Source organism: Mesoplodon densirostris, chromosome 19 (genome assembly GCF_025265405.1).
Source record: "Mesoplodon densirostris isolate mMesDen1 chromosome 19, mMesDen1 primary haplotype, whole genome shotgun sequence".
Taxonomy (NCBI): domain Eukaryota; kingdom Metazoa; phylum Chordata; class Mammalia; order Artiodactyla; family Ziphiidae; genus Mesoplodon; species Mesoplodon densirostris.
In genome coordinates this window covers 64,548,262-64,832,550 of record NC_082679.1, presented here as the reverse complement: position 1 = coordinate 64,832,550, position 284,289 = coordinate 64,548,262, and the positions used below count along the sequence as shown (strand labels likewise).

At 54.3% G+C, this 284,289-nt stretch overlaps 3 protein-coding genes and 1 non-coding gene across 7 annotated transcripts; 2 read left to right on the top strand and 2 right to left on the bottom strand.

The window, feature by feature from the left end:
* Positions 1-56,960: 56,960 nt before the first annotated feature.
* On the bottom strand, positions 56,961-166,550 carry BANP (BTG3 associated nuclear protein). Of its 4 annotated transcripts, XM_060083436.1 has the most exons (14): positions 166,395-166,550; positions 139,552-139,690; positions 136,065-136,156; positions 132,294-132,493; positions 115,248-115,364; positions 113,430-113,605; positions 104,378-104,617; positions 97,531-97,698; positions 92,964-93,094; positions 91,377-91,439; positions 89,034-89,072; positions 68,813-68,956; positions 61,842-61,888; positions 56,961-57,133 (listed from the first exon to the last, which is right to left on the bottom strand). In XM_060083436.1, the coding sequence occupies exons 2-13, from the start codon at positions 139,619-139,621 to the stop codon at positions 61,856-61,858; spliced, it is 1,473 nt and encodes a 490-aa protein (XP_059939419.1). In that variant the 5' UTR covers positions 139,622-139,690; positions 166,395-166,550; the 3' UTR covers positions 56,961-57,133; positions 61,842-61,855. The 4 variants fall into 4 exon arrangements, with proteins under 4 accessions (XP_059939419.1, XP_059939417.1, XP_059939418.1 ...); XM_060083434.1 differs by lacking the exons at positions 56,961-57,133; positions 61,842-61,888 and adding an exon at positions 65,142-65,765; XM_060083435.1 differs by lacking the exons at positions 56,961-57,133; positions 61,842-61,888; positions 166,395-166,550 and adding exons at positions 65,142-65,765; positions 165,658-165,736.
* A 9,372-nt stretch (positions 166,551-175,922) lies between these two features.
* CA5A (carbonic anhydrase 5A) lies at positions 175,923-204,109 on the top strand. The gene is made up of 7 exons (XM_060084720.1): positions 175,923-176,079; positions 177,867-178,064; positions 192,018-192,136; positions 194,634-194,729; positions 194,859-194,921; positions 200,006-200,161; positions 203,891-204,109. The coding sequence occupies exons 1-7, from the start codon at positions 175,923-175,925 to the stop codon at positions 204,107-204,109; spliced, it is 1,008 nt and encodes a 335-aa protein (XP_059940703.1).
* Positions 204,110-223,647: 19,538 nt separating this feature from the next.
* On the top strand, positions 223,648-254,274 carry SLC7A5 (solute carrier family 7 member 5). Its single transcript, XM_060083384.1, has 10 exons — positions 223,648-224,260; positions 238,402-238,527; positions 248,139-248,244; positions 248,695-248,739; positions 249,130-249,253; positions 249,706-249,809; positions 250,221-250,317; positions 250,900-251,049; positions 252,657-252,834; positions 253,948-254,274. The coding sequence occupies exons 1-10, from the start codon at positions 223,729-223,731 to the stop codon at positions 254,001-254,003; spliced, it is 1,518 nt and encodes a 505-aa protein (XP_059939367.1). The 5' UTR covers positions 223,648-223,728; the 3' UTR covers positions 254,004-254,274.
* Positions 254,275-283,851: 29,577 nt separating this feature from the next.
* Positions 283,852-284,013, bottom strand: LOC132481053 (U1 spliceosomal RNA). The gene has a single exon (XR_009530758.1). It is a non-coding gene; the product is annotated as a U1 spliceosomal RNA (small nuclear RNA).
* Positions 284,014-284,289: the final 276 nt, after the last annotated feature.

Sequence of the window (284,289 nt, the reverse complement as noted above, 5' to 3'; positions counted from 1 at the left end):
GCAGGGGAAGGAGAGCCCCCAACAGCTGCTCTGCGGGCAACGGGGGCCCAGCAGGAAAATCTGGGCCCAGCGGCCTCCCTAGAAAACACTGTCTGGGGCTATGTTTTCTCCGAGCCTTTGTTGCTTTATTACCAAGGCCGCTCTGGTCCAACTCCCTGCCCCTCACCTGAGATCATCGTCCATGTTTGTGAAAAGTCAGCGTAAGTCTTTCCATCCCCGCTGGCCAAGTCATGTTGGCACGCCAGCAGGACACGCTGGGAGGAGGGAAGCGTCACCCCCAAGCTCAGCAATGGCCGCGCTGCCCCCTCCCTCCCAGCCTGTGCCTCTTCCAGGGTGAACGCCCGGCTCCTGTGTGCCCTGCATCACCGATGCTCTGAGCGCCGGCTGGGTGCCAGACCATGTATGAAGGCTCCTCATGGGAACTGATCACTGAACCTTCGTGAGGGCAATATTATGCAGGCATTAATCTTTATCCTCAGTTTAAGACTAAAATCTGACACTCTAAACCGTCATGCGTACGGTCAACTGGTTTTCAACAAGGGTGCCAAGACCATTCAGTAACAAAAGGACAGGACTTCCCTGGTGGTGCAGTTGTTAAGAATCCACCTGCCAGTGTAGGGGACACGGGTTCGAGCCCTGGTCTGGGAAGATCCCACATGCCGTGGAGCAACTAAGCCCCTGCACCACAACTACTGAGCCTGCACTCTGGAGCCCACGAGCCACAACTACTGAAGCCCGCGCACCTAGAGCCCATGCTTCGCAACAAGAGAAGCCACCACAATGAGAAGCCTGCACAACGCAACGAAGAGTAGCCCCTGCTCCCCGCAACTACAGAAAGCCCATACGCAGCAACGAAGACCCAATGCAGCCAAAAATAAATACATATTTTTTAAATGCTTTAAAAAAAAAAAAAGACTGAGAACCAGAGTGTTGATGAGGAAAGCGGGAAACTGGAACCCTCAAGCATTGCTTGCGGGGATGTAACAAGGTGCAGCTGCCATGTCTGCGAGCCCCTCAAAAGGTTAGACATGGAGCTACCATATGACCCAGCAATTCCACTCCTGGGCATATACACAAGAGAAGTGAAAACACGACCACACCGGGCTTCCCTGGTGGCGCAGTGGTTGAGAGTCCGCCTGCCGATGCAGGGGACACGGGTTCGTGCCCTGGTCCGGGAGGATCCCACATGCCGCGGAGCGGCTGGGCCCGTGAGCCATGGCCGCTGAGTCTGCACATCCAGAGCCCGTGCTCCACAGCGGGAGAGGCCACAACAGTGGGAGACCCGCATACCACAAAAAAAAACCCCAAAAAACCAAAAAAACACAACCACACCAAAAATATGTGTTTGTAGCAGCATTATGCTTAATAGGCGAATAACAGAAACAATCAAAATGAGCACCAAATTAATGGATAAGCAAAATGTGGCCAATCCGTACACTGGAATATCACTCAGCCATACACAGGAATGAAGCTCTGACACAGGCTGCAACATGGTGAACCCTGAAAACATCATGCTAAGTGAATGATGCCAGATACAAAAGACCACATATTATATGATTCCATTTATGTGATACGTCCAAAATAGGCAAGTGTAGATAGATTCATGGTTGCTAGGGGCAGGGAGAGAGAGACATGGGGGGAGACTGCTAATGGGGACAAGGTTTCCTTTTGGGGTGACCAAACAGTTCTGAAATTGATTGTGGTGACGGTTGCACACTTCTGTAAACATATTAAAAACTGTTTAACTGTACACTTTAAATAGGTGAGTTGTACAGACATGAACGACTTCTCAATAACGCTATGTTAAGAACAACTGAGGCCCAGGGCACGGACCACGTTCCATATAAAGGGCAGAGGCAAGCCTTGAACTCAGGCCCTCGGGTCAAAGCTCTTCCCTGCCTGCTCTGTCATCTCCTCTGGACCTACACCTTCACGTAGGTTTTCCCTGAGTCTGGATCTCCTCCTCACCGGTCCTCGAGCCCCACGTGCTGCTCAAAGCATGGTCCATGAGCCAGCAACATCCGCATCGCCTGGGAGCTTGTTAGTAATGCAGACTCTCAGGCCCCGCCCCAGGCGTGCTGGTCGGCATCTGCATTTTAACTAGATCCACGGGGAATTCACGTCTCCATTGGGCGCTGCGGTTGGATCCCCGAGGCTGGCTGCCTCCTCCCTCCCGTGTGGGCGGGAGACGCCTGGCTGAAGAAAGCAGAGGAGGCCTCCTTGCCTCGGGAGTAAGAGGCAGCTGCTGCCACTGCTCTGAGGCCAGAAGGAGTGACTCATCAGTGTGGATCAGGAGCCCTGGAGACAGGCTGCCTGTCCCACACGGGTGCTGTAGGGGCTACAGCCACAGAGACTCTGGGGCCGTGTGCTGGAGGGGACTGTAACAATCACTGAGTCAGCTTCCCACCTCCTCCTGGAGACACTCGCGGTATCCTCAGTGGGGTCTCCCACATCCCACAAGGTAAGCGCTACCTCCCCCGCCACCTTGCTGCACTGCTAAGCAGGACCAGTCATGTAGGAACTCAGTCCCTGATCAGGCAGCAGGGACAGCGGCATGCCTACCACTCTAGCTGCCTGCCAGAAGCCGAGATAAATCCTCTCGTGGGGGAAGATGACACTGTCCTAGGCCTTGAGTGGTCTCTCTATTTTTTCATGTACCATATCTAGCACATAATCAAAAATAACATGACATATAAGGAGATGGGACGGCATGATCAAAAATCAAGAGAAACAACAGACAATAGAAACAGAGCCATGGATAATGGAAATGGAATCATCAGAATATGAACTTTTAATAATCCCTTAAAATACTCAAGAAAATGAAAGACAAGATTGAGAATTTTGGTACAGTGGAAACTATAATAAGGAGTCAAAAAAAGTTCTAGAACTGAGAAATATAATAACTGGAATTTAGAACTTAATAGATTATATCTAACTGAAGAAAGAATTAGTAAACTGGAAGACAAATCAAATAAACTTTGCAGATGAAAATAATAACTTTTTAGCTATTCTGGTGAAGGTACATTGGTACTCAATGTGGTTTACATCTGCATTTCCCTAACGACTGATGATAGTGAGCACCTTTTCATATGCTTATTGGCTATCTGAAGATTTTTAAATGAAGGGCCTATTCAAAACTTTTGTGTATTTAAAATATTAGGTTATTTCTCTCTTTTACAAATATTAATATTTATTAGAGTTTGACAACTCCTAGATACATATTTTAATTTCTATGGTAATTTAAAAGAACAAGAAAGGTATTTATAACTATCAAACTAACAAAGGGGGATATAAAATAATAAAAATAATTATTTTAAAAAGGTGAGAAAGGAGAGAAAAAGGGACACTGAATAATCAAGACAAATAAAAAACACACAGTAACTTAGAGAGATGGGAATGTTAGATGAAATCCCCAATATATTAATTATCACGTTAAATGTAAACAGACAAAATGCTCAAATTGAAAGATAAAGATGGTATCTTTTGTCAACAGGAAAATGTAACATTTCATCCAAATAAATGACTTTCTTGGAAGCATGTTTTTTTGTCTTTGTCCATCTCCCACTGTCACTACACAGGAAGAAGCAACCTGCAAATCTGCTCTCATTTAGCTGGAAACATCTGATAATTATTGTTGATAGACTGTTTTGGTTTGCTACTAAAAAGTTAGTTCATTCTGCTAGACAAACTCCCTTTCTAAAAGAAAGGTTACCACTTCTACTTGTCAAGATTCTTTAAATAATGTGTTTTTAAAATCAGATCTGACATCCTTGCAGTTTCTCTTTACAATTCTCACATCTTAGTCCATCCTTGCCTCTAGAATACTGGTTAATGTCTCAAGTTCTGCCTAGGTTTGAGTCTGACATTTACAGGACTCAGCTCAGGTTGAACAATTCATTTCATCCCCCTGGACCTCAGTTTCCTCATCTGTAAAATGGGATAATGGTCCCTACCTCAAAGGGTTGTTGAGTGGATTAAATAAGCAAAAGCACATGTCTCACATAACGAACACACAACAAATGACAGCTGCTATTATTACCATAACATGAGGATTTTATCAGTGCTACTCTCCCATCCCCTTCTTGATCTGGTCAGTTCCTCCCGATCCTGTGTCAAGGCTCAATTCAGAAACTACTGGGACTTGCCTGGTGGTCCAGCGGTTAGGACTCCATGCTTTCACTGCAGGGGGCACGGGTTCAACCCCTGGTCAGAGAACTAAGATCCCACAAGCCATGTGGCTTGGCCCCCCCCCCACAAAAATTAGAAACTGCTCCTGTGAGCCCCCTCCCAGCCAATCACCTCACCTCACACACACACACACAAATGCGCAGCTCTGACTATCACAGTCCTGTGCCGCAGACAGGTGTTTAGATTAATTTAACTCACCCCACACTGGAAACAAAAGACCCACGAGGGTAGGAAAGGGATGATATTCTTTCCTCCTCCCTGACTCAATGCCATGGAGTCACATCTTACACGTGAGATTTTAAAGTCAAGTCACAGCTGTGTAGTCAAAGTGTCCCCTGGCACACGAGTCGCATGTACACACCCCTGACGTCAGGTCTTGGGCCACCAAGGGTGGAGACCCACAGGGCCAGGCAAAGGATGGACCCAGAGGCAAGTGTACAAGCTGACGTGCGGACTTTCGAGCTGTTCCCCTTTGGAGGGGACTGGCCAACCCCAAGAAGCAACAGCGGCAGTGGCGGGAAATGGTTCGGGGATGAGAAGCCCAGTGTCCTACTCACCAGCAAGACTTTGCCATCTGTTCCGATGCGTCTTCCCTGTCCTATGGCACAGGAACCGGTATGGGGCTCATGGTAAGGATGGAAAGATGCAGAGCTGTGTCCTACAACGGGGTAACTTCCCAACTGGGACTCACCTATGTGTGTGCCTGGCGGAGGCTGTGGTGTAGGTCGCTATGGAGCGCTACCGTGTGTCAGGCAGAGGACAACCCTGAAGGCACAGGATGGGTCAGATGGTCTGTTTCTTCCAGTACATTCCACTGTCTTCCTTGAAAACCAGTGGGGAGTGGACGTTTCAGGGGAGGGGTCTCTCCACCCTTCACTCCTAACATGTGGCAGAGGCTCGTCCACGTCTGTGGTTCACGGGAGCGGATAAGGAAATGGAAGAACAAAACCCCATTGAAGGAGGTCCCAGGAGCACATGTGCCAGCCTCCTGCATGCTCTGGGTCTGACCTCGCTCTGAGCACATCAAGGTCAGAAGGGGTCCCTGGCGGCCTCTTCCACGTCTGCGCAGGCAGCAAGGTCGTTCTGCTCCACCCGCCCGTCCGCGGTGCCCTGAGCCACCCGCCGTCAGCCCCCACGCTCCGCTGTCACACTCCGGACCCTCATCTGTCCCTAGACGGCGCCCCACGGCAGGCGCCCACGTTTTAGGCGCTCTCCCTCCTTCCCTCGAGCAGGACCCTGAGCAGGGCCCGGGGCCAACGGCACAGGTGAGGCAGGGAGGCCTCCCCTTTGACACAGGCCCCAGGGTCTCCCACACGGCCAGCCCAGTGGCCCGACAAGGTGTCAGACTGACCCTCCCGGAGAGTCACCCAGGCCCGGGAGGGGCAGGAGTCATGTCTGCAAGCCCGCAGACCAGCTGCGCTGCAGAAAACTCACCCCATGGCGGGGCAGGCGGCCCCCCCTTCTCTCGGCATCAGAGCTGCCAGTAAGCAAACTAGAGCCAGGAGGGGCCAGGTGAGCCCGTCAGATTAACAAGGGTCAGAAGGGACTTTAACACACAGTGTCGGCCAAAGTACAGACCACCTCGAAAGTGGGCATCTGAATGCCAACGTTTAAAGGGCACCTGGACGCAGCAACCGCACTCCTAGGTGTGTGGGTACAGACGCTGCTTGAAACCTAGACCGACCTGATTACATCGGAGGGGGCTCAGGTTTCGGCCAAGGGTGCAAGCTCCAGCCTCCCGTCCCACACCCGCCACGACGGCGAGACGTCCCGCCTGGGGAAGGCTGGTGTGGCCAAGCTGGGCCAGTGCCCTGTGCCCTTGCCCGGGTTCCGGAACGGCCCCCGGTCGGCTGGCGCACAGGCATCCTCTGCACTCGGGTCGGTGGGAGCCCCAAAACGAAGCCCCTCTGGTGGGAGGGCCTGGACCCCCTCACGCTCCCCAGCCCAGAGCAGGATGTTGGTTCAGCCACAGATAACCGGCTGGGTGAGGGGACCTGGGCACCCACAGCGCCGGGTGCCTCCCCAGCAAGAAAGACAGAGGAGACGGTATTTGGAGCAAATCCTCTTGACAGAAACTTGGCCCGGGTCCAAAATCATCAGTGAAAACCCAAATGGTTTAAGTCTGGCAATTCATCAGATGGCCGTTTGTGTAGGAAATGTGTAGCGAATGTTCACAGCAAGGCCCTATTCCCAGCGCTGCGCGCAGATCTCTAGAACCTCGGGATTCCCAGAAAGCGGCAGCTTCTCTGGAAGTGAAGTTGTTTTCAAGGAAGGGAAGGGATTTACCAATTGTTAAATAGTCTGGCATTTTAAAAACATCCAGAAACTGAAAAAAAATCCATCCAGAGACCCAGGTCGACGTTAATTGTTTTTTCCTCTTAGCAAGGACAGTGGGGATAAAGTATCTGGAGGGTGCCCAGCTCCCGGTGACTCAGTCGGGGCTGGCAACAGCCACGGGCCGGGAGGAGACCTGCTGGCAGATCCCAGCGCACCGGTGCTTAGCGGGCCATGCTGCCACCAGCCGTGCGCATCCCGCCTCTGGGGCAGCGGAAGTCCAGAGCTGTCCAGGCCCCACTGGCACCGGGAGGGGGAAACACCGTCGAGGGGACAGGACCGTCAGAGACCCTGTGGGGACTGGAGAGCTGGCCCACGAGGCTGTACGTCAGCTCTAGAGCAAAGCAGTGCCTGGTGGGGAATTTTAGCCAAATTTTTTTTTCCACCACATTTAAAAATGAGATTTTCCTCGTGCTGTAGTTTTCAGAATTGTTTTTCCATCAAGGCCTGAGCCGCCTGCCCTCCCCTGCCCACCACCTACTGCCCTCGGCCCCAGTTCTCTCTGAAGTCAATCCTCCGCTAGGTTCACCCCCCTCCCACCCCCGCCCCCAAGAGCTGGGGAAGCAGGAGTTTTAATTTTTCACTGCACAAGGGCACTGAGAAAGTCTACGGTTGGTGCAGGAAACACACCCTTTACAAGAGTGCCCCTCCCCCAAGCAAGAACGTGTCTCCTGGGTTTCCAGGGTCCCTCCGCTTTGTCACTAGAAGAGGCTTCTGTGCTTTCTGTGGACGCCCACACTTAGGCGTTTAAAAGTGATGTGCTGCTTCCTGCCCAGTGCTGGGACCGATTTCCTGTGAACTGAAGCTTCTGATTCTGAAGCGGCCAGAATGAGGGTTCTTCCGGAACGGAGGGCTGAGCCGCTGAGAAGGTCCACCAGAATTCACGTGGCCGCAGTGAGCACGTCTGCGGTTTGTTGAAGGATGATCCCAGGGAAGGATGAGGGTCCTTCGGGTCGGCGCCAGTGACCACACGGAGGACACTCGGGCTCTGGAGCGACAGACACGGTGAGGACAAATGACTTCAGCAGAGGCAGATTCCACCCGCAACCCGGAGGACGGGTCTCGTCCGGAGCCCGGTGCCCCCAGGGACCTTCCAACACTCCCAGACAGAGTGGGGCGCCCGCTGTGGAGCTGGTTCGAAGCAGGGCACTCTGTGGCCAGTCCTGCTTCATGGCTCCATTGCAGTGTGTGCTCTGGTTTTGCGTTCTAAGTTGTTGCTGAGTGACCGAATAAATCAGGCTGAGAGACACATGGCCCTTCCAGGCCAACCCAGGTTCCCTGAGCCAGTTCTGAGAAGCACTCTAGAGGGTGGGGAAGAAACAGCTCTCTCTCCTTCTCTGTCTTCTTTTTGTTGTTGGATGATAAGAAATCTCCAGACTAATTTCCACCTCTTTTATAAACATCATGACAATTAGTTGATTTCTTGCTCCATGAGTTTCTTTTTTTATCTTATTTAGGAAAAAAGGCTGGCAGTGAGGCGCGGGTGACGTGCCCTCACTCGGCATGACCTGCGGTGTCGGCCGCAGGCGGCGGGTGCCGTGTCACCCAAGCGCCATGTCCGAGAGCACAGCTTTCACCGCAGGGTCTGCCCCGGACCAGCCCGGCTGCGTCACTCTCTGGGTTCTGCGAGCCTCGCCCTGCAGGCTTCGCTCTGAAGGACGCTGGTTCAGGGGTGAAGCATCAGGCCTGTGCTCTGGGGATTAGTGAGTTGTGAGCGCTTTGTAAGCACTCTCCTCCTGCATCTGAAACCCACCCGCTGGCCGTGACCGCCTCCGGGGCTGTGGGACGCAGACCCTGAGCCTCTGCTCTCAGCACCTGCACTACGCCGTGGGGTGCAGTCCAGCACTCCCTCGCAGAAAAGGCATTTCTCCAGCGGGGCCGACTTCACGCTGTTGCTTAAATGTGGCTTCTACACAGTTAACGCCTTCCCGCCCTCACCCACCACGACCAACCTCCTGCGGCCCCTCTGTCCCCGCTCTGCACTTGTAACAGCTCATAGCTGAGGGTCCTGCATCTGTGTGCGCCGGTTTGCCCCACACTGGACCCAAATCTATGGGGCGGCGGGGGGCTGAGCTGTGTCTGTGAACGCTCATCCCGGGGACGTCTGCTGAGGTGGGGTGAGGGGGAACCCCGGGCCCCGAGAGGCCCCGGGGGAGGCCAGGCCGGGCTCACAGCCCCGAAACCCACAGCAGTAAAACAGCTTCTGGGGCCAGGAGGCAGGAGGGGACGTGGCAAATTAGGAGTGAATTCTGGAAGGATTCCTCTGACAGCTGACACGGAAGGTTTTCCCCCATGTCACAGAAAATGCTAACTGCCAAATAAACCAAGGATCCAGCTCCATCAAAAAATTAAAGTAGAATTTCCATATGATCCAGCAATTCCACTTCTGGGTACACACCCAAAAGGACAGAAAGCAGGGGCTCGAAGAGAGGTTACGGGGCTTCCCTGGTGGCGCCGTGGTTGAGAGCCCGCCTGCCGATGCAGGGGACGCGGGTTCGTGCCCCGGTCCGGGAAGATCCCACATGCCGCGGAGCGCCTGGGCCCGTGAGCCATGGCCGCTGAGCCTGCGCTCCGCAATGGGAGAGGCCACAACGGTGAGAAGCCCACGTATCGGAGAAAAAAAAAAGAGAGGTTTGTACACCCATGTTCACAGCAGCATTATTCATAATAGCCAAGAGGTGGAAGAACCCAAGGGTCCATGACTGGATGATGACAAACAAAATGTGGTCCATCCACAACGTGGAATATCATTCGGCTTTAAAAAGGAAGGAAATCCTGACACGTTACAACGTGGATAAACCTTGAGGACATTATGCTGAGTGAAATAAGCCAGTCCTAAAGGACAAACCCTGTAGGAGTCCACTTATATGAGGTCCCTGGAGTAGACAAATTCATAGAGACAAAAGGAGCAGGGTCGGTGCCAGGGGCTGGGGAGGGGGAGGGGGAGGGAGCGTTCACTGGGGACAGAGGGTCGTCTGGGGAAGATGGACAAGTTCTGTGGACAGTGGTGCTGGGGACGGTCGCACAACAATGTGAAGGTACTTAGCACCTCAGAACTGTACGCTTAAAAATGGTAAGGACGGTAAATTTTATGGTATGTGTATTTTACTACAATAAAAATGAATAAATAAATAAACCAAGAGTCTAGACACAGCCCTCCCCCCAAAGCCTGGTTCACTGGCCTCTCCTGGGGACTGCGGGTTCCAGACCTGGAAACCCACAGCTCCCACGTGGGCCCCACCCTGCTGTTATGAACCTGCTCACGTGGGGATCTGGGCAGGGGTTTTTGCTGTGTGGTCAGAGGACCACCTACAGCAGAGTCGTCTGGGGCCAATTTACAATGCAGATTCCTGGGCACCATTCCAGGCTCTGAATCGATCTCTGGGTGAAGGGGGTGCAACTACTTGTACTTTAGGAGGCCCCGCACACGGTTCTTGCGGCCACGTAAATGTGAAAAGGCACAGAAGGCGGGTCTGTCCTTCACCCAGAGGCTGCGGATCGCCCTTCAAAACATTGATTCCCAAACCAAAACCCAGCGAAAAGCTCTGACTGAATTCCAGACAGAAAAGCCACCTGAAATTGATTTTCACGAGCACGTCTTGTAATGTTTCACGGCCCCAGATCTCCACACTGTAATAACCTTTTTTAAAAGGTGTTAGTCTAGAGGTGACCCCCAAACAGCCAGGAATCGTGAGAATTTACAGAAGCAAGGAGTTGGTCCAGAGGGACCAATAAAACCCTGCCCCCTCACTTGCAGGGGAGGCCGCCCAGGCAGCCGGTGCAAACCTGGAGCCCACAGAAGGCCCCGAAAATCCCAGTCCCCGCTGCCAGAACCACGTGCTGCTCCCGGGCTCCCACGGTGGCCCCAAGACCCAGCTCCTCCCTGGGGAGTTTGCTGCCATGCTGTGCAATGTGAGTTCTACCCCGATCAGAAGCGAGTCCACCCGGCATCCCACCAGCAGGAGGGAGGCAACGGCGGTGGGCAGACAGCTGAGAAGTGGTCAGCCCCCTGCAGCCAGCCTCAAGGGCCATGGCCAGCCCTGGGGACGCCGGCCAAGCAGGCAGCTCACCAAAGACAGCGTCCCTCCCTCTCTTGCAGAGGGCACGCCACCCGGAAATCCCAGGCCCGGCCAGGAGCAGGCAGGCCCCGGGGGCCAACCCTGTGGCGGCGTGATGATGCCAGAGCTAGAACCAGGCCCAGGGGGAAGGGGCCTGTCTGGTAGGGTGGGGCAGCCGTCCCACAGCCCGGGCTCCGCTCCAGAAGGCCACCCTCCCGGGCGTACTGTGCGCAGACGACGGGAGCACCTCTGACAGCCCTCAGCCAGGCCCCGGGAGACCACCGCTGTGGAAGTCGGCTGGTACCCTCCTCTTCTGTCCAGGAAATGAATGGTTTGGGGACCCACAGATGTGCCAGGGTCTGGGGGGCAGCAGCTATCTATCCACTGTGGAAGTTTCCTGGGCCTGTTGTCACAAGTGACCCCAAACCTGGTGGCTTAGGACTCACATCTATGCTCTCATGCAGTCTGGGGCCGGAAGTGCTGCAATCGAGGTGTTGCAGGGCTGGTTCCTTTGGAGGCTCCATGGGAGGGGCCTTCCTGCCCCCGTGCAACTCCCAGAGCCTCCGCATCCTCCACGGCACAGCCAGTGCTGTGGGGCCTCCAGCCTCCCTCTTCCAGAAGTTGATCACAGACGATCCAGGAGAGCCTCCCCATCCCGAGATGCTTCACCTCCTCTGCATTCTGCCGTGTGGGGTCACATCCGCAAAGATTCCGGGGCACAGGACGTGGACACCGCTGGGGCCATTCCTCATCTGACCACCCAGTACAGGGGGTGCTTCTCTGCGCTTGGGACGTCCCTGGGGACACTAAACACAGCGGCCCACTGAATCGCTGCCGGAGCCCCGACTACAGTTCACCGCGGCTTGTCCCTCCAGCCCGACCGGCCCTTCCATCCCGGCGGCCCGTGAAATCTACTCCATCGCTGCGCTCAAGGCTCCGCCCCCGAGACACAGCCTCTAGATGGCCCCTCTCCCAATTGCAGGGGCATCGCATGGGCTGACAGCCACCCCTTGCCTGTCTGGGAGGATGGGGAGGGTCGGTAGGAAATCACCTCCGTAAGCCAACAGCATAAAAGGAGGCCCACCCCACTCTGCAGGGGGCCAAGAGCTGCCCAGCCCAGGGCAGAGGCCAGGGAAGGGGTTGGAGAGCCCCGCCCTCCTGACGATCACGGGGCCGCAGGAGGCGGACGGCACAGGCCTTCCCCAGCCTCTTCTCAGGCTCCAGCCACCCAGCGTGGATTTGTGGCCAGCTGGGAACCTTCCAGCATCTCAGGCCGCCTCCTGACAGCAGGGCCGAGAGTCCTGCTGCAAAGGCCCGTTAGGAGTCCCGCTCACAGCGCCCCGTGACCTCCAGTGCTCATTCCACGAGGGGCTCCAGTCCTGCCTCGGTCTCCCCAGCATCTTCCCCGCGGCAGCGGCCAGGCCCTGGAGGCCCCCCAGGCAGAGGAGGGGTCAGAGGCCTGGCCCGGTGCGCTGGCTCTGTAGGGCCCCCGGGGGACTCAGGGTGAGGAGTCAGGAGCAACTGTGGCCCCTCGGGCATCTGGGACATGAGGCCAGCGAGCCCCCTGCCCCAGCCTCTCCCAGGAGGACAGCGGGTCCCTGGCGCAGAGGGGCCGAGCACGAGGCCGCAGGGGTCAGATGGCAAAGCAGGTGCGGCCCGAGAGGCCAGGATCTCGGGGCGTTGCTTTGGGAAGGGCGGCTGGGATTTGCCTCCAAACAGCCCAGTGGGTGGGGAGCAGGGAGAGCGGGGTATGAGGGGGCTGTGAGGGGGGACGCACGGCTGCGTGGTGGGTGCACTTGTTCTGTGTGTGCGAGTTTGAATCTTACCCAAATCGCTGCTTCCTTAACCGCAATCGGTTCGACTGCACATCGGGTTGCTCCCTGGCAACGTGACGGTCACCGCTGCCCCCGGGACTCAGGTCACTCAAGGTTTAAAGAATTCTGTTTAACCAATGCCTGGCCTGAGAGGCTCTAGCCCGAAACTTAGGGACATAGCCAGACAATAACATAAAAAGTTCTGCCAAGTCTGCTCTGTGGACTCCAGGTTTCATTACTTCAGCTTTGCCTTCTCATGAGAACAAGTGGGTTTTGCTGGGCCACACGGGCAAGCACAGAGGGCTCAGAAAACACACAGCTTAGGGTCTGGGATCAGAGGCAAAAATTAATCTAAAACACTTCCAGCGCAGCACGTGCTACATCTGTGGTCATATCTGTCCTCGAAAACAGGAAGAAAAATGAGCAAGCAGGGACCTGAAACATAACAGAGAAATGGTCCGAGCAGGTGGAGGGATGAGAGAGATTCCACCTCCCTCTTCAGAGCCAGGCAGCTGGATGCATCACCTGTGGTCCTTTATGTTCTCTCCGCCTCCCCAGGAAATAAGAGAGCTAAGTTGACACCAAGTAAATATTGGGTCATATTATATTCTACTTGCGGCAACACTGTGCGTGACTGTTGAAGCTACTCACAGCCCAGTGGACAAACAGACACAGCTGCAGCTGGTAGCACACCACAGCTCCCCAGGCGCAGGACCCGTCCTGGACCACCCCCAGAGAGCACCCAGGCTATGCAGCCAGGGGTCCAGCCTCCCCCGCCCAGAAGGTACTCCAGCCCAGGTGCACCGCCTGAGCTCTGTGGTCCGACTGTGGATCATCCACCCCTCGCCTTCTCCCCAGTACCACTCCTGCTGACCCAAGGTGTTTGGAATCCTTTCCGGGAGCACAGAGCTTTCGTTCCACAATCACAAACCAAACGTAAAATGAGAATCAACCCACAGAAAGCAACACCTTGGCTTAACTTCTTACTAAAGTGTAAATGACTGATAGGCGACGCCTCAAGGCCCAACACACAAAGTCTGGGCTTCTTTCTATTAAAGCCTTCGAGGCCTCCCCCACCCCTTCCCCCCCATCTCTGCCATCTCACTCCTCTTGGACGCCATCGCCTCTCCATGCATCTCTCTCCCCAAATACACTGGGGTTCTGCTTCGAACACTTTGCTGTTTCTCCAACGCCCGGCACATAGCTGGCTCCTGGTAAATGTTTCCGGAGGCAGGGAGGGCGGGAGGCCCAGGGCCAGATGCTGTCGGAGGCCTTGGGAAGAGTCAGGCAGCTAAAACACACACAGAAACAGCTGCGTCCTTGCTCTGGCTAAGGACACAGACTGTGTCACTGACCCCAAACTGTGCGTAAGGAGGGCCGGGATCACATGCCAGTGCAGGTGTCACAGCTCAGGGACAGCTCCTGGGCCACTGGCGTGGGCACCGCATGGTGGACCCCGGCTGCGGGGAGAGGCCTCGTGCTCCTGGCCGGCTCGGCGGGCTCCTCCCCTCCTAGCTCCTGGCAGCTCGGCGGGCCAGGCATATCTGCTGGGGTTCATTTGCATCCACTTTGGAACAAATGGATTTCTTCCATATTTATATCACAGAATAAACAGAGATTTTCCTGATCAAAGGCTGCCTGGGTCTGGAGACAATTACCAGGAGTGTTTTCCCAACTGAGTCACCCTGCGCGTTCGGGACACTAACCCTGTCTGTTCCCCACACATGATCTAGCTCGGTACCCGTCAGGATATTCCTGAAAGGAACAAGACTTCACACCCTTGGGGGCACGCACGCCCTGCCTGGAGAGCTAATGGAGCGCCCAGCTGGCAGAGTCAGAGCGAGCATGCCCACCGCCACTACGCACGTGCCGCCCCCCACCACGTCCAGAAACAGCAGTCCACGAGGTAAACAGCAGGGTCGCCCCCCCTATAAACAGGGGTGGAGCCTGGCCTGGCGACACCCGCCGGGTCATGCGGCCTCAAGCGAAGAAGAAGATTCGAAGCCACGCCAGAGACCGCAGCCGTGTTCTGGGTCACAGGGAGACGAGTGAGACTGTTTACAGAAATGTTCTGGGGACACATTTCAATCAACAATGAGGGGCGGGCACAGAGTCAGTGTGTGGTGATCTTGGGGGACAAAAGGGAGGAGAGGAAGAGGGGCCTGGAAACCCAACCTCCATTCAGATGGGGGAACTGCCGTTAACAGTCGGGAAGAGGGATGGAATTCGGCCGTTTGCAAGCCATTTCCAGGCACATCCCAGGAGCGGGGAGCGGGGAGCAGATGGCCTGGGGGAGGCTGGGCTACTGATACATCTGCCAGGACGGATGGCCGGCTGGGCCAGGGTGTCCCTCAGCCCTGATGGACACTGTCCCCTCCCCTGGGCGGTGCCCCAGCCCCCAGCCCAGGTCTGACTCTCGATGCTGATTTCTTGTCACTTTCTAAGAAGGAGCCCTCAGGCTTTACCTTCCACATGCCCTCAGACGCGTTTGTATTTCTTCTTCCGGAAAATGTCTTTTCGGGTCCTTGGCCCGTTATGGGTTATTTTCATGTTATCTATAGAAGAGCTGGTCTGAATATATACATCAGATATCTGTGCGCCACACTTGATCTGAATATCTATGTCTGTCTAAGCATCCCGTTGCTGCTGTAACAAATTCACCAAACTTATTAAGATGACGGGAGCTGATTCACTCACGGTTCTGGAAGGCAGACATCCAAAACGGGTCTCACTGGGCTGAAATCATGGTGTCGCAGGGTTGGTTCCTTCTGGAGGCTCCAGGGGAGACTCTGTCTCCTTCTTTTTCCAGCTTCTGGAGGTGCTGCATTCCTTGGCTCCTGGCCGTGGGCCAGCCTGACCTTCACTTCCACGGTCACGTCTCCTTCTCTGACTCTGAACTTCCTCCCTCCTTCCTGTAAGGACCTTGTGATGACAATGGGTCCACCTGCTCCAGGATGTCGTCATCTCAGGAGCCTTAACTTCACCTCATCTGCAAAGCCCCTTTTGCCACATGAGGTGACCTACCCACAGGTCCTGGGCATGGGGACACAGGTGTCTCTGGGGGCCTTTGCCCCGCCTATCCCCCTGCCTTCTCCACATGCTGGAAGTGCATCCTCCTGGTCTGAACTGGTCTTGCAACTTCTGCATTCATGTCTTTACTACATAACAGTTTAACTTTTTACATCACTGAATGTGTTCATCTTGTCCTTTATGGATGGATTTGGAGTTTGGGGTAGCATGCCTCTCCTGCACCAGAATTATGAAAATACTGTATTTTTATTCTAATCCTTTTATATTTCGTTTTGATATTTTGCCATGTAATCCACATAGGCTTTATTCTGTACGTGAGGTAGGGCTCCAACTTTATTTTTTTCCAAAAGGTGGATTAATTGTACTAACAATACTTTTGAAAGATCCATTCCTCTGTCTGAAATGTTTCCAAATTCCTAAATTCTCATTTAAAGGGCCACATGCTAGATTCTATTCATTTTCTAAATCCACTTACCTGTCTCTGCACCGTGCTTCTGAGTTAGCGTCGCCTCAGGTTGTATTTTAATAACGAGGGGGGCAAGGCCCCCAACTTTCCCCAACATCTTCTAATCGCCTCTCTCATATCCCACCTACGCACTGTTAATCCCAGGAGTTGTCACTGGACTTTCCCACTCTAGCCTCTGTTTTCTAAACAGTTCTGCCTTCTTTTCCACACCTCTTTTCTTTTTCTCTCTTCTGTGTCTTCAGAGCCTTCTTCCAATTAGCTACTTTTCTCACTGGCTTTGCTAGAGTTTTTTCAGTGTAACTTACCCAGTGAGTTCTTTTATTTTAAAAGCTACATTTTTCATTTAAATAAGTTCTGCAGGTTCAATTCCAAATTCATTTCTCCTGTTCTGGTCTTTTGCTCTCCTTCCTTTATAGTTCATAATTTTATTTATTTATTTTTTTTTGTGGTACGCGGGCCTCACTGTTGTGGCCTCTCCCATTGTGGAGCACAGGCTCTGCACGCTCAGGCTCAGCGGCCATAGCTCACGGGCCCAGCCGCTCCGCGGCATGTGGGATCCTCCCGGACCAGGGCAAGAACCTGTGTCCCCTGCATCGGCAGGCGGACTCTCAACCACTGCGCCACCAGGGAAGCCCTAGAGTTCATAATTTTAAATAAACATACTTATTTCATTTTGTTCTATTATTTCTAGTTGACAGAGTGCTAATCCTAGGTTGGTTAGTTATTTCTCACAAGAGTTCATTTCCTAGTGTGGTTTTTCACTACGTGCCCATCTCGGGCAGGAGTTGTTTTTTCTGAGGGTGTCTGGGGACCCTGCATTCACCAGCCCCCTGGTCCTGGCCTCCGTTTTATCCAAAGTCTCATCTGCTTGATTCTGTGTCACAGAGACAGTATAAATGCAGTCCCCAGACGCACAGGTAGTAAAGGTTTGAGCTTATTTTTCGGGGCAAACTTCCTGCTCTACTCAAATCCCTGGGAGCTTCTTCCTCACTGGGAAATCTACTTGTCTATTATAAAGTATTAAACAATGGTTAAGTTTTATATAGCTCTCTCCACACCAAACTAATAAAAGTTGAGAAAAATTTTATAGACATAATTCAAATAAGTCATATCAAAATCAACTTTCGAATTTGAGTTCAAATCTGTGAAGAAAACTGTAGGCCTATATTCTCTGATTCTCAACTGTGTTTAATGCTTCTACCTTTTAATTTATGTGAATTGTTCTCGCTAGCACTGAACCTGTGCAAAGGGTGTTGGCAGCTCTCATTACATTTTTAAAAAAAGGGGCGGGGGCTTTTTCCTCACTTCCCCAGGAAAAGGGCAAAGGTTTTCAATCCACTTTTTATGGTGCTGCAGCTCTTTGGCGCTTCGAGCCTCATGGGAGGCTCCACTGCTCACGCCAGCTGCCCTACAATACATGTGGTTGCAGGTGCCCTGGTTGTGGGCGCCCTGATTATCAGGGATAAGCAGACCCACACCGAGGGAGCCAGGCCCCCAGCCAGGCGACGCCATCCTGGGCAGGGAGCTCCCGCCAACAGCAGGCCTCCGGGTGGCCTCGGGGTGGCCCCCTTCCAACTCCACCCCACCTGGGGTGAACTCTGACAGTGTCACTGACAGCAGTCAGACCGGCCTCAAATTCTTCTCACCAGATGCCATCGGAGCGGGCTGGAGCCCCACTCAGAGCGGCCGGCAGGCAGCGGGGGCTGAGAAATTCCTCAGCAGACAGGCACTCGGGATAAGGAAGCTTTGGGGGGCGAAGGAGGGGAGAGACGGGGATGCCACCCAGGAACTGGGAAGGTCCCTCCAGAGCCCCACCCTGAGGAAGGCCCGCGGCCCGTACCCCAGCCAGCCGCCTTCCACCTCCCATACGGGCAGGGGGGCCCTGGCCACCTGCACCTCCTCCAAGACACACCAGCCAAGCAGCCGTCAGGCCTGACCAAGGGAGCGGAGAGCCCCCCGGAGCAGGGGCGTGGCAGACCCCTGGGCCGGCCGAACGGAAGCCAGGGCAGCAGGCTTTGTAGGCATTACTTGGATTCCTGTCTGAATGTTAAATGGCCTCACTCCGGATCTGCGACCCCACCTCCAGGGCCGGATCCTAAGGCATTAATAAGACGTTTACACGAGGATGGATAAATAAAGATGCTCACCACCACGGGGCTTGTAGTAGAAAAAATCCGAATTACCTACACCCATCAATCAGGGATCTGTTAAATAAATGCTGACGCATCCAAGAAGATCCCCTTTCTCCTTCACTCCATACCCCAAGCCCACCCGGCACAGAGGAGCCAGTCCCTATCCAACAGGGTCTGCTGACAGGATGAACACACAGAGGGAGGTGGCCTTCCTGTGACGCCCTCACCCCCTAGATGCCCCAGGAGACCTCAGCTGGAACCGAGCGCGGGGCTTTGTCCCCAGAGCACTAACCGTGCCCCGTCACTCACGAAGCCCCCATCCGCCCCAGGTCACCTCCGTCCACGGGGTGGCTGCTGCGCGGGGCCCTGCCGACCTGCCGACGTGTCTTGATTCACTTAATCCTCCCTCACCGGGGCCGCCAGGCAGCCTTCCAGCCTCACTTACAGAGAAACTTGGGCCGACAGGCTGGATGGTCACTTGTCAAGGACACCAGCAAGTCTCTGCTCCAGCCATTTCCATCTGTGCTGAAATGTGAATCCACTCTTGCAAGATAAAGGTTTGTCACCACCGAGAACATCCAAAGAAAGGAGATACGGATGCTTTAAACGATTCCAAAAATGCTTTGGTAAGTGGCAGCTGAGCTAGGGTGGGAGAGCATGTGGAATCCGGGGCCGACCTGCCGCCTGCATCGCGCAAGTCCTGACGAGTCTGTGCAACTGGGCGGACACAGCTCAGGAGGCCTGGAAATGATCCCGACACCAGTCAGAGACACCACCGAGCTCAGCACGCGGCAGACCTGCGGGCGGCAGGTCTAAGCTGAGCCGCCGGCCACAGCGCGGGGCTGCCATACCCACCACCCACGGTCCTGCTCTTCGGTCCGTATTTACAGCCAGGAGGGAGTGGAGCTGGGCAGGGAGGCGTCTGAGTGGCCCGTGGCTACTGCAACAAACAGCCTCGAACTTGGGGGCTGAAAGCCACACAAATCGATCCCTTGAAGTCAGGGGATCGGAAGTCGGACCCAAGCCTCACGGAGCTCAGCCAAGGTGTCATGGGGCCGGTTCCCTCTGGAGGCTCTGGGGGGTCAGGAAGGGTCTGCATTCTTGCCCCTTTTCAGCTTCCAGAGGCTCAGGGCCCCTCCCTCCGTCCTCAGAGCAGCAGCCCCCAGCCCCTCTCTGACCCTCACTCCGCTCCCGTGAGGGTCAGACCTCCGCTCCTCTCAGACCTCCCGCCTCCCCCTGTAAGGGCCCTGTGGTTGACACAGACCCACCTGGATATTCCATCTCAAGGTCCTTAATTTAGTCACGCCCGCAAAGACCTCATGGCGTATTCACGGATTCTGGGGGGGTGTGGTCTGGTAATGGACATCCTTGGGGTCCATTACCCTGCCAACCACAGGAGCAGGACCTCCTGGGCTGGGCACCGAGGGAGAAGGCCAGTGCACGGGTGGCACTGCCTCGGGGCTCCGCACAGCGCTGCCCAGCAGGCGCTGGTCCAGCCCGCACAGGTGCAGGGCTGAGATTCAGGCAAACCCAGCGTCTACGGCCACAGGGCGAGGAAGCCAGAGTCTCTTCCCGACACGATGCCGCTGCCCCAACCGAACACCCTGGCTGGCCGCACCCCAGCGCGAGGCCGAGATGGGACTGGACCCCAACTTGCCCTCTGGCCATGCTGTGACCATCGCCACCGCTAACCGCCAGCCTGGCTTCTGAAGCTCTTCAAATCCGTCCGGGAAGGGCGGACACACACACAGAGACACTCGATGTAACCGTCACATGTGTGAAGCACCTGAGCGTTCACTGCTTTCAGTCCTGATTTCACAGAGGAAAACCCTCTGGGAAAGGCCACGCTGTTCACTCAGGTCGCCAGGAATGGGGTGATGGAGGCCGAACGCCGGCCGGGACCCCCACTCTGCGCGGAGCGCACGGGCCGGCAGAGCGCCGGTGAAGGAATGCTTGAGAGGTGGCGGCTGCCGTGGCCGGGGAGGCCCGGGGTCAGGGCCAGGCGAGGGCGGGGGGACCCCGAGAACCTCCCGGCTCTGAGCTGGGACAGGAAGCAGGCTGTGGTCCTGTGACATTACCTCAAGGGAGCATGAGCTAGCTGAAGTCATCAGCAAGGCCGGTCCGCGGAGGGTAATTTCCAAAACATGGCCGCGACTGACAGAAGCACCAGAACTCCGGGCCACAGTGCAAAGCAGGTGGAGGGGCTGGACGTGTCCTCCCAGCTGACGGGGCCCCTTGGGGCCAAGGACAAGCACCACTGTCCTCAGCTCCCCTGAGACGGATGGGGGACAGGCGCACACTGCGTCCTGCCTGGCCCAGGCGTGCCATGTGTGGGCAGCTGGGGACACCCACCCCAGGAGGTCACAGAGGTGAATCTGACCTCAGCTGTGTCGGGGGAGCACACATGCCCGTCAGCAGTGGACAGGGCAACGGCTGGCCCCTGTCCCAGGCGCCCCTCCTGGAGGGGGCGCCCACCGAGACGCCCAGCAGGGACGGCCCTGCGTCCTATTTCCGCCTTCCCACGCCCTGCCAGGCACAGCTGCCCCCAGCGCCCTCGCCCGGCCGAGCCTCGCCAGCCTCACCCCCCAGCATCTGCAGAATACTCGCGCCGGAGGGGGGAAATGTGAAGCCACACTTGCCCCAAAGCTAGAAGATCCAGGGAGGGTGGTTAGGGAAGGGCTGCCCCCCCAGAGAGGGGAGGTGGGGGGCACTAACCAGCCCCCGTCTGCGTCTGGACGGGTCGCAGGCTTAGCCAACACTCCAAGTCTTTGTTTTGTTTTGCTTTTCATTTTTTCAACAGTCTCTGGCAGAGAAAAGCAGTCATGTTTAAATTTATTCAGTGGGGGAGGATGACGTGTGTCAACTTTTCACTTTACAAAGACTCGACCCAGGATGGCCCAGACAGCTCCCCAGCAAGCCCTGCCGCGATGCCCGCTGTGAAAACGCAAATTTGCTCAACACGATCGATGTATCAGGGAACAGTGTGAAGATGAGACACATCGCCTGTTTTTCTCATGCACGATCTCGCCCTCGGGAAACACTGGGGAACTCGGACACCCCGCTGAACAGAGCCTGGAGGGAACACAGACGCACACACACCCCAAGCCCGCGGCCCCTGTGCTGGGCACACCCACCTTCACCGCAGCCAGCGCCCCTGCACCTACATCCCCTGCAAACTCCTGTCTCTGCCAAGTGCAGGGTCACCACAGTGGCTACGTATGCACCCAATGAACATGGGAAATGGTGCCCTTTTCACTGGGTTCTCATCTTTAGGTGTCAGTGATGGAGTTTTGAGGGCTATGCCCCCAGCCCCATCTTTCCCACAAGCCCTGTGGTTTTCACTGTGTGAATGTGCAGGACATGGTGATTTTTAGGAATTCATGCGTTGTAGTACAGCAGAATCATCCATGTTACATGTGATGTGCGGTTTTTCCAGAGAACACCCTCGCCTACTGCACGGATTTGGATTGTGTATGACCGTGAGGCAAGGCCCAGACCGTGGCGAGCTGCAGCGCACGACCCCTCACCCGCACGCTTATTAGAGTCCTTTCAAGTCAGACAAGCGTTTTTCACTAAAAAGAAAGCTACAAAAATGTCTTCCTGCAGCATGACCTGGTTTTGAGTATAAGAATTCAGTTACCAAATTGGTAACTTTTTCAAATCAAGGACCAAAGAACTTAAGGATTCCCTCAGAATAACTCCAACGGCTGGTTAAGCAAACCCTTCAATGGAACAGGAATTGATTTATCACCTCAATTCTAAGCACCAGCCATCAAACCAAGCAAGACTCTAGAGTGAGAAACAGGCACTTGGACAAGTTGATACAATACAATGCAGGGCTCTCAATAGTAAGTACACGTCAAAGGCGGGCCCGCCTCCCCTGCCGAGACGCACATCACGGCTCAGAGAAGGAAGGACCCAGAGTAACTGTGGGTGGTGGGGACCTCCCGCCCGCCAGACGCCACCCACAGCTCATCTGAGGAGCTGGTGGAAGTCCCCAGACAGCCTGAGCTCGATCCCATCCGAAGGCGAGGGCTCCGAGGCTCAGAGAGGGCTGGTGACTTGTGCAAACGTGCACAGCGAGTGGCAGAGCTGGGTGCGGACGCAGCTCTCACTGCCAGGGAGGCCTCCTCGGAAGAAGTGCAGGCACGTTTGGATTGCTGGGGGAGTTTAGACTCTATTGCTGTATTACAAATTGTTTTCACTAACTGACTTTACTCCTTCTTAGCTATTCAGACGACAGGCGCAGCACAGTGGGAGTCTTAGGAGCAGTGGTGCGTGTTTCACTTGTTCGTCTTGGTGCAAGGCCTCCAGTGAAGAGAAGGGCTCCCTCCGTTCTTCACCCCGTTACCTTGTGGCCCCGAATGAAGCCTGAGCGCTGTCAGAGCGGCAGTGACGTGTGGACAGCACACAGCCTGCTTGCTTTCACTGCCGCGCCATCTCCCTGTCCCGGCCGCTGCGTCCTCGCAGCCCAGGTGAGCAGAGCCAGGACCGAGTCATGGGAAGCGGGCAGCAAAGCCCCTGAAAGGCCCTGGCGGGGGTCCTGGCTCCTCCCTGGGCAGCCCTGGAAATCCACGGCCCAGAGGGGCTTGCTCAACCTCGCGGAGGTGGTGAAGAAGTGCGGAGGGCCGACGTCACACCGGGGGCAGACGGACACCTGGACAGGCGGGGACAGACGGACACCTGGACAGGTGGCGGCAGACGGACACCTGGACAGGCGGTGGCAGACGGACACCTGGACAGGTGGCGGCAGACGGACACCTGGACAGGCGGGGGCAGAAATCCCTGCTCCACTGGGAAAGGTCCTCTCGCCTGGGCTGACGGTTTTCACACCACAGAGGGAGCACCCTTGCTTAGAAGCTCAGTTCCGCAGGTGCAGAGAACATTCCAGAGGAGCCGGGCCAGCTCGTGAAGTGGGGCAAGTGCAGCAGGAAAATGGGTGAGTTCCCAGAGCATTAATTTCATTGGAGGATTGGAGGTGAGAACAGGAGATTAAACTGCTCAATTATTTTAAACATTAAATATGGCTCTATGGTGGGATTAAATGTAAAACTTCAAAGAAGTGCCATCCTACAGAGCACTCACCAGCCAGTGCCCCAAATCGCCATCAGGGTCGGTGCCCAGGCACGGGCAATAATGACCTGATCCCCACGTGCACGCTCCAGCGTGTGGAGGGTACCTGCCTGCTCCTTCCCAGGACACACACATCTTAGCATGAAATTGCAATTCATACAGACGAGCTTCCTGCTTATATGTTCTGGAACGTGTTTCCAGGGGAGGCATTTGGGAAGAAACTCTGATCTTCAGGGTTGGAAAGACCCCTTTAAGACCCATTTATCCTCTGGTAACTCAGGGGTAAGCGTTGCTTCAAGTAACAAAGTTTTCCTTCTAAACACAGCTCTGGTTGTCACCAAATCTCATCTTCTTCATCTCTAGTATAGAATCCAAATCAAAAGGAGACCCATGGGGCTTCCCTGGTGGCGCAGTGGTTGAGAGTCCGCCTGCCGATACAGGGGACACAGGTTCGTGCCCCGGTCCGGGAAGATCCCACATGCCACGGAGCGGCTGGGCCCGTGAGCCATGGCCGCTGAGCCTGCGCGTCCGGAGCCTGTGCTCCGCAACGGGAGAGGCCACAACAGTGAGAGGCCCGCGTACAGCAAAAAAAAAAAAAAAAAAAAAAGGAGACCCACACCCACCATTGACCTGAATCCATCTGAATCCCACACACAACAGTTTGGGGAGACAGGGTGACCTGTAGGCGCCTCCTACTGCAGCCCAGCATGTACCAGTTTTCATACTTCAGTCTTTCTAATCTAAATGCACAATTACTGCCATGTCTGAATACACCCTGTCCTATGGCTCACTTCTTATCTTTATTTGTAAGCCCCAATACAAGTACTGAGAAATCAAACTTGACGCTGCTGTGGCAAATGAAAAATCAGAATCAACCGACTACATAGAAAGTAACCATAAGAAACCCTGAAAACAGGTGAAACAATTACATTCTAGCTGGATCCTGAGGTCCACGTGGCTTCATCACTGAAGTCTACCAGAAATTTAAGGAAAAAAATAACATCAAAATAACACAAACTGGGACTTCCCTGGTGGTGGTGCAGTGGTTAAGAATCCGCCTGCCAATGCAGGGGACACTGGTTCGAGCCCTGTCCGGGAATCTCCCACATGCCGCGGAGCAACTAAGCCCGTGCGCCACAGCTGCTGACCTTGTGCTCTAGAGCCCATGCTCCACAACAACAGAAGCCACGGCAATGAGAAGCCCGCGTGCTACAACAAAGAGTAGCCCCCCTCACCGCAACTAGAGAAAGCCCATGCACAGCAACGAAGACCCAGTGCAGCCAGAAATTAATTAATTAATTAATTAATTTTTAAAAATCACACAAACTCATTAAGAAAATAAAGAGAGAGGGAATGATCTCTTATCTACATTATGAGGCCTGTTACTCTCATACCAAAACCAGACAAAGACATTACAAGGAAACAACAGATCAAGAGCCCTCATGAGCACAGACACAAAATTCCTTAGCAAAATATGAGCAAATCATTTCCAGCAATATATGAAAATGATAGCACATAATTAGCAAGTGAGCTTTGTCCCAGGAATGCAAGGTTGGTTTTACATTTGAAAATCTATCAGCAAAATTCCCCATTTCAAGTGGAAAAAAGGAGACAATAAGATCCTCTCAAAAGACGCAGTGAAAGCTTTTCACAAAACTGAGCAACGAATTACGATAAAAACTCCAAGCCAATCAGAGATAGAATAAAACCTCCTCAACCCGATAAAGGGCATCCATGTATAATCCAGAGCACACACAGGCCCTGATGGTGAGATACTGGACTTTCCCCACTAATATGAGGCACAAGGCGAGGGTATCCACGTGCCTCACTTCTATTTGAATGCTGGAGGTCCAGGCCAGGGACAGACAGCACGGGAGTACAGGTCGGAGAAGAAGTAGTAAAACTTCTACTCTCATAAACAACAAGGTCCTACTGCACCGCACAGGGAACTACGTTCAATCTCCTGTGATAAACCAGAACGGGAAAGAATAGGAAGAGAATATAAAAAAATGTACACATGTGTATAACTGAACTACTTTGCTGTACAGCAGAAATGAACACAACACTGTAAATCAACTATACTTCAATTGAAAAAACAAACTTCTATTCTTGGGCAATGTGAATGTCTACCTACATAAGCCCAAGGAATTAAAAAGAAAAAATGCCTAGAACGAGAACTGAGCTGGGTCTCAGGATAAAGGTCAATACCGAACATCGGATGCATTTCTCTGTATGAGCACAAGCAACTGGAAATTGAAGAAGAAACTTAAATGTCACTTACAACTGAATCTTAAAATGCTTAGAGAAACATTTAACAAAATGTGTGCTAGACCTGACGATGAAAACTACAAAGCATTACTGAGAGAATTTACAGGAGACCTAAGTAAAAGAAGAGGCAGACTATGCTATTCATGTTCATGGATCAGAAAAGTCAATACAGCAAGATGGCAACTCTTCCCAAACTGGTCCATAGATTCAACCCAATCCCAGGCAAGGACAAGCAGGTTGCTTTTGTAGAAACTGACAGACCAATTCTAAGGTTTACAGGGAAATACAAAGGATCTGTAATAGCCAAAACAGCTTTGAAAAAGAAGAATAAATTTAGAAGATGGTATTTAAGGCGCACTATGAAGCCACAATAATCAGGACAGGGTGGTATTAGTTCAAAGACAGATATCTAGGTCAAAGGAAGAGACTCAGAAATAGACCCACATGTAAATAGTCAATTCATGTTCAAAAAGGTACCAAAGTAATTTACGGCAGGCAAGGAGAGTCTTTTCAACAAACAGTGCTGACACAAGTGTATATTCATATGAAAAAAAAATATGAATCTCAATCTTTACTTCAGACCATACGCAAGAATTATCTTGAGATGGACCATAGATGTAAACATAAAAGCTAAATTAATAAAACTTCTGGATGAAAACATAAGAAAAATTATTCATGACCTTGGGATAGACAAACAGTCCTTGGAGAGGACACAAAAAAAGCATGAACCATAACAAAAATTGATAAATTAAACGTCGTTAACTCCTGTTCTTCAAAAGATATTATTAAGAAAATGAGAAAGCAAGGCCAAGACTGGCAGAAAAATATTCACAAAACACGTATCTCATCAAGGATTTGTGTCCAGACTACATATAAAACTTCTCAAAACTCAGTAATAAGAAAAATATCCCAAAAAATGAATCAAAGATTAATGTAGGGCTTCCCTGGTGGCACAGTGGTTGAGAGTCTGCCTGCCGATGCAGGGGACACAGGTTCATGCCCCGGTCCGAGAAGATCCCACATGCCGCGGAGCGGCTGGGCCCGTGAGCCATGGCCGTTGAGCCTGCACGTCCGGAGCCTGTGCTCCGCAATGGGAGAGGCCACAGCAGTGAGAGGCCCACATACCGCAAAAAAAAAAAAAAAAAAGATTAATGTAGACACTTCATCAAAGATTGCTGATAGGCTCATGAAAAAATGCTCAAAATTATTAGTCACTAGGAAAATGAAAATTACAACCACTATGTATACCACTACACACCTATTAGAATGGCTAAAAAAAAGTTTAAAACGGCTGACAGTACCAAGTGCTAGCGAGGATGGGGGGCAATGAGGCATCAGGTGACCGTGTGAGGGGCGCCCTCTCTGGGCTCATGCAGGCCTGGCCGTGGGGGACCCCGAGAGTGGGCACCTCACTCACTTCAGCCTCCTCCCAGCCCTGACACCTGAACGTGGGTACCTTGCTGGTCCAAGTGCACAGGGAGCAGCCACGCTGGAAGACACCTGGGCAGTTGCTTATGAAGCTAAGCCTACGCTAATCTAAGACTGAGCAATTCCACTCTTAGGTACTAGCCCAGAAGATGAAAATGACGAGTGCACGCAGAGGCTTGTACATGGAGGTTCACAGCAGCTTTATCATCACAGCCCCAAACGAGAATGAACCCAAATATCCATCAACACGGGAACACGCAGACGTCCAAACAACCCAGCACTGCCGACAATGAAGGGGGGATACGCCTCCGCTAAACAACACTCCACGACGGGTAGATCTCAGCAACGTCACGCTGTGAACGGAGCCCGACGCACAAAAGGTACACACTGGATGGTCCCACTTACATGAAGTTCTAGCTAATCTGTGAGAGGAAGCAGGTCAGGTGGGGGCGATAGGACTGGGCTGATGAAAGTGATTTATCTCGACTGTGATGTTGGTTACACACATGCGTAAATTTGTCCAAACTCATCAACATGTAAAATTCAAAAGATGGAAAGTATTCAACATGAAAAAATTAAAATTAAAAAATTAGAATTTAAAAGGACTCAGGAGAATCTTGGAGGGTTCCCAGTGGCCAAGGATGGATGTGAGTATCAAAAACATAAAGACTGCAACAGATTAAAGCAAAGCAGCATACAAACAACCCTGGCGTCCTAATCACACTAAAACACACGCATGGGTTTTGGAGGGTGCCAGTTCATCAGGATGAATGCTTGGTTTCCCCCTCCCTGCTTTACTTACCAACATGATCCTGTACGAAGCAGGAAAGTCCTTCTCTGTAAAGAACCATCGCTAAGATACGCAGAAGGAATGATACAGTCAATCCCCAACGCAGTCTCGGACACAGGCTCAGTGACCCGCCGCTGAAGCTCCAGGCGGAAGGCAAGTAGGGGCTCTGCCAGTGGACCAAGGGGCCCCCATGTCCCAGCCCACCGGGCAAATCCACACTGAGGTTTGCTTTAAGGACTCGGGTAGCAGGAGTGGGGTGGGCAGGAGAGGGAGGAATTGATGGAACAAAATTGCAAAATTGTGGATAATTAATTAGCAGGCGGGGTGGAGGATTCATTTATACTATTTGTTTTATTTCTGTGTGGGATTGAAAAAAGGGAGGGAAACAGCTGCAATGGGGAAGAGAGGCCACTCCATCTCTTTACACATTTTAATGAAACTCTAGCAGCCAGTGGAATAAGAAAGAAGAGGCGTCTTTTGACAAAATAAAGCCTGAATTATAAAGAGTAAACCTGACCAAAGCTGGGACCTAGCATGTTAATATTTACAGAGTTACATCAGAACTATGCAATTTGGTGTTGCAACGGCTTTGCCAATTAGGGATTAGGAAGGCAGGGCTTGAAGGTTACCGAACAACAGACAAAATGATTTATTATTCTGGGGTCCCTGGGATAAAGTGTAGATTAAACATTTCTGGAATTTCACCCACTCACTCTCACACAGGCCCAGGGCCAGCCTGGAGCAGACAAGCCAGCACCATGGTCCACAGCCAGACGGCAAAGGCCGCGCGGCCAAAGCCGCATTCCTTTCAAGGACGATTTCATTCCTCTGCTAATAATGTCCTTCTGAGTGTTAAATGCATTTGCCCATCCAATAACCATAATCAATAGTTTTGAAATTTTCAGCCTGTGATGTGGCGTTGGATGCATCGGCTTAGGTTCTATTTTCTGTCTGACTCTGGACAAACCTCTTAAATTCTCTTGAGTTTGTCTTTTCTTTTTTTTGAAATCTTTGTACTAGGGTTAACTCCTTGAAGAGCTTTGATGGGGATGGGGGTCCTGGTGAGGGCGACACTTAGCCCAGACCCGTGCAGGACACGCAGCAGGTGTCCAGTCAACGAAGCGAGGGCACAGAACATCCACACCTTATCATGGGGCTTTTCCAGGACCTCAAATGGCAAACTCCTGGGTCTGAGGTCCAGGAAAGGCCAGCCCAGGCTGAGGCCACGTGGGTGCCACGGGAGACCACGTGGGCACTTCGGCCTCTGTCACCCGGACAAGGGTCCCCGCCCCCAAAGTCCCCAAGACACGTGACAGAGGTCCACCAGCCGGCGCCTCTGCCCTGTGCCCTCTGCCGCCAGGAGCCGAGTGGAGAGGGCGCGTGGGAACCGGCTGTCCTCGCCCACGAGGCCCACCCGCAGCTGCGGTGACTCACGCTATCTGGCACACTGGACGCTGCCAGCCCCGCCAGCCCCGCTGAGCGCTCTGTGGATGCAGTGCGGCGCCTGCCCCGGTTGGGGGAGGGGGTTCTTGCCTCCACTTCGGGGCTCAGGCCTGGGACACCCAGCCTCCTGCCGACATCCGGCCGCGTCCCCCGGCCACCTGGGGTTCAGGGGAGCCCCTCGGCTTCCCTCCCCAGCCCTGTAGCTCTAGTGATGCCTCCCGAAAGGGCCGATGACATCACCCCGTGAAACGGTAACAAAGCTCAGAGGCACGAATGTGTTTATCATCTGCCATCTCTGTGACTCGCACGAGGCAGAGGAAGGGGCCTGGAGCCCCTTGTCGAACCCTGGAGAGAGCGCCCGTCCAGAGGCACTGCCAAGGAAGGACGGCCCCCGGGCCTGCTCCACACCTCGAGGACTGTTCTGTCCTCAGGAACGTCAGGCCACCGCAGCGCTCTCTGGAGGCGGGGAACGCCAGAGAAGGGGTGGGGAGATGTGCCCACCTGCCCGGGGCTCGCCACCCACGTGGAGCCAGCTTTGCCGGTGGCTTCTCCCTCCAGAACCCCGTGTGGACGTGGGGCCCTCCTCAGCTCTGTCGGTGGGAGATCCAGGCCTCCGGCGCTGTGAGCGGCCTCCCCAGAAGGGACTGCTTGCCAAGCTGCGAGCGACTTGGTCAGGACAGGCACACCAGGCGGGCTCCCCTAGCCGGCCAGCCGGCCCCACAGGATGCCCAGAACAAGCTGCGGGCACCCATACCCCTCACGCACGGTGAGCTGTCTCCCCTCGCCCGCGTCCACTCTGATGTTTCCCAATTAACAAAGACCAGGGTTTGGGGAGTGGGGCGAAGCCTACTTCCTCGAAGCGCTCCACACGTGTGGGGAGATGCTGGGAGCAGTTCACCTGCCCCGACATCCAGGCCCACTGGCCGGCCAGCAGCTGCCCTGGCGGGTGGAGGCCGCTGGGCAGAGGACAGGTCCCGCACCTGCGCCTCCAGCTCCATGGCCCCCACCCCCCCACTCCCACCGTGGATGGCATCCAGGCCCGGGCCCGGGCCCCTGGCAGTAGCAGGCGTCATGAATCTCTGCACAGGGCGGGAGGGACTCTGCCAGAAACTTGGGTGTCTGGTTGCTTTGAGCAAATTGGTTTGGAAGGGGAACAGGTGACCAAGAAAAAAAAAGGTGATTGCCAGCAGCCGGAGGGCATTCTTGCTACACGCAGCAGTGATAACGCACCGCGGGCGCCCGTGTGCCCGGGTTCGGGGCCAAGGGAGCTTGCTCTGAAGGAGGACTGGGCGGTGGGGGCAGGGCGTGGAGACAGGAGACAGGGCGGTAAGTTTTAACAGCTCCAGCCAAGAGCTGACATGAAAGCACGGCTGCACCGCGTCCCCCGAGCCCCATGGCTTCTACAGACCTGATGCTCATAAGCCTCTGCAGAGCCTTTCCTCCCTCCATCTCTTTCCTTTACACTCAGGACAACTTGGGGGCTGGGGGAACGTCATTACCATTCACAGTCACCAGTGTCAGGAAACCTGCAAAGACTCTGAATTGGAAAAAGTCCCGTCTGCCTCTCTGCCCTCCCTGCTGGCGACGCTGCCAGCCCTGTGCCCGCAAGGGGGTGATCGCGGCGCAGGGACTCTGGTCCACAGAGAGGCAGGTGCAGCAGCGGACAGCTCAGCCCACGTGTAAATCCGCAGACGTTCCTCGCTGGTGCCTGCATGTGTAGCTCTCTGAAACCTCTGAAACACGGGCGGCATCTCCCTGTTTCCCTCATCTGTTAACGAGTTACATAAAATCTCTGACATGCGTGCATTTTGTACTGTTTACAGTCCGAATTTTATCTTCTTTTTGAAATGATCCTTTTCCACTGGGGTCTCACTGCCAGGAAATGGCCGGGTGTGGCTCTGAGCCCAGATCAGCCCACTCGGAACAGAAGAAAACAGGACAATGAACCTATCTGGTGCGTCGGTAATGGGCCGAACATCTGTATTTCATTTAATCCTCATTCTTCAGACGAGGAAGCTTATGGTCAGCTTTACATAGAGATGAAGTGGAAAGTGAACCAAATGCAGACTGTGCTCCTCGAGCCATTACTGGCCCCAAAGCAGGCCCTCCACCCCGCGTGACCCAACACTGGGTCCTCCCTGCTGTCCGTCCTTGGGGCGGCTGACGTGAGGCCCTAGCCCCAAGGCCTTCACCCCTCTGAGCCCGGCTGTGAACGGCCCTTGAGGAAAGTCCAAAGGCCTGAAGCACCGCCCAAGCCTCTGGAGAAGCCCCCCCCCCCGCCCCCGCATACCCCGGAAGAATCACACCATCTCTGAAAGCTCTAAGGCAACTTTTTAACATAGAGGTGCTGGTAACAGCCATCCATAGAGAAAAACATGTCTATAGGCGTGACTGCCTAGAAAAGAAAGACGGGAAGGAGGGCGGGAGGGAGGGAGGGAGGCAGCCCTCTCGCGGCCATTCGTCCATGGCCCGGGGATCTGGCTCCTGGTCTGCGGCAGAAACACACCGAGACTTTAGTCATTAGAACCCACCCTGCATTCTCGAAAAAGTCCCACACTTTAGTGCTATAAACATCACCTAGGGGCGTGGCTTAAACTGCAGATTCCCAGTTCTGCCCACAGGGATTCAGGATCTGACCTTCTTCGGGGGGCCCAGAAATCTGCATTTTCGATGAGCAGGCCCTGTCGTTTCTGAATCAGCCTAACCGGGGGTCCATCTGCCGTCCCCAGGACGGATAAAGAACTCCATGACCTTGGGTGGGAAAAAATTACATCTTCATTTAGCGAACTGGAGTGTTTCCTTCAAGTACAAACGTCGGTCTCAACGTGGGGTAGAATCTGCGGCACCTGGGCCTCTGCTGCCGGTGGGATCGTGCGTGCTCAGCACTGCATCCAAGTCCAGAAGCTGCTGGGCGGCCGTTCAGCTCTGTGAGGAGCTCACGCCTCACTCGCCGGATTTACTTTGTTGGGAATCTGTCCCACGACAGAGCTGGGCCCCTTTGTACATCCAGAAGAGAGTTGTTATTTTACACGTTTAGAAGTCTTTACTCCAAGCTGGGGTCCATGGCACCTGGGGGTCAGGGGCCCTGGTGTGAGCCAGGACCACCAGAAGTACAGCCGGGGAACGAAACTCCCGGGTGAGGGAACGGAAACCCCCCCGGGGGCTGCCGCTGGTACGGGCGCAGGGGGTGCCCCTCCCCCACAGGACCGTGGCAGAGCCGCGATGGCGGGGGGGGGGGGGAGCCGGCCCTGAATAGGTGCTGTGTCCTTCCTCCTCCCATCCGGACCACTGTCTCTCAATCGTGATGCTGGGACAGGCGACCAGGTAACAAGACGCCATCCACAAAGGCCGGTTGCTACTTAGAGAGAAGGAGATGCTCACCTTCGATCAGGCTGCAAAGGAGGGCAGAGGCCGCTGCACCCCAACACACAGCCTGTCAGAGCCTGTCGGTTGGAGACCAGGGCCCAGAGAGGTCAAGGGGCCTACTGGAGGTCACACAGCAGGAAGTTTCAAAGCTGGGCCTCTCACCAGGTTTCAGGCCCCCGAGTGTGCCGCCTCCCCCTTCACTAAGCGGCCTCCCGTCCACAGCAGGACAAGCGCAGAGCCTGCGGGAAAGCCTCTGGGCTCATGGGGGCTTCCCTCCCTCTGACACCTGTCGGTGGTCCCGACGGACATGGCTTGTCGAGGCTGGGAGACCGCTCCGGTGGCCAAGGACCCACAGGCACCGCTGCGCTCTCGGGCCAGACCGGCTCTGCACTCTCTTGGCCTCTGCTGCCTGAGCAGCCCGGCCTCAGCACAGCCCATGCCCCAGGCCAGGTCAAAACTCGGGGAGGACAATGGGCTGCACCCCGCCGAGGGCTTCCCGGCTGAGCCACCGCTGCACAGACACACCTCACTGCAGCCACCCTCCATGAGTGGAGCTGGGTGACCCGGGTGGACCCAGACTCGTCCGCACTGAGGAAGGAGGGTGATGAAGACCCCCAGGACCTGTGGCAGCCGGTCCAGCCATGGGGAGTGGGCCTCCAGAACCTGCATCTGGAGCATGTGGCCTCCAGAACCAGTGTCAGGTTCAAATCCCCGCTCTGTTACTCACTGGCTCTGTGATCCGGGGCTCACTGCTTTACCTCTCTGCACTGACCTCTGTCTTCTGTGTCTGGCCCACAGGAGGTGCTCAGTAAGTACTTGCTGGTTGGACACTGAGTGTACACGTCGATGGGAACAGCCACAAATGTAACTATACTACACAACCTTCGAAATGCTCCCCCCGTCCCGGTCCGCATGACAACTTGGTAGGTTACTCAGCCATTACCCAGGCTCAGAGAAACAGGGCTCCCCTGGGGCTCAGCAGGGTCAAGGCCTTCCCGGGAAAGTCCCGCCTTCCCTGTGGTCTGATCAGCCCGAGTCCCCAGAGCCTCCCCGTGACTCAGACGCTGGCTGTTCAGAGGACTTAGTCACTTCCTCAAGTTAAAAAGATTAAAGGGACAAAATAAGAATTCGTGGTGCTTTTTCTTCGATTCTCCCCTGCTTTAAAACGTTTAATTTCTCTCTTTTTTTTTTTTTTTTGGTCATGCTGCATGGCATGCAGGATCTTAGTTCCCTGACCAGGGATCAAACTGGTGCCAACTGCAGTGGAAGCATGGAGTCTTAACCATTGGACCGCCAGGAAAGTCCCTAAAATGTTTAATTTTAAAATAATGATAAATTCACAGGAAATTGAAAAGAAATGTGCAGGAGGTCCCATACCCCCTTCCCCATTCCCACCTTCCCTGCATTAACATCCTGCACAGGTGGAGGAGGGCATCATAGCTGCCAAACCAGGAGGTCCGTACAGGCCTCGTGTGTATTCAGATTCTGCCAGCTCTACAAGCACATGTGTGCGCGTGTATGCATGTGTGTGCGTGTGTGTGCATGTGTGTGAGCAGCTCTCTACTCACAGAGTTCGTTCCTTTTTATTGCCGACTAGTTTTCCACGGTGTTGAAGGACATCACAGTGGTTTCCAGTTTGGGGCTCTGAGAAATACAGCTGCAGTGACTGTTCTCGTGTGAAGATAGGTCTTCATTTCTCTGGGATAAGTGCCCCCAGAGTGTCACTGCTGGGTTGCTTGTTGAGCTTTAGAAGAAAGCGCAAAACTGTCTTTTCCAAGAGCTGCACCGTGCTGCGTGCCCCCAGCAACAGACGAGACGCAGCTTCTCTGCACCCTCCGGCACTCGGTGCTGTCCCTGTCTGGACTGCAGCCGTGCTGGCAGGTGTGTGGGGGTGTCTCACTGTGGTTTGAATTTGCATTTCCCCAACAGCTAATGGTGTTGAATACCTTTTCGTGCCCTATCTGCCACCCGTATCTCTCTTTGATGAAGTGTCTGTTCATGTCTTTTGCCCATTTTCTAACTGGGTTGTTTTTTACTGTTGGCTTTTGCGAGCTCTCTATGTTCTAGACCCAAGTCCTTTGTCAACTCCGGGGTTTGCAGCTGTCTTCCCCGAGCCTGAACCTCGTCTGTCCACCTTCTCCACAGAGTCTGTCGCTAAGCTGAAGCTTTTCATTTTGATCAAGCCCAGTTTATGGGTGTCAGTACTTTTCTGACAAGCCTTGGAAGGGCTGTGCATTGCATGTCCGGTCTAAGAACTCTCTGCCTGGCCCAGGTCCTGAAATTTTCTCGTATGTTTCTTTTTTCTAAACTTTTGTCCTTTTCTGCTTTACATTCAAGTCCACGACCCATCTTGCATTTACTTTAGTATGAGGTGCACGGGAGCTGGATGTCCAGCTGCCCCAGCGCCAGCTGGTGAGAAGGCCGTGGTCCCCCTGGGGAGTGGCCTTTGCACTTTTGCTGCCGGTCGGCTGGGCACGTCTGAGTGGCTCTGTTTCTGGACCTTCTTTTCGGCCCCATCTTCTGTCCTCTGTCCCTCTGCTGATGCCATCCTGTCTTGATGGCGGCAGCTCTGTAGGTAAGTGTTAGCAACAGGTAGAGAGGTTCTTCCCACTTTAAAAATCTAGGTTCGGGCTTCCCTGGTGGCGCAGTGGTTGAGAGTCCGCCTGCCGATGCAGGGGACACGGGTTCGTGCCCCGGTCTGGGAAGATCCCACATGCCGCGGGGCGGCTGGGCCCGTGAGCCATGGCCGCTGAGCCTGCGCGTCTGGAGCCTGTGCTCCGCAACGGGAGAGGCCACAGCAGTGAGAGGCCCGCGTACCGCAAAAAAAAAAAATCTAGGTTCTTTGCCTTTCCACATAAATTTTAGAATAAACTTGTCCATGTCTCCCAAAATCCATGCTGGGTTTTTATTTTCTCCTTTTTAAAAATAAGCATTTGCAATGATCTACACTCATGCAGGCATGTTTGCAAATCCCTGGCCAACGGTGCCCCAAACGTTTTCCCAAAGTCTCAGTAGATGTGAACGCACCGTCCTTGGCCACCCGTTTTTACCACTCAGTAAGTGGCTTCCTGGGTGGCCCTCCCTTGGGCCAGTGTCCCCTGCCCCCTTGAGCTGGCCCCTCCCCCAGCAGATTCACAAAACCAGAAGGAGCCTCTCCCCGCAGTGCGGAGGTCCTGGGAGGAAGCATTCCTTAGAAAAGTGGCTGGCCACCTGCGCTGCAGCAGTGTTCTGAGGGCTGTGCACAGCCAGCCTCACCCAGGGCTCCTGAGCCAGGAGGGCGGGGCCCGAGAATCTGCATTTTCCAGGTGATGCTGCTGCTGGCCTGGGGGCCCCACTTCGAGAACGCCCATATTGCATTATAGACTGCTGCTGCATTTTTAAGTAAAGACTGTATCGTTCATATTATTTAAAGGAAGGGTGAAGTGAGGAAAATGCTTTCTTGCAAAGTCAGTCTAATTTCAATCATAGGTTGGTGATTCACAGAATCTTCCCTGAAGGAAAAACCACAGAGGGCAGAACACGTAACATGAAAGCAGCTGTCACATGTCACACATGTGGCAGGGCTCAAGTCACATGCACAGAGGGCTCTGTGGTATCAGCTCATTCACTCTCCTGTTGTCCACTCAGGGCTGGAAGGTTACCTGTTCCCCAAGCTGAGCCGGGCCGGAGCCGGGGACAGCCAGGCCCTTCTTACAGGAACAACCATGCACTACCTGTGTGGGATGATAACGCCCCAGAGACGTCAGGTCCTCGTCCCAGAACCTGTGATGTGACCCTACCTGGAGAAAGGGACTCTGTGGGTGTGACTGAGCTGAGGATCTTAAAGTGGGGAGATGACCCTGATTATCTGAGTGGACCCTGAGTGCAGTCACAGGTGTCCTTAAAGATGTGGCACAGAGCTAGGGGAGAGGCCAGGTGACTACTGGGGAAGAGGCTGGAGTGAGGCGACCACAAGCCCAGGACGCCTGAGCCACCAGAAGCTGAAGAGGCCGGAGGGAACCCCCCCCAACAGAGCTGCCAGCGGGAGTGCGGCCCTGCGACACCTCGATTCCAGCCCCGTGAAGGTGACCTGGGGCTTCTGGTCCCAGAGCTGTGGGAGGGCACGCTCGCTGCTCTAACTCCCAGGTCCGGGGCGATTCGGCACAGCTGCCCCAGGACACACCCACCGCATGTGGGCGCCTGCGCGTCTTATTTAACCCTTACGAGAGGCTGGTGAGGCAGCGGAGGCCTCGGTCACCACTCGGCACAGGAGAAAGCCTCTCCCTCTGAGCTCAGGCACGTAACCGGGCCACAGACCCCAGCCTGCCTCCACTCTCACCCACGTGCCCAGGCCCAAATTCCCTCCCACAGAGCACAGCTCCCCGAGCTGCTCTTGGGCCACCACTTCTGTGGCCACAAGCCCACGCTAGGACATCCCCACCCAGGAGGGCAGATGCTCTGACCTCAGCCTGTCCTAGAGTTTACCCCCGAGGCCTACAGCAGCTACGGACCATGTCTTCAAGGAGAAAGCAAAATGAGAAGATGTCTTTGGAGACAGTTGTCGTGCTCAGGGCATTTTATTATACGGTGGCCACCAGACGCTGGACCAGAGAATAGACAGGAAGGGGTATCAGTTAGGATGGAGCAGGAACCCAGTGGCAGAGCGGGGCCCGATGCCATCGGGGACCCAACGCCTCTCTTTCCACCCCACCATCCTTAGCGTGTGGTTTTTGTCTTCAGGACACAAGATGGCTGCTGCACCTCTGAGCATCACATCTGCCTTCCAGACAGGAGGGGGAGGGGTAAACAGTGCTCGCAGGCTGAGCTGTCCCTTCTAAGCAGGAAACGCATTGCTTCCCTAAAAGCCTTATGAGGAACACTCGGCTCTCACCTCCTTGACCTGAGCTGCCACATGACCAGCCCTAACCACAAGGGAGCCTTGGAAGTATTTTTAACGGAGCCCACCGTCACCCCAGACAAGTCAGGGTTAAATCAAGAAGGGAGGAGAGAAGGGGTGATGGCGTGTGCCAGAAAGGCCTGACCGCACGGCTGCACGCGGGGCCGTCAGCGCTTCAGACGCCAGCCTCTCTCAGGAGGTGACTGCTCCACCCGCTGGGACTCACGTGATCAGCACATCATGCCTGTGTTCTTAAAGACCCTTATAACGTCTTTTCTGATCATGAAAATAACATATATTCACTGTAGGTAAATTAGAAACTACAATGATGCATAAAAATAATCCAGCCCACCAGGAATAAAATACTGGGACCATTTGGGGCTTGCACACGCCCATTTGCCACCTTCGCAAACTGCTATTTTAAGTGTGGCTTCGACTGAGTCATGCCTTAAACACAAGACAAGGCAGTGTGGTCGAAACAACTTTGGGGTTTCAGGTAAGACAATCCCGTCTTCATCCGGGATCCACCATCTGCTGACCCCGTGACCTTGGAGAGCGTTTTGTTTTTTTACCTCTGGCGGCGTCTGTGTCTTCACCTGCAGAACAAGGACCGGGTATGGTGAAAAGTATAAACAGCACGGGTCAAAGCCCTTGGAACAGGCGTGTGGAGTCAATGGCGGTGCCAGTGCAGGTCAAGGGGGGGCCCACTAATCCTCCAAGTGGTAAACTGGGATTTAGCTTTTTTGTTCGGTAGATTTGATTTTTCCAAGTGTATGAGGCTCATGCAGACAGCTAAGACCCTTATCGGAACCAGTGCACAAATCCCTTCCCCAAAGCAGGAAGGGGTCTCTTCTTGGTTGTACGTTTGTGCCCCCAAATCCAGATCCCTGCCGCAGCGGACAACCTGAAGCCCAGAGCCCTCTTCCGGCCATGCCCTCTGTCCACCCTGACTGCCCAGGAGGGGTGAGCCCTGCCCAGCAGCCTCGAGGCCCAGGGCCCCAGGAGCTCAGTCCAAGCTTCCCATTCAACGACCCAGATGCTCACCACTCTTCTCCCCACTTGCAGGTGGGGGCCAGGCTGGGCCCCGCTGTCAGGAAGGGGCACCTCTTTGGTGTCACCCAGACAATCAGGGGCAGTGGGGTCCGCGTCGCAAGGCACAAGTCCAGCACGGAGCCCACTGTCCGCCCCCCAGCCCTGTGGCCGAGCAGGAACATCCCACATTCCTGGAGAGGCCAGAACCTCTGCCCAGGGGACCACGACGGCCGCGCAGAGCAAACGCATCCCTCGTTCATCCTGTCACGGCCCTCGCCTCGCCTCGCCCTTCACCCAGCAGACACGGGGCGGGGGGGGTGCCCACAGGGCTGGGCCTGGATGCGTCCCAAGAGCGGCCCTTTGCTGACCGTTTACAATAGGCCGGAGGCCACGACAGCCCTGCTGTATGGAGAAAACCAAGGGCCCGAGGTCATAGTGCAGCGTCCCGCCAACACACTGGGCTTCAAACCCAGCTTCCCAGATGCCTGGTCCCCTCTCCTTGCCTAGGGCATCGCCAATCCCGGGGAACCTGGCCACCCCACCACCAGGTGCCATGGGAACCGGCTCTAAGTAAAAAGAACGTCTCTCAAGGTCCCCAAAGGCAGCAGCACCGCCAGCCCCACTGCAGGAGGTGGTCTGATGTGCGGGCGGCAACAGGCGGTTTGCTTCCCGGTTCACTGCAGCTCCTTGGACCCCAGTGTCTCTCCTGGGGCCCCAGAGAGGCCAAGGCAGGCGAGCACGTGAGACACAGGCCTAGATCTCCATCATGGCTGCACCAAGGTTGTCGAGAGGTTGGCACCTGCCCAGTGGGTCCCTCCCAGCTCACCTGGGCCCCTCATGAATAATGCATTCAGGGTGAGCTCGCCAGGAAAGCCCAACCTGCACAGCTACCTATCCTGCTTGAAGGCCTTGGAGGGTCCACCTCACTCGAGACCCACCGCTCTGATTCCCGCGTCCGACGGAGCAGCTGTCTCTCCTGGAGAAGGTATTTGCAATGAGAGGCTTTTAACAGCCACATGAGGATTCTTAGCTGGCAGCTGCCGCTCACAACAGGAGAACATCTTTTCCACGTTGGTTGGCACGGAGGCAAAGGGACGACGGCCTGAAGAGAGCCCAGGAGGCTGGGCGCCAGGCTGGGCGACCTCGAGCAGGTCAGGCCCTGCAGGTGGGATCGCTCGTTCCTGACACAGACCCTGTGAGCAACCTGCGTCAGAACCATCTGGGGACACCCAGGGACGCTCCCGGAGCGTCCTTCCCAGAACCAGAGGGTGAGAACCCAGGGGCTGGGGGAGCCCCCAGTTCAGCCCAACCGTGAACCAGAGGGGGCTCTCCGAGTGTGGACCCTGGACCAGCAGCAGCAGTGCCTCCTGGGAACGTGTGAGAGATGCAGGTTCCCAGGCCAGCCCAGGCCTGCTGAATCAGACACCCCGCGCTGTTTTACCCCCGCCCTCCCCATGGGTTCTGGTAAGTGGCGTCGCACTGGGTCATTCCAGAAGGGGCTGGAGTTGGACGTCCTGTGAAAGCCACTTCCCACCCTAAAATGTTAATGTTCCATGCGGTTTCTTCCTTGGAGGGTTTGCATTTCATAGCTGAGTGGTGAGGACAAAACAGGGTTGTAAACAGGGGATCCAGGCCATGTGGTGTGCGCCTCGGGGACACTTTTTATAGCAGAGGGTTGTCTCAATTCGCCCCACGTGGGTGGCCACTGCTCAGGACACCTGCTCACATCCACCAGATTTTAGCAGGTAAGACGTGAACTCACTGATGGAGCCCCCGTCCTGGGGGCTGGAATGAAACGCAACACCCACATGGCCTGACGGGCCCAACGTCAGAGGCTTAGTCCCCAGCCTCGTATGAGGACCCCTGGTTATGCCCGGCCCACCTGGACGATCCACGAAACGCTCCATCTCCAATCCCCAACCCAATCGCACCTGCAAAGTCCTTCCGCCGTGTCAGGTCACATATCCGCCCTTCTGGGGATCAGGATGGGGGTGTCTTGGGGGCCACCTTCCAGCCCCTCAGAGTCACCTCATCTCAAAACAGAAAGTCATAACCCGCCCTCAGGGGCCGAAGAGGGCAGAGGCACGCAGGACACGTGCCCACCCACCCGTGGGCCTGGCGAGGTCCACCTGGCAGGGGCGGCAGGGACCACGCTGAGGTCACCCTGCCACATGGAAAGCGGCAGCCACCTGGGGTCCCCTCTCCTGGCTGGCAGCGACCCCCTCACCCCAGACTGCACAGGATAAACACCTCCCAGGCACTTAACCAGGGCGGGAGCAGCCTCAGGCCAGGCTTGCCCACCTGCCTGCACGCCGCAGAGCAGAGGAAACTGTGGGTGAGGAAGAGGTGGGGTGACACCCCAGGACAACCTCGTCAGCCCAGACACAGACAGACTGACCACACCCTCCCCGCTCTGGTCACATCCGCTATCTGAGTTGCTCTTTAAGGGGAAAAGCTGACCTTTCAAGAGAAACGAATTAGGCAAATAAAGGAGACGCATAATTAAGGGGACACTAAAGGAAAGTGCTGGGACCTGGTGGCGAGCATCCAGACACCTGACCCCCCGAGATGGTACACAGGCTCCTCCTCCGGCCTCATTGTGGGCGTCTGCCGTACCCCCTGTCCCTCCGTTGGAGGAATACCCCTCAGGAGCCCCATCTGCCAAGGACTGTCCGTTAATTACAAGCAGGGGAGGCGCCGGGGGCAGGATGGAGCAGGGACGGGCTCGTAACGCCTCTGCAACGCGCTGACCTCAGAGGTGCGGGGCATGTGATGGGGGCTGGAAGCCGGCCCAGCGCTGGCGCCCATCCACGCCGCTCCCTCCGTGGGGACCCACCAGCCAAGAAGGAAACGCGCTGTGCTGGCCCAAACGTTGCCAGATGTGGTGAGGCAAGAGATTCTGGTTATTAAATCCTCGATTACTCAGAGGGGGATGACCTGGAAGATGACTTCCTCATGGACTCCCGAAACCAGCCTGCTGGGCCTGGGCCCAGACTCCGCCTTCCTGAAACTTGGCCTGGTCCGCGCAGCTGGGCCTGAGGACGTGTCCTTCCGTCCACACACACACGGGTTGGTGTAAACACTTGCCTTCTGAGTGTGCCCAGCCCTGGCTTCCAGGATCCAGGCTTCTCCCTTCCAACCAAATCTGCACCAACCAGAAGCCACCACACAGCTCACTGTCACCCCTTCCCCAGCCCACGGCAGACATCATCAATCAATCACCAAAATTCCAAAGCCAGGGCTTTGGAATCCTTTACAGCACAGTGCTTCAGGCAGGTCCTCAATCCTCTCTCCACCTGAAATGACACATATTCACTTATCTTGCCTGAGATGGCTGTTTGCTTTCAAATACACACTTCATACACTATTTTGAAAATGTCCCCAGGGTCTCCCGGAAATGGCTTTTACACTTGCAACGGTGGAAATTCCTCTTCACATCCAAGTGGTGAGGGAAGCCAGCAGGGTCCCACGCGTTTATGGTGAAAGGTGTCTGGGCTGCTGGCTTAGCAAATCTGGCCACAGGCAGCCAGGGGTCCACAGCCCTCCGTGTTTACTGGTCATGACATGGAGAACAGGGCAGAACACAGGATCTCCACAAGAACCGTGAAGCAGTGCCCTGGACGAAGCCCGAGCCTCCGCCTGAGTCTCTGGACGTCTTCGGAGGCTCTGGCGGGAAAGGCTGGGGTCTCACCTAGAGACTCAGGCTGCCACGTGGATGCACCTTGAAGCTGTGATGCTGAGGGAGGAGGCCAGACACAAAGGCCAAATATTATCTGATTCCGTTCAGGGTAAACGTCCAGACCGGCAAATCCACAGAGACACTGAGAGGGTCAGGGGCTGCCGGGGGCTGAGGAGATGGGGTGCCTGCTGATGGGGACAGGGCTTCTGCTTGGGGTGATGTACGTGCTCTGAAATTGTCATGGTGAGCGCTGCACCACTCCGCAAACACCCTCGGGACCGCAGAACCATTGCACTCTTTAAATGAGTGAACTGAACGGTACGCGAGTTACAGCTCAAGAAATCTGTTGCGTTTTTTTTAAGATCGCATCTGGGGGGCACATGACCCCGCTCCGCAGAGCCAGGTTGCCGGGAGGCTCAGAGCTTCCGGCCAGGTGGCCTTGGCAAGCGTCTTAACTGCGCTGAGGTCCAGCTTCTGTGACCATAAAATGAGGTTAAAATAACTCACCCCGCCCGTCTATGGGGACTCACGTGAGCATGAAAACCCACGACAGCAACGGCCTGGCGCGCAGGAGACAGGGAAGCCGGTCCCTCGGGAGCAGGCCGGATCCCAGAGCCAGAGCTAAGGGGCCGCTCTGACCACTCCTCAGGGTTGTGCCCGGCCTTCGCCCACCCGGGAGGCAGGGCCCCCAGCTCCCACGGGGCGAGAGCCGCTCCCTGCCGGAGAACGGGAAGCAGACGCCCACCTGGCGCGTGTGGAGGGGGTCTGGGGAGGAGGAGCATCGCCCCAAATGTGGGTGCAGGGCGCCCAGCGAGGAGGGTCTCAAGCGGGTCCCCGGGGGGAGGCGGGGCTGGCTCCGGCAGCCTCGGGTAAGGGAGGACTCAGCAGGTTGGGGGAGCAACAGAGTGGGGCCCGCACCCACGTGGAGGGGTTACTGCCCCCCGTCACCAGCTAAGGAGCGAGGGGCCTGGAGGACGGGACAGAGTCCAGCCAACCCCGCAGCCCTGCTGTCCGCCGGCAGCCGCGGTCACACCCGAGGCCGGTGCTCGCGGTGGAGGAATCGCAGGCTCCGGAGATGGAGCCTCATGACCTCGCCGGCAGCCCGGGCCCGGGTCTGGGGAGGCGGACGAGGGCCCCTCCTACCTACAGGGGCCGCTGCACTCCGGCGACTTGGGACACCGTTGCCAGGAAAATCAGAACCGTGAAGTAAGCACTCGCCCTGGAGCCTGGCAGTCTTCCCCCCCTTGAAAACTCCCGCCATGGGACTCAACACCCAGGGGACGGATCCCAGCAGGCAGCGGTGGGGACGAACACACTCAGCCCCCGGCAGCGAACACGCCAGCCGCAAGTGCCCGGGGCTTGGGCTCACCCGCCCAGCACCTCATTTCTGTCTTTTCAGCTTAAACCGAACTCCCGGCCTGGAGGGACCCTCTTCTCGGAGTCCAAGCCGGGAAGACGATGGGGGTGCCCGACAGCTGACACTTCCAAGTCTGGAAGCCTGACCGCCGCCAGGTTCAGACCCGACGGGAGCCCAGGGCATCAGAAGGCCCCGGGCTCTGACCCCATCCTCGGCGGGGCGGGAAATCCTGCTCATGTTTTCGACAATCAGGAAGCCGCCCCCGCCCCGTCTCTGCCACCACTCAGGACGCGGGGAGACTGAGCTGCCACCACATGGCAAGGGCTTCCCGAGATTCTACGTCACGCCAGATTCTTGCAAAAAGCGAAGTGACACTTCAGGAGAAGCAACCTCTGAGGCCGGTCTCCGGCCAACTTCATCCATCTCCCTTCCCGTTCTACCACTTGAGCCCCGCCCAGAAACCCCGCTAACGATCCAGGGCCTCCTCCTCTGTGACAGCGTTCAGTGGATACAGGGCCCTGTGGAAGCACACGCGGTACGCGGCAGAAGGGCCAAGAAATGCTTCCCGGCGGCTCGCGTTCCCATCTGTTTCCCCACTAGGTCACGTCAGTGCTGAGTTCATGTCATCCTTCTGGGCTCTCTGAACTACCTACCAGTAGACGGTAGACACAGATCCAACCCCGTTAACTGCTGGATTTTAAACACACACACCAAGTGTTCACATCGTAAGAGGCCTCCAGCTGGGCCTCACCTTCTGCCTAGCGGGGGTTTCCTAGGGTAGCACTCGGGGATAATGAAGAATGACAAGGCAAGGGGCGAACGACTTCAGCGCGAAACACGGGACTTACTGTCGGAACCCTGGGATTAATATTTCTGCCACTCGGGCTTCCCTGGTGGCGCAGTGGTTGAGAGTTCGCCTGCCGATGCAGGGGACACGGGTTCGTGCCCCGGTCCCGGAAGATCCCGCATGCCGCGGAGCGGCTGGGCCCGCGAGCCATGGCCGCGGAGCCTGTGTGTCCGGAGCCTGTGCTCCGCAACGGGAGAGGCCACGGCAGTGAGAGGCCCGCGTACAGCAAAAAAAAAAATATATATATTTCTGCCACTCGATAGGTATGTGTCCTTGGTCAAGATCCTCAACCTCAATTTCCTCATTTGAAAACGGTAGTTGGAAAATCAAATGAGATAAGAAGAAATAAAAGCACAACACACAGGGCCTTTGGGAAGCTGTGTATTATTATCAGCGTTACTATGTTGTTATTACTGTTACCATTCCAGCTCTGCAGGCAACAGGACTGCCAAGTCTCATCCTTCATCTTTCCTTTACCATGTAAGAGGTGCGCTTTTGTACTTTAATTTAAGAACAAATAAAAGAAACCAGAACCCATGGGGGGCTGCCATCCTCCATTGCTGTGAAGGCCCGCGAATGAGGGCGGTGGGTGCATCTGCACGTGGTGTGGACGAGCCCTCCCGGGGTGGTTGACAAAGTCTATGCACAGAAACTGCGACTGTCGCTTTTGCTGGTGGCCTGACCGTATAACGGGAAACAGACACATCAAAGCACTGGGAGGCGACCTGCTTTGAAACTTGCTCAAGTGAAACCGTTATGGAGAGACTGGTGGCCCCATGTCTGGCAAAATGGCTTGTCACCCATAGTGCAGGCTTGTGACAGGTTATATGCAACCGCGAGCCCCCCATTCCTCCCGTGGTGGGTCGGGGGACCCAGCCCTGTCTCCACACTTGCTCAGAACAGCCGTAACGAGATGCACATTGAGCAGAAAGTGTCGCTAATCGGGCCTGTCTGCGGCACATCCGAGCTTGGGTGGTGAGACAGAACACTGTCACCGGGGACATATCACAGGAAAAAAAAGAATAAACTGGGCAAAGAATAGAAGGCCCGATGGAAGGAGGGAGACCCTGACTGCGCCCTCAGAGCAGAGACCGAAGACAGATCTCTACGCGCCAAACTTATCTGCCTCTGGGCTCCGGCTTTCGGTCCAGCACTTGAATTGTCAACAGGAAAGCAGAATGCTTTGTTTTGCCATAAAGATGCCTCCAGACTGCATCTGTTGCCACGACTTGGTTGTCAGTCTGAATGCATTAATAACAATTAGAAGACACACACAGCCCTATCACCAGCACATCCCACCTCCAAGCACTTCATTTCACTGCCCCGCTGCCAGGCGGCGGGGACCCAGGGGGCCTGCACTTACCCCAGAGGCGGCCGTGGCACGTCTGCCGCGTGTCCTGCGGGTGGCGTGTGACGAGAAGCCTGTTGACGTGTCCTCCCCTACTCCGCGGGCCCAGGTGCCTGCGGAAACCGCAGGGTGGCCGGCGCTGCCTCTCCCCGGGCTGCTTCGCTCTCAGCTGGGAAGTCTCAAGTTCCGGGCGGTCTGGGATTCCCTCTCCCCTCGCACACACTTAACCCTGCTCGTGCCTGCCGAGGCGTGGTTGGAAGAAACCCAGTCTCGTGTGCTCCAGGACGAAGGAGCGGCGCCTGCTCCCCGGCTGGCTTCCCTCCTGCTTCTCCTTCGTAAACTGAACACATGTACAAGGAGCCGGAAGATGCTTCTCTGCAGAGTGGGCCCGCTTCTTAACCCTCTGGACCGCTTCCCCGGGCAGCGAGGGCGCACCTGCCGGCACGGATTTCTGGAAACGTCCAGCCCGCGGGTCTCTGGGGGGCTGCCTTTGGCCGGGCTCCGTTGGGGGCTTCCCTCAGAGCGTGGAGCGGCTCAGACCCACTTGAAGCCTCGGGAGGCTGGTGGGCGCGGGGGTCGGGGGGGCGGAGAAGCGTGGCCGGGCGGATACCAGCCTCCCCGCTGGTTCCCCTCGGATGCTCAGCGGTCACGCTCCTTCCGGGACCGGCGTCCTCGTCCAGCAGCTGTCCACAGCACCCACACGCACACACCAGTGACCCCAGGGTGGGAAGGGGGGCTGTATGGGCCCGGGGGGTGGGGCGGCGAAGGTCGCCTTTCCTCCGAGCTGCGCCCCTGAGGTGCCCATTTTGTACTCTCACCATGGCGCCCTCGACTCTCGTGAGCCCCCGGGGAGACAGAGCCCGAGAGCTTAACACGGCCATCGTTGATGTTGACCCGAAGCGGGTCCTGAAGCCGCACCACCGGCCAGGCTGGGACTCCACGGCCGAGGCAGGAACGGGAGCCGGAAGTGACCCCCTGAGGGCCGGCGGCCGGGGAGGGGGAGAAGTCCCCGCCCCTGAGGGCCCCACGCACGCTCACGCACGCTCACGCACGCACGGCACGCACGCTCACGCACGCCCCCACACGTGCCCACGCACACGCTCACGCACGCCCCCCCACACTGCCCACGCACACGCTCACGCACGCCCCCCACACGTGCCCACGCACACGCTCACGCACGCCCCCACACGTGCCCACGCCCACGCACACGCAGGCGCTCAGGTCCTCCCTCCCGGTCTGACCGTGTGGACCTTGGGAGGCACTTGTTATTATGCTCCCCGGTCACACGAGGGTCACGTGCCCCCCCAAAGTGTCTCAGGAATCCTCCCTCTTGACTAAGACCCCTTCAGGAAGGACCCTCAGGAGCCATTAGATGGGGAGCCTGAAAAGATGCGTCCCCGATCCTGGTTCCAGAACTCAGCTGATGCCCCACGAGCTCCAGTCCACAGGGGACATCCCTGGGGTCTCCTTCAGTGGCTTCCCCTGAAGTGGCTCCTGCTCCCACGTGGAGGAGGGGTGAGACTCCCCTGAGCACCCACACCGTGGTGGAGAGGCAGCGGTGTGTAGGGGCCCTGTTGGGCTGCCCCCTGCAGGCCTGTGCTTGCCCAGCCTCAAGAGCAAAGAAGGAGCCCGGAGTCGGTGACAGAGACATCAGTGGTTTCAGGGGTGGCAGAGCTTACGTGTCTGAAGCAAGGTCCTGGAGCAGGGCGGCGGGCAGGACGACGTGGCAGCCTCCAGCGGGGAAGGGGAGGTTACCAGTGACAGGGGAATTGCCCTCAGGTGGGATCATTAGTTACCAGGGAAACCAGAGGAGGGGCGGTGCCCTTCTCCTCCCCTTGATGAAAACAATCACCACCTGGCCTGGGGCAAGTATGTAGGAAGGTCCGTCAGGTGCGTCCGGTGTAGGTGAAGCAGGCGCTGGACATGCAGGTCCATACAGGTCGGACCCTGACTCTGGAGCCAGCTGCCTGGGTTCAAATCTGATTCCACCACTTACTGGCTGTGCTGCTTGAGGCAAGTTGCTTAACCTCTCTGAGCTTCAGTGTGCAAATCCGCAAAATTCAGATGATAATAGTACCTCTCTAGTGGGGATGGCGTTCAGGATTAAATGACTTTTAACACATGTAACATTCTCAGAGGTGCTATTACTAGAACTAAAGGAGAGATTCTACCATCCCCTGGTCCTGACACAGGGCTCCTGGGAAGCCCTGAAGTTCCAGCACATAAGAGCAGGCCCCAGGCAGTGAATCTGCCGACACGTATCTGCAGCCCTGAAAATGCTGTGACCCTCTAGGGCAGTCACTCCGTGGGCACTCCTCCTGGAGATCCAGGAAACATGTTACAAGGATGCTGACTAACTGGAAACGAAAGGCCCCCAAATAGGGGGCTGGTAAATTAGGAAACATAATGACACAGGTTAGCATGCAGCTCACGGGGTGATGCTTGAGGGGCTGCTACCCTGTGGGCTTTATATCTGAATATTTTAAGATGTAATTTTAATAGGTTTAATAGATATTAATATATATCTTTAGAATTCTATCTAGAATAGACAAAATAAGATCTCCAGGATGGAGGGCCAATGCATTAAAATAAAATGATTAGAATTTTTAAATCATCTTAACTGATGTCTGAAACATTAAATGCTGAATCGGGGAGGTGGGGGATGGTGGAGAAAAGAAGAATGAATAAACTGAAATACCCCCAAACTTTAATCCTGGAGTTTTGATGAGCAGGACTGCTTCTATAATCAGGAAACAGACATTTGCAAAACAAAAAGCCAACCCTGACCTCTCCCTCATGTTCAGTCACAGGCTCTTCCTTTGAAATGTCTCTCTTGTTGCTCCCACTTTTCTGTTTCTGCTCTTCTCTGCCTGACCAAGCCACCTCCCTCCTCCAAAGGGCCACCCGCTGTCCCCTGCCTGGTCTGCGGGCCCGCAGCATCCTGGCCCATTGTCACGCTCACCGCCTAGGGTCTGCTGGTGTTCTTGCCCGACTTACAGATGGGAGCCGAGGCTCCCAGAAGCTAAGTGACCTGCCCAAGTCACCCAGCTAACAGGTGGCAGGGCTGGGACTGAGCCCAGTCCCTTGGCCTGTGAGGTGAGGAACTCCCCCGTGGGGACCAGGGCGAAGGTGCCGAATCCCAGGTGGGGCTTCCCTTTTGGGGCTTGTCTGGGAGTTGCCCTTGGGGGCGGTGGCTTCATGATCCATGTCACAGTCATCCAGGTGTCGCCATCATCACAGGGAGCATCTAGGGGCAAGTCTGCGCCGCCCTGCAGAGGGGCAGAGGGACACGGGCCCTAAACCAGCAAGGGACCGTCACAGGGGTCCAGCAGCGGTGCGTTTGGGCCAAGAATCCCAACACGGCGGCTATTTCAGGGTGAGTCTCCAGGGAAGGCCCCCCTGATGAAGGGGCGGGAGGGACCAAGAGTGGAGCCGGCCGAGTGAGGGACCTGGTCAGGTTGGCGAGGCACCTGGCCGGGCTCCTGTCCACCCGTCATTCAATCAAACGCTCACCTGGGGGCTGGGGCGAAGGCACCTGGGGGACGTGGGTAACCTCTGCCATCAGCCGACTTTAGGTGAAGGAGATCCCCCTCCGTGATGTGCGGGGGCCTCAGCCACTAGGCTGAAAGCCTTTTGGAGAAATTGGAGGTTTCCTCGAGGAAGAAGAAATCCTGCTTTTGGGCCACAGCGTTAGCTCCTGGCTGTTCCCAGGTGCCAGCCCCACAGCCGTCTGCACCCAGCCCTGTAAGAAATCTTTCTACATAAAAATGTCCTTCGACTTCTGTCCCGGGTAGAACCCTGCCCAGTACGAGACCGAACCGGTCACTGAGCGTCAACTGTCTGAAGGGACCTAATGAGTTAGTAAAACGTGGACTTCGCCGTAGTGCCTGCTTCCTACTGAGTTTCGTACAGTCAGGCAGCTGTGCTCCAGGCAGGTAGAGCCTCTGTGGTCATTTACAGAATCAGTGAACTACGCTGTTTGTGGCCACTTCTATTTAAAGAGCCCAGCTGGGCATCCTGCCCTCTGCATAGTGTTTCCTGGGGCCCTTTTTCCTGTGGCAAAATGCGATTAAACATAAACCATCTCAGGTTAGACCACTGTGTCCAGAAAAACCATTTCCTAAGATGTGGACTGCCTGATGTGTTGGAGTCTCCTTTTTAAACCAAGTGCTTGCTCTATGTTGTAAACAAGGCCTGAAAACACTTTTAAGCATCAACGTGGCTGACGTGAACCAGCGGTTTCCACCGCGGCTTCATTCAGAACGCCCGGGTAGGTCTGAGCTTCCTGGCGCCCGATGTGTCCCAGACGCTGAGCCGGTGTCGGGCTGGGGCCGGCACAGGGGCCTTCAAGCTCCCACCGCGGCTCCCAATGCATGGCCGAGGCTGAGCGCCTCTGGTCTACCCACAAGAACTCTGATTTAGGCATTTCAGCGGAAGGCTTTTCCTTCATGGGGCAGACACAGCCTCACCCCCCGCTAACAGCTTGCCCAGCTTTGGGGAGGAGCTGAGACCCAAACCTGGCCTCCCAAGTGGTGAAACTGCTAGTCTGGTTGTCACGTGAGGGTGTGCCCTGCTTGTGGCCCTGCGGGTTGGAGTGGACCCTCCGAGCAGGTCACTGATGCTGATGGGAGTACAGTTACCCCAGGATGACTAAGAAGGGACCTGGGCAGGAAAATGAGAAGGTTTTGTCTGTCTCAGGTGTAGCCCCATGTCTAGGTTCTGTGCAGGTCTGGGTGCTTGTTCCAGTCACACCCCCTACTGTGTAATTAGTCACCCCCAAACTCAGCGGCTTCTCTCACACCGTCGGTCGGCCAGGCCTCTGGGGAGGGCTTGGCTGGGCAGTTCACTTGGGCTGTGACATGCAGATGTGGTCCTGTGTCAGCCAGGGCTATGGCCTCATCTGAAGGCTGGACTAGGGCGGGAGGGGCACTTCCAAGGTGGCTCCATCACACGGCGGGTACGTTGGTGCTCTTGGCCAGAGATCTGTGTTTCTGCAAGTGGCCCTCTCCGTGGGGCTGCCTGAGTGTCACGACACGAGGAGGGCCTCGAGGATGGACTCTGTTCTGAGTTCTGCCCCGGTCCAGGTTTCCCGCTGAGCCCAGGCTGCTCCATCCATCAAATCACAGCCTCGAAGGACAGCTTCCTAAGGCCCACAGAACCCTGCCATGGACCGAGTGAGGAACTCTGTGCATCAATAAACTGAACACACGGCCGTCTGGCAGGGGAAGTGAGCCGGCAACGGGGAAACTGATCCTGAGATAAACACCGATATAAATGTGTGAGTGCATTTGTGCGAGGGTGTCTGTGAGTGTGGACCTGCGTCTGTACAAGTCCTAGCTCTGTCCACTGAGAGGGCTGGCAGCTGGGACACCCCAGCAGCAAGGACCCAGGGCACCCCAGCACCCAGATCATGGTTTCTAAACACCAGCTTCCACTGACAGTGGCCGGGACTCCTTGGCGAGATGGCCGATTCCAACCTGGGCAAGAAAACACCAGATGCTCCTGGAACATCTTGAAACACCAGCCGGCCAGGAAGCCGGCCAGGGCCCCCAGGGGCCCCCAATGTGCTTGGAGCCAGCTTGACAGGGTGCCCTGACAGTAACAGACTACCGCCTGTTGAAAAAAATTGTAATTCATGAGCTTATACTCAGATGAATAGACAAGTAAGTGGAAGTCTGAGGAAGCATGGGATGTTTGTGTAGTTTTAAAGTGCTTTCCTACAAAATAGTTACTTATAATAAAGAGGGAAGGAGTAACTCTGCAGGGGAGGCTGATGTCGTTCGCATGGCCAGTAAAGGGATGGATCGAACCACCCCCCTCCGCCTCTGCATGGAGCGCATCCATCCTCCCCAGGTGTGGGGCTGACCCGTCCACAGGCCCAGCTCCGCTCATCCCTCCACCGGCCTCTCCTGACCCGAACTGAGCCCTCCTGACTGTCCACCTCCTGCTCTGCTGCCCGAGGCCTCACACCGGACGAGGGCCCAGGCTGGAGGGACTGCAGGGCCTCCGGTCCGTGGGGTGGGGTAGGAGGGTGGTCAGCAAGGAGGGCCCCCAGGACCATGGGTCTGAGCAAGGCCCCGAGGGACAGGCGTGTCCCAGCGCCCAGAGCACCCACAGGGGGCCCCGGGCCTGGTCCATCCACGGCCCACTCCTCCACGGACGCTGAGGGCAGGCACCAGGGTGGGAGGGCGTCCCTCCACGGTGCCTCTGCCCTCTTGCCTGTGCTCCACTGCCACCCCGTTGTCCCCGTCGAGGAAAGCAAGGGCTGCCCCGTGGTGGGAAGCCAGCTGTGCCCAGAGGGGCTCCCGGCCTTGCGGGGGGAAATGGGGGCCTCCAGCGCTTTCTGGTCTCCCACCCCACCCCCTTTTGCTCACAATAACTCCCGCACCTGACATCCCGGGTCCCGCCTCCACCCACTAGATGCCAGTAGCACGCCCACCCCCAAGCTGCAACCCCCCAGTGTTTTCAGACATTGACCAGCATCTCCTGCGGGCTCAGGATCACCCTGCTGAGAAACTCGGTTTCCTCCTATAACCCACCCTTGTCCCCTCTGTTCGCTGGCCAGGCTCTGGCACCCGTGGCTTGTGGGTGAAATGACTCCACCAGCCCCGCGTGAGTCAGGGAGGCCGGGGTGGGGGCTCTCGCAGGCACGCAAGCAGGCCGGGTCCTCTGGGGCCTGGTCCCAGCTGGAGAAAGCAGCACGGGAATAAAGCAAACTGTACTGGGTGCACGAGAGATCCATCTGCAGGGCTCGTGATAAACTCCAGCAAAGATCAAACACAGGCCTGCAGTCAGCTACACCCACGGCACTGAGATCATCCTTGAAAACAGCAAGGCCGGGGGGGAGCGGGGCCACGATAAGCCGGGTCCGGGCTCAGGGGTCCTGGAGCTGCCCCAGGCCTCGCAGCCCGGCCAGCACGAGGTCCTCACTAGGCAGGCTGCCAGCGGGTGGGCGGAGAGAGCCTGGGGCTCCAAGGAGCGGCCTTGCCCCACACCCACCAGCCTGGCCGGGAGCCAGGGCCCCTGGGTGGTCACACCCGGAGATCCTCTCAGGGAGCAGGGCCAGCACCGTCCCCCGGGGGACAGTGCACAGGGAATGAGCTGAAGACCAGCCTCGCCGCCCACATCCCAGGCCAGACCCCTCGTCCCTCCCTCTGGGCTCTTCAGCCACCAGCTCCCTCGAATCGGGGAGCTGGTGGCTAGATGGAGAATAAATCCAGGTTTTGTGAGGCCAAGAGCTTACGCAACTTTGCGGAGTCCTTTTCAGGAAAAGCAGTACAAAGTCATGGACGCCAGACCGGCAGAGTGGTGAACACCTGGTTCCTGCTCTGCCGGTGCTGCAGTGGTGGCGGCATCCCCGCGTCACCACTGGGTGCTTCGAGCCCGGGGGCGCTCAGACTCCCCCTGGGCGCCGCCCCTATCTACACCCAGGACAGCTAGCGGTGCTCAGTTCTACTAGAAGAGACAGCAAACCCGTCAACACACCCCACTAAACCCAGACGCTCCATATCCCCTGCCTGCTGCCCCGGGACAGGCCCCAGACGAGCCGGAGCCACCGCAGCGCCCGTGCCAGGAGGGGAGGGGTGAGGGGGGTCACGCCGGTGGTCATAACCAAATGCAGCTACGACGTCACCGTGCAAACTTTACGGAAGGTCACGGCCATGGGAGCGCATGGCGAGGGCCCCTCCCCGGGCCTCAGGAGGCTGGAACTGGGGTGGGGGTGGAGGGCCCCAGTGGGCACCTCCCAGGGTCAGGCAGGGGCTCAGGTCCAGCCGGGCAGCAGGGGCATCTGCAGCCAGTCCTCCCGGCTCTGCCCACTTGGGCTTACAGCCTGGTTCCAGGGTGGCACTAAGCAGCCGTGTCCTACGGGAACCTCAGACCGCCATCCAGCTGTGCAGGAGGGCCAGGCCGCCCACCATCCCCCAACTCCTGGCTTCCTCTGGGCATCACGGCCCCTCGGCCCTCTGCCTGTCCTCCCGAGAGGGCAGCTGACCTAGAAACCCAGCCTGGGCGTGTGGGTCCTACGGCCTCATGGAACGAACCCAGTGGTAAAGCAACACGACAAGGACAGTCACAACCACTGCCTGGCAACTCCTGGCATCTGCCGGCAACGTTCGGATCTGGGTTTCTCTGGGCGAATCTCACTCCTTGTAGAGCCAGCAAGTGGCCGCTCGCTCCCCCAGGGCCGCGGCACGTGGGTTTTCAGGGAGGGAGCAGCGAAGGCTGGTGGACGGCAGGCTCTGTGTGGTCTGGCAGCGTCCTAGAAAGCGGGCAGCGTGGGTGAGTGGTCTTTGATGCCGTTAGAGGGGGAACCAGAGCCTGACCCATTTCCGCATTTTCTGGCAGAGGAAATGGACAGAGAAGAGGCACGGCTCGCACGGGCCCTGCTCAGTCTGTTATTCCATCCGACTGGTAGGGCGGCCGCCGACTCCTTCCCCTAAACCAGCTGCTGGCCGCTGCCCCCAACTCCGCTCTGGAGGGTCGCCAGCCTTCTCAAAAGACCCTGGGTGCCTGGCATGCGTCCCCTACTCAGGGTGTGTGGTGGGGGGTCACCGAGAAACCTCAAGGCTGACCGACCAGCCCTGCGCCCGAGCAGGGGCTGCTGGGGGCTCTGCTCTGACCCCTCCTCCCGGAGTCCACGGTCAAGGACAGGAACAGGCTTCCCGAGTTGGCCACCTCTGGACGCGGCCGGAGGAGCTCCCCCCAGCCCCTGTGTGTGTGGAGCCGGGCCCTTCATTACCCTCCGCCTGGCACAGTCCAGAGAGTGGAACCCGGGACAGGGTTACTGCCCGGTGACTTCAGATGGCTGGGCTGTGTGGGGTGGCGGGGGACAGACCCTTCTGAAAACGAGACTCACTGCGGGGATGAGAGGAGGCCCATCCAGGTGAGGAGGGGTCTGAGCTCTGAGCCCACCCAGGCCAGGCCAGAGCGGCAGCCTTCCCGACGTGTTCATTTGTGCTGCAACCAGAGGATGTGTGTGGGAGGGGATGGGAGCGGCCGGGGTTGGGTAGGGGGGACACTTTCAAGGAAGGTACGTGCTCCCCGAGCCACAGCCACACCAGACCACACGCTGACGCCAGACCACGTACAGCCCATCTCAGGAGACCAGGACAGCTGGCCAAAGGACTAACCCTCCGGGAGGCCCTGGGAAAGCAGGTTGGGGTACGGGGCGTGGGGAGGGGGGCCGGAATGTGGGGCGGTGAGAGGCAGGGGTCAGCTCAGGGGCCGGGTGCTCTCCGGGCCTGGTTCCTCCTCACCTGGCTGAGATGGGGGGTGATTTTAATGCAGAGGCAGGATTCCGTGGGATGCAGCAGAGTGCACTCTGCACATCTGAGGCTCTGAGGCTGAGTCCCGGTGGCTGACCTGACCCCATGGTCACCTCCAGGGCGGAGCCCCACGCAGACACTGAGAGTGTGGGTTTCTAGCTGTGCTCCGACACTTGCTTGGTGGTGACCCCTGTGCTCGCCTCCCCTGACCAAACAGTGAGGCTCTGCCAGCAGTGAGGGCGGGAGGAGCTGGAACAGGCTGGGGAGGGGACAGTGGGCTCGCCAGGCAGAATCACGCATCCCCTGGGAAGCGCAGGGTCCTCCCCCGCCGATCTGTGCAGGTAGGCGAACACTGGGATTTTCTGTGTGGGCTTTTGCTAGATGAGCAAGAGTTCAAGCAGGTTGAGGAGGGAAGAGAGGGCGTGAGGGGCGAGGCGGTCAGCGGGTTATGGCTCCCGACTGGGTGAAGGATTCCTGAGCTCAGGATGCCAGGGGAGGGGGCCAAAGCCCAGGAGACTCCAGGGCCAGGGCAACAGGGCGCCTTGTGACCCACCAATGGGGACAGGTCTCCCTCGGGAGGTTCGTGATTTTCCCCCATAAACATCATATGCATCTTTAATTGGATTTATTTCTTGATATTTTATATATTTTATGGCTACTTTAATGAAGGCTTTTTAAAATTTCATTTTTATGTGACTGCTGATGGAATGTAGAAATGCAGTAACACTCTGTACAGTAAGTCCCCTACATACAAAGCTTCAAGTTGTGAACTTTCAAAGATGCAAACATGCCCCTGTATGCCAGCTATTGTACCGTACTACTGTACTTTTCAAGGTACTGTACTGTAAGATTAAAAATCTTTTATTTTTTGTGCTTGTTTATGTATTATTTGTGTGAAAAGTATTATAAACCTATTACAGTACAGTACTATGTAGCCGATTGTGTCAGTTGGGTACCTAGGCTAATTTGTTGTACTTATGAACGTGCTCTCAGAAGGGAACTTGTTCGTATGTACGGACTTACTGTAAATTGGTTTTGACCCCAAACCTTGCTAAGCTAACAGTTGCGATAACCTGTCTTTGGAACTTGTTTGGAATTTTCTAGAACACAACGGCATCACCTCAAATGACAGCTTTGTCCCTCCCTTTCCACTCCTGAAGCCTTGTTTCCTTCTCTCCCACGGCTTGGAAGGCTTTCAGCTCATTGCTGAACCAAGTTCCTGGGGTCAACGGTGAGCCTGCTGCCAGCCGGCCGGGCTTTGTGGAAAGCCTTGAGCAAGGTGAGGAAGTTCCCTCTTATTTCTAGAATGCCGCCTTTTTTTTTTTTTTTTTTTTAACATTTTGAAGAGGCTGATTTTTTTTCAAAGGCTGCCTCTGCTTCTGTGGAGCTAATCGTGTGACTTTCCCCCTTAATCTCTAAATGTGTTGTGTCACAAACCAGGCTGCACTCCTGAGCTAAACACACATGGGCACCAAGAAAACCTGAAGGATTTATTGTGTTCGTGCTTGTGAATTCACGTATTTAGCTTAGGGAGCTCAGCCCGGTTCCTAGAAATAAAATAAAACCTCAAGCCCGATGTGCTTCTCGGCACCCGCAAGTCAGGCAGCGAATGATCTCCTGTCTGTATTTTGCATTGCCAGATTTGATCTGCTAATATTTTGCATAGAATTTTTTTTCTCTGAGTAAGATTGGTCTGTAATTTTCTGTCCCTACTTAGCTTCTTAGGTTTTGATGCCAAAGATATATGAGCCTCATAAACTGAGCTGGGAAATGTTCCGTCTCTGTTTTCTGAAGGAGTTTGAGGAAGGGTGGGATAAGTCCTTCTTTGAGCGTTGGGTACACCAGTCTTCATTTTGGCTATTTTCTTCTACCCTATTTTCCAGTTCACCAATGATCTCAGCTCTGCCTAATCTGCCACGATACCTACATCCTGAATTCGCAATTTTGATTATTCTATGAAAGTTGTACAATGATGCTTTTGTACTTTGAGAAAGTTTTCAGGTCACTGTTTAAGTTCTCAGTGTCTCTCTCTCTGAACATCGTAAGCAGATTGTTTGAAGGCCTGGGAGAAGTCCAACACCCGTGGTCCGCTGTTTACATTGGTTTCGTCTGTGCTGCTCTCTCTCTCCTTTGCCTGCTTATTCCTGATTGTGTGCTGGGTAGTGAGTGTGCACAACTGCTTGGGGACTGAATTCCATGCTATCTTCCTTTCACAAGGATCGTGTTTGCTTCACCTGGCAGTGGGGACACAGCAGTGTAAGACCTCGGCAGCCCAGCGTCTGTACCCCAAGAGGAGCCCCCGTCCTGTGCCCCCTTCTTTCTTGCCTCCTTGGTGTGTCTTACGTAGAAAGAAGAAGAAAAAAAAAAGCTTTTAGGGTGAAGAGTGACAAGGAAAGCATACAAATCACGGCACACCTTCCCACAGCGCCAGCACACCCAGATTAAGACATGCGGAGATGCCAGCCCCCCGCCCGCCCGCCTCACCACTGCCTCTCCCTCCCTGGATGATTCTAACGCCAGGGAGGAAGGAGGCTCGTCCTGCCCCCTCTGGGCATAAACGGGGTCACTGCTTCTGGCCCCACCCATCGGTGTGACGGCGGGACTCCATCCACGCCCACGGCTGTTGGCGTCCCCTGGGAAGGGCAGGCCACAGGAGGGACCCGCGCTGCTGTGAAGGGGGCGGCGCCTGGAGGGGCTGCTGGACCACCCGCCCGGGGCCCTCTACCCAGTAGGAAGTCTGCAAACTTCCGCCCAGCCCCGCCCACGCCTCGCGGGAGACCCCACCCGCACACCCCTCAAGGTCGTTAGTCTTCGAATCTTGGTGATTCTGGAGCCATCTCATGGTAGTTTTTTGTTTTGTTTTGTTTTGTTTTGTTTTTTTGCGGTACGCGGGCCTCTCACTGTTGTGGCCTCTCCCGTTGCGGAGCACAGGCTCTGGACGCACAGGCTCAGCGGCCATGGCTCACGGGCCCAGCCGCTCCGCGGCATGTGGGATCTTCCCGGACCGGGGCACGAACCCGTGTCCCCTGCATCGGCAGGCGGACTCTCAACCACTGCGCCACCAGGGAAGCCCTCATGGTGGTTTTGACTTGACCAGTGGAGCACTTTTTCAGACATTCGTTGGCCATTTGGAGTTCCTCTTGCTGTGGTCTGTTCATGAGCGCATGTCTTTTGCCTTTCTTCGGGCGAGTAGCATGGGGGCAAAACTCACTAATCATTAAATAATTCGGCAGCAATGAATGAATGGCCGTTATAAACCCCGCTTCTGAAAATGATCAGATGGTTTCCCTCCTCCACCCCATCCCTCATTCCCTGTCTCCCTAGGGGCACCCACTCTTTGTCCATTTCAACATGGACTTGTCTGTCTTTATTCCCTTCCTGGTAATAAGAAACCTTATTATCTTACAAGTCCAGATATATGTCCTTTATTGGCTAGAAGGGTGGCAAATACCTACCCCACTCTGTGGCTGCTGGGGTCAAGGTTATGCTGCTCATACAACAAGATGGAACATGAGCCTCTTTTTTTGTTCTGTGCAAGAGTTTAGAAGACTGCTGTTCCTCCATAAACATTTCCAAGCACTTAACAGTGAAGTCATCTGAGCCTGGAATTTTCCTTGTGACAAGTTTTTAAGTTATAGATAACATTTCATAAGGATAGGCGCTATTAAGAGAGCCATTGGGCTTCCCTGGTGGCGCAGTGGTTGGGAGTCCGCCTGCTGATGCAGGGGACATGGGTTCGTGCCCTGGTCCGGGAAGATCCCACATGCCGCAGAGCAGCTGGGCCCGTGAGCCATGGCCGCTGGGCTTGCACGTCCGGAGCCTGTGCTCCGCAACGGGAGAGGCCATAGCAGTGAGAGGCCCGCGTACCACAAAAAAAAAAAAAAAAAAAAAAAAAAGAGCGCCATCAGGAAGGGTCCGTACAGGGGTTCCCAGGGCTCATCCCCTCCCAGGAATGCCCCTTTGAACAACCATCCACACGTGAAAATGCTTCCCAAGAGCTAAAGGCTCCAGGTGAGGGATTATAGCACGTGGGTGGAACACAGAAATCAGACAAGACACAATGAGGAGGGTAGAAAAGACAGTTTCACATTACCCATCCCCGCCTCCCCTCCCCCAGGCATAGGCTGTCTAGCAGAGAGACACCCTCCCCACTGGGGAGGGCGAGTGACATGAGAACCCAACTTCACCCCGGACTCTAGCACCCACAGGAGGCTGCAGGTGCCCGGCTTGCCCCAGGGAACCCAGGCACCAGGCCTGCCCACCGGCTGACCAGGTACCAGCAGGAAGCTGCCCAAGGACTCCAGCAGCAAGCCCATCTAAGGACACCATCCCATGACCCACCCGGGTTCCTGGAAGGGCCGACTGATGAAGGACTTTCCCTGCCAAACCCAGTCTGTATAGTTGGAACAGGTGCCTACTTCTTCTAATGTTCAGACACCAACACAAGGCCACAAGATCACGAATAATCAAGGAAACAAGATACACAAAAGGAAACTAATACATCCAAAAAAAAAAGTTATAAAAAAGAAAGGAAACTAATGAAACTACAACGAATGACACCAAAAAATGGAGATCTATGAAATGTCTGACAGAGAATTCAGAAAAATCCTCTTAAAGAAATTTAGTGAGCTACAAGAAAACACAAATAGACAACTAAACGGAATTAGTAAAACAATGCATGAACAAAATGAGAAGTTCAACAAAGAAACAGAAGACAAACACACACCACCCCTCTACCCCCAGAAACCCTGAAGTTTAAGAATACAGTGACTGAAATGAAGAATCTGATGGAGCGGTCCAACAGCACAAAGAATCTGTGAACCAGAAGGCAGCCCACTTGAAACCATCCAACCAGAGGTGCAGAAAGAAAAAAAGAATGAAAAAGAGTGAAGAAAACAGGTGTGAACTATCGGACACCGTTAAAAGAAATAATGGGTACAATACTGGAATCCCAGAAGGAGAGAAATAATGGCCGGAACTTCCCAAAGCTGGAGGGGAGATTTAGACCTCCAAGTTCCTAAAGCTCATAGCTTGCCCTAAAATTTCAGCCCAAAACTATCTTCTCCAGGACACAGTACAATAGAACTGTGTAAAATGAAAGCCAAGGGGAGAGTTTTAAAAGCAGCAAGAGAAAAAAAAATTCCTCACATACAAGGGAAGCCCCATGAGGCTATTAGTGGGTTTCTCGGCAGAAGTTGTGCAGGCCAGTGGGATGATATATTAGAAATGCTGCCAACAAAGAACACCCAGCACAGCCGTCCTTCCGAAATGAAGGGGAGATAAAGTCTTTTCTGAAGAAATAAAAGCTGAGGGAGCTCCTCACTGCTGGACCTGCCTTACAAGAAATGCTTTAAAGAGTTCTTCATGTTGAAATGAAAGGATGCTAATCAGTAATATAAAAGCACATGAAAATATAAAACACAACAGCAAAGGTAAGTATATAGTCAAACTTAGAACACTCTAACACTGTAATATGGTGGTGTGTTAATCACTTAACTCTAGAATAAAAGTTAAAGGACCAAAGTATTAAAAATGACCTATAGCTACAATTAATTTGTCAATGGATACACAAGGTAAAAAGGTGTAAATTGTGACATCAAAAAGATAAAATGGGAGGGTTAAAAGGTAGAGTTTTTGTATATGGTCAAAGTCAGTGTCAGCTTTAAAAGGACTGTTGTTAAACCTACAGGGGATACACAAAAGATGAAGAAAACGGAATCAAAGCACACAGTATAGAAATCATCAATTCACAAGGAAGACAGCAAGAAAGGAACAAGGGAACTACAAAACAGTAAGAAAACAATAAGATGGCATTAGTAATTCTTCATTTATCAATAATAACTCTAAATGCAAATGGATTAATTCTCCAATCAAAAGTCACAGAGTGGCTGAACAATAAAAAAACAAGACTCAAATGTATGTTGTCTAAAAAGAGACTCACTTCAGCTTTGAGGACACACACAGGCTCAAAGTGAAGGGATGGAAACGATATTACACATAAACAGGGAACAAAAGACAGCAGGGGTAACTATACTTACATTTTTTAAAAGTTCTGACTTTGAGTCAAAACTGTAACAAGAGACAAATAAGGTCATTAAATAACAATAAAAGGGTCAATTCATCCATTTATCAAAAGGATATAACAATTGTAAATGTATACAGTGCTCATGGTGCTGATATTTTTAAAAGATAAAATTGATAAACGTTTAGCTAGACCAACTAAGAAAAAAAAGAGATTCAAATAAATAAAATCAGAAATATAAGAGGAGACATCCAACTGACACCACAGAAATACAAGGGATTGTAAAAGACTACTATGAACAATTACACACCAACAAACTGGATAACCTAGAAGAAATGGATAAATTCCTAGAAACATACAACCTACCAAGGCTGAATCATGAAGAAATAGAAAACCTGAACAGACCAATACAAGTAAAGAGATTGAGTCAGTAATCAAAACCTCCCAACACAGAGAAGTCCAGGACCAGATGGCTTCACTGGTGAATTCTACTAAACATGTAAAGAAAAATTAATGTCAATCCTTCTCAAACGCTTCCAAAAAACTGAAGAAGGGATATTCCCAAACTCGCTTGCAAGGCCAGCATTACCCTCATACCAAAGCCAAAGATACCACAAGGAGAGAAAACTACAGACCAATATCCCTGATGAATATGGATGCAAAATTCTCAACAAAATTCTTGCAAACCAAATTCACCAGCACATGAAAAGGGCCATACACTATGACAGTGATCCCTGGGATGCAAGGATGGTTCAACATACACAAACCTATAAATGTAATACACCATATTAAGAGAATACAGATAAAAATCATACCATCTCAATAGATGCAGAAAAAGCATTTGAAAACTAGAATATCCTTTCACAATAAAAGCTCTCAACAAATAGTTATAAAAGGAACATACTTCAACATAATAAAAGCCATATATGACAAACCCACAGCTAACGTCATACTCAATGGTGTAAAGTTGAAAGTGTTTCCTCTAAGATCAGGAATAGGACAAGGCAAGGGTGCCCACTCTCACCGTTTCTCCTCGATCTAGTATTGGAGGTTCCAGTCAGAACAATTAGGCTGGGGGAAAAAAAAAAAAAAAAGACATCCAAGTCAGAAAGGGATAAGTTAGTCTCTGCCTACAGGTAATATGATCTTATATATAGAAAATCCTAAGAGCGCCACCAAAAAACTGTTAAAACTAATAAATTCAGTACAGTTACAGGATACAAAATTAACATACAAAAATCAGTTGTTTCTGTTTCTGTACACTAACAATGAACTATATGAAAGAGAAACAAAACAATCTCAATTACAATAGCATCAAAAACAATAACTTATTTAGGAATAAATTTAACTAAGTAAGTGAAAGATCTGTACATTGAAAAATTATAAGACATTGATGAAAGAAACTCAAGACACAAACAATTGGAAAAATATCCTGTGTATATGGATTGGAAAAAGCAATAAGGTTAAAATGTCTATACTACACAAAGCCATCTACAGCTTCAATGCAATCCCTATAAAAATTCCAATGGCATTTTACACAGAAATAGAAAAAACAATCCTGAAATTCTTATGGAACCACTAAAGACCCGAATAGCCAAAGCATACTTGAGAAAGAAGAACAAAACTGGAGGTATCACGCGTCCTGATTTCAAACTATATCACAAAGCTATAGTAATCAAAACAGTATGGTACTGCCATAAAAACAGACGCAGACCAATGAAAGAAAATCAAGATCCCAGAAATCAACCCACACATATATGGTCAACTTGTATTTAACAAGGGAACCAAGAATATTCAATGGGGAAAGAACAGTGTCCTCAATACATGGTGCTGGGAAAACTGGATAATAACATGCAAAAGAATGAAATTGGACCCCTATCTTACACAACTCACAAAAATTAACTCAAAAGGGATTTAAGACTTAAATGTGAGACCTGAAACCATAAAACTCCTAAAGGAAAACAGAGAAAAAGCTCCTTGACATTGGTCTTGGCAACAGTTTTTTGGATATGACATCTAAAGCACAAGCAACAAAAGCAAAAATAAACAAGTGAGGCTACATCTAACTAAAACGCTTCTGCACAGCAAAATAATCAACAAAGTAAAAATGCAACCTACGGAAGGGAGAAAATATCTGCAGACCATCCATCTGATAAGGGGCTAATATATAAAATATATAAGGAATTCACATAATAGCAAAAAACAAATAAATCAATGGGAAAATGGGCAAAGGACTGGAATAGATACTTTTCCGAAGAAGACACACATATGGCCAACAGGCACATAAAAAGAGACTCAACATCGCTAATCAGAACCATAATGAGCTATCCCTTCACACCTATCAGAACAGCTATTATGAAAAAGACAGAAAATAAGTGTTGGCGAGGATGTGGAGAAAAGGGAATCTTTGTGTACTGTTGGTGGGAATGTAAATTGGCACAGCCGTGATGGGAAACAGTATGGAGGGTCCTCAAAAAAATTAAAAATAGAGCTACCATATGATCCAGCAATTCCACTTCTGGGAATATATCTGAAGGAAATATAAATTTTTCTCTAAGCACAGCTTTCGATGTATTCCGTGAGTTTTGATATGTCGACCTGTCGTATTTAATTGTCAATTAGAAATACTTTTCCACTCTGATCTCTTATTTGAACTTCTTCCTGGTCTGGTGTGTGGGTGACTTGAATAAAGTTCAAAAGAGCAGTGGGGAAGGACAGAAAGTGTGCCCCGTGACCGCCACATGCCGTGGTCTACACGTCGATTAGGTCAAGGGCACCAATCACGCCGTTTGGACATCCCACACCTTATTGACTTTTTTTTCTGTGCTGTGTTTCTTAAACGTCTGTTATAAATATTGACTTTGATGCCTTACAATTGTACAGCATCTTGATCCTTTCTCTCCAGGGCAAGGAACAGGGGCTTTACAACGATTTAGCTCCTTTCCTGCCTGCCCCAACCTTCAGAGCAATGTTTTCCAACATTTTATTGTGAGGCAGTTTACACGGAGTACTAGATACACCTCCTCGTTGTTGTATTTGCCACCCGCCCCCCCTGCCACCGCCAACCTTCCGCTCTCAGAATCTCCTCCTGGGTCCATATTCCTGCTCTTGAAGAAAATGTCTTACAACTTCCTTTATAGGATGGAATCGTCTGCAGGTGACACCCTCATTTTTGTTCCCATTTTTTAAAATGTTGCCCAATTCTTTATTTTTAATAATCCTGAGATATAATTTATATCCCCAAAACTTCACCCCTTCTAGTGTGCAATTCACTGACTTCTAGTGAATCTACAGAGTTGGGTCAACAGCACCACTAATTCCAGAACATCTTCATCCTCTCCAGAAGAATCCGCATTTGCAGTATCAGTCACTCCCCACCTCCCCTCCCCCAGCCCAGGCCACCGCTCATCTGCTGTCTCTATGGATTTGCCCGTTCCGGACGCTTCATATAAACAGAACCACACAGTATGCGGGCTCTTGGGTCTGGCTTCTCTCACTCAGCACGTGTTCAAGGTTCATCCGCCTTGTAACCTGTGTCCGTGCTTCCTTCCTTTTACGGCTGAGTTACAAGGCTGCTGTGTCGGTGGACCGCATTTTGTAGGCTGTTCCCAGTCTCCGGCTATCGTGAAAAGTGCTGCTATGAATGTTCGTGTGCACATTTACGTGTGGACATACGGTTTCAATTCTCCTGGGTGTACACCTCAGAGCAGAGCTCTGGGCCAGATGCCAACTGTCACCGGCGTTCTTGAACAGCTGTTCTACTAAACAAATCCGCGTAGAGCCTTTTTCCCTCAACGCCTCTGCTTCTGATGTTCCCTCCCCCCATGAGGGTGGTCCGTCCTTCCTCTCTGGCTGCTTCTGGATTATGCTTGTCTTCGACGTTCTGCGTGTGTCCAGGCACGGCTTCCTCTGTATTTCTACGTGAGATCTGTTCTGCTTCCCCAATCCTTTACGTGTCATCTTCCTTCTGTTCTCTCCTTCTGGGATTCCAGACACACGTTAATTAGATGGTCAATATGGCATGCTCCTTTGGACACGACTTTCTCTAAAGACCCCCCAGAGCTGGGACTTTCTGGGGCTGGAAGAGGCCATGCCATTCAACAGCGCAGCTTACTTGTGGGAGCACCCCAATTCTGAAGGCTCACGCTACCTCGAGGGACACCGTGCCTGGAGACACTCCATCGTGCAGCCCCCTGCACCCCAGGCCCCATCACGGGACTGCCCGGGCAGCCACGCCCCCTTCCTCTGGAAGGGCCCACACAGCTACATCAGGGCCGCCACAGGCCCAGGGGCCATCTCCTAAGAGGAAACAATGTGACAGCCGTCGTGGTCATAAATACATTTTATTCCATTAGAAATGCACAATCACAGTGCTGACAGCATCCCCCTAGAAAAGTAGGTAAGCAACGTTTCCATCAAAATCGTTAGTCTTCTTTTGCAAATACCTATTCTCGTTACACTGAACAGAGCACACAGCAAAAGGCTTCTGCTACTCCACTTTTTTTTCAATTTTGTTTTTTGTTATAAACACCATAGCAAATTAAAAAAGCTGTTTGAACAGAGAAAAATATCGTAGTTCTTGATTTCCCGCGTGTACTTAACACAGCCGCGCTGTGCTTCCCGCTCCTCCCCCGGACACGGCGGGGTGATCAAAAGAAACAGGGTCTTCGGGCGGGGGCGGCAGGGGCTACCGTCATCTTTATTGACCGGGGCGGTCTCCCCGAGGATGAGGCACTCGGATGCACTTGAGCAGAACGTGTGCGGGCCCCTTCCCGTGCGAAGCCGAGGGACGGGTGCGTGTGAACGGTGCGGGTGACCGGACCTAGCGCTGAGCGGCGGCTCTGGCTCGGGCCCTGTCTGGTCGGCGGCCGTCCCCTCACTGGATCTGGATGGCCCCATGCTCCAGCTGCATCTCGGACTGCAGGGTGGGCTGCAGGGCGTCGGCCGCCTGCAAGAGGGGAGAGGGGGCTTTGTATCAAAGGGCTCAGTGCGCACGTCCGGGCCACTCCCTGGTCACAGACACCAGCGGTTTTCAGGCAGAGTAAACACACACCCGAGCTGGAAGGTGGGGCTGGGGGCCCGAGTGTCGTCCCTGCTCTGGGAGAGGATGCTCCCGGCAGCTGTGACAGATCCAGGGCCACGGTCCGTCTCTGCAGGGCCCTGTCTTGGCCCCTGCTCCCCACCCACATGCCCCTCAGCTCCCGCCACCGGCGCTGCGTTCCCATTCCCACCCCCGCTTCCCACTGGGCGTGCACTCCAAGTGGTCAGCATATTCACAGTTTTAAGGTAGTTTAAAGGAAGAAAATACAGTCTTGGAATAAGTCACTGACCATCCATCTCAGCCACCAAGAATGGGCTCCCAGATGGAGATCACTTGGGGGGTTTTTCAGACTCCCCTAAGCCGCTGGTCAAAGGCAACATCAGACTCTCAGAAGTGGGCTCCGTGGCTCCCCTGAGGACCTGTAGCTGGAGGGGCCCTGGGGGGGGCAGTGCGCGGAGGAGGAGGTGGAGAAAGCCACACAGCGGAGGCAGAGTCCCGGGCGGGGCCAGCGCTCCGCCTACGACTGCAGATCAAGGGGAGGCAACACGGCATTTTCCTGGCTGGGGGGGGGCGGTTCCCCACCCATCTGAGGACTCAGCACAGGTCTCCTCCGTGCCGTCCAGAGGCCACGAGAGGGGCTGGGCTGGAGGGACGACACACACATGGACCTTCTGGAAAAGGGAAGTGGACTGGCGCATGCTGGCAGCTGCAGAGGGGGGCGCTCCAGCCCTGCCACAGGCTGCAGGGGCCCCTCCCCTTGAAGGTCTGGAAGAGGCGGCTCTGAGCCCAGGCACCCGGGATGGTGGGGCAAAGGCGGGTGGGGAGGCTGGGCTGGGCACTGGGGAGGCCCACACTCTGGTGGGGAGCCCTGCCCTTCCCCCTCGTCCTCAAAACGCGGCAGGAGACCGGGGCCCCAGGCAGGAGCGGAACACAGCGCAGCGGCGCCAGCACAGACGGGGCGCCCTCTCCCCTGCCCGTGGCTGCTCCGGGGAACAGGCCCACCCCTCACGCAGCCTCTGGGGCTCGGGGGGCTCGGGGTCTTCGGGAGCCAGGCCCGTCCTTCCCCAAGCACCAGATGAGGAGTATGACCCTGTTCTGAGCAGCAAACTCTGGAAGGAAACCCACAGGAGGGTGGGAGGCCTCCTGCTAAGAGACCATTGGGAGACCCCTCCCCATGCATGAGGCGGGCGGGGGCCCAGGGAGGAGGCTGGGCCCCAGGGACCGAGCCCTTCTGCAGGGAAGACACCCCGGAAAGTGCACATGTTCCTCTCCGATCTACTGCTCTGTGTCCTACGTGGTCCCCAAGACCTGCCGGGTGTGACTGGAGACCAAGACACTGGCGGGAAGTCACGCGCCAGGAGCTCCGTGGACACGGCTCCCCTCGACAGTGACATCCGCACAAAGACCACAGACCTGTCCCAGGAAGACCCGCCACACGACACGCACCCCAGATTCAAGGCACACACTCTGAGTACCCCCGTGCGTGTGAAGCAGCAATGACATGGGCGTCAGACCCGCCCAGCTCAGACAGAGCCCAGGGGTCCTTCTTTAGGACAGATATCCCTCGCACCACATCAATAAGTTCATCCACCCCCCCACCCCAAGTTCTGTGGGCTGTCGGCCTCATGCCCTCTTGGTCAATCTCCAGAGTGGCACATGCCTCTCTGATCACCGCTGCACAAAAGCACAAGTGTCCAGGCCGTGGCTGCTGCCCACATGGCAGAGTGGACAGGTCTGGGGAGAGCAGGGGGCTGTGCCTTCTCCAGGACACACGTTCCAAAACTCTGGGCCAGGTGGGGACTTGTTGTGAACCAGGGTTAAGTCCCCGCAGGACCACTGATCACCCAGCCACCTGGTCACCAGGGCCACCTTGGGCCACCTGCCTGGCCCTGCTGAGCCGCGTTCCTCAGCAGCTACCAGCGGGGACAGGACACAACACCTAGGACAGCGACCAGCGGAGGCCGGGAGGGGAGGGGGACCGCGTGGAAACTCGGGGCGTTAATTCTAAGCGTCAAGGCCGAAGGCAGGATACGCGCAGCTCGTCAGTGCCGGGCGTTGGGGGGGGGGGTCCCGGGAGGAGGCAGGGAGGGGCCAATAGGCTGGGGTCACAGCGATGAGAGCCCCCCCCCCCCCGCCCAGAGGCGCTCAGCAGTGAGTCAAGCCCACAGCCTGAGGTTTGAGAGCGCCCGTGTCACCCTGGCACCCGCAGCCTGAGCTGCTCCAAGGGCACCCTCTGCGGACCGCGCCCTGACAGACCTTGATCACACCACCCCCAAACAGGCTCAGGCATGAACACGGGGGCCCACGCCTGGCTCCCCATACCCAGGGGAGGCCACAGTGGTCGCCCAACCAAGCACACTCACTGGGGCCAGAGGTGCGAACGCTTTGTACATCTCGAGCAGCAGCCCCCCTGCCGACCTGACGGCTCAGAAACTGTCCAGATGGAGCCCGAGCGCTGCTTTTCTGGGGCTCCCGGGAGAGCGCAACCGCGAGCAGTGCAGGAAGAGGACTGCAGCCCAGCGCAGCCCAGCTCGGCCCCCCAGAGGCTGCCACGGGGGAAAAGGGCAGAGGCCACAGGTAAGGGTTGCAAACTCACTGCCCGTGGCCGGCAGGCGTGCAGACCTTGGGCCGGCCCTGCCCCAGCCCAAGGAACAAAGAGGTCTCAAGTACACTTAATTTGGCCTCTAAATGTATGGGTAAACATTTGCATGAGACAAGAGTATCTCAAGAAATTGTTTAAGGCTGGAATCTGGGACAAGAAGTAACCTCTCACCTTTACACTTCCAGGCACTTACAAGACACGGAGTCCCAAGCGAGCGCCTACATCCACACCATGCGCCTCTCATGGATCACTTACCTTCCTCACGGGAGAAGGCCCAAGGCGGAAATGCCCAAGCGTGTTCACTACCTGCAGGAGGCCCGGGCCCTGTCCACTTCCCAAAGGGAGGACCCACCTGGGCTGCAGCGGTGTGGTCGGTCACTGGCGCCAGCTGCACGTACTGGACCTGGATGTCGCTGCCCTGGAGCGGCGAGCCGTCCACCCCCGTGGCAGCAGGGTCCGAAGAAGCCACGGCTATCAGCTGGGCCCCCTGCAGCACCTGCAGACACAGAGCAGAACCGCGTCAGCATAGACGGCACCGGGAGAGGCTGCCCCGTGCTACCTGGACCGCGGGGCGGGGCACCTGCTGCCAAGGGTGTGGCGTGCGGGTGCGCTGTGTGGACGTGAACGGCAGGACCAGGCTGCTCCACTGCAACTGCAAGTCACCTCCCTCAAACATCCAAGTGCTGGACACACAGACGGGCTTTTAGGCCTTACAGGAAAAAATACCCAAAGAGCGAACTGAACGCAGGGATGTGGCCAAGGGCGGGTCCGAGATGGAACAGGAGCTAAAGCACCTGGAGACCTTCCCAGAGTCACCGCTTTCTCAGGTTCATGGAAAGGGGAGCCTGAGGGCAGCCAGGAGGACAGGCAGACGGCGGCAGGGCCTCGACCCTGGGGCAAGCAAGACACATTCACTCCAGCGAGAAGCGGCCCCCAGTCAGTGGGACACTGATAGAGTCGAGAAACAAGCAGAAATGCGCATGTGAGTCACAAGGCCCCAGGCTCCAGAGGGAGTCGAGAAGGGCTCTGTGTGTGGAGAGGAGACACAAGCTGGAGGGTGAGGCCCAGATCCCGGGGGAGGATCCGACTTGCCTCCAAGGAGACAAATCACGGATCACGGACCCCCATCCTGCGCATCAGGAACCCCACTTGGACTGTGTCTGGAGGGAGGGACAGATGAGGCCCCCATGACGGGCTCTGGGTGACGCCATCACACACGAGCACCCACACCAGGCCCACCGCACCCTGCAATAAGCAGGCAGGCAGACTGGTGCCTCGACGCCCCACACGGAGGACGGCGAGCGGGCGGGGGCCTCCGAGGCTCTGCATTCAAGGGAGTGAGCTGCCATGAGCTGTGGGGCTTTTGACTTGGGGCTGCACTCCCACCCCCTCAAATTACACAACCACTGGACCACCTCCTGGGGGCGCTCATCAGCTGCCCAGGGTGGGGCAGCCGTAGTCACACTTCCTGACCAGCCCACGGCCTCCCACACGGGGTCAGAGCTGAGGATGCAGAAAAGTCTGCACTTTCAAACGCGATTCTAGTTTTTGATGAGCTAAAGTTCTATTTCTTTAATAATGAATCCATCAGTGGAAAAAAACCGGAAAATTCGATTTTCAGAATAAAAGACAGAAGAAAGTCCTAACTGGTTTTCCTTTTGTGTCTTCGGAAGCCATCTGCAAACACAGTTTCACATCTCGTAGCGGCCAGCTCTGCTGGGCAGAGTGACGGCCCAGAGACGGGTATGTCCCAATCCCGGGCCCCGGGCCATGTGCCCTAACAGCAAGGGCACTTTACAGATAGGACTGAGCCGGTGATCAAGGTGGGAATGGCGTCCTGAAGCATCTGGTGGCCCCGTGTCACACAGGCGGCTCAGAAAGCAGAGAATCTTCCCACAACAAAGCGCGGACACCACGCTGATCTGGAAGATGGCGCAGGGGCCACCAGCCAAGGAAAGCAGCACCTCTGTCTCCCGGGATTCTCCAGAGGGAACCAGCCCTGTGACCCCTAAACTTCAGCCAGCAAGGCCCGTGCTGGACTCATGACCTCCAGACTGTGAGAGGACAAACTTGTGCATACGCCGCCAGGCGTGGTCACGTGTCCCTGCAGCCACAGCCCACGTAGATGGCCACGCTCCTCTCCTTGGCTTCCTCCTTCCGGGCGGGAACCGGCTTCTAGGTCCCCAGAGAGCTGACCTGACAACGACGACTCTCTGTGAAACACCACCCTGTCCTGTGTTGACTGTTTGTACTAATGAGTTCACGAGAGGTTTTAAAAAACCGGAGAAAGCTGACGTCCCCTCTCTTATTCATTTTCTCTTCCCCAGAACTTAACCACCACCAGGTCATTCATGGTCAGAAAGACAGACATGGGCCTGCCCAGTTCTGCAGCTCTGCCACCCGGTCGCCAGGGAGCAGCCATCCCCTGGACCCCGTGGGGACGAGCAGCCTCGGGCAGCAGCCGCTGTGGCCCCAGCAGGGCAGAGGGCAGCGGAGCTCAGGGTCCACCCACACTCAAAGTCCAGCGTCCCCTCCCCAGGAGGCCAGGAGCGGGTGGCCTGGGGTCTCTTCTGTGGGAGGGGTCTCTTCTGTTCCCTGCCGGATCCCCAGCGTCCAGCAGTGTACCTGACGCTCAGTAACTATTTTGGAAATAAGTGAAGATCACACTGATGTTGACGAGGAAAGAGAACGAGGAACAGGAGGGGAGTGGAGCACAGCTGGTCCCGAAGCCCAACGTTCAAAAGCGCGTCCGCACACCCTTTGCCCTGGCTCTCTTGTGGTCCACTCTGCCCCGAGCCTGGCGGTTCTGGGGGAACCTAAGAGACTCAAACGAAAAGCTTTGAGAAGAAAACAGGAGGAAGGAGGGGTTAGACGGTAAGGAGAGACCTTGTCCGCTGGAGGATACGGGCTGGTTAGGACGCCTTTCTCGCCAAGAGCGACAGCTCTGGAGCTGTGAGCGGGGAAGAGGCAGGAAGCAGCACACGAGCCAGGCTCACGGCCCGCCGGCTCCGTCCACCCACCCGGGGCCTCGGGACCAGACGCAAGGCCAAGCCCCTGGCACCCTGTGAAGAGACGCATGCACACCCCCGAGCCGGGCCCTGGAAAGGCAAGGTCAGGCTAGGGCATCTGGATCCCCAGGCTGGTCCTGCATCAAAGCCGGACACCGAGAACCTAAGGAGCGGGTACGCACACGTGCTCCGCAAACCTCAAAGCACCAGCCGAAGGCCGGCACGGCACGGAGGGCTCAGCGCAGTCATCCGCTCATGGTGGGTGGGGCGGGGAGCGGGGGCGGAGCACAGACACGTTACACTGCGCGATTACCCCGAGCAGCTGGCGGAGGCAGACGGAACTCACCACCGAGTCTGAACGTACGAAACGGACGTCGGCTTTTTCTCTGAGTCTGAATCTAGCCATGTAAACCATCTCGAGTTAACTAAAATGCCTCTAATGACCAAACCCCAGCGAGAGGCTGGCGTTCACCGGATACGCCCCAGCACCCGCTGCCCACGCCCGCGGAGACCCCCATGCTGCTCCCTCAGTTAAGGACCCACTGTGTGCGAGACACTGTGGGGAGGACGCGACCCCAAGGAGCCTACGTTCTGGAACAACCCCCGGGCTGTGAAGGGAAGTGACTGCTTCTCAGGACGAGCAGATAAACTGGCTGGCGTCCAGATACTCAGCTTGGGGGACCTGGGCCCGGAAGAAGAGGGACAGGAAGCCCCAGGACGGCAAGGGAGAGAGCTGGGGGAGGTGCCACAGAGGACAGCGTCACTGAGGGCTGAGGCCGGGGGACACAAGCTGCGAGGCTGTAACCAGTGCTCCCCTGTCCCAACCTCACCCCCCGCCTGCAGGTCCTGGACTCGACTACAAATGTTAACTATTACAACCTTGTCACAGTTTTGTCACTGTTGTACACGGTGAATTTAAAGTCAAATCTAAGACTATCTTTTAATGAAACTTATGAAATCATGGAACTGATTTCCGAGTTCTGCCTGCCCTCTGGTTTTGGTGATGAGCCACCACTCCCTGCAAATGGAAGGTGCATCATGGTACCCTACGAGTGAGCATTACCACTGGCGGGTAAATAAAGTGTAGGAAGATATTCTCAACTGGGAATCCTTTCAAAATGCCATGCCCTTTAAACGTCTCCACACTGGTTTGGTCTTGATAAGCGATTCAGAAATAAGCTGAACACTTAGCGCTGAGCGAGCATGAGCACGGACAGGAGGGACAGACCTTCCGGGCCTTTCGTTATCACCCCCACCCTCCAGGCTCTGCCCTCCCCCGCTCCCCCCAGAAAAGTGCAGGGAGGGGGTCTGTTCTTCAGGTGGGGCGGCAAGGACAGCCAAGGGACACAAGCATCTCCATGGAAAATGGGGCTCCGACTCCAGTGGGCAGGAAGGGGCTCGCTTCTCACGTGGCACCCAGCGAGGGCACCGCCAGGCTGGGAGAGGCTGCTGGTGACACAGCCTCCAGGGCTGCTCCACCCACCAAAGCCGCCTCGCTCATCCGCGGTTCATCCGTGGTTTCAGTTACCCGCCGTCAACCGTGTCCGAAAATAATGGGAAATTCCAGAAATAAACAAGTCCTAAGGTTTGGCTCTCGTGCTGTTCTGAGTACTGTGATGAAATCCTGTCCCGACCTTTGTCCTGCGTGTCCCACCCGTTAGCCACTTAGTGGCATCTAGGTTATCGGCTCCACTGTCTCGGGATCACAGGGCTTGTGCTCAAGACACCCTTCTTTTACTTTGCAATGGCCCCAAAGCACAAGAACAGTGATTCTGGCCATCTGGATGTTCTCTTACTGTGCCTAATTTGTAGAATAAACTTCATTACAGATGTGTACGTACAGGAAAACCCTAGTACGGGTCTGGTGTTACCTGTGGTTTCAGGCATCCTCTGGGGGTCCTGGAACAGATACCCCGCAGACAAGGAGGCACGACTGCGGCGCCTTCCTGCAGCCTTGGGAAGGCACCACCAGGGCCTCGCCTGGCTTCCCTCCACAGTGGCACACGGGCCCCAGGGGCCTCTGCACTTGGGTGGGAGGGTCACACGGGCCCCCGCTGTGGGCCCCTGCGCCAGGCACCTGTCCCGAGTGACCGGCGGGTACCTGGATGGGACAAACAGCTTGCTCGGTGAAGCCGTCCAGGACACGGACCCAGAGCAAAGCGCTGTTGGGCTTTGGTGGACGGGGAGAGAGGCCCCCACGAGGAGGACCGGCTGCCCGAGCCGCCTCCAACTCCAGCTTAAGAATACGTCTTCTCAAAAGCGGACGAAGCTTGGATGAGAGAGTGGCCGTGAGAAGGAGTCAGAAGGCCGGCTCTGCAGCACCCCGCCCCGCCCCGCCCCCACAGATGCTCAGGGCAGGAGCGACCCGACCACCACCTGGAGCTGGGACATCACAGTGCAGCCAGCAGCACACCCGGCAGGGACAACCCCACCAAGGACAACCCGAAGGGCCTCCCCCGAAGGAGGGGCAGGAGCAGACGCCCCGGAGGCAGGGCGCTTCTCCTGAGGGTAAAAGGAGCCAGCGAAGCCGGGACAGATAAAAAGCACTCCGCGGGCCAACCACACGGGCACCCTCGGCGGGGCCACCGCGCAGCTCCTGACACACACAGTCAGGCTGACCTGGATCTTAGCTGGTGACAAGGACTCCCGCTGCGCAGAACAGCAGGATCCCTGCGGCACCCCAGGCCACTGGACACCCGCCGGGGGTCCTCGCTCTGGCAGGGGGACGGGAGTGGCCCCAGAACGAGCACAGGGTCAGCCCGCGGCAGAGGTCCTGCCGGACAGCGAGGGCCTGGCTCGCCTGGCTCCCACTCCGCCCGACAACGAGCCGGCACCTTCCTGCTCATTTCTGTTTGCAGCCTTTCCCAGCAGGCAGTGGGGGCAGAAACGTCTAACTAGAAAGCAGCGAGCTCCCAGGACAGTAGCCAGAAGCAGCGCCTCCGGGCTTCCCAGGGCAGCTGCCCGCGGGTGAGGGGGCCGCGCTCCCTCGGAGAGACACGCGTGCGCAGACGCGGGTGCAGCTCGCGCCACCTGGCCGGCCTCGGTCGCAGGCTTCCCTGGCGTGTTTCTGAAGCAGAGCCCATTATTTTCAGACCAAAGAAAAATGGCACAGTGTCCGACTCTGAAGCAGCCGACTAAGGGAATCCTGGATCTACAAGCGCTGTTTTTCTGGAGTGCACACATCTGGTTTTCCTCTATATCTGTCAGTTCTGAAATGCTGTTTGATACCCAACTGAGATAATGCAAAACTGGTGCAAAGCCTAAAATAAATGCAAGGAGCCCAAGGACTTTCCAGTAATACTTAGAAACAAAAACTCTCAATCCAACCAAGAATCCACCCAGACACTCACACACACACACAAGTAATACTTAGAAACAAAACTCTCAATCCAACCAAGAATCCACCCACTCACACCCACTCACACACACACACACACACACACACAAAACACCAAGCAAAAAACCCTCATGCACTCACAAGACAGGCACTGAGCACAGCTTAATTAAGTGGGTGGCCAGGAGGAGGACGAGACCCTCACACCTAAGGCCTCCGGGAGAAGCCAAGGTCACTGACCTGTGTCTGCATTTCCGCTTGAACCCAGCTAGTTACGGTAATGCACTCAACCAGTGGACTTTTCCAAACGTGGATGTTAATTGAAAGAGCAGCTTCCCCCATGACAGAAAGATGAGGAGGTGAGAGGAAGATGCCCCAAACCGCCAACCGGCCAGGAGACCCCGCGGCACAAAATCTATTTTGTACATTTGTACAGCAAATGCCAGAAACAAACAACCATTCTTAAGCCTCTAAACCCAAGGACAGGAACGCTAATCTCCTTCCTTGGATCCCACTTGGAGTTCCTGCCCACGAGGGGCATGGCCAGACACAAGCACAACTGGCAAGGAACCCCAGAACACAACAGAACCGGACCAAACAGCGCTCCCCTGGGTGCTCTTGGAGCCCTCAGCGCAAGGCCTGGCCTGGAGACTCCTCACAGGCCTCAGGGCTCCAGCCAATGGATGCAACGTTTTAGAAAAGCATGCTACGGCCAGGCCAGCAAGCTGGCGCTTCCAGAGCTGACAGGCCAGCAGTCAGGAGCCAGATTTACAGCTCGGGGCAGTGGCTCCCGTCAACACAAGCAGCTTCTGCCCTCTGCTCTGTTCCTCCTTCCAGCATTGGGCGTGAGCCTCAATCACGATCCGGAAGAAAGGAAAACAAAGCCTAAAAAAATGATAAAGCAAAAGCGGAAGTCTGGAGATGTGCGGTATTCAGCCCTCATTCCAGAGAGGGCGGCGCTCCTGGGAACAGATCTTAACCATGCGTCTTAAGACCTTCCAGTCGAGTGAGGTGGGGGTGAGGGGGAGTGGAATAACTCAGCCAGAGTCAAATCCAGGGCCTCCACTTGCCCGTGGGCTCCAGGCCTCTGGCTTCTAGAAGGGTCAGGTGGGGGTGGGTAGGGAACGGGTAAGACAGCGCTGGAAGAACAAAAAAGGTGTTAATTACGCATGTAAGTGACCTGACCTGTCCTGTCCCGGGGAAGGAAGAGGGTGCCCAGCCATCACCCTCACGGTGGCAAGGAGCTGAAACGCCAAAACACGGACACTGACGCTGCAGCTGCCGTTGCGACCAGGAAGCAGAGCGCAGGCCGGGGTCAGGCTCAGGCCGGCCTCCCTCCCTGCTCCCCACCCCCCGACTGTGTGCTGGACTCCCACTGTTTCTTTATTTAATTTGGAAAACTCACCCCACAGAACCACAAAAATTATCGTCGTGTTCACTGTGATGGGACGAAAGAACGAACTTCCAAAAAGACGTGACGCAATTTTCCTACTGAGTTCCAGTCAGCAGGGAGCATTTACCAAAGGACCCACCATGCAAACAGCCGCTGGGACCCAACTCCACCCCCGGGGCCGTGTCCTCCCCAGGAGCCTGCCCGCCTGAGGCCGCGTCTCAGAACAATCCATGCTGAAGTGAGGCACATGAGATTACTCTGTGGTCAAGAAGGTATATGGGGACCAAACAGCCCAAATCCCCTTTCTGCATCCACAGCAGAGCTGCCACAGGTCCAGACTCCTTCCTGGGAACAGATAGGGTGCTCTGGACTGAGTGTCGAAGCCCTGATTCCCTGTGTGATGGGGTGCGGGTGAGGAGGTGGGGCCTTCAGGAGGTATTAGGGCTGGACGAGGCCACGAGCATGAGGCCCCTACTAGGGGTCAGTGCCCTTCTAGGAGGGGGAGAGACACAGGACCCCGCCCACAGGCACACCAAGGAAACCACGTGGGGACATAACCAGCAAGAGGGTCCTCGCCAAAACCCGACCGCACGGCACCGTGGTGTCGGGCTTCCGGCCTCCAGGACTGTGGGGCACACATCTGCCATTTCTGCCCCGTCCATGGTACCCGATTACAGCCGCCCAACCCAGATGGGGGAGACAGGAGACAAACATCCCGGCCCCTCCCGGCGCCCTGCAGAGGGGAGCTTGGGGCTGCACTCTGAGGCAGGTGTGCTATCCGCAAACACGCCCGGGCTCACAAAGAGAAGTTCGGTTCATGTGTGACAAGTGCTTGTCTACACCGCACGCCGTGCTCAAGGGTCAACTGACTTACACCAGGAGTCAGAAATGGTGCAAACGTTTAACTTCGGGTGTAAAGAATGCCTTCCAACTTCCTCTAAGTGAAAAGACACCTGAAAGCAACCCTCCACGCTCAGCCAATAGGAGCCTGCCTCGGGGGAGGGGTGGGCCCCGAGGGAAGGGCACATCCACACTTCACACACTTCACTTTACAGTGCGATCTGCAGCATAGCCAGTAGCCAGCGGGGCTGTGTTGACGACGCTGTCCCGCATGCACTGGAAATGACACACCACCACGTGTGACTGCTAACGAGAGGGGGCTGGACGGCGGGGAATCTCACAAATCAAATCCCACAGCTGCGGGCTCCAGATGCACCCCCGGAGAGGGAGCATCCAGGCACTGGGGCTCCTTCCCCCACGCTCCCTCCCTGGGTAAACCCATGGAAGCCAGGGGACGAGGGGGTCTGCGGAGGATGGAGCCAGGAGAGCCCAGCTCCCACAAGAGACCGGCCGACAACCAGGGATATGTGTCTGCACCTGCCCCGCCGCACATGGTGGGGGGGGAAAGAGGGCATTGAGGGCTGCCAGCGTCAGGGTCATGTGACCGCCAGGGCCAGTGGGTTTGCATGGGAGCAGCAGGACAGGCCGGGGTCCTGGGGCCTCAGCCCAAGAGCTGCAGTGCTGGGCACTGGGCACAGATGGCCTCTTGTTTGTTATCACGAGTGACCAGGGAGGAAGCTGAGACTCAGAGGCTAACTTATGTGCCCAGGACTGCGAGCCAGAAAGAACACAACCAAACAGAAGAGGCTCTGAAGGCGGTTGTTCCGACTCCCTCCAGGCTGCCCCAGTACAGCACGAGGCCAGATCCAGTCACATGGGACAGGGATGCGTTAGAAAGAGTCAAAGGAGGGTTACACAGCAAATCAGACAAGAAGAAACCTCAAAGGCCTCATCTGACTTTAGAAATCATTTCCCTTTAAAATATAAGGAAGCGCACGCGCTCTCAGCCTCCCTCCACCAGCCTCTGTGATGAAGAGGCTTTGAGCCCTTTGCTCCATCTCCTTGGCCGACTTGTCTCCACGCCAGACACCTGCCCATCTGGCATCCACCGCCTGCGGGTATCTATCTTCCGGCTCTGGGGGCTCTGGGGAGCTCAACTCAGGTGCCGGTGGAGCACCGCCCTAAATGGAAGATAATGCTCTCAAAAAGACCCACCTGGCGGTTACATCACAAAGACCTACTTTTAAGGAGCCCCGCTTTCCCTCCTGTTCGCCGTGCCCGGTTTACCCAAGTGGCCCCCCGTCCCCTCAGAGCCTGGTCTAGACGGCTGACGGCCGCGGCCGCGCGTGGGGCCTGAGAAGCACCTGTCTCCCCCTCCGCACCCGCCCCTCGCTAGGTAAAGCATCTGCCAGCAGGCGGGGCGGCTGTCACTGGGCTGCTGGCCCACGCTGCCCCCTTTCTAAAGGGCTCCGCTCCAAAGTTGGCTGTCCACACCAATGTGCATCCTTCGCCGCAGGAAGGCCACCGTCAGAGTCTGGGCCGACCTTCCCCGGTCAGCACGGGGGTCGTGTCTGTAGAGCAAGGAGACACCGTGGGAACGTTACGTGGCCACGGGGCTGAAAGCAACAGCTCAGCGGGCAGCTCTGAAGCCGGGTATGGGGCCGCCCAAGGAGCTGTCTGCTCGTTTTACTTTGGCGTCAGCAAGAAACATCGCCTGGATTCTTGAAATCAGTGACTGTATTTGCCTACACACAAAAATAATTCTAGATTAGTTTTCTACCTTGAACGCCTGTCATGCTCAGCATGCCTATCGGTTCAAGGGTCCTGCAGTCCCTCCCTCCCCCTTCCTCTCTCACACACCTGACAGGGCGCCAGGTGCCACCTTCTCTCCAGTCCAAGCCCAGTGGCACATCACACGAATTTCATCTCATTAGGGGGCCGTAAATCCTCAGAAGAGACGTAAAGAAAGACGGTGGCAGGGTTTGCCAGTACATCTGCAAATGTTCCCCCCTTAGTCCCTGTGTGAGAGGGAGCTCAGAATGAGGGGAAGCCGTCCCGATTCCTCGGGATCTCCTTGACCAGAAATCAACCTCTGCTCTGGAGCTGCGTGGAGCCCGAACCTGAGCGTCCGCGCCGGTTCTGCCTCTAGTGGTGTCAAATTTCTGAACACAATGCCCACGGGGCCCAGGCTTGGGGCCCGTCTGCGTCCTCCAACTCTGCCAGGCATTCCAGCCCCGCCAGAGCAGCAGCCTTAGGCCGCACCCGGGCGCCCTGATCAGACTGGGCCTGTGATTTCTAGATGAAAGATTCCTCACGAACACACAATGAAGCCAACGGTCACCCTGAAGTGCACTCTCACAGGGGGTAAGTGGGAGATGACATTGTGCTTGAAAGGTTTGTCTTCTGCAGTAACTCTGCTGAGTGGCTCAAGGGCTCACTCGTGTCCCAGCCCCATGAGAGCTCTCACGCCGCAGGCCCGTCTGGTGGCCCCGGCCCCCCGGCTCAGCTTCCTGCAACTTCCACCACGTCCTCCTGAGACCTCCAAGCCCTGGAGACCTGTGGCGCCGGGAGAGCCCAGCACCAACTCCGGCACCCCACCCGCCCAGATCCACTGTCTAAACTCAGACGCCTCACACGGTACAGCGACTCCCCTCTGGGCTGCAACCACCAGAGTCCACACATGACCCCACCTACAGCACGCAGAGCGAGCCTCCGGTCTCTACAACATGGACGGCCAGAGCTCCTGGGCCTTGCTCGGGGAAAAGCCGGGGCCTGGGCGGAACAGGAGGGAAACGTCCCCACGGGTACTTTCCATCCCCTGTTTCTCTTACTGTAAGGAAGTGAACCATCTGGAAAAATGGCCAGCACTTCACGGTGCAGCCCCATTATAGGGCTGGCCTTCCACCCACCCTCCTCCACGGCTAGAAATCCAGAAAGTAAATTCCTGGTACAGGAGTGGTAACTCGTTTCCTTCCAACAGACAGCAGCTGCCCTGACGGCGTCTGGAGTACAGCTGCTGAGGTAAAGAATCCTTAGCTGCTTTGCACCGTCGCCCAAACGCCAGGGACACTGGTCCAGCACCAGGCATGGGCTCCACTGCCCGCTGCACGCACGCCCCTCACGGAAAACACAGACAGTGACAGAAAAGCTTCAGGAGAGCCCAGAGAAATCACCAAACCTTCCTTATGCAGAAAAAGTTCTACAACTTAGGCCTCACTAAAAAGAAATTGGGAATTAGTCAGAAGTCACAATTTTTCAGCCTACTGAGCTGTAAGGTTTAGGCAAGTACTCCTCTGGACATTTCCAAGTTATTACTCATGACTAAAATCATCAGTGAACATATGTCACATCTTAAAACGGCTTAAAAATAAAAGTGTATCAAAATGCTTTCAACTCACATGCATATCTTACAGTTAACTAATGCTAATTTGAAATAATTACCATTGTATTCATTCATCAACAAGGAATCACTGAGTACTGACAACTGATACTACACTGGGTACTGTGAAGAAGAGAAACGAACAAAATTTGGATCTAACAGCATTAAAGCTATTTAACTTAACATTTTAAACGTATATTTGAAAATGATGAAACTGATCAAAAATGATTCTCGAATTTTAAGGCCTGTCACTCCTCCCTTGCCTGTCTGGAGTCAAAGCCTTTGAGGTGGGGCTTGACCAAAGGGGCTCAGGGCCGTGGGCGATGCGTCCAAACAATCGGAAGGGCCTTTGGGGTTTTCCTGTAAAGCTACTCAGCCTCAACAGACATGAGCCTCCAAAGACATCGTGACTCTAATGACCTGCAATACTGGAACCATACACGTAAGCAAGCACATGGTGCAACTTCTTCTAAAAACACCATTACAATATGCTTTCCAGCCCAAACCTCTGTCAACCTCCTCTTGGCCTTGTCCGACCAGAAACCGTCTTGTTCGTCACAGCTCCAGGGACAAATGACAGGCGTGGATTTGCCACGCCAGCGCCACTAACTGGTCATCCTCAGCCAAGCCTAGAACTGCCTTCCCCGCTGCCCACGGGCCCAGGAGGTGGCGAACAGCGAGTCCTGGGAGTCAGATGCCCCTCCAGCAGCCCCAAGCCTCCACTGGGGACCAGGATTCCCGAGGAACAGAGCCGGCAGCAGGAGATGTTGCCGGGTCCCGACGGGGCCAGCTGCCCCGGGCAGGGCGACAGCCTGCAGCACCACGCTTGGCTTCCATGGCCGGGCAGCAGGAGATGCGCCGTTGTTTCTGTGACTCTTCTAGGGTATTTTTGGGAACTACTCAACACCAAATTCCCTCCACATCTGGCCTTTTCTCATTTAAATGATATTTCCCACCATTTCTGGTAGAGAAGGCTTTTCCATGAGGGGTTAATTCCCTGAGCTACCTAGGTTCTCCAAAATGTGTGTCTGTGTTTTGGAAGGAACGTATTTTCTTGAAGGGAACATTTTTATTAGAAGTGAAGTGACAGTGTGAGGGCTTTCCTGGTGGCGGAGTGGTTAAGAATCCACCTGCCAATGCAGGGGACACTGGTTCGAGCCCTGGTCTGGGAAGATCCCACATGCCGCGGAGCAACTAAGCCCATGCACCACAACTACTGAGCCTGCGCTCTAGAGCCAGCGAGCCACAACTACTGAGCCCACGTACTTAGAGCCCGTGCTCCGCAACAAGAGAAGCCACCACAATGAGAAGCCCGCGCACTGCAACGAAGAGTAGCCCCTGCTCGCCGCAACTAGGGAAAGCCCGTGCGCAGCAATGAAGACCCAATGCAGCCAAAAATGAAATAAATAAATAAATAAATAAATAAAAATTAAAAAAAAAAAGAAGCAAAGTGACAGTGTGTACCATCTGCAAGGCTGAGACTGCTCTCCTGGCGTGGCAGACCACTAAAAGTGGACTAGAGCCCCTGGGAATGGCAGACACTGTTTCACTGCTACAGATAAAGGCACCCTACACACACACCACACACACACAGCCCTTCTTCTCATCCACCCCAAAAAAGGCCTACACTCCAAAAAAGTCCTACACATACAATGTTGGATACTTCCCGCCTCTTCTAATCTTTTGCCCAGCTGGGTTTATAATGCCTCATTTTATGGAAAAAGTTCCGAGAGCTACTGAAATTTACTTTTAAGCAAAGTATAAGGATGGACACAAATGCCAAAGAACTCGAGAGAGGTTTAAGAGTCTCGAGAACACCAGGGCTGTTTAGTTACATACTGGTGAAGTTATCTCACAGATGCAGGATGAGAGTAACCTGGACACATCACCGTGTTGCCTTTTTCTAACACATGTGTGTGATCCATGCATGTGTGTGTTTCTGTGGGGGGGGGGCATATTCATTATTGCAGAGACGGGCTTTGCCAGAACACACAAAACTCCCAGGTTTCCAAGTGTCCTGACGTCGTTCAGCCTACAGACAGACAGACAACTTTTTTCATACGCATCTTAGATGACGTTAACCACAACTGTAAAAAAATAAAAATCTACCAAAATAAGCATCTAGTTGAAATAGTACTAAACCATTTCGTGATTCACAATGTAAGCAACATGCCTAAAGCTCCAGTCTTTAAAGATTCCCCATATGGCTGACAATCTCCCAACTGTGGAGAAGACATTGACCCAGATTCAGATGTTCCAACAGCTATGCTATTGCCTGGCACTGGAGCTGGGACCCCGTGAGCGCTCACATCTTACTCGATCTGCATCGCCCGGATCCACGTGCCCTCTGGGCGCAGCCCTGTGAGTCTGCACAGCCCTGCTCCACACCCGAGTGCCTACTGAACGCACAACGCGACAGGCGAGGAACAGCGCGTGCATCGGCCCCTCACCTTTCTCACACTCCTAGTTTAAGTTACCTCCTCCCCCCCAGTAAAACTCCTCAGGGCCAGGCAGAGGGAGCCCTGTCACTTTAGTCTCCACAGAACGAGGCAGAGAAGACAGATCACAGCTCATAAGCATCAAAACTCGGTTGATCCCTCGATGGTGGTGATGGTGGTGTAGGGGGAGGTGACGCTGGTGGAGGTGACAGTGGCTGTGCAGTCCTGGCGGTGGAGGTGACAACAGCAGTGATGACTGTGCTCTAGAGGCCTGGAGCCAAGGCGGGGGCTTGAGGACTCGCATGAGGGTTGGGGCTGCATCCATCCTGGATGTGACCTCCCTGCACAACCCTGGAAGAGGCACCGGCTACTGTCCCCACGTGTAAAGGGGAATAACATCCCCTAGTTCACATCATCAACAGCAGCACAAGAAGGGCTGGGACGTCGGAGGGAGCACACGCCCAGCTCCAGAAAGGGACCCCGGCCCCGTGGACAGCGGGCTGGCTCCTCCCGTGGCTGTGGCACCCGGGAAGGCCGGAGCATGACACTGGAGGTGCAGGGGGGCCCAGCCTCCTCCTCCTGGGTTGTGTCCTGACCTTGAGTGACAACTCGGTATTAACTAAAACAAAGGCGCCAGCGCCCTCCCAGGAACGGGCCTGCCCTCGGGTGCTGGCGAGCCCAGGAAACAGAGGCGCCGCAGAAACAGTGGCCAGGGGACCCCGCGGTCAGCCAGCAGCAGCTGCCGCTTGTCCCAAAACAGCCCATTCGGGGGCGCTGCTTCTCAGTCACACGAATAAATGTTGCGGTCTTTGCTTTGTTTTCTTAAACTCCCCCAAAACCAAGATGAACAGAATGCAAAAGTTAGAAATCGTATAAATCTAGATTTAAAAAATCTCAATTCTTTAAATGCAGAAAAGGACATTTTAAGACTGTTCTAACAGTTCAACAAAAATTTAACAATACACAATAATCATAAAAAATGCACCCAACTTTTACCATCAGCCAAGCTGCCCCAACGAAGCACACAGTTAATAAGTTCCAAGTTTCTCAATGCAGATTTTATGCCACTCGGGTGGGTGGGCTGAGGTCTCGATGCCAGCACTGACAAACTAACCCCCAGCCCACCAGCCTGAGCGGGGAGGCTCATTTCCGGGGCTCGTGGTGCGGGATTCACCCAGTAACCGTCTCCATGGAAATCCACGGGGCCTCTCTGGTCACTCAGGCAGGCCCCTGCCTCCCCGTGAAGGACACAGGCCCTGCCCTTCAGGAGCTCACGGTCAAGCCACGCCGGGCCCAGAACGGATGCCAAGAGATGTCACATCCCTCTTTGCCAGCACCATCCTCTGGATTCAGACCAGGGAGTGGACATCCACACCACCCTCAGGAGCGTGGTCACTATGGGGCCTGCACGTCTGCACCCCAGCTCTCAAAAGCTGGTGACATTCGCCCCATGGACCCTGCCACTGTGCTGTGAGGCCCTGGGCCACTGGGGGAGCCCTCATGGAGAACCGAGGGGCTGGGGGGACAGCCCAGCTCCAGGTCCGGAAGGGATCCCCTGGACAGGGCAGCCCCGAGCCTCCAGACGACCCGGTGACATGACGTGGAACAGAACCACCTCCCTCCCGCTGGGCCCAATGAACCCCGAATGGTGAAGGGTAATAATTTTCATCTTTTTAAAATTTATTTGTTTTTGGCTGTGTTGGGTCTTCATTGCTGTGCACAGGCTTTCTCTAGTTGTGGCGAGCAGGGGCTACTCTTCGTTGAGGTGTGCAGGTTTCTCATTGTGGTGACTTATCTTGTTGTGGAGCACGGGCTCTAGGCGCGTGGGCTTCAGTAGCTGTGGCATGTGGGCTCAGTAGTTGTGGCTCGAGGGCTCTAGAGCGCAGGCTCAGTAGTTGCGGTGCACGGGCTTAGTTGCTCCATGGCACGTGGGATCTTCCTGGACCAGGGCTTGAACCCGTGTCCCCTGCATTGGCAGGTGGATTCTTAACCACTGCGTCACCAGGGAAGCCCCAAGGATAATAACTGATTGTCTTCTCTGGCCCCAAATTTGGCGGTGGGGACAGGAGTCGTACAGCAAGAGATGGCTGCAACCAGATGACGATTAGACCAGCAGCACAGGGACGCGTCCCAGTGCTCACAGTCTCACAATAAAGCTCGTGGTTCCCGGCATGCATTCGTCTACACAGCTGAAGGGTGACTGGTTTGGGACTGGCTCTAACCAGGGCAGATTCAGAGCCAGGTGCCTCTGTGCCACAAGGCCAGCGCCAACGCGGGTCCCCAATCCTACGGTGTCACTGCCAGCCGCTGTCCCCCCAAGCACGACCAAGCCGAGATGAGCCATTCACCCCGCTTTCCTTGAACTCATGCACGCTGAGCAGCTCAGAACGCTCAAAGCAGAACAGTCAGGAGATGGAGCAGAGGCAGCGCCTCGTCTGTGTCACTGCATGTGTCCCCTCGGAATCTTCCTGAATTACCCAGATGAACCCAACGCGGGGACCACACTCGTGGACGTGACAGACACGCTCGGCCCCATACCCGCTCCCTCCTCAGCAGTGGTCTTCACTTGAGGGGCCGGACGTGAAGCTCTAAGTGAAACAACACACTTCGACGCCTCAGCAACCCGACCCCCAAGAAAACAGTGACCTTTAGAGAAATGAGAGGGAAAGAATAAAGCACACGCACATGTCCCAGGAGACATGTGGCTTTGACACGAAGCACCTGTGACCCCACAGAGCCCCGCCACAGAGCAGGGCCTATCCGGACCCACACCCCTCTCCCGCCGGGAGGATGCCCTCCGCTTCCCCACCACGATCTGCCTCCTGGAAGCCAATGTGACACTGAGAGCATTTCCAGAACAAACGTCCTCTTTCGGCCACTTCTTTCCTCCATTTCTCAGAGTTCACCTCCCGTGTAACGTCTGTACTTCCAGATTTAGTTCTTCAACTGCACTGCCACCTCCTAAACTGAGTATTATTTTGCTTTTCCTCCAACTGATTAGAGAAATCAGAAAGATTATTTTGAGTTGGCTAAATCTTCAACCACATCAAATTCATCAGAACCAAAGCCTGTACCTCTTGCTGTCTAAACTGAATATCCAGATATTCCCTATAAAGACATGGCCACATTTTTATCCAAAATTCACCATGCAAATTCAGAGAGCCCACTGTTTGAGTCACAGGTGATTTCTGAGAAGCCAGGAGGCGCTGTGGTTCCATGGGAAGCAGTCCCCGGTCTGAGAGCATCACCCTCAGCCTTCCCTGCCCTTCCTAAGGGTCAGATCCCTGAAGCCCCAGCACCTGCTGCTGCCAGCACCCGGGGACCCCGCTGACTGGGCTCAAATTCAGACAGTTATCGACAGTACACAGTCCTGCGGTGTGAAGAGAAAGCACCCCGAAATTGTCATGCATTACTGCAAAGTCACCCGGCCCCGGCCGTGAGCAGCTGAAGCAGGACAGAACCCATCGTGGTGCTTTAAGGGCCTGGAAGCGAACAGAAACCCTCTGTGGACAAGACAGCACAGTGGTGGGGAAAGGTGGGTGTCCGGGATGGGCAGGGAGGCCCTGCCACGTGCCTATGCACGACATCAGATGGGAACGCCCCCTGCACGTGGTGGGGCTGTCCCACACCCCACCCTGCTGCCCCACGCACGGCCAGGGGGAGTCGGGATGGAAACGGTGAGGCCGCCTCTCGAGGCCCGAAGGCAGGCTCACACCCGCAGTGCACCCCTGAGCTCTAAGGAGGGCGGACAGACCTGGAGCCAGAGCTGGGTTTACCTGGCCCACCGGTGAGCTGGGACGAGTGAAAGCCGGCCGGGGAGCAGTGGCCCCAGCTCGGGGTGTCCCCTCTCTCCCCCAGAGGGGAACCCCTCCTCACCTGGAAAAGCTCCTCTGGCAACCGCAGGGTGGGGAGAGCAGCTCACCAAGCACCCACTGGGGTCCAAGGCCCAGTGCTTGTTGGCTGGACTCACAGAGGCCCCACTTTGGAGGCTCAAATTCAAACCTTAATGGTTGAAAGGGGCCCCATGAGCCGATTCCCCAGCGACGAGCCCAACTGAAGTGATTGCTCTGTCCACAAGCTCTGGGGCCTGCCTGCCAGCCAACAGCGCAGGCGGCTAATGGCACCGTTCCCGCAGCCAGGCCCCCACTGCCCACATGCTCACGACGGCGGGCGGACATGTCCGCTGCTTTCAAAGAGCAGCATCTTTTTGCTTGAACACAGACCCTCACTTCCCCCCAAAACAGCCTGCATTTCGAGGGGCAGGACATCAGGCCAGCACAGCCCCGGAGGCAACCAGACTCCAGGCGTGAAAGGCAAACTGCTGTGTGACTGAAGGCGAGGATTTATGGCCAATGCGAGGAAAGGTCTCAGCGGAAGGGCAGATGCTGTGCCAAAGGGACACAAGGCACAATCTACTGCTCCCTGAACATGTTTTTAATCACATCATTCTTAATTAATGCACCAAACCAGGTCAAATTCTAATCCTGTACAATTCACTTAAAAACTTTTAAATATCTTGCTAAGGTTAAAAATGTCCACATAACCTCACAAACATCTCTAACATATAAAGCGGCAAAGCCAAGAAAGCACGTGTTGCCAGAGTGAACCCGACATGAACTCGCGTGTGGCCTTGTTGACCGACGGAACCCTCTGGGGACTGTTCTGTCTACACTCGGCCAACTCGACGTCTGGGTCAGGGAGAGGAACAAGCCTCACTGAGATGCTGAGGCATCTCAGCATCCGACCATGACTGTCACTCCACTGGACAGGGACTGGGTGAGAAGTGGGACTGGGACATTTTTCCAGTAACTGGAACCCATGCTCTCAGCCCAACTGGAGCTTCACCTCTAACCCCCACTCTCTCCTCTCTGCCACCCTCAGCCCTCCACTCTGGGTTTGAGTGTCTAGCCTCACAGGGCCTACCTGGGGGTTGGGGGGCCCCTCAACCCTTAATCTGCTCCAACAGACGCAAGGGCAGATGGCGGTACATGAGGCCCAACGTGGGCCCCGTATGGAGAAGGCCACGCTCCCGTTGGCAGAGGCTGGCTCAACGCCCCTGCACTGCTTCCCGCTGTAATCGACACTCCAGGACAGGCCTCCTCTCCCTACACGTTCCCCGAAAGCACAACTGAAAGGCAAGCAAACCCAGCTGCCCAGAAGCGACACCCCTCCCCGGGCTGCCGGGTCACCTTGGGCCACCTCACCAGCAGCAGCAGAGGCAACCAGAAGCACAACTCTGGGAAATCAGAGGTTTTGTTTCAATGCTCAGGTGACAAAGAGTCCCCAGCTTTCCTGACCTGGAGTAAAAGCCCTAAGAAGGATGCTAAAGCAGAGGTATAACTAAGGTTAAAACTCAGTGCAGCTTTTTAAATTCTGCAATTCTTTGGCTTTTTGGCTCTTTGCCAAGGCAGTTATTTATAATTTATATATTAATACTGCTTTAGGACTTTGATTAAAACCTCACGAGTATGTTCAAGATGACACTTTCAACGAAGAAACTCCAACTTGAACATCGCACTCGTCCCAAGGCGCTCCGAGGGCTCAACGGGAAACCCTCGGGGCGTGATGTCCTTTGGTTTCAAGTCCCGCAACGCACACCCTGCATGACTGTTTGAGGCAGACACGAGGCCCTCGCCGAGGACGTGGGAAGAGCACAGTGTGCCAGAAGGGAGCGTGCACTCGGCTCTGAGAATAATGTCTATGGTTATCTTGATAGTGACTGAGCTCCATGTTCATGATTCCTAAGTTACGTTTTATAAAAAAGGAAGACCCTCCAGACTCTCTTTCATAATTATTCAGGTTATAAACATCTCTTTAACAGAAACTCTTCATGAGGACGTGAAAACGTCAATCCTCGAATTCACCAGCAATTTCACTCCATCTTAGAAAGCAAATCACCCCTAGAACGCCTCAGCCGGGCGCTTCACTCTGTAGACAGTTCACATCAGGTGAGCTCAGTGAGGCTTTCAGGGTCTTTTTCTCAGGACCAGAAAAGAAGGCAGTGGTTGGAGTCTGACAGCAATGAACGGGAACGAAACCTGCCTTATTCTAACAGACAGCTGCTGCACAACAGCCCAGGGCCCCGCCGTCCACATGCCCCATCCCCGTGTGTCTCCGTGTGTCCCCGGGGCCAACGCTCCCGCTCCTGCCACGCTGGGATCCACCGCAGGTGAGCACTTACCTGCCCATCTTGTCCCACGTGGTGTATCTGTAGATTGCCCTGCAAAATGGATGAATAAGGGTGTGATCAAAGGCAACAGCTTCAAGATGCACGAGACAGAGGCAGGAACGTCCCCAGGCCATTAGTGAAAACCAGCAAAACCATCAACATCAATCCCAACAGCAGTCCCTTGTAGCCATAAAAATCCCAAAATATCAATACTTAAAGCTGAGTTTACAGGTGCTATTTTTTCTTACAAAAACAAACAAAACAAACCAGTTAAAAAAACATTGTACCCATCCCCCAACCCTGACCCCCAAATGGAAATGTCTTTTTTCTAACTCTTCACTTTGAAACAATCTCAGACTCACAAGAAGAACCAAAAGTAGTACAGAGAGGTCCTGCGTCCCAGCACCCAGCTTCCCCTTTGGGACAGCTGACACATCATGGAGCATTATGGCAACGAGGAAGTCAATGGGACGTAATGCAATTAACCAGACTACAGGCCTACTGAGATCTCACCAGCTGGAAATTCATTTTCATTTGTTTCAAAAAAATAAGAGTTGTTTTAAGTCTGGTAGGCGCTGCTAAATGTCTTTTTACAGATATCCTCATTTGGACAAAATAACTACCTAATTTTTAAGTGAACAAAGAGTAAGGTTTCATTGTGATAAGAAGACTAATTGCATATTGTAACCTATTACAAAGTAATCATTACACTATCAGCAATTTTTTCTAATTCAGTGCATTCAATTCCTAATGGAAGCAAAAAAAAAAAAAAAAAACCCCACCAGATTATATAGAAGAGGGATTCAGTTAAGAAAACTTAAAAAAAAAGGGCAAAACTGATACTAAAAATTGAAATTCAAGAAGTATTCTAATGAATTCTTAGCAGAAACAATATAAAAGCGCATGTACATTGATTTCTCCTTTTCCAACCCTAACCATTTCCCTTCCTTTCAAGGGCCCCCAGCAAGGTAGGCAGCAAGGTGGGCGTGCTGGTTGACGGGCGGCCCTCTGTGGGCGTGGCCTCCCCCTCACCTGTGCCTGGAGAAGGGAAGCTCCCCTGCCCCCCAAGGGGGTGCCTGCGCTTAGCTTGCTGCCCACTCCCCCCCTGCCCCCTGCTGGCAACATGTTGCTCTGTGTGAGCTCACAGACACCCACCCCCCGCCCGCTGGTCCTGCAGGAGGCAGGGGGAAGCCCACTCCTTACCTGCGGTCAGGCCTCCCGGGACCTGCCCCTCCCCCCACCATGCGCCTCTCCCCTTCACCACCCCCCCCCGCCCCCGCTAGCCTCCCCACCCCCCGGGCACCCACCCAGCCGTGCGCCCCACCTTCCCATGGACACACCTGTCCCGTCATCTGAGGACTCACAGGGATTTGTTCAGCTCGGAGCTGTCCCCTCAGAACCCGCCCGCCTCTTCCCTCTCTGACTGTGGGGCTGGGGGCTGGGACTGAGAGGTCGGGGGCACTGATGTCACCCACTTAAGGAAAGCAGCCCGGCGCAGCCAGAACACGAGGAGCCAGCAGGCACCGCTAAATGAGTCCCAGGCTTCCCCAGGACTCTCCTGAGACCCTGGGGCCGACAGCCCCTGGCACCGGCAGATGCCGGAGGCCAGAAGCAAGCCCGGCCCTCAGCTCCACCCACATGGCACACGCTGTGGAGGTGGGGTATCCAGGGCGAGCACTGCTCCCAGGTGGGGACAAGGTACAAGAAGCCATGCCCCAATCTGCGGGCTGCAGCCCTGCGCCCCGGCCCGACCCGCCGACCTGCCTTCGGAGGGTCAAGCTGACCTTCACACACCAAGCCCCCTGGGCAGGTACGTGTGCAGCCAGGAAGGCCTCCTGCCTCTGTCCTTACCGTGGAGTAACAGTAAAAGGACACCAGTGGGAAGAGGCCGGGATGGCGGGACCGCAGGCGGCTGAGGCTGAGTCAGAAAACGCTGCGCCGAAGGCTCACAGGACCTTCACGGGCCCTCTCACCAGAGTCCCACCTCCCTCAAGTCCCGTGCTGGCCCCACGTGCCAAGAGAAGCCAAGGACACGTGAGGCCACAGTCTCAGGGGCGGCCCCCTCGTGCCGCTCCCAGCCCTGGGGCTGCAGAGGGCACTTCAGCCAGGAGCAAAAGCCTCCATGTAGCAAGTGTTCACAAAGAAACCCAGAGGGGGCCGCGGTGCAGCAAGGGCAGGACGGTGTGGAGGGCAGGCAGGGCCTCGGGTTTGTGCCCCAGGAAGTGGGAAGCAGGCGGTCTCTGCTGGACACCTGTGTCATCTGGGGACGCCCAGGTGTCCACCGCACTGGACAAAGGTCAGAGTGCAGGGGGCCCGTGGGAACAGGGCGGGCCCTGGGCTGGCAGCCAGACTCACCTCGCTGTCCTGCGTGATCTGCACCTGCTCCCCTTGAGGCACCTGGGCGATGTGGAGGTGGCCCTGTGGGATCCGCAGAAGAGAAGACACCAAGAAGCATCAGAGGAAACAAGAAACGCTCTCCGAAGCGTTTGTTCCTGATTCTCCACTCGCAGTTCAAGAAAAGACAGCTAAGGCCTGAGTGGCCAGTATCACACAGGCATGGTGTGAGCTTACTAAACACCTTCTTGAAGTTCTATTTTAAGGACATAACACAGAATACTTTGCAGTAATTCTTAAAGGGACAATGAGGCCTAGGAAAAATCTGTTAAATCTTTAAATGTTACTAAACAGGCAAATTTAAGAATGTGAAGGACATACCGGAAAAAGAAGCAACCACAATTTTCCAGAAAACTAAACTGACAAGTTTTTTTTTGTTTTTTTTTTAATTGTACTGTCAACTCAGAGGGACCAGAAACCTCACAGACTTTCAGACAGGGTCCCTAGTAACCTGGGGGTGCTGGAGGCTACACAGCAGCATGACTAGGAGGGTGGGTGGCAGTTGTACACGTGTCTACACAGAAAACACGTCAGCCAACTCTTTTTAAATCAAAGAAACACATGACTATTTAAACAGCTGAAGTAAACAATAAACGTGGTTCCAAAGTATCAGACTCCAACTAAAATGCATTTATGCTTGTAGATACAGGCAGACAATTAATTCCTGTAAATCTTAACTTAGCTCAATGAAATGAATATCCATTATCTTATTTAAAATTCTACCTTAATCAAAATGGACCTGAAAATAAACTACTGTTGAATTTTCTATTGCTTTCATTTTACTACATCTATGTAAACCCTATATCACAGTTATCTATTCTGGAATTCTTTCAAAGAACTTCCTTACTAACGAGATTAGAGGAACTGCTTTTGTGACTGTCAGTGAAACAAAGAATTCCCTGTTTATAACTGCTCCATCTCCCTTGGAAGAAGAATTCTTTACAATCCTCCTCAGTGCTCTGGGGAAGCCCTCCCTTTCCAGACAGCTGAGTACAGCATCAAACCAAAGCCGCCTGGGTCAGAACCAGGTCTCCAGGAGGCAGCCCTGCAACGAGGTCCACGGCGAGGAGGCTGGGTGACTAAGGCATCCCCAGGATCCCCTGGAAGTTACTGCCCCGCTCTCCCACGAAAGGGTCGGGAGGAACGTCCTCCTGGGCCGGCAGCACACAAGGGCGACTCGTCACACAATCGAAAGAAACTACACAATGACTAAGGCCACCAGCTCTCTCCGCTGGCCCCAGAACGAAGTTATTCTTCTCCTCTCAGTAAAGGGTGCCCATGCTTCTGAACTGAGAAAATATCTATGATTCATCTTGATGTCTCCCAGGAGGACAGGCAGAAGCGCACAGGCAGGGGAGCTGCGAGGGGCCGGCAGAGAGGTCTACGAGATGTAGGAGGCCCACCTTAACTATTTCTACTTGGACCCCATCCCAAGCTGTCAGCGGGATCCAGAAGTGCAGGGAAAGCTGGTCGTGGCGCCCCTCCCCCCGCTGCCCAGCCGTGCCCTCCCCTTCCACTGTCAAAGGCAAACTGGCGAGAAGTACATACTACTTGGACCTGTCCGTCCTCCCCGATCTGGTGGATCTGGACCTGCTGGGCGTTGGCCAGGGCGTAGTGCAGGGCCTGAGGCGGGGGCTGCTGCAGCTCAGTGGCGGGCGGAGGCGTGCTCATCATGGTCTCTGCGGGGAGATGCACACGAGCCTGAGCTGCCAGCCTGGGGCGGAGCCCACCTCTGCCTCCCCCTCTCCCCAACCACACTGCCCACGGAGATAAAGAGAGAGCCTTCATTTCTGGACTTCCAATGTGCAGCGTCGTGAGCAACAGCTGTTAGACAGCGGGGCTTTCTCACCTGTAGTCAGCGTCTAAAGATCCGATGACCCACAGACACAGATGGTTCCCACCCACTATGTAAGTGAAGCTCCTCAGATATAATGATAAAAATGGAAAACGAAAAACAGGAACAAAGTGCATACTAACCTCTGTGTCAGACCAGCGCAAGGTAGGTCCATGGATAATTAAACTAACTTGGGGGAGGGAGGGACTTCCCCAGTGGCGCAGTGGTTAAGAATCCGCCTGCCAATGCAGGGGACACAGGTTCGAGCCCTGGCCCGGGAAGATCCCACATGCCGCGGAGCAACTAAGCCCGTGCACCACAACTACTGAGCCTGTGCTCTAGAGGCCAGGAGCCACAGCTACTGAGTCCATGTGGCACCACTACTGAAGCTCACGTGCCTAGAGCTCCACAACAAAGAGAAGCCACCGCAATGAGAAGCCCTCGCACCGCAACGAAGAGTAGCCCCCGCTCGCTGCAACTAGAGAAAGCCTGCGCGCGCAGCAACGAAGACCCAATGCGGGCAAAAGTAAACAAACAAACAAACAAAAAACGAACTTGGGAGAAAAGCTCCATCCACTCAATTAAAGGAACACTTCCAATAAAAGTTTACTTTCCATGTTTAACCCAGAATGAGATACGTTTGTTTTCATGTGTTGTATATTACTTTTAACTGTAATACTATCTCAATCAGAAGAATTTTCTCATACACTTAGAACATTAGGACTCAGAAAAAAAAATTTTTAATTTTCAATGTACATACATATTTTTGTTCTAAAGAATGGATTACTCCAAAAGCCTTCTAAAGATAAAAACATATTACATTAGAATGAAATTCTGTGAGAAGTAGAATGCTGATATGAATGGAAAGAGGAAAAAGATATAAAATGTCTGATTCTTGAAGAAAAGAATTTTCATGCATTTTTTAATAGCTTAATGGTGGGTATCAAATTGACATGGTATAGATTCCACTGGCTGCCTTTTAAAAAGTTACAGTATAACAGTATTAAGATGTTAATGCTTACGAAATTCAAGTTATTGAATTTACCATGTCATCAATAGCTCCCTCTAATTACGCTACGTGAAGACCAATTTAAATCTATGTTTTACAATCAATACTGATATCAAAGTGCTGTGCAAAAAACTGCATCTGTTACTTGTTTGTGGTCAAGAATAATCCAAGAGATACGGCAAGTGACCCCAGGCAAGGACTCACGCTGAGGGAGGACCACAGCCCCCGGCAGTGACACGGAAAGGGCAGCCCCTCAAAGGCCTCACCCCCACTGGCCGCGCTCCTCCATGTCCAGAGAGACACACAGTCGGGAGCTGGTTCTCTGCGACCCTAACGTTCTGGGCCTACACGGATGCTCCCCAATGAGAGCTGTGGGAAAAAGCGCTGCGGGCGGAGGTTTACACAGTAAAATGCAGCCACCTTAAACTCAAGCACATATGAAAGTTCACATGGTGTGGCCAGACAGCAGGGTGAGATACAAACATTTTAATAAACTGATATTTTTAAAATCCCTTGAAAACCAGTGATGTTGTGGTCTGTGTTCAAATTGGCAGTACTAATTCAGCTTTAAATAGACCAGCCTCGGCTCAGAATCTCACTTGTAGCATTTGTCTGCTGATACTTCAAAAGAGAACACGACAACTCCAGCAGGAATTACTACCAATTCCAAATTAACGGAATCCTGGCTAAATTACATGTTCCTGGATTATGTCTGTCACCAGAATAGCCTTAAGGACCAGATTCGCTGGGTCAGGCCACGAGTCCGCAGGAAGAACAAGGACGAAATCCTAGAGGCCCTTTAAACAACCACCCTGTGCTGTATCGAGTTTGGGCCAAGTAGGCAGTACGTTAAAGTAGAAAAATATCCAGTCGACAGAAAGTTACAGAACGTACTTCCAAAGGAGTTTGATAAAAGAAGAACGTGGTCCGTGTTTCTCTCAAAACTCCCAGGGCTCCAGCGCCCGAGGAGGGGCCACCCTCTGGCCTCCAGCGGACCGCCTGAGAGCAGTCCAGACCTGTCCCAGAGCCCGGAACTCGCCCCTCGTGCTTCCCAGACACACAGCACCTGAGGCAAAGTGGGTGCGATGGTGCCGGCCTCCCTCAAGTGCTCCTTAAAAAGGCGCACCTTGACCCCCGCCCCGACGTGGTGCCCCCTGCTGCACAACCCAGGCACAGAGACCCAGGTGGGTGGAGACAGCAAGGTGCTAGGTGGCACCACAGTGTCCGTCCTCCGAGGCCCAGAAGGCAGCTGGCCCATCAGGACGACACAGAGGGCCTCCTGCTCCTGAGAAAGCGCCCGTCACTCTGGCCATGGACGGTGCTGCTGGAGCCTGCGGACCTTCCCAAGCCACCGAGGCTGGCCAGAGTCCATTCCAAGCCACACGTCCTGAGGCTCAACGCCTGCCTGGCCATGGCACTGAAGAGCCCCTCATGGTGGCCATTCACCACCCGCAAGAGGCCACGGGACCAACAGCAGTACTGAGAGTTGCTCAGACTCACAGCCCAGGGATCCCTGGTGGTGCAGTGATTAAGAATCCGCCTGCCAACTAAGCCCGTGCACCACAACTACTGAGCCCGTGCGCCACAACTACTGAAGCCGCGCGCCTAGAGCCTGTGCTCCGCAGCAAGAGAAGCCACCGCAATGAGAAGCCGGTGCACCGCAACGAAGAGTAGCCCCCGCTCGCTGCAACTAGAGAAAGCCCGCACGCAGCACCGAAGACCCAACACAGCCAAAAAGAAAAAGAAAACAAAACCCACAGCCGCTTAGGAGGAACCCTGATGTGTTTATGGACAGAAAAACAGAGGAACTGAAGACACACAACTACCATTAAACTGAATTACTGTCATTCAACTGAAAGAAACACTAATAACTGGAAGAAACACAAAACCACAAGCGAGCGAGGATAAAGACAAAGCGTGACATCACCAGCCTGTGATGGAGATCAGACCTCAGGGGCAAAGGCCACCTGAGTCCCCAACCACAAGGTCCCCAACCACAGCCCAGCAGCCCAAGCACAGCTTCAGGACCCAGCACCCTCCTGCTCCAACGTGGGCCGGACAGGCTCGGGGCCTCACGCAGGTGTTGGCTAGCAACGCCTGGAGGCAGGATCTGAACTGAACACGATCCCAAGGGGCCGGCCTGCAAGTCAGCTCGTCACGTGTCCCGGGCACCTCCAGAGGTGGGGACACGGGTTCCAGAGCCCACCTCGTCTGATGGGGACAGGCACTGAGCACAGCCGTGCTGGCCAGGTGGCCTCGGGGTCAGACGGCAGATCCCCGGCCACACTGAAACCTGCATCCCTGGAGCCACAGTCCCCACGTCTACCCTCTTAGGACCACAGAGCCAGTCCGGTTCGGCAAGGAGCCACCCCCAGCTGGGTCCCAACTGCTACCTAAGTTCCCACGACAGAATCCCGGTGGTGACAGAAAGGCCGGACTCCTCACCGAGAGACTCTTCAATGCAGGCCCCGCACAGAAGCTCTGCTTGGGGCATGACCTGTCTGGCCGACGAGAGTCGGCCACCCCCAGCTTGCATGATTCACGTGGCAAGTTAAGGCCAAGTATCTGATAATCACCAAACCAACGAGGAAAACCGCTTCCTGAGGTCTGGCTCAGAAAGATTCATAACCTGCAAGGACTCCAGGTGACCTGGTTTGTCACTGCAGCGATTCCACAACGAGAGCTCCGCTCACCCTGACCACTGCTGCCCCTGAATCCCAGTCCCGACCCCGGTCAGGATTCAGGTCCTGAGAGCCACTGCCAAGGGAGTGTCCGCGGGAGTTAAAAAACCATTTCTGTTACAACATTTTGAGACATCTTCGGTGACAAGCGATGCTGGTCTCCTTGTCACTCCTGGTGAACTCTCCCAGCTGTCCTTTCAATGCCTGGAAAGAAAGCCTAAGAGCTTCCCATTATCTTGAGGATGAGTATAACCGAGGCTGCGTCCTCACCGTGGCAGTAACGAGCATGACTTAGGCTGCACCCCAGCCTTCGCCTGCAGACGCCACGCAGATGGTGACAGTGACAGCGAGCCAGCGACGTGCTGGCCCGCCAGGCAGAGGGAGCAGCGCTCGGGGCTGTGTCCAAGGTGGTCCTGGCCCTGCTGCTGCTGCTGCGGAGCCCAGGATGCCCTCCACCTAGACAACTGCCCGGGAGCCTCTCGCGGTCCGACCGAGGCTCCCAGCCGCTCACAGGGCATGTGCAGGCACAGAGCCACGGTTCTCGCTCTGACTGCCCCCGGGGCCACCTGCCTGGGCCGCCCCGCGTCGTACCTGAGGCGCCGTACGAGGACGAGGACGGGGTTCTCCTGGAGAAGCTCTTGACGGCCAGGCTCTGGCCTCGCTGTTTTCGCCGCCAGGCCGTCCGACATTTGGAGTCGATGCTCTGTTTGATTCGATACCAGTCGGATTCCGTGATTCCAAATTTATAGAAGAGGTGACCTGCAAGAACACACCCAAGGGGAGGCTCTGTGAGGCGCGGGCCTTCCGCGCGGACGGCGGTCAGGGTGCAGTGCCAACAGGAAGCGTGACGGGCGAGAGCTGCCTCAGGCCTGCCTGTCGTGTGTGATGATCGCTTTTCATTTATTCAGCTTTAACCTATCTGACGTGATCCACCCCCACCAGATGGAGGTGGGCAACAAGCTGGAGGTGAGGGTTTGCACAAGTGTCCTGGATGTCCCGCGCTCCAACTGTCCACCCTGATTTCACGCACGGCCTCTCAGGTCCTGAGGCCGAGACGGAACACCAGCTTGTTCCTCCTTGCTCGTGCCTGCCTGGCTGCCTCCTTCCCTCCTCTCAAGTCTGGGCTCCAGCGTGAGCTCAGTAATCCTCCCCTCAACCAGCCCACTTCACCCCAGAGTCCTCCCACCGCCACCCCTGTCCCGGCGCCCTAACACTTTAGAGAACTTAGATACTGATGGCATTTACTCTGCTTCCCCCACAAACACGGGGATCTTCGTATTCCTCATCCATGCCTGCGGAGAGCCCAGAATGTCCAGGCGCATGACAGATGCTTACACGTTTGTTGCCTAAATGCTGGTTACAACTCATCTGAAGACTTGCTTCCACTGCTACCTGAGTCTGAGGCCTACGGAACTTCCCTTGCCTCTCCATCTGCCTCCCTCCATCAGAATTAAACTCCCTAAGGGCGGACATAATCCACTCCCTGGGGCCCCCACCGCACGCCCAGCCCGGCCCAGCCGAGTGGGCATCACCTCCACTGGACCGCTGGCCGCAGAGGGCGGGGCAGCCCTCTGGCACCCTCGCTGTCCGCCCCTGCGTCATGGCAAGCTCTCAGGGCGGGAGGTGGGCACCTGAGACCACTTACCAGCAAGGAGGAAACCAGGGGGCAGATGGAGACCCCTCCCTGCCAGCCCGCCCAGCTCTCACTGGACAACTTCACTTCTTCCTTGTGCTGAATCAACAGGGAGTAACGGTCAGGAACACGGGAACCACAAAAAATGCTTTTCAACAGGGTGACCTCCTTTCTAGCTGGTCATGAAGCTTCGCTGATTAACGGGAAAATAAATGGATGAAATTCAAAAATTTAATAATAAAAAGATTCAGCTCGGGGCTTAGCTGGTGGTGCAGTGGTTGAGAGTCCGCCTGCCGATGCAGGGGACACGGGTTTGTGCCCCGGTCCGGGAGGATCCCACATGCTGCGGAGCAGCTGGGCCCGTGAGCCATGGCCACTGGGCCTGCGCGTCCGGAGCCTGTGCTCACAACAGTGAGAGTCCCGCGTACCGAAAAGAAAAAAAAAAAAAAAAAAAAAGATTCAGCTGGAAAACTTGCTGTTTTGGCTACCAAGAGCACCCAGTTTGGAGCGTCTGCTGAAAGCTCATTTGATGCCCAAACCCTATACTCTGCTCTGTGGAGAGCACAGACCCTAGGAATAATCAAAACAAAGGAAGTCTTTGTTTTATTAACTACTGTATTAAGTTTCTTTTGTCTTGGAAAGACACTTAACTTTTTTGTGAACATAGCCTAAGGCATTTTTGACTCCAAACAGAAAGACAACCAAAATGTCTGTCATCTTGATAAAAAGAAATTGGGTTAAGGAGGGGCAGGTTTACAGGATCAGAGAGAAGATCAACTGCAAGGTAGTCTCGGCCCCACTTTGTCCTCCTGCAGAAAAGGAAGCACATAAAGGAGGTGGCACCTCTTTGCTGGTTTTCAGGTCATCTCTCACCTAACTGGAGTCATCGCAATATTTACTGAGAGACGGCTCCATGCCGGGTATGGCTCTAGATGCAGAGTGGGGCTCACAAAGTTCCGGCCAGTTACCCACATGAGTGACAAGAGAACGCAACTACCAACTGTAGTTACCACAGAACTCAAATACTGACTGAGCCCAACTATGAGAACAAGAACCGTATAGTCACAAGGGGACCCGACCACTAACTACAGCTCTACACTCACAGGAGGAGCCAACTACCCACTACAGCTACAGAGGAGCCCGAATACAGGCAAAGAAGTGGCGACCACACGTGTCCAACCACCTCATTAGGTACCTGCTCCAATACAGAAGGACACCCTGCAGGCCACTCTCAGAGCCCCTCATGCCTTCCCATGCAAGGAAAACACCTTCCGAATGCCTCTAGGGATTAGTGAGATCATGCAAAATTCCAAAGCTTGTTAGTAACAGAAGAGCAGATACACGACACACACGTGGGCACGACACAAGCGTTAAGAAAGGAGCGAAAACATTAATACTTAAATTCAACTTTGTAGAAACCAATCTGCCAGTTCAAAACCTGGCTTACATCCTTCGAAGAAAACACGTACATTCGTGGAGTTCTGCATTAGCCATTTTAAAATTCTTCTACGACATCTGATTACATAGCTCCTTCCAACAGTGACTCAAGACTCCAGCTCGATGGCAAATGCCCCCGTGAAGGCTGCCAGGAAACCCCAAGGACGGAACCAGCAGCACCGATGCCTCCCCCACCGAGAGCCATGGTGCAGGGGGGCACGGGGGGCTTGGCTCCACCCCGGGAGCCTCGGGGGTGGGCTTCCTCTGACTGTGCGAAAAGAAAAGCGTTCTTCAACTCTTCTGCCAGCCCTGAGCAACCTCCGCTGAGTGAAAGGAGGAGGAACCTCTTACGATGAGGGATAAAAAGATTACTTTGAATTAACTGGCATTTCACACTTGTTGAAGCATTTTATCTCAAGTCATTTGATGCTCCTAAGAAAACCTCATGAAATAAGAACGTCAATCTCCTCCCTTCAGCTCCAAACGGAGCTATCAGTGAGGAGTGAGAACCAGCCTTAAAATTCGGGCCTCCGGCGCCCACCCAAGTGGAGAAGAAGCGGCCACAGAAAGCCCAGCAGCGACTCCCTCTGCCTGGACGGCAGCGGGCGCCCGGGAGCCCGGGGAGGAGGTGGCGACACCCCCTGGGGACCTGGACACAGTCTCATCCGCAGACAAGCCACGTAGCCACCCAGCAGCCCAGAGAGACTAAGCAGCGAGCAGGCCCTGCGCCGCTCCCAAGTGCTGCCCGGGCGCCCCCCGAAGATCTGAGTGGGGTCCCGTCCCTGCTGACCGCCTCCCCCTTTCCAGGACCCCCATCGCTGACACCTGTGGTTCCCAGCTCTCATGTGAGCCCCACGAGGGGCTGAGATGCACCGCAGGAAGGACAGACAAGAAAAAAGCCGTGGGGCTTGTAATCCTGTGTCCTCGGGGAGGGGCGTGGGGTGGCATGGGGCTTATCGGTCACAGGGCACTGCTAACATAGCCTCAAGTTGCAGGGAGAGGGAAGCAGAAACCTGAGTGCTGGCAACTGACTGCTTCACATGACGGTTTCAGCTCCCGTGTGGGCACCGCGGAGTCCAGCATCCCGGCCACAGAGCCAGGCTGGCCCCCTCTCCCCACACAGGGGAGCCCCAGGTGCTGGGCACAGCACCAGGAGTGATGCCGCTCCTCGGTGACGAGGAGAGCCTGGTGGCCGCGGTCGGCCGCTCCAAGGTGACCGTGAGCCAGGGCGCCCGCTTGCGTCCGTTCTCACAGGCTCCATCCTGCCACCAGCCCACGTTGACCACGACTTCCTCCCAGCTCCCAGAGACACATGCTGGGCCCAGAGGAGCCTGACCACCCAGGTTCCAAAGAACCCAGGCCCTGCGTACTGTGCTCAAGTGTTCCCCAAAATTCATGTCCATCCCAGGACCTGGGAACGTGACCTCCCTTGGACACAGGGTCTCTGCAGACGTGACTAATTAACTGCAGATGCAGTCACACTGGAGTACAGTGCACTCTAAGTGCAGGATGGCTGCTGCCCTCAGAAGGAGAGGGGACACACAGACACACACAGGAGCAGACGGCTGCGGGATGACGGACACGGAGACTGGAGTTACGCTGCCATAGCCCACAAAGGCCACAAGCTGTGGGCCTCTGCCAGAGGCAAGACAGACTCATCCGCAGCCCTGCGAGGCAGCGTGGCCCTGCAGGCGCCGTGGTCTCAGCCTCGTGGTCCCAGACCCAGACAGGGCACCGTGTTGTCGGCAGAGCTCGGTACGGCAGCCCACGGCACGCGAGCAAAGCCCCGGCAGCAACACCATCTCTGCCCCGGGGGGACTGACCCGACGACAGTCCTCCGTGGACACGTGACTCCTCCGTCTGTGCCCAAGATGCTGGGGGGCTTGTGGGATCTCACCACGTTGGCGCCCCCCTCACAGATGTTTTCAAGGACCTGTCGACGCTGGGAAGTGCGTCCACCTCATCGCTGGTCTCATCAGATCATCCAGGCGTGTCCCACAGCCTAAGCAGACGCGTATGTGACCCACCAGTAAAAACCCTAAGAACTAAGGCTGTAACATTCTCAATTCGAGGGGGAAAAAGGCAACTGCTACATTCTTAGGTCACATGCCTCATGAAAGCGTGGCCAATTTTTTTTAAAGTTACAATAATGATCTACTTTTGCACAGAGCACACAAACTACACGGCTGCTTATCCAAATTTCTGGGAGGCCCGTCAACCCTTGGGAACCCTGAAGGAGGTGGCATCCCGGACGACTTCTCTTTTCCTCAGTGACCTTGTTCCCTCTCTAGAAGAAGTGTCTGTGTGTTTCAAAATGCTGATTTTTTTTTCCCTTAAAAAAGAAAGGGAGGAAAATACTTCTGACAATCAGAAAAGAGATATGTTAAGTCCAGTCTTATCCACAGCGAGGTGGGTGTGGCTGGTGGTGGCAAATGTACATTCTCTGGGTCAGGAATTCCTCTATTTTAAGGATACCTACAGGCTTCCCCTGCCTGAAAAAGAAACCGTAGGGACTTCCCTGGTGGTCCAGTGGTTAAGACTCCGCACTTCCAATGCAGAAAGCACGGGTTCGATCACTGGCTGGGGACCTAAGACCCCACATGCTGCACGGCGAGACCAAAAAATTAGAAAAAAAAAGAAAAAGAAAAATCTGTAAGCTAAATGTACAGGGCAATTTGGGCTGCTTACACACAGCAGCTGTCCGCACGGCTCCCAGCCAGCCCCCAGACACCCCCCACCCTTCTCCCAGGCACAGGAGCCTCCGAGAGAACACATGCAGGCCGGCCTCGCACCAAAACACTCTCCGGCCCACCGCTGGCTCCACTGTAAGCACGACCACCCCGCCTGTAACTCAGAAGCTCGGGGCAGTAAACCTACCACCCACTGCCTAGGGAACCGGTGACCCATGCAACACGCAGCAGCCATGGTGGCCCCCAGGTGACCCTCAGGCCAAGCCTGACATTCCGGCTCACGTTTCCAGAACCCCTGGCATCAGCCGGCGCGCTGTGAGGGTCCCAGCTGGCACCATGCTCTAGAGCGGGGGCGCTGCCTGCCATGAAACAACATTCTTTGGGAACATGGTCACGCCGATCCCCCGCATCGTGAGAACGGCTGCTTTCAGAGCCAGGCAGGCACGACCCAGGCCTCACAAAGCCTAGAACACGGACGGCAAAGCCCTCACTCATCTGTTGGCTGGCCCGGGCTCTGCCCACCGTGCCCGGTTTTCTCCCCCACCGAGGGCTGACCTCAGCGTGTCCCACGGGTGGGTTCTCAGGAGCCACCCCACGTGATTCCCAGGCTCCGAGACACACACGGGGACTCGGAATGGCCAGGGCCATGAGCTGGGGACCAGGAGGATGAGCCCCCTGGGGTGAGGCAGGGACCGGACGCCCTGCTGAGTACCTGTCAGGAAAACCCACAGCCAAGCCACACCCCAACTTCCACCAAGGTCAGTGTGCAGACACAGGAAAGACGACGCCGCCCTGTGCGTGAAGGCTCCTGGAGAGATCCTCTCCCTACTTCTCACCGTCCCCACCCAAAGGCCCGGGGATCACCGCCAGAGCTCTGTGTGAGCAGCGAGGTCCCCCGGGCAGGACGGCGCCCCTTCTCTAATTTGAGACAGTGAACTCTGGGTAATTTGTTTTCCATTCTGTTTCGCTAACTTAGATTTAAATTTCACGCCAGCCGCAGCGGCTCTCCAGCACCAGGTCTGTCAGACGTGACCACCTAACCCTTCTGCTGGAAGCCTACTTGCTTCTTTCGCGTCTTTATCGTAAGCCGTGTCGAACACCTTCTGGGTCGGGCGGGCTCTCAAGTGCGATCAGGCCAGCGGGTGCTGCCGAGAAGGAAGTGGGCACGCCGCACCCCTTCCAGATGTCACCCAGACGATGCCGTCACGACAGACTCCAGCCTGCGCCACCCTCACAGCCACGCGGGGGATCCAGATCAGTATGACAACGTCCCCGGCCACCACCAGCGAGGGCAGCCCAGAACCCCAGACCTCTGGGACAGGGACGAGGCGGGTGGCCTGCCTGTGCCCCTGGGAAGCCCGGGCGAGGCCGCTGTCAGCGGAGGGTAGGGAAGGCTCGGCTCCACCGCTCCTCCCGCCTCGAGGGCGGCCCCAGGTCAGGGGAGGCCAGGGTCTGAAAGGCCCCCACGCCCCAGTGTCTTTGCCGAAGGCCAGGCCCTGGGCAGCCCTTCCTACAGGAAACGTTCAATCCACAAAGTCCTCTCTTGGCTCCGTGACCAGATCTGACCCAGAGCTCCCTCCCCCTGACAGAATGGGTCCCACCCCGCCGTGCCCACCCCCAGCGGAGCCTTCCCACAACCGGGGCGGGGGTGGCGGCAGACACGGGAGGCCGCACTCACAGCGGATGCCGTAGATGGTCAGGGGGTCAAGCTGCTTCTTGCCGTGCTTGCCCTGGCCCGAGAGGTTGGAGACGGCCTGCACCTCGCGGTGGAAGAGGTAGTCCAGCAGCGTGAGCGCCATCTTCTCGGCGGTGCGGCAGTTGGTGCTGATGTGCAGCATGTCGGAGGGGATGATGGCACAGCGCACCCGCATCTCGGGGTTGTTCTCGTCCCCCAGCCACGTGCCGTTGGGGTAGTCCTCTGCAAGAGAGAGGGGTCTCGGTGAGCTCCGGAGACTCCCCCCGCTCTCTCTATCCCCAGCGAGGCGGCCCGGGGCGTTCCCAGGACAGGCAGGGGGCCCACAGAGAGAAAGAGGGCAGCTGGCGCTCCTCCCGCCCAGGAGGAGAGGCGGAAGACCCCGTCTGAGAGCCCACCGGCACCCCGCCAGCTCCGTCTGGGATGAGGGACGATTTGGGAGGCGCACAGTGGGCACTGGGCCTCCCGGCTACACCCTGACCAAGTGGGCCAGCGCCCCCCACCCAGCCTTCCTCTCTGTCACAGCCTCCCAGGAGGTGCAGGATTGACCACGTGTGTGAAAGGGCTTGACGGTTGTCAAACAAACAAACATCAACTTTAAAAAGCCTTATCCTTTGGCAAAAGGAAACTCCACTTATGATCACCAATCAAGAGAACTCTCGACTCTGCTTGGTCGCCTGGCCGCTTTCCAAACGCTCCCTTCTGATCCTAACGTGGAGGCAAGTTAAGGTGTGAGAGGCGGCCCCTGAAAGCACCAGCGCTGGGGCGGCGATAAGGGGGAGAGTTAGAACCTCTAAGAGGGACCCAGCTTCCGGCCGAGGCCGGTGGGCCTTTAAGTCGTGTCCCAGCCAGGGTCATCACTGTTTCAAGATTTCTCACGCGATTTATTTTGAAATGTCCTGATATTTATGTTCTGGCCTCTGCGCAAATAAGGCCCCACAGAGGGCAGCCAGTGCCTCCTGGCTTTGCCGCAGGCCTGGAACAGAGCACGAGGCCCAGAGGCCAGCGGGTCTGTGACTCGCATCCCCTGCCCTGCCACGCCACAGGCAGCCGCTCCCGGCCGGGCTCCTGAATCACACGACGTCCTCCAACACCAGGCGAGGCTCTGCAACCCCGTCAGGATGACCCCGTCAGAACGACCGTGTCACTGCTGGGCCGGGGCGGCCGCTGGAAGGGGCCGGGAAGGCTGAGCTCCTGACTTTAGCTAAGGACAGAGAACAAATCACAAATCTGACTTTTGGAACTCGGAATAAGAGATAAGACAGAAGAATCATTTCTCAGGCACACGGATGGTTTAGAAGTGAAGAGGGAGAGCTACGAGCACAGGCTTGGATGCATGCAGTTTTCTCGCCGGCAGCCACCTGTTACGTTCACCTGCCTACAGGAAAGCTAGTGGACACGTGATCTAAACGTGGGTGGGAAGCGACTTCTAGAGGCGCTGTCTCTCAGTCATCCCTGGAACGCCAAGAAGGCTCCAACTCCTGGAGAGTTCATTAGTTTACCTACAGATACTGGGCAACTCTATGCCTGGCTCTGGGTCTAGTGCTCAGGATCTAAAGCCTCAGCGAATGTAGAACCACAGGCTTAATTACACCAAACAGAGTGGAAGGACCACCCCCCCTCCACCTGCGGCCATCAAGCGACAAGCAAGTAAAGGGAGGGACAGGGAGGAGGGGGGGAGGGGAGGGGCAGGCCGCTGCGGGAGGGGCGCAAGGACAGTGGGCTGCGTGCTCCACCCCAACCACCACAGGGCCAGAGAGCCTTGCGCTTTTCTCAGAAACAAGTATCATGAATTCTACAAGGCCAGCCTGCGTTTAGATAATATCGTTAAAGCAAAGTAAAACACTGGTTAGGAGCTCAGCATCATTTTCTAAGCCGCGAGTCAAAGTCCGTCAAAGTGACGCTGAGCGTGCGTGGAGGCGGTGGGATGCCCGTTCCGTCCAGGAGGGAGGCCGGCTCGGCTTCTCCACCACGGACTCCAACTGAGAGCCGGCTGCCCCGGGGCTGCCCGCACACGCGCCCCCTCCTCGGCTCCCCAGCCCCGGAAGCATCCTCTTCGCCAGAGCCCTCGCACATGCACGACAGAACCAGAGGCTGCGGGGCTGGGGGTTGGGGGGTAGGGACAGAGTCCTGCCAGCCCCCAACAAGGGGGCCTCGGCTCTCTGGCCGGGGCAAGGAGGGCCCCACCTGTCCAAGCCCCAGACCTGGCCCTACTGCTCCAACAGCGATGCGCCAGAGCAAGGGCCACCCTCCCTGCAGACGCCACCCCGGACAGCCTCAGCCTCCCAGCTCCAGCGACAACCGAGAAAGGCGGGGCTACGCCACGCCATCCCACGCACACAGCGGGGGGCACACATGGGTAAAGGCAGACACTGTCAAACTGATCCAGGAGGAAGGAACGAAAAAGCGACCTCATCTATTAAACTTAATTCTTAGGAAGGCAAAACACCACGTTAAATGAGTGAAGAAGTTCACAAAGGAAAGCCAGGCCTCATTTTTATGTAAAGAATGATCATCCTCAGACTGATCGGAAACTCCCCAGTCTTCATGGATGATCTCTGCGAGCCGTGCTGCAGACGAGAACATGGAAAGGGCCGGACAGGCTCAGTGAGGAAGCGACCGACTGGCCACCGTGAACAGGAGGGCGCGCGTGGCCACTGGGATGGGCTCTGCGGGCCCGCGAGGGCTGTTTCCTCGCCCAGCTCCCTGCTGACACGTGGCCACGGACGAACACCCAGCCCCAGAGCCGGCAGACGGGCCTCCAGGAGTATTACCAGGACATTCTGGAGGAGGAAAGATGGCATTTTAAATTCCTACAGAAGTTATTACTTCAGGGAATACTGCTTCCCCCCAAAAAATAAATTAGTCTAAAAATTAACTATTTTCCCTCCCTATCACTCCAGAAAATAATGGCTTAAACATCTCTGGTAACATAGGGAATTGTCCAGAAAGTTTCTTTCAAACACCTCAAAATTTTGCAAGGCATTTTATAACCTGTCTACAACCTAACTTCCTTAATGCTGTGAGTCTCAGGTGTGTGGTCATCTGACCAGCAAGAAGCCCGAGCTAGGCAGACAAGAAACACAGCCTGCAGCAAGTCTGACCAGCACAGCCATCGCCGTGGGAACAGGGGACCCCTCCGGGGGCAGGGAGGACCAGGGCTGCACGGTCACTGTCCAGGCACTCCCGGGAGACGACAGCACCTCCACGCTCCCTGGCCCAGACGCTCGGGCGCACGGTCCTCACCCAGGTGCGCGGGCCACACCTGCTGACTCAGCCCCAAGTCACCTCTGACCCGACCTGAGGGCCCGAGGCCAGCCTGGGCCCAACTTCCCACCAGTGACAATGAATCATGTCTTTTAAATGTAAAACAAGACGGAGCACCAGCCCACATTAATATTTGAGAAATTCGCCTTTTGACAATTCAGAAAGGATATATTTATTCTACTAAAATAGCTTGGTCCAGTTCTGGCATCTGAAACAATAGATTCTAGTGGCTTTATTTAAAAACTACCAGTTGCGTTATAAGAAAAATAAACTTGCTTTCTATTCCAATCATTTAAATCTTTAATTAAATTAACTGACATTTCTAAAAAACCTATTCAAAGAAAAACCTTCAGCAGTAGCTTGAACTTTCTTACCAAACAGTTCAGAATACAAATATTTCTTTTGAGGGTCTATTTTAGGTCTAGGAAAATGAAACGAACAGGAGAAGCCCCAAGATGAAAAGGATGACCAGTCTCAGGGTCGCCAGCTTGACAAAGAGAAAAAGCAGCTACCTGTGTCACGCCTCCCCTGCTCCCCACCCGCTGACATGCACGCATACATACATGTGTATATACGGGATACACACGTGCGTACATGCACGCACGCACACACACGCACAGGCACACGTCCCGAGGTAGTTGATGCACACACCAGCATGTCCACTGACACCAGGGAGCCTTGGTTCCGAGCCACTCGGCTGGGCCCGGGCCTAGGTGTGGGCGTCCCTCTCTCCCAAGTATGGAGCTAATCGCGTGGGGCAAAGACAAGACAGTATCTACTCCGCGCCTCCTACATGCCAGGACTTCACATGCCTTACTGCAACTCAGGGACTCTGAGAAAACACGACACAAGGCGTCACCACTCCTCCAAAGCAAAGGGCAAACTGCGAGTCCTCCGACAGCAGCCTGCATGCCATGCACACATGTCACACAGGCTGGGAGGTCACCAGCACTCCAAATGCCACCCTGGAACCAAGCCCAGCCCAGCACCCGGGCTCTCTCCAAAGACGCCGATGTTCCGTCCAGGGGGCCCCAGAAGCCTCTATGTCCTGTGCGGGCAGCTGTGATGGAGGGAAGGGCCCCCAGGATGAGCCACTCGGACACTTGCTGCCTCGGCTCCCAGACGCCCCTGGCGCTGGTCCCCCTCAGCGATCACTCACAACAGGCTCGGTCTCTGCAGCCACGAGAGGGGACCACCAGGGAGGCGTTTCAGTCTCCACCCAAGGGATGGTGACGACGCAGGCTCTGGGGTGAACGGGGTGTCCACACACGGCCCAGGGGATCACATGAGGTCAGGTCCTCGAGGCCGGCTCCAGCACCTCCGGGCCAGCCTCAGAGGACACCTCGTGCCCACGAGCAGGGATCAGGCTGAGTTTCCATCGGGCTTTTATAAAGGCTGCCCAAGCTGGTTACGAATTTCTCCACATGTGAGGTGCGGGCTGGGGGTGGGGGGGACCAAGTGGCCCCGGGAAAGGGCTCAAGGCGGCTTTCCAGAACAGGCCCTGTGGGCCGCCTCCCAGCACACACTCCGTCCTTAGAACCTGTCGCCTGTTTCTGAGCCCTTCTGAATTAAGGTGTTTACACCCCGGCTGTGAGCCTCAACGGTGACACCTGCAGTCATACTCCAACCAACCACAGAACCTGACAGCCTTGCCCTCCTGGCTTTAGACACAGTAAACTATGTGCCTGTAGCCCAAGCACCTCTGCTTCTTCGGGACTGAGGTGACATCTTTAAGCTATGGACAGATTGACAATTTGGGGTTTTTAAACTGGGAATTCGAAAGTGTTAGGTTACATACAGGATAATTCTGTAGGAAAAGGGAAAACACAAACGCCTCTGGCACTGCAGCCAATTCCGACCCCCGAGGCTGGGCCCATCCCACAGAACCACGTGGCCACACCTCAGACAGAGCCCAGCCTCTTCCGGGGAATCCCGCCTGCTGTGACGACAGTGAGTGTCCAAGGACACTTGGCAGGAAGAGCGGGAGCGCTGGGCAGAGACCGGGTGTCCCTCTGCTGGGCCCCACATGCCGACCCGAGACGCGGCGAGGGATGCTGTGATGCCAGCCCCCAGCCACTCTTCTCTGAGCTGGGACAAAGACCCGCTGACGGTGTTACACTAATCCTTTCTTAATCCTGCTCTTGTCAGCAGCCAACTTACGACGGCAGCCAACATTATGCCTTTTAATGTTACCAAATACACAAAGAATTTATGCAGGGACTTCCCTGACGGTCCAGTCATTAAGACTTTGCCTTCCAATGCAGGGGGTGCAGGTATGATCTCTGGTCAGGGAGCTAAGATCCCACATGCCTCGCAGCCAAAAAACCAAAACATAAAACAAAACCAATATTGTAACAAATTCAATAAAGACTTTAAAAATGGTCCACATCAAAACAAATCTTTAAAATAAAAAAGAATTTGTGTTAAGAAAAGTCCATGTAAAGTTAATTATGTGAACAAATTCTCAAGAAATGTTTCTGGCTAAATTTCCTCCTCAGCACACGTACAGCTGCAGTTTCGTAAGCGCAGCAATTTGTACTGATCTTGTTTTGTAGCCCACAGCCCAGCAACACCCTAGAGGAGGTGCCCCGGGGTCCCCCTGCTGTGCCTGACAACCCTGCCGAATCACCTGCTCCTCCCAGACTTTATCTCCCTGCCCTGCCCCCCACCCCAGCACATCACACATATGTGAGTATAAATCATTTCACTGACTCGGGGCTTTGCGACATACACAAGGCTGATTTCTGACAATAATTCAATTATAACAGAAGTACTACCCTATTAAAGGCAAGTACCAAACATTTTACATGCAGGATTAGTCAAGTTCTGTAAGAATTATCAAATGCATAAACAGCAGGAATTTAAACTCTTTATTAAGAATCTAACTAAATCCCTTCATTAATGAAGAAACATCATTTTTGGTCCATTTTGGCTAATTTGTTTCTCTGACTCAATTCACCAGCTTAATCTTTGAACGATGAACCCCACACACTTTCAGTACTTCCCGAAGATCGGGGTAAACGAAGGCCTTGTGCCGGGGAAGAGAAGGGCAAGAGCTAAGAGCTAAGCCTGCGGCTCACTGCTCCCCACCGCCAGCGTTTCCCTGATCCAAATGGAGCCGGTGCCGTGACAGCCAGAACGGCCAATCAACGCACGGGTAAATCCCCTGGCACCTCTGCCGCAGAATAAAGATCTGCTAGGGGACGGCATGCCAATTCGTGCAGACAATGCGGAATTCTTAAGAAAGGGCCATTCTGAAACTCTGTGGTTCTCTGCAACCAGGCACAGAAATACTTTTATAAGAAGAGAAGAACGTCTGTCTATGTGCAGCCCTGGGCTCTTATCAGGAAGTAAGATGACTCCACCTAAGGCCGAGCCTCCAGCCCCGTCAGCGCCTACAGCTTATCCCCATTTCTCTGATAGGAACTAGCTGACCGGACGCTCCCCAGTCGAGCAAGCTATTCTGGCCCCGGGAGGACGCGGGAAGGGAGCAGCGAATCCGACTCTCAGTGCATCATAAATGTCACAGGACGTTGGCCACATGACGCCACTACAGGCCCGTGCGAGACGTTCGCAGATTAGCTCTTTTGCCCACATTTACGTGCACACACCGGCTGTCTCTGTTCCATCTTCCCAAACCCCGTGCCAACCGAGGTAGCTCAACCTGACATTCTCAGGACGTAGAACTGCGGGAGGGGTGGGGGGGACACCTTCCCGAGGACAGTGGCAGCAGGCCTGCACTCAGACATGCAGAAAACCTGTACTTTTCCCTTACGGGTCTTAATACTAATAAGCTCACATGTGATCCCTTTTTGTAAGTTCACATTAGAGTCAGTCTGCAGCCCCCCCCTGAAATATATTTCACATGAATCAGATCATATCAGGGAATACAAACTTCAAAGATGACATTTTTGGTTTTTATGATAACCCCAGACTCCCCCCAAATTATCCAATGTCATGCTTCAGAGCTGAGGCCGTTGAAACCAAACAAATTAGGCCTGAAGTACACAGCCAGACCTACAGGAGTATTTACCCAAAATCCACATGGAAAAAGAATAAGAACAATTAGCTTTCTCTGCAATTGTTGCAGACATAATTTTCATTCGATATCCACTAAGATGAAGTCAGGAGCATCCCTCTTTTCCTCAAGTCTAAAGAATAAAGAGACTAGCTGCCCTGACCCAGCAATTCCACTCCCAGGTATCAGCCCAAGAAAAATGAAAACATACACAAAAACCTACACACAAACGTTCAGAGCAGCACTGTTTGTGACAGTCAGAAAGTGGGAACAATGCCAGCGTCCATCGATGGGTGACGGATAAACAAAGTGTGGCCTATCTACACACTTCGATGGGCCGTCATCCAGCCATAAAGAGGAATGAAGGACTGGTGCATGTGCAACGGGAGGGCACCACGTGCTTCCACTCGTATGAAACGTCCACAACAGGCAACTCCACAGACAGGAAGCAGATCAGAGGTGGCAGGGCTGGAGGCTGGAGCACAGGGGTACTGCTGTGGGGTCTCTTTGGGGTGGTCAAAATACCCTGCAATTAGACAGGGGTGATGTGCACGCTCTACCGGCACGTCTGCTTTAAAATGGTCGGTTTTATGGAATGGAAAGTAGACCTCAATTTTTTTTCTAAGTCGCCCAATTTGCTTTTTCTCTGTGCCCTGCTCTGCCATCTCAACCCTAGCTACTTATGTTAGAGGTGAATGACGTTTTAAGGAAAACGTTTTCAATGCTTCAGATGTGGTAACAAGTCTGACAGGAAAATCTTTGTAGAAAAATCTATACTGTGCTCTTAGGAAAAATCAACGACTCAGACGGAGAAGCAGAAACACCTCACCAGCCCTTCCTAGTTAACAAATTATAGGCTTGAGGACTCGGTGACACGATGCTACATCTGCCCGAGTTCTCTCCTCTCTCTCCACGCTATTTTGGGAAACATCGACTCAGCCCTCGAGAGAAGGACAAAGCTGCCAGGCGGCAGGAACCCTCTGGAGGACATGCCAGGCCGCCACCCGGACCCAGAGCCAGGTGAGAGTGGACCCCAGACCCAGCAGGAGAGAGGACGCTCCCCCTATATCACAGTGGGCAGGGGCAGCGTGGACTCAACCTGGACGTGCAGCCCCTCTGAGTCTGCGTGAGGCCCTCGTCAGAGACACAGGACACAGCTGTGGTCAGACAAGTGAGCCGACCGATAGCTCTCAAGTTACAGCTGTCCCTCATCAGAAAGCCTCCAGAACCAGATTCAATAAGCAAAACTGACTGAAAATGATTATGTAAATCTGTATTAATGTGGAGAGATTTCTACTATGCAATGGGAAAAAGCGAGTTACAAAATCGTAAATCTAGCGTGTATGTTAACGTAGAAAAAGCCCAGAAGATTTCTAGAGATCTCTGGATGAGGAATGTCTCCCGTTATTTGTACTTTCTTTGTCATTTTCATATCTTATCATCTTTCAAAAACAATAAACATATATTACTTTTCTAAAGAGCAGGGAAAAAAATTACAGCTGACCCCGGAACAACGTGGGGGAGTTCGACCCTCCATGTGGTCAGGGATGCACACGTAACTGCTAGTGGGCCCCCCGTGAATGCAGCGCCCCCATATCCACGGCTCCCCGTGTGCAGACCGTACAACGCTGTAATATCTACTAGCGAACAGTCCACGTGTCGTGGACCCACGCAGTTTCAGCCCGAGTTCTTCGAGAGCCGCGGCACACACATTACCGTCCACGCGGGGGAGGAGCAGCTTCGAGGACGCACCTTCCGAGTTGAGCGTGATGAGGGTGACGTTGTTGCCGATGCTCTGGCTTCCTGGCTGTCCACAGTTGGAGACGGAGTCACTGGCCTCGGACCCGCTCTCCCCGTCCTCGTTGTGGCTGTCCTCCTGACCCGGCACCTTCACCACGATGGTGTTCTGCCGACGCCCGGGCACCGCGCTGCGCGGGAAACAGAGACACCAGCGGTGTGGTGAGAGCAGCACAGCAACACGCAGAGGTGCTTCTGCACCCCGACGTTCTCCCCTTCACGTCTCAGAGAAGCTACCTCTGCACGCGCACTGGGCCACCAGCCTTCCCTCAGCTCTTTCTACTCAGGTTAATAGCAGGAGACAGTCTGTGGCTCCAAGAAACTGTATGAACTTGAAACGTTTAAAAAAATGTTTACATCACAAAAGAAGTGAAATCACTACTCACTGTGACTCAAGGCCTAGAACGCTCCTTTCTGATCATGGAGGTGACCCTACAAAATGCTGACGTCTGAATCAGGGTGAGATTGAGGCCGTGTCAAAGGAAAGGTTGAGTGAGGGAAAGTATGTCTGCAGACCCAGACTGCCTGCACCGCTCCACTCCGTCCCGCGAGATGTCCTAGAAATGACCCGGCCCGTGAGACGCAGCTCTCACTCCCAACCAGCCCACTGACAGAAACCACTCGAGTGGGTTAAAAAAGCCAGTCGAGGGCCTCCCTGGTGGCGCAAGTGGTTGAGAGTCCGCCTGCCGATGCAGGGGATACGGGTTCGTGCCCCGGTCTGGGAGGATCCCATATGCCGCGGAGCGGCTGGGCCCGTGAGCCATGGCCGCTGAGCCTGCGCGTCCGGAGCCTGCGCGTCCGGAGCCTGTGCTCCGCAACGGGGGAGGCCACAACAGTGAGAGGCCCGCATACCGCAAAAAAAAAAAAAAAAAAAAAAAAAAAAAGCCAGTTGAGGATCTCCTGGGGGGTATCCGTAGCACCACAAGTGGCCCCAATACAGCGCAGTAAGACACTGCCAGGAAACCAGAACGCCAGCCAGCGCCAAAACGTGCTCTATTACCCGGAGACACGTTACTGCCTGAATGACCTTCTCGACTTCCTTCGAGATGCTGCCACGCACGGGGAAGGGGAAGCAGCGCGAGGTCCCTGCTTGCCGAGGCAAACCCCGGGGGGCTCCATCCTGGGGGCCGGACCTCGCTAAACGCTGCAGGCCTGGCCACGACTCCGCCCTCACGGACACAAGGCACACGGACCCTCTGCTGCTCTGCCGGCCCACGGCCTCGGCCGGGAGCATCCACACCCACCCCCCGCGGCCAGGCTCCTTGGGGTCTGGGGCCCTGGGAACCTGGGCTACAGCCAGGTAGAAGCGGGACCGGCTGCAGGAGGGCCTGCGAGACTTGCCGGGAAGCAGCGCGGTGGGGCCGACGCCGGCGGTGTGCCAGCACACGAGGGGCGACGGTGCCCTCCACGCGCTCCCGCCTCTGACCCAGGGTACAGCCAAAGCGTCTCCAAAGAAAAAGGAGTGGAAAAGGCACCACCTCGAAACGCCTCCGCCACTTCGCAGACCAGAGGGGGCGTTGCCGACCCGACATGCTCGGACAGACAGACAGACAGACAGATGGGAGTGAGGTGAGAGGACCGGGATCCGCGGATCGTGGTGAGCACACGGGGCACCTCCCGCCGGCACGCACGGCACTGGACACAGGCCGGGCCGTCCTCCCCAGACCCTGGCCGCGGAGAATCCCGGGCCCAACGACACGGGCGCCCCAGGACGCTGCCCTGTCCCCGGGGCCCCGGCGGTGGCGGTGAGAGGTGGGGTGTCGTGCTACTGACTTGCTAATGATATTTTCCAGGGGATCCGGTGCCCTGCCGCTCAGGGGGTCTTCCATCTTGGCTACAACGGCGTTCTGCCGATCACTGTTGAGAATTACTGTAGTCTGGGGGACGACGCTAGGGAACAAAAGAATCACAGAGAAAAGAAGACCTTAACACGACAGCGTTCATTGTCAGAGCACAGAGTCATCAAAAGTCAGCGCCCAGGCCCCGAGCTCCAGGGGGGAGGCCCCGGCAGGGCTGCCCACCGTGCACGAGTGACACCGGGCCAAGGGCGAGCCGGGGCGGCGCTTCTTAATGGAGAGTCTGGCCCTGCTCCTGTTGGCCGTGTCCGGGGAGTCGGGTTAGGGGTATGTACACCCTTACAGAGAAGAGACCGACGTGTCACAGATGTCGGTACGCAGTGAGGTTTCTGAAGGAGCAGGTCTGCATGAAGAACAGCCCGAGACTTACTCACTGCATCCGAGCGAATTCCCAGCTGCCAGCTAGGCTCTCGTGACCTCTGTGCTTATCAGTTGCATCCCAGGATGTGAGTGTCATGCACAGAAAGGGGCGAACACCCGCGGAGGGGCCACGGGGGAACCGCCGGGCACTGACCTCTGGGTTCTGCTGGGCCAGTGCAGGAACCACAGCCAAGGGTCCGGGGACTTTGCTTCGAAGGAAACGATGCTACAGAAGAACTGTGCCCCACCGGGGGCTCTCCCCAGAGGGAGATGTGTGTTTATTTATTTTTTTACTTTTTGAGACGTGTGTTTAAACACGCAGGAGCCAGTGGCCCATCTCTAGGCACAGAGCCGTCGAGATTTTTGGCTCATTGACCTTCCAGCCCTCAGCGCTTCGCGCCGTGCTCTGTGCAGAAAGAACAGGCACGTGAGACGTACAGCAGTGTTACCTGAGGGCAGTGTCACGCCTGGATCTCGCTCTCCAAAAACCAACTCGGGGAAACCCTGCTTTGCCAGGAGGAAAGCTCGTGAACCCAAAAGCACCCATGAGAACCCAGCCCCCTGTCCCAGCCACACCCTGTTGAGTGTCCCCAAAATCAGAGGCACCAATGGCACCGTCTCATGGTGAAGTGATGGCAGGACCACGGGGGATTTTCCTAAAAAAGAAGCACAGTCACCTGCACTCCACTCAAAGGCATTCTCACTGTCTCGGCCGTGCTACTTCACCATCAGTGACACCTGAAATAACCCACCAAATCCTGACCGCCTACCCACAGGTCAGGCACCACAAGTGACCAGGTGGCCTCTGACTTGGTACCGAGGTCACACACAGGGTACCCACACAAGGGCGTTCCCTCGCACCCCGACAGGACATCACGATGGAGATGAGCACATTCAAGGTCTGAGATGTCTGCCGGAAATAAACAGGTTAAAATGGATTCACGCCAACATCTGGCAAAGTCGTTAGACTAAACATACCTCTGTTTCCTAAAGGACCTTAAGATTAAGGAAATGTTGGTCTGAGACAACCAGCTTCAAGCTGGAGCACAGGGAGCCCTGGGACGCCCGACCATTGGGGGTCCCTGGGTGTGCAGACCCCACAGGGCCTCAATTCCCAGATGCCCTCCTTCCAGAACGTCCTATGTCCTAAAGATGATGCCCCAGGAGAGCACCTCCGGCCAATGTGGTTGTTCCCTTTCACAAAGCCTCCCCTCAATCACATTCAGGTACCCCGTCCATCTAGACATAAGACAGCACGCGCTCTGCGGGGGTCACTCCTTACCACTCACCTCTGACAAAGCGCACGGAGGACCTACTTAGGGTTTCAGCTCACAGATAATCAAAGTAATCTGTGATGACAGACCACTAAGATTGCTGGCACACACCTGCAAGAAATGAGGACCTCCTTCATCTTCCACGTATTTATTTATGTAAACAAAGTTTCTCAGAACTTCAAACTATAAAAACTGAAAACAGAAATGGAACCAACATTGAACCTTGCGTCATTTTAAGCGACAGATTACTCATAGCCCTCCAGAGATTCAGGAATTAACTAACACTAAAGCCCCATCCATCTCAAGGGTAAATTCACAACATTGCATTGTTAAGAGTTAACTATAAACTGGTAATAATTTACCCTGTTTTGTTCAACTGTGTACTAAGAACCGTAATGAGACCTCAATCCAGAAGAGCTTTTTTTTTTTAACCCTCCAGGCCTCATGGTTACAGGAAATACATTTTTCAGCTTCAATTTCTATCCATATTTCTGTTGCAAAGGAGTGTACCAGCCTGGTTGACAGGATAAAATTTTGTGAAGGAAATGAAATGGGAATGAAAGTTCAAAAAGAAAAAGGGACAATGTAAAATTTGACTGTCCAAAGCTTATTCATCAGGGGATTTTTTTTAATGGATGATGGTATTTAGATTATAACGGAAACATTTAAGTGAGCAATGAATCTGTTTTTAAATACCAATATTAATATTCCAGAAAATACACCTTTCCACTAATGCAATTACGTCAACCTTAAGTTGTACAACTTAATATTTTGTTTTTCAAAAATTAAAGAACATCCACATCACATTAAGAAGACAGCGGTAGTTATTCTGAGGGTCCGTACAGAGCAACTGTCACAGCACGTCAGTGTCCTGCCGAGGCCAAATCACAGCCCCAGGTACCCAGTGAGACACGACTCTGGGTGCTGCTGGGAAGGGGCTTCGCAGATGTGATAGAAAGTCCCAGTTGGTTGAGGTTAAATTACTCGAGAGGCAGATCACCCTGGGTGGGCCTGGCTTGATCGGGTGAGAGCTTTAAAAGGCAGTTTAGGGGCTTCCCTGGCGGTCCAGTGGTTAGGGCTCTGCGCTTCCACTGCAGGGGGTACAGGATCGACCCCGGTTGGGGAACTAAGATCTCACATGCTGTGTGACACGGCCAAACTAAATAAATAAATTAAATATTTTAAAACATAATAATAAAAGGCAGTTTAGGCTTTCCCTGACCTTGGAGACTCCAAACAGCTCCTGCCCATGGGGTGCCACCTGGTGACGATGTCCCCTGCCTGTCCACCTGCCACACAGACTGCACACGTGCTGGGCTGCCTCCACAGCCGTGTGAGCCAATTCCGAGTGGGCAGCCCCTTAGAGTGGGTGTGGCTGTCCCCACACACACCCCTCCCACTGGTTCTGCTTCTCTGGGAATCCTGGGTAAGCTGCAGCATGACACCGGGGGCGGGAAAGCGACACTGGGACCCTGCTGGCACCGACCCCGGGCCTCGTTCAGATCGCACCGGTCTCCACGTGCGCCTGTCGTGCTGCCCCCCAGACACGCCCACCCTCCCTCCCCGGCGCATCCCCGCACCCACTAACCTGCTCCCCGTCTACCGCTCGGACGCTCGGAGGATGTCACAGAGGTGGGAGCACGGGGCGTGTGACCTCGGAGACGCCTCTGCTGACACCTCCCAGGCGGCCAGGCCCGAGCATGTGCCTAGGGGCACACCCACATGTTTAACCTTTCACCCAGACAGGGGCTCACAGGGTGTTTGCAGGTTTGGTTATTACAAACAAAGCTGCCATGGACATTGGCATGGAGGTTCTGTGTGAACGTGAGTTTTCATTTCTCTGGGATAAGTGCCCAAGAATGTGCTTGCTGGGCCGCACGGTGAGGACATTTTACCGGCGATAAATCCTTCCGATCTGTTTCCAGAGCTGCCGCCCCGTCTTACACGCCTACCAGCAGCAGTGAGAGGCCCGGGGTCTCCGCGTGCCGCTGGCCTCTGGAGGGGTCCCTGTTGTGTCTAGCTGTCTCCTATCCTCGTTTCCCTGCTGGCTAATGCTGCTGAGCTCCTTTTCACGTGCTTACTCACCATCCACCTCTCCTCTCTGGTACAATAGCTGTTTCTGGTTTCTGCCGACTTCCGAATTGGATTGTTTGACTTTTCACTGTTGAGTTTTGAGAGGTCTTTATTCTAGACATTCCACTGGTCCTTTATCAGATACGTGGTTTGCAAACAGTTTCTCCTGGTCAGTAGCCTGTCTTCTCCGCTCCTAACAGGTCTTTCGAGGAGCATAAGTTTTTAATCTTGATCGAGTCCACTTCCTCTTTTATTTTTCGTGGATAGTGCTTTTGGTGTGATGTCTCTGAAGCCTCTGCCTCGCCCCAGGTCCCAAAGGTTTTCTCCTGTGTTTTCATCCCCAAGTTTTACAGTCTTACATTTTATGTTGCAATCTGTGATCCATTTTAAATCAATTGCTGTTCAAGGCGTGAGGTTTCCACCGAGGTTCATTGCTTTCATTTTGCCTGTGGAAACTACTCCGGCACCGTTTGTTCAAAAAGCTGTCCTTCCTCCATCAAACTGCCTTTGCACCTTTGTCAACATCTAGCCAGCATATTTCTGTGGGTCTATTTCTGGGCTCTCTATTCAGTTCCACTGATCAATTTATCTATTCCTCGGTCATTCTGGTTTTTAAAACTTTATGTGCTCAGTTCGTTCTTTCACAGTCTTAAACCATTATCTATACCTTTACTTTAGAACTGTATGTCAGTGTCCAAAGTTCCTGTTAAATAAAAACTTAACCAAAAGGGAAAAGGGAAATGACTAGACCCACAGACCATCCTGATTCTTCTAATTCTAAGATGAGGCTAATGTGCCAGCTGAACATCCTTGCCTAATTCTAAGATTAGGCTAGTTACACAAAAGCTGAACACTCTTGCCTAAGTACATTATCATTCAGAAGTAAAGCACGCCCTACAGCTTGTGACCTGTGACCACGTGCCGAGGGCTGCCCGCCCTGGCGGACAGTGACTGTGAGCGCAGGGCCCCCACCACCTCCACGGGGCAGTCATGCGGGGGCCGCCCCCCTCAGGCAGGACTGCCCCAGGGCCCCGCGTGAAACAAAGCCTCAAAGCTGGAGCGGGCACTGTGGTACCTTCCCCGCACAGACAGCCAACAGCCCGTCCAAGATCACACAGCTACTCAGTGGTGAAGGCAGGTTTGAGCCCAAAGTCCTCAAGCGGCAGAGCCAACGTTCTTTACCAAAGTCAGTGAAGCCGGACCTGCACCCCACGACTCCCTGAGCACCAGAATCTCCTGGGGAAGCGAGGGCCCGCCCCGGAGAGCCTGGACTTCTCTTTTTTTTAACAATTTCCCCAGGTGATTCTGATGGGTACCCCTGGTTTAAAACAACACCAAGCACAAAATCCCCGCCCACTGCTCCCAGTAGCACCAGCTTCCCCCAGAGCCCACCCGGTCCAGCCCACTGTGCGATGTGACCTTCCATCTGCTTTGTTCAGTGATGCATCCTGGCTGCCCAGATGAATGCCCAGGACACAGGCAAGCCTGTGTGTTCAAGGAGCAGCCTCAGATCTGAGGGGCAACCTCGAGCTCACTCGGCTGGTCCACAGTGAAAAAAAAGAACAGAGCAGGCGCCCGTAGACGCGAGGCCCAGAGCACAGCCCAGGATGCCGTCTACACTCAGGCAACGTGTGTCCTGAGGGCTGACTGGGTGCGCCCAGCAGGCACCACGAGGCTGGCTGACGTCGGACACTCGGTGAATGATGAGTGTTCATATTAGTGATTTCTCAACCTCCCGGGGTCGCTGAGGATCAAGGAACACTAAGCACTCACACGTGTCATCCCCTCACAGCAACCCTCGCTCACGATTTTTATTCTCCTTTTACTGATGAAGAAACTGATGCTTAGAAAGGGTAGAATCTGCCCAAGGTCTCATCACGTACAGGTGACGGAGCCTGGATTCAAAGCCAAGGCCCTCTCATGCCCTTTGCCACTTGCTGGTGGAGAACAACAGGGATAATCGTATTTCAACTACTGCTACCACTTACCCCTTCAGTGTTGGGGATTTTAATGGTTTTATTCTGATGGATTTAAAACCAAATATCGTCAGCTTTCAGAGCTGTCCTGGGAAACATCTTCCAAGTCCACTTACGAAGTGGCCTTCCCCTTGCCCTCGGTTTCAGGGAGCTGCTTTGGGAGCAGGTCAGGACGCCCCGTGCTGCTGCCCTAAGACACCGGCTCTTCTGCCCCTTGCGCATCAGTCCCACCACGTGACCATGGTTGGACTGGACACCGAGGCTGCCATCAGTGAACACGCGGCCACGGACGTGGCTCAGGGCAGGCGGGGGCAGCTTGGGCGTGGGGTTAAACCCCACCAGCACTTCTTAGGCTCCCTGGCGGAACAGGGCCCCTCGGGAAAAATCAGGTCTGTCCAAGCAGCACGGTCACCCCTTATTTCCAGTTTCCAAGGAGCAGGAAGAACGTCCACAAGTGCTGACTGTGAGTTCTCTGAGCAAAAGCTCATCCGGGAGAGGAGACCAGCCGCCACCCACAGCAACGCGCCGTGGACACCGTATGCTCTAGGGCTGGGGCCGGGCTGGCACGTGCCGAGCATCCACAAGTGGGCGTCCACACAGGTTGGGGGCACTGCCGTCTTAGGAGAAACTTCTAACTTTCCCAAGACAAGCCTAGGCGACTTAAAACACCCAAAGGCGAGGCTGCGCGGCGGGGGGGCCGGGCCACGGTGCCTGCACCAACTCCCAGCCGGCCAAGCCAGCCTCCAGTGCGACCCGCAACCGCACAGCAGAGTGGTTCACACGGAGCTGCTGCTTGCAGCCTGTGGTGAAAGGGACGCTCGCGTACTGAGGTGTGGGCGTCACTCTGGCTCACACCTGAGTCAGCTTCACTTTGCGGCCTAGCGGACACTCACTGTACATCTGCTTTAACCATTAAAGAAAAGGCCACAGCGATCAGAAGCAGAGAGTGTCCACGTGAAAATAGCATGAAATGCCTCCCTCCCCGGGAGGCCAGCGCTGCTCCTCCTTCCACGATAAGCCTCCCTTCCCAGGTGCCAAGGCCACGCCGACTCACTGCACACATGCTGGTCTGTCCCGTGGGAACCCTGAAAGAGTGTGTGTGTGTCCCTGACCTGTCTGATGTTCCCTGTTCGGACAAGATATAAAACTGTGCTGAAAACCCTGCTTCTCTGGAGCAGTCTTCTGTTCTACAGTCCTTAGTTTCACTCACGTAAAACTCTTCTCTGTTCATATTATAGATTGTTTATTGATTATTTTCGTCAACATGTGAGTGAGGCAGTCAAGTTGGGCATTATTTCTGCTCACACAATGATGCCCAATTTTGTTTTCTGTGGTGGGGGAGGAGTTCCAGCCGAATATTAAAAAGTGTGTGGGGCTTCCCTGGTGGCGCAGTGGTTAAGAATCCGCCTGCCAATGCAGGGGACACTGGTTCGAGCCCTGGTCCTGGAAGATCCCACATGCCGCGGAGCAACTAAGCCCATGTGCCACAACTACTGAAGCCCGCATGCCACAACTACTGAGCCCACGAGTCACAACTACTGAGCCCGCACACCAGAACTACTGAGCCTGCGAGCCACAACTACTGAACCCACGTGCCACAACTACTGAAGCCCGCACACCTAGAGCCCGTGCTCCACGAGAGAAGCCACCACAATGAGAAGCCTGTGCACCGCGATGAAGAGGAGCCCCCGCTCGCCACAACTAGAGAAAGCCCGTGCGCAGCAATGAAGACATGACGCAGCCAAAAATAAATAAATAAAATAAATCTTAAACAATAACTAAATACAAAAATAAGAATAAAAAGTGTGTGAAAAAGTGTTTGCCTCTCTCCCTCCTACCATTGAGCCTCACTACAGTACATCTGCTGACACTGATCCTTCTGCAATTCAAAATTGTCACTCATCCAGCTCAGTTTGGGAAATGCGTATAATATTAATTTTCTGAGTTTTGTGTAACCCTCTACTGACAGAAGCAAGCTCACAAGAATCTAAAGTAATCCTCTTTTCTGCTTATGAGAACATGCCAACAGGAGGGTAAGGCACATATCCTTGGCTTTCCAGTTATAGTCCTGCCTCACATACAAGAACCGGGGTCCTAATAAAATACGAAATTGTGTCCCACGTATTGTACTTACAAAAAGAAAATGGTTTACTTTTTTACCGGGGTCCTAGAGTTTCAGTAAGAGCAAAAAAAGAGGGGTCGGGGGGACACTCCTCAGTTAAACAATAAAACCAGATGCCGCGAGGTCCTCACACCTGAGAGGCAGGTAGGCTGGGGTCCACCATGACCCCCTGCCCCCTTTCATAGGTGCACCTGTTCTGGGAGATGCCGCACAGCCAGGCTCCATCTCCAGGTGCCTCCCACGCAAAGGTAGCCCCGGGACAAGTGCTCACGCATCCCAGAGGCCTTAGGGAGTAGGATGGAGGGCATGGGGTCTCAGATCCCTGCAGGGAGAGCAGTGGGAGGACCAGAAATGCCACTGGGCACCAAGAACACAAGCAGGAGGCACACGTCTCAGGGGTCCTGGGCTGCGGCAGTTCACGTAAACCAGCCAGCACCCAGGCAGCTAAACAGTCACTAACATTTGTCTTAAAGGGTTTACTTCTCTAGCTTGCAGGTTAAAGGTTAAAAAGTCATAAAAACCAGGATCCAAAAAAATACTCTTAGGGATGAGAATAAATTAGCATTAAAACTTTGTTTCCAATATCCAAGGGGATGAGCAAAATACAGTGTAAAACTAACTCCCCCAAAATAACCAGCCGCACCAGAGAAATGGGGTAACCTGCCGCCACGAACGCCAAACCCCAGCTGCCTGGAGCCTACAGGGCCCAGAAGGCGTGGGATCCAACCCGCCCCCACCCCACAGAAGCCACAGCGCCCAGGACAGGACCCTGCAAGTGCGCAGTCTCAGCCCCGAGCCAGCGGAAGAGCTGTGCGTCCCTTCTTCTCCTTCCCGAGGAGCTGCAGAGATGCCTGCTCACAGAAAGGCAGGCCTGGGAGCGGGGGACACCCCGGCACCCACAGCTCCGTCCCCAACAAAAGGAGAGAGGACGCCTCTAGGACTAGGCAAGGGACGTCTTGAACAGCCCGTAAGGAAGCGCTCAAACCAAACAAAAGACCCACCAGGGGGAGGGGGTGTCAAAGGCCACCGGAGCCACCTAAGAGCACTGCCGACGGCCAAAGCCAGAACGGTGTGAGCAGCAGCGTCCACCCCGAGGCCAGTGCCTGAAGGGGAAGACGCTCCCTGGGAGGTAGAGCGCGACTTCCGCTCCCTGAGCGGGGCTGGCGCAGGGGCCGGGGAGGACAGCGCCTGCGCAGAGGCCAGGCCTGCCGCCGCTCAGCCCCGTGACGCGCCTCCACACCACACAGACAGGCCACGCCGTGCTGCACCCCAGCAGAGGCGGTGGGAGGCCTTCACCTCTGCGACCGTCCTCCCCAAGCCACCAGGGGCACCCCACGAGACACCTAACCAGCACCCCAAAAAGCCATACAGACAAGGGGCTGAGTAAGTGCCACAGGCCAGGAGCCCAAGGAGACTCAGCAACTGAATGTCACGTGGACCTACAGTGAAGAGAGAATATTATACAAATAAACTCCAGAGTTTCAACAAACAGGAAATCTCCTGAGGGACACAAATCAAACAGCACCGTCTCAAGAAGTTCCACGTTTATTAAAGTTCTGTATTTATTAAGGAGATTGAATTCATAATCAAAACCTAGGCCAGATGTCTTCACTGGCAAACTCTACCAGATAGTTAAGGAAGAAATGAAACTAATCCTATAGAAACACTTTCAGAAAACAGACGATGGGGCTTCCCTCATGGCACAGTGGCTAAGAATCTGCCTGCCAATGCTGGGGACACGGGTTTGAGCCGTGGTCCTGGAAGATCCCACATGCCTCAGAGCAACTAAGCCTGTGTGCCGAAACTACTGAGCCTGCGCTCTAGAGCCTGTGAGCCACAACTACTGAGCCCACGTGCCACAACTACTGAAGCCCGCGCTCCGCAACAAGAGAAGCCACCGCAGTGAGAAGCCCATGCACCACAATGAAGAGTAGCCCCCACTCGCCGCAACTAGAGAAAGCCCGCGCACAGCAACGAAGACCCAAGGCAACCAAAAATAAATAAATTAATTAATTACTTCTTTTTAAAAAAAAGACAATGAGCTCACCTTCTGAGGCGAGCATTATCCTGATAACAAAACAGATAAAGACACGTCAAGAAAGAAAACTACAGACTAATACAATCCATGAACAGAGATGCAAAAATCCTCAACCAGATATTAGCCACCACTCTAAAAACATAAAAAGGGTACTACCCTATGATCAAGTCAGGCTTATTATGACAAAAATGCAAGGCTGCTTTAGTATCCAAAATCAATCAGTATAATTCACCGTAGCAACAGAATCAAGAAGGAAAACCAAATGTCATCTCAAGTAGGTACATAAAAAGCATGTAAAAATTCAATGCCTGCTCAGGATAAAAACTCTCACAAAATAAGGAATCTAAGGGAAATTCTTCAACTGGATAAAGAGCAGCTATGAAAAATTTACAGCTATCATCATACTTAATGGTGAAAGGTTGGATGCTTTCACTCAAAACCAGAAATAAGGTAAAAATATTTTTTAAAAAGTATACACTGAAATGGAGATCCTAGCCAGTGCAGCAAAGTAAGAAAAGTTACAGAACTTTGATAGGAAGTAAAACTTTTTAAAAACCCTACTGAAAAGCTACTAAAACAAGTGAATTTAGAAATATTCAGGATAAAGGTCAGCAGAGAAAAGTCTATTGTATTTCTATATACTACCAATGAACACACAGAAGTTAAAATTTAAAACACAATAACATGTATTACAGCATCTAAAAGTATGAAGTACTTAGAGATAAATTTAACAAATGCATGTAAGAGCTTTACAATGAAAACTATACGACACTGCTGAGAGGCATTAAAGACCTACAAATATGGAGAGGTGTACCTTGTGCGTGGATCCAAAGACTCAGTGGTGTTAGGATGGCAGTTCTCTCCAAATGGGTCTTCAGATTCAACACAACCCCAGTCATGAGGCATGAGTTATCCTAAAACTAGAGAAGTACTCCAAACTATGAGAATGTGCATGATCTATTAAAACTTTTGACTGTATCTGCTTTGGTTATTAGACTGCATCTCTAATCTGTAGTCATGAGATTAACAATCCCCTAAATTGTATGTATGTAAACTGTATGTTTTCTTTGATCAGTAGCCCTGACATGTACAGGGTATCAGGATTAGGCCACCAGAACTGTGCAGCTGTGAAAGGTAACCAACACCAGTCAGGAAAAGAAGTCGTATGTACACAAAATCAAATGGAAATCGCAAAATTCAAAATTCGATAAGAAAAGTATGAAACAAATCCCTCGTGGCTAAAACCAAACCATTTCTTCACAATTCAAACAACCCTATCTTGTCACAGTCCAAAGCCTATGAAATGCTGTACTTCTGACCTTAAACTCTGAACGATATGACTACCTAGAGACTCTGGGGCTGCACTGCCAGAACCGAGATGCCCAGAAGGAGGCCCCTCTCTACCCAGGAGCCATGAGGGCTCAGAAAACCAGAATAGCCTTTCCATAAACATCCATCAAGATTTTTTTTTAAAAGACCCTCTGGGAAATAAAACAAAGAATCAGCAATCAGCATATTAGAGGGAATTTAAATAATTTAATAATTTAAATAATTTTTTGATCAAATAGTTCAATTCTCTGTGGGTGAATAACCAGCTTAGAGGAAAAGAAAGAAGAAAACTTTCCCCCTACATGTAAACTTTCATCTTACATGACACATCTCTCTGAAAGAAAAACTTTAAAAGAAATCACTTCTTTTTTCCCTTCGGTTTTGAGTATTAAAAGAAGACTCTCTGGACTTTGCTGGTGGTCCAGTGGGTAAGAAGACTCCACGCTCCCAATGCAGGGGGCCCGGGTTCTATCCCTGGTCGGGGAGCTAGATCCCACATGCATGCCACAACTAAGAGTCCGCATGGCACAACTAAGAATCCACATTCCACAACGAAGAAGCCCACATGCCACAACTAAGAAGCCCACATGCTGCAACTAAGAGCCCTCGTGCCGCAACTAAAAGATCCCACATGCCTCAACGAAGACCCGTGTGCTGCAACCAAGACCCGGCGCAGCTGAAAGGAATAAATAAATATTAAGGGCGGGGGGAAGAAGCCTCTGATTCATTACAATTGTTTTAAAATTATAGGAACACACTAAAGCTTTAAAAGAAATGTTTAAGATTTTAAAGCTAAAATTTGTTATATGTCAATAATATCTCAATAAATAAACCATTTGTACATTAAAAAATAAAGAAAAGAGGGACTTCGCTGGTGGTCCAGTGGTTAAGAATCTGCCTTCCAATGTAGGGGACATGGGTTTGATCCCTGGTTGGGGAACTAAGATCCCACATGCTGCAGGGCAACTACTGAGCTGGCATGCTCTACAGCCCATGTGCCACAACTAGAGAGCCCATGCACCACAACTACTGAGCCCACGCGCTCTGGAGCCCGTGTGCCAAAACTAGAGAGAAGCCCGCACGCCACAATGAAGAGCCTGCACGCCACAAGTAAGACCAGAAAAATAAATAAATAAATATATATATGTATATATATATATATAAAACAAAAAAAGAATAAAAATCAATTGCTTTTAAAAGAAACAGAAACATTTTTCTAGTTAATCAGTATGTTCAGTTCAGGAAAACAAACAAACCTGAACCAGCTGGCTTTGAATCACTCTCAGTAAGTCTGGCTCCACAGGACCCCGATGGGCAGCAGGGAGAGATCCCTGGGTCCCCACACTGCACATGGGCACTCGCACTGGCCTCCCAGAGGGCATCTACAAGGACAGCAACCCAGGTGGGCCTGCACCCCAGGCTCAGCTCGGTCCTACCTACTGCCCATCCTTCAAGTGGCTGTGCCTGGCCTCAAAGAAGCTCAGAAAATGGGGTTTTACATTAATCCATATAAACGTCCCCATCCACACACTTGATCCCGTCACACCACACAGTTCAATGGAGGCCGTTCCTGAAATGCTCACGGGGGCACGTAAAGGGTGAGCTGCCAGGTACTGAGTTGTGCAGCTCGTCACAGAAAGCTTCGGCGCCTGCCCCTTCCAAGGCCAGCGCGACACAGCTTTAGGGTTGAAACCTCATGTCGCTACACCTAGAATCACAATGAGGCAAAATCCCAATTTATGGCACACTTACAGGAGGAAAGAAAGCATTCACCTAAAAGAAGTCAAGTCCATTTTCCTTTTTCCCAAGTAGAACACGACTGCTGAATGAAACCCCATCCAAGTAACCTTACAAACATGTTTATTACAATGATTAAGCTTTAGCATCAAAGAAAAAGGTTTTCTTTCTTTCTTTCTCTTCTTTTTTCTAGAATTTATTTAAAGGATCTCATTCAGGCGTAGAATCTGAAATACCTGGATCCAAAATGCCAAATAGGGTTGGCAGCAGTGCACTGCCTTCTGTGCTCTCGGAATTCAAGAGAATAAATAAATAATTCTCAGAGCTGATAGCAAAGTCTAGTCCAGGCCAGTTTTAATTAGAAATTACCCACAGGCGAGTGGATTTCGGTGCATCCCACAGCTGCGGGGCTGCTCTGGGCCAGGCGCGGCCTCTCCGAGTGGAGGGGCCAGTGAGGCTTCAGTGGACAACTCCTCACCCACCATCCAGAGGGCTCGCCACAGCCGACAAGCCCCTCAGGGTCGTCCTCGTTTGTCCTGGGAGATGACAGACTTCCCAGCAACGCTCACAGCCAGTGCCAAGTGGCCTAAGGAACCTTAAGTTATTTTTTAAAGCACATGATCCGGAAATAAAATAATCTGGGATTTATATGCGTCTAACTGTTATTTTAAGTATCTGAGGCACAAAGTACTTGTAGAAGTACTTTATTACTCAGAATGTTAACCAATCTTTCACTGTTTTTGGAGACTTCCTTTTCTGTGTTCTACTACCCACACTTAAGACACATTTCTCATTTACTTATGTGTTTATAAATTAGTCATTTTCTAATTTAAATATACACCTTTTTCATTGATATACTAGGATTGAATTCTTGACCTTTACTTCTCCCCAAATTTTCTTGTTAACAGCTTTCAATTACCGACAATTTTTATTTCTCGTTTTTAGAACATTCATGGAGGGAAATGCCAGACTTAGTATCTTATTTGAAAATCATTCATAAACAACCTATTCTAAGCTATATCTAAGAAAACAAAGGAATGACCCTTCCTTCTATTAATCTAACACTAACTTGTATAAGTAATGGTTTTATTAATGATAGTAATAAATCTGCTGCCAACATACAATAAGTGTATTCTATAATGGGTTGATTTTATGTCACGATACGATCCTTTAGAACCAGAAAAGCAAACTGAGTTGGATTAACTAGATTATACACCTGAGTCTGTATTAGAAAACTTTACTCTGATTTCACCACTTGTCAATGCACACGGAAGTCTCTCCACGATGACAGCTTCTCCCCAGCGGAGGGAAGCGCTCTGGGGTTCCTGAACGGGAGAGTCGCTAACACGCCCCACGAGCCCCGCCGTCACCGGAATGCTGGAGAGAGAAGGGGCCTCCCTGCGGTCTGGAAGTGCCTTCCGCCAAGCAGCCAGCAGCGCCATCGTCAGACGGGACGTGGCCCGCGAGTCAGGCCGCGCTCAGCAGCAGGCCGTGCGTGGCCACGGCGGGTCCGTCACTGGCCTGCAGGAAAGGCCAGGGCTGCTGGCCCCTGCAGACCTGCCTTTCTCCCCCATCCTCCTTCTGAAGATGGGGAGACTGGAAACAGCACAACTCTGTAACTCAGCCCCATCACCCCATGGTGTCAAACGAGGGCAACCTGCCCGCCGAGGCCCGTCCTCCCCCCGGGACCTGACACCCAGGGAAGCCCCCAACGAGAGGCCTCGGGGTCCAAGCACAGCTGCAGCGCCACCTGCAGCCCCGAGGACTCGTCCTCGACCGCCCGACCCCATGGAACGGCCACAAACCACCGACAGTGGAGTATGAGCGGCACAACCCTGGGTCCTGAAGACGACCTCTTCCCGACACAGGTGACAAAGTGACACACCACCAGGAGAGCCATCCTTACTCAGGGCAGGAAGCCTGTCTCATTCTCGCCTCATCTCTCAGAGCAACAGTCCTCGAGGGCGGGGCCCGGGGGCCCAGTTGGTTATACCTGAGACCCCACGGGTTTAGCGGACAGAGTCAAGGAGGCTGACAGCCTTCAAGGCATGAGACAGCCTCCCCGACAAAAACCTTTCCCACACAAATCTCACATGTCCCATTCATGTGAGTGAACAACATGCTTCTAACTCTCTGAGCCCAGAATCTTACCCCATTCTACACTCATACACAAAGTATTTTTGGATAGTTTCAGTATAAGGTGAATTTTCCCGGAATTTCACTATTGAGTCTAGAAAAAACTGCACTTTGCTTTATGTGAACCTTCATCAAGAACTGCTCATTTTGAAATATTCCACCACCAACTGGTATCTGAGTCCCAGGGTGACAGTCCTCCCAGCTGACAGCTCTGACGGGGGAGGTTTGGTCCTATTCACTAACTCCTCGTGTAGTTCCCCCAGCCTTTTCCATATCAAAATATGTTATTTTATTATACATGACCATCCTTTTATTTCTCCTTACATTATAATTAACACATTACGTTACTTTTTAAATTATATTTTCTAAACATTGCATTTTAGGATATGAGGGCATTACAAAATAATTACTCTTTAAAAAAGGCACTGGCTGGGACTTCCCTGGTGGCGCAGTGGTTAATACTCTGCGCTCCCAATGCAGGGGGCCCAGGTTCGATCCCTGGTCAGGGAACTAGATCCCACATGCATGCCGCAACTAAGAGTTTGCATGCCACAACTAAGGAGCCCACCTGCTGCAACTAACATTCAGCACAACCAAATAAATAAATAAATAAGTAAATGGACAACCAGCTTCTTTTAAAAAAAAAAAAAGGTGCTGGTCCTGGTAGGTCTGAGCCTCACTGCCTGCAGAGAGGACACGCTCCACACATGTTCACTGGGAGAAAAGATACAGCTGACCCTTCAGGACAAGGTATGAACACCGGGTGAATCACCACGGACCAACAGGCCTTCCCTCTGGGGACAGAGAGACCCCTGGGGTCCCCCACCCAGGCTGGAGAGCAGCTTTTGCAGCCACGCAGCGTCTCCAACACCCCAGGACACTTCTGAGAGTTAAAGGAGGCCCACACTGCAGGCGTCAACCACGTCAACCCCAGGGCACACACGGGCGGACCTGCAGACACGGCAGCATCCTGGCCGTGGCTCCCCCTCCTCTGAGCCCCACCGCCCTCCTCCGCAGACACACGGGAGAGAGGCAGCAGTTGGCCCAGAGAGCGGCGGCAAGACCCTCGGTAAAAGCCCCGAGCTCTCGTCAAGCGCAAGGACAAGCGTTGCCACCATCCCAGTGAGACTTCCTCATAGCCCGCCACGGGCAAGGAGAAAAACAGCAGTGGAGGTGATGGAAGGAGCCGCCCACAACCTGAGCTTACGCTCATCTCAGCAGAGCCCCTGACGGTGCCCCGGACCAAGGACAGGCAAACAGGTCAGAGACAGAGACACCCTTCCCATCGGCCCACACTCTCCAGAAGCTTCGATTCAAACGGCACCTGAACTACTACACGTCACTACAGTTAGGCTCTAGATAGAAAAACAAAATACAGGCACAATAAAAACTACACGAATGGAAAGTCTGATACACTCAATGAAATGTATAAAAAGCTCCCTATGGGGCTTCCCTGGTGGCGCAGTGGTTGAGAGTCCACCTGCCGATGCAGGGGACACGGGTTCGTGCCCCGGTCCGGGAAGATCCCACATGCCGCGGAGCGGCTAGGCCCGTGAGCCATGGCCACTGAGCCTGCACGTCTGGAGCCTGTGCTCCACAACGGGAGAGGCCACAGCAGTGAGAGGCCCGCGTACTGCAAAAAAAAAAAAAAAAAAAAAAAGCTACCTATGAAGAAAACAATCTCTCAAGACTAGCCAGATGGAACAGAAAAAAAAGAGAAGAAACGAATGTACAGCTTCACAGCTCTGGTGGGCCAGTTCCAAAGGAGAGATGCACCAGCCTGGCTTATGTCAAAAAGAAACTGTGAGGACGACCCCAGCCGCCCCGCAGAGGCCCCGTGTTTCTTTGCAGTCTGACTAGGGTCCTGCCCTGAGAGCGCCGAGGGGCCCGGGCCCGGGCCCGGGGAGGAGGTTCTTACCACCGCACTTTGTTGCAGGTCTGGGTGGCGCCGAGAGGAGAGCCCGCCACCATGGGCACCTGGATGGGGCTGTGCTGCTTGTTGGTGACCAGATCCAGTTTCTCTTCCAGTGATTTACATGTGGCCTCCAGAGCCTGCAGCTTGGCTTCAATGCTATCCAATCGCAAGCAGATTGTCTGGTTAATGGAATACAGGAATGACTGCAAGTGAAAAAAAGGAAAGCTTCAGGAAGGGCATCCTGAACTCCACGGAGACAATTCCAAGGCACGTCAAACAGCTATTTCCCAGACTCAGCTGTATCTATTCCCACAGAACAATCCCCGCACTTCAGCTCTTCAGTTATAAGCCAGAAGCATTTCACTAAACGAGCTCGACCTTGTGCACTCACACTGTGACGACTTAATCGGGCTCTTACTTCTCTGTGTAGTTGCGATTCTTAGTTACACTTAAGTCCGTATAACACAAGACGTACGTGGACATTACGACGCAAGTTTCTATTAATCAATAAACTTACACATAAAACTGGTCGAATTCTACAATGAAAACAGATTACATCCAACCTCAAAACGGCCCGGAAACCCGCCTGCTCATGTTACGCTCCCCCGAGCCCCACCCCCACGGTGAAATGTGGCGATGACGCTCCCGCGCGCGTGGGAGCAGCACGCCTGCCACCTAGTGGCCACAGAGAGAGCAGCCTCGCCTTCCACTGCTGCCACCCAAGTCCTGCCGACCACAGGGACGTGTGTGGCTCCGAAGGCAAGGAACGGTTCAGACAAACACCGGACAGGAAGCTCGCCCCCTCCCACGGCGGCCACTCCTGCCCTGAGTCGGCAGGGACACAGAGAGAAGCAGGCTGCTCCCCGCGCTGGCCTCACCAGCTGATACTGGGACACGGGCGCCAGCCAGGAGCAAGCCCTGGAGCGTCCAACCGCCCAGCTCAGCAGTGAGGGGCAGGGGAGGCAGCATCTGAAAATAGTGACGAGTTCGTATGTTACCTTTTCTCCCTCCTTTTCTGCCCTTGACTTCAAAGGGAAAACGCTCAGAGTGCCAGTCACATCAGCAGGAAGGGGGCAGACCGAGGAAAGCAGACGGGCACAGGGGCCATTCGGAGCAGACCGGGATCCCAGCGCACGGCGGCAGGGAGGCCGGCCCCTCTGCCCACTAGCCGCGGCTGACCCGCTCCAGCGGCCGCTCCCCTTCCTCATGGGAGGTGACCCCACAGCTAGAGCCACGTGGTCCACCACACCGTGCGGCTGGAATCAAGGCCCAGGAGGCGAGGAAGATGGATACCCTTATTCAGTGCTTTTAACAGACTGAGCTGGTCTTCTGAAGAAATTAAACACGTCTGTCTAACTGCCCGGTCTGTACAGCAGTAAGGGCAGCAGGGGGGTCAATAAACCCCACACACTGTCCCAACAACCCGCTGTGTCTCAAGCAATCACCCCCCAACAAGTCCCATCGCGGGAGAGCTAACACATATGGGAGAGGGCTAAATCCCACGTCCTCCGCTGACTCCCCGCAGGAGGACGGGCCGTGGAGGCACGGCAGACCGTGCCAGGGTCATGTGGAGACACAGCACGGGCGGCCCATCCCCTGAGAGTGACATCGATGCAGCGCCCGAGGCCCACCCTGACCTAAGACGTTGTGACAACCACTAGCCGCTGGCTGAAGTCTTGAGATAAAATCACCGATGACCCCACTATTTTTTATAATTTGAAGACATCAACCATGCGGCTCCCAAATTCCCTAAACACAGTGAATCCTCATCGTTTTAATTCCTAATTAGAAGTGATTCTGCCTGGAGTCTGGACAAACATCACTGTTATACACTAATAACACAACTTCACAAATTAATAAAACAAAGAAAGGCAGAGAACAGTACTTTTAAATAAGTCTTCTATATACAGGGGATATTAACCAAAAATCATCCAAATCTATTCCTTTTAAAGAGCTCTGAGCAACCTAAATGTCCATCCACAGATGAATGGATAAAGAAGATGTGGCACGCATATACAATGGAATATTACTCAGCCATAAAAAGAAACGAAATTGAGTTATCTGTAGTGAGGTGGATGGACCTAGAGTCTGTCATACAGAGTGAAGTCAGTCAGAAAGAGAAAAACAAATACCGTATGCTAACACATATATATGGAATCTAAGAAAAAAATGGTTCTATGAACCTGTGGCAAGGGAGGTATAAAGACACAGACGTAGAGAATGGACTTGAGGACACGGGGAGGGGGAAGCTGGGGCAAAGTCCGAGAGTGGCATGGACATATATACACCACCGAATGTAAAATGGATAGCTAGTGGGAAGCAGCCGCATAGCACAGGGAGATCAGCTCGGTGCTTTGTGACCACCTAGAGGGGTGGGATAGGGAAGGTGGGAGGGAGACACAAGAGGGAGGGGATATGGGGATATATGTATATGTATAGCTGATTCACTTTGTTATAAAGCAGAAACTAACACACCATTGTAAAGCAATTATACTCCAATAAAGATGTATTAAAAAATAAAAGTAAATTAAATTAACCAATTTAAAGTGAAAAAAATAAAATAAAGAGCTCTGGCAACCTGGTAAGCACACTTTTCGTAGCACATGGGTGCCGGGTTCAAGCCGGGGCCCGAGGCCCTGCTCACTGACCAGGGGACGGGGCTGAGGCAGGGGCGCTTTCACTGCACCTTATCCACATCTGACTGCTGTGCTGTTTTCCACACATGCCTCTTTTGTGATAAAATTACAACTGCATTTTATTTTAAGACATAATGTGGGGTTACTGAAGCAGCGGCCCTCTATCCATTAGTATGAAACAGAAATTTAACTGAATGTGTCTTTAAACCACCCCACATATCTTTAAGCTCACGCTGCTTCTCCTTGTTAAAAAGGTGAGCCGGATGTTTCTAAACACAGCCCTATAGAAGCAGAGGGTACAGGAGAAGTCGCTTTGGTTCTCTGCACTGCTGTCCTAGCTTCTCACAGGTGCTGGTGTTTATCTCTGTGGCTCTGCAAACTGCAGACCAAACAAGCAAATCCAAGGACCAGCCATCACCCACGACTGACTCTGTGGTTTCCCAGACCCCATCCAGCAAACTTTAAAATTTAGGTGACGTAAACGATAGGCACAAAAGTGCTTCATCACTAGTAGAAAATATTCGCAACAGGAATTGTGCACGTTCCCTCCGTGCACGATAGGTCCATGGGTCTACGGAGGAAGAGGCCTCATGTGGCAGCGATTCCAATTAAACAACGGGATTCTTCAAGGGAAAACGTCATGCCTTTATGCATCCGTGGGGGGTTGAACAGTGACTCCCAAAAATGATACGTCTACATCCTCACCCCCAGAACCTACAAATGTGGCCTTTCTTGGAAACAGGATCTTTCCAAATGTAATCAAGTTAAGATGAGGTCATCCTAGGTTAGGGTGGCCCTAAATCCAATGAGACTGCCCTTATAAGAGACAGAAAAGGAGAGACACAGACACGGAGGAGAGGCCACGTGAAGACGGAGGCAGATACTAGAGGGACGCGGCCACAAGGCAAGGGACGCCTGGGGCCCCCAGGAGCTGAAAGAGGCAGGAGGAACCCTCCCCCAGAGCCTCTGCAGGGAACTCAGCCCTGGTGACAAACTGATTTCAAACTTCTGGCCTCCAGGACCATGAGAGAGTAAATATCTGTTGTTTTAAGCGCTCCCCGCGCCACCCCGCATTGTGATAATTTGTTATGGCAGCCCCACATAAGATACAAACAAAAACATACGTTAATATTTTTACCTTTATAGAAGGGTCCTGGCAATTGATCTCTAGTCGCTGACGTTTCAAAGCTGGTTCATCTTCGTCTGTCACTACATGATTCTCCAGTACAACTGAAAATTAAAGGCAGAGACAAAAAAAACTTTAATTCAAAAAGTTTTACAGAGCTGTTTAATATTAAGATAGTAAACAGTTCTGACACCTTAAGTATAAAGGTGTCACCTTAAGGTTAAATGAGAAATGGCACAACCTGCTTCATATTTTACTTTTTACAGATTTAACTTAAAATTCTCAGTCAGGCAGAAAATAGGATCTCTCCCTAATCTCAAGAAAAACAGATACCGGATACATTTTTTCGCTAATGCACCACTGAGTTGACCCCAACACCAAGACTGCAGGCTTCTCACTCAATGCTCTATCCGGCTACCCTTTTCTGATAGAATCCAATCGCTAATAATGATTTGTTCCCGACTTTAAAATAAAGTCTTGTCAGCCGGCCACCTCATTCCAAAATCAAAGCCACTCTCTGAATATTACATTTTCTGAGGTGCTGATCATCAAACTCGTCTCAAACGTAACACGCTAACTTACAGGGAAAGCTGTTCCCCACCCCGGCCAGTGTGGCTGAAATCAAGGCCTCCCACCAGCACCTTCCAAGGGGTCTTCAGGGCTTCTCCACGGATGAGCAACTCGGCCCAAGTTCAAGGCCGGCACCACATGGTCCCAAGCCCGGTGCCTTTACACCTGTATGTGCCAGGTGATTCGTCTCAAAACTCTAAAATGTAAAGACACTGAACAGACCTGCGACTCTAACGTGAACCTTTCAGGGGTCCCAGGCGAGACCAGTAAGCTGGTTTCCAGAGGTAAGTTGTCACCCAAAGCTCTACCTCACAGAAACCAGCCACGGGCCAACGATGCCAGAAGCATCCTGCTTACCAGAGGGCTCTGCATAGTACACTGTCTCCACACTTCAAACACCTCCATAAAATGTGTGGGGATGAATTCTCATTAAGGTAAAAAAGGAAAAATCCGTGGCTACAAGTGCAAAACACAGGTTCTCAGAACCTTCATCAAAGCCTACCTACTCCCACTGGACGCTGGTAATTAAGAAAGGACTGGGAGGATGGGGAGACTCCGGCAACCGCTAGTCTAATCCTTTTAACTTGCTGAAATCCAGTCCAGAGAGGTTAAGCGACTTGACCAGGGTCACACAGCTGGCTTCCTGTAACTACAGGAAGAAGACTCCAAGCTCTTGGCAGAGCGAAGCACCTCAAGGCTGTAAGCAAAGGGCAGTGGAGCAGATGAGGGAAAGGAGACACAGCCCGTGGCAGTGACAGGGACACACACCTGGGGTTCCGGCGCTCACTTTCTACGGGCCGCGGGGCTGCTAGTTTACTTTCTTCTTGGTCCTTTTTTACTTTGTTTTTTATCGTTCTGCATGCATTACTTTTAAAATTAGACAAAAGAGCTCAATGTTCATTTTAAAGCCATCACGATCACCTGCAATGACAGGCCCGATGAAATTTACAATCGTATGTGTGTGCAGATGGGCAAAGAGATCGCAGTCATGTGGTGACTGCGTGCAAAATCACAAGAACCTACGCATTTTGATTTTAAATGGAAATCAGAAAAAAAATGGAAGGACATACATGCCAACAATTTAAAAGCAGTTCTGTCACTAGGATTATGGGAAACTTTTATTTCTTCTACTTGCTTGACTATATGTTTAAGTTTTACAAAGTTCACATTTTAGAAATGAGGAAAAAATCATCTCAACCTTAAACCCACTCAGGACAATCGTGTGGGATGCAGCACGGTGCTTGCCGGTGTTGGGGGAGTCCTCTGGGGCCAGAGATGGCAGGCCTCCTGCCTACGAAGGCCTCAGGGAGCCCTGCACACAGTAGGTGTTCATTACACAGCCATAGCTATACTTCCCAGTTAGTTAAGGAACCCACAAGGAACAACACCAGGATCAGAAGTGACTTCTCTAATCCTTCTTTGGACTGTAATCTACAGAGAGAGAATTTAATTGGGAAGTAAACTGTCAGAAGTTCAACAGTTCTAAAAATGCTTAAAATGTATATAACTGGAACATTTTTCTTTTACAGCATTGCAGTGTGAGTGTTTTCTAAAGAAACTGTCATCCACCCACCAAAATATGAACAGCTGTTTTTAAAACTGTGATGTACAGTGACAGTGCTGCTTTTTTATAGTTCACTGGTTTCTGCAGTGTGGTGCTAAATGAGGTCAAGGCTTCACATTCTCGCTCTAAACAAACTGGTTCACTTTCACAGAGAAAACTGGGGTTAAACAGCTACATTCAGACGCCCTGACTTGGCTCAAGGATCTGGCAGGTCTTGATCCTGCCAGTTACCAGGTGATAGTGCTTCTTATAAACAAATCAGAGGCAAAATGACAAAAACTGACTAAAGAATAGCATTCATGAAAGGGTGCCCCAATCTCTTTGTGACTGCTTGTTCAATCCCAAAATCATGTGCTACCCACCCTTCCATACGTAACTAATTTCCCAGTGAAGCTTTTTCAACTAACACAGCAAAGAGATCATACACAATAGACATCGTCATACTTTCTTAGGAGATTTCTGAAAATTCTCTTTTCTGTGGGGAAAAAAGTTAGCATTTCAACTCTACTATTCCAGAAAGAATAACCAGACAACCAAAACACTATGTGAATTGTGTATGCTTGTTATTTCAAACTTAACAGAAATATAAAACACATAAAACTTTACAAAAAAAAAAAAAGGAGGACCCTTACTAAGAAATCTTTTTATAAAATAAAGTGCTAACAAAGTATTTCATAGGTGATGTAGTTCAAGATGAAGTGCTTGAAATTTAGGGTCTCCCTTATAAGGTGTCTAATATCTAGTTAAGGTTCCAAAGTAGATGGGTGCCTTTAACGACCAGCCCTGGCAGAAGGGCAGGAAAGTCACCTCACAGAATAATCGGATAAAGCGTGTCTTACCAAAACTCTGAACATACACAGCAGTTCAGCTTCTGGGAACTTACCCTACAGAAATATTTGCTGCAACACGCAGCAGGGACCTTTGTAGCAGGGTGTTCTTAAAAGAAAAACAGTGCCCACGGTGTTACAGCATCCCCAGGGAAGAGGGAGATGAAGGAGGGAGCAGCGTACATGGAACACCTCGCAGGTGTCCCCACGCAGGGCAGACTGTCCACAGCAGAGGAAAAGGCCCAGATGTGACCACAGGGGGCTTTAAAGGGGAGTCAGGGGAGCTGGGGGCAGGGCAGGAAGAGGGGCCGAGGCTGGACAGCCCCGTGTGGTGCAGATGTGGGCCAAGGGGAGGCGGAGGGACCGCCGGGATAGGCATGAGGCTGGCAGAGCTCACGCGCTCTGGTCCGGGTTTTTCATACAGGGCACGCACTGCTTTTTCTCTTCCTTTACTGAAGGGAGAGGAAACTTGTGGAAGCGCTTTGGGGCTTTTACAGACTCGGGGGAGTGCCAGCTTCCTACTGCCCGCACTCTGTACCTGGGTGGTCGGGACTCAGCTCCTCCACGGCGATCTGCACCACATCCGCCAGGTCCTGCTCTGACATCATCCAGGACGAGAGGAGAGAGGCCGGTCAAGGGGCAGGAATCAGACTCACGAAGCACGGGGTTTCTGTCACCTAAAAACAAAAGCCAGGACAGCGGAGAGGGAGATGAACGATCCTTACCTTGAAATGCTGGAAACTGCTATCCATGTTCTCTATCCAAGAGGATAACAGAAGCCTGTGGGTTCTTTAAATATAGGGTTCTTCTTGCCCCAAACCACCAAAACGTTATTGTCCTTTGAGAACTGAGAAATGGCCCCCAAACATTTCCCACTGCCTCTGTCCTTCAGCACTAGACTAGTCCCCACCTCGCCAGTCCATTCCCACACCGCCTCCTAAGTCACCTTCCTAAGACAGCTAGAACACATCACCCCAAGCCAGACGTCCTCGGGTCCCCCTCTTGCCCACGGAACACGTCCTGTCCCTCGCCTGCACCTGGCGGCTCTCAGATCCACTAGACACACCACACCCTGGAAACCATCGAAAACATACCTCCCAAATTTTACCCAAACGGACCCTTCCACCAAGGCTGTCCCCTCACCCCATTTCCACTCCTTGCAGCACCCTTCCCTCAGGCAGGCAGAGAGCGGCAGCTCCTGGGAGGACTGAGCCCAGCACCAGCCCCCTGCCCCAGCCCACGGCCTGTCCGCCACCACCCTGCCGCCGCCGAGATGGCACCACATCTGCAACACAGTGCGTTCCTTTCTTCCTGATCCTCAAACACTCTGATTAGGCCTAGACACACCTTCTCCAAAACAGAAATGAGGCCACGCCACTCCAAATACGACCCATCAACACAACGGTCTAAATGCAGTACTTGCAAACAGGGTGCCTGGAGATCAGGAATCAATGCCACCATAATACTTTTATCATTCTACACTTTATATTTTAATTACCTATAAACAAATATTTATGAAAGAAGTAATCTATCTTCCCCAACTGGACTGCACGTTCCCTGAGGGTGGACAGCGGGCACCCAACTCTACAGCACAGTGCCTGCCCCGCACGTGCCCACCCCCACCGTGCCCACGCAGGGCAGCTGAATTAAGAGTTTCAGATCACCTAGTCTCAACCAGTAGTCTACTGACAGCTCCTTTAAATGGCTAAGTTCCAAAGGCATAAAATTAAATTTGCAGGTTCCACACGTGTTCTTAAATCCTATAAATCCAGATTTAAATTCTACAGCTTCAACGGTAGCAGCTCCAGAATTTCTTAGGGACAACCATTTGCAGGAGAAGGAGACAAGCTCCTGCCTTAAATCTCCCTTCACAAAACAGATGCAACCCGTTCATGCAGGTGCAATCCATCAAACGGCCAAGGTGTGGTACCGCCATTGAGACACCTCACGTGAGACTGACGAAAGCACGCAAGCACCGAACGTCCCTCCCAGAGCAGACGCCGATGACAAACAACTGGGGCGGGGGACCACAGAGGTGCTGCCGTGAACCCTTCAGAAGTCCAACTAGGGAGGGATGGCAGTGACAGAGATTTTTAATCTCTCAAATGAGGACAGCGAACCCAAGTCAAGGTCTGTAACAAGCTGAGAGATCGGGTGTTTCCTAAAGAACTCCAAAGAGTGAGCGAGTGGGCAAACCACTGACGGCACGAGGTCCTCAAGGGAGCAGCAAGGAGGAAGCAGGGGTCAGAGAGAAGGAAAAAACGGGTCTGCCTGGGAACAGTGGCTGAACCCAGGAGGTGAGCACCACTGGGGGCAGACAAATGCCAGGGCAGCTGCGGAACAGCCACAGGCCAACCTTCTGGGCCACGGAGTCTCAAAGACTACTCATCCAAACCTCCCTCTTATGCTAAATACACTGGAAAGAAATGACTAGAATAGAATACGAAGCATACAGGACAGGGAGAATGAGAGTCTAATTACATGGGGGAGAGGAAAACAGCCAGGAGAGCGCAAGAAAACAGCTACCACATTTTTTACAACTTTCTAAAAACAACAGTAAATAAAGCTCTAGGACACGGAAATTAGAAAAACTATTCTAAATCTAGCCTTCCTTCCATATATCCAGGAAAATCAATTCCACAGAAAAGTAACAACAGAAAATACTGAGGCCAAATCTCATGCCAGGTGATATATTTTAAAAGCAAATAGGGCTTCCCTGGTGGCGCAGTGGTTGAGAGTCCGCCTGCCGATGCAGGGGACACGGGTTCGTGCCCCAGTCCGGGAAGATCCCATATGCCGCGGAGCGGCTGGGCCCTCGAGCCATGGCCGCTGAGCCTGCGTGTCTGGAGCCTGTGCTCTGCAACGGGAGAGGCCACAACAGTGAGAGGCCCGCGTACCGCAAAAAAAAAAAAAAAAAAAAAGCAAATAGGAGCAAAGTAGCATCACTACAGACAGTGAAAGCATGCTAGAAAGACATGTCCCTAAGAGATGAAAACTCTATCCTAATATTTCAAAACAAACTAATATTCATGAAGGAAATTATATAAGGTATCACTAACCATAAACCAGCATTAGAAAAACTCAGAAATGCGGGGGGAAAACTCAGAAAAGATTAGAAATAAAAGGAAAATAATTTTGGAAATGAAGGCTAAACTAGAAGGAATCCAAGAGCAAGTAAATACAATAAATTACACCGTAAGAAAAACAAAATGGGGGCTTCCCTGGTGGCACAGTGGTTAAGAATCCGCCTGCCAATTCAGGGGATGCGGGTTCAAGCTCTGGTCCAGGAAGATCCCACATGCCGCGGAGCAACTAAGCCCATGCACCACAACTATTGAGCTTGCGCTCTAGAGCCTGTGAGCCACAACTACTGAGCCTGAGAGCCACAACTACTGAAGGCCACGTGCCTAGAGCCCGTGCTGCGCAACAAGAGAAGCCACTGCAATGAGAAGCCTGCGCACCACAACGAAGAGCAGCCCCTGCTCGCCACAACTAGAGAAAGCCCACGCGCAGCAACGAAGACCCAACGCAGCCAAAAATAAATAAAATAAAATAAATTTATTTTTAAAAAAAGAAATGAAAGAAAAAAGTTGAAGAAAAAGTAGCTGACAAGCAAAGAGGATGCAACGTACGTTGAATAGGGGATTCTACAAAGAAAACCAAAGGAAAGCGATGAAACGGAATACTACAAGCAAATCCGAAAAAACTCTTCAGAAATGAGGAGAAAACATTTGAAACTACTTATGAAAAAGACACACCATAAACTTGGGGCAGGGCAGGCAGAACAACCAATACCAAGACACATTCTAGTAAAATTATTTAAAGAAAAAAAGAAAAGTTATCTTAGACATCTAGACAAAAATACTGGACACCTTAAAATGGTGGGGGGCAGGGCAGATTATCCAACTACAGCAGAAGAAGGGAGACTCACACACACAAGACACTCGAGGAAAGTAACGGGAGCCTTTACATCCAGACAAAGCGAGCTTCAGGTACACAGGCAGCAACTTGTGCCAACATACAGCACTCAGAGAACATGGTTCCCGGAAACCCTTCCTGAAGAAACTGCTGGAAAACAAGATTCAGAAAACCAAGATCACTTGGAGAGACAACATATGAACTGGTCAGTGGTGAGCAGTCTACGTTTACATGGAGAACTGAGACTAAAGGAGAAAACACAGTTTGCAACGGCTGTATGCTCTGACAACGGAGATATAATTTACCTGCTTAAAAATGGGGAGAAAAATTGGGAGAACACACACAAAACAAATTTTTAGCAATTTTAACAATCACACTGAGTGGTGGTGTTGGAATTCCCTCTGAAAATTTTCCATGCGCAAATGAGGATCTACAGGATATTCCAATTCTGTCACTCCCGACGTCCTGACAAGCAGATCCAGAGGTCGGGCAGAAGAGGTCTCGGGGCTGCGGATTTGACTCTGGGCATGCATTGGAATAGGAGGTATGAACTCAGGCGTGTGTGCCGAATCCAGGAGCTGAATCCAGTAGCAGCGTGCCTCCCTACAGCCTACACTGTGAAATACCGCCTCTCACCAAGAGATGAGGGCTTCTTGGAGAAATGGCTAATTCCACATCTGAGGCAAGGAATATGCAAGATAACATCTTGTCATCCCAGGTGTAGGGAAGCGATCAAAGACATCAAGGCTGTATCAAAAGGACTCAGAAACCAACTCAAAGATGCTCCTCCTGGCCAAAGGTGGGAAAAAAATGACCCTCAACAAGGACAAACACGTCCATGGGCTGAAAGAGAAATATTTGTAAATTCATTAAACGGTGGGGGGGGGGGGGCGTCAAAAAGGCCCCTATAAATTAAAGGAGACTTCAATGACAACAACAAACAGGCAAAACTATGATTTTCTCTATTTGTATTATATTTAATAAAAAGGTTTTTCTTAAGGCAAAATTCAAACCAAGTGGAAAATACTTGTTACACATGCACCAAAGAGCTCATTTCCTTCTTTCACAGCAACAGAAAAAAGACCAATAAAGCTAATCAAAAGGAGCATAAGAATGAGAGTAAATTCACAGGGAAAAAAAGTCACAAAGCTTTTAAACATGAGAAGACACAACCTCTCACGTGTTTTTTAAAATGCAAATGTCAACCAGACGCTCAGTGTGACAGGCGTGCTGGAGGCCTGTCAGGACGTGTGCGCTCTTGTGCACGTCTGATGGGAGCTTAGCTCTGACGACCAATAGGCAACAGGCATCAAAGTGCTGCTGCCCGGGGCTTCCCTGGTGGCGCAGTGGTTGGGAGTCCGTCTGCCGATGCAGGGGACGCGGGTTCGTGCCCCGATCCCGGAGGATCCCACGTGCCGCGGAGCGGCTGGGCCCGCGAGCCATGGCCGCGGAGCCTGTGTGTCCGGAGCCTGTGCTCCGCGACGGGAGAGGCCGCGGCAGTGAGAGGCCCGCGTACAGCAAAAAAAAAAAAAAAAAAAAAAAAAAAAAAAGTGCTGCTGCCCGGCCCTGACCTTCCCACCAAGCAATGCTCCTAGCACAGAGAGTCACATGTTGGTGCAAATATCTACCCACCAGAGAAACAAAACAACCAAGGCATTGCTTTTAGCAGCAAAAGAATGGATGATGCAATCTGAATGCTGTTTTAAAAAAACAAGTCTGGCACAGCTGAACAGTGAGAGACTAGGCAACGGTCTAGAACAGGGGTCCCCAGCCCCTGGGCCACGGACTGGTACCAGCCTGTGGCCTGTCAGGGAACGGGCCGCACAGCAGGAGGTAAGCGGCGGGCGAGCGGGTGAAGCTTCGTCTGCCGCTCCCCATCGCTCCCCACCACTCATGTTACCGCCTGAGCCCTTCCCCCCACCATCTGTGGAAACATTTGTCTTCCATGAAACCGGTCCCTGGTGCTGAAAAGGTTGGGGACTGCTAGTCAGAACCAGTCAGAGCTCTCTAAGGAACCACTCCCGAGATGCAGTATTACATGAACAAAAATGGGGCAGAATGTGTACAACACACTTTTTTAAAAAAAAAATATGCTAGACACGCACAGACTATCCCTGGGGCACAAAGATGAAGGGAAATTATATTTGCCTTTTTTTATCATGTACATTTATCAGCTTTTCAAAAGTAAAAATACTTTTTAAAAATGGTCAGACAACTAAATGTCGAGGCGTCCACTGTGAGGAAATCCTCATCTCCGACCTCCCTCATATGCAGTACGACTCTCAGCCCTGGCACCCATTCAGCCTCACCCGCAGCCCCAGGACTCAGAGGCAGGCAGGACCTACAGCTGCAAGGGCCCACCAGGCCTTACCGGGGTTATTCTAAACCCGGTCCTCTGAAGGTGACCTCTGAGCAGATTAACTGTGGTTGGTACAAAGGCCAAAGCCACTCATGCCGTAACTCAGTCTTTTTTCCAAACTAAGAACCAAAGCAAGGATTGTTAAAGGGGTGCAGTGGACTCCTTCATGAAGGCGGTGGTCCTCAGTTAGATAATACCACCCTACCCACCTTTGAACTGATGGATTGAAAACGTTTTAGGGTCACACACTGCTTTCAGGATCTACTTGTTAAAAAATTACAGATCCTTTTCCAGGAAAAAAGTACAGACACAGTCCTGCCAAGTTTCAGAGCCTCATAATTACCAGAGACTGCTGGCTGCCTACCCCAGTACCTGCTCTCCCTGATGCTCAGTGTTACAAGAATCCGAATTCACAGGGCACAGGGCCACCAGAGAGCACAGCCTCTCCTGCAGCACACTGTGGCCACGTGACCCACTCTGGCCAATGGGGTGTGAGCGCAGACGCAGTGCGGGGCAGCTCCTGGACCCTTCCTCCTTCTTGCCCTCCTGCTGCTGGCCTCCTGGACTGCCTGCCTCGGACTTCCTTATACCAAAGGAAAATCACCAACCACCTGCTCTAAAAACAACATATTTGGAATCTGCAGCATGCAGCCAGGCTTAACCTCCGTGACTCACCCTGAAGCCCATTCATGATGGCCCTGGGGCCACACGTCCCAGGTTAAATACCTGTCTCTCACAAATGGCTAGTGGAAAGTTCTCAGGTGCCCAACTCAAGCTTTTCCTGATTTCTAGAAGCTCCGTGAGTGACTTAAGAAAATACTCTGAGCTCACCATAAAATCCTGAATCCTACCCTCTTCCAAATGAGGACACCACACAATTATCCAAGCTGTTTACTCAAAATGACTCTACTGCCAGGATAAAGAGTCATTTAAAATTCTGCTAACAGTGAACGGCTGAAAAGAAAAAATTAGGGCAACAAGCCCAAGAAAACTAGAACAGAACGATGCATGCGGATGCCAGTTTGGCAAACAAAATTTGCCATTTCTCAGAAATCCTGGAGATAGTCCAGTCTTAATAATATAAAGGAGCTGGACTGCGATTACTGTTCAATAATGTCTCTAAACAGCAACGACTACAAGCTTGTGAAGAGAGCATCTTCCAGGGTGCAGGTGGAAAAAGAGCCCACCAACCAAAATCAACAGACCAAGTGCTCAGTCTCAGGGGATTGGTAAAGTAAATGACATGAGACACCACAGCCATTCATGTGAATGGAAAGGTCTCCAGAACACATACTAACAGAAAGGAGTATAAGAGGAAAATTGCATGTGTGTGTAGTCACATGTCGGTGTATGCAAATGCACACGAGATGCTCTGGAGTGATACACACTGAACCAAGGTGACACAGGAGGGAAAAGGTACAGATAAAACAACCCGACCTTCATCCTTTATCCTTCTGGACTGTTGAGCTTTCTTTTTTTTTTTATTTTTGGCTGCGTTCGGTCTTCGTTGCTGTGTGCGGGCTTCCTCTAGTTGCGGCGAGCAGGGGCTACTCTTCATTGTGGTGTGTGGGCTGCTCACTGCGATGGCCTCTCTTGTTGTGGAGCACAGGCTCTAGGCACACAGGCTTCAGTAGTTGTGGCACACGGGCTCAGCAGTTGTGGCTCGCGGGCTCTAGAGCGCAGGCTCAGTAGTTGTGGTGCACGAGCTTAGTTGCCCCACGGCATGTGGCATTTTCCCAGACCAGGGCTTGAACCTGTGTCCCCTGCATTGGCAGGCAGATTCTTAACCATTGCACCACCAGGGAAGCCCCTGGACTGTTGAGCTTTCTACAAGTACACATTACTTATTGTGCTTATTATTATTGAGATTGTTTTTCTAAAACAGAGCAATAAGTACACAGATGAGGCCAAGCACATCAAATCTGGATAAAAATTAGGGAGCCTTCTTCAACCCTGCCTTAAATCCACCTCCCAGCCTACAGCGTGTGAGCATCTACGGCCATGACCACTCGCGCAGGTGCGCCCTGCCGTGCCCTGCCCCGCGATGCCCCTTCTCCTGGACCATGGGTCAGACTATCCCCTCTCCCTGTGGCCCAGCGCTGGACCTCTTCTCATCCGCACTGAAGTACCATCTATCTGCTGATGGCTCACAAACCACTTCACCTCCGGCCTCTCCCAGGAACTCCAGATCCACGTGACAACTGGCCTCCAGGCCACTTCCCCTGAGTGTCTAGTCTCAACGTGAAGGAACCCAAACTGAACTGTCCCTATCCACAACCAGCCGACACCTCCAGACTTCCCACCCCAGTTGCTCAGGCCAGAACCTTTGGGCCTTGGTTCTCCTCTCTCATCCGACCTGTAGGCAGAATCTCCCACTGTCCTCACCCTGGCCTTGGCATCGCACATCTGGACCCACGCACTGGCCCCCACCTGGCTCTCCCTGCTCTGCTTTTGCCCCAGAATTACTGCCAATGTTTAAAAGCTACGGGATCATGTTAAAGCCCATCTCAGCATCACTGTCTGCTCAAAGCCCACTGAAGGTTCCCCAGCCATTCAAGGTGCACACCTGGCGCCCAGCAGCAGCCAGCCTCTCTCCGCGCCCCTCAGGCTCCCCTTGCAGCTCCTCAGTGCGCCGTCTGAGGAGGCCGCCCCAGCTGGGCAGGCACACGCCAGCTCAGCCCTCACCCTCCGAAGCCCACCTGCCCCTCGGCCAGCCACTCCTCACCCGTCACACCCACCACCAGCACCCACGTCCCTGCTGCCCTTTCCTGCTTCATCACAAAGCCCTTATATCTAACCTATGACACAGGCTAAATACCCATCTTGTTTAGCATCTGTCTCCCCCGCTGGAAGACGGGCTCCACTGGGCCGGAACTCTCACCATCTTGCCCCCTGCCCGGCTTGGGGCCTGGCACACCATGCACGTCCATGCCGTGGGTCTAGTGGGAGAGCCCAAGGGAGAGTCACCCCCCAGGGCAGAACTATGAAGGGCCGCACACCTGCTGACAAAGCGTGCAGGACGGGCGGCAGAGTCCTCTACGTCTGTGTTTTGATTCCGGTAAGGACTGTGCCATAATTAAGTCACAGATCTGTTTAGCTTACAACTGTGAACTTCATGCAAATGACATGTTAGGTTTAACAGTGAAAATACAAGCTGCTCAGGGGTTGTCAGCAGCAGACACGAGCAGCTGTTCATCAGCAGAAACATGTAAATCGAGCAGAACTGTGTAAATATGTTATTTTTCTCTATTAAAAAGAAGTGTTGAAATAAAAAAAACAGAACTGCACATTTAGTTTTAATTTTGCTCATTTTTAAATATTTCGGACACCCGTAAAATAAAACCACAAGGCCACTGAAACAGGAAAAAAAGAAAAGCTACTGTAATCGAGCACACGACTGAACTTCAGCAGACGTAACCAGGCAAAGCCCCCTGTGCCCACCCTGGGATTTTCTCAGTCACCACCAGAACGACATCACACAGGTCATCTCATTAGGGACGTCACAACATATGGGGTTTTTAGGGCAGGCACTCTGCACAGAGCTGTTTCTCCCATCAGCCCTTGAACAAGCGCCCCACTGAACCTGTCTGCAGGAGACTGTCCCTGGGAGGCGCACACTGCAGCCACTGTGTGACCTCTGACTCTGCTCTACCAGAACTACTTCCCAGCCGTCAGAACCCTGCAGGCGACCCGTGTGAAGAGACGCGGCCCAGGTGCCGTGACGTCATGGGCAGAAGCGGGGGCACGCCTAGCTCACCGTGGAGGGGCCTCGGGAGTAGGCCATGCCAGGCTGACCTCCCTTTACAGATGCCAAATACACAGACTGAAGACAGTCCTCGGAGGGGCAGGAGCAGCCCCGATGAGTACAAGAGACAGAAGACCCTGAAGACAAGTCTCGGAGAGCAATCGCGCAGGAGACAGGGGGAACCGCCAGCACCCAGGCCCAACAGCAGCCCCGCCACCCCAAGCCCCGGTGCCCCAGCCACCGCCCCGCCTCTGGCACCGGCTTCACATCCACCTGAGCAGCAAGGCCGAGTCCACACACCGTAAAGACCAGAGCAGTAACCTCCACCCCCAGCAGGAAGTGGCCCAGTGGTGCTCAGTTAAAAAGCTCAACTTCCAGAAACAGGGCCCCTCCAAGAAAATAAAGATCATTCCATTCGGTCAGATCCATCTGGATACAGATGTAGTAATAAAATTAATTAAAAGCCAGTATGAAGTAAGCAAAGAAATCAACTTTTATTAAACTGAGACATGTGAACAAGACTCAGCTTACTGATTTTCCCCAAGTCAGTGTGGGGTCGCAGGAGGATACTCAAAGGACAAATAGGGAAGAAAGAGAAAACATGACTACAAATGACCAGCCAGGTGCTAGATCATCAGAAAGCACTGATTCTTAAGAAAATCCAGGCCAGCCCCCCTAAAAATGTTTAAGTTTGAAATCAGGAGAAGAAGGTCAAACTAGCCTCAGATGGCAGGTCCTCCCCCTCTGTAGTTAACATGTTTGATTAAACTGGCCACTCCTATTCACCTTTTCCAAAATATATAAACCTCCTCAAACACAAACCACCAATGCAGAAAAGAGAACTGGCCGAATTTAAATTGATCCCACAGCACCACTGTCCTACTTCAAGACACACTGGTCTCAGGACCCCCTTCCCCATCTGAAAGCTAGTGAGCTTGTACTCGTGGACGTGTATCTATCAATATCACCATCTCTGATATTAGAACAGAAAATGTGTGAATACTTTATTCATTTAAAAATTACAAAAATCCATACATTACATATTAACATACAAAACTTTTTTTTTTTTTTTACCAAAAATAACTACTAGAGGGGCTTCCCTGGTGGCACAGTGGTTAAGAATCTGCCTGCCAGTGGAGAGGACACGGGTTTGATCCCTGGCCCGGGAAGATCCCACATGCCATGGAGTAACTAAGCCCGTGCGCCACAACTACTGAACCTGCGCTCTAGAGCCCGTGAGCCACAACAACTGAAGCCCGCGCGCCTAGAGCCCACAAGCCACAACTATGGAGCCTCTGCTCTACAGCCCGCTAGCCACAGCTACTGAGCCCGTGTACCGCAACTACTAAAACCCGTGCCACGTGCTCCACAACAAGAGAAGCCACGACAATGAGAAGCCCGCACACTGCAAGGAAGAATAGCCCCAGCTCGCCACAACTAGAGAAAGCCCGTGTGCAGCAACGAAGACCCAACACAGCCAAAAATAAAAACAAATTAATTAATTAGTTAATTAATTAAAAAAAATAACTACTAGAGTTTCCAAAACAACAGCAGCAAAATCTTAGCAAGAAGAGAAACACAGTTTTGCATTTTACAAATCTCTTTAACGTCAGACTTACTGGAAAACAACTGGGTTCGCATATCTATTACTGCATGAAAAAGAGGGCAGTGCATCTGAACAGCCCGTTCAGATAACTGTGGATATTCCTCTGTAATACAACACCAAGCCTCAACAAGGGCTTTATTTCTCCCCAAAGGTGAGCTGCAATGTGGAATATAAAACTGTACTGCTGAACTTTTTGTTACTTTATCACTTTAAAACCTGTCTTTAAATGGACATTGACCTGGGTCTGATTTGGTCATTTGGAAAATACTGGTTCAGTGAGTTATGCAGACCTTCCGAATGTTGTTCATTACAGATTATCTAAAGCATCACTCCTTAACATCAGCACCGATCTCATCAGAGAAGTCCTGGGGACTTCCCTGGCAGTACAGTAGTTAAGACTCAGCGCTTCCACTGCGGGGGCACGGGCTCGATCCCCGCTCAGGGAACTAGGATCCCGCACGCCGTGCAGCGCAGCCAAAAAAGTAAATTCATTAATTAATTTTAAAAAAAGAAAAAGAAAAGTCTTGAAGTATTAGGAGGCTGCCAGGTTCACAGTGGCAGATACAAGCCTTCTGAAATTCCAATTCTACTTAGAAGTACAAATTTTCCCACTGGCAATAGCGTTAGCTGCTTTCCTTGCAGTGACAGGCTAACTCTGTCCGTTTAGTAAGAAATACTGGTAATGTGTCAATTATTCCGTTATGGTGGTCCATGAAAAAAAGCGGCCGGTTCAGCTAGCAACCCAAGTAACTGCAGAAGGGCCCGTCTTCCAGGCAACCTCCCAACTCCAAAACGCAGAAGTGCTTTCCACACACTTCCTGTTTTGTTACACAGAGTATTAGAAAGGGGTGTACTCAGGGCTGAGATTTAACAAAATGATTTTTACTGCTGCATCAAGGACATTCTTAGAGGAGAATGGCTTTTCTGAATTGCACGGCAGTCAAGAATCCAGCAACAATGGTAGCTCGGGGACTCGGTCTAAATGCCAACAGGCAAATAGAGGCAAATGACCTCTTGACAATCATGAAAACTATATTGACCTCGAATATCCACTGGGAATGTGTCAAGGACATCCCTGGGGTCTGTGGACCACAATGACAACCGCTGCCTTCCGGAATTGTATCTCTAGAAAGAAAGCATAAGAACCACATACACATTAAAATGAATTTCAGATAAGGTCTGCTATAAAATAGAAACCATAAAAGCAATTAAAAGCAACTTTTACTTGCTTTACCAACTGCCCATGATAAATGTAAATACATTGCAGAGGCCTGCATATATCTCGCAATAAAAGTTTTAGTTTCTACATAGATAATGCCCATATTTTAATTCTTCTCTGGTAGCTCCTAAATTACTTACACTGTGAAGTAGTATTCTGATAACATAAAATACTAAATCTGCCAAAGATGCAGGACTACAATGATGTACGGGGACTGTAGGCTTAAACACCTTAACCTTATTTCTTAGTTCTGTGACAAGCCTTAATGAGCATCTATGGACCCATACAATTAATGTCAATGATCTTATTGCGTTTATTCATACATTCTTCAAACAACAACACCCGGGCCCTGTGCTAGACACACGCTGAAGGGAGCACAGCTAGACCTGCCCACAAGACGCTGACGAAGGCAGTAAGTCAGAGCAGTGACGCTGGGGGTGTCCTGGGGATCGACTGCCCACCAGGGCTGAGGGTGGACACGGTGGGGGGCTGCAGCAGCTGCCTGGCCAGGAGGATCAGGGCACGCTGCCCAGAACCGGTGGAGAGCTGAGCAGTCGGAGGAGGAACGAAGGGGTCAGAGATGCTGGTCTACTGGCCAGACTCTTGAAAAGTCCATGGCATGAAACAAACCGGCAGAGGCTGTGGGGACCTGCCAATGTAGGGAGGTCCAGGGGCGGGACGGGGAGAGGCAGCCACAAAGAATCTCAGGGGAAACTTGAGTATGGACCGTATCTTCAGTGACTCGGAATCACTGCTCCTGTTTGTAGGTGCAGTTATGTAAAACAATGTCCTTGCTCCCAGGACACGAGTGCTCAAGCACTTAGGGGTGAAATGAGGTGACCTCTGCAACTTACTATCAAACACAGGAAAAAACAGAAACAACGCAATGTGCCAAAACGTCACCCCGTCGTGCACCTAGATGCAGGGTGTATACCTGTGTGTCCACCGGGCCCCTCTAGGAAGTGCCCCCTAGATTCCAGTGAGGAGGCAGCCAGGATCACGGATTCAGTCAACAAGCTCAGGTGAGCTCAGAGAGCCGGCGCCCTGGAGGCTGACACCGTGCCAGCCACGGCCATGTATGACATAATGGTGGAAAAACAGCCTGTACCATCTCTGCTACGTACCTGCAAATCTCAGGCGACTGCAAAATAACTGTTTAAGAAAAAACAAAAATAATAAAACCCTCCAATCCACTCTGCTGCCCGCCAGCTGCCACCATGCCCCTCCAGAGCCAAACTCCTACAGCACATTCTGGAACTCTCGCCCACGCCCGTCCGCAAACACGATCCCTTCCCACACCCTTCAGGACCCCAAACAAAACAATGGTTTCCAAACTCACCGTCGGACTGGACAAGAGCCCTGTGAACGATTCCCACCGGCCTCCCCGCTCCGCACTTCTCCTCGCTCAGAGCACCCTGGGGTCCTCCTCCTCCCTGGGGTTCACCCCTGGCCCCACCTACGCTGGGCCCTCCAGCAGCACTGGGTCTGAGCCTCACGCCGCGGCCCCCGGAGCCCCTTCCGGGAACCAGAGCCCAGAAGTACGTGTCCCGGGGGCACACGGCAGGCCCTTACAGGGAGTGACACCTATGCCCCCAAATCTCCACTGCCGCCCGGACCCCTCACCAGTGACTTCCCTGGTCCAGTATGTCAAACCGCACTATGGCCATCTGACAATAAAATCCGCTCCTACACTTCCAAAGCCGAACCCTGCCCCCATCCCTACACTTTCCCGAGAGCAGCGCTCAAGGAGACCCCACCAACCCCCCCAGAAAGAACCCTGCAACTCCCCCTTTAACTCTCTCTGCTGTCACCCCCAGCATCCAACCATCACCAGGCCCGGGGGCCCCGCCTGCCTGCTCCTTCCCACCCGACTCCTCTCCCACTACACCTGCGCCGCTGGGCTCCGCTTCCTTGAACCCGTGAACCGGCTTCCCTGTCCCTGCCTCCGGGCCCTGGCGATTAGGTGTCAGCTCTCTGTAACCCACCCTAAGGTGGGATCCACGGATCCGTCCCTTCATCCCTCCCAAAGCCACACACGGTGAGGCGGGAAGCCAATCCCCTCCCATCCATCCTGCAGATGAGTTCCAGGCTCATCCCTCCCAAAGGGCTGCCGTCACAGCGCCCGGCTTGGCATCACATCTAAACTCTACCCGCATTTCAGGCCTCTCCCAATCCGGCTCCTGCCTACCTAGATATGACCTCATTTTATTCACTCACTCAACAAATGCCTTCTAGACCAAGGGTTGGCCCCGTGGACCAATTCCAACCCTCCACCCGTACAGCCCATGAACCAAATAAAAGAACAGTACGTCCTGACATGAAATTACATTAAACTCAAACATCAGTGTTCACAAATAAAGTTTTATTGGAACAGAGCCGCAACCAGCTGTCTGCACACCGGCTGGGGCTGTTCGGGGGCTGTCACAGCTTGTCCAGTGACTGACAGCCTCACTCTAATATAAAAACCTGTGCTCTGTGCACTGGATCATCACGCCACAAACACCCTTTTGGGCACATGGGAGCGACCCGTAAATCCTGGGCAAGTGAATAAAGAAACGACCTTGAGGTTCACGTGCTGCGTAAGCACAGATTCTCCTAACTAGTCACTGGCCTGGCAGCTCCTTCAATCCTTCAGCTACAGGGACAGAAGAGATCTTGGTTCTAATCATCTTCCCGTTAAAAAAAAAAAAAAAAAAGGTAAAACATGAAACATTTGGAGACTACAGGCAATGCTCTCGCCTACACTTCACTTCACTTGTTGCTGTGGTTTTGTTTGTTTGTTTGTTTCTTTGTTTTGCTGTACGCGGGCCTCTCACTGTTGTGGCCGCTCCCGTTGCGGAGCACAGGCTCCGGACGCGCAGGCTCAGTGGCCATGGCTCACGGGCCCAGCCGCTCCACGGCATGTGGGATCCTCCCGGACCGGGGCACGAACCCGTGTCCCCTGCATCGCCAGGCGGACTCTCAACCACTGCGCCACCAGGGAAGCCCTGTTGCTGTGTTTCTTACAGTTAACATGGAAAACATTCAGAGACGTGAGGACAAATTAGATGACAGGTCAATTTTTTTACCTCTATGGAAGAAAGTTATGTCACAAAGAGCCACAACACATCACGCTGAATTCAGGGTGAAATTAAAAATTTTTAAAGTCATTTTCCCACTGACATGTGCCCATATAAGAAATACTGGCCCTAAAATTATAAGAATTCAAACTCAACATTGCAAACTGTCTAAAACCATCTGATAGAATTTAAAATTGTCAATAAAATATCACTGAATAACAAATAATCTGCCAAACTTACAACACTATATAGCAACAGAATCTAACACAATTTACTTTCTGAGAAGTGCAGGAGAAAAGTCGCCTCCCTGGAGAGAACAAGAGGCTGTCTCAAGCCTGATGACTGTCAAGGGCGGCTGCTGGGCCAGCTGTGTGGAGTTCACACTGGAGGATTCCTCACAGTAGAAACGCACATTTATCAAGGGTCCTTGTGTTTCTAACAAGTGTATACTTTACAACCATGCCCAAGCTTTTAACTAGCAAGTTGTACTATTTAAATCACCTCTAAGCTCCTGTCCAGTTCTCAAATTCTAAGATTCTGTGACGTAAGTTTATCACAGACAAAACTCTGACTACATGCAAATTTCTATCAATTAAATCTGTCCCATATAAACTGATAAGCATAAAAAGATACAGGGCCTGGTGGGTGAAGCTGATGATCATAACAGTAATTATAGGAGCTACCATTCATTGGATCCTAAACACATATTAGCATTATTTCACTGAGTCTTCACAACCTTGGACGTAGGTGCATCCCCGTTTTACAGAGGTAGGCCCATCCCCTCACCATGAATATTTATTAGGGCAATATGAGACCGGAGAGCAGGTGGGGTGGCGGTAGGGGTAGGCATGGGGGGCCCGGTCACTCGGTAACTCACTTTGTGTCGGGCTAACTAACCCCACTGTCATCCATCACCACATGTTCCCTCTGCCTCCCCTGAGAGCAGGGCTGTGCGTCCATCCCTCCTTCAGCTCCTTCCAGAAACTGAAATCCGTTTGTCACTCATCTGCCCCTCCTGTTTATTCCCATGAACTGCAAAGCTTGGGGAGGAGGGTGGTCAGCCGTCCAGGGTAAGGAGGCCAGTGTCCTAATCTTTCTCCACCTCGAAATTTCACAGAAACCAAATAATACTAACAGCCATGTGCCAAAATGTTAAGGAAAGCTGTAATCCTAGCCAGGAACATAAAAGAAGATGAACACCCAGCTTGAGCAGTCATTAAAACAAGTAACGAGGACAGGCGACAGATGCAGGGACCACTCCAGAGGTTTCTGACGCACAACTGACATCAGGCAAACACAGCCCCTCAGGGGCAGGGCCCATAACCAAGGAGAACAAAGTAATCTGATCTACAACAGAAAATGGACAAAAGTGTAAGGAGCCCGACAAGGACGAGACGCAGATGCTGACTGACCCGTTTACGGCGCTGGAATGGCTCGGTGGTGACAGACACAGCCTACGTCACTGTCACCGCTGGGGCCAAGGAGCCAAGTTCACAGTCTCCATTTTACTCAAGACCCTAATTCCCAATGTGTAATTAAAACTTAGTCATGGGGACTTCCCTGGTGGCGCAGTGGTTAAGAAACCGCCTGCCAATGCAGGGGACACAGGTTCAAGCCCTGGTCCGGGAAGATCCCACATGCCGCGGAGCAACTAAGCCCGTGCGCCACAACTACTGAGCCTGCGCTCCAGAACCCACAAGCCACAACTACTGAGCCTGCGTGCCACAACTACTGAAGCCCACACTCCTAGAGCCCGTGCTCCGCAACAAGAAAAGCCACCGCAGTGAGAAGCCCGCGCACCGCAACAAAGAGTAGCCCCCGCTCGCCACAACTAGAGAAAGCCCGCGTGCAGCAACGAAGACCCAACGCAGCCAAAAATAAAGAAATTAATTAATTAATTAAAAAAAAAAAAACTTAGTCATGAAAAACAACACCCTAAAGATTAGAAACTGCACTTAGAACCCCAAAATTACTGGGCCTGATCTAAGACTGATGAAAAGTTCATGCCATTAAAATGTCCATGTAAAGCATGTATTTATAAAGATACTTTAACCTTTTCAAAGCCACATGCATAGTCAAATGCCTTAATTGGACCGGAATGCCTCCCTCTTACTGCTCCAGAACCCCAGGAAGCCGGTCTGAAACGTGACGAGGACTCTGAACTTCAGGCTGCAAATGGGCGAGGAGGCCCAAGTACCTAGAACGCTGCGTGCCAAGGGTCTCACACATGCTCAGATATGTGCCGCACACCACCATGGGAGGGAAGCCGTGCATGGCTGCCCCAAAGCCAAGCAGCCACAACACTGGTTTGAGCTGCACAGGTCCACCAATATGCAGATTTTTTTCAAGGGTAAACATTTCGGTACTGCACAAGCTGCAGCTGGTTGAACCGAGGATGCAGAACCATGGATACGGAGGGCTGACTACAAGTTCTATTCAGACCTTCCACTACGTGCAGGGTGGGTGCCCCTACCCCCCACATTGTTTAAGGGTCAACTGTACTTTGGTAAATAAATGGGTCCAGCACTGAACAGCAGAAGCCCTTAGAAAATCACCCTTATCCAGCCCAACAGGACTATGTAGACTGGAGAGTGACCTTAAAGAACTTTTTATAAATTTAGCAAATGACACCATGGAAGGTCATACTCATTTCTGATCCCCAGCTCTAGCACATCATAACCCCACCGCATCCACACGTGCAACCAATGATCTGGGTAGACTTTAAAAATAGCCAGGCAGGGGCTTCCCTGGTGGTGCAGTGGTTGAGAGTCCGCCTGCCGATGCAGGGGACGCGGGTTCGTGCCCCAGTCCGGGAAGATCCCACATGCCGCGGAGCGGCTGGGCCCGTGAGCCATGGCCGATGAGCCTGCACGTCCAGAGCCTGTGCTCCGCAATGGGAGATGCCACAACAGTGAGAGGCCCGTGTACCGCCGGGCATTCTGCCTCTTACCTCTGCCGCCAGTCTTTCCCATCCCTCTCCCAAACAGAAGAGCAGGAGGAAATGATTATGCAACATGAATGCTGTCAACAATAAATATGCAGACTTTTGATGTCACTAAACTTGTAATTTGCAAGGAGTATGGTGCCTAATTTATGATAATGTCGGTAAAGGGCAAACGTTCTTAGGGAAAAATACATCCCAAGTTAATAAAGGAGTCCCTTTTTCTTTTGCTAAAAATGGACGTTATTGGGATAATTAATAAAATCTGAACTAGATCTGATGCTTAGATAACAAAGTTGCATCAATGATAGATTCCTAATTTTGAAAATTGTACTGTGGTTATATAAGAGAAGGTCCTTGTTAATAGGAAACAGCCATTTAAGTGTTTAAGGTTAAAGGGACTTACTTCATAGTTTAAACTGTTCAGGAAAAAAAATAGAAAAATATACACACACACAAACACAGAGAGTTGCAGAGAAGAGGATAAAGCAAATATAAAATATTAGCATCCGAGACTCTAGGATAAACCTACACCATAATTCTTTGTACTATTCTTGCAACTTCGAAGCCTGAAAAAACCCAAATCCAATTCCTATGAAGAGATGTCGAGGCTATTCTTCCAAAGAACAGCAGTGAGGATGGACAGACGCGTTCTCATCTGAAGGTGCTTTGCTGACGCCAATTATACTTCGTGCAGATTTTCCCAAAATACACCCTGCAGATGACCCCAGGCTCCCCGCGTCAGCAGAGGAGCGCGGCCGCTGGAGGTGGAGCAGCCTGCGGGAAAGGGGCCCAGCGGGGGCGCTCCTCACCACCGGCTCACTCTCGCCGAATTCCCCTGCTTGACTTCTTTCCCCGACTTGCATGAGCACCTGCAGTCTCCAGTCACACAGTACGGTCTGAGGGGCAAGTCCAGCCAGCGGTTAGTTTTTGTAGATAAGTTTTATTGGAAAACAGCCACGTCTATTCCGGCTTCTCCAAGGGCAGAGCTGAGTGGTTGGGACAGACCCCCAAAGCCAAAAATGTCTACTCATATAGCCCTTGACACAAAGTTTGTGGACTTCTGCCCTGCAGCCGAGCGTTTAACCACATCAGTGGCATCTCCAGACTCTAGAAACTGCCTGGAGACTGAGACAGGGGAAGAAGAGACAGGAACTTTTGAAGAGCAGTGATCGTGGCCTCCTGAGAGGCTCTAGGATGGGCTGGCTCTGCCGGCTCCACCTCCTGTTGGCCGCATAGAGCGATTTCTGCTTCAGATTATAGTGGATCCACAGAAATCCCAAAGAGGCAAAGCAGGCTTCCTGAGCTCTTGAATGATCCCTGGAGAACTCGTGAAGCAAGTTGAATTGAGTGTTTTTTGTTTGTTTTGGCTGCACTGGGTCTTCGTTGCTGCGCGCGGGCTTTCTCTAGTTGCGGCGAGCGGGGGCTACTCTTCGTTGCAGTGCGCGGGCTTCTCATTGAGGTGGCTTCTCTTGTCGTGGAGCACAGGCTCTAGGTGCGTGGGCCTCAGTAGTTGTGGCTCGCAGGCTCTAGCACGCAGTCTCAGTAGTTGTGGCACACGGGCTTAGTTGCTCTGCAGCACGTGGGATCTTCCCGGACCTGGGCTCGAACCCGTGTCCCCTGCATTGGCAGGCATATTCTTACCAGGGAAGCCCTGAGTGTTTTATTAACAGCTACGCACAGAGGGAACCCCAGGCAGTACACGTTTGCTTTCATCTTACTGCACCCCTTCAGATTTCTTTCTCCCAACACAGTAGAACTGCATTTTATATAAATCTGAATTATGCAAATTTAAGTTATACAAATGTAAAATAATGTAATAAATATTAAACCGTCACTTCACAAAAAACGTGAAATTAGTTGAATCCTGCAAATCTTAAAAATCCACAAAATGTTTAATTTCAAAACTAGAAAGCCAGTTAACTGCGAACTATGTTTGCCCACTGACAGTTGCAGCAATTCTTCACTGGTAAACAGGATGCCCAGCAGTCTTTGTCAGATTCAGTCAAAATCATGGGTGGAGTGAATTACTTGGCGTCTCCACGAAGCTCCCAGCATAAAAGGCGGCTTAACGCAGCACTCTGCTCCTGAGGCCCACCCCTGGCTCCAGCCCACCAGTTCACAGGACAGGTCCCGTCCTGCCATCCACCTGCCAACGCAAGTGCAGGGCCACTCTTGGTGGTGACAGTTGGAACCGCAGCCTGAGTCATCCCCCTCCACCCAGGAAGATCCAGCTGCCCGGGGGCTCTCACCACACTCAAGGGACACACAGTTCACACCAATAAGGAAATGCCAGCAGCACACGCACCAAGTTTTCACTGCCAGCTTTATCCAAACCCATTGCTATTTTAGAAAGGCTTAACTTTGCTTCAAGTCATTTGATGACTTTCCACATTGAAGAAAAAGGAAAAATCACTAGAGACCAGAAGCAGCATTCTTTGCAGCACAGAACGTCAATCTTTATTACAAAAGGTTTGTCAGTACAGGGCTCTGCCCAGAGCCGCTCAGCGCAGTCCCGGCTTCCTGGCACCACTCCGCCCGCCCCATCCCTACCTGGGCCCTTCCTGCCAACTCACTTTCTCCTTCAGAGCATTACCTGCACTCATTTACCCTAAAAGCTAACACAGAAGGACTCAGGGCAAGGAAAGGGGAGTCAGCTTCCACAGACCCTCCACCCCACCTATCTACCTTTTCAGGGATGTAATAAAACCTATTCTCATCTCTTCACCTTCTCTGGCCTTTTCTGGTGGATTTTATTCTTCCATCACTTATGCATTGTCAGCAATCCGACCTTATGGGTCACCAGTCATCACCACCACCATCCCCCCTCCCCAGCACGAGGGTCCTTATAAAGACAAAGCAAATCTTACTGTCCATCCCACCACAGAGGCAGATGATCCAAAACATTTAATCAAATCGGACAGTTCTTGGCTATGGGTAGATGTGAAAGATGAAGAGAATTTAATTCAAAATAGGAATCAATTTCACGTGACTTCCACAATGCTTCGGGTGTACTCTCTGCCAGTGGCTTAGGAAGTTAAGGTTTCCATCACGTTTTAATTCAAGAATATCCACAGGGGGCTCCCCTGGTGGCGCAGTGGTTGAGAGTCCGCCTGCCGATGCAGGGGACACGGGTTCGTGCCCTGGTCCGGGAAGATCCCACATGCCGCGGAGCAGCTGGGCCCGTGAGCCATGGCCACTGGGCCTGCGCATCCGGAGCCTGTGCTCCGCAGCGGGAGAGGCCGCAACAGTGAGAGGCCCGCGTACCGCAAAAAAAAAAAAAGAATATCCACAGGTTTCAAGCAATGGCAGGCTCTGGGTGGTCATCCCAAGCTCAGCTTCCTCTTAGACTTAGTCTGCAGCATTATGATGAGGGCGTGCACTGGGGGGGTGACAAGGGGTCAAGAGTGATCCCCCTGCTCCCTGCTCTCTAGAACTGAAGAGAGCCCCCTCTCTTCCCAGGAGGCAGGCTGGGCACAGCCCCAGATAGTGGACAGACAGAGTCAAAGGCAAGGCAGATGGCATAAAATGAGATCATTAGCTAAAGCTCTCTTTTTAACTGGTTTCACAACCTACACAAAAGTGAGAAACCTAAGGGTTAAGTATTTTTAAAACTACTCTGAAAGGCAGGGGGGATGAGGCTAGGATTCTACTCTTCTGTGAGGAGTTAAATGAGCTCCAGATACTATCCTGGAACAACAAAACAAGTGTAACTTTTTAAGAGCAAATTTCAACCATGTGATGCCGCCCCCCCCACCCCCCCAGCGGCTCTCAAATTTGCCAAAAATGAACATTTCAGAATGGTTCAGGGCAATTCCAGTGAACAATTCATTATGCAATTGTTTTTATGACCATCATATATATGAAGTCAGAGAACACAGTAACGACCTTTATTTCTCTCTCGTAAAGGGAGGACTTTTTTTTTTTTTTTTTTTTTTTTGATGGTACGCGGGCCTCTCCCGTTGTGGAGCACAGGCTCCGGATGCGCAGGCTCAGCGGCCATGGCTCACGGGCCCAGCAGCTCCGCGGCATGTGGGATCTTCCCGGACCAGGGCACGAACCCGTGTTCCCTGCATCTGCAGGCGGACTCTCAACCACTGCGCCACCAGGGAAGCCCGAGGGAGGACTTTTTACGGCTTTTTCTAAGACATTGTCGTTGAGAATTTTAATACGTATTTTCCCCCAGAAGTCTTTTCTTCAAAATGAGAAAATGCTTATTTTTTCCAGATTTAAATAGCTAAAGTGGTAAAGTTACATGGACATTTTAAAGTCAATCTGGCACTGTCATGTAATATGTATACTTAACTGTACAGCTAAAGTTTTCAGAATTTATAGCGTAGATGAAGGTCATAAGGAAAAACTAAGGCTAGTAAGCTGTAAGCGGTGTTATCAATAAGCCATGTACGCAAACTCACCTAGACCCTGTGCCAGGGATACCCATTTACCAATCCACCAAACAAGGCTGGTGGTTCTTTATCTCTTTTCTCCTTGTCAACCATCTAGCACAGGAAGTATTTCTTCAGCAAAGTGCATATGCTACACCTGGCAGTCCTTTAAAGTGCAAATTCTGAATCTTTCCTTATCTTTCAACACCTGGGGTACTTCTGAGGTGCACTAGTCACGATTTGGACACATGTGCCTCAACTTGGGTTTCATCATGGTTAGACTTTGGCTATGCATTTCTGTCTCAGTGCATATCAAGAAACATGATATCATTATGTCTTATTCTGGTGATGCTGAGATGGTATCTGCCAGGTTTTTCCACTGTGAAGTTATTATTTTTCCCTTGTAATTTATAAACATCTTGGGAGAGATCCTTTGGGGCTGTGTAAATATCACAGATTGGAAGAGACTTAAGGAGACGTGACAACTAAATGCAGAGAGGGATCCTGGATTAGCTCCTGAAGCAGAAAAAAGACATTAGTGGAAAACTGATGAAGTTTAGCAAGGTCTGCAGTTCAATTAACAGTACTGTGACGATGTTAATTTTCTGAGTTTTATAAGACTATTTGATAATCTAAGATGTCAGCATTAAAGGAAGTGAGTGACGGGCATAGGGAAGCTCTCTAAACTATTTTTGCAATTTTCTGTAAGGCTAAAGTTCCTTCAAAAGAAAAGTTTACTGGGACCTCCCTGGTGGCGCAGTGGTTAAGAATCCACCTGCCAATGCAGGGGACACAGGTTCGATCCATGGCCAGGAAAATCCCACATGCTGTGGACCAACTAAGCCCGTGCACCACAACTACTGAGCCCATGCGTCACAACTACTGAGCGTGCGCACCACAACTACTGAAGCCCGTGCGCCTAGAGCCCGTGATCTGCCACAAGAGAAGCCACCACAATGAGAAGCCCGTGCACCGCAACGAAGAGTAGCCCCCGCTCGCCGCAACTAGAGAAAGCCCGCACGCAGCAACGAAGACCTAATGCAGCCAAAAATAAACAAATAAAGAAAAAATTGTTTTAAAAAGGAAAAGTTTACAAAGCTCCAGATTCTGATTCCATATGTTGGACAGGGCCTGAGAGTCTGCTTTTCTCTCAAAAGCCCAGTGATCATTATGCTTGTGGTCCTTGCTGTGGACCATTCCATTAGCAAGGCCCTCGAAAACACAACTGATGTATTTCACTACTCACAACTTTCAAAGGACAGTCAAGTAAAATGCATCAAGATTACACTTGGAGCACTGTAATCACTGCTTACCTAGAAGCAATCCCTAATCTTTGGCCCAGTGACACAGAGAGAAGCTCACTGCAGAGTCTAAAATCACAATCTTTGCTCTACCACTGTCTGTGCTTGGCCTTCCCCAGACGAGCCTGGCACCCTGCAAGGCTGCGGAGCCAGAACGGCCAGCAGGAACGCACACCACCCGCCCACAACTGCAACGCGGAGGCGGCCATGGGGACCGTGATCTGGCCATCCATCCCACTGCCGGTGGGCAACCATCACCAAGGCCACTGGGAGGCGCCACCAGGGAAGCCCTAAAATGACTTTTAATATCGTATAATAAACCCACAAGAAAGAATGTAAGACAACAGGCAAGAGATTTTGCACATTTCTGGCAGACCAAGAGGATTTAATGGGGGGAAAAGGAAATAGAACTCTGGAGCACACAGGAGTGGATACAACCGAAGGAGGGCTCTAAGCCAGTGGAAGGCGAGGACCCCAACCCAGGATCCTCAGTCGAGGGCGAGGGCTGCGGCTGCCCACAGAAGTCAGATCCCTATACAGAAGAGCTGCACTCCGGCCCTCCCTACACCAAGTGGAGCGGCCCCAAATCAAGGGGGTCTTCCTTACGCTGAAAGGCCCAGAGACTATCTGTCTTCGGGCATTTGAGGTCCCAGCACAATAAAAAGTTCCCAAACACCCGAAGGGAAACCTGCACATTTTCAAAATCAGCCCCACAGGGGACTTCCCTGGCGTTCCAGTGGTTAGGACCCCATGCTTCTACTACAGTGGGCCCAGGGTTCAGTCCCTGGTTGGGGAACTGAGATCCCTCAGGCTGCGCAAATGCGGCCAAAAAAAAAAAAAAAAAAATCAGCCCCACAGACTCAGGTTTCTCTGCCTGCTTCCTCTTGCCTTAGACAACAATAATTACCAATATTTGAAGAGTACTTGCCATACAAAGTAAGAAGCCAATCTTTTTAAAAAGAAGAAAACCACAAGTGACACTAGAGGAAACAAGAAAGCAGAGAACAAGAGAACTGACAAAATCCTTAACAGTATCCTCAAAGTCAAGGAGATAATGCATTCATCAGACGTTATTACGAAAAAAGAACAAGTAAGCCCTTAGAAATGAAAACTCTGTAGAAATAAAAAATTTTAAATAGGACTGGAAGATACATGGAAGCCCTATCCCAGAAACAAGAATAAAACGACACAGGAAGAGGATAAAGACGGGAGATTCAGAGAGTGAACCCAAGATGTCCATCATCAAAGTAACAGGAACTCCTAAAACACAAGAGTAAAAGCAGACCAGAAGAAATTCTCAAATGATACAAGAGAATTTCAAATTCCAGGGCTGAAGGACACGTCCCCAAAGTCAAAGAGCATTCATGGTGGGACTTGACATTTGTTTGGCATTCTAGACATGGCTGGACACCAAAGAGGATCCTCACGAGTTACCCAAAAGGAATAAGGCTGCTTGGCAGAAAGTGTTCATTGAAACAAAGACAGCCAAGATTAAACCATGAGACCTGAACAAACTCAGATGTATAGTAAAAGAAAACTTCAGGATGATACCCGGGCTGGTCTGAAGAGTCGTCAGTCCAGATTAGAAAAAGGTCAGAGGGCTGGGGAAGGGGACGGTTGGCGAGATCCAACACCATCCTTGAGAATTTAAGACGAGGTAAAGCATCAATGGGAACAGAAAGTGCAAAGAAAAAGAAAGGCCATCACAAACAATAGGAAAAAAAAAAAGCTGTATAGACGGGAAATGCATTCGCTGGCTGTGAAGCAGTATTTGCTCAGCAGGGATAGAAGAGGTGAGATAAGATATGAAAAGCTAACTCATCCTATCATAACAGCAAGTCAAGAATGTATAAAACCAATACAATGCCAGCTTATTATTTAGAGCCATGGAGAACTTCCTCAAGAAACAACAAAACGATACCAAAGAATGTGAGGAGTCGAGCTGACAAGTGGGGGAGGGGGCTGCTGCTTCTCATCTTAAGTTTTCCATTGACATTTTATTGGGTACAGTCCTTTATTACAATATCAAGTATGTGTGCAGCTGTTTAAGAACATGGACTTCAGACAGATCGCGTTCAAACCTGGCTGTGTGTCCCGGACAAGTCCCTTACCCTCCGTGAGCCTCAGTCACCTCCCTGTCCACCTGACTGGACCGCTGTGATGAGAAACGCTGGAAACGCTCGGCAGGCCCGGCCGCAGCACAGGACCCACACATGGCAGCCGTTTGCTAAAAACGAACGCCAGTGGTGACAGAATCCCACGTCCCAGGAACACACACTTAGTTTAATTGCCAGACAAAGGAGAACTGGAGCTGAATCCACGGAGTTAACGTTACGGGCGGTTCAGGCGTTCCGAGCACCGAGGAGTGGTCCCCACGGCCGTCCCCCTCACTCGGGCCCGCCCCGGGTGAACCTGCCGCCTCCCGCACTTCCGCTCCGCAGCCGCGGTCCCCGCGCCCGCAGCCTCCGGCTTCCCGGGGCCTCTCGGATCGGAGGGGCTGCACCGCAGCAGCAGCGCGACCCCGCCCCGCCCGCCCCGCGGCCGGACGCCGCTCGTGAGGGGCAGGTCCCGGAGGAGAGGCCCGCGCCGGCGGGGGCGGCGGGGCGGGGGGAGGGGCGGCCGGAGCCGGGCGCTGAGGTGCGGCGGCGGGCCGGCGGCTGACAGGGCTGACGCGGGGGCGCCAAGGGCGGCGGGCCGTTGGGGCCGGTCCCCGCGTCGGGGGGGCGGGGGCGGCGGCCGGAGGAGGGCGCAGGGAGGAGGGAGGAGGGGAGATCTCGCTCTCGCTCTCGCTCTCGCCCCGCGGGAAGGGGGAGGCGGAGACGCGACCGGCTGCGGGAGCTGCAATTACCGTGTGGGCTGCGGAATTCTCGTGGTGTTTGTCGAGGAGATGCGATAATGGCGTCCGTCCTCGCGAGAGAAGCCGCCGCTCTGCGCAGGCGCTGCGAGTCCCTCCCCGCGGCCCTCTGCCTTGCACCGTCTGCGCAGGCTCCCTGGGCGGGCGCGGCGGCTGGGGGGCGGGGCGCAGGGGAGGGGCCTGCTGCTCGGGGCCTCCCGCGCGTCCTTCGCTGGCGCTGGTGACAGCCGGGAATGCGCACGGGTCGTGCTCTCGCACCGCAGTTTAGGCCCCTAGGCTTCTTTCTTCCCCGTCGCGCGCTCGGGCTTCTCGCTAGCCCCTGAGAAGTCGCATCGCTGGACCGTTGGAGGAATTTGCATTTTCTTTGAGGCCTAATGAATAGGAATTAGCTCCCCGACGACTACATATCCCGGAGGGCCCTGCGCGAGCTTCGAGCAGTGCATTCTGGGACTCGTGGTTCCTGCGTCTGCGCCAAGCCTGCCGGTACTTGTGGTCCCTACGCCCTCCGGTCGCCCGACTGCGCCCGCGCATGGAATGGTGGGACTTGTAGTTCAGATGCCGCGGCCGGCTGCTCCCGGAGAGGCTCCAGCTACTCCTCTGGCCGTGTTCCCCGAGTAACAGTGGGTGCTCAGGGGTCCCTAGGGCCGTCACAGGCTCGAGGGCACACTCCTGGGAAAATATGTATTAATTACACGTGATGTATATTTTATATGTAATTGATGTTAGTTATGTATCGTGTATAATATAGGGACAGTTATATATGAAAAACATAGTATGAATTTGGCTGTATTTATAGAGCATAAAAGTGCGTTTGTGGGTACTCGTAGGAAAATTCCCGAACTATAGGCAGTTCCCAGAAATGTTATTCGTGCTTACTGGTATTGCTGGGATTACCACTGCTTTTTCATTTTTCTTCTTTACACTCGCCTCTGTTTTCTGAGTTGTTTACAACGAGCTAAAATTCCTTTGATCCTCCAAACACGAAACGGTGGAGCTATTTTCATTCGGAAAGGAAAACGCTGTACCGTTAGTTTCCTGCCCACTTCTCTTTCGCCAATAATAAAACCGTACTCAGGGCAGTAACCAGCTGTGCGGCCTTGGGCAACCTTGTTGCGTTAGGGGCTCTTCAGGAAATAGCCCTCGGGGGTCTCCTGAGACTGGTCACTGGACTCCTCTGCAGGAAAAGAGCCCTAAAGAAGTTCCAAAGAACCACAGAAGGTCAGCGCTGGGAAGATCCTGATAACGAAATGAGATCTGTCCTGTTCAGAGGTGAGGAACAGTCCAGAGAGACTGGAAACATTGCTCAGCAAGGTTACATAGCTGGGAAGAGATGAAAGCGGGGTCTGGAAGCCAAAGCACCTGGGTCTGGAGTCCAGAGTCCGTTTGCAGTGGGAAAAGCGTTTCTGAAGCCAACCACAAAAGTCCCAGGAGAGCCATGCTTTCTGTCCCCACTTCTGTCTCAATTACAACCAGTCTGAACACATAACTCTAAACTTCTTGACAAGGATTCATGAATATCTGACTAGAAAGCAGATGAACGTAGGGTGATATTCTTCACACTATTTCAGAATATCACCAAGTCCTCATCTGCAGCTCCCTTCCAGATGTGGGTTTGCCTGCTCCTTCCTTTCCAGGCCACTGCTAAGTCATCAGAAGTCATTTTTAAGCTGATCAAAATGATAATCGTGCTTAGGCTGGAGTGCTTGACTTCTCTTTTCTGTTTTTGATGTTTCACGTTTATTTACTTTTCACTTTGCTGCCCAGGACGCTCAAATAGACAAAGGTGTGCAGTACTGACAGCTGATTAACCATGGTTTAAAAAAAATTAAATAGCTAGAAATTAGCGAAGACAACTGCTACCAATGAAAGTTGACTTGCCAACCACAGGGGACTCTTGTCCTTGCGGTCAGTCCTTACAAGAATCCAATCCAGGGAACTCCCCGGTGGTCCAGTGGTTAGGACTCCACACTTTTCACTGCTGAGGGCCAGGGTTCAATCCCTGGTTGGGGAGCTAAGATCCCACGAGCCACACAGCACAGCCAAAATAAAGAATCCAATCCAAGTTCCTGGAGTTAACTAGGCTGAAGTCACATCACTGGGGGCTTTATGGAAAGAGAGGGAGGTGCACCCTGGCCTGGATGGCACCAGACATGGGGGACCACATGGATGTGCGTGCACCAGGCGTTTGCAAAGATCTCAAAGGCCCTTTCTTCAAAACCGTGCAGGGGGCTTCCCTGGTGGCGCAGTGGTTGAGAGTCCGCCTGCCGATGCAGGGGACACGGGTTCGTGCCCCGGTCCGGGAAGATCCCACATGCCGCGGAGCGGCTGGGCCCGTGAGCCATGGCCACTGAGCCTGCGCGTCCGGAGCCTGTGCTCCACAACGGGAGAGGCCACAGCAGTGAGAGGCCCATGTACCGCAAAAAACAAACAAACAAACAAACAAACAAAATGTGCAGGGCCCGCTTCAGGCACACCCTGGAATCCTTAGAGGGTCCTGTTCCTGAAGATGCACCCAGCATGGAGCACAGTGAGTTATTTGTGAAGCCCTCAGTTGCCCAGGAAAAGCCTAGAAAACAGTATAACTCCATAGAGCAGGGCTGTGAGAGCAGGCCTGACATGGGCTTGGAGTCCAAGCTCCCTGTGGCAAGTTGGCCGTCTCCTCTGGGAACTGGCGTTTCAGACTCAGAGCTCATGAGGATATTGGGAGGAGTCGATGAAGCAGAGTTTGTAAAGGATTTAGCGGAGGATCTAACTCAGGAAATGATCATATTACCGTGTGTTGAATTACCTTGCCTTGGCCAGGCACATCCTATAATCCCTTTTCATTGTGAAGAACATGAATTTCAGAGAGGTTAAGCAACGCACCCATGGTCACACAGCCATGGCAGTGCTAGAGCTTTGAGGAGGAAGGTCGTGAGCTATGGCAGGAAAGGTACTCAGGATGTGGGATATGCGGGTCCTTTTTGGCCAGGGGACATGTTTTGTTTCCATCCTAAAATAACGGGAAGCCTTTACAAGGTGTGGGGCAAGGGTGGATATGATGAGATTTGCATTTTCAAAACTCACTCTGGCGGGAGTGTTGGAAAATGAGTTGGGGTGGCGAGGAGGGCTCCTGACTGGACTTGGGGAGAGCGGTTGAGGCTGTGGCAGGGATTCAGGCAAGAGACGGCGGAGGCCTGAACCAGGATGGTCATAGTGGAGATGGAGAGGCGGGGGGACCGAATCAGGAGATTCCAAGGAGTGACGTCAACGGGACAGGAGCACGAATCCGATCCTGGGGCAGGGGTGAGGGAGGGGGGCCTCTGGATGCCTCCTGGGCCTGCAGATGTGCGACTGTGTGGACGGATATGCTACTCCCTGAGCCTGCACTGAACAGTGCCTCTTTGTGCCCGGTCCACCCAGGGGACCTCTCGTGTAGTTCCTCCCCCATCCCAGACACCTGGAAGAGACCTGGTTTGGGGGTGAACCGGAGTCCTGGGGACAGAGCTCAGAGGATGATTCGGGGGAGTGGGAAGGAGCAGCAGCCAGCACCCCCTGCAGCCCCACTGCTGCCGGTGGGGATTCCACCCAGGCCAGGACAGACCACTGCCACACGTTCTGGGCCATTGAGAAATTTAAGGAAGTGCCATCAGTAAAAATTCACTTAATGTAGAATTAACCATTAACCATTTTAAGGTGCACAATTCAGTGGCACCAGGTGCATTCACGGTGTTGTGCAACCGACACTACCTTGTTCCAGGACGTTTTCATCACCCTTTACCCCTCGTTCCCCTTCCTTCCTCCCCCCTCCCCCCAGCTCCTGACAACTGTCTGTCTGCATATGTGCCTGTTCTGGACATTTCATATCAATGGCATCACACGATATGTGGCCTTTTGTGACTGGCTTCCTCCCCTTAGCGTGATGTTTTCAAGGTTTATCCATGTTGTAGTGTGTGTCAGCATTTTGCTCCTTTTTTTTTTTAACTACTAAATTTTATTTTTTAGAGAAATTTTCAGTTCGCAGCAAAATTGAGCAAAAAAGTATAGATTTCCCACATACCCTCTGGCACCTCTCCAACCTACCCCGCATCGACATCACCTCTCGACCCAGAGTGGTGCGTTTGTTACAATCGATGACCCTGCACTGACACGCCACCATCACCCTGGTCCAAAGTCTACATTAGGACTCACTCTTGGTCTTGAACATTCTATGGGTTTGGACAAATGTGTAATGACGTGTACGCACCTTTATAGTCTCCTGCAGAGTAGTTTCACTGCCCTGTAATTCCTGCGCTCCACCTGTCCACCCCTCCCTCCCCCCAACCCCTGGCCACCACTGATCTTTTCACTCTCTCCATAGTTTTACCTTTTCCAGAATGTCACAGACTTGGAATCATGCAGTCCATAGCCTTTTCAGATTGGCTTCTGTCACTTAGTCATATGCATTTAAGATTCCTCTGTGTCTTTTCATGGCTCAACGGATCATTTCTTTTAAACACTGAATAATATTCCACTGCCTGGATGTTCCACAGTTTATTCATCCCTTCACCTACTGAAGGACTTCTTGGTTGCTTCCAAGTTTCAGCAGTTGTGAATAAAGCTGCTGTAAACATCCATGTGCAGGTTTGTATATGGACATAAGTTTTCAGCCCCTTTGTGTAAATACCAAGGGGCCCAATTGCTAGCTCATATGATAAGAGGATGGTTAGTTTTGTAAGAAACTGCCCAACCGTCTTCCAAAGTGGCTGCACCATTTTGCATTCTGACCAGCAATGAATGCAAGTTCCTTTTTCCTCACGCCCTTGCCAGCATTTGGTGTTGTCAGTTTCTGGATTTGGGCCATTCTAATAGGTGTGTAGTGATATCTCATCGTTGTCTCATTGTTCCCTGATGACATAGGATGTGGAGCATCTTTGCAGATGCTTGTTTGCCATCTGTCTATCTTCTTTGCTGAGGGGTCTGTTCAGGTCTTTGGCCCATTTTTAAAATCATGTTGTTTGTTTTCTTTGTGTTGAGTTTAAGTGTTCTTTGTATATTTTGGGTAACAGTTCTTTATCCGGTGCACCTTTTGCAAATATTTTCTCCTTCTATGACTTGTCTTCTCCTTTTCTTGACAGTGTTTTTCACAGAGTAAAAGTTTTAAATTTTATTGAAGTCTAGTTTATCAATTATTTATTTCATGGATCATGTCTTTGATGTTGTATCTAAAAAGTCATTGGCAAGCCAAAGGTCATCTAGGTTTTCTCCTGTGTTGTCTTCTAGGAATTTTACAGTTTTGAATTTGCGTTTAGGTCTGTGGTCCATTTTGAGTTAATTTTTATGACAGGTATAAGGTCTGTGTCTAGAGTGACTTTTTTTGCATGTAGACGTCCAGTTGTTCCATCAGCACTGCCTCTGCCACTTCCTAGCAAGGGGACTTAGTCATGTCACTGCTCTCAGCTTTGGTTACATCGTCTGTAAGAAGGAAACTAAGGTAGGACCCTTTGGAATACAGAAAAAAAAATTAAATGAACTTAATAAAAGGGACTTACTGATTCACATAAGTGAAAAGTTTGGAAGTGGACTTCAGGGTATAGGAGCAGGAATTGCTTGGCTGAAGCAATGTCATTTTCTCTGCATGTGTCTGTCTCTGTCTCTTTCTGTCTCTGTCTTTCCCTCCCCACCCTTCCCATCCCTGGGCTCAATTTTCTCTCCATTCTTGGGCAGGATCTCAAAGTGTTCCCAGCAACTGCAAACAGTGCATATGTGAGCAGTTCCATAATCCCCAGGGAGAGTCAGTGCTTCTCTCCCCATAATCGCAGCAATTCCCAGGGCTAACACTGACTGGCCAGTTCAGGTTCCCTGTGAACCACTTTCCCTCCAATTGGCCAAGCCTCAGGTACATGGGGGGTTGGGGGGGGGTGGTCAGCTGGTTGGGGAGAGGGAGCGTCCCAGGGAAAACTCAGGTGCTGTTACCAAAGGAGAGGGACCACGCGTGGGGCAGACGTCACAGCATTTGCCCCAACACAGGTCTCCCTGGGCTCTCGTGAGACCCGGAGGAGTAGCCGAGTGTGAGCTGTGACGTTGACACTGGCGTCTGTCTAGCAGAGCGGAGGCTCTTTTCTCCCAGCAGCTGTTGAGTCACACTTTCCGGAAGAAGAGGCTGAGTGCGTCTCAGGGGAGGAGGAGGAACCGATTTCCTTGGGCTCCCAGGCAGCCCTGATTCATTGCTTTTCATTTGTCCCAGGACGCAGTGCAGTGAAGCCAGGCAGGTGATGACCATCAGGACAGCACTGCTAGTTTGACGTCCACGTAAAGACAACATTTCAGCTACAAAGCATCCCCTCAGGCTCTTCAGATCGGGAATCAGCAGATCTATAAAATCAATAAAAGTATGCCCAAAATCATGGTATACAAAATCCAGTGGAGAAGCCAAAGAAATTACCGTGAATAACACATGTAGAAACTTCCGTGCGTTTTCAAGATTTTTGCCCAGTGTGAGTTTTTCTTTCTTTCTTTCTTTCCTTCTTTCTTTCTTTCTTTTTCTAACTAGAATAGAATTTTTTTTATGAATAGCATATGTATCTTTTGGGATCTTAAAGTACTTTGGAGACCATTTGGTTGCAGTTAGGAGTGAATTTGAATTTCTATCATATAAGAATAAAGCACTGGGAGTTCCCTGGTGGTCCAGTGGTTAAGACTCCGCACTCCCACTGCAGGGGATGCGGGTTCGATCGATCCCTGGTCGGGGGACTAAGATCCCACATGCTGTGTGGTGCAGCCAAAGAGAAAATAGAAAGAAAAAGAAGAAGAAAGCATTACTTGAAAAGAGTAATGCCAAGAAATTTGGAGGGTCTTATAGAAAGGTGGGCTCCAAACTTTTTTGATCACACACTCATCTCAGCAAAAAGATTTTGAGTTTGCCCCTCCGATGCATGTGTATTTATGTATGAATTAGATCCGTGTATCAGATACTAATGTACTGTGTACTCTATGAAACATATGAAAAATAGAAATTATAAAAGGTGAGAGAGGAAATAAAAATAGAAATTCCAGTCTTTTCTTCCTGCCCTTTGACGGATGTGATTGGGGAGGCCTAGCAAGTCCAAAACCTGATGGGGTGGGTCAGCGAACTGGAGGCCCAGGAGAGTGGTTCGGGGCCCAAAGGCAGAATGCCTGCTTTTCCAGGGAGAATCAGTCTTTGTTCTGTTAAAGCTTTCAACTGATTGGATGAGGACCACCCATTACGGCAGGTAATCTCCTTTACTCAAAGTCCACTGATTTCCGTGTTAATCACATCCAAAAAAAACACCTATCCTGAAGCATCCAGAATAACGTTTGACCCAGTATCTGGGCACCACGGCTCAGCCAAGTTGACACAAAACTCACCATCACAAATCCACACGAGGAACTTGCAATCCCCGAAGAGAATTGCAGGTCATATGAAGCTCACTAATTACTGAGTGTTTTATGGGCAAAAGGAGATAGTCAAAAATTAGAAGATGTTGAGTTGGATAAAATGAGGCTCTTTGTCTCACAATATAAGGTGAGTGGGTGAGAGCAGGACTTAGCACAATCTCTTGGGTGAGCAGCATCGCGTGGATCGGCAGTGTCAGTGTATGTCTCCTTTGACCCCCAGATATCAAACCTAGGAATTCCATTCAGAGATGTTCAGTGCAGTGTTGTTTATAAGACAAAAAAAAGTCCATCTGTAGGGGGAGTGATTTGATAAATTATGGTATATCTTTTAATGAAATACTGTGTTAAAAAAAAAAGCTATATACACTGATGGAGAAAATTATTCATGACCATTATTGGTGACCATATATATGTATATTTTCTATAAGAAACTGCTATCAGCAGTTCACTCTAGGAAAGATAGACTTTTCACTTTTGAAGCCCTTGAAATGTTTTCCATAACACACATGTATACGGCTTTTATATGTTTTTTTAATGGCAGAGAGTTCAGCTCCTACTGTAACAGCAATTGAATTGATGTCTGAGCCAGCCGTGAGGATGTCTGGGACGAGCTGGGTTGGTGGTACTTTCTAAGTGAAGCAGGGCCCTGCCAGGTGGCTGCAGGGAGCAGGGAGACCCCAGACCCACAGAGACAGCCAGTGAGGTTGTCTACCTAAAGTAGGGAAGCTGAAGGCAGAAGGGCAGCCAGCCGACAGTGCTGAGGACACCCCCCCCTAAGAGCCAAGGGAGTCCTCGGGGTGTCAGCTCATGGATTTGTGATGCCAAGACCTGCTCCTTCAGGGCTCAGCCAGCACCTGCAACTTGGCACGCTTGGCAGGGGGTAATGGAAGTGATACCACCTAAGCGCTTTCTTTGCATCAGTTCATTACAACTGATAATGAACATGACAACATAACAGAGTACGTGCTAGTATTTCCCCACTTTACAGATGAGGAAACCGAGGCAAAAGTCAATGAATGAAAGAATGAATGAATGAATGAAGCCACCCAAGGGCTGGTACATTTCTAAAATGACTCCATGGGAAGAAAAGCGTATATATTCCAGAGTTGGTTTTTGTGGTTTGCAACCCAGGCAGTCAAACTCACAGGCCCATCAGAGAGTTGGATGGAAGCTGCAGACCAAACTGTGCGTCTGATCAGTGGGATTCTCGGGCCCTCGAGAGCCCACAAGTAGACTCAGTGTTCAGGACCCCTGTCCTGTGGGGTTTCCAGATCTAAGAATCCAGGATTCCAGGATCAATGATGCTATCCCTACTCCCTTGATGCATATACTTTCAACCTCCCCGCCCCCAAATTTACACACCTTTCCATCCGAACACTGATGTCTCCATTTCACAGGTAGAAAGTCTCTGGGGGAATAAACTGCTGTACAGTCCAAAGCAGGTGTTTTGTTATCTGACATCTTAAAATATTACAAGCTGTGTAGCTAAGGTGACCATCTAACTTATTGTCCAAATGTGGATATTTTGCGCATGAAACGGGCACATTCATATTTGTGCTGAGGCAGGAGGCAAAGCCTAGGAGTGTCCCGGGCCAACCAGGACCCGCTACTTTGGGCAGAACGAATTCCTATCAGATGGTGTCTGTTTTGTGGAGAGGTGACGGGCTGCTTCCCAGGAGCCCTGCGCAGAAGGGCCACTTGCTCCCCTGTAGGTACACACAGTGTGGCTCCGTGCCTGGTCTTGAGTGCCCCAAGGCTGGAGGGCTGCGCAGCCCTGAGCCAGGGTCACGCCCAAGATCAGGGACTTTGCTCTGGTCTATTTGCTCCTGTCTGCTCCCTGGCCTGGCAGCAAGCTCTCCGCAAGCTCCCCTCGCTCCCTGGTACCCTCACTCCGCTGTTTACCGGGTCAAAGCACAGTGACCCGAGGGACTGGCCACAGCGAGGGCCCTTGTCCCAGTGCACCCATCCCTAAGCCAAACCCCGTGTCATCCAAGAAGCCGGGTTGAAATTTAACCATCGGGGCTTTGGATGAGTTTTTACGAAAGAGGTGTGTCCACTCCACTGCCCGGTTGTCTAGATTGAAGTGAGGGCAGTTAGCGAGGAAAACCTCCCTCTGGTTATTGGGTCCCCGGGGAACAGAAGCAGATGCTCAGGCTCCTGGGGTCAGGCAGGAGTCATCCAAAATCCTCGGGTCTCTCCGTCCTGGTCAAGCAGATGTGGGGGACCCTCTGCAATCACCCACTGAGGCTGGAGCGATGGTGCTCTCAGGGTCCCTGTGTACAGAGAAAGAGGAATGATGCTTGTAAGTAGAGCCTCCAGATGCAATTTGCTGTTTGTCTCATTTTATGGTGTATTTCAAAATGGGAGATGGTCCGGAGCCAGACAGCTTGGCTTCAGATTTCCACATTGTCTTTCCCATGGGAGACGTGGGCCAGTCCTTAACCTCAGATTCACAGGGCCATCAGGAAGGCGAGATGCTCGGAGCAAGGCAGGTAGCAAGGGCCCCCCCAGGACGAGCTGTTATTACAGCCCCCACGGAACAAGCCATGCTGCCAATCACTAGGGCTCCAAACACCAGCAGAGAACATCTCAGCAAACGTGGTAACTAGGTCGGCAGCCAGCTCCGTCCAGAGACTGCCCTGTGTCAGCCTCGTCCCGGTGGTGGTGTCCTTGGTGCTCTGTGCCCTTGGACTCATCCCTCCCTCCCTCTGGGCCTCAGATTCTTCCTCTGTCAGATACAGGCACTGCATGGACAACTAAGTTCACCTCTGATGTCAGTATTCCACACTTTCCAGGTTTCGGTGGTTGGAAGAGCCTGGGCTTCGGAGTCAGTCTCCGGGGGTGTGTGCACTGGTGACTTTTGTCAGAGGTGAGAGCTGGTGGGTTGCTTCACCTCCCCAAACCTCAGTCTCCTCGTCTGTAAAATGGGGTGATGAAATGCCACACAGGGCCACCTGAAGATGAAACGACGTGAGCACAAAGCCTGGCATACACCGGGCTCTCGGCAAACACTCTTAGCCCTTCCCAATTAATCCGTCGGTCCACACCTGAGGCTGATGCCAAAATTCCCGTCTTTCCGCTGTTCTAAGCCTCTTGTTTCATGCTCCCACCAGTGCTGTATGATAAGTACCATTGTGATCCGCCTTTTACGGGTGATGAAACTGAGGCTCAGAGAGGTTAAGAAACTTGCCGAGGGGCACAGAGCCACAGAGTGGTGGAACCAGGACTCCGGTCCATGTGGCCTGATGCTCTTCATGGTCACGGAGTATAAAGGAGGGGACAGTTGTGAAGACGTCCACAGTTAAGTGAAGAAAACCGAGCTGAAGACCCACTTTGTACTGAGCAGTACTTTTGCTTTTTTTTGAAAACTCTGTGTATGTTTCTGTGAGCTTGGAGGAAAGCGCCAGAAGGCTGTGCTGTACACCAGCCAGAGGCAGCCGCCTCTGGGAATCGGGGTGCGTGGGTCTTTCTACATGAGTGCAGACCCTTCTCTATGGTTTGAAACTTGCAAGGAGTCTGGGTGGGGCCTGAGGTTCTGCATTTCTAGCAAGCCCCCAGGGGGGCTGCTGGTCCGCGCACCCCACCTTGAGTGCTGGGTAACTGAAAGAGCAGGGGTTGGGAGTGACAAGGCTTCTATTCCAGACCCTTCCAGGCAGGGTCTGCTGTGGATCCTGGGACTTTGGTTTCCTGCTCTCTGAGACCTGTAGCAGCCCCCCAGTCCACAGTCCTCCACCGCCTGCCTCCCCGGGGCTGGGCTGGACCCCCAGGCATAACTCCCTGTGACCACGCTGTGACAATGACCACAGATCAGAACCAACTCGGCGCAGCGCAAGGCCAAAGCGAGCTGCATTCCAGGCGGGAAGGAATCGGTTCCTGGGCGTGGTCCGCGGAGGAGGTGGCGCGAGGGCCCCGCCCACCGGGGGCGGCGTTAAGAGGCCGAGGGGCTGGTGGCCCCAGGCTCCGCGTTGGGCCAGCTTCCCCCGTGCTGGCTCCTCTGGGACCGCGTTTGCAGGTTTCTGTCGCCCCCTCTGAGGCTGCAACGGCGCCCACGCACCATCAGGGTCTCCTCTTCCCTCTCTCTGCCCCCAGTGCACGCCTTCTGGAAGGGCCCGGCCTCGGTGTCAGGGGGGGCCCGGCAGTCCCCCATCAACATCCGCTGGAAGGACAGCGTCTACGACCCCCGGCTGAAGCCCCTCAGGGTCTCCTACGACTCGGCGGCCTGCCTCTACGTCTGGAACACCGGCTACCTCTTCCAGGTGGAATTCGACGACTCCACCGAGGGGTCAGGTGAGCCTGAGCTGGGGTCGGGGCCCCTTGCCCCTGTCACTCCGGAGAGTGGGTCACAGGGTCAGCAGAGAAGCGGACGAGGCACGGAGAACGGCCGAGGCTGGCGGTGGGGACGGGCAGGATGATGTTCACCTTAAAGCTGGTGATGCCGACCAGCTACGTCACACGTCACTGGGGACAAAACTCTGAACGGTGAGGGCCTCCCTGGGGGGGTCATATTCCAGGGGCTGGAAGGCAGAAACAGTGAGCTAATAAAACGAACGTTGCACTCAGAGGGGAAAAGCAGAGTTGGGTAGAGGAGAGAGTCTCCGAGGTGAGGAGGCCTGGAAGGAACGGAGGAAGGGTGGTGGCCAGGCGTCCGGAGCCCGGGAACCTCGCTGGTCCTCGCCCAGAGTGAGATGGGGCAGTGACCTGGCTGATGTCCAGCTGCTACGGGAGGAGGAGTGGAGGGGAAAGTTGGGAGCAGGAGGCTGGCTGGGCGTGTTGCCAGTGGTGGAGGGCTGCAGGGCAGGTGGGCAGGGAGGCGGGTCCCAGCGTCCTGCCAAGGGCTGTACACGCACCATCTCATTAAAGCCTCACTGGTGGGAACCCTCACCAGTGCTGGGTGGATACTCTACAGGTTTGGGAAGTTTCCTTCCACTTCTATTTTACTTGTGGGGACTGGCTGCCGGATTCCATCCGGTGTTTTTTCAACTTTTTCTGTTCTGCCTCTGAGAGTTGGGAATTTGCAACGGGCGGAGGGTGCCTACATGACCAGCCCCCGCTGAGAACCTTGGGCACCGAGTCTCCTATGGGCAACCCTGGTGGGCTGCACTCCACAATTGTTGTCACAGCTCATTGCTGGGTTTCAGGGCGTCGCTTGTGACACCACCAGAGAGGACTCTGGAAACCTGGTCTCCTCCAGACACTACCTCTCCCTCTGCTGATGTTGCTTGCATCCTTTCACTGTGATAAGTCTTAGCCGTGCATATGACTATACGCTGAGTCCTGGGAGTTGTCCTAGGGAACCACAGAACCTGGGGATGCCAGACACAGCCCCCAGACCCAGATCCTCTCCAGGAAAGCCCTCGGTCCGCTTCCTCCCATATGCCCAGTCATCTTGTTCACTAACCCATTGCCCCAGTGAGGATGTAAACTCCACGAGGGTAGGATCACTCCTACTGGACACCGCAGGTGCTCGGTAAACTGGTGGATGAATAATGAATGTAAAGTTAAAGGTATAAACGAGTCAGGCAGAGGGACTGGACAGCAATTGAGGCCCAGCCTGACCCACCCTGACTCTGATGGACCACTGGCTGCAGCAGGGCACGGAGAGCCCTTTTTCCCTGTGCCAGGCCCTGTGAGGTGCTTCATGCACACCATGGCTCAGAGTTTCCAGGGGTCTCTTTCCTCATCTCACAGGTGAGAAGGAGCCCATGTTTCCTGAGCACAGCCTACGTACCTGGAGTGGCTCTCTCAGTATTCCTCAGGGTTGCTTTTCATGTAGGGCTTGCCAAAGGCAAGTGGACAGGAACCCCAACTCTGGCCGATGCAAACCAAAGCATCTTCTTGGAGGGACAAGATTACCTCAAAGAAGAGAAGGAAAAGTTGGATATTAACCAGATGTTAACCAGATCTTTATTTTTTTTTAAGATTTATTATTTATTTATTTATTTTTGGCTGCATCGGGTCTAAGTTGTGGCATGCGGGATCGTTCGGCATGCAGGCTTCTCTCTAGTTGTGGCATGTGGTTTTTTCTCTCTGTAGTTGTGGCACGCAGGCTCCAGGGCATTTGGGCTCTGTGGTTTGCAGCATGTGGGCTGTAGCTGAGACTCGTGAGCTCAGTAGTTGTGGCGCGTGGGCTTAGTTGCCCCTCAACATGTGGGATCTTAGTTCCCTGACCAGGGATCAAACCCACGCCCCCTGCATTGTAAGGTGGACTCTTTACCACTGGGCCACCAGGGAAGCCCCTAACCACATCTTTAAAAGCACAGGGACCAGGCCAGCTCAGGGATCTGGGGAGCAGAGGTTTATGCATTTATTTACTTAGCGTGCCAACTTTTTTTCTGCCTTTGTTGGTCTGTTCGAAGCCCAAATTCCCAAGGAGCAACTAAAATTGTCTTTTCAGGTTTAATACGGTTTGTATTAATTTTTTAAAAATTTTACGCAGCAACTTTAAAAGATTGAATAAACAATAATAGTTCCTGAACTTTTAATTGGTTGGCTAATAGTTGTGTGAGTATACTAGTCATTTTGAGAAAAACAGATTTGGATGTAGATGAGTTCCTATCGAATCTTTACTCTTCCTATATAATTTTTATGTGTAGTCAAGGGTCTTACGGACATTGTTACCGAATGCAAGTTCATGTGCCCGACAGACAGTGAGCCAGACGGTACTGAAATGTCGGAGTTTGGAGCAGAGAAAGGTTTATTGCAGGGCCAGGCAAGGAGACAGGTGGCTCGTGCCCCTCAAAAAACCCCAAACTCCCTGAAGAGTTTCAGCACAGCTTGTTTAAAGGCCAGGTCAGGGAGGGGCGTCCCAGGGCATGTGATCAGCTTGTGCGCAATTTTCTGATTGGTTGATGGCTCTGGGAGGTCCCCGGGCTATGTGCTCAGGATCATCAGTTAGTTAATTTCTTCCTCATTTAGTGGTGGTTTTTAGCATCTGAAAAACTCAGGAAATATGCATGAGATACTATTATCTGGGTACTTCAGAGCGGAGGTATAACAAGAGGATCTAGGCAAGAGGTCTGTCCCGGGAAGCCCCATAGGGTCCTTCTCCGTTACAGTATCTCTATAACAAGTTCATTTTCCTTTAAGTCAAAAAATGTGAAAAACTTAGAAGGTTACTTTGGACTTTTGTACGTGTATGGTTAAGATACGTTTGACAAACTAATTCAGAGACCCAGGGGAAGAGGACTGGTGGCTGAGCCTGGAGTCACCCTGCCCCTCGTCGGCGGAACACCCAGCACCCTGACCAAGATCCTCACCAAGATCACATGCCCAGGGACGTGTTGGTCCAGGGGAAATCGTGGCTCTGTTTCTAGAAGGGGGAAGGTATGCTGGACAGACAGACATGCAAACACCCCCTTTCAAAAGAGCCCCAGTTGGATGAACAACAGCACGGCACAGACAGATGCTGCTATGGAGGGTATGAGCATCCTCATTCTTCTCTTTTTTTTTTAAAGATTTATTTTATTATTTATTTATTTATTTTATTTATTTTTGGCTGCGTCGGGTCTTAGTTGTGGCATGTGGGATCTTTCATTGTGGCGCGTGAGCTTCTCTCTAGTGGTGGCGTGTGGGTTTTCTCTTCTCTAGTTGAGGTGGGCAGGCTCCAGGGCATGTGGGCTCTGTAGTTTGTGGCACACAGGCTCTCTAGTTGAGGCGCTCGGGCTCAGTAGTTGAGGCGAGTGGGCTTGGTTGCCCCAAGGCATGTAGGATCTTAGTTCCCTGACCAGGGATTGAACCCGTGTCCCCTGCATTGGAAGGCAGATGCTTTACCACTGAACACCAGGAAAGTCCCCATCCTCATTCTATGTAAGGAGGAGTGGAGGCTGCAGGTGGGGCAGCGGGAGGGACCGTGGAGGGGTGGCAGGGGGCGTCCAGCTCAGGCCCAGCTCCTGCTGATTCTAGAGCCCGCGTCCCGTCACTGCGTCAACCGTGTGCGGACACGTCCAGGCACATCTGGCTCAGAATCCTCCCTCTTGCGGCTCTGCCTCCGTCTGCGGGGATTGGTTCTAGGCGGGGGCCTCCCAAATGGGGCGACAAGGGCGGGCTGCGGCACAGGCCCGCTCCCCAGTAGGGCAGCACTGAGGGCGGCGCCTCTGTCCCCACGATCGCCGTGTTGGCCCCAGGCTGATGGTCATCGCCCAGCTCCGGTCGCTCGTGTGGGGTGAGGCCATCACAGCGACTGTGAGGCTGAACCCGCCTGGAGAAGGAGAGGACCGAGAGGGAAGGACCTCAGGGGTGCGGTCCCCAGGAGAGAGGCACACTCCCCGTGCTCTCCTGGGAGCTCCCACCTGGCGGTTGAACCTGAGCTGACCCCGGCATCCCCCCATCCTGGTCGTTTTCACATTCAAGGCCTTTGCGCCCTGTTGCAGCCAGGCCTCTGTGCTGACCAGGCCCTGACCCCCGCTTTTTCGCCCCTCCAGCACGTTCTCAATCGGGTTCCAAGGGCCCCTCCCCGCCCTGCCATTGACCCGACGAATTCTCTGGGTGTCTCTCCCTGGCCATATAAATTATTTGGATAATCCCCCTGGGGCTCATGTCCACACAGGCCAATCTGGCTTTACGTTACTTGTCATTTTCCCCAAAGCCCGGTTTCCTCTTTCTTTCTCTCCTGTTGAGCTGCACATGCCCCACCCACCCACGCCCATCTCCAGCCTCTAGCCACCTCTGTTCAGATTCTCTGTCTTCTTTGTTCACCTCCAATGGAAATTGGAAGGTGCCAGGAGCAAAGGAAATGGAAAATGCAGCTGGAAGACGGGCAGAACTAAGAAAAAGTTTTGCAGTAAGAAAATGAGAACCGTGAGACACTCCCATAATTTTTTTTTTTTTAATATATGGACTGAAACGGAAAGCCTCGGCAGCAGGAAGGGAAGGGAGTGGAGAAGGTGCCGAGGTGACTTTGCACAGTACGTGACCCCTTTGCTCAGGTCACACCAACAGGTGAGCGCAGGAAGGCTGAGCAAACCAGATCGCGGGGCTGCGGACATTCGGGTTCCAGCGGGAGAGGGAGAGGAGAGCTCAGAGATCAAGGCCGGTCAGCAACAACGACGATGAATAACAGACGTGAAGGCAGCGGCTCTTTCCAAGGAACGTGAGACTGAAGGCCAGGGAGGGAAGGGCTGGCAGAGAGGAGGAAGCAAGAAGGCACACAGCGCCGGCTCCAAACAGACCCCGCGGTCACAGCCCGCAAACCCGCCACAGGCGAGGCCCCCTTGTCCCAGCACCCGAGCGATCCCTTTCCTAGGGAGTGACAATGCCGTTTCCACCCGATGGGCAGTGTAGGTGCAGGAAGTGGGGTGGAAGGTCAAGGACCAAAGGCCCCAGGTAGATCCCGCTGTTCCTCGAGGAGATGCCTGTGTTCTCTGAGCCAGGTCCTAGGTTACCACCAGCAGGGATGTCGTTGCTGCTGCCAGGTGCTTTTGAGTGCCTGTTACACAACAAATCAATGTGCAAATCAGAGTACACCTTTTTTTAATTTTTATTTATTTTTTTTTTTTGCGGTACGTGGGCCTCTCACTGTTGTGGCCTCTCCCGTTGCGGAGCACAGGCTTCGGACGCGCAGGCTCAGTGGCCATGGCTCACAGGCCCAGCCGCTCCACGGCATGTGGGATCCTCCCGGACCGGGGCACGAACCCGTGTCCCCTGCATCGGCAGGTGGACTCTCAACCACTGCGCCACCAGGGAAGCCCAGGGTACACTTCTGAAGGCATTTCATTCTCACAGTAACTCCAAGAGATGGGTTAATATGCCCGTACATGGGAAGAGGACATCCGTGTCCAACATCCAAGTCAGGGCTGTTTCCAAATCCCACTCCCTCCCCGCCATCCACAGAAAAGAAAAGAAGCCGGGAGTCCATGTTTTGCTGGCACTGTAGTGCCTGAGTCCCAGGAGCTCAGATGCCCCGCTGTTGCTCCTCCCGCCCACTTAGCTGCATGGACTGAGGGAGCCGCCTTCCCTGTTAGACCCTCCTCCTCTGGGGGCAGCTCATCTTCCTCCTGAAGGGCTCAGCGGGCGGGGAGGACGGCATGGTGGTCAGGGCCCAGCTCTGCAGCAGAAAGAGCTTATCAGCCAGGTAGTATAAGCTCGTTCCCTAACCTCTCTGACCCTCAGTCTCCTCCTCTGTCCACTGAGGTCGGACACCCACCCCGAGGGAGAATTAGAAGAGGCCCGAGGGAAGTGGGCGTTCACCCGTGATAGCTTAGCTTCACCTGCTGGGGCTTCTCCCAAATAAGACCAGAAGGAGGCACAGCTGTGCCCCTCTCAGGCCTCCCACTGGAGGGAACACAGCGCCGGCCAGGCCTGGCCCGGCTTCCTCTGACTACGGAGGACTCTGTGGTTGGTGACCCCACCCATCGGCCGAAGGAGGAAAAATGGAAACTCCAAGCCTGGAGCTGTGAGCAGCCCTCCCGAAGGGTCACTCACTCTCAAGGACCCAAGTGGGCACAGAGGTGACGGGCCTGCTAAGGCTCCTTCCAACACCAAAGTGGATTTTAAGCCCTTTGTAAAGAGGCGGCTGATAATGGCCTTTCATCCTCTAAATGATAACTAATAAGGATTCCCAGAGCCACCAGGGCGGGGTCCTGAGCCTGAGCTTCACGGAATCGGCAGCGGGCGTACACAGCAGGGCCCAGTGAGCGGCCTTTGCTCCTGGAGTGAACGCGTAACTGCAGGTCAGTATGATTTTAAAGTTCACAGACTTCACGTCCGTCAGTTGGGGAATCTTCACCGAAGAAAACTGACTCCAGCACGAAAGCCAAAAGGGAGACGCTGGAAGAGTTTGGGGGTCCCTGCTGGAAAGGCGGGCTGGAGATGGGGCCGGGAGGTGGGTCGTGAACGTGGCAGCAGAACTGCTTTGCCATCTCCCAAGACCCTGCATCATCCCACATGGGGCCCAGGTCCCAGGGGACCCTTCCCCCACGGGTCAGGCGGGGGGGCCTGCAGTGGGCGTGAGCTGGTGCCTCCCAGACAATGCAAGGGGGTGGCAGGGGGGATGCCTTCCGGGAGGGAGTCCTGTGCTGTCAGGAAGGTGACTGTGGCCACTCGGTCCACACTTGTGTCCTGGGACAGTTTTCACTGCAAATTCGTTCACTGGCATTCTGATTCCTAAAACCGTATATTTTCCATCTTCATTCCTGGTATATCCGCTGTTTCTTCCCTCAGGTTCTGGGCGTGGGTATCTTGGGGGGCAGAGGTATGATCTGGAGGTTGGGTGGGGTGTGCTTCCCAATCTGTGGAAATGATAATCCCCACCCAGGAAAGCACTCCTCCCCCGCCAGACCCTGAATCCATGTCAATCCCTCCCGACCCCACACCCCAGCCAGGCCAAGGTCACCAGTGCATCGCACCTTCCCTCCCCCGGCCTGGCCTCAACTGCTGCTCCCTTAGGGACACAGGGTCCTCGTGACTAGCCCGGCAGCCTCCCCCTCTCTGCATCTCCCTAAACCACCACCTCTTCTGCCTTGGGAAGGGGGCTCCCAGCCTTGTGGGGCAAGCCTGAGGCCCGACTGGTGCCAACACACCCCTACCACTCCTGGGGGCTCGTCAGCATCGTGGGCAGCTGTCTGAAGAAACACCCCACTTACCGGCATCGGCTGGGAGGTGGAAGGTGGACGCTCGTAGGACCGTGTGACGTCCCTACCCACTGTCGCACCCAGTGTGGTGACCCCTTTCTCCCTCCGTCCATTGCCAGGAGTGCCCCTCACCACTGCTTCCGCAAAACCAGCCAGGAATTAGCCGTTCCTGCTCCATGCAAGGAGCTAGGATTGTAAATCTGCAACACAGCCGCGCAGTAAGCACCCGCTGTGCCTGGTGGCGCGTTAGGTCCCAGGACCTCCCCAGACACAGTCTCTGCTCGCAAGGAGATCTCAAGTTAGGAAATGTGGGAAAAGGTGCTTTGAAGGATAGACTACGTCAAGGACGGGGTTGCAAGTGTCGCCCCCAGACCCCACCTCTCTAGGCAGACATCCATTTCTAAAGACTGGAACATTCAAAGTCTGCTGACGAAGGCTCCCGTACGTGGCCACTGCCGGCACCTACCCCTTTGCCCTCCGACCCGTCTCCCTGCTGACCTTACCCTCCCGCCACTGGGAGCCTTCGCAGGTCCATCACAGTGGCCTGCTCTGTCCCTCCAGGCCTCTCTGCCTGGTGTCCCTTCCTGCCTACAGCCGGCCCTCCCCCTCGCTCTTACGGCTCAGCTGAACCCCTACTTCCTCGGGGAGGCCCTCTCTGATGCCCCGCACCCCTCAGATCCCCCTAGAGCACCCCGTCTTTGCCCACATGTCCACGACTCCCTGCCTGCCTGCCCCTGGGCAGTCCATGCTCCAGGAGGGGCAGGGCTGCCCCATGTCACCCTCTCCACGCCCAACACTTAGCCGAGGCTGTGGCACATCGTAGGAGCTCAATGAATATTTGTTGAATGAATGCGTGATTTTTCCTTTTTACGCTTTGTGGCTGGCCTAGCCCCTTCTTTTTTTTTTTTTTTTTTTTTTTTTGCGTTACGCGGGCCTCTCACTGTTGTGGCCTCTCCTGTTGCGGAGCACAGGCTCCGGACGCACAGGCTCAGCGGCCATGGCTCACGGGCCCAGCCTCTCCGCGGCATGTGGGATCTTCCCAGACCGGGGCACGAACCCGCGTCCCCCGCATCGGCAGGCGGACTCTCAACCACTGCGCCACCAGGGAAGCCCGTGGCCGAGCCCCTTCTAAAGGACACTTTCTTAAGATACATTTATCCCTTAAAGCCTTTACGTGCAGGTCCTATCTTGGGAGTAACAGTGGCTATTTCCGGTGACTGCAGACCTCTGCTTGGATGATGAGATGGTGATCATGATGTAATAATAACCAGAATACGTCCATAATAACAGAAGGTCCTACCACTGGTCGAGCTCCTCCTGGGTGCCAGGGGCTGTGCTAGGGAGCTTTTGGTAAGCGCTGCTGTATCTGATGCTCGCCACGTTCTGATGGGCGTGGGGGCATCATTATCGTTTTACAGACATCAGGTCTGAGGTCCAGAGAGAGAGGACCACTGTGTGGGACACGCTGCCTGAAACCAGGGGCTGTGCTCACGTTGGCCTGGCTTCAAACCAGAGCCGATGTGTGGTGGTCCCAGAGCTTAGCTCCCCGAGAGCCATCTGACCTCCCTCATTGCTGGATTTTGGGGTACTGCGGGTGGGGTCGTGCCCCTCAGGCACCACCCGTGCACTGGCCGCCAGCTGTGACTCCTGCTTCCCTGGAGAGAATGACAAAGACCTCCCTAATCCAGAGCACGCACGGAAAGCCTCTGCCCTTGTGCGTAGAGTGTCAGAGGGAACGTTGGTTAAATCCTGGAGGGGCACCAAGGACAGGCTGCTCCTCAGCACCATCGAGTTATTTGCAGTTCGGATTAATTAGAACATGTCAAACTGCTCTTGGACTTATTTTAAGCCTTGAAACAACCATGCCTGCCAACAGCCTGCTTGTCCTGGTCAAAGCACCAAACTACAAATTGACAGCTGTTATCAGCGGCTGTTGTGAGCACAGAGACAGCAGGATCTGGGCTTGGAGTCAGCCTCCAACATCTCTGTCCTCGGGGATGCAGTTTCCCAGTTACATCTTGACACAGCTGCTCCCGGAGACTGCCAGGGGGATGCATGGCCTCCGGTCTGTGGACAGCCCTGCGGACGGCAGAGTCTGGGGGCTGGTGAGCTAAAGGCCCCCTTGTCACAAATTGGGTTTGCCTGTTTTCTTTTTCTTTCTTTCTTTTTTAAAAAAATTATTTAATTAATTAATATATTTTTTTTCTTTTTGGCTGCGTTGGGTCTTTGTTGCTGTGCGTGGGCTTTCTCTAGTTGCAGCGAGTGGGGGCTGCTCTTCGTTGTGGTGCGTGGGCTTCTCATTGCAGTGGCTTCTCTCGTTGTGGAGCATGGGCTCTAGGCGTGCAGGCTTCAGTAGTTGTGGCGCACGGGCTCTAGAGCGCAGGCTCAGTAGTTGTGGTGCATGGGCTTAGTTGCTCCGCGGCATGTGGGATCTTCCTGGACCAGGGCTCGAACCCATGTCCCCTGCATTGGCAGGTGAATTCTTAACCACTGCGCCACCAGGGAAGTCCCACGCCTGTTTTCTTGAAGGGAATTACTCTGACACTGTCTGGTCATTATGAAAAGTCACTGAGATTATTTTCTCCAGGGCAGCCACCTTAAATTGGGCTCCTAACTTTCCTTGCAGGAAAAGATGAGCGTTTGGCTTGAACCCTGCCATGAAAGTCGAGGGGCTGGACCCAAGCAGGCCTGGGGTGGAGTTGCTGGGGGACCTGGGGCAGGTGATTGACCCCTCTGAGTCTCAGTTTCCTCATCTCAAAATTGGGCCAGTAGTAGCTGCTTGCAGGGTCACTGTGAGGGGCGGTCACTGGGGAAGGTAGGGTGCTTTGCACGATGCCCAGCGTGTAGCGGGTGCTGGGTGAATGCTGGCTTGTCCGTTAGTACGCTCAGAGCTCATGCTGAGTGTCCACCAGGCGCTGGCGATGACGGGCGCTGACAGGTATGGGTGCACGGTGCCCAGGACGCAGGAGATGCTGACCCATGAGAACGGATGAGACCCTCTCTTTACTCATCTCATCTCAGAGATGTGCCATGGTTGCCGGCTTTCGACCTTTGGGTGCTTCCAGAATACCGGGCATTCCGCTGAGAACTTTGCATTTAATCCTGGCAACGTCCCATGGAGTAGGTGCTAGGACCCTCCCCATTTTACGGGCGGGGAAACTGAGGCTGGGAACAGTTTAGTAACCAGACCAAGATCGCCGCGTTCGGAGGCGATGGCGCCAGCACCGACCCAGAGCGCACCCCCGACCACCTGCAGAAACGGGACACTGTTCTCCGGTTTTTCAGCAGAGACGCTGGCACTCGGCTAGTGGCTGTCTTTGCCCATCCGTCTAATTTTAGAGACGTCGTTCCAGAGAGTCTTCTGTCCCTGACTTGAAAGATGCTCGAGATGTACACGTCTGACACCCGAGCTTGTACTCAAGCAGCTCCTGTACAGTTGATGCTGTTTCTCTCCTGAAATGCATTTGAAGGAGGGAGGCTGAGGGCATCACAGTGCCCGGTTCCGGGTGCACCGCCGACCGGCCGCAGGGCGCCACTGCAGCCCAGCCTGTGGCACCGGGGCTCCTCTGGCCATGCCTCCCCTCCCTCTTCGCTTCCCTCCTGAGATGCTCGTGCTGTGCTTTCCTCCTTACCTGCATCTGCAGGTCACAGAGCTGGCAAGGGGCAGCAGCCTGCGGGGTTTGCTGTGAGTTTGCTTGGTCCCAGCTCAGGGTAGCCCCCGCCCGCTTACAGACGACCAGGTGTCAGCCTGCAGTCAGAAGGAGAGGCCCCACCAAGAGGACCATTCCTCCCTGCAGGCCCGATTCCAAAGCTGACCTCCGTCCACATTCTCTTCCTTAAACGGGCAGCGCTCTTTGGGAAGCAGACAGGAGGGAGTCCCCCTGTGAGAGGCTGCTTCTTGGAGAATTCTGGGGGCAGCTGGATGCAGGGAGAACGTGGGGCCCTGGTCCCTGGGCTCCAGGCCTGCCCTGAGGGTGACCCTGGGAAAGTCTTCACCTGCCGGAGGCGGGGGTGATGCTCGTGCCCGGCCCCCTCCCCTTCTCTGCTTGCTGGTTGTGGCCACAGTCGGGAGTGGTTTTTCTACGAGGTTATTTTTGGCGGGGTCTGCCCGACACCCAGCTCATGGTGGGTTTTTGCCTTCTGCAGTTGGTGTCGCTCTTTCTGGAGACCTTATGTGGTGTCTACACATCAGAGTCCTCAGATGCTTGAGCTGGGGGGGACCACCAGGACCACCTAGCTAGGAATCCTTTCTTCGTTATTACATGACGGAGAGCCGAGTCCCTGAAAAGTCACATGGCGTGTGGTCGCCACCCTTATTGTCATCACCGTCTGACTGCACTTTATGAGGCCATCCTGCCAACACGGCTCATTTCACAGGTGGGACAGCTGAGGCTCTGAGAGGCTGATCCACTTGCTCGAGGTCACACAGCAAACGCACTAGTCAGTGCATTCTGGCGGTTCCAGGTGTCTGCTGGCCAGGGCTCCCAAGTCCCCTTCCAGCATGATACAAAGTGCCAGACAGAAGTGGCACAGAGATCACACTGCTGGTGTTTCAAGCTTCTGTAATTTCCTCAGAAGATGTTTTGTACTCAAGGCACGGGTTTGGGCGTCAGACCTGGCTTCGAATCCTGGCTCCCGTGCCCGAGATTACTGACAACCTCTTTAGCCTCTCTTAGGAAATTAAAAAACAACACAGAACTACAGAGGTCAGTAGGCTCATGTATCCTCACCCCTCAAAGGAAAACAATCACCCCCTTGTATTCTCAGCCACAGAAAATCCAGTAAAGTCTTGTAATTTGAACCCAACAGGGAGGTTTTCTATCCACCTCAGCTTCTTCCCTGCAGAACGGCTCCTCCACACCCGTGGACTCAGGCTTCGTGATTTACTCTGTTTTTTTTATACTTGCGGGGGGATGAGATACTTCTGTGTATGTTTTTAAAGTGAGATCTAATTTGTGGGTGTTCAGGAGAATAAAGCTATAGAGCCTCATGACGAGATGCCCATAACGACGTTCTAGACCAACGCTTTCAAGTGAAGACACAGCGAGAAGCTTCGAGACTTGATCGAGGACAGAATAATGGACTGAATCTGTTTTTCCAGTTTATAGTTCAGTGCTTTCTGCTACCAGTACCTTCAATGGCAAAAACAAAGCAGAAGCACCCCTACCAGTAGTATTTGACAGTTTCAGCAGCATCCATCGCGTCACTAAATGTCGTCCCTGCTTTTGTCGCATGGAGGAGCTGATGCAAGCAATGCCCACCCCTCCCCCCACCCCGGGAACTCACGCCCTTGCTGTGCCAGTGTCCTCCAGACCTGTCCGAGGATCCCAGTGTCACACTACACTCACCTCAAATACAAGCGGATGTCCAACCGTTACCATTACGTTTGTAGCACTTGGTGGTGGAAATCTGTTAGCAAAGTGCAGCTGAAGACCGGAAGACCGGCTAAACCCTGTGCATCAGAGCCCCCCGGGAGCTCATTCAAATGCAGGCTCCCAGCCGTGGCCCTGGACCTCCTGGGACGGCACCCATGATCGCACAGTTCAGAGCAGATGCCGCCATGACAGGTGCTCAGGGATTATGAGCCTGTGTGCATCACGCTAACAGCCCTTGGGGATGCCTCGCCAGGACTTCAGGGTGACTTAGAAAGTGGTCATATAGTGAGGCTAGACCGAGCAGGGGCTGCCTGGAGATCAGCCCTGGTGGAAAACGTGACACCTTATTATTTTTTTAAATATTTATATATTTTTAAAATTTGGTTGCACCAGGTCTTTTCTGCAGCAGACGGGCTCCTTAGTTGCAGCACGTGGGCTCCTTAGTTGTGGCATGTGAACTCTTAGTTGCGGCATGCATGTGGGATCTAGTTCCCTGACCAGGGATTGAACCCAGGCCCCCTGCATTGGGAGCGCGAAGTCTTAACCCCTGCGCCACCAGGGAAGTCCCCAAAATGTAGTACCTTATATCTCAGAATTTGTTCGGTTAAACATCTTTCTCATTACGTATTAGCTTATGACATTATTTGGTGATAGAATTTTTTTTTTTTTTTTTTTTTTTTTTTTTGCTGTACGCGGGCCTCTCACTGTTGTGGCCTCCCCCATTGCGGAGCACAGGCTCCGGACGCACAGGCCCAGCGGCCATGGCTCACGGGCCCAGCCTCTCCGCGGCATGTGGGATCTTCCCAGACCGGGGCACGAACCCGTATCCCCTGCATCGGCAGGCGGACTCCCAACCACTGCGCCACCAGGGAAGCCCTGGTGATAGAATTTTATCTGCTCTTCTTTCCTTCGAAAGACATCTCTTTCTTCTTTCCTTTCTTTTCTTTTTTTTTTTTTTTTAATTAAAGGGAAGTCTGGAAATCTTATAGGACTGGCATGGCGCGCATCTCTGAAGTGGTTTTTCTTGGCCCTCTTGCCGCCTGCAATTGGCGGAGGCCCCTGCTGCCACCTGGTGGCAGCAGGGGCGCCTGCATCACTCAGGTGTTTCCTGTGAGCTGCCGGGACCAGGTGATGGGGTCAGGCGACAGGGCAGACAAGGTCCCACGTTTCGGCTGGTGGTTTCAGCGGAACATCCGTCTCGAGAGCCACATCGAGTAACCCCTATGTAGTCAATGTCACAGCAGCCCTACAGTCTAGCAAGTAGACTAACACACCATTTCCACCGCTTCCCCTTCCAGGAATTAGTGGTGGCCCCTTGGAAAACCACTACAGACTCAAGCAGTTCCACTTCCACTGGGGAGCAGTGAACGAGTGGGGCTCGGAACACACAGTGGACGATCACGTGTACCCGGCAGAGGTTCGTAGCAGCTGATGTGTGGGGACTTCCCGTGTGCCAGGTTCGATGTCGGGTGATCAAGCATCCTGGTTGCTCAGAATGGATTTCCTGGGACACGGGACTCTTGGTGCTCAAACCAGAACCACTGGCCACCCCGCGCATTCAACCTCACGACTATCCTAAGGGGAGGGTACCGTTAGCACTTTCAGTGAACAGGAGAAGAGACAGGTTCTGGGTGGTCTTGTAACTTGCCGAAGTCAGACAGCTGGGATTTAGGAGCAGTCTGTGCTCTTAGCTCTCGCTCAGCCACGCGCTTGCTGCTGTCCTTCGAGGCACTGAAGATCTTATACTGAGAATGGAAAATCTTTACAATAGAAATTACCTTCTTAAAACAAAGTGATATTTGCAACATTCCAAAATGGGAGTCAATAAAGAAAAGGAGTCGAGATAAAGGTCAGGAATTGGATTTTGGTGGCTATGGAGTGGGAAGGAGTGCCTTACTTGTGTCCCCCAATATTTTATTATGAAATGTTTCCAACTTACCAAAAAAATGAAAGAACTGTATAGTGAGAACCTGTGAGGTTACCAGCCAGATCCTGTGATTGACAGGTGCCAAATTCACTCTGTTGCACCTCCGTCCACTAGCCCGCCCTCTGTCCACCCGCCAGCCACCTGGATTTTGGAGGTATTTCAAGTTCTGGACTGTTCTTGTCACCATTGTTACGGAAGTAATACTGTGGTTAAAAGAGACCGAGAGTCCAGTCAAACCGGAAGGTGAAAATCACTGCGGTCACACAGCCAGAGGTGGCCTCTGGGGACAGTTGATAATTAGGGAGTTGCATTGATTGTTATAATTACACACATTTTTACAAATATGACAAAAATGAAGGAACAGCGTCTTGCAACACACTTGCTTTCAGTAAACCGCATTCCTCTCGGTAACTGTGCCCCTGTACCTCGGTTTCTAGTGAGCAGTTCTTTTTTTTTTTTTTTTTTTTAGCAAATTCTCAGATCCTACCCCAGCTCCACTGACTTAGGAATTCTGGGGTGGGACATGGCACTATGTGTTTTAAATTTATTTATTTAGGGCTGTGTTGGGTCTTCGTTTCTGTGCGAGGGCTTTCTCTAGTTATGGCAAGCGGGGGCCACTCTTCATCGCGGTGCGCGGGCCTCTCACTATCGCGGCCTCTCTTGTTGTGGAGCACAGGCTCCGGACGCGCAGGCTCAGCGGCCATGGCTCACGGGCCCAGCCGCTCCGCGGCATGTGGGATCTTCCCAGACAAGGGCTCGAACCCGTGCAGGCGGACTCTCAACCACTGCGCCACCAGGGAACCCCGAGCAGCTCTCTCCATAGCGGAGTCTGCTGCGGTTCGCTCGTCTAGGAGAGGGGGCAGAGCTTGGGACCCGCCAGGGGCTGTCCGCGAGCCAGGTGGGCGGGGCCTGCCGCGCCGTCCCGGCCGTGCCTCCGGCCCATGTTGGAGCGGGCCTTTTCCTGTGGGGTTTGGGAGGCCAGGCCAGCCCCACAGGTGGGGTCCATGAAGGAGGAAGGCTGTGGGCGGGACCTCAGGCCCAGCTGTCCCTATTTCTGGAAGACCGCGCGTGACAGTGGGTGGGGGGTTGAGGTGAGCTACGGGAGGGCAGGGGGAGGCCACGCCACGCTCACGGTCCCTGGTGTGCATGGCCAGGAACGCTGGGACTTGTTGGCAGTGAGGTGCCACCTGGAGCCACGTGGACCCTGCCCCACTGGCAGGGCTGCCCGGGCCCTGGAGTCCAGCAGCCGCGTGGGGGAGGGTCTTGCTGACCACGAGAGGCTGGAGGACTTTCTGGGCCGAGTCCTTGTGGACTCAGGGCCTGGGTCACCGGTCAGAAAGGCCTCCACCACCACGCCTGCTGGAGCAGGAAATGCGGACGGACACCCAGGCCCCTTCCACACGCAGCGTCGGCCCACGTGCCCTCACACAGAGCCCAGGGTGCTGGTTCTGCCTCTTACTCACCAGGGCCCAGGAAGGCCCGTTCCCGCAGCCTGTTTCCCTGCTGGTTTAAATCCTTGTCATCTGGTCAGTAGCGATGCTGACTTGGGACTTAGGAAAACCAACGAGCGTGTGTGAAGAATGGACCTAGGTGCAGTTCAGAGGAGGGTGACAGATGTAGAAAAATGCCATTTGGGGGCGTACTTATGTTCAGAACGATCCGTCGCCTGTCTGAAACTCAGATTTAACGGAGAGTCCTACATCTGACCTGGCAACCCTCCTTCAGGGCTATCTGAGCAGTAGCAAACAATCCAACCACCCATTTCTGTTTGACAAAGTTAAAGCGAGCCTCCCTTCTTTCCCCCTAGAAATGCCGAGGCCCTGCTTTCTGGGGTTTGAGCGAGTTTTGGCTGCGGGAACCGGCCTGCAGCCGTGGATTCATTAAAAGCATAAATCGGGCACCTGTCAGCCATACAGAGGGAGGGGCGGTGGGCTAAGCTCTCTCGGCTACGTGGTGATGGAGGGAATTCTCTTCTTCTGGGTTCCAGCTGCATCTGGTTCACTGGAACGCTGTGAAATACCAAAACTACACAGAAGCCGTGATGGGAGAGAACGGCTTGGCGGTGGTCGCCGTGTTTTTAAAGGTAAGCTTGCCGGGGTGCAGCTCTCCTAGTCAGATCTGCTCCCTAAACAAGGTCGGCTTAGAGTGACGTGTGCTTGTCACCCTGTCCCCTGCCCTGTCACGTGACCACTTGGTATGCCACGCTGTGCAGCTGGGGGCCCGCCACGAGGCGCTGCAGAAGCTGGTGGCAGTCTTGCCGGACATAAAGCACAAGGTAAGCTACGTATTTTGAAATCAACCTAATTGGAAAAGTGACATTGCTTTGAGTAATGACTACTTTGCCAAAAAAATAACCAAAAAAAGGAACCAGTTGGGCGGAAAGAGCGTTGCAGAGAGGCTCTGAGTCCAGTTCCGGGACTGGGACTCACTGGAGCCGATTCCAGCTGTGTCTCGAGTTGGCTCACCGACTTCGAGGCGTTCCTGCTATTCTCGGGCCCTCCCTCCTCAGCGTAAAGGGGTTTCCCAACATTCGGCCATTCAGGCAGCATCTTGAAGGTTTTTGCCTGTCTACCCACCTGTGGTACTATTAGTTACTTAGTACTTTTTATGAAAGTGATCCACTTTTTAAAAATCTTTAGCCTTGTCCCAGGCAACAACATCCATTTGCGATAATGTTTGTTTTAAAACCAATTGAAATGTGGACTTCCCTGGTGGCGCAGTGGCTAAGAATCCACCTGCCAATGCAGGGGACACGGGTTTGAGCCCTGGTCTGGGAAGATCCCACATGCCGCTGGGCAACTAAGCCTGTGCGCCACAACTACTGAGCCTACGCTCTAGAGCCCGCGAGCCACAGCTACTGATCCCGTGTGCTGCAACTGCTGAAGCCCACGTGCCTACAGCCCGTGCTCCACAAGAGAAGCCACCGCAATGAGAAGGCCGTGCACCACAATGAAGAGTAGCCCCCGCTCGCCGCAACTAGAGAAAGCCCATGCACAGCAACGAAGAACCAACGCAGCCAAAAATAAATAAATTAATTAATTAAAAAAAAAAATTGAAATAAATTCTCAACTATCGACATTTAAGAATGTCCACCTGCAAGCCACCTGGTATCCTTACGGTCAGCCCCATCCTGGGAGAACAGGGAGGTGGGGCAAGGGGTCCTGCAGACGCACCCATCCTGCCCAGCTCCCCTGCACACTTGGCTGCACTCAGCATAGCTCCGAAAGACAGCAAGGCCAGCAAGGTAGCTTTTCTCCAGTGTCAGCTGAGAGAGGGCTTTGATGGAGAAATGGAAATTCCTGAAAACTGCAGTTTATTTGTTCAGCACGAAACAAAAGAATTCCGAGGGAAGGAGTCACCCGTGGTCCTTGGACGTGGGGACGGGTGGGTCTCCGACCTGTCTTAACAATGGCGAGAGCGGCTCCAGATGGGAGATGGGGGCCAGCCCTTCCTCGGCAGCTTCACAGGGGCTGTTTGATCTGTGTGGCGCCCTCCCCTTGATGTTGACCTCCTGGGACCAGACCAGATCGCCCCCCCGTTGCTCCGTCTGCCAGCTCAGGAACTCAGCAAGGTCTAGGTGCTAGAAGCATCCATCTCCTCCCTGGTCCGCAGCCAGAGTAAACCTGGACGTTTCCCTGGTGGCATCCACCCCCTCAGGGCATGGTCTCCACCGCTTGGTGGGAAAGAAAGAGCTGCTGTGAAGTGCTCTGTGCTACGGGGTCTGTTTGCTTCCCCGAAGGCTCTGGGCAAACATGCAGAAGAAGCAGTGTTGGCAGGGGATGGAGGAAGCTGCTGGGCCCAGTTCTGGTCCTGATGCTCCTCCCTGGGCCTCAGTTTCCTCACCTGAAAAATAAGAGTTAGAATCTTAAGAGAGAAAGGCCCCGCCTCGGAGGGCAGGGGTCTGTGTCTCGTGGGTCGGGAGGGTGATCGGCTCAAGTCATTTGTCATGGTCTGTGCTCCTTCCTGGGTTCCCCCAATGTCTGGGTTGATTTTTTAAATTTTCAGCCTTAGGAGGCACCTCTGTGGTGTCCAGCTCTGTGGGATGGGACAGACATCCCGTGGCATCTGGGTTTGCCGCCATCTAATCACGTGGCTTTCGGAAGTTCTTATCTTTCTTTCTCTATCATGAAACAGACATAAAGGCTGGTTCTGAAAATCCAAGGTAAGAGCCTCAGAGGACGTCTGGCACGTCAGTGCCTATGGGGCTGGGGGCTGGGGGCAGGAGGGGGATTTATCTGTCGCCGCACACCCACAGGTACTTTCTGCATCTTGTCCCATGTGCATATGTGACCTGTGTCCTTCAAGAACTGACTAGACCACATGGTGGAATATTACTCAGCCATAAAAAGGAATGAAGGTCTGACACCTGCTACAGCAGAGGTAGCTTTTGAAGACATCGTTCTGAGTGAAAGAAGCCAGATGCAAAATTCTCCGTATTATATGATTCCATTTCTAGGAAATGCCCAGAATGGGCAGATTGGTGGGGCCTGTGGCAGGGTGAGGGCAGGTGGGCAGGTTAGGGGGAATGACAGCTAAAGAGTGTTTACTGGGGCTCTCTTCTTCAGGAGTTCTGTTTTGAGGTAACGAACATGTTCTAGAATCGACTGTGCTGAGGGTTCGCGTGTCCGTCTGTGAATATACGAACAGCCATAGAATCGTGCACTTTAGGTGGGTGGGCGCTACACTTTGGGAAGCGTGTTTCAGTCATGCTGTTTTAAGCCACCAACTAGACATTGGTTACAAGGTGGAGCCCGGCACAAGGTGCTTGGCGACCATCTGTCAGAGACGGTCAATTTACCCCCTTCCAGCTGCCAGAAGCTTAAACACCACCTCCCCATGGCTGAGCGGTGAGCCAGCAACCAGGGACAAGCCATCAGTGGCTCCTTGCTTTTGCCTTTGAGGGCCGGGGGGGAGGGACACCCACCAGCAGGGAGCCTCCTTCCTCGGGGACCCAAGAACAGGTGCCTCATGCTGACTGTCCTCCCAGCTTGCCCAGCACGCGGCTGGGCCCCTGGTTCAGGCTCCACTCCGGCTGGGCACAGGTTGGTGTCCTGCTGCTCCCAGGGCTGCCCCCTCAGCCTTTCACCTCACTCACTTCACGGGGGGCGGGTGGAGGCCCCGTCCTGGGCCCGTCAACCCGAGGGACCCCTCTGAGCCTTTCCCCTCTGAGCAGAAGCTGCCCAGGAGCTTTGCTTCCAACGAGGCAGAGACCAGCCAAGAGGCGCTGCTTTCTCTCCACAGCATCCAGAGAGCAGCCCCCTAGCCCCTGCCTCTGCCGGTGGGTTTCTTCAGGGGTCCCCAGCCCTGGGCAGAAGCAGAGTGTCCCCATCTCCCCCCTCCCATCTCTTCTCTTTTTTTAAAAATAAATTTATGTATTTATTATTTATTTTTTGGCTGTGTTGGGTCTTTGTTGCTGTGCCTGGGTTTTCTCTAGTTGTGGCGAGAGGGGGCTACTCTTCATTCCGGTGCGCGGGCTTCTCACTGCAGTGGCTTCTCTTGTTGTGAAGCACGGGCTCTAGGTTTGCGGGCTTCCGTCGTTGTGGCACATGGGCTCAGTAGTTGTGTCTCACGGGCTCTAGAGCGCAGGCTCAGTAGTTGTGGCGCACGGGCTTAGTTGCTCCGCGGCATGTGAGCTCTTCCCAGACCAGGGCTCAAACCCGTGTCCCCTGCATTGGCAGGTGGATTCTCAACCACCACGCCACCAGGGAAGTCCCCGCACCTCTTTTAATTACTTCCATGTCTCGTGCTCATTCCAGCCCTGCGGCCCTCTGCTGATCCCCCAGCCCATCAGGTCAGACCCTGCCTCGGGGCCTTTGCACTGGCCATTGCTTCGGAGAAATCTCCTCCCCTTCACCTCCTCCGTGTCTTTGTTCAGACGTCACCTTCTAAGGGAGGCCTTCAGGGCTACCCCTCCTAAAACACCAGCCTATACCCCCCACATCTCTTATTTCACTGCCCTACCTTATGTTTCCCCATCACATTTATCACTGTGTAAACTACTAGATATTTTACTTATTTGTTCTGTCTGCCATCTGCTCTCCTCCTGTAAAAGTGAGTTCCATGAAAGCGGGTAGTTTGTCTCTCCTGTAGCCCCAGCACCTAAGATAGAGTCGGGTTTACTGTGGCTGCTCAAGAATAGCTCTGAGTGAGTGAGTGATGGTGGGATCCCCTCGGGGTCATGAGGAATTGAGAGGCAGGTTTCTCCCTATGCATCTCTAGAGCATGGAAACCAAGCAAACACGGATTCTGAACATGGGGCTCCCAAGCAGGACACGTGCTGATGGAGCAGCCTGGAGAGCTGGGCTGACCCAGTCCATCAATCCCACCCCTTGCTGATGAGAAGGAAAATTCTGGCACGTGTCAGGGAATTCGGCCAGTGCAGGGTGTCCCCCTGTGCATTTGTAATTGCCATGGCTCTCTCGCTGGGGAGGTCTGCCAAAGAGAGGATCAGCTGTCTTAAAAGTGTAATGTTTTCTGGTGCAGCCACTATGGAAAACAGTCTGGTGGTCCCTGAAAAAAATTAAACATAGAATTACCATGGGATCCAGCATTTCTACGTCTGGGTATATCCCCCAAATCATTAAAAGCAGGGTCTCAAAGAGATGTTTGTACACCCATGTTCATAGCAGCTGTATTCACAACAGCCAAGAGGTGGAAGCCACCCAAGTGTCCATTGATGGATGATGGATAAACGAAATGTGGTCCATCCACACAGTGGAATATTACTCAGTCTTAAAAAGGGGGGAGATTCTGACATAGGCTACAACATGGATGGACCTTGAGGATATTGTGCTGAGTGAGATAAGCCAGTCACAAAAGGACAAATCCTGTATTATTCCATTTATACGAGGTCCCTAGAGGAGTTAGGTTCATGCAGACAGAAAGTAGAAGGGTGGGTGCTGGGGGCCGGGGGAGGAGATGGGGAGCTGGTGTTTAATGGGGACAGAGTCTCAGTTTGGGAAGATGAGAAAATTCTGGATACGGATGTGGTGATGGTTGCACACCAATGTGAACGTACGTAACACCACTGAACTGTATATTTAAAAATGGTTAAACTGGTAAATTTTATGCTGTGTATGTTATTTGACGTCAGCTTTTAAAAGTGTGATATTTTCACAGCCAAGGTTTACAAAAATGAGTAGCCTTAAAAGAAAAACTACAAGCCTGCGGTGGGCATCCCTGCTCAACGTGGAAGGGCCACATTCTCTTGTTACGGTTTCCAAATGTGACAACCGCGACCACAGCCTTTATCTCGGAGACATGCTCCCCTCCAGACCACATCGCTGAGATAAAGCCAAGCGTGGTGCCCCCCTCCCCAGCCTCCTCCACCCACTGAGAGCCTGCGGTCTCCTCCCCCAGGACGCGCGGGCAGCCCTGGGCCCCTTCCAGCCCTCCTGCCTGCTGCCCGCCTGCCGGGACTACTGGACGTATCCGGGCTCCCTGACCACGCCTCCGCTCTCTGAGTCGGTCACCTGGATCATCCACAAGAAGCCCACTGAGGTGGCTCAGGACCAGGTGAGTGGCGCCTGTATCCAACGCACAGAACTGCACGGGAATCCCTCCGGTTTGGTGGCTTCACTAAGATAGTGTGAGCATGCATCCTAGAGTTTCGTGCTTTGGTGCATTTTAGATGTTCCTGCACAAGAAGAATCTTCCAGTTGAAACAGGAGCTCTTGGGGAGTGAACAGAAGTTCCCCATATCACAGGTCTTCTTCTGACCTTGAGATATTGGTGGTGAGAGGGAGACAGAGACAGAGATAGAAAGAGACAGAGACACAGAGAGACAGGGAGGGAAGGTGGGGCGAGGCGAGGGAACTGAGGGGGGACAGTTATATTCAGCACCTTCTAATCTTAGTGGTCAGCCTCAGGCATGGAGAGTCTCCCCGATGAAAGATGCTTGGACGAGGCCAGTACTTGCTCTTTGGTTTTCGTTGGGGTAAAATGACTTTAAAGAACAGAAGTGACATTATAATATGGGTCCTTGCCCATATTGGGACCTCCGTGGGTGTTTTAGATAAATAAATTAATTAAGAAAGGGATGTCATAGATGAATGCTGGAGAGCCGTGAAAGAAGTGGGGTCACTGAGGGAGAAGAGAAGCATTTAGAGTCTCTTCTGCTTCTTTGGCTGTTAGAACAGTAGGAAATCAAGACCGCAGAGGGTTTTCTCTCAGGCTGTGCTAAGAAGTTATGGAACTATAAGTGCCCAGAGAAAATTCCAGAAGGGTTGTATTAGCTATTGCTAGAAAATGCTGCGTAACAAACCATCCCAAAACTCAATGACTAATAATAAGCATTTATTTTCCTGCTCAAGGGTCTCTGGGAGCTGGGAGAATCTGTTTTAGGCCATGGTTAGGGGTTGGGTTGGATCCAGTGTCTCTCATGCTTCTTGGACCAGTGGCCAACCAGGGCTGGATTTCATGGCACATGACAGAAATGCAAAAGACAAGCCAAACCGCACATGCACATTTACGGCGTCTGCTCGCATCACGCCCGCTCACATCCTGTTGGCCAAAGCAAGTTATGATGGCCAGGCCAACACCAGTGGGGCAGGGAGGAGGTGAGTGTCCATTTGCTGAGCAGTGCCCTAAGCTGTCACATTGATGTGCACCTAAAAGTTAACCCTGGTTGTCCCATGGTCACAGGTCTTCAGTGGTTCTTATTTCTTTCTCGTCCTTATTTAAATGTTCTATTTTTTTCTAAAATAAGTAGATATTACTTATATACTTCTTAAAAAGTTGAAGTATCTCTTTCTCTGGAAATCTCCAGAATCTGGAGAAAGTCTGTCTAGGGCACAGTTTAGTGATGACAGATATGCAGCAAGCATGCTCCACTCTCCCATCCTCTGCCCAGGACAGACATTTCTAATTGATCACAGCAGCATTCATCACCTCGCCTTCAGCTCTGTGTTTTCTGAGGGTTCTTGATGAGTCCTTGGAAGTCCTTCCAGCCTTTCAATTCTGTGAAACAGCCTCTAATTTTATTTTATTTTATTTTTTTTAATAAATTTATCTGTTTTATTTATTTATTTTTGGCTGCATTGGGTCCTTGTTGCTGCGCGTGGGCTTTCTCTAGTTGCGGCGAGTGGGGCTACTCTTCGTTGCGGTACACGGGCTTCTCATTACAGTGGCTTCTGTTGTTGCAGAGCATGGGCTCTAGGTGCGTGGGCCTCAGTAGTTGTGGCGCACGGGCCTAGCTGCTCCACGGCATGTGGGATCCTCCCAGACCAGGGCTCAAACCTGTGTCCCCTGCATTGGCAGGCGGATTTCCAACCACTGTGCCACCAGAGAAGTCCCCAGCCTCTAATTTTAAAGTCATGGGATGGGGCTTCCCTGGTGGCACAGTGGTTAAGAATCCGCCTGGCAATGCAGGGGACACGGGTTAGAGCCCTGGTCTGGGACGATCCCACATGCAGCGGAGCAGCTAGGCCCGTGCACCACAGCTCCTGAGCCTGCACTCTAGAGCCTGCGAGCCACAACGACTGAAGCCCGTGCGCCTAGAACCTGTGCTCCACAGCAAGAGAAGCCATCACAATGAGAAGCCCAAGCACCTCAACTAGAGAAAGCCCACGCGCAGCAACGAAGACCCAATGCAGCCAAAAATAAATAAAATAAATAAATTTTAAAAATAAAATAAAATAAACTCATGGGATGACGCTATTTGTTTTGAAAGGCTGAAGGTGGAATGTGGGTGCACGTCACCCACCCTTCCCCCATACCAGAACTGTTACAGACGTGGTTGAAAATGGCCCTTGCTGGGACTTCCCTGGTGGCGCAGTGGTTAAGAATCCGCCTGCCAATGCAGGAGACACGGGTTCCAGCCCTGGTCCGGGAAGATCCCACATGCCCCAGAACAACTACTGAGCCTGCGCTCTAGAGCCCGTGAGCCACAACTACTGAGCCCGTGTGCCACAACTACTGAAGCCCACGCGCCTAGAGCCCATGCTCCACCACAAGAGAAGCCACCGCCATGAGAAGCCCACGCACTGCAAGGAAGAGTAGCCCCCACTTACCACAACTAGAGAAAGCCCGTGTGCAACAGCGAAGACCCAATGCAGCCAAAAATAAAAATAAATTAATTTTAAAAGACTTAAAAAAACAGTAATAAAAAGAAAAGAAAAAAAATGGCTCTTGTCACCAAGACCCCTCTGTCACTCAACAAACGCATAATAAACACTCATTAGATGTCAGATGTTGTAGCAGGAGAGGGTGGGCGAGCAGGAGGGATGGAGGGGTGACACAGAGCAGTGACCATAGTCTCTGTGCACTGCTACCCGGCAGGAAAATAGAAACGTAAGTCAATAGTTTTAAGGCAGAGTTGTGGGTGAGTATTACACAAAAATCCAGAGAAGAGCCCCCAACCCTCCCAGGGGGCTGGAGGTAGTGTGTGCACCCCCTGGACGGCAGGGACAGGCCTGCCAAGCAGGCTTTTCTGAGAGTCAACAAGTGGTGAAAACAGGTGCACACGAGTGGGCACACCATGCTTGAGTGCCTGGAAGAGCATGCACCACACCCTACACGACTCCAGGGGGCTCTCCCTCAGCCATGCAGACCTGACTTGCTCAATAGGTGGTCACTATGCAGATATAATCCCAATTCTGTGTTTAATGAAGCGTGAAATCTATTCTCACAGAACACATAGTATATTCCGAGAACAGATGTGATGATACATAAAAAATGGTCTCTTAGTTCCTGGAGTGCAAAGTGAATCAAATGTTACATTAGCATTTATAGTATATAAACTAGTTATCTATTGCTGTGTAATAAATAGCTCCAAAATTTAGTGGCTTAATAAAACAATAATCATTTATTATCTCTCAGGGTTGCTGTGGGTCAGAATTCAGGTGGTTCTGGCTGAGGATCTATCTCTTGTGGAGTTGCAGTCAGATATCAGCTGCAGTTATCTGAAAGCTGGGCCTGGTGGATTCATTCCCAATGTGGCTGGCAGTTGTGCTGGCTGTTGGCTGGGAGCCTCAGTTGCTCTCCACGTGGGCCTCTCCAGAGGGCTGCTTGTGAGTCATTGCAGCATGACAGCTGCCTTCCCCAGAGCAGGTGGTCCAGGAGGCCAAGGTGTAAGCTGCCATGCCTTTTCTGACCCAGATTGGGGTCACCTCCACCATGTTGCATTGGTCATACAGGGCTATCCCTGATTCAGGGATGGAAGGGGACCACACACGACACGAGGGACATGGGAGCTGGTTCACGCCCTAGCTGCACCTAGATTACTCTGCTTGCTCTCCGTTCCAGCTGGCTGCGTTTCGCTCGCTCATGTTTTCTGCACTTGGTGAAGAAGAGAAGATGATGGTGAACAACTACCGCCCACTTCAGCCCCTGATGAAGCGGGTGGTCCGTTCATCCTTCCAGCCACTGAAGATGGTGCAGGATCCTAAATTCATTACATCCAAGCTAATGGGTAGAACTGACTTTAACAAGAGAAAGTATTGTTTCCCAGGCTTCATGTTCTGATCGTATGTAACCTCTGAAATTAAAAATAGAGAAAGAGGTCGCAATTTTAGTCAGTGTACTTTGCAGTTGCAAGGAAAAGAATCACTTCAAAGAAGCTTAAGCGGGAATCCCTCTGTGGTCCAGTGGGTAAGACTCCGCGCTCCCAATACAGGGGGCCTGGGTTCAATCCCTGGTCAGGGAACTAGATCCCACATGCATGCTGCACTCAGAATCTGTCTGCATGCTGCAACTAAAGATCCCACGTGCCACAGCAAAGATCCTGAGTGCCGCAACTAAGACCAGGTGCAGCCAAAATAAATAAACAAATAGATAAATATTTTTTAAAAAGGGGGGGCTTCCCTGGTGGCACAGTGGTTAAGAATCTGCCTGCCAATGCAGGGGACACAGGTTCGAGCCCTGGTCAGGGAAGATCCCACATGCCATGGAGCAATTAAGCCGGTGAGCCACAACTACTGAAGCCTGTGCACCTAGAGCCCGTGCTCCGCAACGAGAGAAGCCACCGCAATGTGAAGCCCACGCACCTCAACAATGAGTAGCCCCTGCTCACCACAACTAGAGAAAGCCTGCGCACAGCAAAAATAAAATAAATAAGTTCATTTAAAAAAAAAAGAAGCTTAAGCACAATAGGGAATGGAAATCTGGGACACGGAATATCTCAAGGGACCCACAGCAGTGCACAGAACTTAGGGAGCAAGTGAGCTCCACTGACCGGGGCCATCCACCCACCCCTCTCTCAGGTCCATGGTGTCCTCTCTCCAGACGGCCACGCCCTGGCAACACAGACTGGGACTAACGTCTTTTCTTCCCAATTCCAAATTCCTGGTGTATCAGTGTCCGGGGGCTGCTGTAAAATGACCACAAACGGGGGGTGGGGGGAAAACAGCAGAATGTATTTTCCTTCCCACAGTTCTGAGACTGGAAGTCTGAGACCAGGTGCCAGCACGGCTGGGTTCTGGGAGGGTCTCTTGGCTTTTTGCTGTGTCCTCGAGTGGCCTTTTTTTGGTGCACACACACACACAGAGTTCTCTCCCTTCCCCTTCTTATAAGACCACCAATCCTATTGGATTAGGACCCCACCCTTATGACCTCACTTAACCTTAATTACTTCCTAAAAACCCCGTTTCCAAAGACAGCCACAGTGGGGGCTTCAAGCTTCAACATGTGAATTGGGGAGGGGGACACAATTCAGCCCATAACAGCCACAAACTGGGGGCTTAAAACAACAGAAATTTATTGAATCACAGTCTGGAGGCCAGAAACCCAAATTCGAGGTGTCAGCAGGGCAGCTTCCTTCCGGAGTCATTCTCCAGGGGAGAATCTGTTTCCTTTTCCAGCTTCCAGAGGCATCTGCTTTCTTGGCTGGTGGCCCCTCCCTCCATCTTCAAGGCCAAGGAGTTTTCCAAAGTGGTTGCTCAGGACATGCTACCATTTAACTGTGGTCATTCTGTGTGTGTGTGGGGGTGTAATGGTTTCTCACTGCGGGGTCTTTTTAATTGTGGTAAAATACACATAACATAAGATTACCATCTTAACCACACACAGCTCAGTGGTATGAAGTGCATTCACACTGTGTTGATACCATCCCCACCATCCGCCTCCAGAACCTTCTCACCTTAAACTGTCCCCATTAAACACTAACACCCCATTTCCTACCCCCCCGCCCCCAATCCTTGGCATCTACCATCCTACTTTCTGTCTCTAAGATTTTGACTGCTCTAAGGAAGCAAACATAAATGGAACCAGGCAGTATTTGTCTTTTTGTGACGGGCTTATTTCACTGAGCATAATGTCCTCAAGTTTCATCCATGTGATAGCAGGTGTCAGAATTTCCTCCCCTTTTAAGGCTGAATAATATCCTAATTGATCATGGTATTTTTATTTTCATAGCATTAAACACATTCCCCTCTGGTAGAGATGCAGCTCTGCAAGCAATCACGTCATCTTCCAACATTACCTGACTGTCAGATAAACACGGAAAAAACAGCCCAGAAAAGAAAGCAAATACTCATGTGCTTACCCAGGTACAGTGATAAACTCCATTCCTTTTCGGGAGATAAAGAACAAACAGACTTATTATAATCCATAAAAAACATCTAAGACCAAAGGGACCCTATATTACGGATGTGGTTTATTTTGACAGAGGTTTATAGTTTTTTTTTCCAATCACAGAACTTCCTGTGGTATCAACAATTTACTCTCTGGATTTGGGCTATTCAATGTTCTGGCACCTACTACAGAGAAAGCAATCCTAAACTTCCTTATACACGTTTTTCCTGAAAAAGTACAACTGCTCACCACTGCCCATCAAATGACAATGCTGACCAAATGCAGCACAACAAGCTTTAATCAGGCTTACATGGGACACAGAGTCAAACAAGAGAGCTTGGGTGCATTGGTGACTGGTTTGAGCACAGCTGCCCCAGCTGGAGCAGAGAACTGGGTGGGTGGGTGACCACAACCGCTGCAGACCCGTGGGATCCAGGAGGGAAAGAGACATTTTAAAGTTTGGTTTGGAGCCCAAATGGTTTCTTGTCTTTGGGGAAAATGTAGCCAGTCTTGAGTCTCAAGTGAAGTGGGCTTTAGCCCATAGGGAGTTTCCTGCAGCCACCAGAACAAATGGCCACGAATTAGGGCCCTCTTGCCTCCCTCTCATAAGGATCCTATGAGGATACTGCCCCCCCCCAGATGCCAGGATCATTTCCCATCTCGAGATGCTTAACTTAATCATACCTGCAAAGTCCCTTTGCCTTGTGAGGCCACACATCCACAGGTCACGGGATCAGGATGTGGACACTCTCTCTGATGGTGGAATGTTCTAGAACTCCACCGTTCTCCAGGGCAGCCCTTGGACACACATGGCCATGGCGCACTTGAACTGTGTTCAGTGCAATTGAGGGACTGAATTTTCTTTCTTTTTTCTTTTTTTTTGAATTTTATTTTACTTATTTTATTTTTTTTATACAGCAGGTTCCTATTAGTTCTCTATTTTATACATATTAGTGTATACATGTCAATCCCAATCTCCCAATTCATCACACCACCACCACCCTCCCCCGCTTTCCCCACTTGGTGCCCATACATTTGTTCTCTACATCTGTGTCTCTATTTCTGCCTTGCAAACTGGTTCATCTGTACCATTTTTGTAGATTCCATATATATGCGTTAATATACGATATTTGCTTTTCTTCACTCTGTATGACAGTCTCTAAGTCCATCCATGTCTCTACAAATGACCCAATTTTGTTCCTTTTTATGGCTGAGTAATATTCCATTATATATATGTACCACATCTTCTTTATCCATTCATCTGTCGATGGGCATTTAGGTTGCTTACATGACCTGGCTATTGTAAATAGTGCTGCAACGAACATTGGGGTGCATGTGTCTTTTTGAATTATGGTTTTCTCTGGGTATATGCCCAGTAGTGGGATTGCTGGGTCATATGGTAATTCTACTTTTCATTTTTTAAGGAACCTCCATACTGTTCTCCCTAGTGGCTGTATCAGTTTACATTCCCACCAACAGTGCAAGAGGGTTCCCTTTTCTCCACACCCTCTCCAGCATTTGTTGTTTGTAGATTTTCTGATGATGCCTATTCTAACTGGTGTGAGGTGATACCTCATTGTAGTTTTTATTTGCATTTCTCTAATAATTAGAGAAATAATAATTAGTGATGTTGACCAGCTTTTCATGTGCCTCTTGACCATCTGTATGTTTCCTTTGGAGAAATGTCTGGTTAGGTCTTCTGCCCATTTTTAAAAATTAATTAATTGATTGATGGATTGATTGATTGATTGATTTTTGGCTGCATTGGGTCTTTCTTGCTGTGCGCAGGCTTTTTCTAGTTGCAGCGAGTGGGGTCTACTCTTCGTTGCGGTGCACGGGCTTCTCATTGTGGTGGCTTCTCTTGTTGCGGAGCATGGGCTCTAGGCACATGGGCTCCAGTAGTTGTGGCAAGTGGGCTCAGTTGTTGTGGCTCATGGGCTAGAGCACAGGCTCAGTAGTTGTGGTGCACGGGCTTAGTTGCTCCGTGGCGTGTGGGATCTTCCCACACCAGGGTTCAAACCCATGTCCCCTGAATTGGCAGGCAGACTCCCAACCACTGCGCCACCAGGGAAGTCCCTTCTGCCCATTTTTTGATGGGGTTGTTCGTATTTTTAATTCTGAGCTGTGTAAGCTGTTTATATATTTTGGAGATTAATCCTTTGTCCGTTGATTCGCTTGCAAATATTTTCTCCCATTCTGAGGATTGTCTTTTCGTCTTGTTTTTAGTTTTCTTTGCTGTGCAAAAGCATTTAAGTTTCATTAGGTCCCATTTGTTTATTTTTATTTCCATTACTCTAGGGGGTGGGTCAAAAAAGATCTTGCTGTGATTTATGTCAAAGGGTGTTCTTCCTATGTATTATAGTGTCCAGTCTTACATTTAGGTCTTTAATCCATTTTTGAGTTTATTTTTGTGTATGGTGCTAGGGAGTGTTCTAATTTCATTCTTTAACATGTAGCTGTCCTGTTTTCCCAGCACCACTTATTGAAGAGACTGTCTTTTTTCCATTGTATATCCTTGCCTCCCTTATCAAAGATAAGGTGACCATATGTGTGTGGGTTTATCTCTGAGCTTTCTCTCCTGTTCCACCGATCTATATTTGTGTTTTTGTGCCAGTACCATATTGTCTTGATTACTGTAGTTTGTAGTATAGTCTGAAGTCAGGGAGTCTGATCCCTCCAGCTCCATTTTTTTCCCTCAAGACTGCTTTGGCTATTCGGGGTCTTTTGTGTCTCCATACAAATTTTAAGATTTTTTTGTTCTAGTTCTGTAAAAAATGCCATTGGTAAGTTGATAGGGGTTGCATTGAATCTGTAGATTGCTTTGAGTAGTATAGACATTTTCACAATATTGAGTCTTCCAATCCAAGAACATGTTATATCTCTCCATCTGTTTGTGTCATCTTTGATTTCTTTCATCAGTGTCTTATAGTTTTCTGAGTATCAGTCTTTTACCTCCTTAGGTAGGTTTATTCCTAGGTATTTTATTCTTTTTGTTGCAATGGTGAATGGGATTGTTTCCTTAATTTCTCTTTCTGATCTTTCATTGTTAGTGTATAGGAATGCAAGAGATTTCTGTGCATTAATTTTGTATCCTGCAACTTTACCAGATTCATTGATGAGCTCTAGTAGTTTCCTGGTGGCATCTTTAGGATTCTCTGTGTATAGTATCATGTCATCTGCAAACAGTGACAGTTTTACTTCTTCTTTTCCAAATTGTATTCCTTTTATTTCTTTTTCTTCTCTGATTGCCATGGCTAGGACTTCCAAAACCATGTTGAATAATAGTGGCAAAAGAGGGCATCCTTGTCTTTTTCTTGATCTTAGAGGAAATGGTTCCAGTTTTTCACCATTGAGAATGATGTTAGCTGTGGGTTTGTCATATATGGCTTTTATTATGTTGAGGTAGGTTCCCTCTATGCCCACTTTCTGGAGAGTTTTTATCATAAATGGGTATTGAATTTTGTCAAAAGCTTTTTCTGCATCTATTGAGATGATCGTATGGTTTTCCTCCTTCAATTTGTTAATATGGTGTATCACATTGATTGATTTGCGTATATTGAAGAATCCTCACATCCCTGGGATAATTTCCACTTGATCATGGTATATGATACTTTTAATGTGTTGTTGGATTCTGTTTGCTAGTATTTTGTTGAGGATTTTTTTTTTTTTTTTTTTTTTTTGTGGTACACGGGCCTCTCTCTGTTGTGGCCTCTCCCGTTGCGGAGCACAGGCTCCGGACGTGCAGGCTCAGCGGCCATGGCTCACGGGCCCAGCCGCTCCACGGCATGTGGGATCTTCCCAGACCGGGGCACGAACCCGTGTCCCCTGCATCGGCAGGTGGACTCTCAACCACTGCACCACCAGGGAAGCCCTGTTGAGGATTTTTGCATCTATATTCATCAGTGATATTGGTCTGTAATTTTCTTTTTTGTGACATCTTTGTCTGGTTTTGGTATCAGGTGGCCTCACAGAATGAGTTTGGGAGTGTTCCTTCCTGTGCAATGTTTTGGAAGAGTTTGAGAAGGATGGGTGTTAGCTCTTCTCTAAATGTTTGATAGAATTCACCTATGAAGCCAGCTGGTCCTGGACTTTTGTTTGTTGGAAGATTTTTTTTTTTTTTTTTTTTTTTTTTTTTTTGCGGTACGCGGGCCTCTCACTGTTGTGGCCTCTCCCGCTGCAGAGCACAGGCTCTGGACGCGCAGGCTCGGTGGCCATGGCTCACGGGCCCAGCCGCTCCGCGGCACGTGGGATCTTCCCGGACCAGGGCACGAACCCGCGTCCCCTGCATCGGCAGGCGGACTCTCAACCACTGTGCCACCAGGGAAGCCCTGTTGGAAGATTTTTAATCACAGTTTCAATTTCATTACTTGCGATTGGCCTGTTCATATTTTCTATTTTTTCCTGGTTCAGTCTTGGAAGGTTATACCTTTCTAAGAATTTGTCCATTTCTTCCAGGTTGGAGGGACTGAGTTTTCATTGCATGTAATTTTAACTAAAGTTGAAACATCACATGTGGCAGGCCAGTGGCCAGCAAGCTGGGTGCGTAGGTCTCTGTCTTGACCTGGTGTGAATGGGTTTGTGCGTTTGTAAACGCATTGAGTGAACTCAATACTAATGCACTTTACACACTCTCGGGGTGTACATTGCACCCCAATTTACAGAAAACACATTGCTGTCCCCTTGGGAGCTGAGGTTTCCAAGGCTCTTCTGGGAGCAGGTGGTGCACAGCGGGGATCAGAAGTGCCAGGACGCGCTGCCAGGCTGCAGGGGCCGCAGAAGGATGGATCAGGGACTTCGGGTCACTGAGTGGCAGCCCGGCAGGCAGCCCTCTGCTCACATCCTTCCTCAGCTACCCAGGGCATCACTGAGTCACTGCCGCCAGCTAACCGGCGCCACCAGGGATGGTGGACTCTATTTACTGAGGCGGGATACAGGTGATCCGTTCTCAGCCAAGATGGTTTAAAACAAATGTGTTTCATCTCTTACAAGGATCCGGTTCAGTGGTGATGCTGCTGAAATTGGATTGACTTGAAGGAGTCAAAACAGCTGCTGAAAAAGGAACAAAAGCAAAAAGGACATGTTTCTGTCCATCTTCTGAGCTGACGTCCCGGCTCAGTTATAATCGATAACTCGGAGGTGTTTACCCAGCAACAGGGCTACCGCCACCGATGTCAGTGACACAGTGAGGCCGCGTTCCCGGGCCGGGCCTGGGCTGAGTGTTCTCATGGACATTCAGCCGTCCTCAACCCCACTGCGGCTGGAGCCACACAGGGGCCTGGCCCTGCCCGCCCAAAGCCTGTAGTTCCCGGGGTCTGAGGAACAGTGTTTTTAAAAAGCTCCCCGGCGACTGGATTGTGTGGGTGGGGATGAGGCCCCAGACACCCCATTTACATTTGTTGTAACAAGCTCTGTGAAAGCTCTGTGGGGTCACCCCCAGGTTTTAATGGGGAAACTGAGCTCACTGGGGAGGCGGGAGCAGGAAAGGCAGAGCCGGCAGGAAGCCCGCCTGGATTGCAGGCCATCCTCGGGGCCGCGCAGCCTTTGCCCCTTCCTCTGTGATGTGTGCAGTTGAAGACAAGTTGTAGCCTCAGGGCAAAAACCCAAAGTCCTGAACTTACACTTGAGTGAGAAATCTTACGGTGTAAGGACCTGCAGTTGTACTTTGATGGAAACTCCGCCCCAGAAGCATCTGCTCAGACGTCCTGCAGCTTGTGAGGGTGGTGTCCCCAGCTATGGAGGGAAGGACAGTATTGACAATTGGAGGGGGGTCTCCGGGTTGGGACTTGGGGGAGGGGGAGAGAGCAGCCATGTGTCAACTGTGCACAGGCCGTCCATTTCCACAGGGACTTCGGGACAGAGAAAGGCCAGTGTCCAGAGGGGCCTTGCAGGAGGAGAAAGGACCGCAGGGCCCTGAGCTGGACCCCACCCGCCCCACGGTGACATCCTGTCCCAAAAAGAGCCCCAAGAGCAAGCGTGTGATTCCATCTCCTCTTTCATGGCGATGGAGGGCCTTCCTCTGTGTGCACAGAAGTTTTGTCTCGCGGTAGACGTTCTGCTTTGTAGGTTATTTTTAATATGTGGCGTTAGCCCTGGGACACCGAGATTCTCCCGGGGACCACGCGGAGCCTGGGCAGAGAAACCATAAACACACGGAGAGGAAAGACGTTGATCTCAGCCCTCAAAGCCACGGTACAGAAAACAAACACAGGCGCTGCCGCTCCCCATCCTGAGGGCCGTTGGGTCTGCGGGACCTGTCCCTGTGACTGCAGTTTAGGAGTGTGCTGTGGAATTCCTGGCCAGCCTTTAAACTTCAAAACTTCCTCCCTTTGCTTTTATGTTATTTTCTCGTTTTGTAAAAGTACAGATGTGGGCGCCTGCCCACACCCTCTCCGCTGTCTGTTCTGTGCCAACCAGGAATCCGGCCCCTTCCCACGCCGGCATTCCCCACGGCCATCCCTGGAGGCCTGGACACCCCACTCTCCCACCTGCCTGACATCTGTTCCTCCTCCTCTCCCGGGACACCCACTCCCTGGGGGCCCCCAGACTGCTCCTAGTGCACAGCTGTGCCCCAGCAATAGCAGGGTTCCTCGTTCTAAAGGGCTTGTCCCTCCTGCCAAGAGGCCTCCTCAGAGGTAAGGCCAGCCTCAGGGAGTCCCCCGGTGCGCCCTGCCCCTTACTCCCACGTGCAAGGGGTCAGTGGGTCCCGTTGATGGCACCCCTCCGTGCCACACGTCCACCTTCCATTCTCCGCGTTCTCACTGCCCCCAGCTCGCCCCCATCTCCAGCCAGAATGATATCGCCAGCCCTCTGGTTCCACCACTTCCTTCCAACATCTCCCCGTCCCCACCTAATGCATTCTTCTCTTAGCAGTGCAGAGGTTTGGGCGGGGAATGTCAACTTGACCATTCTGCTTCCCTGTGCAAAACCGAGCCTTCCACTAAACTTGGAAGTAAGCACCAGCTTCTTCCTGTGCCATCTGGACCCCCAAGCTCCCTTCCCGTGGAACTCTGCACTCGGGTCCCCACCCTGGCTTGGGTTGCTGTGCCCTGTCTATCGGCACGGGCACCACCCATCCCCCCCCCCGACAGCCTCTGCCGGGGGCACAGCCTCTGGCCCCGCCGGGTCTGGGCACCACCCACTGCTGACATCATGCTGTCACCTCGTTCACCACTGGTGTCCCCCCAGGGGTGGCGTCCTCACCTATTCGCGGGCTCACAGCACTGTGGACATATCCTTTCGGTGGAAACTGCCCGAGGTGCTCCAGCCCCTGAAGCCGGGTGCTGCTGGCCGTCCCCGTCAGCGGTGCGCGCCGCCATGCCCTTGACACGCTGACCCTCCTGGGAGTGCCCTGCCCCCTCCAACTCTGCTCCGAAACTTCTTTCCAGCTTCCAGGCTCAGCCCAAAGCCTCCTGTCCTGTGACACTGTCCTCCCATCACCCAGCCGTCTGTGCTGTGCCCATCCTGCCCATGTGTGTTTTCAGACATATCCCATGTTCTCAGGTGCTTACAGGTCACCCACAGGCCCTGGGTCCTCAGACGTTTTGTTCTGGCAGTTAGCGATCATGACGTGTTAGCTGAGTAGATGGAAGAAAGCTAAGGTATTAGATGCTTCAGGTAACATAATCAGAAATTCACCTCCACATTCGCCTATAATGTGAGAAGTCCAGAGAAAGAAGCAAAGTGCAGCAGGTGTGGATCTGCATGGGGCAGGCGTGGGGCAGGTGTGGAGCGGGCATGGTTCACCATGGAGAAGCAGGGAGCAGCCACAGTGTACGGCCCTCACGACAGGAGGTGGTTAATAAAGAGTTAACAATATCCTCCCAGACATTTCTTTTATTTATTTGTTTATTTATTTCTTTATTTACTTACTTACTTGGCTGCGTTGGGTCTTAGTTGCGGCATGTGGGATCTTTGTTGCAGCATGTGGGATCTTTCATTGTGGCTCGGGACTTCCCTAGTGGTGCAGTGGTTAAGAATCTGCCTGGGCTTCCCTGATGGCGCAGTGGTTGAGAGTCCGCCTGCCGATGCAGGGGACACGGGTTCGTGCCCTGATCCCGGAAGATCCCACGTGCCGCGGAGCGGCTGGGCCCGCGAGCCATGGCCGCGGAGCCTGTGTGTCCGGAGCCTGTGCTCCGCAACGGGAGGGGCCACAGCAGTGAGAGGCCCGCGTACAGCAAAAAAAAAAAAAAAAAAAAAAAAGAATCTGCCTGCCAATGCAGGGGACACAGGTTCGAGCCCTGGTCCAGGAAGATCCCACATGCCACGGAGCAGCTAAGCCCGTGCGCCACAACTACTGAGCCTGCATTCTAGAGCCCATGAGCCACAACTACTGAGCCTGCGCTGTAGAGCCAATGAGCCACAACTACTGAGCCTGCGTTCTAGAGCCCATGAGCCACAACTACTGAGCCTGCGCTGTAGAGCCAATGAGCCACAACTACTGAAGCCCGCGCGCCCAGAGCCCGTGCTCCACAACAAGAGAAGCCACCGCAGTGAGAAGCCTGTGCACCACGACGGAGAGTAGCCCCCGCTCACCTCAACTAGAGAAAGCCCGCGCGCAGCAACGAAGACCCAAGGCAGCCAAGAATAATAAATAAATAAATAAATATTAAAAAATAATAAAATACTTTCACTGAGGCTCGCGGGCTCTTTGTTGCAGTGTGTGGGCTTCTCTCTAGTTGAGGCGTGCAGGCTCAGTAGCTGCGGCGTGCAGGGTTAGTTGCTCCGCAGCACGTGGGATCTTAATTCCCTGACCAGGGATCAAACCCACATCCCTTGCATTGGAAGGCAGACTCTTAACCACTGGACCACCAGCAAAGTCCTCTCCCAGACGTTTCTGAAATACACAACTGAACTCTCAGCTCCTGAAATCTGCCTCTGCTGCTCTGACCTCCCATCCCTACCCTGGTGTATGTGGCGTTTTCCCGTCAGACTCTGTGCCGGGAGCTGGGAGGAAGAACAAAGTAGCCCAGGTGAGCAGCTCTGAAAACTCTGGCGGCAAAGAGCACAGGTCCCTCCAGACTCGACAGAATTATAAGAGCTGCTTCGACCCCAGCACTGCTTAGCGTGGCATGTGGGATGCAGGCTCAGCCCTCCTCTCTGTCAGGGGCAAGTCCAACGTGAGAGGCAGCTCATCCCCAAATTTCCTAACACACAGGTTGGGTCACACCTTGGAGGCTCAGCAGTAGGAATGCCTGGCTCCCATGTCTGTGGAAATGTGAAAATGTCTGTCAACAGGAAAGAAAGATCCTCTGATTCCGCCATCCTTAAGATATGTTCACTAACTGCTGCATTGAAGATAAAAGCTGTATATTTTTTCAGTGTCGAGATTATTCTCTGTCAGAATTTCCTGTGTCAGTTTGCAAGTTTTTGTGTTTGTTTTGTTTGGTTTCTTTACTGGCATTGAAATAGGGAAATTATTTTTAAGCAAAGTGAAATCTTCTGATCCTTTTTACTGAATTCTGGAAATTCAGAGGGGACCACCCTCTGAATGTGTGGTGTGCTAGGTCCCTGAACACATAAACACAAATCAAAGGTGTGGACATCAAAAACAGGCATGACACTCAAGCTCCACTTGCCGTAGTCTTTGGTTTGTTTCATAATTTCATAACGAAACACACAGCTTCACTGCAATTTGATATCACTGTTTATCAAACACCTCCTGCCAGCGTGTACTGGTTAGTGTGCAAGACAACTGGGGAAAATCAGTGACCAAACAACAAAGCAGCTCAGGCCCTGGGCCCCGTGGTGTCTACGTCAGCAGGGGAGATGGTCCAGAGATGGCAGGTATAGCAAGCAAGTGGGAGATAAGCTACAGGTGAGCGGGGCTCCAGAAAAAGCAAAGTGTGGGCAGGGATCCAAGTGACCGGTCAGGCTGGGCCTCACTGAGGCGTTGACCTCTGAGCAAAGACTTGCAGGAGGTGAGGAGTCGGGCTATGCAGATAGTGGGAATGGTTCTGGAAGGTTCAGGAGCAGCAGAGAGACCCGCGTGGCTGGATGAAGTGCTCGAGGGGCAAAGTGGCAGGAGAAGAGGTCAGAGACCTGATCAGAGGAGCCACATCCAGAGTGGGCTTGGGGCTCACATGTAGGTGGGAGCTTTGCTCCGAGGGGTGTGAGGAAAGCTGCAGGGCAGGGGTACCTCTCACTCAGATTCTCAAATTGGGGAGACGCAGGGTGACAGGCAAACCCTAGGCGGAACCCAGCCGGCAGCGGTGGTGAGAAGTGTTGGATGTGGGACACAGTTGCATTGTGATTTCCAGCCATACTGGCTGGGGGTGCGAGAGAAAGTAGGGTGTCAGGATAAAGCCAAGGGGTTTGGTGCAAACAGCTTGGAGGACAGAGTTGCCCTCGGCTGACCGGGAAGGCTGGGGGCAGAGAAGCTCTCAGGAACGCATGGAGAAAGCTGATCAAGGCTAAAGACCTCCCACTACCTGCAGCTCTGACTTCCTTTGGTCATTTTAAGTTGTGAGAGCTACATTTTTAGCCTTAGCCTTTTTGTTTTTCCATTTCCCACTCATTTCTGGAAGCTAAAGGGGCAAAATGTGGTAAAGCAGAGGCGTATGCTGAGGGGGGGAAGATTCTCAGACCCTCGGCCAGCAGGGCAGCCCCATGGGCTGCATGGGAGCCCAGGCTGCTTCAGGGTGGCACACTAAACACCCCCAAAATGGACTGCTCGGCGGTCGGGCGCAGGGAGCAGGGTCTCATCCCCGGGGCCTGAGGGAGCTGTCCAGCCGCGTGGGCCTGGGGGGCAGAGACAGCTGAGACCTTCCCGTCACTGTGTCCACTCGGGGTGGAATCGGGGACGGGGTCAGAAGAGATCATGCCGGAGCCCCTCACCCAGTCCGGACCCGCCCGCGCTGGTCCCCAGGAGCTGGCTGAGCGCTCTAAGCCACCTCATGCCCCCACCCTTCCCTCTGCATGTCCCTCCTGGAGGTGGCCATTCTGAGGAGGGAGGGCGCCCCGGGTCCTGAGGACCTGCAGGCTCACATCACCATCTGCAGGACCCCCGTGGGGCTCCCGGCAGGACAGCGTCCCATCTGCTCTCCCTCCTCCCAGCCACACGCTGGTCCTCCAGGGCAGTTTCCCCAGCTGCTGCTACCTCTGCGTGCCCCTCACCGCACTCGGGAAAGGCCGGGTTCTCCACACAGCTGGCGGCGCAGGGATGCACGTGTTAAGGGAAGGACTCGGGGGGATGCTGCGTACTGGCCAGGCGGGGCCTCCCCGCACCTGGCACAGAGTAACGGAACAGTGAGCTCCAAGGGGGGCCCCACACGTGGAAAGACTTCCACCTTTTGTAATATCTCACAGAGCGGGTTGGGGCCGCCAAGACAACGTGCCACAAACTGGGGGTTTTAAACATCTGAAGTCTATCCTCCCAGGGTCTGGAGGCCTGAAGTCCGGCGCCAGGGCTGAGCTCCCCCTGCAGCCTGCAGGGGAGGGTCCTTCCTGCCTCTTCCAGCTCTGGTGTCATCGGTGGCCTTGGCTTTTGGCCACATCCGCACAACTGCGGCCCTCCACCAGGCCTGGGCGTCTGGCTTCCTATGGCCGTTTGTTATGGGGGCACCAGCCATCCCGGGTTAGGGGCCACTCCGGTCCACGATGACCTCATCTTAACTCATTGTATCTGCAGCAGCCCTATTTCCAAAGGAGGTCACATGCTGTGGCTCTGGGGACAGGACTTCAGCATCCTGTTCTGGGGGGACACACCTTAACCGGTAACAGTGGGATAGGGCACCAGTGCTTCCCAAACGAGCCCGTGCAGGGAGGTGCACGGTGAGAACAGAAGTGCTGCATTTTTTCCGCGTGAAGAAATCGGACTCAGACCAAAGTCCGGCAACCAGTCCTCTGGCTGGTCAACCCAGGGGTCTGGAGTAAAGCCCAGGAGGACCCTGAGTCCCAAACCCATACCTATGGGGATAGAACCTGGACGAGTGACCAGGCCCTAACAAGGGACTGCCGCTCGTCACAGGATGGCCATGGGTGGGCTGCTGGAACCACCGTTCTCTCCACGTCTCCTCTGACACGTGGTCCAGCTCAGCCTCTACTGGGAATGTCGAGGGTGGGGTCTGGGCACTCAGCCGGCCACTCCACCGGCCCACTTTCTGGCTGCACCCTCACACCAGCCCACCGGCTGCAGCTCTGTTAGGAATGGGGGCTTCACCCTGCTCCTCCCACTGAGTCTCCGGAAGCTGAGTGGTGTCCCTCCCGGGAGCCCCATTAGCCACAGAGGCAGAGGCGGGATTTGAACCCAGGGCCTCTGACTGTAGGCCTGCATGCTTTTTTTTAGGTAAAAATTCACATAATATAAAATTAACCATTAACCATTCTAAAGGGGACAATTCGGGGGCATTTAGTGCATTCACATTGCTGTGCAGCCCTCACCATTGTCTAGTTCCAAGACATTTCATCACCCCAAACCTGGTCCCTGATACCACCCTCTCCCCAGCCCCCTCCCCCAGCCCCGGCAACCACTAACGTACTTTCTGTCTCTCCAGATTCACCTTTCCTGGACGTTTCGTATAAATGGAACCAGACGCTACCGTGCATCCAGCCCTTTCACGGAGCACAGGGCTTTCACAGTTCATCCATGTCGCGGTGTGTGTCGGCGCCCCCTTTTTATGGCTGAATGACAGTCCCTTGTGTGCATGGGCCACATGTGTTTATCCATCTATCCACTGACGGGCAGGCCTGAACTCTCAAGCCCCGTTTCCTACTATACTACAGTATCACTCCTCTGGAATCGCCAACGAGCAGGGCCCGCTTTCTGAGCACATGGACAAAGCCAAGCCCGCGGACGGCGAAACCCTCACAGCGGCCTGTCACAAGCCCGGAGCCCGAAACCCAGGCAAACTCTTATTTTTCTTGTTTTAACTTCTGGAGCCCGCCGTGGAAAATCTAGCCCTAAAATCTCTAGTTTTGCTTCTACCATGTCTCAGAAATCCCCAGGCACTGGTTCTACCCAGAGTTACAGAGTCAATCACCACATCCACCTTAGGAACTTCAGAAGATCGGGCGAACTTGCTGAGCATCTGAAGGGAGCTGAAACGCCTGTGCAGGGAAGTCACGTGTCCTGCCCTCCAGGACAGGATGGGGGGTTTCCAAAGAGGGAAGTGAAACTGCCAGGAGCCACAAAGAGAGCTAAAATAAAGCCCCTTTTGACCAGAAGAGTCCACATGCTCATCAGTCTGGTCCTGGAGGGCAGGTGGCCTGGTTGGCTGAGAGAGAGGCCATAACATCGCAGCTGCAATTAAAGGCCCACCGTGGGTCTGAGCCCGGGCGGACCACTCACTGAACTCACTGCCTGTCTTATTCCTCCAGCCACAATCGGGGTCTAGCCATGGCTGATGCAATAATTAAATGACATAAAACATCTTCGAGTCCTGGTCCGGGCTCAACAGTCAATGTGATGGCGATGCACACACACCTGCTCGGAAAACAGAACTTAACTTTGGAGATTGCTAAGGGTGGTCCCACCTTTTCAAGCACGCAGACAGGAAAAAAAATAACAGCTGAGCACCATGAAAGCACGGCTTTTAAGAACAAATTTCAAGAAGAAGAAAAGACACTTGCTATGTGAAAAGAACACAAACGTTTGTTCCATACGACTGAGAACAAACACAGCAGCGCAGCCACCCGAAGCGGGGGAAGCTTCCACGTCAGTGAAGGTTTTATCGGGTACATTTTTTTCCCAGGAAAAAGAATGAGTTCAAAAGGAGAGCCAGGGGCTTCCCTGGTGGCGCAGTGGTTGAGAGTCCGCCTGCCGATGCAGGGGACACGGGTTCGTGCCCCGGTCCGGGAGGATCCCACGTGCCGCGGAGCGGCTGGGCCCGTGAGCCATGGCCGCTGAGCCTGCGCGTCCGGAGCCTGTGCTCCGCAACGGGAGAGGCCGCAACAGTGAGAGGCCCGCGTACAGCAAAAAAAAAAAAAAAAAAAAAGGAGAGCCAGGACGTAATAGGACTATGCATACTCCAGGCCATCACCCTTGGATTCTTCAGAGGGATAAAAACCACAAACCTTGAACGGTAAGAAGCCCGGGATTGCAACAGCATGCAAAGACCTGTCTTGTTTACCCACTTCCCAACTTTCTGCCTCTTCACCAACGAGACGGAAGGATGACACAGGTCACCCTAGTCAGGGAGGGCAGGGGGCTCACTCTCTACTCTGGCGCTGCCTGAGAGGTTGTACACGCCTTGTCTCACTAAAACCTCAAACAATGTAAGAAAGAAGTACTATCACTTCCCCCCGTGTTGCAGATGTGGAAGCCAAGGCTTGGGTTGACCCCACCAGAGCTTCCTTCTGGAGCCTGGGCCACCAGCCCCTCTGCGTGCATGAGAGTCAGTGCAGTTCTGCACTGGCTGCTGTTACCATTTTGGTGTAAATTTCTTCGATTTTCCAGCCATTTTATAGACACTGTTACTACTACTCGGGGCTGCTATTTATCAAGTTGCTTTTTTGGGGGGTAGACACTGATCTGAGTGCTTTACATATATCAGTTCATTTGTAGTAGGTACTATTATTCCCATTTTATAGAAAGTGAAACTGAGGCCCAGAGCGGGGTAGGGTTTACCCAAGTTCCTTCAGCTGGTATGCAGCGGGGCCCAGGTGGGAGCTCAGGCAGTCTGACTCTCAAGCCCATGGTTTATACTGCTGCCATGAAATCCCCCTCCCATCTCCTTTCCCCCAGTTTTACTGACATATAACCTTGCATTAGTTTCAGGTGTATGACATAATGATTTGATATTTGTTTATATTGCAAGATGATTGCCACAAAAAGTTCAGTTCTCATCCATGACCTCACATACCTACAATTTTTTTCTTGTCATAAGAACTTTTAAGGTCTAATCTCTTAGCAAAATATACAGTACAGTGTTATTAACTATGGTTCCCATGCTGCACATTAGATCCCCCAGGTCTTACTCACCTTATATCTGGGAGTTTGTACCTTTTGTCCACCTTCACCCATTTCCCCACCCCCCTCCCCATTTTCTGCAGCCCACGTTTTTCCATCAGGAATCCGAAAAAATCACTGAAGGTTTGGAGGTAACAGAACAGAGTTCAGAGAGCGTGCAGAAAAAGCTTCAAGGCAGCTCCTACATTGGCCCAACGTCCAGCCTATCTTCCTGTGACGGGCTTCTCTCTCTCAAGATTGGAACCAGAGCCGCTGAGCCTCCAAACAGGAGAAAGAGGCTTCCCCAAAGGGCTCATAAATGACACAACTTTTAAGAAATTACTGGTTACCACTGGGGAGAGTAAGGCAGAGTGAGCGTATTGAACCTGCCTCGGACAAAAAGCTCCTTTGTCATTCCACCACTAGATGGTGCTCTTAGCTAAGATTTTAGAGAGATTTTCAGTCAGGCGTTTTACCACTTCGTTTAACTTGCGTCAGGGAATTCTGAGATACACGCATACGTGTACATATACACACATGTATAAGTATGTATATATATATATTTCAAAGAAAGTTTGCCCTTGGAAATCTAGTACGGTATCATATGAAAACCAAGCAGAAACTGACAGTGGTGGTGTATCTGCTGTGGGATGGTGGAGACACCCCGGCCGTGTTGTCACCTTCTAGCTATTAAGTCTCCAGCAGTTTCGCAGGAGCCCCCACAGGGGGCACCAACAGTCCACCTGCATGTTCCATTCCTTCCGCCTCCCTTGTTAATTCTCACTCTAGGAAAGCTGGATTGGAGTGTCCTGCTTCCTTCCAACCGGCTGTCTGGCCCCTTAGGGCCCTTGGCTTATCACCGTTGTTAATTTTACACTCTCATGTGCAATTATTGATTGTTTCTCTGTGTCTGGAGGAGGTACTCACTGCCACTTGCCTGGAACCCGGTGCAGTGGCCGGCACCTGCAGGTGTCAGCTGTGGGAACACAGGGTGGAGGTGCTTGGGACCTCTCCTTAGAGCACTGCCAAATAACTGCCATCCTCGTGAAAGCAAAATATATCCCAAGATGTATTTAGTGGTAAATAAACCACAAGAAGAGGGGTGGCAGGACGACCAAAAGTACACCATGGAGGTTCAGGGTACTGGTCAGACAAGCTCCATTGCTCCGCTAAGCCTCAGTTTCCTCGTGCATAGAAACAACGGCACCTCCTCTATTTGATAAGGCTTTGCACGCCCAGGGCTCAGCACAGCGCCTGATAAAGGCTCAGGAAGTTTGCTCAGCCCTTGGTCATCTGGTCTCTGCCAAGCAGCACCCTCGGAAAGGACAGTGGGGAGAACAAGAGTGGAGAGATTATTTCTGTTTCCCCCTAAGCCACCAACTTAGACATCTTGCAAGCTAAGATTTGTGTTGTGTGACCTTCCAGCCGCCAAGATTTCATTTGGTTGGAGCACTGCAGATGAAGGGCTGGCCTCTTAAGGGGGGGGGGGGCGTTGACTGGGGGGGACGTGGAAGGTCCAAATGACATGCCTTGGCTAAACTCGCCTGCGATGGGATTCTAAATTCTTTCCCTGTGCACATGTCAGTTTAATCAGGTAGTATTTCTGATTCTTTCCTGCTTCCAGGCCTGGGGTGACTGGTCATCCTGCATTCCCCGTTCTGACCCCTAGCTACCTGGCCGCCCCTCCTATCCAGGAGCCTCTGGAGTTCTTTAAGTCTAAAGCCCCTTCACCCTGCAGCCTGCCTTCGGATTTCCCAGGTAGATTTGGGGGGAGGGGGTTCTCACGGTGCTCCTTCAGGGAACCCCCATTTTGTCAGTTTAACTGAGGTTCTGCAGATTCCTGGTTTCCCAGAGTCTGTGTCGCTACCTCTCAAATCTGTGAGCCCCTGAATGCTGCTCTTTGGCAAGGAGGTTCCCCTTGGGATAAAATGAGAATTTCCGAGCCCAGGAATGAGTTCAGATGTGGCCTCAGCGCTTCCCCCTTCTCTGAGATCGCACTCATTCAGCCTGGTATTCAGGCTCTCAGGCCCTCTAGCTCCCCCGGAGGAGAGGTGGTTCTGATCATCTTAATACTTCTCAAGTCCCCAGGGTGAGCAGACCGTGAGAGATCCTACCACCTCGGGGCTGGGCGCCCGCCAGCGAACAAGCATGCCTTCTTTGAGCCCCAAAGGCGCCCCGAATCCCATCCATCCTGTGCAGTGGCCCCAGGTCGGCCCTGCTGCACCGCCCGCTCCCACACGAGCAGCGGGGTCCCCAGTGCGCGCTCGGGGCCACCGCGGGAGGGGGGCGGGGGCGACGAGGGAGCTAGCTAGGAAGGCAAGGAGCCCAGCGTTCCACGTGCGCGGGGCGGAGCTGGGATCCCCCGGAACCACGTGGGGCCCGTACCGCCCGCCATGCTCCGCGGGACACCGAGCGCTCCACGTGCACGGGGCGGGGCCGGCCGGTGCTTCTCAACAGAGGCGGGGACCGAACCCCAGCCAGGCGAGTAAACGGCTGCGGGCAGGGCAGGGCAGGCGGCGCGGCCAGGGGGCGGGGCCTGGCGGGCGGGGCCGGCGGCGGCGTATAAAAGGCGCAGCGCGGAGCCGGTTAACGTAGCGGTCACGCCGGCAAAGCGGGTTCTTTCCGTTGGGAGGCGAGCGCCCCGTGTCCGGCCCTGTCCGGCCCTGTCCTGCGCGGCCGGCGCGGCAGCATGGCGGGCTCGGGCCCGAAGCGGCGCGGGGCTGCGGCCCCCGCGGCGGCCGAGGAGGAGGAGCGGCAGGCGCGGGAGCGGATGCTGGCGGCGCGGCGCGCGGATTGCGCGGAGGGCGAGGGTGTGACCCTGAAGCGCAACATCACGCTGCTCAATGGCGTGGCCATCATCGTGGGCACCATCATCGGCTCGGGCATCTTCGTGACGCCCACCGGCGTGCTCAAGGAGGCGGGCTCGCCGGGGCTGGCGCTGGTTGTTTGGGCCGTGTGCGGCGTGTTCTCCATCGTGGGCGCGCTTTGCTACGCAGAGCTCGGCACCACCATCACTAAGTCGGGCGGCGACTACGCCTACATGCTCGAGGTCTACGGCTCGCTGCCCGCCTTTCTCAAGCTCTGGATCGAGCTGCTCATCATCCGGCCCTCCTCGCAGTACATCGTGGCGCTCGTCTTCGCCACGTACTTGCTCAAGCCGCTCTTCCCCAGCTGCCCGGTGCCCGAGGAGGCCGCCAAGCTCGTGGCCTGCCTCTGCGTGCGTGAGTATCGGCCCCGGGACCCCGGCGGGCGGGCGGGCGGGCGGGTGGGGGGCGCTGAGCCGAGGTCGCCGCACGCCCACGTCCCGGGCCCTTCCCCGCACTCCTGGACCATCCCCACATCCCGCGGCCCCGGGGCAACCCCGCAGTTTTAGACTGAGGGCACTAGCCCCAGAACCCACGTGCGTTTCATTCATTCGTTTTCTCACCGCCTTGGGAATTCTGCCGACAGCAGGGTCCCCGCCCTGAGCCTCTAGCCGGAACTAACCTTTCCAGTTAGTCTATCCAGAGCTCTTGGAGCTGAAGCAATATCCTTACTTTCTTGCAAGGCACCCACGTGGAGTGCCTGAAAGCCAACTACCTGTCTATTTGAGTTCCCAAAGGAAACTCTCTTTATCAAGAGAGAAATCATAGTTTAAAAAGAAAAATACCAAAAAACCCCACACACACCTCATTCAAACCAGCTAATCAGGAAAGGCTGACTCATGCAAAACCAATAGTAATAAGATTCTGTGTGGGCAGTGAATGAGTTGCTCGTGTAGGCAGCAGTGTTGAGTCCCCTGAAGGTTGCCTAGTGAGTTGTAAAAGAGAAGTGCTTGGCTGAGACTTAAATGTGTGCGGGGTGGCTTTGGGGTCCCAAGCTGTGCTGAAATACAGCCATTGGGTACAGTCCAAATGTTGGTGGATAAGGTCCCAGTATGTTGGTGGAGGAGGTCCTGGTACGTTGGTGGGCTGTTTTCTGGTGGGATTTCAGGGGGAAAAGAAAATCATTTGTACCCAAAGCCACGCAATTTTCTTTGCTTTTTGGCTGCTGCAGTTTTACGCCTACCCCTTGGCAAACATCTAAGGAGGCTTGCAAGATGGAAGGGTCCTGGTTTCAGAGCTGCCACCTGATTTGAGGCTCTGTCTGCACCTTGACGGTGCACAGAAGTGCAGAGCTAACAGGGCTGCTTTGTGGTTTCTCTCCGAGCCCCAAGACTCAGGGGACTGGGCCGTCCCTTGGAGCGGCTTCTGACCAGCAGTGCACGCTGATGCTGTTGGGATTCTGAGCGTGGGGACCAGCCTCCGCATAAGCTCACTGCGTGGTGCTGGTAGCGATGAGGGGCTTTCAGAGCTCTGAGGCGCGCTCTGGGAAGTGGTGACCCCAGGAGACCTGAGACCCTGACAGAGCAACTACGCTGTGTGGCGGGGGGGCGTTTTGCCTTTGGGGGGAGTCTCAGCGATGAGGATCTCAGCTTATAAAAACCTTTGGTCCAAATCTAGGAATAGTCACAGCAACAGTCGATGTGCCTGAGGACGGGGGAACCTGTGGCTTCTGGTGGGCTTCTCAGACGATGCTTTGGGCTGAGTAAGAAAAGCCCCAATTAAAGAATTTTAATTGTGTGATTTTCATCATTGCTAGATCTTATTTAATGTTTCGGCCCAGGATGTAATGACATAATACTGCCTTTAAAGGGCCCACTTTCTAGTCTTGGAAAATGGATCCCTTACTTTCTTAAACTTTTGGGTTTAAGCAGGTAAAGGCTCGGGATGGATTCTGGAGGGGCTGTGGTGGGTACACCCTCACCAGGACTCCAGTCACCAGCGTGGAGGGTCATGTGAACAGGAACCCCTTTTGGTGTGAGCTAGGGTGACGTTCTTCGTGTGTCCATCAGCCATTCTCAGCTCTTTTCTTCTGAACCACCCATGTGAGTGTGTTGTGTGTGTTTGTTGATTTTTCTGATGGAAAGGAGGTTTTCAGTAACAAAAAGGGATACGCTGTCTGCAGGAGTGAGCGCTAGTCTAGAGCCTGCTGTGTCTAGAGGGGGACGTGGGCCTGTCCGAGGCTGGCGGAACTCGGCGCCGCTGGCCCGGGCTGCTCTCACGGGCACAGGGAAAGGTTATGGCCATCCAGGGAGGGGGCCTGCTCTTCGGGGTGTCTGAGAAGGCAGCAAAAAGCCACAGAAAGTTTCTGAGTGTTGTTCGATTATTGCACACGGGCTGGTTCTAGAACTTCTCCTCGAGAGGAGGAAGGGCCTCTGCATCGCGTGCCCCCTCAGGGGGCACATGCACCCCTGGCCCAGCAGCCCGTGCTGGTGCTTCATGAACGGCCCCGGGGCCTGCTCTTTGAACAGTGTATCATGGGCTCTGGAAACACGTTCTTCTCGGTTTTGCTAGTTGATCTTTCCTGTCTGCTGGTCTCGCCCCAGGACAGCTCCTTTCTGCTTACTGTGACTCAGTTTGCCTTTGGTGCTTAGAATGCTCCCACTGACAGTATAAGCGGGCGGAGGGGAGGAGTCCCTTTTCTGGTAGGTCTGACGAAATGGGGCCCTTTCATGGCGTAGCCCTGGTGTTTCCATGTTTTTAACGAGTCATGAAGGTGAGAGAGGAACACGAGCTCCGTAACTCTTTGCCGATGGCCCCGGGAGCTTGGCGTGATTTTAGGTTTTTTTAAAATACTTTTTAAAAATTTATTTATTTATTTATTTATTTATTTTTGTCTGTGTTTGGTCTTCATTTCTGTGCGAGGGATTTCTCTAGTTGCGGCGAGCAGGGGCCACTCTTCATCGCGGTGCGCGGGCCTCTCACTGTTGCGGCCTCTCTCGTTGCGGAGCACAGGCTCCAGACGCGCAGGCTCAGTAGTAGTGGCTCACGGGCCTAGTTGCTCCGCGGCATGTGGGATCTTCCCAGACCAGGGCTCGAACCCGTGTCCCCTGCATTGGCAGGCAGATTCTCAACCACTGCGCCATCAGGGAAGCCCGTGAGTCTAGGTTTGCGTGGGTTATTTATCACTTAGCGAAAACTTGGTAGCGTTTGTTTGAGATTCAGGTGACACTGGGTTTTATCTTTGCTACAGAAGTCACTCGGGAGAGGTGAGGTTCTCGCCTGGCCGGGTTTTCGTCTGCAATTTCTCTAGCCTTCCTGGCCGCCTCTCTCTGTGATGGGTCGGGTGGGATCTGGAGAGGCTGGACGAGGCATACACAGCGAGGAGCTGCCCAGGGCAGGTACCTGGGAGCCGTTGTGGTTCAGAAACAGCTGCGACCTGAGTCCTTTATCTCATGGAGAAGCTCCTAAGAGAAGGGGTCTGAACAGGCTCCCATCTCCCTCTGCTGGATCGGGGCCTGAGTTGTTGTGGTCGCTCCTGCCCAGGACACGTAGGTGTCAGGAAAGTGGCTGCAGACCTGGTCGCCCGCCCTTCTCCCTCTCCCCCCTGGTGGTCGTGAACGTCCTCCATCTATCTCGTAGGACCTGGCAGGTCTGCTGGTGGCCAAGAATGGGACTCTGCGTCCCCTTCCAGCTCGGTGGCCCTTGGTGTGGCCTGGGAAGCACTTCCTTCCTGCCTTCTCACAGGGGACAGACTGGGTTGCCAAGGCTCCCCTAGAGTGAGCTGCCCCCGCCCCACTGTCACCCTTACTCGGGCAAACCTGCTTGGAGTGGGGGCAGCGGGTCCACAGCTGTTGTTCCTCTAGGGACCCGTGACCTGAGATATTTTCCACTGGTGTCAGGTAAAGAGCCTGCGTTCTGCACGTGGACAGACCCGGGTTCTGATTTGAGAAATTCGCGGGACCTCCTAGTCTCAGTTTCTGTATCTGTGACATGGGGGTTCATGGTGGGTGTTTGTGAGGACCCTCGGCCACTGCGTGTCTAACGAGCATGGCACCCAGGGGCCCCAGTCACACGGTGGCTGTGATTGTTCTCAGCAGTGCCCTCCTTCTGGCGTCCGCCCTTGACCTCTTGAGCCGCCCTGCAAACTGCTCTCCTCCCCTCTATTAGCGGAAAGAAGGAAGGAGAGCCTTGGAGAGGAGGAGGGAAGGCCGGCGTCTCCCTGTCGGGGGCCGAGCTGAGCTGCCCATCGCACAGGTGGCACCGCGGCCCTGCCTGGGGGGGCGGCCCCGCCTAGGGCTGGGGCACAGCTGTCCCCCGCAGGGGAGGGTGCGGATGAGGCAGGGGTTTCGTGGCTGGGGGTGAGCCACGGCCAGCTGGCTCCGGGCTGAGTGGGTCGGTTGAAGGGGGTGGGGTGCGGCAGCACACCCGCTCCCCCAGGCTCCCCGCTGGGGCCCCCCTCCTGGCGCGTCCACCGCTCTGTCCCCGGGCCTCAACCCAGGCCCGTCACAGCGAGGCCGGCACACAGCCCGAGGCCGGCTCAGGGTGTCTGGACGCCTGCCAGCCGCCCGGCCTGAACCCCTCGCCACGTGAAGCAGAGGCTTCTGGGTGTTTCCAAGGAGCTGGCAACCCCAGAATCGCGAGCTGTGAGCTGAGTGTAGACGACAGCATGGTAATTAGCCCTGAAATCCGACTTCCTGAGCCAGACATGAAAGCGCTCCAGCTCGAGTCACGGGGCGTGGCGGGTATTTCACAGAGCGCATGACTGAGGGAGGGCATTTCTGACCCTTTTCCCCTGGGTCACGGACCCCTTTGATGATCCCATGGAATGTGCAGACCCTGCTCAGAGGTGTCCACCCTGCTCGTTCACCCCAGACTCGCGGTGAGAGCTTCCCAGAACCCTGGGGCCCTGTCCGGGTTGGGAGCCTCCCCCCGCCCCCCAAGAGCGGTGCCCCCATCACGGCATAAACGGCCCAGCCTTTGAAATCAGTGTCATCACCCGCAATTTACCGCCAGGGAGACTGCAGCGCGGTGGGCGGGAGCGGGGCTGTGGCGCCCTTCTCCTCCGGAGCCGCCTCTGTCATCCGGCGTGGGGACACAGCCGTGTCCGTGCTGGGGGTATCAGGCGTCCAGGACAGTGTCGGTCGCCATGTCCAGGTGCCCGGTCATCAGGGGCACACACTAGTGGATCTGAGGTGTGTGTGTGTCCTGGGCTCTCTGGGAAGCACAGCCTCCACACTGTGGGGAGTCGGACCCCTTATAGGGAACCCTCTAGAAAAACCTCTAACTTCCTTTCAGAATTTTGGAAACGAGCTTCCAGGGCATGGTGGCTGACAGCTGCCCCATGGGTTCCATCTGCCCAGTGGCCACGGGCCCTGTCCCATGCCCACGCTGGCCTCCAGTTCCTGTCCCCTCCTTCGGTGACTCACAGCAGGTGCCGGGGACCGGGGGGCACGTGATTCCACACCCCCAGTCAGTCAGGGCGACCTTCCTGGGCCCTTGTCTGGATTACTGGCTGGGGGAGCTGCCCAGAACACGCCTGTCCCCACCAACGGGCCTTGTCCTGTCCTCTCTCCCCCAGCAGGACCACTGCCCAGTCCAGCAGCTTCTTGGCTCGATGGTTGGGGTCCCATGTACATCCTGGCAGGAGTTCCCCACCCAGCTCTTTCCTCAGTCCTGGCAGGATCCTGAATTCTTGCTTGGGAGGGTGGGCTGACCAGGCAGCCGGAGGGGAGGGGTGTGGTTTTACCCCCATGCCTGTCCGTCCAGACCTGCCTTCAGGCAGGGGCGTTCTCTGGGCTGCGCCACCCTCCCCCAGTGGGATGTGCCTGCTCTGTGAAGCCTCCAGCATGATACCGGGAACCCAATCTGCCCTCTGAGTCACCCTGACCTTGGCTGCTGGCTGACAGCCTGATCGTCTGTGAGTCGCCCCGAGTGTAGCCAGTATAGAACCGAAGCCTCTGCCCAGAGATGTGGGCCCATGGCCCACTGTAACCCTGTGGCCACCCAGCGATTTGTCCCTGTCCACGTGAGCTGCCCAAGGCCGGTGCAAGATTCAGCCCTCGGCATGGACGCTGGCTGCAGGGCTGTGTCCTCACCTGGTCCCCTGCTAGGGCACCCTGTCAGCCTGAGTCAGCTGGCAGGCCTGTGAGGGCCCTGGCTCCGGCTCTCCGGCTGCATGACCCGGGGCCTGGGTGCTGGGCCTCGCGGGGCCTGTGTTTCAGAGCCTGGAGCACGGCGGGGTGGTCACGCTATGCCTGCAGAGGGCGTGTGATCTGCCGGCCTGTCACGGCGAGGGTCTGGGGTTGGAAGGACTGTCCAGGAATGCAGCACGACGGAGCAGGTGTGCCTGGCACAGCGGCAGGTGGAGGGGCCCTGGCTGGGCACCCCACACAGCAGCAACCACGTGTTACCGGCCGTAGTGTCAGACCCCTTCAGAGCTGAGGGAAAGGACAAGGCGGGGGTGGGGTGAGGGGGGCCGGGAGGGGCTGACAGCTCGGGCTGAGGGGCCGGGTTCGGGGGTCTGGGTGGGGAGGGAAGGTCACCAGAGTCCGGTTATGAGCACTTATTCCTGGGTCGGGGGGTTCGGGGGCCAGCTCACCTGCTGAGGCACAGAGGGTCGTCGAGGGTCCACGTCTGGCCTCATCCCAGGTGACCAGGGATTGCCCTCTGGCCGTGTGGGGAGGGCCTCTCAGGCCGGGCTGTTGTCCAGGGTCGAAGGGTTCTGAAGTCAGCCCTGCCAGCAGCACCCCCAACCGCGACAGCCTGCTTCTGTGCCCCCCACCCAGCCATCCCCTGCCCTCCAAGGGTGTCAGTAGATGTGTGTTCGTGGTGGGTGGTGCCCTGTGGGACTTGCCCTGGTTGGTGGGTCTCTTCCCTGGCTGCACCTTGGACCACGTGGTCAGAGGACTGACGCCCAGGCCCTCCCAGGCAGAGCCAGGTCTGTAATAGTGCATACAGTGTGTGCTGGGGGAGCGGTGGGTGGAGCCTGTCACGGGCAGCTGGGGTTGAAGATCCCAGTCGAGTGGCCAGAACATGGGAGTGGGACTTAGGAGGCCTGAGCATCCTCACCCCACTCCCCTGGCGACTGCTGTGTGACTTCCGGCAAGTCGGACAACCTCTCTGAGCTCCACTGACCCCAAATAGCAAATGAAGGGACTGGGTGGATGCTGCAGTGTCCTCTCACCCTCAGGTGCTGCAGCAGGTTTGGGTGGGTGGGTGGGTGGGATTCCAAACCACAGAGGTGCGAGCCAGGGATGGGGACTAACCACAGAGTCCCCTGCACACACAGCCTCGGCCGTCCTCAGCATGTCTTCACTCGGCAGGCATGCCAGTCGGTGTGTCTGCATGTTAAAACGCACCCGTGGGGCCAGCAGCAGTATTCCTATTTAGCTGATGAGGAAACAGAGGCTCAGACCCGTTGAGTAACCTGCCCAAGGTCACACAGCATGTTAGAAATCAGGGCCAACTTGGAGGGGGGCTCCCTCCTATGGGTCCTGGCTGTCCTTGGGGCCGGGGTTGAAGGCGGGGGGACCTTTGGGAACCTCTGTATTCTGCAGGGCTCTGCTTCAGAAGAACCCAAAAAAATGAGACTTGCGGGGTTTTTGCTAACTTCAGGGCTCGGGTATCAGCAGATCTCAGAGTGAACTGAATCTGCCTTTTTCTGGTGTGTTTTGTTTATTATTATTTTTTTAAATTTATTTATTTACTTCTGTTTTTGGCTGTGTTTGGGTCTTCGTTGCTGTGCAGGGGCTACTCTTCGTTGCGGTGCACGGGCTTCTCATTGTGGTGGCTTCTCTTGTTGTGGAGCATGGGCTCTAGGCGCGTAGGCTCCCAGTAGTTGCGGCACACGGGCTCAGTAGTTGTGGCTCACGGGCTCTAGAGCGCAGCCTCAGTAGTTGTGGTGCACGGGCTTAGTTGCTCCACGGCATGTGGGATCTTCCCAGACTAGGGATCGAACCCGTGTCCCCTGCCTTCGCAAGCAGACTCCCAACCACTGCGCCACCAGGGAAGCCCTAGTGTGTTTTGAAATGAAGTGTCAGCCCTGTTCCTGGTGCGCGCTGAGACCCCCAACCACCAAGCAGGGGGAGCTCTGTGGCCAGGCGTCACCCGGCCCCAGTTAAAAATGGAAAACGTGAAACACGTTCCAGGGCTGGTCGCATTTGAAAATGTGACTCAGCCCGTTAGCAATTCTTTTTGCAGGAAATCAGTGGCTCGACGAGGGTGGGGGTGTTGGAGGGGCATCGTCCCAGCTGGACTGAGGTGTCGCGGCCGTTTGCTTCTGCGGCCGCTGCCTATCTCTGCGGAGATCAGATACTGGAATTGGAGCCCTTGGTTCCACCTGAGCAGCCCCTGCCCCTGAGAATTCCTTCATTTTCTTTCAGTTTTCCAGACTCTCTGGAGGCTCTGATCTGGAGTGGCCGGTGGTGGGGTCCTGGGTGGGTCCGGAGCCGGACTGTCACCCTGAGTGGGCTCTGTATTTGAGCGCGCCTGGAAGCGAGGTCGGCCTTCTCAGGTGTTTGGGGTACAGTTGGGTCCTGTGCGTGCACTCTCTGAGAGCCAGTACAGGTGAATTACACGTTGTGAAGTCACCCCCTGGTTCTCCCTGAACTGTCAGAAATGCAGGTTCTCGGGCCTGCCCAGTCCGACGCTCTGGGGTGCGGGGACCTGCTTTACGAGGTCTTCAGGGGACTCTGATAGGCTCCAGGGCGCGGGGAGACCTACCTGTTATTAAGAGGCAGAGAGTTAGGGCAGGAGGGGAAGAGGCTGGGTTGTGGAGGCACAGGCCGCCATGGGGGCCGGGCCTGGGCTGGAGGGGGCTCTCACCAAGCCCAGTGGACATCTGGGTGTCCAGGACCAGAGCGGAGGCCCCGATGCACCGAGCACCCGCTGTGAACCCTGGGTCCCCGTGTGCTGGGCGGTTTTGTACAGTAAAGGCAGGCCAAGAACGCCAGAGCGACTGGATGCTGTGTTGGTGGTCACGCCCGCTGCTGGCCACTCTCCCAGCCGCCTGGGTCACGCAAGCCCAGGGTTTCACCGGCCACAGTCGAGGAGCCTCGGCCCACCTGCAGCCAGGGCTCCGGGTCCAGGTGCCCAGCGAGTGCTGCTGTTTGGCGGGTGGGGGCTCCGGACGGCAGGTGGGCCGGCTGCCTGGGCCCAGGGCTCGTCCGGCCTCAGTCACAGGAGTCAGCTGCTGTTGCTCTCTGGCCCCGTGACAGCTGCTGCCCCAAGAGACGGGGCTGGGCCGGCTTCCTGCAACACGCCCAGCCTGCCAGCCACTTCCTCTCCTGTCTTGGGGGCCACCGGGGACCTGCCAGCAGAGCTGTGGGTAAAACGGTGCTCCTCTGCCTGGCATCTTGGCCCCTCCCACCTGTGTGGGGTGGCAGTTACTGCTGGTCCTCACACTGTCTTTGCCTCAAGTATTGGCCCTTTTTATTAAGCGTCCTAAAGCCACGTGCAGAAAGCACCTTTTTCAGAGACTCATTTGAGGACGCCACTGGTGGCTTAGTAGGACTCACTTGGTAGTGAGGTTCTAGGCTCTGGGGCTCTGACCCGTGGACCCTGCATGAAACCCAAGTGATACCTACACTCCCCTTTCTATCCTGGAGGGACGGTCCCTACAGACACTGGGCCGGGGACAAGGGAGGGTCCACGGCTGCGGCCCCATCAGAGGCATGGGGACAGTAGACGGGTGTTCTGATGAGTGGGGGCCAGCCCGTCCCCAGATGCTTTGGTTTCAGATGGTTCTCTCGGCCTCGGTCATGACCTTGTCTGGTGTGTTTGTCCTCGAGTCAGCAGAGGGGGCGAGGGGACCCCCGGGAGTGCCGAGGACACGGAGTGACGGAGAGCATGCAGCAGGTGCTCATACTTTGCCCTTGTTGCCAGGATTGTTGAAGATTTTGTTACCGGCATACACAAAATCCAGGGGCAGCCCTGGTCACTGGGCCTGATAAATCCCATCAGGGTGTTACCGTCTGTCAGAGAGGGAAATGGATTTGGGTGTGTGTGTTTTTTTTTTTTTTTAACTTAAAAAATTTTTAATTTTATTTTTGAGTATAGTTGATTAACAATGTTGTTTTAGTTTCACGCGTACAGCAAAGTGATTCAGTTATACATACACACGTATCTATTCTTTTTCAAATTCTTTTCCCATTTACGGTGTTAAAGAATATTGAGCAGAGGGACTTCCCTGGTGGTCCAGTGGTTAAGGCTCCGCGCTTCCAGTGCAGGGGTGCAGGTTCGGGGAACTAAGATTTGGGTGTGTTTTTTGTATTTTGTTTTGTTTTGTTTTGGTGTTTTAAAATGAAAACAGGCCCCCTTGCATTTCAAGCTCTTCCTTCTGAGTGAGACAGCCAGCCGGCTGCGCAGCTTGTACCAGGGGGCTGGGAGGCTGGCCCGCAGTGGCTGACAGCTGACAGCAGCCTATGTGTGAAGAGTTATCATCGGGAGGTGGACCCTGGGGCCTGGAGAGTGAGATAACCGGTCACCGGGGTGAGAGGTCACGCCAGGCGAGGCTGGGCAGGAGCCTTTGGGAACTGCTCAGATAAGTGCCCTCCCAGAGACGGGTGGCACCAGTCCCATGTGTACGCTGGTGGGCGGAGCAGTGGCAGCTCCCCACCGGCCACCCTGTGCTCAGGGTCTGGGAGGGTCCCGGAGGCGCTACTCAAGGGGGTCCTGAGAAATAACAGATGGGGGAGCTGCCGTGCATCCCCGAGCCCGTGGGCCAGCCCCTGTCCTCGGCCCGCGTGGCCCCCTGGGCACGTGTGGCCCTTGCGGTCTGCAGACAGGACTCTGAACTCAAGCCACCTGGTCGGCCAGGCCGCAGCTGGAGTTGGCGCTCATGGCCCGGCTCTGAGTGTGACCAGCTGTCCCCGGGCCACGGGGTGAGAGCAGCCCAGGAGGCCAGCCACGGGGTTCTCCCTCCCCCACTGGGCAGCACTTCCTGCAGTCTCGGGCACGAGGACGGGGTACAGGTGGAGCCCCTGGGGTGGGGGGCGGCGGACCAGGGTGTGAGTGCGAGTTCGTGGGTCCTCTGGCAGAGGAACGGTGACTTTGCAGAGGGTGGCGTGCCCTCCAGCACAGCCCCAGGGCCCCCAGCTCATTTGCGAGGTTGAGCTGGGGCGCCACTGCAGGCCAGATAGGTGGCCGTGTCACAGCAGGATGAGGGCAGGACAGGCACAGCCCTGAAGGGCGGGCTTCCCACTTGGCCTGTGGCAACAGCTGCCTGGCCCCGCCTGCCCCCGCCTGCCCCCGCCTTCTGCACGCAGCCCACTGCCGCTCCTCTCCGGAGGCCGCTGGGCTCTATCTCCCCGGCCCCAGCTGTGCGGGGTGCTTATCTGGGGGTGCTGGCACGGGGAACCCCAAGGGGGCTGGCTGCCAGCCAGGGTGCCCCCTCACCAGTGTGCTGGCCTCACCCAGCAGCCCGCCTGCGGGTGCCCTGGGGTAGACCGTCCTCCCCCTGCCACGCAGCGCAGATTGGGGGGTACTGCTGGGAGTAGTGGTAGCGGCAGCAGCAGACCCTGTGTGACACCCGGAGCTTCTCGTATCCCTGTCACCCCCCTCCATCTGAAGAGTCAGGCACCTTGTCCAGGTGATGGGGCCTAAAACCAGTGTGGCCGAGAGGCAAATCCAGCCTCCCAGACAGCCTCCCAGCACTGCTTTCCTTAAGGCTAAGAGACACAGGTCCTAGTGAATCCCCTTATTTACTTTAGATTCTATTTCATTTCAGAGTTTCTTAGAAAGGTCACTAGGGAGGATAATAAAGCGTTTGTTTACTCATCAGCTGAAGTCAGTAGACGTTAAAGTTTCATCATATGTTTCAGTTCTTATTTCTATAAAAGAAATGAATATTACAAAGTCCGCTTTGTTCTGGGATCCAGCCCGTTCCCCTCCCTACTGCAGACAGCCAGCCCGGCATTGCCTGTCCACTCTGTGACACGGAGCTGAGCTCATGGAACAATACCCTCTGTCCACAGGGGCTCGGACACCTGCCGGGTGGGCTCCGCTCCGTACAGGCAGGGTGGCACCCTGTGTTCCTGAAGGGGAGGGCCTTGGGTCGGTAGAGGAGGGGCCCTGGGCTTCGGTCCGTCCCGCCCCCAGTGACCACCGCAGTGGGACGGCCCTGGGGCTGGGGCTCTGGGCCAGACACACCCCCTTCCTGGATCCTCCAGGTCCTTATCTGTGAGGTGGGGAGAGGTGCCCCTGCTCCCCTTGGGGTGCACACCCCAAATGGGGTCAGTCAAACCAGGTGAGTCGTGCAGCGGTGACCGTGAGGGCAGCTGGGCAGGGCTGGCGGTGGGAAGCGCCACCTCCCCGTGTGTGGCTTGGCCACGGCTCTCCCCACTTCCTGCCCAGTATGAATGGAGGAGTGTGATGCAATCTGTCAGGCTCTTGGCACATCGGAAGGGAAGGCCTCAGGGCCGTCACATTCCCCATAATGTGCGACTGTCCCGGAAAAGCCCCCTCCCGCCTTACTGTGCACAGGCTCCCTGGGGCCGGTGGTGGGAAAGAACCTGGGCTGCCCTCCAAGGCCCCCTCACCCTGGGTCCCAGCCACGTGGCAGGTCGCACCAGCCTGGATGCCCAGGAGAAGGGAATTCTGCTGTTCAACCTCCTCCCCCGCCCCCACCCCCGACCTGGCAGTGGGAGATCAGACGGGCCTCAGAGGTCTGGGTCTGCCCCTAGCACCGTGTACAGGGGTCCTCTCTGAGCCTCTGTTTCCCCTTCTGTGCTGGGAATGGCAGTGCTGATGTACTTAATACGGGACAGCTGTCTCTGCATTGGTCCCGAGGGCCTGGACTGAGAGCGTGTCCACCCCAGAGCCACACGGTGAAGGTCACTGGTGCTGTTTGTCCCTTGCACACGTCGGCCCCCTCATCTGAGCCCGGGCTCAGCTCCTGCTGCTGGAGGTGGCTTCAGTGCTGTGACATACTTTGTCCCCACGTCCTCACAGCCTCGTGTAAGCCCCACCACCCTGAGGCAGCTCATTTTACCACGAGCCTCTGGCAGGTGCAGACTCGGCCGGGGTCCCCACGAGTGAGGGCCCCTCCAGGGCCATTTGTACCAGCTCTTTGCCTTCATATCTGGTCTGGGAACATCTGAGGGTTTCAGTTTAGGAGTAGCAACCAAAAGCAACTGGTTTTGAAACGGTTTTCAACCTGAACTTTCTGAGGGCATAGCAAACAGTCTTGGTCAGCAGCTGCATCAGCCAGGCCTAGAGCAGCAAAGAGAAAGTGACAGGGGAGGGTGGTATTTGGGTATCAGTTAATTTCCGGAAGACATAAGCGTGGGCAGGGTGCAGTATGGGCCCCCAGTCCTAACCAGAGCTCAGGGGCCATTTCCTGTTTTTCTTACACCTGAACTGTCAGGTCTCATCTAGTTAATTAGCGTGGATTTATTTCTTTGTGGCCTTTTCCTCACACTGTAAAAGTACATGTCATTGATTTAGCTGGGGGAAGAAGCCACGTGGCATCTGCCAGCCCGGGGTTGGTTCTGTCTGGAGCAGAAGCCGGGTCCAGACTTCTTCACCCACCGCAGCCCTTGGGAAAAGCTGGTGTGTGCGGGGCGTGGTGGACAGACACCCTTCCCTTGGGTCCAGGCTGTGCTGGTTAATGTTTGACCGCCAGCCTACCGAGAATAAAAGGCCCCATTTGCGCCCCGGCCATCTCCCTGGGTAGCTGGCGTCCGCAGTGGTGTGGGCACTGGAGCGCTGGCCTCACGGCGTGCGTTGTTTCCACGTGGGACTCGGCTGAGAGGTAGGACTTGCAGTAGGAAGGCACGGGTGTTGAGTGTTGGTTTGCTGCCTTTGTTTTAATCTAAGTTTGTTTTGTGACGAGTTTGCCGAGTGGCTGCTCGTGAGGTCCCTGACCGCTAAGTGCTGCCTCCACCTCTGCTCAGGACTTGGAGGGGTCTCCCTGGGGTCCGAGGCGGGGCCTGCGTGTGTCGGCGCATTTGGGGAACCTGGCTTAGCGGCCCCACCCCCACCCCTTGTCTCCTCTCCCTCCCTGTGGTGGTGACTGGCATGGAGTTTGGGTCTTGAGTATCTGCTGTGACACCAGCCGCAGAGTTGGTGCTCGTTTGCTCTTCTCACCACTGGGACCCTGGGCTGTGCATCTCCTTCAGCCCCCGTGGACCAACCCCCGGGCTTGTCAGGCTGATGCTGCGCCCCCTGTGTCCCTGTGGGATCCTACGAGGACCCTCTGAAGAGAGGGTTCCCACCTTGAGAAGTTTGGGTGCCTGTGGGAGAGCCTAACACTTGTGCTAAAGTGTCAGGTGGGAGCAGAAAGGCGACTGGGCGCCACCCCCTCCCCCTGCCGAGATGGCAGCTTGTGCGTTCAGCCTGCTCTGAACACAGCGCTGTCCGTGAGGGCTCCTGCAGGACGGACTCAGGTGGCGGTGAGGTGTTCAAGTTCATTCATTAGGACAGAAGGGCCTTTTTGGCAGCCTGGGGAGCACCTGGGCTCACAGCTCTCTCTCAGCCTGCGACCTCGGGACTGGGGTTCTCCCCGCCAGCCCCTCTGCCCGCGTTTCCGCAGGACTCACTCGCTGCCCCTGTCTCCACAGTACTGCTCACGGCCGTCAACTGTTACAGCGTGAAGGCCGCCACCCGCGTCCAGGACGCCTTCGCCGCGGCCAAGCTCCTGGCGCTGGCCTTGATCATTCTCCTCGGCTTCATCCAGCTCGGGAAGGGTGAGTGCAGCCCCTGGGGTCTCCCAGCTGTCCCAGAAGGCCCTGCTGAGCCTGGGGCGGGGAGGGGTCCCCACCTCTGCGTGCCCGGCCCCAGATCCACCGCCTTGGCTAACGGGTGTCACTGGAGTCGGCGCGTCACGCGGTCCTGGGAGAAGTACTGACACTGAGTTAGGTGGGCTGAACGTCACCCGCGGGTCGTCCGTCCCAGAGCAGCAGGCGAAACAGGTCCGCCACGCAGAGGCCGCTGTCCGGCCCACACGGGGCGGGCCTGGTGGTGACCGGGGTGGCGGTGGTTCGTGGGGAGAGCTTGACGACGCACCTCCTGCATTAGGAGCACGGCTGAGAGGTGCCGTTGCCCGTGCCACTGGATCTTCCACACGGGAACGTGCCCCCAGCCCCCAGCAGGGTCCCCGTGCCCTGTGGATGGCTGCCCGCCATGCCGACCCCTCCCATGATGGGCGCCGACGCAGTGGCGTTTGGTGGCAGTGTGTCTTCCTGCTGGGCCGCATTCTCGTGAATGTGCCGCAGAGTTTATGCTGTGGGCAGGTGGAGTCTCCCCGTTTCTGGCTACTGAGAGGGATGCTGTTGGGAACATTCTCGGTGTCTCTTGGTGAACGGAGGTACCGGCTTCTCCAGGACGGCTGGATGGCAGGCCCACGGTAGCCTTCTGCGTGGCTGCCACAGATCTGTGGTCTCATAGGGGCTGAGGTCACCGTGAGGACACAGAGCAACACCACCCCCACCCCCGTAGCCCCGTGTGTCGGGGAGCGGGGAGACCAACCTCTGTGTCCCCTGGCTTCCTGGGATCTCAGGTTCCAGCATCTTCCTAAAGACAAGACTTTGTCTGGAGGACCCTGGCCAGGCTGGGATCCGGGTACCAGGAGTGCTGCAGATGGGAGCACCAATGGAGCTGAGGGGGACCCCCTGCCGTTGAGAGCTCGTGGGCGGAAACCAGTGGGTAGGAGGGAAAACCCATCCTGCGCCCCCCAGACGGTCTAGCTGGGAAGCACGTCAGTGTCATTTGAAGAGGGCTTGCTGGTGAAGGTTTTGCTTGGCTGGTGTGATTAGATACAGGCTGATGAAGAATGTAGGGGGGCCGGAGTTTTGTAAAAACAAATTTCAGCGGGGATAGCAAAGAGCCTTTGTTCAGTCTGAATACATAACGTGTTTATAATTCTACTGCCATCGAAAACGTCCTCCCCCCGAAGCCATTCCTTTCTGAACCTGGGAGGCAGTGCAGTGTCTGCAAAATTCCTGTCCGCTGGTTTCCCTCCCAGATGGATGCCCTCCCTTGTAGAGGACGCTTTGTGAAAACAGCCCTTTCCCCACGAGAGTCGCCTGACTTCCCCCTTGGGCGGCTGCCCCAAGGATCCCATGCTGAATGTTGGCGGAAGGGCCGGGACCCCTCAGGCAGGGGCTCAGCGTGATGGTGCCCAGATCGGCCGCGAGCCATGGTGCATCTGGAGGACATGACCCGCATCTCACAGACCGGCCCACGCGCCGTCTCTGTCCTTAACCAGTGCCTGGCCCCGCCTGGCCTGCCTGGTGCCCAGAGGGGCCTGGGGGCTGCAGAAGGGGCCGGGGCATGGGGCCCGGCAGGTCCAGGTTCCAGGCCTCTGTTCCAGGCCTCGTCCTTGTCACCAGTGAGACTCGTGGGCAGCCCTGCCCTCCTTCCTGTCCTCCTTCACCAGAACTTTCTGAGTTCCCAGGTGCGGCTCTGCTGAGACCCAGTTGAGGACTCGGCCCTGCCGTCCAGGGTTTGCGCTGTGTCTGGTGTGTGGACATCAGACATGTGCACAGGAGACTCGCAGACAGGCAGGCAGGGCTCGGCCCCAATCAGGAAGGCCCCTCTGAGGGCCAGAGGGACGGCTGGATGAAGGCTCAGAGTTGGTGTGGCCGGGGCTGGCTCTGCAGGGCCCGGGAGGGGCTCAGGTGGCCCGGAGGCCGGGGGAGTCATGCATGCGGGGCCTGGCACCACGCGAGGCCTCTGGATTTTCCCCCAGCCTTCTCGGGAGCGGGGCACTGAAATCAGGCCGGCATTTCAGATCCCAGTGGCCACGAAGTGTGGGGTGGGGGAGGCTTGGCCAGGGGCGGCCACAGAGAGAAGCAGGCCTAGCACATGGTGTGGAGGGGGCGCCCCGAGGACCAGGGCTGAGTGACAACGGTGGGCAGAGGGCACTTCGTGCCTGCTTTTGTCCTTTTACTTCTTTACCTACAATACCCAGCAGGCCCACGGCCCAAGGTCAGGCCATTCCAAGACCGGAGGGTGGGAGTGGGGAAGGCTCGTCCCTTGAGCCCCGGCGGGCCCTCCAGGAGGACACACAGTGGGACCGTTGTGGTTTTACTCGGCTGTGTCCTCCGGTGGGCGGGCCCCCGGCGTCTCCTGGAGCAGTTGGAACAGGTGGCGTCACCCTGCAGGTAAAGGGTGGCCCCTGGGGGAGCTCACGGGAGGGGGAACCGACAGGCCCGGCCCCGGGCCCTGGCCTCCATGGCCCTGCGAGATCACCTGGTGCTGAGACGTAGGCCCCCGTGTCCAGGAGACCTGGGCGTGGAGGCTCCCGGCCCCTGTGCTGGTCACCTGTGTCCGGGCACTGCCATGGGGTGACCTAGGGCAGGGGTGGCAGGGGTCCACCTGGGCCAAAGGGGGCCCTGGCAGCAGGGAGGCCCCGGTGGAGCTGTGAAGGCCAGCGTGCCCCCAGGGCTGGGACTCGGCTGGGAGTCACTTGACAGTGTGTGTTTAGTTCTTAGGTTAATGGGCCCCCAGGGCACAGAGCAGTGGCGGCCCGACCCTGCCCGGCTTGTAGGAGGGTCGGGGTCCAGTCATGACCCCACAAGGCCTGTGACGATGGGCCCTGTGTGTGGGGACGAGAGCTCCCTCGAGGGACGGCCCACCCTGCATCCTGTCCCAGGGTGGTGTCCGGAGCTGGTGGGGAAGGGCCCGGGCAGCCCAGCCTGGTGGCCAGGGCACTGGGGGGCAGGGAGGAGCCCCTCGTCCTGGGAGGGTCTGGGACTCCGCAGGGCCCTTCGCCTGCTGGAGCCTTGGTGTCCTCGTGTGTGAGGTGGCCACAGTAGCCACAGCGGCCCCGGGCCTTGGTGGCCGCCTGAAACTGTCTTCAGGGTGTTGGCAGGCAGTTCGGGCGGCCTGTGGACCCGGCTGCTGTCCTCACAGGGAGGGGAGACATTGTGGGGGCTCCCGGGCTCGGCCTCCCCTAGTGCAGGACTTAGGGGACCCGTGATGGAGGCCGTCTCAGAGGGGCTCAGGGTCATGCCGGGACCGCAGGATGCTGTAACGGGCCACGTGGCTGGGGTTCAGTTCTCCCCATGGTCACCTGTGCCCCAGGAGACGGGTGGGGCCAAGGGGGAGGGCGGGCCGGTCTGCGCCTCACCTAATGCCCAGAGCAGCAGGTCGCACGGCAGACGTGGGCACCCCTCAGCCACCGCGGTGGCTCTTTCCTCTGGGTGCTCTTTGCTTCTTTTTAATTGAGACTTTTCCGTCGGCCTGCGTGTCTCTGTGCAGATTCCCAGTCCAGAGTCATCACAGATGGGAAGTCACATGCTTGGCTCATGCCACCCTCGGGGATGAAATCAAAGGCCTAGAAGTTGGCTCTCTCCCCCTGCCGACCTTGCTCACCCGTGTCCTGGGTGGTCAGCTGCTCGGACGGGGCGGCAGCCACACGGGCCTGTGCTGGGCACCCTTAGTGCCTAGGGGTCTCTGCAGCCTATGCCGTGCAGAGAGGGTCCTTGGAGGCTTGAAGCTGATCTTGAGGTCCCGGGGCAGCTCCTCCAGGAGTTTAAGAGACGGACGACACCAGAGACAGATGCTGGCCACGGTGAATGGGCACCGTCACCACCACGCCCGAGGCAGAGTGAAGGAGAATAGGCACCAGACACCGTGCGCTCAGCCCGGGGCGTGGAGACAGGAGAGAGGAGCCCGTGGCAAGCCAGCTGTGGGATGCAACTTCCCAAGGGTGCCTGGTCTCTGGGTGGAGCAGGAGACCCGCTAAGGGCAGGGGTCCTACAGAGCTGACTCTCAGATGGGGCTCAGTCCCACGGCCAAGCACCGGCTCGCTTGGCCCGTGATGGTGAGGCGGGATGCAAGGCCGCGGCTGCTGCATGTCCTGACCATGCCTGTGAGGGCACAGTGGAAACGGGGAGTGTCCTGAAGCAGCCGTGGCAGAGGACGCAGACCAGGGGCTTAAAACAACAGCCCTCACCGCCCCCCGCCTCGGGGCTGGCAGCCCAAAGTCAGGGCCGAGCTCCTTCGGAAACCTGGAGGGAGGAGCCTCCTCGCCTCTTCCAGCTCCAGTGGTTCCCGGGCTCGTGGCTGCATCACTCTGCGTCTGTCCTCACGTGGCCCCCGTGTTTCTGTGTCTTACAAGGACGCTCTCGGGGAGTTAGGGCCCACCCCAGTCCGCGGTCTCAACCTTGAGATCCTTGCCTTGATTACATCTGCAAAGATCCTTTTCCAGAGCAGGTCACCTTCTGAGGTTCCAGGGGGACATGAACTTTGGGGGTACCCTGTTCAGTGCGCTCCACCACATACACGACCGTTATGTGGAACCCCAGAGGGTTCAGGAGGGGCCAGGTGGAAGGTTCCTGCACAGTGGACACCCGCCCACCCTGGTTTGGGGAATGACTTTCTCACAGTCAGCGTCACCGTCCTGGGAGGAGTGCCTGTGGGCAGTGGCAGGAGGGAAAGCACTGGGCAGGGTGCGGCCTGGGCACCCTGAGGCTCTGGGATTTTTCCAGCTTGCCCCCAGCTGCCATCTCTAGACTGGCCATTGACAGACTGTGGGCTCCCATGCCCGGGCCCAGGCCGAGCCCTGGTGAATGTGACATAAGCCCGGCAGGATCTTGGGGGGACGCAGACACCATGAGGAGCCCTTGTCCTCTGAGTCAGAGGGGCTGGCACGTCCCCCGGGGCTCCTGGTCCTGTCCCCACGCACACAGCTCCTGAGAGTGGGGTGCCCTGTGCCCCTGGGTCGAGGGTTGCCATGGCTCCGTCTGCGTGACGCAGGGGTCTGGGCTGCTTTCCCTGAAATCGGCTTCCTGGGGACTTGTGAACACTCCCACCCCAGTCACCCTGGTTCCCGAGGCTGCCAGAGAGCCCAGGATGTGGCTCTGCACTAGCTTTCACCTTCCTGTGGCCCTCTGAGGTGGGCAGACCCTGTGAAGCAGCCGGTGAGCCCAGGGGCGGGACCCCCCCCCAGGTGGCACCGCCTTCTGGGTGAGCAGCAAGTTAGAGGCGGCTTTGAGGCCTGCCGAGAAGCCCCAGAGACGGGGTGGCCCAGGGGACCCCGTTAAACTGCGGGTCCTGGGGTTCCCACACCCCCGGCCCCTGCGGGAGGGCCTGCGCTCCCCCATCTGTCCATCGTGATGACTTGCCTGCCTGCCTGCCTGCCTTCTGTGGTCCTGGGGGCCCCATGAGGACAGAGCCGGGGTGGGGAGCTCGGCAGTCATGGGCGGGGGTGGGGTGTTAACGAGGTCATCCATCCCGTGTCTGACCGGCGCCTGGAGCTCTGTGTTTTTAACAAGGATGGCATCCCGGTTTGGGGTCCGTGGCGGGGACGGCCGAGCACATGAGCCAGGCACCTGCCAGCACCGTCTATAGCGGGATCCCGCCCGGCACCGTCTGCTGTGTTGGCCGTCTCTTGTGTTGCTGGGTGTTCACATCACCCAGACTCCACCCACTGGATGACGCCCCCAGCCGTGACAATCCCAAGTGTCTCCCATCACCGCATGTCCCCTGGTTGCTGGGGCCGGTGGGTGGCTGAGACCACCATGCGGGGTCTGGGAGTTGCCCTGACCTACCCTCCCAGGGAGGTTTTCTTGTGTGTCCCCTGCAGTGGCCGCCAGGCACCGAGCAGCTGCGGACACACATCATTCCATGGGGGTGTGGCTGCCTCCCTTGCTTCTTTTGCTGCTCTGGAGGCTGCCAGGCAGGTGCTGCGCACGACCCCCCCAGGTCTCCAGACCTCTGCAAGCCCTCCTGCCGTGAGGACTCCAGCCCCAACAGGATGCCCGGACGGCGCGGGCAGGCGGAGCCACTGTCCCCGGGCGGGCTCCCCCAAGCCGTGCCTGTCCTGGGGGTCCCGGGGCCAAGTGCCGCACAGAGCCAGCAGGTCCGGCGCCCATTCCGAGGCGCCTGTGGAGAGGAGGGCAGAGCTCGGCCAGCGTTTGGTCAGGTGCCCAGCCAGGCTGCGTGTCTGATCCAGGTGGCCCTCCAGCTCAAACGGAGGCTGGACAGACCCAGGAGTTCTGCTGAGGGGGCCCATGTGTGCACCCAATCCGGGCGCTGGCTTTCAGCAGGAGGGAGGTGACAGGGAGGGGGCAGCACAGAGGGACTTGCAGTGGCAGATCGGAGCCCAAAGCAGCCAAATTCCTGGCGGAGCTCCCCTCAACCCCCCCACACCGTGCCAGGAGAGAAGCAGGGTGTGTGCTGGCCTCTGTGCACCTGGATGCCCACTTTCCTCCAGGGGATACGGGCGCTTTGTAGACAGGGAATGAGGCCCCAGATAACCAAGAGAGCTCCCAGCAGGACAGCCCGGCCACACCTGTCCTACCGAGGCCCCCAGTGTAGCCCGTGAGAGTCTTCAGTCTGCATTTGGGCCAGAGCAGCTAGTATTTTCTTGGGGTTTCAGAGGCTGCAAAGTCACTCTGTAAATCCAGGAAATAACCGTTCTGCAGCAGGAATTCCATCCACTGTCTCAGGGCGATGACGTGTTTACGTCAGGACTCCGAGCTCTTAGCACAGAGCCCCTTGATGAAAACATAGAGGCTTCCCAGGCCTCAGGGCTGAAAACGGTGGTTCTGTAACCCCAGCCTGTATTTCAAGCCTTGAATTTTATTCTCAGCAAGAGCACAGGCTGTCCTTCTGCATAGCCGCATCTCTAGCCCACACGTGCATGTGCGTGTATCCATGGTGCATGCACATGCACACACGTGTGTACAGTGTCACTAATTCAGGATCGTGCTTGAGGTGGGAGCCAGGTTTTTTTATAGATTTATTTATTCATTTATTTATCTTTGGCTGCATTGAGTCTTAGTCGCTGCACGCGGGCTTTCTTTTAGGTGCGGCGAGTGGGGGCTACTCTTTGTTGAGGTGCACAGGCTTCTCATTGCGGTGGCTTCTCTTGTTGCGGAGCATGGGCTCTAGGCGTGCAGGCTTCAGTAGTTGTGGCTCCTGGGCTCTAGAGCTCAGGCTCAGTAGTTGTGGTGCACGGGCTTAGTTGCTCTGCGGCATGTGGGATCTTCCTGAGCCAGGGCTCAAACCCGTGTCCCCTGCATTGGCAGGCGGATTCTTAGCCACTGCGCTACCAGGGGAGTCCTGGGAGCCAGTTTTAATGGCTGCACCAAGATCTATCTTCCAGCGTATGCGAAAAACAGTTCCCCTTGAAGCACAAGCAGGAGATCAGAGTATGTCCTGATGGGGAAATGGTGCAGATTGAGAGAAAATCACAAGTGCCTTACTTGTAAGGAGCCCTTGCTGTGAAAGGCCTTTAATGTTCCAGAAGTAGTTGCAAGACCCTGACTGGCAGCAGCAACACCCTGTAGGGCTGCGGGGTCTTCTGGAGACCTGGGGTAGCGGGAGCAGCTGCAGCGTCTGGGAGTGGCTGGCTGCTCAGGATGCCAGACCCAGGTCCGTGGGCAGGTGGCCTGAGCCTCAGCTTCCCCGACTTGTGGGACAGATGCTCCAAGCCTCAGCTTCCCCGACTTGTGGGACAGATGCCCCTCCCCCTCCTCACAGATGTAAAGGAAGGCACATTCCAGAACATTCCGTGGGGAGCAGCCAGGCTCTGGGTGCTGTGCTGAGGTGCCCTGTCCTGAGCCGGTTCTCTGCACTGCCCCCGCCCACCAGCCTGCTGACCACCCTGTGACCAGGCGGTCTCAGGACCCGGGCCTCCAACACAGATCCACGTGTGGGTGGCGGGCTGGGTGAGGTGCCAGCCTCCCTGGAGCCTTTTCTCCTCACGAGACTGTGGCCTCATCTGGGGAGCGGAAGGGACCTCCTGTGTCCTAAGTCCTTCTCCCAGCTCAGGCCTGAGCACGCCTGCAGGGCAGAGTCCAGGCATCCAGAGCATCTGGACCCAGAAAGGAACTTGGGGTCCCTCCCCTCCCCCCGCGGCGTTTGCCAGAGGAAATCAGTGCTGCCTTGAAGTGCAGGCATTGACTGGGTAGAGTGATGGGGTTTTACGGGAGCCTCCCTGCTACGGGTCCGCTTTTCCACCTTCTCATGCCATCACCCTGTTGTGTTCCCGGGGTGACCAAGGCCATCGCCATTGTGGAAGGCGTGGCGTCCTCCATCCCCCCATCCCCCCATCCCCCGAGGGCCCTGCAGATCCTCCAGTCACGGGCGGCAGTGACCCATGTAGCAGCCCCAGGGTCACATCTCAGCCTGGTCCCTCGGGTCCTGGACCACGTGCTTCTCAGCAGGACGGGGCACAGACCCTCATATCCAGAGCCATGGGGCCTGTGTCACGGCCGCACTCAGAGCCGGGGAGCCAGGAACTAAAACCCTGTGGAGTCTGCCCGAGCCCCGGCCTGTGTCTGTCAGCACCTGGCAGTCAGGCTGGTCCCTCCTTATGGAGCGAGTCTTTCTGGGCCTGGGTGTTATGCGGCCATTTCACAGATGGTGTAACAGCCTCAGAAAGGGCCAGACACTGTCCTAGTAGCCAGGCACCCTTCTAAGGCCCCCACATTTCACGTCTACCATACTGGGTTGAGTGGTGGCCCCCAAAACATGTCCAACGGAATCGGTGGATGTGGCCTTATTCAGGAAAAGGGTCTGTCTATAGGTGTAATTAAGGAAAGGATGGAGCTGAGATCATCCTGGGTTGGGGGGCCCTAAGTCCAATGACAGGTGTCCTTTTGGGACACAAGAGGAGCCACAGCAGAGGTGCCAGTGAAGGCAGGGGCAGAGGTTGGAGTGATACAGACACAAGCCCAGGACGCCTGGGGCCATTCAGGGTGGAAATGGTCAGCAGAGAAGCCGACCCCCTTGTGTCCAAGAGCCCAGTACGTCCATCTGGGTTAGGGAACAGAGCTGAGCCCACCGTCCCTCACCAGCTGCAGCCCCTCGGGTGCAGCCGCGTCCCGGGGCGGGTCCAGGTCGTCTTCGGGAGCTCGTGTGCCCAGACGAGAAGCCTGGCTTACACTTAGCAGCTCTGGGCTCCCAGCACTAAGGTGGGGAGTGGAGACGCAGCCCAGGTGCCCTGACTTGGCCGCATCTTGGGGTCTGCAGGGAGCGTCCTCTGAGGCGCCCAGCGCCCTGAAGCCCAGGCAAGGCAGACCCACCCCGGTGCCCGCCCGTCCCAGGCATCCTGTCCCTCAGGCACAGATGGGCGCTGGGTGTCTGCCCGGCTGGGGGTCTGCAGAGCTGCCCTCCCGCTCTTGAATGGGCGTGGCCAGGGGCCACAGACCTAGTAGAACCGCGCTCACCCTGCCTGCCTGCCCCGGCCCCTGGGAGTCTGAGGGCTCACAGGTGCATTTAATCTGTTGCATTTTTGTCTATTACTGCATTTTGATCCAGGAACATTTCGGAACTTGCAGCTTGGCCTCTGTGCCGCGATCTCTAACCCAGAATCCTTATCTGTCTGTTTGGCCCCTGCCAGGTAACACGTCCAATCTGGACCCCAAGTCCTCGTTTGAAGGCACCAAAGTGGACGTGGGGAACATCGTGCTGGCGCTGTATAGTGGCCTCTTTGCCTACGGGGGATGGTAGGTTCTAGAACATCTGGGCCCTGGGGCACACGTGCCGGACCCCAAAGTGTCCAGAAATCCACACCTCTCAGCCATCCACGGGCAATTCTACGGGGCAGGGGCAGGAAACCCCATGCTTCCCGAGGAAGCACAGAGGGGCCCTCATAGCAGTGGTGTTCTCGGCTCATGTCCTGCCCCCGAGAACGGGGCCCCGAGATAAACCTCTGCTGACACCTCAGGGACGGTGCTGCTTCCCAGGGGGGACAGCGCTGGGGAGGGGCAGGACCATCGCCATCTCAGGAGGCGCCCCCATGCCCCCAGCTGCTCACCAGGAGGGACCTGGGGGTGTGGGCGTCCCCTCTCCACCGGCCCAGGGCAGCCAGGACGGACTCCCCATGGAACCTGCATTCTTTCTTCCCGATGCCTGCGGGAGGAACGTATAATAAAAGTCTGCTCTCTAAATTCTAGGAATTACTTGAATTTCGTCACAGAGGAGATGATTAATCCGTACAGGTATGTATGTGAACAGAGACACGTGTTTTTATCATTTTCACATGAGAGAAGGAAGAAGCCTGGTTCTGTCCAAGAGCCCATCCTTGGGCTCAGCCCAGCCCCCGACAAAAGCAGTGCACGGCCTTGCGGGAGGGCCCCTGGGGTTAGGATCATGGGGGCCGTGTGATCTGGAAGAGGGTTCGTCCTCAGAATGGGCAGGAAGCCCCTTTCACAGATGGGGGCGTGGAGGCCGGCAGGGTTGAGTCGCTGGCCCACGTTTGCACAGCTGCCCTGCCCCAAGCGCCACCTTCCAGCCACTTGCTGGTCATGTGCTGCTTCCCCTGCAGCGAGGGACGGGCCCGGTCCCATCCTAGGCTTCATTTTGGTGATGTGCCCGCCCGGTCCTTGCAGAAACCTGCCCCTGGCCATCATCATCTCCCTCCCCATCGTCACCCTGGTGTACGTGCTGACGAACCTGGCCTACTTCACCACGCTGTCCCCTGAGCAGATGCTCACGTCGGAGGCTGTGGCCGTGGTAAGATGCCACCTGCCGCTAAGAGCCGGCCGTGGCCCTCTGAGCCCACGATGAGCAGCAGGCCGGGCCCCTCGTCTGCAAACTGCGCTCCTCCTCAGAGGGGTTGAGCTGGTGCTTTACCAAGCCTTCCAGCGGGTGCGGGGCGCTGGCTGTATGTGGGGACCACAGGGGGCTTTAGCAGCGCTGGTGCCCAGACCACCCTGGACAGTTTTAAGTTGGCACGTCTGTGGTGGTCCCAGTGGTGGTTGCTCTTAGAGCCCAGGGGCTGAGTCCATTGCGGACCTCCAGCCCCACCTCAGAGGCCTGCCCCACCTTCCGAATAAATACTGAGCCCTCGGGAGGGGACTGTGTGGGGGCCAGCCCGGGGGTGGGGGGCGGTGAGGAGCATGCGGACGGCCAGGCGGGGCAGTCGGGGCGTCACGGGGCAGGGCTCACGCTCAGCGTCCGTCTAGGACTTCGGGAACTACCACCTGGGCGTCATGTCCTGGATCATCCCCGTCTTCGTGGGTCTGTCCTGCTTTGGCTCCGTCAACGGGTCCCTCTTCACGTCTTCCAGGTGAGCCTGGCCAGGGCCGCCGCCCTCGGTCACTCAGGCTCTGGCGGCGGAGCGGTGGAGCGGGCGGAGCAGCGCGTGGCGAGCCGCTACATGTGGCTTTCTCACGTGCGCTCGGAGGGCTCTATTTTTTGTTACTTTGAGTAATAACATAGCTGTCAAAACATTCAAGTGACACAGAAATAACCCACGTTCCTGCCCAGAGGTGACACAACTACTGTGTCCGTCCAGGCTCTCTCACGGGTTCATGTGAGCCCTGCGGGGGGCTGGAGCTGACAGGGCCCCTTGCCAGCTGGGTCCGCGAGGGACACCGTGGCCCATGGCAGGGAACCCAGTCCTCAGCACAGGCCCCCTCCGCTCCCCACCTGCCTGGGTCCCTCGGCCGAGGCCGACCGCTGTCCCCTCTGTCCGCAGGCTGTTCTTCGTGGGGGCCAGGGAGGGCCACCTGCCCTCCGTCCTCTCCATGATCCACCCACAGCTGCTGACGCCCGTGCCCTCGCTTGTGTTCACGGTGAGTGTCCGCCCTCCACGGGGCGGGGGTCCCTGGCAGGGCGAGGTGGAGGGTGGGCGTGTCCCTCAGGGATCCGTGTCCCTGGGGGATTGTTGGGGGCTCTGCAGAGGGAGTCCGGGGAGCGGCCATGCCGTCCCGGCTCTGCCTAGTGTCACCGGGCTGCGGGCTGGAGGCCAAGGTGGAGATGCAGACGGGCTATAGCGCAAAGAGTTTCTCCACGTCGTGCTGTTCACCACACGCTGCCCTGAACTCCAAAGGGCGCTGGATAGTGTTTTGTTTCTCGTTCCAAAATTAATACGTGGTGGTTATTTAAAAAAAAGAGAGAGAGAAACAAGAAGCAAAAACAACCTGGAGGCGTGTGAAGCCAAACCTCCCCCGCAGGGCAGCGCGTGGCCTGTGACCCCTCCTTGAAATCCAGGCGCCTTGGCCGCTTCCCCGTCAGCACCTTCCTTTGCCGTGAGGGCCTGCGTGTCCCACAGACCACATCCTCCTTTAAGACGGGAGTGGGCGCGTGCGGTCAGCCCGCCCGCCAGGTGTGTCCCGGTGACGGCAGCAGCTCACGGCCCATCCCCGTGCTTGCAGTGCGTCATGACCCTGCTGTACGCCTTCTCCAAAGACATATTCTCCGTCATCAACTTCTTCAGCTTCTTCAACTGGCTCTGTGTGGCCCTGGCCATCATCGGGATGATCTGGCTCCGCTACCAGAAGCCAGATCTGGAGCGGCCCATCAAGGTGAGCGTCCGGGCGGTCCCCACGTGTGCCCGGGCAGCCAGCGTCCCTCTGTGGGCCTCCGTCCCCTCTGCACACCGGAGCTCAGGGCACCCTTCTCCAAGGGCCCTGGTGAGAAGCCTTGAGTTCTGTTGATGACTGTTTGATTCTAGGTGCTGGGGTTCGTCAAAGGACACGATAGACACCCCCCGCCCCCAGCACCTAATCTTCCTAGAGCTTATCTTCTGGCAGAAGGAGAGTAGCAGAAATAAGAAGCTTGTGGCCCCGGGCGGCCGGGGTGGCCACGAGCAGACTGCACGTGGGCGGAGGGGAGGGGCCCCACCTTGTCTGGGGAGGGGCACGTCCCCTGACTTTGCTCCTGAGTGAATGGAGGCTTTTCGGGACCAGGCTGCCCACCGTGCCCCCGGCCTGAGGTCGGCTCTCTGTGTCCTCGTGAACTCAGTGCTGGGCACAGCTGCCCGAGGGCGACCTTGTTTCTCCAAAAAGGGGGTCAAACCCCTGCTGGAGAGGCCTGGTGAGCGCGTCAACTGTGCTCCCGACAGTCATGTCGGAGTGAGAAGGCAGAGCCCGTGGCGTGGCGGCTGCCGACCGGCAGCTCCTGACCCACATCCAGTCCTGGTGGCGTGTGGCCAGCAGCTGGCACCTGTCCACGGGCCCCTCGCCCACCGAGCAGTCCTGCAGTGCCAGCCAGGACCAGCTTTCCTGTCTTGGACAGGTTCCGCCAGGGGACCCGGTGACCTCAGTGCCCTGGACCACCTTGCTCCCTGCTTGTGGGGGCCTGTCCTTGTGGAGCTGGGGGTGGAGCAGGCATGAGGGCCGACCTGATGGGACCCTCGCTCACCCCAGGGTCTCTTGCCAAGGTGTAGACAGAGGGCGGCTTCCGGGTGTGGACAGGCCGCCTGGTGGGAGGCACGGTGGGTGCAGAGACAGGGGACAGGTGTCCCTGGGGCCCTGGCTGCGCTGTGGGTGCCTCTGTGGCTCCTCTTCCGGGCCCTGTGTGGGCGGGGCTGTCTGCCAAGCAGCCACGCAGCCTGTGGTCCAGTCCATCCGTAAGGACTCTCTGAGGAGGTGGGCGCCCCTTGCCTATTAGCGGGTGGCCACGGCCTTCCCAGAGGCATTGCCCCAACACCGGGAGACCATGGTGAGGGGCGGGGCGGGGCGTCCCGCCCTGCGATGTGGGAACCAGGGGGGCCCACCTTCCCCAACCTGGGAAGCCTGGTTGGTCCAGCTCACCCGCCAGCACCAGCTGGGCTTTGGGTAATTACCGCCCAGCGCCGGGTGCTGAGGTGGGTAAACGGAGAACAAGGTGGGGTCCCGGTTCTCAAGAGGCCAGCACGACTCAGGGGAACCTCAGGCCCTAGTAAACCGTAGAGATGCTACACGGCGAGTGTGGCAGCCCGGGAGGTCGGGCCCTTTTGGATCCAGAAGGATCAGCTGGGCACAGGGCTGTCTGGGGGGGTCCATGGGAGGGGCTGGGTGGGCCCAAGGGCGAGGCCGGCTCTGGCGGGGGCACAGGGAGGACGCCGTGCTCCCAGGGGTGGCCAGGACACGACAGGCGTAGGATAGGAGGAGAGGTCCAGCTCCCCGTGTCAGCCGCATCCCCTCCCCAGGTTCACCTGGCCCTCCCAGTGTTGTTCACCCTGGCCTGCCTGTTCCTGATCGCCGTCTCCTTTTGGAAAACCCCCGTGGAGTGCGGCATCGGCTTCACCATCATCCTCAGCGGCCTGCCTATCTACTTCCTCGGGGTCTGGTGGAAAAACAAGCCCAAGTGGCTTCTCCAGAGCATCTGTGAGTACCTCCCCCCAAACCGGGCCTCCTCCACCCGCCCTGGGGTCTGCCCCGCCCACCTGGCGGTACTGCCCTGACCTTATCTGCACTGGCCAGGAGTGACCCGGCAGACAGTGCCCACAGCCGTGGGTCAGCGGGGGGTCAGGGTCCGGGTCGGGATGTGTGAGGCCCTGGCCGAGCAGACCGAGCTGGGCGTGTCTGGTGGTGACCTAGCCTACATATTTCAGGGTAAGGCGCTCAGCTGCGCACCAGCTAATCTCAGAACAAGGGATTCCAGAAAACCAGGCTGCGCTTGCCAAGTAACGAAATCCCCGTCTGCCGCCAGCCTAAACCCAGCCGGCTGAGGAGGAGAAAACAGGATCTGCACTGTGGCCACAGGGCTCAGTTACAAGCCTGGTTCAGGACCCTGTGCCGAGACCGCTGTTAGTGTGACAGGCTCCTGCATGGGCTTCAAAATCCCCAGGGTAGCCGTCCCAGAATTCTGATGGGCACCTGCCCGGGGCCCAGGACGCTGTCCGTCATGTCGCTGGAGCTTTGCCTCCAGCCCGGACTGTAGTCCCTGTTAAAGGGCTGTCAGAACACACCAAGGGCCCAGAGCAGGGCCCCTCCATTCTGAAATCTCCCCCGAGTGATGCCCGTGAAGGCTCTCTGGGTGATGGGTTCACCTGGGCGCCGGCACACCCGCCTGTTCCAGCCCCTCTGAGGACCGCGGTGGGCGTGCTGGGTGCCGGTCCGGGAGGTCTGCCAGGCGGTGGCCTACGTGTGGTGTCACAGCCCTCCAGCAGCGGGGCCACCATCTAGTTACGTCTCTCGATGCTCCTGGGATCTGAACCGGGATGAGGGGTGGAGCCAGCACCCGCCTGTTGCCAGGATCCTTGGCCACACCTCCCTGAGTAACGTAACCGTCAGGAGGCCTGCGGGCCCGATGTGCGCAGGCGCGCGCGTGCACACACGCAAATTGGGAGGTTCCACATAAATTTCTGGCTTTCTGGCTTCTCTTAAAACCTCGGGACGCATCACGACGGGGCGGGGTGAGCCCACGTCCCTCGCTGCCCTGACCCCCTAGGCCCGGGACCACAGGATCCCCAAGTAACTCCGCTCTTCTCCTGGCAGTTTCCACGACGGTCCTTTGCCAGAAGCTCATGCATGTGGTTCCCCAGGAGACGTAAGCGACAAGATCTGAGAAGCTGCCGGAAAGAAAACGCAGAGATTGTTTTAAACCACCCACCCCTTAGAAAGCGACTCCGGTCCTATCATCTAGGCAGCTCAGCTGGGGGCCCCCACTGTCCCTCCCCCAGGGTGGCGGCCGGGCCACTGTGAACCCTGGTACGAATTTAGTCCCAGAAGACGGATGTCTGGATACCTCTCGAGCGTGGAGGCGGGAACGTTGGACCGAGGAGGCCGTGGGCTTCCCGCCGAATCAGGCCTTCTCTCTTCTCACCTTTGTGTATTTGTACTTTTTTTAAACTTTATTTTATTTTTTTTGGCCGCACCGTGTGGCATGTAGGATCTTAGTTCCCCGAGCAGGGATCGAACCTGTGCCCCTTCCATTGGGAGCACCAAGTCTTAACCACTGGACCGCCAGGGAAGTCCCTTTATTATTTTTGTTTTAACTTAATCTTAGGTCGCGTCGACGCCACCAAGATGATTATTTTTTAAAGAAATGTGGCGGGGGGGGGGGGCGACGTTTTCTCCCCTAATGCCACCCGTAGCACAACGTGCCTCAGAGGGACCAGATCCTGTCGCCAGATTCCGGCACGTCTCCGAGAACGGAGGGGTTCTGAGAACCCCCTGGCAGTGTTCCGGGCTTGGCCTCGCCCTCTGGACGGTGGCCTGGACACATGCGCTTCGGCTTTGCCGTTTCTCTGTTATTGTAGATGTAGTGACTTTCATGAAACTAACCCACGTGCTCGCGTTTCGTTGCCTTAAAGACCTGCGCCAGCTCCCTTTCCAACCCCAAACAAGAAAGAACATCTCAATGAAAGGCTTGTAGGAGGAAAGGCCTTGAGCTGATCAACAGTGGTGCCCTGGTGCCTGCTGCGGGCAGGGGGATCCGAGCGGAAGTCAGGGGCAGCTGGGAGACCCCAGACCTCCCACCGGGACGTGTAGATCGGGGCCAGTTTGGGGGCTAGACCCTGTCACTCAGGACACCTTTGGGCTCCTGACTGTACAATCCCTCCCTGGACGGCAGCCTGAGCAAAGGCCAGAAGATTCCAGCAGCTCCTATGGTGGGCACGTGGGCAGTGCTGTTTCAGGTCTGTTCTGCATTGGTTTTGGAGCCAAGCTCTAGTCTTTTCAAAGCTTCACACTTGAAATCTGGAAGCAGACACTGTGACCCCTCATGGGCTTCTCCTCTGTGTTCCCCCAGGGCAGCTCTCCTGGGCCTCGAGGGCTGGACAGCAGCCCTGCCAGCTATCTGGGGCTGGCTCTCAGCTCCTGGCCAAGGCACTGCTGTCCCCTCCCCTGTCACCTGTCCCAGGCTTGGGGAGCTAGAGTCCAGGCCTCGGCGCTCTGACTGCACCTGCTCTGGAGGCCACCTGACTCTCAGGGGGTCTGGCTCCCGCTGAAACCAGCATGGTACGCCCACCCTCCCCTCCGGAGAGGCTGTGCTTGCAGGCTTTTGTGTTTGTGGTTCCCATAGCATTTTCCCCAGGGGAGGCAGCCGAGGCCCAGAAGCTCCTCTGGCCTGGCCACCAGCTGGCTTTCCTGTGCCGTCACTGTCCACAGAGTCAGCTTGGGGAGCAGCGTCATCCAAGGTCAGATTGGCTCCCTCCAGGCCCCTCTTAGGCGCTGGCGGCTCTGCCTTGGCCTCTGACCCCTGACCTTCCCACCAAGGGGAGGTTGAGACTAGCCCTTGGGCATTGAGCCTCACTGCTCAGCTGTAGCCATTTCCCAGGGGCCACGTGAGTTCCGAGTGGCCAGTCCATCCACTGCCACCCACCTGGGCTCCGGGGCCCTGCGTGGGCCGATGGGCCCAGAGGGACCTGACAAGCAGCTTGTTGCGGGGGGCCAGGCTGGGCATTGAGGCTGAAACAGAGGTGGCCACGTGTCCACCCCTCCCTCTTCGTGCTGGTCAGGAGACCCCTGCCTGCCTGTAGCTCCTGACGTGAGGACCGACGTCCACGGAAGTCTCCTCACCAACTCAGTTGTCCTGGGGCTGTAATCCACGCATCTAGGGGCCCAGCTCAATGTCTGAAGGCAGAATGTCACCCAGGAAGTCAGAGACCTGATTTTAGACTTTCTGTATTGGGGCCTCAGTTTTCTCACCTGTAAATGGGGGCTGCAGCTGCTGTACTACCTGCCTGGTGGGATTGTGCCCCTTCAGGAGGAGACTGGCCATCGTAGCCACCGCAGCCCCTCGCACAGGTGGTGGGCAGGGTGCTGCCTGGGGTGCACTGCCCACTGCCTTTCCGCGGTGGTCCAGCAACCTCTGAGCAGATTTTGGCCTCTTCCCTCCAGGGTGTCGGGGTGACATTTAGGACGCATCGTGGTCAGACCACTGGCTCTGGATGTGACCTGGCAGAGTGCAGGGAGCCAGGTGTCCCTGTCCAGACTGCAGTGGCCTTCCCACCATGTGCATCTTGGGGAAGTGGGGTGGTGCCACCCCTGCAGGAGTGATGGGGTCCCTTTATGCACTGAAAGGTCAGAGGTAGTTCTGAAGTGTGGCTCTCCCCAGCATGTGGGAAGGCAGGTTGAGGGGCCCAGGCTGTGATTCTTGGGGCTGTGGGGTCCCGTGCAGCCCAGGGCCCCCACCCTGCCCGCCCCTTAGAAGGCAGGCGTGTCTGTGTTCTGGGGCAGAGACTCCACTCCTTCTGACCACGCTACTGACAAGTGTCCTGAGCGTTCACCTTTGTGGGTTAATTTTTTTTTTAAGCCAAATTTTGGCGTAACAAGTGTGCGACCGTTCTGCTTATGTTCATCCTTATGTCTCAGTAGTGTAAGGGATGCTGTTGGCACCGTGTTTATTTATTGTGGGAGTGGCGTACAGCCCTGCTGCTCCGCAGGTCCTAGCTACGCCAGCCGCCCACCACGATGTCGCGCAGTGACGTGTGTGTGACTTCACGCCTCTCTTCTGCCAACCGCTAACCTGTTACACGCTTGGCTAGTTTGGGATGGGGAGTTCTGTGTTTTGTGGGGGGGGGGTTGTTTGTTTTTAAAGAATTATAAGCACTGCTGATGGTTTTCTGTCTTGTATTCAGAGCCAGATTCTGGGTGTAGGGAGGTTCCTGGAGGTGCCTCCCCGGGGTCAGGGTGGGGGTGGGGCTGACCATACACCTCCTTGCCCAGTTTGTTCATTCATTCATTCATTCATTCGCCAACAGCCTCCTTGAGGCCACAGGTGGGTGCTTAGGGCCAGGGAGGAGGCAAGGGGATGAGCGGGGGGAATTTGGATCCACCTCTCAGGAGGGACAGTGAAGTTGGGACCGAGGAGAATAGGCCTGGCCTTGGGGCGACAGCCAGGCCAGGACCAGCGCCAGGGCGGGAGGAGGCACGTGCCATCTTGGGGTCGGAGGGAAGGGACAAGCTTCCACAACAGTCCTGAGGGTAGTCATCACAGCCTCAGGGTGGAGCAGGGCCCAGAGCCCTGCCTGCCCTCACTCGATGCCGGCAAACTCCATTCCTCGCGGGGCCTTGCGTGGCGGGACGTGGGTGTGCCAGGATGGGAAGGGCATCGCGGGGCGGCTGCCGCCTGAACCTCAGCGAGGGCAGGAGGCTCATCCATGGCAGCTGCCGAGCGAGCCCAGGCTGCTGGGACCAGGGGCCTTGAGTGCCACTGGGGAGGTTTCCACTCCAACCCCTGGGCTTGGGGCAAGCGAGTACCAGCCACGGGCCAGGTCCTGGTGCTGCCCCCAGCGGGTTGGGTGCCCAGGGTCTCTGAGCACCATGTAGCTTCACTTTCTGCTGGAGAAAACGTATTACTTCAGGGAGACCAGCTGAACAAAATCCCAGGGGCAGCTCCATACGATGCACAGACCGTGATGCATTGACTAGTGTGTTGAGAGTCCTACTTCCGTCTCCATGGGAGCAGGTGGGACACATGAAAGGGCACTGGCATCTTGATCGTTCCTTGGCCCTCAACGAGTGTGCCTTTCACGGTCACTGATGGAAAAGGGTCTGGACACGGAAGGACAGGTCTCAAACCAACCTGAACGAACTGCCCCACACGTGTGGTCTGAGCAGAGCTGCCTGGTCAAGGTCCTCTGGGGCAGGAGGGAGCAAGGAAAGAGAAATGTCTCCAGATGGGGGACCGGGGCACATTCACCCGACAACCTACATCGCTCAACCCTGTGCACGGAGAGAGCAGTTTGTTTGGAGAAGGTGGGGAAGGTGGCGGGATGCTGGCTGGTGGGGGAGGCCTCTTCTCGTAGTCCCTGAATTCTTGGGAAATTGCCTGGGGAAGTGGCCAGTGGGGTCAGGCTGTCGGCAGCGAGGCAGGGACCTCTGACCGCTGAGCCAGCCCTGCCCGTGGGGTTAGCCAGAACCACCGTGGGGGCGTGGGACCTCGGCGGACTGGGGATGGGGGCCAGGCAAGCAGAACTGGATTCCAGGCAGAGTGGGAGGGGGCGGGGGGGACATCCGGGCCCAGTGGGAGAGCTCAGACACCCCGCCATGTCACGAGGACCCCGGGGAGGAAGCAGCGCCCCCTGGTGCTCCTGCCTCTGGACAGGACCCTTTTGTGTGTCGTAAACCTGTGACCCTTCCCTGGCCTCCAAGATGGTGAAGGGTGTGGCCCGAGGCCCAGGAGAGCGGCACATCCTCACCCCCAAAGGCGCCCTCTGCACTCGTGGGGCTGCCCCAGGCTAGCAGCATCCCTTGGGGCCCCAGGACCTTTCACCCTCCTGCCAGAAACTGCTCCTCAATTCCTTCATGTGCCCGGCCATGCCACACAGGCCCCGAGCTGCACTCGTTACTTCTTGGGGCCCAGAGTCTGGCAAGACCCAGATCTTTGTCCTCCGGCCACAGGGTGACTTAATCCTGCGAGTAGGAACTCAACGGTGATTAAACTTAAACGCCTAAATCACACCAACACCCCGGGTGATCAGATCTTCTCAGAACCTGTCTCTACCTGTTTCACCGGAGAACACATCCTCTCTGGGTCAAAGAGGGGCACAGAAGCTTCCAGAAGCCACTCTCCCTTTTGACCTCTGTGCAGGCTGGTCGAAGGATGGCACGTGGCCCCCAGACGGGCTCTTACCCTCGCCCCCTCCCCCCCCGAAGGAGGGCTCTGGGGCCCAAAGTCGGCGTGGGTCTGGCCCTGCCCACCTCGTGGTCCCAACCCTTCCAAGCCCGGGCAGGTAGTGGCCACCTGTGCTCTCTGGACCAGCCAGGCCCCTGAACTTGGGAATGGAGCAAGTCCAGGGTAAGGAGCCCTCAGGGCCGACTGGGTCTCCCCGCCCCAGAGACTGAAGGCTGGGCCGCTCTTCGTCTCGACAGGGCTCCACCTCATCATCCCTCCTGCACCGCCAGCGAGGCTGGTTCCTCCGGAGAGCGAACGTTTTCCCATTGCCAAGGGCCACTCTGTCCCGGGCGGCCACGGGAGCGGGAGGGTGCCGCTGGACGTGACTGCGTTTCCCGCCCGTCCCTCTGGCTACCATGACGTTTTCCAGGCTCTGAAGGTGGTCTCGTGGGACGGCCCTGCCTTGTTCTCAAGGAGCCACGGAGGCGGGGGGGGCTGAGTCCCCACTTGTTCCAGTAAAGCTACTCCTGTTTTATTTCTGGGCTCCGTCCCTTGACTCGGGCTGTGAATCCCCCAGGGAAAGAATGTCACATAGAAGCCAGATCTGGCCTGAGTAAGGAGGGATGTTGGAAAGGTCACTGCAGATGGGCCCTGACCACAGGACGGGCAGTCGTCTCGGGGGAGCTGGGGGAGGGTTAGGGCCTCCTCCGCAGGGAGGGGAAGGGGTTGGAAAGGGCCAGGGCGGGGGTGGGGTGAGGGTGGCCGGGAGGGGCGTGGGGAGAGAAGATCCCCCAGGCGGCCTGTTCCAGGAGGGGCTGTCACCTCTGGCTGAGGGGCTGAGTTCGGGGGTCTGGGCGGAGAGGGAAGGTCACCAGAGTCTGGTTATGAGCATGTGTTCTCTGGGTCGGGGGGAAGAGTGGGTCCTTCGTGGGTCCGAGTCCGGCCTCGTCACAGGGAGCCAGGCAGTGTCCTCTGGGCTTCGGGGCAGGGGTGCTCGGCCTGGGCTCTTCTCCAGGATGGCGGCTTGGTGAAGTTCAGCCCCGTCTACATGAAGTCGGGGGTGTTTTCTCCTGTTGTACCTGGCCTGCCGCCCCCCACCCCGCCACCTCCCGCTGCCTGCTGCTGCCTGAACCCTGCACGGGCTGTGGACAGGAGAGCCTGGCCTCGCCCTCCTCTGCTCACCACGAGCCCCCGGGTTATGGGAGCTGCCTGTCCCGTCGGGGAGACAGAACCTCACCCGATAAGCCCGGTGCATGCAGGTTCCCAGGGCCATGGGTGTGCAGGGTCGAAGTCAGACGTGGGTGCCCACCGCAAGGAAGCAGGAACAGGCGTTGAGGCCGCCTGATCTCAGAAACGTCGGCAGAGCAATAGGAAGCTGCTTAAAGAAACTGGCTCAAGCCCACAATGGAGTCCAAGGCAGCCGTGAAGACCCACAAGGTGACGAGAAGGTCCTGTGGTGCTGGCTGCGCAACGCTGGCGGATGTTCTAGAACCCGCTGGATTGTATGCTTTACTCGGGTGAATTGTTCAGTATGTGAATTATGTCTCCATAAAGCTGTTACCCCCCAAAAAAAGGAAGACAAAGACGGAAGACTCGCCTTATAAACAGCGTGTACCACTAAGCAGGGTATGGAATGGTGGACATGGAACGCTACAATTTTTACAAAAAAAGGGGAAAAAAGAATATACAAGTGTATTTTCCTGAGTATGGAAGGGCTCTGGAAGGGCTCTGCAGAAGTCGGTAACCCCAACTGTCTCCAGGGTGGGAATTGGAGTACCCAGCGAAGGGTCAGGAACCATATTTTCATTTTGCACCCTTTATACCTTATGAATTTTGAATCCCATGGGTGATTTACACATTCACAGAAACAATACTTTTAAATTCGCTTTTTAAAACATCCGCGGGCTCTCTGGGACGCTGGCACTGTTCTGTACTTAGATCTAGTCGGGTGGAAATTTATCCTGCTGCGCATGAAAGAGTCACACGCTTTTCTACACGTGTTTTTAAATGTGCACTGGACGCTTGGCTGCCTGGCCGTCACCTGGATCTTGCTGTGCATTTTTGACGTGCCCAGCAGACCCCAGGACCCCACCCATCTGACAGACGTAATGCAACACCTGCTGCATTCGAGACAAAGACCCGCCTCCACAGGACCTTGCACGTCTGCCTGCCCTTCCAACCTTTGTTGACCCACCCACGCCCTCCCTCTGCACCCCACCATGATGGGCCGCTTCTCAGCAGCTGGGGCTCCCCCAGGGCCTTTGCACGTACGTGCTGCTTCCTCGTGGAGCAGCTCACCTGCTGACTTCTCTTGACCCCTCACCCTCTGCGTGCAGAGCCCCTCCCTCTCTGGGCGCTGGGATCCCGGGACCTCTCTCAGATCCCAGGAGGTTTATTGGAATGTCCTGAGTTGCCTTTTGGCTTTTCCCTCGCTCACCTCTGAGAACATGTGGGCTGCCGGGGACTCCCAGAGACGCTCAGATGGAAGCCAGAGAAGGGGGACGAGCTGCCCTGAGGCCTCCCGGACCTGAGCGTGCCGTGTTCCGGGAAGAGTCCCTGCCCAATGCTCTCCAGCTCTGAGAGTTTGAGCAACCTCCTCCCCCGCCGAAGCCTCAGTTTTTCCGCCTGTGGGGTGGGTGTAGGAGGTGGGGACAGTTAAGGGAAGCGGCCTCACCTTCTCTGCCCCCAAGGCACACCCATGTCTGCGCAGGACCCTCCTTCCCTTCCAGGGACCCTGAGCCCACCACCACTCCAGGGACAGGTGGGCCTACGGGCAAACACACGCCCATCCAGCACATGCTCCAGGAGCAGCCAGTGGCTCAGAGAGGCCCAAGGCCTGAGGGAAACATGCTGGGCCTTCTGGGGAAAGTGCCAGGAAGAGGCAGTTTTCTTCCTCGGGTGCTGGCTGAGCGCAGCGTGGGTTCTGGAGCCGCTACTTATCTGGCCGGGGCCTGAGAAAGAGGCCGAGGAGTCGGGGAGAGGCTGCCAGAGGCACCCCTCCCCCAGATGGCACTCCTCACGGCTTGCCCAGCTGGAGGCCCCCGACGGCAGATGCCTGCCTGCCTGGGTCGGGCAGCTGGGATGGATGCTGTGGGGATTGGGCCCACCCTGCCAGGGTGGCCGCTGACCACTCTCAACTGGGCCTCCCTGAGTTGCCCTTGGCCGGAGGGGACCTCCTCATCCAGAGCTAACCCTGTCTCTGCGGGCGGCCAGCATCCAGTGACAACTGGACACGTCCCCGGGTGTCCCCAGTTTGGGACTGTAAGCGAAAGCTCAGCTTCTCTGTACACGGGTGCCAAATCAAATCTCAGGGACAGAGCTTTGGGTGAAGTAGAAAGGGATGGCTTTATTGCTTTGCCAGGCAAAGGGGGACGCAGCAGGCTCCTGCCTCGAAAAACTATGCGTCCCCACCTGGGAGGATCTGATGAGGGTTTATAAGAAGGGTTCAGAGTGGGGTGCTGACAAGATGGGGGGTGCAGGGCCTCAGGTGGCCGGTCTCCTAGTCTTGATGAGCTTCTGGGGTCCCTTTAATCTCACCTCAGCTGGTTTCCTGGCTGCTCCCTGCTAGATTAGCCAACTGTTCAAATCTGCCCTTTGGAACTCAGGGGAGGTCGTGGAGGCTGGAGTCTTGCCTATAAGAAACGGGGCCAAAAGGGCCTCCATGCCCGGATTCCCTCAGGGCCCCACTCAGTTTCAGGACACGCCCGGGGCCTCCCCGCCCCTGAGCTCCCGTGGGGTCAGCTGGGGCCTCGGCCGTGACCCCGTGCAGCTCAGCGGGACATGGAACACCCCAGTAAGCCTGCCTCAGAGATGCTACCAGAAGGCCAACCAAGAGGGGCCGAGCCGGGCGGGGGAGGGGTCTCTTCCCCCTGTACATTCCTCCCCATGCCATCGTGCACTCGAGGAAACCTAGGGGACGTGGGGGCTGGTACCCCAGGTCACGGCCCGTCTCCGCCCGAGAGTCATGGCGTCCTGGCATCTCTGCCCATTTCTGGAGCTCCGCAACAAGAGAAGCCACGGCAATGAGAACCCCGCAACGAAGAGTAGCCTCCGCTCGCCTGCCCATGCCTGCTTCTTTCTTTGGCTCCTTCCAAAGGGAAATCTGCGTCTCTCGTCAAACGTGAGGTGCTGGGGACCCCACTGGAGACCTGGCCCGCGACAGCGTGTTTCTGCCAATGTCCTGACAGAGAGCACCGGGCGGCCCGCAGGCCAGGGCGCAGCGGGGAATCAATTCTGCCAAAAGGAACTAAACATCTTGATCTCAATGATCTGGACCAGTTTAGTCCAGCTCTGCACACATTTTTCAGGACTCTGCAGGCGGCACAAATTCCATTCAGATAAATCTCCCTGGGAGCGGGTATAAGTGAGTTCAACCCTTTTGGAAACGGTAAGGCAGCTTTTGCTAGAATCCATGACTCACTAATTTGCTTCTGGGTGTGCGCCCAGCACACACTTTCAAGGTGTGTGCAAGGCCCAGGGCCAGTCTGAGAATGTTCCAGTCACCACAGCCCAAGCTGGGAACTGCCTGGGACCTCGTGAACCATCATGGGAGAGATGGTGGTGAGGTCACATGTTGGGTAATAAACTGGATGATGTGCCAGCCATGCCCGGCCTCGGCCACGTGGAGAAGGTCCACGAACCTCATGCTGGGTGAGAGAAGCCTGGACCACGTGCCATACCCGTGTGACCTCATCCCAGAAAGTCCGCACTGGGGACACTTCGTGGAGATGCATGACAAGCAGCTGTTTGTACCAGTGTCCCTGGGTGGCTGTCACAACTTAACATAACCCAGGGGCTTAAACAACAGGAATTTATCCTCTCGCAGTGCAGAGCCCTGAAGTTTACAGTCAAGGTGTGGTCAGGGCTGTGATCCCTCCTGGGACGGCGGAAGAGGGTCCTTCCTGCCTGTTCATCGAGGCTTCTGTCCTCACATGGCCTCTCCGTGTGTCTCTGAGTCTGTGTGCGTTTTCCCTTCTCTTACAAGGGCACTCTCAGGGATTTAGGGCCCATCCTAATCCAGGATGAGCTCATCTTGAGATCCTTGCCTTAATTACATCTGCAATGTCCCTATTTCCAAATAGGGTCCCATCCTGAGGCTCTGGGTGGACATGAATTGTGGGGTGAGGGTGTCACCATCTAACCCACTAGAGATTCCGTGGGACTCTCTGCCCGCGTAGGACTCTCCCTGTCTCCCGATGTGAAGATCTCCAATCTTGGTCCACATAGAAGTCCCTGGTGTCTGGTAACATGTCCACTGGGACAGCGGGGCCCACCCGCAAACTTGACCCAGATGGGAGTGTGCGTGGGTGATGGGGCAGGAGTGAAGCTGGGATCTCGGGAAACCTGACAACCACCCCATCTAGACCAGAGTCTTTACACTGCGGAGGAAACGACCCTCCCTGCAAACCACAGTTAACAGGGAGCCGGGGTGAAGCAGACAGACCAGTGGGACCTCCCACCTCTGCCCCTCGCCCTCACCCTGCAGGGTAACTGCCCCGGACAGTGAGGGCGAGAAGGCTGGCGGGCCTGGAGCTGGGCTACCATGGCCTCCTGCCTGAGATGGCAGCCTCTCAGCCTCCACGTGTCCCCAACACAAGGGCCAACTCCCAGGGCTGCTGTGAGGATCGACTGAGTCAGATCAACGTGGCTGACAGGTGTTGATGCCTGGGGACACCTGCTGGGTTTTGCAGTGCTGACCCTGCACCCCATGATATTCCAGCAGCTTCCATTTCTGGATTGGCATTGGTTACGTTAATAACATTAATTCAGAACCACAGACCCAGACAGAAACAGCCAGAGGCTGTCGGACCTCACAGCTGAGAGCACCGTTCCATGCTCTGCTCTTAGGACCAGGGCACCCATCGTAACATGCGGCTTCCTGCCACACTCAGTAGACCCCCTGGTAAACAAGGCCAACCTGCTGCCTGGCCTGGGAGCTTCCAGCAGGGGCTGGAAGAGCAGACTCAGCTGAGGGCTTTACTCGGCCCCAAACCTCCCTCACCTGTTACCACTAGGGCCAGTCACGTGTCACATGCTCAGCAAGGCCTTTCCATACTGACTTTTTTTTTTTTTTTTTGACTGCACCTCGTGGCATGTGGGATCTTAGTTCCCCAACCAGGGATTGAACCTGCGCCCCCTACATCCAGACGGAGTTTTTTTTTTTTAATATATATATTTATTTATTTGGCTGCATTGGGTCTTCGTTGCCGCGTGTGGGCTTTCTCTAGTTGCGGTGGCTTCTCTTGCTGTGGAGCACGGGTTCTAGGTGCGTGGGCTCAGTTGTTGTGGCTCGCGGGCATACTTGCTCCGTGGCATGTGGGATATTCCCAGACCAGGGCTCGAACCAGTGTCCCCTACACTGGCAGGCGGACTCTTAACCACTGCGCCACCAGCGAAGTCCCCAGACTGAGCTCTAATCCCACTGAATCACCCTCACCTTTTTATCCCAGAGCCCAGTGCTCTTGTCCAGGTATATTCCTAGATTTGTCTCTGGAGAAAGCACCTGAATGCAGAGTTCCACAAAAGGAGGAATCTCTCTGCTGTTTCCTAATTTACAACCCAGCGCTGGAACTGTGCCCGCGGACGCTGAACCGAGTGACCCAGCTTTCTCCAGCCAGAGCTCCGCGGTGATAGGAAGTCAAACCCCGCTCTGAGGCTGGGGATTGGCCCCTGAGGGGGAGGAGCCCATCAGGTCACGCCCACCACGCCGTCCTGGTCTGTCCTGGTTTGTCCAGCCCAGGTGCCCCTCATCTGGGGAGAATTCCCACCTCCTTCAGGCAGCTTCCTCTCAAAGGGCTCAGACGGTCAGGGAACTCTGAGCCTTTGCCCTGGCCAGGCCGGGTGGAGCTGCGGGCTCCGGCTCGGAGAATAAGACCCTCCAGGCAGCCGAACCGCAGCGGGCATCGCCGGCCTCCCCGCTGCTTCGAGGACCCGGCGCTGGAGGAGAGACTTGGCCCCTCCAGCTCCAGCAGGAGGTTAGTGAGAGCGGGTATGGCCGCCGTCTTCCCTCCACGGCCACCGGGCTCCCAGCCTGTGGCTCTGTTTGCCCATTCAGCTCCCCCTCGGCTGCCGGTTCACCTGGGTTGGAGGGTGCCACGCAGGGACGGGCACCCTTGCTCTCCTGTGGGGTGCTGCTCTCGGGAGGGCCCTGCCCTCAGCGTCCCCAGGCTCTGAGCGGTCGTCACGGCTGCGTGGACACGCCTGCCTCCGTGGCACCAAAAGGGTGAGGCTGTGCTTCTCAGAGGCAGCAGGTCCGTGAGTCACCACGCGGTGAAGCCACGTGGGCGCCGGCTGTGGCCCCGGGGAGAGGGGCGCAGCAGCTGCTGCTCCCGTGGGGACGCGAGAGGCCGCAGCAGCCTTCAGCATCAGCCTGGAGGCCTGCGGGGGACACAGGCCAGGAGCGGGGATGGGCCGTGCTGCCCCGGTGTCCTGGGGCTCAGGTGACCAGGAGCCAGGGGCTCAGACAACAGAAATCTATTCCCTCCAGGCCTGGAGGGCCAGGAGTCTGAAATCAAGGGGTCGCAGGGCTGGGCGCCCTCCAGAGGCTCCGAGGAAGGGTCCCTCCTGCCTCTTCCAGCTCCTGGGGGCTCCAGGCATCCCTGGCTTGTGGCCTCATCCCTCCAATCTCTGCTCCGTCTTCACGCGGCCTCCCCTCTGTGTGCACCTCAAATATAAGGACACTACTCCTTGGATATAGGGCCACCCTAATCTCAGTTCACACCCCATCTAAACTTAGTGAATTATATCTGCAAGGACCCTATTTCCAAATCCGGTCACATCCATGTGTTTCCAGGTGGAGGTGAATTTTAAGGGGGGGGGGTCACTGTTGCACCCACGATGGGGTGGGTGTGTGTTAGCAGCTCCTGGCGTGTCTGGCATAGGTGGTCCTGACCACTCCTTGGGGAGCCCCGGGTCAGTCCAAGCCCTGCAGGGCCCTGGTGGCATCCAGCCCCCCACCGGCACCCCAACCTCGTCACTTCCGTGTGGGTGGGTTTTTCCAGCAGGGCTAGTTCTCCCATCTGGCAGGAGGACTGTGTGGGCGCCCGTATTTGGATGAGCCTGCCGACGGCTGTCCCCTCCCTGGTGTCAGGCATGTTTGCGGGTGTCCGTGAGTCTCTGGAGAGACAGGGTGACCTCAGGACATCGCTGTCAGGCTGGAGGCTGGCCGCCCTTTGTATCTCCACTGTGGAGCCACATCGCCAGGCAAGGAGCTGATCAGGGGTGGACAGGGGAGAAGCGACAGAAATGTCCCGGGGCCTGGGGGATGGGCCTGCTGCAAGTGGGAGGGGGAGAGGGTCTCCAGCAAACGCAGGGCCGGGGTCTCAGGTCCCTTCCTTCCTAGTTGAGTCTACTGCCTGTCCTCCTGGGGCCAGCACACCTGGCCGAGCACAGACGGCCCTCACCCTGGGAGGGACTGGGGGGTGCCCCCTGTTCAGAGGTTGAGCATCAGCCTCAGGCCATAAACCATCTCTGTCCTCTCTCCCAGAGTGTCTTCCTTTTTGAAAAATTTACTTTTAGAAGACTTGTAAACTGAGGTAGAGGGAGTTCCCTGGTGGCCTGGTGGTTAGGGTTCCAGGCTTTCACTGCCGTGGCCCAAGTTCCTGCAAGCTGCACGGCGCAGCCAAAAAAAAAAATTGAGGTATAATTCACATAACATAAAGTCAATCATTTTAACCTCTACAGTTCAGTGGCATTTAGTACATTCGCAATGTTGTACAACCGGTACCTCTATCCAGTCCCAGAGTATTTTTGTCACCCCAGAAGGAGCCACCGTCGCCATTGGTAGTCATGCCCTGGCCCTCTCTCCTCCAGCCTCTGTAAGCACTGATGTGCTGTCTGTCTCTATGAATTTGCTGCTTCTGGACTTTTCATACACATGGAATCATACGATATGTGGTGTTTTGTGATGGGCTTCCTTCACTCAGCACAATGCTGTCACCGTTCACCCACGTGGTAGCTGCGTCAGTGTCCGTTCCTTTTCATGGCCTAGTGATATTCCATTGTATGGCTGGAGTATTATTGTTTGTCTTCCATTCATCAGCGGATGGATGTCTGGGTTGTTTCCACTTTGCCACGGTGAACAATGCTCATTTGGAAACCCGTTTTCATTTCTTTGGGGCACACACCTGTGGGTGCAGGTTCTGGTCACCTGACTTTGCTCTGAGCAGTGGTTTGGGGCCGGCTCTCATCCCTACCTGCCCAAGGCTCCCAGCTGCCCAGCCTGGAGGGGAAGGGGGCCTTGTTCCCACGCTTTGCTAGCCAGCTGTGCCAGGGAGTGAGGTGCAAGGCATCCCTCCCAAAACGTGACGGGTGCCTCTGCCCTCACCTGCCCCTTTGCAGCCCCTCCAGTGGCATCGAGAAAGTCCCAGTTAGAGCGCCTCTCAACTCTTGTGAGTTTCCTTTTTGGCCGACCTGTAGTTCCCATCCTTTGGCGAAACAGCCAAACCTGCTAGAATCGGTAGTGGGGGAAGAAATTTCTAGGTTCTTTTGGCTGGTCTAAGAATTAAATTGACATGAGACTGACTAACGGGAAAAAATCAAACAGAAGTTGAATGGCCAAAACCCTCACCTTAAATATCATCTTCAGCTAAACATGAAAGAGAATGTTGAGTGTAGGGGAGAGTCAGGTGCAGGAAGTGAGGAAAAGCCCAGTGGTCCAGGATGAGGTCGTGATACAGATTTAAGTCATTGACTTCCCCACTGATGAGAGTTTCCAGAGATGTGGTCCTTTCCTTCTGGATACAGAGAAGGAGACCCCCTTACAGCTGGAGATTTCCCTTACAGGTGTCAATGATTCTTGCAAAACGGTAACTTTTACTTGGCTTTCAGAGTTTTTCACCATGTCTGGTGTTTCCTGGAAAATAACCAGCTTAATGTAGTACTCCAAAAGGACACATTTGGGGGTGGCAAATTCTGTCCCGCTGCAAATCTAAGGTGGTGTTTTGTTTACGTTGTTTTTTCAGTTACCTTCTGTTTACGGCTGGTTTTCCCTTTAAGTAAATAAATTGAGTCAATTTAAAGAAACATAGTGAGAGGACAAGCGGCTGGGGAGAAAGTGAGATGGTTGGTTGAGTCGTGGGATGACTGGGGTCTGGGAAACCCCAGGAAATCTGTCCTATTGGACCAGGAGGTGGGAGACCGGCCCACTTGGGTTCAAATGTTGCGTTATGGTTCTCCCTCTCCCTCCCTCTCCCTCCCTCTCCCCCCTCCCCTCCCCCTCCCTCTCCCCCCTCTTTCTCTCTCTCCCCCCTCCCTCTCTCTCTCCCTCTCCCTCTCTCTTTCTCTCTCTCCCCCTCTCCCTCTCTCTCTCCCTCTCCCCCCCCCCTCCTCTCTCTCCCGCTCTCTCTCCTTGGGGAACAAAATTTGCCATCCCAAATGTCTCTGGCCTGCAAATTATTTCCAGCTGAGAACAACTAAGGCCCAAAAGGCTCAGGAAGAGGCATGGATCTTCTGTCTTAGCTTACTGAATTAGAATTTAGACAGAGGGCCTGTTTCAGGAATAGCATGGTCACCAGAGATTTCCACAAGGAATGAGACCAGGTGTGGTGAGGAAACTCAGACTACAGTCCACTCTGTCCCGCTGTCTCTGCAGGCTCAGCAAACATTTGTTTACCAGACATGTGCTTTTCCATCTCCATGTGAATTCCCTCTCTCCCCTTTGAGGTCCCAAACCACCACCCCAACATCCTCATTTGTTTTTACCTGAAGATGGTGTTTAAGGTGAGGGCTTCAGCCATTTTGGCAAGTTACTCAGTTTTTCTGGGTGATGTTATGAAATTCTGTCTGATTTTTTCCTCTTAATCTGTCTCATGTCAATTTACTTCTTAGACCAGCCAGAAGAACCTAGAAGGTGTTACCGAACTGAAATTGGGTCCCCACACCCGCTGTAGAGCAAAGCCAATCTACTGACACCAGGTTGTGGTGAAGGAAAGTGTAGTGTTTATTTATTGATTGATTTTCCATAATTTTTATTGAAATATAGTTGATTTGCCATATTGTGTTAGTTTCAGGTGGAAAGTACTGTGTTTATTTGCAGAGTACCAAGCAAGGAGTACGGGCAGCTCGTGCTCCAAAGACCCAAACCCCTGATGGCTTCCAGGGAAGGGTTTTTAAAGGCAACATTTGGGGTGAGGGTTGCATCTTGTGGACTTGCCTCTGATGGGTTGGTGGTGAGGTAACAGGGTGGTGTCCCAGGCATCTCAGTCATCGGCCTTCTGGTTCCAACAGGGCTGGGAGTCTCAGCATGTAGTCACCATCCTCCACCTGGGCGGGGGTTCTTAGTTTGTGCAGAACTTGAAGATATGCGTCATATTATTATGTGCATCCCTTGAGGAGGAGCTGGGGTTCTGTTTATTGTTTAGGCGCTCATTACTTTTCTTGCTTAGCTGCTTTTCCTTTGTCCCTGTGTCCCCCCACTTCCCTAATTAGTAACTGCTTGAGTCCACTCTCTGGAACTCAGGGAAGGCCCAGGAGACTAAAGCCTTTTTTACAAATAAGAAACGGGGGACACAGAGGGGCTTTTGTACCCAGAGGGCCCCACAGGGCCCTGCTCGTTTTCACAGGGAAGAGGAACATTTCTTCTTCCTCGATACTCCCTCTTCTCTGCCTTCTGTTGCTTCTTTTTGTTTATTTATTTTTTGATGACCCCGCGAGGCTTGCTGAACCCTCACCCTTGGTAGTGAAAGTGCAGAGTCCTAACCACTGGACCACCAGGGAATTCCCCGTTCCTTCTTCTTTTACACATCACAAAGTACACCGTCTTCAGTGCATCACAGGATGAGTTGGGACAAACACATACACTGAGTAACCCAACTCCACATAAAGATACCGAACATTACTAAAAAGCCTTTTGAAAAACAGATTCTGGCTCGGCAGATCTTGGGTGCAGCCCAGAGGTCCTTAGTATAAGGGGTCCCTGGAGGGTGCTGTGGGGATCCAGTTGGGAGGTGCTGGTCTGGGGCCAGGATCTACAAGCCCAACCATGAACTAGCCCCTGGGTCTCACTGTCTCCCACCCTCTCCTCACATGCACACCGTGCTCTCAGCCCCAAGCCCTGGAGTGAGCATCCTCCAGCAGGTGGTGATACAATCCATCACAGCCTGTTGGCCTGGACCATGTGGGGACTGCTATCATTTGAGGAGGTGCAGTCATGGTCACTTAGGGTGCTGGGACCTGCCTGACCAGCACAGGGGCAGCTGATGGGGACCCACAGACTCCTTTCCCCCAGCACACACTATTTTCAAATAACATGCATTAATATTCAATAATCAGGAAACTTCACTTTAAAAAATAACCAAATTTCTAATTTTTTTGTCTCAAAACAAAAAACAAAAAAAGGATCTAGCAATGTCAGGCTGTCTGTCCCCAGGGACTGAAGTGGCTGGAGCACCCAGCAGCTGCCCTGGTATCTAACCATCACCCCTACCTGCCCACTCAACTCATTTCTCTTCCAGGTCTGGCCCCTGGAGACATGTGAGATTTCAACCCCTGCACCATATAAAAACCATCCCTGAGAAAGCAGTAACCCACATAAGGCCACCACATCACAGGACCCCTGGAATAGGGTGACATGTGCCCTGGTCCAAACACCTCTCCTCCCTGGGGCCTGCCTGCAGCTGGTGGTGCAAAGGGGCCATAGGTGTAAAGGCCCCAGAGAGAAACGGGGGAAGGTGGAATGTATTGATTGCTTTCACCCAGAATCATTTGCCAGGTGAGGCTGGGATGGAGAGTAAACTGTGTGGGCATCACCACCTCCCTTTTCTGTGCCAGTGACAGACATAAGCAGTGGATTACAGCTCTCTTTCTCTTGGCGTCAGGGTTTACCAGTCTTGGCTATCGACATTTGGGGCTGAATCACTTTGTGGCTGGAGGGGGGAAGAGGGTGACCTATGCATTCATTGTAGCACGCTGAGCAGCGTCCCTGACCCGACCCCACTAGATGCCAGGAGCACCAGCGCGCCCCCCGCACCCCCTGCTTTGACAACCAAAAATATCTCCAGGCACTGCCAAGCACCCCGCAGATGCCATTCAGGGATTCAGACAGGACCAGTTGATTAGAGCTGGCCCAGGTGAAGCCTCTTTGCTGTCCTGCGGGGGCGGGGGGGTGGTGGTGGTGTGGGCTGCCTTGCATATCCGTGCTCTAGCACCGTGACTCCCTCCAGAACCTCACTGAATCAGACCAACATGCAGACCCCACGCCTGGCTCTGCAGCCCTGCCCCTCAGTGTGGAGCAGTAATTCAGAGACAGGTCAAGGCGGGCACCTGTCAGAGCAGCTCCAAGGAGCGCTGGCCCCGTTACAGCCGGTCTCCATTTACACGAGGGCCGGCCTGGGCAGAGACCATGGAGCGTGTTCTGTTGAGAAAGAAGCCCCCAGAGACACGTTCATCCCCTCGCATGAGTGAACCCGGGAGCCAGGTTAAGCCTCCGGCGGCCTCTTCGTCCCCTCCCCCTCGCGCAGAGGCTGGCTGCCGGCTGATGCAAGAGGCTCCGGGATTGCGTGGCTTCCTTCCCCAGAGCGGCAGTTCACGTGGGACGCGCGAGTGAACCGGCTGCTGCCGCGGTCGCGCGCGCACACAGAAAGCACAGGCGGGGGCCGGCGCTGCCAGCACTCTGCTCGGCGGGGAGTTGGAGGGGCCTGGCTGGAATTTTGCAAGAGGGGGACCACGGAGGGACCCTGCGTCCTCCGGGAGCCCTTACAAACGCTGTGGGCAGAGAAGGGAGGAGGGGAAGTCAGAGCGACCGTGTGTGCCTCTCCCCAGGCACACCGTCAGAGACGGGGTGGTGGGGAGGGGCGATGTCCTCGAGAGGGACGGAAACAGCGGCTTCAGCAGCCCTGGGGGCTGTGGGCGAGGCTCAGGTCCTGGACGCAGCGGGGCTTTCTAGACGTGGGAGCGTCGTGCCTGCAGAGAGAGGGGCCGGGTGGCCTTGATGCTGCCTGTGCACGGCAGGCACGCGCCTCTGCTTAGCTGTGTGTTGGGCGGGGGGCTCTGACGCCGGTTAGCTGTCCTCTGTGTCACCACTGCCTAAATGAAGAGAACCAGGCAATGGCAGGAGTTCGGGGGCTGTGCCCTTTGTTACAGGGGTTCATGCCCACCACACGGACATTTGGGCCTGGATGCATCTGGGGGACGGGGGCGCGTCCTGTGCACCGTACGCTGTCGAACAGCACCCCGGTCTCCACCCCTAGATGCCATGGCACTGCCCATCCCCCCCAGTACTGACAATCAAAAATGCCCAGTGTCCCGGGGGTGCCAGCCTGGAGGCCCCGAGCACAGCCCAGGGAGCTGTCCTTTCCTCCTCTGCCCAGTGGAATGTCCCATCCCGTCCTTCAGCCCACCACGTCCACATCGCCCTGTCCCTTGAGCTTCTTGGCCCTGGCCTCTCTGGAGCCTGGCCGCCCTCTGCCTGGGCTCTGCTGCCCTCTTCGGGGCTGGGCTGCTGGGAGGAGGCTCCTGCCAGACGTCCGCAGGAGGGGAAACTGGGCCCTACCGCCTGATGTGAATACAGACTCTCGAGCCAGGTGGGCTCGTCTCGGTCCTCTTGGAGGTCTCCTGAGAGGCCCCCAGCACCTGCCTGGGTGTCTGGAACATGGACATCTCCCTCTCAAAAGTCAGATTTCCCTAGAAAGCGGAGAAGAGGCGCTATGGCCTCTGTCCTGCGGCAGGCGTGGTGCTGGGGGCTCCGGGCGCTCTTTCCCTTGCTTCCCACCTGAGTGAACCACGGGTGTTAAAGAAAACGTGATTCATCACACGTGCTAAAGATGGTGAGGCCGACTCAGGGCCGTCGCGTCGCGATGGGTGTAGGGCCCCCGCAGTGGGATTTGCAGGAGGGGAGAGTGCTCAACTGAATACAGCGTCAGCAAGTGGGGTATTGCAGCCAAGGAGCAGGTGGGGGTCACTGAATGGAAAAATTAACAGTAGGAAGCATCAGGGATAGATGAGGGAGACTCTGGCTACCCAGACCCAACAGGATTCTTGCTGAAGGCAGCCCAGGGGGTCAGACATCAGCAGGGAGGGTGGGGATGAGGAGCTCGGGTGGTCAGAAATCAAAGGTGGGCGATTCTGGCTAAACCGACTTAGCAGGCTTCTTGCTAAAATTGGGCTCTTGAGGACATGCCCAAGGATGAGGCATCGTTGAAAAAGTGCTCAGCGGCGCCTGACTAGGGCTTGGTCCAGGGAGAGCCCCTGTCGCAGTGCGGTGGGCGTTTGTTAACCTCTGTTATCATCGCTACTTGGGAATAACTGGGACTCGGGGAGGCCGGGTCACTGGCTGCAGGCCCTCAGCGCCGCAGCTGGGCAGGCATACGAGGCCGGCAAGGCCACGCTGGGCCCAGACATGTCCCCGTGAAATGTTGGCGTCCGGTGAGGGAGGGACGGGAAGCCGGGTTTCCTCTTTCTGCCCCGCGCTCCCCCGCCATCAGGCCCCGAGGTATGGAATCCAGTGGACGACCCTTTTCTGGGTGGAGGCCCCCTACTCGGCATCTTTCAGGGGTTTTCGGGGAGGCAGAATTAGGAGGAGGCCTTTCTCACCAGTGCTCCAAGCTGTTGCTCTCCCTTCAGTTCCACACCAGCAGGGCCCTGGCGGGACAGGCGGCCTCCAAGGAGGGCAGCCTAGGCACCGCCCTTGGAGATGAGGGTCCTGGGGGCGGGCAAGGGCAGGAGCAAGGACACCCCGAGGTGCCTGCAGTGGGTAGGGGAGCGGGGAGACGCAGCACCCAGCCTTTCAGGTCCAGGCAGAGCAGGCTGCATCACAACGCCAGGTGGCTCCGGGAAGCTGGGGTCACCTGGGAAGAGGGCAGGGAGAGGCACACCCGCTTACAGCAGATGCAGCCAAAGATTAGCGGGGCGGGGTGGCCACTGGGTTCCAGGTCGGGGCTCCTGTGCATCGTCCCCAGCATCAGACTTCAAAAGGACTCCCCTGGGGCTGGACGAGGCTGGGACAAGCAGTGACTACAGACCTGTGCCTAGGAGGTCGGGTCAAGTCCTGGCCTGTGGGCCGCAGGGCCTGGCGGACAGCCTCCCTGGCACCCTCCTCCACGCTCTCCTGGCACCTGGGCCTGCCTCTGCCCGCATGTTCCTCCGGCTCCCTGTTCGGCTGAGCTCCCTGGCAGCTGGAATGGGCCAGGAGGAGAAAGGGGCCCCGTGATGACTGAGCAACAGATGCAGTGGAGGTGTGATGGGGACAGTGGTGGGGCACTCATCCGAAACGGACACTTCCCACCTCCTTTTTTTTTTTTTTTTTTAAGATTATTATTTTTTTCATGTGGACCACTTTTTTTTTTTTTAATTTATTTATTTATTTTTGGCTGTGTTGGGTCTTCGTTTCCGTGCGAGGGCTTTCTCTAGTTGTGGCAAGTGGGGGCCACTCTTCATCACGGTGCGTGGGCCTCTCACTGTTGCGGCCTCTCTTGTTGCGGAGCACAGGCTCCGGACGCGCAGGCTCAGTAGTTGTGGCTCGCGGGCCCAGTTGCTCCGTGGCATGTGGGATCTTCCCAGACCAGGGCTCGAACCCGTGTACCCTGCATCAGCAGGCAGACTCTCAACCACTGCGCCACCAGGGAAGCCCCCATGTGGGCCACTTTTAAAGTCTTTATTGAATTTGTTGTTACAGTATTGCTTCTGTTTTACGTTTTGGTTTTTTGGCCACAAGACATGTGAGATCTCAGCTCCCCGACCAGGGATCATACCCACACCCCCTGCATTGGAAGGTGTAGTCTTAACCACTGGACCACCAGGCAAGTCCCTTCTCCCCTCCTTCTGTCTGTGGTGAGGCTTCTGCTTGGGGCTGCCATGTACAGTGGCACAGACTGTACACTGCACAAAGGCACCCTGGCCTGGACTTCCTTTATCAGAGGACGGGGCACCTGCGTCTTTGTACAGAGATGCTGTCCACTACCTAAGCCTCCTGTGGGACTGTGCCCACCCAGAGGGGGGGCATTTTTAACAACACATCTCCCCAAGGGGAAGACTTTTGTAGTTCTCACCAAGCCACCTGCTCCAGCTATGGCCATGTTAAATATCAGCCCCGAGGTTACTGGCTTAAGACAATTTATTATGAGGGCTGCTGGCTCTGGGCAGTTGGGCTCAGTGGGTGGTTCCTGCTCAGGGTCGCACACAGCTGCGACCATGGGGCAGGTGGATCTAGTGTCCTCTCCCAGCTTCTTGGTCCTGGGCTGGCATGGCGGGACTTGCGAGGGCTGGGCGGGCATCTCTCTCTCCACGCAGCCTCTCCATGGGGCCTTCCAGAGGCTGGCAGTCTTATGGTGATCAGACTTCTTACAGATCACTTCCTCCAGGTTCTATTCGTCCAGCAGGTGCGGAGCGCACCCACCTTCAAGGAGAGGAGCTGTAGGCCCTACAGACTCTGTATGCCTATATGAATCCACCCGGTGCCACGTTGGGGTGGCAGCCCTAGGCAGGACCCAATACTAGGACCTGAAGGGACCTCAGAATGAGCAAAATCCCACCGCTTTCGCAAGCCTCTAGCCTCGTCAGGCAGAGGAGCGTTGCTGGAGGGGCAGCCCGGATCACACGGGGATGTCGCTGTGCCGGGACAGGGTGTCCCGTGCAGGGGCTGGTGGCCCATGGCGGGGGTGGGAAGGTGGGGGCTTGAAATGTGAGGGGAGTTCTGTCCTGTCTTTAGATTCCACCTCTGTTCCATCAGCTGGGATGGACCAAGCCTCACAGCTTCCCAGGTGTTAAGGGCAGGGCTAGGAGCTGCCTCTGTGAGAACGGTGGGGAAGGGGGCTTCCTGGCAGAGGTGGTCGGAGCCTCGGGAACCCACGGAACTCAACTTGTGACAGTGGGAGCAGGTGGGGGGGGGGCGCAAGGGAGAAGGAAGGAGGCTGGGAAGAAGGACCCACACCGGCCAAAGCAGGGAGGCCAGAGCCCTGGGTCCAGGAAGCAAGCAGTTCCCTGGCTGGGGAAGGACCCCCGCTTGTGACCTCGTTGTTCACCACTCCCACCCGGTTGTGCTGGAACTTGTCAGATTGAGAGGAAACGGCCGAGAGGACGTAGACTGTGTCCTTTCAGACGTTCGGCCCTCCTGGAGGGCACCCCGGGCCGCCCCGAGGTGCCAGGGTGTGGAAACACCGACCCCTTGGATGGGGGTAGCCCTGGTCCACGGCTGGTCTAGGGGACTTTGCGACAGGGCCATGCGGAGCCTGGGGGAGGGAGGTCCACACCCTGACAACCTGCTAAGGGGTGAACGCCCGAGTCACCCCCGTGGAATCAGCAGAAGTCCACCTGCCTTCTCCGGGCTTCTCTTCCAGGGGACCTGCAGCAGGCAGCCGTGCTTGCTACAGCTATTTCCTGACCAGGCACCTCTAATCGGGGCTCCTGCGGCTCCTTGGCCTCCCCTCCAACTGCTGGTCACAGAAGCCACAGAGTTGGAAAGGCAGCCTGGGAGGTCTTCTTAGTCCAATGCTCTCTCTATTAGGAAGACGAGGAGACAGAGGCTCAGCGACGGGAACTGTTCGTCTAAAAGCTACGGGTACAGCTCCTCTGGGGTTAACTTTAAGTTTGTTATAGACGCAAACACTACAGAAACCCGAAGTCCTCGGTGGCGAAGTTTCCTCCCTCCCCCTCCATCCTCCTCCCCGTCGGGTCCTCAGAGGTAAACCTGGCTTCTCTCCCGGGAACATCTCCTCTGAGGGCCGGGGAGGACAGCAGTCTGGCTCTTCTTCCGGGGGAAGCTGTGAAATGAAAGCGTCCCCCACCCTCAGAATCATGTATGCACACGGGTAATTGTGCATTTCAGAACAAGAGTGAGGCTTCTAGGGACAAGTTCCCTAAATAGCTGAGTATTGCCTCTCTTTCGAGTTTGGTTTGGTTTGGGTTTTTGAGAGCTGCTGTAACAAATTACCATAAACCGTGTGGTTTAAAACAATAGGAATGGATTCTCTCGCAGTCCTGGGGGCCAGAAGTCTGAAGTCCAGGTGTCAGCAGGTCTGAGCTCCCTCCAGGTGCTCCCGAGTAGAGCCTTCTGTACTGGTCGGGTTTCTCCAGAGAAACAACCAACAGGATGGCTCCATGTAGAGAAAGAGATTTATTCCAAGGAGTTGCTCATGTGACTGTGGAAGCTGACAGGTCCCAAGATCGGCACCCTGGACACCCAGGAGAGCTGTCATGTGGTCCCAGTCCAGAAGCCAGCATGCTTTAGACCCAGGAAGAACTGATGCTTCAGGTTCCAAAGGCAAGAGAAAACTGTTGTTCCAGTTCAAAGGCCATCGGGTAGGAAGAATTCTCTCTTACTCCATGGAGGGTTGGCCTTTTTGTTCTCTTTGGGCCTTCAACTGATTGGACGAGGCCCACCCACATTATGGAGGGCAATCTGCTTACTCAGTCCACCAATCTACATATATATTTTTTAAAATTTATTTTTGGCTGTGTTGGGCCTTTGTTGCTGTGCGCGGACTTTCTCTAGTTGTGGTGAACGGGGGCTACTCTTCATTGCAGTGCGCAGGTTTCTCATCGTGGTGGCTTCTCTTGTTGCGGAGCACAGGCTCTAGGCACGTGGGCTTCAGTAGCTGTGGCTCACAGGCTCTAGAGCGCAGGCTCAGTAGTTGTGGCGCACGGGCTTAGTTGCTCCGCGACATGTGGGATCTTCCGGGACCAGGGCTCGAACCCGTGTCCCCTGCATTGGCAGGCAGGTTCTTAACCACTGTGCCACCAGGGAAGCCCCCACCAATCTACATATTAATTTCATCCAAAACACCGTCAGAGAAACACTTAAAATAATGGTTGACCAAATTGCTGGGCCCAGTCGAGGTGACGAATAAAATTAATCTTCACACCTTTCCTGCCTCTTCCAGCTCCTGGGGGCTCCTGGTGTTCCTTGGCTTGTAGCTGCATCTCTCAATGTCTGCCTCTGTCCTCCCGTGGCCACTGGAAAATCCAGTGTCTCTGCATCTCAAACTTCCCTCTTCTGCCTCTTTAAGGACACCAGTCATTGGATTTTGTAACTTGATCACATCTGCAAAGACCCTGTTTGCAAATAAGGTCACATCCCCAAGTACCAGGGGTTAAGAGTCTGGACATGCCTTTCGGGGGACACTAAATCCAGTGAGGGTGGGCCCTAGATCCAATCACTGGTGACCTTATATAAAGACACGTGAAGACACAGAGAGGAGGAGGCCTTGTGAAGATGGACAGAGATTGGAGGGATGTAGGTATAAGCCCAGATGCCGAGGACTGTTGGCCACCAGAGCTGGAAGGGTTAAGAACGGACCCTCTCCTAGAGCTTTTAGAGGGAGCACGGCCCCGATGACACCTTGATTTGGGGGCTTCTGGCCTCCAGGACGGGGAGACAATCAGCTTCTGTTTTTTCAAGCCCCCCAGTTTGTGGCAATTTGTTCTGGTGGCCCCAGGACACCCAGACACCCTGTTGGTTCCTATTTCTAATATGTTCCTTTTTCTTTCTTACTTTTTTTTTTTTTTTTTTTTCTTTTTGCGGTACGCGGGCCTCTCACCGTTGTGGCCTCTCCCGTCGCGGAGCACAGGCTCCGGACGCGCAGGCTCAGCGGCCATGGCTCACGGGCCCAGCCGCTCCGCGGCACATGGGATCCTCCAGGACCGGGGCACGAACCCATGTCCCCTGCATCGGCAGGCGGACTCCCAACCACTGCGCCACCAGGGAGGCCCTTTCTTTCTTTTTTTAATTGTAGTATAGTTGATTTACAGCATTGTGTTTCAGGTGTACAGCAAAGTGATTTATATATATATATATATTCTTTTTCAGATTATTTTCCATTATAGGTTATTACAAGACGTTGAATAGAGTTCCCTGTGCTCTATGTTAATTACTTGTTGCTTATCTATTTTATGTATGTCTAACATATTTCTGGCCCCTCTAATCTCTATGCCGACCTTGTTCGTTCTGTGTTTTCCATGCCGTTTGTTTCTGTCTTGGGTTTATTGTGAAATCAGGCTAACAAGAAAGTATCTGACTTTTATTTTTTAATTTTTATTTATTTTATTTATTATTTTTGGCTGCGTTGGGTCTTCATTGCTGCGCGCGGGCTTTCTCTAGTTGTGGCGAGCGGGGGCTACTTTTCGTTGCGGTGAGCGGGCTTCTTATTGCGGTGGCTTCTCTTTTTGTGGAGCACGGTCTCTAGGCACACGGGCTTCAGTAGTTGTGGCATGTGGGCTCAGTAGTTGTGGCTCACGGGCTCTAGAGCATGGGCTCAGTAGTTGTGGTGCATGGGCTTAGCTGCTTCGCGGCATGTGGGATTTTCCCGGACCGGGGCTCGAACCCGTGTCCCCTGCATTGGCAGGCGGATTCTTAACCACTGTGCCACCAGGGAAGTCCCAGTACCTGACTTTTTGACCAAAAGAACTAGAATCATCTTTTCTGATTATTTACGCACATGGACAGCGGTGTCTTGGGGCAGCTAGACAGCAGAAGGGTGAAGGTGAAGAGACAGGCCGTGGAGGACCACCCTCCCGGGCCTTCACCATCCCCCGTGCCCCCTTCCCGCCCCCCACGGCTCTGACTCCAGCCCAGAGCTTCCCCGTCAATGCAGGGACCAACGGCTGCCGGTCAGCTAAGACCCCCATCCCCTCCTGCCCGCCTGCCGTGGGACCCTCAGCTGTTTCTTCCTCTCTGTGCTCCGTGACGCAAAGCATGCCCGCAAACCTGGGCACCTGGGTGCCCAGCTTTCTCGCCTGGACCACACCAGTGACCTCCTGCCATGAGTATTAGTTTCCCTTTGCTGTAATTATCACCAGTGTCATGTCTTAACACACACACGTTTACTGTCCCACAGTTCTGATGGTCAGGCATTCAATCTGGGTCTCACAGGGTTATAATCAGGGGATCGCAGGGCTGCTTCCTCTAGAGGCTCCCGGGGAGGATCCTCTGCCTTTTCCAGCTTCTAGAGGAGCCGCATTCCTTGGCTTGTGTCCCCACGCCGCTCCGACCTCTGCTTCTGTCCTCACCTCTCCTTCTCTGACTCTGACCTCCTGTCTCCCTGATACAGATCCTCGGGATGACATTGGGACCCTCGGACAACCCAGGGTTGTCTCACCTCAAGGTCCTTCACTTAATCCCAGCTGCAGAGCCCCTTTTGCCACGTGAGGCCGCACATCCACAGGCTCCTCCTGGGGTCAGGTCGTGGTCACCCTGCCCACCTCCCCAGCCTGCTGTCACCCCACAGTGGCCAGAGTGCCCTTTCTCCAGACGGCAGGCCCTTTCATGTCACAGCCCAGCTCGCCGTCCTCCTGCAGCTCCCCTTGGTGCTTAGAACAAAATCCAAACCCCTCTGTAGGCCCACCGCCCGTGGGAGGTGGTCCTGTCCCCCTGCCGACCCCTCATCACAGCACAGCGGCCCCTGACACCCACGTCACTCCAGCAGGGCCCGTCCTCAGGAGCCTTCCCGCCCTGCCCTGAAGGAGGCCCCGTCCTGCCTACCAGGCTGCCCTGTGTCGTTCATTCACTCATTTATCATTGTCCCAGACTACCTGTGGCTTCGTTCACCTGTTCCTGTCTGTCCTCCTCCGAGGGCCCGCTGTGAGTTCCGTGAGAGCCGAGGCCTCTGTGTGCCCAGAGCGTGCCGACCACACTCACCAATTATTTGTGAAGCAGCGAGGAATTCCAGCAGAGGCTAAAGCCGGCCCGTCGCCAGTCTTGGCACAGAGCATTGTCCAGTTCCCGGCCAGTTATTCAGCCACACAAAGAGCTCTTGGCCTCGGCGGGGGGAGAACAGAGGGGCAGTGTGCTGTGTAGAGGCTCCAGTCTCAGTCTCTGGGTGTTCATTGTGCCACTTCAGCAAATGAGGTTCCCTCCAACTGTAACAAAACGACACTGGGAGCGGAGACGCTGTGCTTCTCTCGTCCCCCCTCTGCCCCCATCATCTGGGAACCCTGCTCGTTTGACCTCCACCCCCAAATCTGAGCTTGGCCTTGGCTACCGGCAGCAGAGAATAATATTTATTGGCGGGGTGCCACAGCTTGGCCGAGCTCTGTAACGACGAGATAAATGACACCCGCATCTTGGCAGTAGAGTGTGACTGGTTCCTCCAGGTGGGAGAGCCTTGGGGAGCCTGGAGGTGGTGATGCTCAGAGACAAAGGGCAGCCACGCCCGGGAGGCGGGCACGGCCAGGTCCCAGCACGTGTGCCATTCCTGCCCTCTGTCCCAGGGACCTTCACACAGTCTGGCGTGGCTGTTAATTACAGCGAGTTATATGATTATCTCCGGAGAATGCAATATTGCATGATTTTGCCTAGGGCTGAAAAGATGTGTCCACCAGCCAAGTAGATGGAAGGCCAGTGAAGCAAAAGTTTTCTCTGGGTTAATAGAAATGGAAAACCTAATGTGAGTTTATTTTCATTTGCTCCCCCAGGGAGGAGCCCTCTGGTGTCCTGGAGACCCCCAAGGTGCCTGGCAAAGAGGCCAAAAGCAAACACCCAAGGAGGAGGACTTGGCTTGCTTTACATGGGAGAGGGTCCACGGTGCCTGAGAGGGTCACACGGAGCCTCCAAGAGGCTGCGGGGCGGGGGCTGCGGTAGGAGTTTGCCATCAGAAGACCCCCACCTACACCACCACTCTTGGTGGGTGTGTGAAACACATTTCACACGGGATGTTCTGCATCCTGGTTAAGCCTCATTTGTATCACATGATGGACAGGTGAAACTGACTCGTGACCATCTCATGGACGGAGGGATCCTGCAAATCAGCTGGTGCCTCATGGTCCACCCAGAACCACGGCCTCGGATGCTCGGGGCATGACCCGCTCCCCTATTCTGGCCTTGTTTGTTGAAACCTGCAGGATCCTATGCGCTAATTCCCAAGGAATGAAACAGCCAGAGGGACCCCAGAATGCCGGACTCTCATTCCAGCGGATTAATGGCTCTCCCAATCCGATTGGACAGGTTTCAGAAGGTGCTTCCCTCCCACTTGACTCCCCTCCTGGTCTTTGGTTCCTCCTGCCTCCCAGGCAGGAGTCCTGGGTTGGAATAAGGGAAACTGCTGAATGCAGACTTGCGGGCCATGTAGAACACAAGCAAAGAGCGTGAGCGGCTCCTGGCACCGCACTTTGGTCCAAAGATCCACCAGTCTTTTAAAAAATGAAATTGACAAACAATAGCTAGTTTGGCTTTGCCTTTTGAACTTGAGGCCCCTGGTAACTAACTGGGCAAAACCTTGCCAGAGAACTGAGGTGACCCCAGAAGGAGCCAGCAGAAGGGGAGGCCGGGCATGCCAGGCGTCAGAGTTGATGTGAGAGATCAGGGGCTGGTCTCAAGATGCCCAGACCGAGTTCCCACAGGCCCTGAGCAATTGTTAGGCAGTCAGGGAAAGTGCAAGCCGTGTCCTGGTTTCCTCCTTACTTTCAACTCCTGCGGCATAAAATGTACCGAAGCCATTTCTTTGGGGATTAAAGGAAAGTGTTGGTTTTCTGAGAAGTTACAACATGTCCGAACTCTCGCCCGCATGTTACTTTGCACGCGCTGTTCCTCTCTGATGACACCTGGAAACTAAGCCCCCTTTCTCTCCCTACTGCTCTGTCATCTCCATCCTCTGCATTTCTATTTAAATTTAGAATCAGGTTGTCAGTTTGCATGTGCACGGCCCGCACATGCGCACAGGACTCCCTCTGGGATTTTGTTGGGTGGCACTGAATCTATAGATCAGTTTGGGACCAATGGACACCTTTCTGATGTTGAGTCTTCCCTCAGTTATTCACATCTGTGCCTCCACCTACTCAGGGCTCCTTAAATTTCTCTTCACTGATACTTTGTGGTCTTCAGTGTCGAGGTCTTGCACATCTTTTGTTCCATTTATTCATTGGCATTTGACATTTTTTTGATGCTCTTATAAATGGTAACTTTTTTTCTTCCCCCAGGGGAAAGCATGAACACAGTCTTCCACTACCACAGACTATGCAGTCGAGTTTCCCACATTTGGGGAAATCGCAGAGGTCATCACATCCGGAGTGCAATGGATGAGCCTCACCCTGAGAAAACCATGTTTGTGATCATGGTATCTCCCCTGCCAGTTAAGTATATAAGTGGTAACTTTTTTTTTTTTTTTTTTTTTTTTTTTTTTTTGCGGTATGCGGGCCTCTCACTGTTGTGGCCTCCCCCGTTGCGGAGCACAGGCTCCGGACGCGCAGGCTCCGGACGCGCAGGCTCAGCGGCCATGGCTCACGGGCCCAGCCGCTCCGCGGCATATGGGATCCTCCCAGACCGGGGCACGAACCCGTATCCCCTGCATCGGCAGGCGGACTCTCAACCACTTGCGCCACCAGGGAGGCCCTATAAGTGGTAACTTTTGAAGATC

Bases quoted from the DNA above. Each gene is read 5' to 3' on its own strand.
- SLC7A5 (XM_060083384.1), top strand. From the start codon at position 223,729: ATGGCGGGCTCGGGCCCGAAGCGGCGCGGGGCTGCGGCCCCCGCGGCG. The intron at 238,528-248,138 runs GTGAGTGCAGCC...GGCCCCTGCCAG, and splicing joins CTTCATCCAGCTCGGGAAGG to GTAACACGTCCAATCTGGAC. The intron at 248,245-248,694 runs GTAGGTTCTAGA...TCTAAATTCTAG, and splicing joins CTCTTTGCCTACGGGGGATG to GAATTACTTGAATTTCGTCA.
- BANP (XM_060083434.1), bottom strand. From the start codon at position 139,621: ATGATGTCAGAGCAGGACCTGGCGGATGTGGTGCAGATCGCCGTGGAG. The intron at 136,157-139,551 runs GTACAGAGTGCG...TTTAATTTTCAG, and splicing joins GCTGAGTCCCGACCACCCAG to TTGTACTGGAGAATCATGTA. The intron at 91,440-92,963 runs GTATGTACTTCT...CGGATCCCACAG, and splicing joins AGGACGGACAGGTCCAAGTA to GGCCACCTCCACATCGCCCA.
- CA5A (XM_060084720.1), top strand. From the start codon at position 175,923: ATGCTCAGGCTCCTGGGGTCAGGCAGGAGTCATCCAAAATCCTCGGGT. The intron at 176,080-177,866 runs GTAAGTAGAGCC...CTCTGCCCCCAG, and splicing joins GAGAAAGAGGAATGATGCTT to TGCACGCCTTCTGGAAGGGC. The intron at 192,137-194,633 runs GTTCGTAGCAGC...TCTGGGTTCCAG, and splicing joins ATCACGTGTACCCGGCAGAG to CTGCATCTGGTTCACTGGAA.